The 288,358-nt window shown below is 40.0% G+C and overlaps 1 protein-coding gene, 1 long non-coding RNA gene and 2 other non-coding genes across 7 annotated transcripts; 3 read left to right on the top strand and 1 right to left on the bottom strand.

Moving 5' to 3' along the window:
* The first annotated feature begins 127,131 nt into the window (after window positions 1-127,131).
* On the top strand, window positions 127,132-139,040 carry LOC149323782 (uncharacterized). The gene is made up of 5 exons (XR_016277430.1): window positions 127,132-127,228; window positions 129,486-129,647; window positions 136,071-136,125; window positions 137,847-137,910; window positions 138,138-139,040. It is a non-coding gene; the product is annotated as an uncharacterized LOC149323782 (long non-coding RNA).
* Window positions 129,928-130,061, top strand: LOC149323784 (small nucleolar RNA SNORA13). The gene has a single exon (XR_016279621.1). It is a non-coding gene; the product is annotated as a small nucleolar RNA SNORA13 (small nucleolar RNA).
* Window positions 136,212-136,339, top strand: LOC149323783 (small nucleolar RNA SNORA13). The gene has a single exon (XR_016279615.1). It is a non-coding gene; the product is annotated as a small nucleolar RNA SNORA13 (small nucleolar RNA).
* Window positions 139,041-139,949: 909 nt separating the features above from the next.
* EPB41L4A (erythrocyte membrane protein band 4.1 like 4A) lies at window positions 139,950-261,907 on the bottom strand. Of its 4 annotated transcripts, none has more exons than XM_089492281.1 (24): window positions 261,876-261,907; window positions 258,044-258,403; window positions 209,854-209,958; window positions 202,362-202,413; window positions 201,098-201,176; window positions 198,968-199,065; window positions 195,500-195,620; window positions 192,384-192,471; window positions 190,708-190,796; window positions 189,124-189,187; window positions 179,057-179,148; window positions 175,316-175,393; window positions 167,120-167,241; window positions 162,009-162,099; window positions 156,927-157,010; window positions 155,555-155,668; window positions 154,970-155,047; window positions 152,463-152,582; window positions 145,672-145,719; window positions 145,498-145,566; window positions 144,066-144,131; window positions 143,588-143,698; window positions 142,589-142,670; window positions 139,950-141,486 (listed from the first exon to the last, which is right to left on the bottom strand). In XM_089492281.1, exons 2-24 carry the CDS (start codon window positions 258,140-258,142, stop codon window positions 141,358-141,360), a joined length of 2,079 nt encoding a protein of 692 aa, XP_089348407.1. In that variant the 5' UTR covers window positions 258,143-258,403; window positions 261,876-261,907; the 3' UTR covers window positions 139,950-141,357. The 4 variants fall into 4 exon arrangements, 3 of the variants coding, with proteins under 3 accessions (XP_089348407.1, XP_089348403.1, XP_089348413.1); XM_089492277.1 differs by lacking the exon at window positions 261,876-261,907 and adding an exon at window positions 261,053-261,195; XM_089492287.1 differs by lacking the exons at window positions 144,066-144,131; window positions 261,876-261,907 and adding an exon at window positions 261,053-261,194 and having other exon boundaries at window positions 139,951-141,486.
* Between the last annotated feature and the right edge of the window lie 26,451 nt (window positions 261,908-288,358).

The following is a 288,358-nucleotide window of genomic DNA, read 5'->3' as shown; positions in this document are numbered from 1 at the left end:
TAAACCAATAATTCACAGGGCTTACATGCTCACTTCTTTGGAACTTGGCACCCTTTTCTTTCATATTCCACATTGCTGTCCACCTCCACACAGCATATGATCTTTGGACAGAAATTCTTTGAATGCTCCTTCTGGTGCTGGGTGATTGTGATTAACCAAACACCCCACCTGTTGATCTTATTGAAGCTCCTTCTGGGTGTGTTGTTTTATGTATCTTGGTGACAAAAAAAGAATGAAAAATAAAGGTTGGGGTTTTTTTTAAAGACCACAGTGATTAGATTCTAACTTTTGTCAGTTTGTCTCTTATGAACAGTGGGCAAAAACAGATTATCAAATAGCTGGAGTACTTACTTGAAAGAGATTTACTTATAAGTAAGTCTATAATCTGCCAGTCTAAAAAACATACTTGTGGGTTTAAGCAAAGTAAGCATCTGATGGTTAATTAGATAAATCTTGCAGAAAACAGAAGACCCAAGACTGAGTCTTCCTTATCCAGAATTTTGAAATCCAAAACACTCTAAAAACCAAAACTTTTTTTCATGGGTGGCCTTACATTTTTGTGTTCTGATGGTTCACTGCACAAACCTTATTCAATCTACAAAATTATTAAAAATATTGTATAAAATCACCTTCAAGTAATGTAAAAGTTGTATATGAAACATAAATGAATTCTGTGTTTAGACTTGGGTTCTATCTCCAAGATATCTCATTATGTACATATTTGCAAATACAGGTAAACCAAAATCTTTTAAAAAAATACAACAGTCTGAAATCCAAAACACTTCTGCTCCCAAGCCTTCTGGATAAGGGACAGACAGGCCAAAATAAAGCTTTAGAGGTATGCTGTTTAAATGATGCATGCGTCCTAAAGGCCAGAAGCCGTGCCAAAGCCATGCTCCAGTCCTATGCACTGGAGTGTAGCTTTGGTGCAGCTTCTGACCTCTTAAGGTGTGTGTATCATTTAAATAGCATACCTCCAAAGTGACCCAAAGCAGCTTTATTTTGGCCTGTCTGTATGGGCCCATAGTCCAGAAATGGTAACTCTTCCGAGCTCTGAAATGAAGAACAAAATTTGGAGCCAAAACATACACCTTGGGGAATTTCTTTTAAAAGACAAGGGCAAAAGCAGATGATCAAATAACAGATTACCCAATTGTAGAGTGCACTGATGTGTCTCTAATCCAGTTGTGTGTGTATAAGCAATGAAATGGCAAATTCAATGTACTTGTAAAAGAATATGGCACTTTCAAAAAAAGAACAAAACATTGTATTTAATTTTGAATAATGAAAGTAATTCACCTGAAGGTCATTAACTCAGCTGTCTAAGGGCACGAGAGTGCAGCAAGACCAGCCATGCCATCTTGGAGTAGATATTGTTATCTCCTGTGCTCTCAGGTCTGACCCAGGATGCATGATATTTCAAAGAAGGCCTACTGTTTGCCAAAGCAGCCAAAGGAAGTGGCACTGAAATTGTCAAGGAAATTGGCAAACCCTCTCCTTTGACATGTATCTAATCTCTCTCCCCAAAGTGCCTCTAAACAACTTTTTGGAAACATATTAGTAAGCCTACTTTGACAATGTAAACCACTTTGAGATCTTTTTTTGCTGAAAGATGGTATATAAATTTTCCAAATGACTAGATAACATAAAAAGGCAAGCAAAGAATGTTGGTGCAATATTTATACTGTATCTATATGTCAGTGTATAGCATATGCAACATTTAGAACTTATCTAAAGGCAGTGTGTAGTATGTAAGGGATTGGAGAAGATAAATGGTTGCATGGAGTTCAGTGATACCTTCAAAAGAGGACTTGCCATTTTTTTTGTGCAGAGTGAGACCAGCTTTTCCTTCCCTTTGCAATGCTTTCAGACACCAGCAAGCTAAACGTTGATTGAGTCATCTATCTTTCACCTCCCAGCACATTTCCAACAAACTATCCACTGTTTCTTTTCCTTTTTAAAAAAAAGCACAACTTATAAGCGTATCCAGTTTAGCCTTCATTTGGTGCCTTTTTTAAACAAAAAGAAAAACCCTCAGTTGAAAGAGCTGAAAAAAAAATCTCCAAAAGTAGAGGTGGTTTTATGACCACAAGCCCCTAACCAATCTGCACAGAGCATAGTCTGGCTGCTAGTCTCAAATATCTGACTACAAAAGAGGCATTTTCTGGCCTCGCTGCTGGGAGAGAGGAAACAGAGAAATATATGAGAGCATTTCCACAACAGCTTCACTGCTTAAAATATATACTTTTTAATTTATTCTAGCTGAAGAGAAAATGTTTGTGCTCAACATATATATGTGACAGAGCTGGTCATGTTTTTAAAAAAGGAATATGTGATAGTGGCATGCATGCTTGCAGACCTGAAGGACTGTAAAAGCCATAGAGCTTGGATGAGTTACTTTTTTGGACTACAACTCCCAGAATCCTTCCAGTCAGCACAGCCAGTAGCCATTTTAGCTGGGAGCCTATGGGAACTGTAGTTCAAAAAGGCAACTTGTTCATGCTCTGAAGCCACTATAGCCTCCCTTGCTGCAGTGACTAATGTTGGTGTCACTCAGTGCGGTAACTCATGATCTTCCCTCCCCATTGACCTCCTCCCATTTCACACCATACGGAATCCCTAGTAATGCTTTTTTTTTGCACTAATGTTACTTGTAAATCATAATTCCCATATAGTACTGAATGTAATGCTAATATTTGTGACATAAACAACAAGCAGAATTAAAATTATATCTTCAAATTACAATAACAACCTAAATGTATTTACATATACATAGTGAAGATTTGGTTAAAACGTGATGTTATAAATTTTTTTTTTAAAAGAATAAAAAAAATATATTTCCAAAAAAAAAATTTTTTTTTTAAAAAAATGAAATTTTAAATATTAAAAATTCTGGGGACTCTCCTTTCTCTTCTCACTGGGCTTTACCCCAGTCTCACCATCTCTTAAAGGGAGGCAGATGAATGTCACAATGCGTTTCCACCAGAAGGTAGGTGTTGGAGAAGCAGTGGTGTCACCCTCCTCTCAGGATGCTACCTGGTGTGGTCCACACGCCCTGCACCCCCTAATGATGCCATTGCCATGCTTCAGCCTGTACCTGTTTTCCATTGCCAAACTCCTACTTCTCCATATTCAATAAAAGGTAACCCCTGCCAGAGAAAGAGGACCAGCGCAGTTCTTGCCCCACTCCTGAAAACAGTTTAAATATGAAGAAACTAGCAGATGTATCCAACTTTAAAATCACAGCACCAGGAAAACAATAGTTTTTAGTTAGAGCTCATGAGACGCTGTTGCCACAGACAAACTGACAGACATGGTTCTATCTCCATCTGAGATGACTAGGTGAATGGATGGGTATGGCAGTAAGGGAAAGCTGGACTCTGACAGTTGACCTAAATTTGCTGTTATCAGTTCTAAATTGTTCAAATGGATTGGGTCATATAATAAATTTACCACCAGCTCAGTATATTTGCATGCTCTGAAACCAAGCTCAAAGCAAGCTTTGTCAAGTCATCACATTAATCAGGAAGAAAGGTAGAAATAGATGGCATGTGCCTGGTTCCAACTAAATGTTTGTTGAGGACAGCTGGACTGAGGGGCTGGAAGTTACCCTCCAACTGTCCAGTCTGGCAGGGACAGTCCCAATTAATCCTCTCTTGTTCACTTTTTCAGTTGCTTTTGAAATGTCACAGTTTTCACCAACTGAAGTAAATTGAGTAGGAAGGGGGAATATGGGAGAAGGAGAGAGAAGCTGAGTTAAAAAGAAAAAATAGTTAGCACTCAGTTAACTCAAATGGGGAACAGGGGATAGAGTCTTGCCTTTCTCAGTAGACTCAGGGAAAATTAAACTGCTGTAGCATTTCCTAGCTTGTGAGTTCCTCCTCATTAATAACTTTTGCCATCTTCACCACATTCTCATGTTGCTTGGCCACATATATCCCAGTTGGAGGGAAAGGCTGAAGTATATGTACTTACAGGTGATGAATGGCAAGGGGTATACAACCCCTTCCATGCCCACCAAACATTTCCCCCAAATTTGCCTTCATACAAGATGTATTTTTCCCCTCATCGTGGGTTGATTTCAGGTCCTAGGTTGGCAGGGGGTGGGGGGACAACAAGATTTGCAGGAGAGATTCAAAATGAAAAGGATCAAGAATCCTCCTTTCATGTAGTGATTCTCCCCAGCCTCTCCTTAGCTTTGTTAATAGCATTGCAAGGGAAATCAGGTGCTGAGAGCCCCTTGTTTTCCTCACAACTTTTAATTTGGCTTGAAGAATAGGACTCTGGACTTTACAGCCATTCCTGGCATTAAACCAAAGATACAGCAGTTCATTACGGTAATCCCCTAAGTTATTATCCTTGCAAGTCAGCCCTTAAAAACAGAAAAAGGAGATCAATAATTGCATAAGTTACCAAGAACCAGATAACTAAGCTGTGAGCACTAGCTGTGGCTTTAGGCACTCTACGTAAAGTTGATAAAGTACTTCAGTTGTACACAAGGTTGCCAGAAACATTCCAGGAATTTTCTGCATGCCAGGAAATTAGGATCTGCTCAGTTCAGCAAGAAGAGATGGCATGCATTCTGATTCACAGGGATCTATCACTGGAGGAAATTTGCTCAGCTTTACAGCATAAACACATGGCTGAGTTCCTTCAAGTGGAATGGCAATGAAATAAACAATCCATCTTGTCTAGTTTGTTATGTAAAACTGCAGTGAACCCACAGAAGGCTGTACTGGTATCTACGCTCTGCATCTCACATACCAGCAAAAATGTTTGATTAGTAGGACAAGGATACACACATATTCAGATGTTTCTTATAGTTTGATCAGTTACATTAATGACCCCATGTATGATGTTATATTGAAAGGTGCCTATTCTTTTTTTTAATTTTTATTTTCAAAAACATCAAAATAAAACAATATACTGCTTTCTAAATTCAGACATACACCACTTTAAACATAGAAACAATAATAAAACAAGAAATTTGTAACTTCCAAACATTAATTTGTGTTGCTGAGTGTGTTATATTAATTCCATTTCTACATTCTCTTATCTTATCTTTAACAGACATCCGAAGAGTACTATGGTTTAATAAATCGTATTTTGTGCTAAGCTTATTTTCTACTATATTCCTTATCTTCCTCATCTTTCAATATGTTAATGTTTAGGAACAAAAGTTTAAATTTCCCCGGATAATCAGTTAATTACCTTTTCGCTCTCCTGTTAAATCACTCCCCTTATTCAACCCCTTTTCCCGCTATCTAGTCTGCAAGGGCTATCCATCTTGACCTCGTCCCCTCCATCTTTATATATTCTACCCATGGTTCCCACTCCTTATAAAATACTTGTAAAGATTTCCTTTTGGTCAAACATGATATTTTTTCTGTACTAAAAAGTTCATACATTTTCAGTTTCCATTCTTCAATTGACGGAACTTCTTTCTCCTTCCAATATTTCGCATATACCGTCCTGGCCGCTATAATAGCGAAAAAGATTACTTTTTCCCCTTTCCTTTCTAGTTCTTCCTCTTCTATAATATTTAGCAGGTACATTTGCCTTGAACTCTTCTTGGACTACACTTTGGACTGCTTGCTTGGACTGTCTCCTGAACTGTGGACAACTTGGACTAGACTGGACTACCTCTGATCCTCAGCAAATATCCTGGTGAGCTCTGACTCTCTCCCTGTAACTTTGTGAGACACTGAGCTTTCATGCTGAGAATCTGGTTTGTTTCCCAAGAGCAAAACAGAACAAACAGTCATTAGATTTGTCCCATTAATACTGAGATTTCAATTTGGAAGGGCTGGCTTTTTTGCACAAATGACTCCACCCCTGCTGCACTCTTCACACCCAGTGCTACACCTAAAGTAGTGTTTAAAGAGAGTTTAACCTTCCAGGGCCAAAGGAAATGCTCTATGTTTTGAAACCAATGGGATTTCTCAGCTCTCCCATGTTTAAGAGAGAACAACATAGTCTGGGTCTGGGGAGATCTGAGAAAAGACTGCATGAGCTCAAGGTCTGATCCTGATATTTCTCTGGAGAGAAACTCCTACTGAGTGTGTGTGGAAAGGGTATGAAACATCAGTGCAACTGCTCTGTGTTAACTTGAACAAGTAATGTAACTTAGCCACAGCAGAACAGGCATAACAGTTCACACACATGGTCAAACTGGAGGGAAGGTTAAATGTACAGTATCTTCACATTAAATATGTAGGTTTATAATGGGGAAAACAGAGTCACGTCAGCTGAAAGGGGAGGGTAATTATTAGAATAACAGTAGGTGAATCTGGGAATGTAGATTCTGGGTCCTTTTAATTTCTGGAGAAATCCTGAAGCCAGTGATGCCAATGTGGGGCTGAATAAGAGTGACAGAGAAAGTTGTCCTCTCATTGGAGACAGTGGCTCCAGAAAAATGATATTTCCCCAAGTTTCCAATACAAGAAGAAAGGGGTAAATGCAGCCATACCTACAATTTCTGTTTGTATTTTTTAAAAATTGCATGTTAGCTTTAAAGACCAGGTTATCAGCATGTTTAATTTGACTCTTAGTTTGATTGTGAAGAGACTGCACACAGTTAAAGTGCAAAGTGCTTTCCAGCTTAGAAAAGAACCATATACATGATAAAGATTAGTGGTATTTTGTGTAGGCTCTTAGATCAAGTTCTAAGATTGATCATTTTAGAGCTTGTTTTATAGCTTGTGGTTATCTCAGTAAAAATGATTCAGAACAATTTCTTGCTTTGGTCTTTGAGCAATAGCATAATTCAGTCCTGCTGTTTGGTGAAATCAATGACAACATTGGATTCGGTTGACTGGATGGAGTGTCATGACTGATGTCATTTCTGTAAGACGTTATCTTTGCATATTATGCAAATAATGAGCTTGTAAGATTGTTTATACGGCTTTTCTTTTGCTCCTAAACACTTCTCTACAAAATTGTTCTCATGGAGAAGAAAAAGGGAAACAAACTGAGCCCAGAATGTAGTATGCAACATTCTGGGCTCAGTTGTTTGCTAACGTATTCATTACATGCTCACTAAGATCCATTTCATGTACCTTGGTTTTGAAGAAGCTGAGGAAGGCCAGAAAAGGGATAGCAATGAAGATGACATGTCTGAAGTGGAATGCACATCCCACAACTGTCTGACTGGCTATATGGACTTTGTGGGGGCCATGCAGGCTGCTTAACCAGAATGCACTTAACCGGTCACAAGGGCAACATGCTTAAAGCCTGTGCCCTGGCAAGTGAGAAAGCTACTGTAAGGACCTGATCACATGGGAGGAAAGCATCCAAATCCCATAGATAAACCAGATTTAAATCACGGAATATCCCACAAAAGCAGGATTGTTTTCAGACAACGTTGGGCTAATTGAGCATTAATGTGGCATTAACCCATGCAGAAAGTTGCAAAATCACCACTTTTTACTTTTGGGGAAATCCCAAAAGTAAAAAGGCACAATTTTCCCACTTTCTACATGGGTTAATGTCATGTTAATGCCAATTAGCCCAACGTGTCTGAAAACAATCCCGCTTTTGCGGGATATTCCCAGGATCCATTTATCCACGAGATTTGGGTGCTTTGCCTCCTGTGTGATAAGGTCCTAAGAGTCTAGGCCCGATCTTAATAGTGAAGATGCACCTAGAGGTTGTGTTTGGCCACTTTCCCTGATTTTGTTTGGGTCAGAGTTGCTGGGACATTGCTGCTGGCATGAGGCCAGAGAGCCAAGGAGGATCAGTATCGCTAGGAAAGTTAAACCATAAGACTGGGCATTTTGTGGTGACACTTGGATGTTTCCTTCCACCTGGAAGTAGTATACCATGTTGATGGAGTACTCCTATCAGACTGGGGGCAAGATACATGGCTGTATGATATTCAGTACGAATTCTGGATGCAGTTGCAGCTGTAATGTGTTGGTAGGAAGAGGCAACATGGCAGCCTTATCTGGTAGCGCTGTGACATGAAGCAATATCCAGCTTGTGAGTAAGGGTCAGGATTTCTTCTGTTGCAATTCTCTTGGCTGCCTTCTGCTTCAGATCAGGAGGCCAGGCTGCGTTGAATGCTTTAAGCCATTTGATATCTGAGTTTCTATGCCATGGCAACCTGTACAGTTGTAATATTAATAAAGTTGTGGCTATTTTACTTCCAGTCCAGTTGTGTTTGGGGGATTGTTTGCTATTGTGTTTGACTCTTTCATCTTTGAACCAAAAGTTACAGCTAGGCCCACAGTTTCAATTGTTGTTTTGTGACCATATACAGTGGGAATGTTACAAACAGTGCATCTACATCATACACAGGCGCAATATACGTGACTTTCAGCATATGCTGAAAGCCACGATGGAAGAAGCAGTGCAGTGCACTGGAAATATTTATGGTGCATGCGCCCATGTCACTCACATACTGCCGTGCTGCCACGGGCATGAGCCCCATTGCTTTAAATGGGGCTGAAGCATATGCGAAATTTCCCTTACATGATGGGGTCCAGAATGGATCCCCGCGTAAGGGAAGGGCCGATTGTATTTTACTTATTTATATATTGCTTTTATATCCCACCTTTCTCTCAAAGTGGGATCCAAGACAGCTTACAAATGTTTAAAAAACAAAGACAGTTAAAACATTGACTATAAATGTTAAATTAGAATTAGATATTAGTATTATTAAAAACATGATTGTAACACTTAAAACATGTTTACAACATAGTTTCAGTAAAAAAAAAATTATATAAGTACAGCACATCACATTACCCACATACTAAAGCTCCAAAGTGAAAATTCAGAAGACCTTCCTAAGTAAGAATGTTTTCATCTGCCAGTGGAAAGAGACCAGACACGAGTGGACTTCTGGTGGAAGGGAGTTCCCCAGCCAGGGAGGAGCCAGAGAAGCCTGTTTCCTGGTCCTCACCAACTGTGCCTGCAAACATGGTGGGACTGTGAGAAAGCCTTCCCCTACAGATCTTAATGCATGGTCTGGCTTATATAAGAATATATATACAGAAATGTGTAATTTCAGGTCACATGTGCACAGCTACAGTCCAACATACAGTATTCCTATCTCTTCAATTGTTCCCCTTGTCTTTTTCATCCACTATTATAAAACTTACAGTGGACTTATTATCTCCAGTTTCCCAGGGTGCCCTGGGATCCAGGCAAAGATCCAGAGTGGGTTGCTATGTTGACTCATGTACTACAGTTTCTTGAAAGCAGTCTTGCTTACCAAAATATTTGTTATTCCAGTATTTGGCTATAAAGAACTTTTCAGGAGGTTGTTTAAAACAACTCTCTTAATCATTGGGAACTTATTTTATGGGATTTCCCTATGTATGATTTGTTGCCGGTTATTACTCAGTTATTGCTGAGATTAAGTCACAGCCTCTCCATCATTTTGGTGAGGCATTCTTTATTATCTCAGGTGCTGTGCAGACCACCCTTAAGGGACAGACTGCAGCCGCCTTCAGCTGCAACCGCAAGCTGCAGTCCAGATCTGGCCTTTCCAGGGCATAAAAAGGAGCCGCAAAAAACTTGAAAAGGGTGCAATAGCCGTGGTACCACAGCTTTAAGGTGCTCCTTTGGTGCTGCATCTTGTGGACGCAGTACCAGGGGAGCACCATGATGCTGTATGCCATGTGGAGCTGCGAGCAGCATCACGCCACCCTGGGGGCAGAATCAGGGCATGTGTCATGTGGATGCTACGCCCCGACTCCACACCCAGACCAGCCTTTATGGCTGGTGTGCACAGCTCCTAAAATAATCTTGCAGGAGTTAGGTACCATTTATATATTAATTTTAGAGTTGCCTCTTTTGATAATGCTGATCTTGATTTATATGTAGGCAAGGTCCAAATGCATTCCCATTTGGCTTCACTATTCCAGAATTAGTTAACCTCCTGATTATGAGGATGTTGTCTGATTTCATTGGTTTTTCTTACATGGCTGCATTAAACAAAATTATAAAGCATGCATGGATACCATTGTAATGTTCAATGCAACAATAACAATAACAACAATAACAAACCCATTGAGCTTCTTCCTGGCAAGGCGAAAGAGTTATTAAAAAGATTATTCGTTCTTGTCTTTTTTTCCATTCTTTCTCTCTCCTCCAGTGTTTGTTGATGGCCTCCCTGGGGAGATGATATATGCCCAGGCACAAAATAAATGCCCCCCCCCCCATCATAGCTGGCAAAGGGGAGCTCCCAGTAAGTTGTGAATCCATACTGAAAACAATTACCCTGATTACTACAAGTGCCATAGATTGTTGAGCATTGACACCACAGAGAGTAGACCAGGAATACCATTATCAAATCTACCTTCTGTCAGAAAAGGTACAGAAAGCTTGCTTCTTGTTCCCTATTGTCATATTTTGTTTCCTTCAGCTGGTCTTTTCCCATTGGCAAAGTTACAAGACAGCCTTTTTTCACCTTACTAAGATCAAAAGATCTACACATCCTATAATTGAATCAGGGAGATTTTCAAAAGAAAGTACATTTGCTTCAATTTTGTTTTTGTCTGATATTGGTTTTTAGGCTGCCTTTATTGATGAGACCTATACAACATTTTAAAAAGTACATAACAATAAAATTCAACAAAAACAGTCATTTATTCTATTTTATTTATTACAGAGAAAGAAAGCAACCAAAAATTTAAAAAGTGAACAAGTAGATCAAAGCTTTCCCTGAAAACCTACAATACAGTCTAATGCAAATTATGAAAAAAGTGTAAATGAAGTTAGCATTATCTAACATATGACCCATTTTTAGACTCCATGAGATCACTAGTTCATCATTTTTTGCACACCACTTAACAGTTGATGGAGTTCTCAACACTTAATTTGTGGTTATTTCATAAATCAAAGCAAATACATCATATATACAGTGTGCCCGCATCATACGCAGATGCACTATATGCGGCTTTCAGCATACGCTGAAAGCCGCGTGGAGGCACACAGGGCCCAAGGGGCAGGGCATCCCATTTACATTAATGGGATGTGTGCCCGCAGCACCACCACCACATGCACGAGCCCCATTACTTTCAATGGGGCTCGAGCATACATGGATTTATTTATTTATTTATTTATTTATTTATCTATTTATTTATATCCCGCTCTTTTCCCAGGACTGGGACTCAGAGCGGCTTTACAGCAATATAATTTATGCGGGGGGGGGGGGAAGATCTGGAATGGATCCCCCATGTAAAAAAAGGGTGCACTATATTATTAACATGGGTTAATAATACAGTGCACCCTTTTTTAAACTGGGGGATCCATTCCGGAACACACACCCCCGCCCACATTAAAAAAAAGTGCACTGTATTATTAACATGGGTTTATGCTGGTCTTTGACCGTAATAAAGTATATTCTATTCTAACATGGGTTTCTTTACAGTACCAGTACCACCCTTCAAAGCCAACACCATACTATGGGAGTAACAGATTTAGACCTTTCACACTACACAGTTGTATTGCTATGATTCTATGCAATCTGCCATGGCAATATCCTATGGAATTCTCAGTTAGAGAGCTTTAGTGCCTCCTCAAACTACAAACCAAGAATTCCTTAGGATGGTGCCAGGAAAATTAAGGTGAAATCATAGCATGATAATTGTGTAGGCAGGGTTTTGGTAGCTACAATAAAACCACACCAGACTATTTATGTATGAGAGTGGTGAGTGGAATCCATAATGTCACACTGATACAAACTTATAAATGTGTTTAAAATCAGAGAGGGGGAAGGGTTTTTGTTTTATTTTTTCTTACTTGGAAATGGATGTTTTCCATAGAAACCATAAAGGAAAGCAGCTGTTGGAGGACTTGATTAGATGGAGTTTTTATACTTGTTATACAAAAGATCCAAAAATGGGAAGTTATTTCTATTATGACTTTATCAAGAGGACACTTAAAGGTCAAAGACAAACAGCTTTGAAGACTTTAGAAAAAGGGTTTGTCTGGCTTTTTCGATTTCTCTACAGAACTTGCAATTCCACTTCTATCAAAACCTCTAAAGCTCTAGAATGTCTGGGATTCCTGTCAAGTCTAGACTTCACAGCTGCTCAAAAGAATTTTCAGTGTAACTTAGTGACTCAGACGCTGCACAAGTAGCAGTGAGACACTGATAATGTATTAAGTGTATTATCATCTTGATCTTGTTTATGCTCTTCACAATCGAAGGAGCTAAGTGTGTGTGTGTGTGTGAGGAAATAACAGATTTGCTCAAAGTAATAAAAAAGTATGCTAAAAATCAGAAGAGTTGTGTGAAGTTTGCCTTAAATTACAGGACAGAAATACAAAGATAGAATGATGACAGTGATATTGATGGTGATAATGATGATGATATTCAAAAATCAAAATAATACATTAAAATAATACTTACTTGATATATAGTTACTGAATACTTAATACAGGAGAATCTGGAGTTAACATCTTTAGTGATGCTTTATAAAGATGAATCCATGCCCTTCCCATCAAAATGTCAAATTACTACTAATCATTATGCATAACAAGCACAATACTTGTCATTATGCTAGGTCAGGAGTGCACTGAGGGACTGATTGTCTATTGTGGGAAGGCTGGTGTGGTTTATCTCTATGTAGAAACACTCACTGATTCTAGTCCTTGAAGTAAAGCCAGCCAGTTCTTAGTGGGGAAGGCAAGCTTTGTTCTCACTGCAGCTATAACCCCAGGTGCAGTCTTCTATTTCTGCTGATATGAATGAGTAGCAACATCTCATGAACATAAAGGCAAGTTAAAAGGGGTGAACTCGACTACTGGTGCACAGGTTAAACTTACTTTTACTGACTCCTTTGCTTTGAAGATTCTGACCACTGCGAATAGAGCCCATATCAATTTGCTTAGCCTTATTATGGTTGTTCTTCTTCTTAGTCCTATGCTGCACTATAGCATGATAGAATATTGCTCCTCAAACCAGATCTCCAACTTTTAGTGCAGTTCAAACCACTTTCTGTGCACCACATTCCCCACTCCCTGAACTATTTCATGAGCTTAGGCTGGAGAAGTAAAAGCAAGAAGTACTGATGAGTAAATCCATAGATTAAATTTGGTTATCTATAAAATGACAGCAAGATTGTTTTTTTGTATGCAGGTGTGATATCAGCAGCCGTTACATCCATCCCCCTGTATTCTGTTTTAACATTTATTTGCATAATTTCAGCCTCCTACGCTTTCAAAGCAGCTACAGTGTATTAAGCTATGCTAATTTAACAAGCCGTCTGACCCTCACCTCAGATAAGCTACTCATACATACTACAGTGCTCAACTAATTCTGTTGTCCTTGGGAAACCATGCAGCAAGCACCATGACATTCAAATGACAGTATAATAAAAGCATAACATTATTATATTTTAATAGCAAGAAATTGTTGTTAATGAATACATTGTGATGTCCAGGAGAAGACAGAATACATAACATAACTGAGGACCAGGGATAGTTTGGGTATTCTGGTAGTCTACCGACCACCCTGTTGTCTAGCAGACTCCCTAACCGTGCTGACACAGCAGGTCTCTGAGCTGTTGGTCAAGATGGAACTTAGAGCCTGTATCCGCCCCACCGGGGGTGGTGGACCCATTAGAATGGTCCACTCTTGAAGGCTAATGGAACCAATCCGATTCCAGAAAGTCTTAGAGGGTTTAATGGTTGGGAAAGCCGGTGATCCCGTCGATGCTTTGGTTAATACTTGGAACACCGATCTCCCCAGGGCTATCGACACGGTCACTCCCAAGCGTCCTTGCCATTCCGCTTCAAACCGTAAGCCATGGTATACACCAGAGCTTAGGAATATGAAGCGGTTTGGACAATGACTAGAGCGCAAGTGGTGGAAGACTCGACTCTTATCCAACAGAACTCGCCATAGGAACTTTCTTTGGTCCTATCAGGAGACAATACGTGCAGCGAAGAGATCCTTCTTCTCTGCACGTATTGTGTTTGCAGAGTCCCATCCAGCAGACCTGTTTAGGATGGTGAGGGAGCTGACGCAGGTGTCTCCTGCGCCGAATCCTTTACTTTACCCAACAACGACCTGCTGCGATGCGTTTAATAACTTCTTTGTAGATAAAATCTCTCAGATAAGAGCCAACTTAGACGCCAATATTTCAACAGAAACCATAGATTAGGTGTCCAGGGACTCCGTCGATGAAGTTATTCTGGATCAGCTGCAATCTGTGAGTACTGATGACGTGGACAAGCTCCTTGGTAGGGTGAGGAAAACAACTTGCCCTCTCGACCCTTGCCCATCATGGCTGGCCATCCAGGGGGGCGGGATGCATTGAGGAAGTTCCTTATGGATATCATCAATGCGTCCTTCAGGGAAGGACATATTCCATCTTGTCTGAAGGAAGCGGCTGTTAGGCCGCTTCTGAAAAAATCTTCCCTTGACCCCTTGGATATGAATAATTACAGGCCAGTCTCTTTACTACCATTTTTGAGCAAGGTGATCAAGAGGGCGGTTGCTCTTCAACTCCAAGCTGTCTTGGATGAAACCGATTATCTAGACCCATTTCAAACTGGCTTCAGGACAGGCTTTGGGGTTGAGACTGCCATAGTTGCCTTGACCGACGATCTGCGTCTGAGCATCAACAGGGGTAGTGTGACCCTGTTGGTGCTCCTAGACCTCTCAGCAGCTTTCGACACAATAGATCACGGTACCCTCTTGGACCGCCTGAGAGGGTTAGGTATCGGAGGCACTGCATTGCAGTGGTTCCGGTCCTTCCTCTCGGGCAGGTCCCAGAGGGTGCTGCTCGGGGACAGCTGCTCCAGTAAAAGGGAGCTCACCTGTGGGGTTCCACAGGGTGCTATACTGTCCCCAATGTTATTTAACATCTATATGAAGCCGCTGGGTGAAATTATTCAGAGTTATGTTATGGAGCTGGGTGTTATCAGTACGCTGATGGACGAGATCCATCAATTGACAGCTTTAGACAGCTTTAAAAAAGCTGTGAAGACGGATCTCTTCTGGCAGGCCTTTCCTGGATAGATAATCCCGGCCTCAGGACCCCTCTTCTATGAGAGTCCCCAAGGTCCTCCCTGGAAATTTAAATAGAATGCTACCACAGTTTAATGTTTTGTCTTGTTTTGTTTTGTAATAATGTGTATGTGTTGATGTTTTAATTTGTTGGTTTTAATTATAATTGATTTAATAACTTTTTAAGGGGGGAGGGAAGTAGATTTTGATGTACAATGTATTGTATTTTATTACTGTTAGCCGCCCCGATTGACCTCAAAGGGGCAGGATATAAATAAATTATTATTATTATTATTACTACTACTACTACTACTATGGTGACAGATTGAACAACTCTAGCCAAAAGCCCTTGACTGCTATGCTAATGCACGTAGAAATATGTTCAAAAATGCATGTAGATATACACTGGAAAGCAACAGTCTCCCCTGAGGTGTGTCTGGACAAACAATTGGTGACGATGCAGCACTTGGAGCACTAGAGGCATGCTCTCAAGGAATTTAAGCTTAAGATGTGTATTCTGCAAAGATTGTCATATGATGTTACCACCACTTGCTACTGTTACAAACATTTGGTATCTGACTAGATAAATCCTGAGATCCAGCATGGGTAGATAAAATGTAAATCTCTGCCCAAGCATAATTCTTTGCTTCCAAGTGAGAGGCTATAAAACTCAGGGTGCCATGAGGCAGAAAGAGCAACAAAGAGACTGAACAACAGACGTTGGGATTGATGGAGAGGTACGGTCTTCCTCACCTTTCCCAGGGAACTTGCAAGCTAGGCAAAGGAGTCCAGACTCCCAGCATCCCAGAACATCCCCTATTTCACGAGTAGTATAGGAACATTTGGCTAGTCACGTTAAGGCTTACGTATATTCTAACCACAGATGAATGTGATTTAGACTGTTTTTGTTACTTTTTAACAATGGGGTTTATCACACAGAGACAATTAGAAATATAAACTGGGATTATCCTATGAAAATCACACATTCACAATTAAGATTTTCACATGCCGTCCCAATTAAACAACCATTATCCCAGAAATATCCCATGCAAATCGCACAATTGCGATAACACTGAAAAGCTATTAAAGTGCCATTAACCCATGAATAACCAGGCAATAAACAGCAACAAATCATTCACACGATTTTTCTGTGAATGATTTGTTGCTGTTTATTGCCTGGTTATTCTCTGGTGCATGCTTATCTGGCTGGTCCCTTCACTAAATCTGAGGGCAATAGTAGATATCTGATGGTCATTGTTGATAGGCACATCAGATACTCCTATGCTTACACACTCAGGGAAAAGAATCAGGCTGCTGCCACATTCAAGAACTGGGTCGAGATGGTGGAAAGGGGTGGTGAGTTTTTGTCCCAAAGCTTGAACAATTGGATGAAACAGAAGGGCATCCGCCATGACACCACCAATGCTGCCACTCCGCAGGAAGACAGTTTGGCGGAAAGAAAGATTGGGGTGTTAAAACAGATAAAGGATTGCATGCTGCTTGATGCTGGGGCCTCAGAAGGATTTGGGGGGGAAGCAATCCTGGCTGCCTGCCACATCATTAACCGGGTTTGGAATTCTGCTGTGAAACAAACACCCTACTTCATGTTATTTGGGAGGACACCCAACCTAGGCTACCTAAGGGTGTTTGGGCAGTATGCCAATGTATTGGTTCCCCAAAATTTCAAAAAGAAAGGTGACCCCAAGTGGCGGAGATTGATGTTTGTGCGGTATCAGGGGAATAGTTACAGGTTTTACCTGGGAAATGGCCGCATCCTGTTGTCCAGGAGTGCAGATTTTGAAAAACACTCTGGGTGGCAGACGTTCCACACGAACCAGGAGGTGTTTGTGAGAATGGGACAACAAGGAGTCAGTACTGTAACTGGAGGGGTAGGAACACCAGAGGTTAAGCCAGATGGCCAACCTAGTACCTCCAGGGAACTCACAGGTACACAGACCTCACCCATCACTACTAGAAAATTAGTGAAAGTGCCATCTGCAGATGCAGAGGTGCAGACAAGTGGTGACAGTGAGGATGATAGGGGGTGTACAGAGATAATAATACCCAGGAGGACTCAGAGAGTCAGAAGGTCACCTGATCATTTTGTGGTGCAGAATGTCAAAGTGTGTACTGTTGTGGCTGATGAGCCGGAGAGCTACCAGGAGCTTCTTACCTATCCCAGGGAAGAGCAGGAGAGATGGTTTGAGGCCATGGAATGTGATTTCTCATCCTTGGTGAATAGGGAGGTATTTGAAATGGTAGAAAGGCCAAGAGAACGGAAGGCTGTAGGTTGCAAGTGGGTGTTTAAGAGGAAGGAGATGCAAGATGGAACCCACAAGTATAAGGCCAGGTTGGTGGCTAGAGGATTCTCTCAGCAGCGTTTTGAGAGTTTTGACAAGACATTATCTCCAACTGCAAAACCAGAAAGTCTCAGATTAGTGTTAGCATTGGCTGCAAGGAAGTGCCAGATAGTTAGGCATTTTGATTTTGAGATGGCTTACCTGAACGCACAGCTGGATGAGGAAGTGTACATGAAGCAAGCACCAGGGTTTGATGATGCCAAGGAGGGCAAGGTGTACAAGCGCAGAAAAGCTCTTTATGGGCTTAAGCAGAGTGCATGCTGTTGGAACCTCTGTATCCATGAGGAGCTGGTGAGGATGGATACAAGCACACCGTTGCAGATGCTTGTGTGTACACGAAAGGAGGGGTCACACTTGTGATTTATGTAGATGGTTTATGTGTGGCTGCTCAGACTGAGCAGGAAGTTAAGGCTGTGCAGAAAGAGAGGGTGAAGAAGTTTGTGTTGAAAGACCTGGGAAACCTCAAGGCCTATCTTGTGATTGAGGTGGAGAGGACTAAAGATGGCAGGATCTTGTAAGTCAGACCAAAAAGATAGAGAGGCTGGTGGAAACATGCGGTTTAGAGAGTGCCAAGGTAGTTAAGAGCCCAATGACCCCTGGTTATACCAGTAGTGAGTCTGATAAAGTGTTTGAACATCCAGATCTGTATAGATCTGTTATAGGAAGTTTGCTTTTTGTTGCCAATAACACCAGACCAGACATTTCCTTTGCTGTAGGTGTCTTGAGCAAGAGAGTCAACAGTCCAAAAGCGGAGGAATTAATAGCAATAAAAAGGCTGCTGAGATACTTGAAAGGTAGCAAGGAAAGGAAGCTAGTGCTGCAGGGATCTGAAGCACAACTGGAGTGTTTTGTGGACAGTTCTTTCACCTCAGAGCTGCATGACAGAAAGTTGGTGACTGGTTTGTTGGTCAAGTTTGCAGATAGTCCAGTGGTTTGAAGGAGCAGAAAGCAGAGTTATGTGGCACTGAGTACCACAAAATCTGAGTTTGCTGCACTATCTGAGATGGCAGGAGAAGTGCAGTGAGTGAGGCAACTCCTGGAAGACTTAGGTGAGAAGTGTACAGGTCCAACTATTGTACATGAGAACTCACAGACATGCCATGTCTGAAGCAGAAAACCTAAAGAATAGGATGAAATATATAGGTGTGAGATACCAGAATGTGAGGGAGTTATTGCAAAACAGTGTATTGAGTCTTGTCTATATTAGTTTGGAGGACAATGTTGCAGACATCCTCACAAAGGCCCTACAGGTAGACAGACACAAGATGTTGTCAGTGCAGTTGGGCATGGCACCATGAGCAGAAGCTTAAAGCCTGAGGTACTGTATGGAATGGGAAGGTTCATGGAAACACACATTGTTCATTTTTGGAGGGGATTGTTGGGATATAGAGTCACAAGGAAAATGTACAATGTGGGCTTTAATAGTAACCAGGCATTAAAGGTTTACTGTGAGCCATAATGATTAGGCATTTAAACAGGAAGCAACATCAAACACGTTTTTAAAAATGGGGGGCCCTCAAGAGCAAGAGACAAGACCAGAAAGCATGTTCCACTCCCTTCTTTTTTAACTCACCTTCCTCATGCAGGTGCACCCCATCAGCAGAGCCATGTAGTGTCTGAGGAAGGCTGGGGACAGCCAAGGACAATCCAGCTATATGTCTACAGCCAGATACACAACAAGGGTGTCGTCTAAGGCCTCCCAGGGATGCTTTCAAGGTCCTAGTGGATGACATCATTATTTAAAAAAAAAACACAAAACTATAAAGATATACCCAGATCCTTCTTCCAGTAGAGAGATGTCTGGCTAGACAATTACTAATTAATAATTAATAATAATTTGTTTTATTTATATACCGCTATTTCAAAGATCATAGCAGTGAACAGCAAGTAAGCTAATTAGCAAGTAAGCTAATTCAGCCTTTTGAATAGAATGCATCATTTTCTTTACGATTGTGGATTTTGCCCCCACACTGGACATTAACCTCAGTTTTGGAATAAAAACAATAGTTCCAAGGATACAAAATAATTATAATTGCTCAAAATATTGCCACCTCTAGCTTCCATGTTCTGCAAAATAAACCAGAAGTATTATCCACAGCTGCACAGTTGTGTTGAAATGGGGAGGAGCATAGCTCAATGTTCAAAGTAAAAATTATCCATCTCTCCATACAACTATTTAATTGGTATTTCAATTTATCTATGATATATGAGACACTTCACTTATTTTTCCATATGGGAGCAAAAGCAAACTCTGTTCAGATTGTGTATAGCGTACATTATGGAGATTATCGCATGGAGAAAAAGACCTGAAATAGATTCGGGATTGCAAACTCAAAAGCAAGTATTATCACATGTAAAATTGTCGCCGCTGCCTCCAGGTGACTACAACCCAGTCCCAGCAGTGCTCAGCCAGCCGCTTTGCAAAAATGAGAGCTTTCTGCTTTTGCAAAGTGGCCAGCTGAGCACGGCTGGGACCCTGGTTGTAGTTGCCCAGTGGCAGCAGCAGCAATTTTACGTGCCATAATACCTGCTTTTGAGTTTGCAATCCTGGATCTATTTGGGAACTTTTCTCCATGTGATAATTTCCTCAGAGGAGGCTTTAAGCAAGAAGCTGTTTCCCATTTGTCATCTGTTGTTGTTTGGTATTATCATTTGACTTATGGCAGCCCTATGAACAGGGACGTAGCCAGGATTTTGGGAAGGGGGGGTCCAGACTAAGTGCCACCATTATAATGGGGCTTGGGTGTGGCGGCGCGGCAGTACGTACCATTCATTTTATCTAACGGAAGGAGGGTCCGAACCCCAAGAACCCCCCCCCCCTTAGCTACGTCCCTGCTATGCATAAGAAACTCTGTTCTTAACAACCCTGCTCAGCTCTTGCAAACTCAGGGCTATGGCTTCCTTGATTGAATCTATCCATCTTCAATGCAGCCTCTCTCTTGTACTGAGCATTATGTGTCCAACATGATAGCTGCAGTTTAGTCATTTTGGCATCCAGTGAGAGTTCAGCCTTGATTTGCTCTCAGAGCCAGTTATTTGTCTTTTTAGCAGTCCATGGTATTCATAGAACATTCCTCCAGCACTACATTTCATATTTGTCGATTCCCCCCCCCGTTAACTTTCTTTACTGTCCATTTTTCAAATCTGTACATAGCAGAAATACGATGGCGTGGGTGATGCTGACTTCAATATTCAGTTATACAGTACATCTTATCTAGTTCTTTCACTGTTGTATTTTCAAGTCTTCATCTGATTTCTTGACTATAGTATCCATTTTGATGATTGGATAAAGGTATAGAAAATCTTTAACCATTTCAACATCTTCATCACATGCTTAAAGTAATGTAAATTTTGTTTTCCCATTTGTTATGCAGTATCAATAATTCTACTTTGTCTGAATGAAATTGCAGCAGGCATTACCATCCTGAGGATGGCAAGCCTGAATCTTAATATCAATTGTGTGTGTGTGTGTGTGTGTGTGTGTGTGTGTGTCTGTGTTATGTGCCTTCAAGTCATCTTGGAGTTATGGCAATCCTATGAATTTCATAGGGTTTGCTTAGGCAAAGACTTCTTAGAGGTGGTTTTGCCAATGCATTCCTAAGAAATATAGCCTACTGTACCTGGCATTCATTGGTAGTATCCCATCCAAGTCCTAACCAAGATCAGGTTTGCCTGATATACACTAATCCACATCCACCAGAGTAAACTACTTGTAGCAGTCTGGAAATCTTAACTGCTTAGGATTCTGACTGAAGCAAATAAATAAATAAATAAATAAAATTCAGAGACAGTACAATTAAACTGATGGGTCTAATGAGAACAAAAATGTGGGTGCTAGTATGGGAACATAATTCAATTTCAGGCCCTATACAGACCAGCAGAAAGTGATGGCCTGTGGGCAAAGTCGGGTGCACCATCCTGATGTTGGATGCTCTAACCCCACCCCCATGGCGCCATCTTTGCACATGCCGGTCCACATGGTGCATGCCATCATGATGCACCTTCAGTGCTTCATCCATATGATGCAGCACTGAAGGGGCATCATAAAGCTGTACCACCGCAGCTATGGCACCCCTTAGAGGGCACAAAAGGAGCTGCTTTTTGCAGCTCCTTTTTGCACTTTCCAGAGGCCAGATAGAGGCCGTGGCCAGCCAGGAAAGGGGCGACTGCATGCTGTATAGCCCCTCAGTCATCCCAGAATATAATTGTAGCTCACTGGCTTTATTTTAAAATATAATGTCTATGGGAAAGCAAGATACCTTCTTGAGGAGCTGAGAATCTTTATCATCCTTCTCCAACCTGATCCCCTAAAAAAAAGTTGATCTATATCTTAACAGCCTCACAGCCAGCATGGAAGTTACAATCCAAGACACATCTGTAGGACAGGCAGTTGGAAGTGACCAATCAAAAAATGGTACTATATATGGCAGACTGGTGCCTTTCTGATGTTTTGAACTTCAGTTCCCACATCATTAGGTTATGTTAACTGAGGCTGCAGTCCAAAACATCTGGTAGGAACCATGTTGGTTTCATTGTTGCCCATTCACCGAAAGAACAGAGACATGCTGAAGAAAATGCAAAAAGTATGGTTCAGTTTAGTAATTTGTCATTTTAAAGTTTATTTTTAGTGTTATAATTTTGACATGCATGGGCATAGCTCCTACATAAAACTGTGGTGTGTAATACTTTTAATCTGCAGTTCTCTGCTTCCCAAACCACACACCAAGGTAGCTGTGAAGTCTTGGGATTGCTTCAATGCCCATTCATTGGCTAGAGGAAAGGGAAGGGAGGCATCCAGGCAGCACCTGGTTTTGCAGCTGGGGAAGGGAAATAAGGTTGCTCTTCGGGCTCACCAGTGAATCTCTGATAGCTTCTGGGGGGCTTAGATGTTGCACAAGGAGCAACATACTAAATAGCTCCTTGAACAACATAAGAAAAACTACACACTACAATTAATGCAACCTTGCATTCTTAATTTCTGCAAGTGCAATATTGACAGTTTTAGGAAAATTGCAGAGCACAGAAATTTAAGGTTTGTCCTCCGTTCCCTGGCCCCTTCAAATTCCTTCCATCCTTCATAGTTATGAGTGAAGGGGGGGAGTTCAGTTAAGAGTTGTTCAGATTGAGGAACCAGTCCTGCAACACTAGGTATACAAGGCCACCCAACTCTCTATTGCCTCATCACATCATCTGCTTCTGTACAGCCAATAGTAAGCTAAACTACTGTTTACTGGCCACTATGCAGGTGGTACTGCATCCAGCAAAGATCAGATACTATTTCTTTCTCTCTGAAAGTTGCACCCTCTCTGATGCAATGGGATAGCATCTAAAGCTAAAGTTAAGTTGTAGTCCTTGAGGAAGATTTCTAACTCTTTGTTAACAAGAAACTGTATTGGAGCCCCCATTTTCAGAGGTTTTGGTCAGCACAAAAGTCTCTTGATTTTAGTGGGTCTTCCAATGGTAGAAGCAGGACTAGCTTAAAGAACTACAAAGTACTTCTTAGCTTCGTAATTTAAGGTAAAGAGGTGAGGACGTTAGTGGTGATGTTGGTGCTGGTTCTTCCTGTTGTTATCATCATCATCACTATCATTATCATGATAGAGGACTGGCATCCTGTGTTGCAGTTATGGATCAGTAACTATTCGATATACACTAATACTACATATTAATAATCATGGCAAAATTGTCACAATTATTAATGCACCCTACTTTCACAGCCAGCAGCTGCACTGACCTATGGAGAGCTGTTCTGCTGGCAATCCATGTTTCCAGTCTCCTGCCACCAGCAAACAAGGCTGTGATGAAGAATTGTAACAAGGCTCCTGCTTCTGATTGTCACTGTCCTACTCACTGGTGGGAGAGGGCTGGAAATATCCTCTTTCCACTTTGCTCAGAAGCAAAACAGGACACCAGCAAGAGTGTTGCAATGCACATCAGCCTCCACCAATGTTAATTGGCACTTCCTATCTGATGTACTGATGCACAATGGGATCAATTGCATCTGTCACGTTGCTGGCTCCTCTGTGTGGTAACGTAACAGCAGCCCTTTACTGTATACAGACATTACGAAGCTACCTAATTCTAATCCCTACAGACATAAATTCACTTACAAAGACATAAATCCCCAACAGGACTCCAGCCTATCATCTTCTTCAGCTTTGGCTGATACGCCAACTGCGCCCCTGTCTGGATCGAAAGGACCTTGAAACTGTAGTACACGCACTGGTAACCTCTCGTTTGGATTTCTGTAATGCGCTCTACATGGGCCTACCTTTGTACCAGGTTCGGAAGCTTCAGTTAGTTCAGAACGCTGCAGCCAGATTGGTCACGGGTACCCGTAGATCGGACCATATATCACCTAAATTAAAATCTCTCCACTGGCTGCCTATCAGCTTCCAGGCACAATACAAAGTGTTGATTGTTACCTTTAAAGCCCTACATGGCTTGGGCCCGAGTTACTTGAGGGAGCGCCTCTCCCTACATAACACCCCCCCTGCACCCTCAGAACATCTGGGACATATTTACTTGAATATCCCAGGGTAAAATTAGTAAAAACTTATCAGAGAGCCTACATGGCGACAGCTCCTGCTCATTGGAATGCTCTCCCTGAAAAGATCCAGCAGTGTCCCACGTTGGAAGCCTTTAAGAAAGCTTTGAAAACGCATCTTTTTCAAATAGCATACCCCCCTGATTCTCTTTAGAGATAGAATACCCTAATTAAGATCTGGATACCCAACCACAACCGATTGTTTTTAAATTGATTTGTATTTGTTATGAGACTTTTATTGTACTGTGTAATATTGCTGATGTAATTGATGTTATATTGTATTGCTTGAGTATTATACTGTTTTGTATTGTATGCTACTGTGAACCGCTTTGATCAGACGGAAAAGCAGTATACAAATAAAAAAAATTATTATTATTATTATTATTATTATTTATTTTCATCTTCATCCCATGACCTAAACAGCCACTGAATAACCATCAGAACAGTCACTAGAATATCTCATTTACCACTGTATCCAGACTCTTTTAGCCAAAATGGCTACAATTGCCACTGTCTTCAAAATCATGTAGCCAGAATGGAACATCACAGTCATTGCCTCATATTTTTGACTTTGCTTGACCAACATAAAATAGGATCTTGGCCTAATCTAGTGTGTATTTAGTCACATGTTAAGTCCCAACATGTTCATTCAACAGAGCTTACTTCTATGTTACAAAGAATTGTGGGCTTATTAATGCCACGTAAGTGTACATGGGACTGAAAGTTTAAGTTAAAATTGCATAACATCCTTGCATTAAGTGGACACACACTCTGTTTTAAATAGTTTGCAGAAAAAATTGAAATTATTTAGAATTTTTCTTTTTTCAGAATGCCTATAAAAATCCCAAAATCACATAAAGTTAGAATCTTTAGTTATTTTCACATAGCAGAAGTCACAGCACCCTACAATCTGGACATTAAATTAATACAGGAAATGTTTCAAATGTTATCTCACAGCTCTGAAAGTAAAAGTCAGGGGCAAATTAACCATTAAGCTCGATATGCTGCATAATCACATCTTTACAAATTACTAAGAACTGCACACCTCTTTGTGCATGCTTATCTGGTTCTTGTATTAGGCTTTAAAATTTCTCTTAAAGGTTCTGAACTCTGAAAAATATGATGGTTAGAATCCATTTATGTACACTGTGGCAGCAGTAATATAATATACAGACTACAAAGTTCAAGGTTTCACCCATTCATGCTTTTTTATTATTGTTCTTGGCTCTCTTTGTTTAATGTGGGGAATGACTTCTGAATCCTCCTTTGTGTATGATAAAGTTAAACAAATAGGGTGATAAAATGCAGCCTTGCCTGACTCCTTTGCCTATTGGAAACCATTCTGTTTCTCCATATTCTCTTCTGATGGTAGTCTCTTGTCCTGAATACAGGTTACAAATCAGGACAATCAGATGTGGTTACACATCAAGATAATCAAATGTTATGACACACCCATTTCTTTCATAGTGATCTAAAGTTTTTCATGATCTACGCAATCAAAGGTTTTACTATTATCTCTTAAGCACGAGCTGATTTTCTTTTGAAATACTTTGGTATGCTCCATTACCCAACACTTTTGGTATGCTCCCTAGTGTCTCTTCCTTTCCTGAACCCAACTTAGACAGGTGGCATTTCTCGCTCCATATATAGTGAAAGTCTTTGTTGTAGAATTTTGAACACCATTTTGCTTGAATGGGAGATTAAAGTAATAGTACTGTGGTTACTACAATCCCTGGTGTCTGCTTTCTTGGGGACTAGAATGTTTATTCAGTGTTTTCAATCTCTGAGCTATTCTTATGTTTTCCATATTTGTTGACAGATTTGTTAGAACTAGAGTGGGTTCTGTTTCTGTAACTTGAAGCAGATCTATTGATATGTCATCTGTACTTAGTGATTTATTTCTCCCAAGTGTCCTGAGTGTAGCTTCCATTTCACTTTCTTAAACTGTGGGATCATCCTTAAATGATTCTGTCATCCTTTCATCTCTTTCATATAGTTCTTCCAGTGTATTGCTTCCATCATCTTTTTATTTCTACTTGGTCGTGTAATTTTTGTAAAACATTTCATCCTGCTCTATTTCCTACTTTTGCACTCCAATCGCCTATGAGTAACTAGAAGTCCTGTTTTCCTCCTGGATTCCAGCATAGAATCTTTCAATTTCTTCTTCTGTAGTTGGAGCAGAAACTTAGATTATGGTTACACTGGACCCTTCGTATTGGCCGGCTTACAATCCACAAATTTATCCTGGGGGAACACTTTGTAATTATCATCTTCAAAAGCTGCCAATTACAAAATGTTCCCCCAAAACGAATGATGACAACCTTCATACCATTTTCTGTAAATCCCACAGCCTACCATGAAAACTAAATAATTCATCAACAAATATTTTAACTGATTGAACTGTCTTATCTGTTGGTGGCAATGAATTAATTTCTCAGTTTCTAATTATCATTATTGAATTAATTTTCCTAACATTATAAGCTATATATATGAGCATTTTATTTATGTTGCAGCATCACTAAAAACTGGACTGCACTGCATTACATACATGCAACATTTTCCATTTGCACTTTAAAAGGGCATTCTAAGTAGACAGCTGGAGACAGTGCAAATTGCTTGGCATGATTATATTTTAGTCAATAGCATACTGATATGCATAATACATAATTGTGGAAATCTAAGCAGAGTTTAAAGGTCAGCCTTGAAAGCAAGGAATTTCATCTTCTACAAAGGAGCCATTATTTTCAAGAACTGAATTAACTGCCTGACACTCAAGAGATATATATAAGAACACTATAAATCATGATCACAATCAATATTTCTTCAGAAGGACAATTCTCCTCACTGAGAATCTGGTGCTATCTTTTACACCAGATTGTCATCTGATTGTTAAGCCACTTCTGAGTCGGCAGATGTAGCTTTGAAATATAGCTATGATTTATGTCACCCATGCAATTGCCCAACACCCATCTTTCTCAGCTGGACTCCCCCATCCATGCTTGTTCATTTCCCCATTGGTGAAGAGTGGAGGTGTAACAAACAAGCATCCGGCTAACTTCCTTTAGCTGGATGTATAACAAGAGACATTTACAGGGTTTCCAGAAATCCCTATGGATGATATCATTGCTTTGTGTTCAGTATAGGAAGATAACTGGATGCATGTTTGCTTTTCCTTTCACTTGCTACAAATTACAAGGCAATGGTCAGGCTCAGCATGGGTCGGGGGGGCTGCTGGGTGTGATTGATCATTATGCAGCTAGTACACTGGGTGACCTTGGGTAAGTCACATACTCTCAGCCTCAAGGGAAGGCAATGGCAAACCTCTGAACAAATATGCCAAGAAAACCCCATGATAGGTTCACCTTTGGGTCGCTACAAGTTGGAAATGATTTGAAGGCACACAACAACAACAGAAATTCAGCCTCTATAATGGTGAGTAGCAATAAGTCCAGTTTACCTCATCATAATTCACTGATAGGATGCCTCTAACAGGAAGGTCCCAGTCCACTGGCTCTCTCCCCTGTGGCAGCTATAATGTGGTATCTTGAAATCCAGAAAATATCCAGGGCTAGCCATGTTGGCCATATAGCAAAACCAACAACATCAAACAATGGACCTTCCTATTTGAGGTTTCTAATTCCAACAAAGGTAATACATTTCCCCCCTAAAATCTTCATATTTTGTCCATATAAAACAACATGTAAACACATAATATCACATTACTTTAAACCATTATTACATTAATACATTGCCTATGGTCTAGACCTACCTATTTAGAACTGGGCCATCAGCAATACACAAATGTAATCATGATTTCATATAATATGCTATTGTGTATTTATATGCTATCCTTCTATGGTTTTTCTAGCCTGCTGAAGAAGCCCTTAAGAGTACACATAAGCCAAATCTTAGGTGGGTTACAAACTGCCACTTGGGACGTCCGCAGGACGTCCCATTTTAAAAAAGGGGCGTCTCTTCTCTGTCTGTACAATATGGCGCCGGCCATTCCACACGGCCGGCGCCATCTTTACGTATCGGCCGCTGTGCGTCCGAACGTGTTGCAGCGTCTGTGATGTCACAAATGCGCCCCTGGCGCCTCACGACGTCACAGAGGCGCCGCAGGAAGAAGCTCCAGCGGTGTGGCTGCTGCGGCTCCCGCACGGAGCAAACGGCGGCGGCGGCAGACCGCCTCAAAGCGGCAGTTTATAACCCGCCTCTCTGGGCTTTTCTACTAATAAAACAACCATCTGTTGAGCATCTTGAGATGTATCTCTTTTTTTGTGGCTTTCTTTGATGCTCCCCAGTTTCTGCTTCCTCTGAAATGACAATGCCTTACATAAAAAAGAACTGGGAATTGCATTAGAAACAGCTATGTTTGATGTTTAATGTGCACAATTCCTAACATGTTTGATAAGCCAGTTATGTATCTAGTGATTTCTCATGTTTTCAGATGTTATTGTTCAGGTCCTAACAGAATTTAAGAGGGGAGAGAGGGTTTCTTACTAAAGTGCATTGCCAATTTGTCATGTTATCTTTAAACTAGTTTAGTGTGATTGTGAGAAACAATCTGTCTGGACTATGTCCCGTATTGCTGTTGGGAGGATGCCAGAGAAATGGGTGACAGCTAATTTCAGTAGGCTTTTCAGTCCAGGACTGTACTTGAAAATATCACCAGCAAATACTTTCTTAGGGTTTAAATGATGGAGCACTGCAAAGATGTGTCTCAGGCAGGGCCAGCCTGAAACATTTTATTTCCTCGAAAAGAGAAGAAAATAGCACTGCCACCACCCCAGTCAAAATCCATATTGTTCAAATATTGTTGAATATCCCACATGATGTTCCTCATTTCCTCTCTGGCAATAAAAATATACCAAGAATAAATTAAACAGTCTGCAAATGACGGGGAGCACTTTGAATGTTTCACAAACTGAGGAAAACCTTCATTATAAGAAAGAGGCATTTCTTTATCACGGCACATTCTGCCTTGAGCTGTTTTTTCTTGCAATAACCTCCTATTTCTGGGACTACTTTTTTCACTGGGGAACACTGACTAATACGATCTCCTACTTGCATTGTGAAGTGATAGTCTTTTCTGCCACCTCACAATTTCTTCAGTTCGTCCTCATCTTATTTTGTTGCATATCGAAATCAGAGGCCCTTTTATATAACACAACTATAGTGCTATGATTCTGCCTTGACTATTGTTTTTTGTGGGTTTTTCGGGCTATGTGGCCATGTTCTAGAATAGCCTTGACTGTTGTGGCTCCATTCAATGGAAAGCTAGGACTGGCAGTTTAGTGAAGGGCATTTTGTATTCTCGGCCAAAGAACTCCAGTGCTCCAGCACTGGGCTGACCCTGTGCTCTTAGGATTCCATAGGATGAAATAATGGCCGTTAAAGTGGAATCATAGTGCTGTGATAATCAAGAATGAATGGGTTCAAGGTCTTACTCGCACTACAATGAGATTTAATCACACTGATGGAATTTGAAGGAGTTGAAGGACAAAACATTTTTATATGGCTAACTTTTCAATACACAAACATGTACTCCCCCACCATGGAAGGACGTCACAAATCACTGTCATATGTCAATTGTGCTACTAATCCCACTCTTGATGTTTTACTGTTCCCTGACCATTCCCCATGTTCAGGGACAATCCCAGACTTTTTTTTTTTTTCCCTGTGTGAATCGAAGCACAAAAGTGACCTAGCCACTTTTCCACATATGGAAGAAACCCAGATTGACTGTTGCATTTTATTTCAAGAATGTTGGCAAACAGTGTCCTCTACTGCAGTACTACTCAAACTGATGGTCCATGGAGAGAAAGAAACAACTGTAACCAATGGGCATAAATATGATATGAGTCCCTGGCAAACAGGGATGAGGAATAATCATGGTCTTCCACATGAGATAATGTAAGAAGCACTGCTGTACTGTACTTGAGTGAAGCAGGCTCATTTGGGGTGTTTAAGACAAGCTATATGGCACACACAGCTCTGTCTTCCAACAAAGGGGAATGCAGGCAGGTCAGAAGGAATGCCCTCATCACTTGCCACCTGAAGTGGTTGCCTCACTCTGCATAATGGTAGGGCTAGCCTTGCTCATATTGATATGTTTAGTATGAATATTGAATTAAGAAAACCTATAGAAACAGGTTTCTATGACTTCTGTGGGAGCTAGAAGCCTGTGTGATCAACCTGTGGAAGCCTACCATCAGGGATGAGCATGGGGAAGGGAAACAAGTGGGTGGTGCTGGGGATAGTATTGACAGGGGCCATGACATACTGTACGTTTGAACCTGAAGAGGCACAATTTTCTTGAAGAGGCACCACATTGGGCTGACCCTGTGCCCTGTGTATGGAATGTCAGACAGAAAGAAATGATAATTATTCTTGGGGCTTGTCTACATGATTATACTCCTCATTCAAATCAAATAGACTGTGAGCTGGCCACATGTGATTTAGAAGAATTTGGGCTTTTTGTGGAGTGGGATGGCATGAAAGACTCTATAAACTCCATAAGCTGAGAAAGGATTCATGGTTTTTACCAAAGTATCCATGAGGATGCACATTATTAAACAAGTGGCCATCTCTCTTCTTTGCATGGGTTCTTATGGCTGTGCATTTTTGACAGAGGGAAGGCAAATAGATGCAAATTTGCTCAGGAAAGTGAAATCAATTAAGCGTCATTGCCAATGTGCAAAAATTCACAGCAATTTGCATAATACACTTATGTGAAGACTAGACCTAAGTTTCTTGCCTGATTGTGTGCCGATATCATCTTGCCAAGAAAACTCCATGACAGCTCACCTTAGGGTTGCCTTAAATTAGAAACGACTTGAAGGCATACAACAGGAACAACAACCACTCTATTATCAAGAACATGTGGGTATGGATTTAAAAAAAAAAAACTAGTATGGGAGCAAGTGTGTGCCACATTGTGTGTTCTTGTATGTGGGGTAATCTGTCGGCAGTTTGTGGGATAGTCTGTGGGCAGTTCAAAGGATTTTGCTTTTCTCTCCTAGAATCCTAAAACAGCAGATCATCAAATACTCATAATTAATTTATGTTGAACAGTGGGTGGTGGGAATGGAGTTAAAACAAAACAAATAACACATAAAATGCAGATTTTGATAAAAGCCATACAATTTCTATCTGCACTGACTTTGATAAAATTGTATTTGCTTAGCTTTAGAGTTCCTAAACAAGAGTTTGGGGACAAATGTCAAGAAATGTCTGTATATTTTATATGTCCCAAATTGAAAGAAATAATGTAAGAAAAACTGACTTCCAAGTCAGTGCAGCTGCTGAGAAGGAATAAACCAGATGTACAGGATGCAATAACAGGCACTCCCTTTCCCTTCCCCCTTTTGTTGGCTCTGAGAATGAACAGTACATTATCACACACATACATGCAGCTGAAGATGTCTGTTTGAAGATTTCCTTTCATGCTTCAGAACAAGAATGCTTTTAAAAAATATGTGGTAATGGTTTAAGAACGAAGAATTAGCACATGCTTCCATTTCCTAGATGAAAGTAGTGTATGGCCAAGATATAAGTTTTTTCCTTCTTATATTTTCTTCAAAAAACCTATTAAGTCCATTTGTGTCAATAACTTCCAACCAGTAACTCTAGTTTCATTGCTTTGTAGAAATTGTCTTGTAAAACAGCCACACAGCAGCAGAGCTTGAGAACGTTACTTTTTAAGGATGTACCCCAGAATCCCCCACCAGCTTACCTATTCTAGGGTGAGTTGGATTGACAGTTACCATTTAAAAAATAGTTTTTCCAAGATCTGCATAGTAATCTCTCTAGTCCCTGACACACAATGATAAATTACATTGAAAAGATACTCACAAGCAAAAAGGGCTGCATTGCTATAGTTGCAAAAACTGAATTTAGATACTGAATTTACACTTACAATCTAGCAAATGACTCTAACGTGTACAAAATAAAATGTAAAGGAATTATATGCTAGTGGAATCACAGTAGCATCACAGAGTTGGAATGGACCACAAAAGCCATTTAGTCCAACCTAATGATATGCAGAAATATACAACTAAAGCACTCCTAAGATAGCCATCCAACTTCTGTTTAAAGATGTCCAAAGAAGGCGAGTCCACCATCCTCTGAGACAGCCCATTCCATTGTAGACAGGTTTTAAAGTCAGTAAATTCTTCCTGATGTTTAGGTGGAATCTCCTTTCTTGCAACTTGAATCCATGGGTTTCCATTGGTTTGGAATAGCAAAACACAAGCTTGTTCCATCTTCTACATGATAATACAATTTCTTCATGTATTTTAATATGGCTATTAATTTTCTGGTCTGCAAACTAAACATCTCTAGCTCCCTAAGCCATTCCTCATAAGGCATGCTTTCTAGATGTTTTACCATCTTGGTCACTAATTTCTGAACATATTTCAGCTTGTCAATATCCTTCATGAATTGTGGTGCCCAAAATTGAACACAGTATTCCAGGAGAGGTCTGCCCAATGCAGTATAGACTTCTCTTGATCTGGATATTATACTCCTATTGATGCAGCCTATAATTGAACTGGCTTTTTTGGCTGCCACATAATACTGTTGACTCCTGTTGTTGCCTACTAAGACCCCCTAGATCTTGTTCATGTGTACTGCTTTCAAGCCAGGTGTCACCCACCCTATATTTTTTCTTTTCATTTTTCCTGCTTAAATGTATTGTCTTTCATTTATCCCTGCGGAAATTAATTTTGTTACTTTTAGTCCAGCTTTCCACTCTGATCTGGCTATGGCTTCTAACTCACTTTCCTTTCCATCTAAATTCAAAGAAGCTGTTCTGGTTCAAGAGCCTGTGCCTGATGTTAGTAACAGACTGAACAAGAGCAAATAAACAGAACTGTAATCCAGAGAATACAGAGGTATTACTGATCAGCTTGTTTTCTGCTGCTACAGAGACTAGGACCTGGAGCAATGGATGCAAGCTAAAGAAAAGAGGTCTGTACTTTGAACATACCATGAGCAGATCATTAAACAGAGAGTCTGTGAACATCTAGAAAGCAATGCCATAATCACAAAAAGTCAAGACGGGTTTCAGAGAAAGACTTCATGCCAGACAAATCTAATTTCTTTTTTGATAAAATTACCAGCTTGCTAGATGAAGGGAATGCTGTGGATATAGTATATCTTGATTTCAGTAAGGCTTTTGACAGGGTTCCCCATGACATTCTTAACCAGCTAGTGAAATGTGGGCTAGACAAGGAAACTATTACCAAAGGGTGCTCAACAATGGCTCCTTTTCATCCTGGAGAGAAGTGACCAGTGGGTCCCACAAGGCTCTGTCCTGGGCCCAGTGCTATTCAACATCTCTATCAATGACTTGGATGACAGAACTGGGGGCATACTTATCAAATTTGCAGATAACACCAAATTAGGAGGAGTAGCTAATACCACTGAGGACAGGATCAAACTTCAGAATAACCTTACTAGATTAGAAAGCTGGGCCAAAGCTAACAAAATGAATTTCAACACGGAGAAATGTAAGATACTGCACTTAGGGTGAAAAAATGAACTGCACAGATATAGGATGGGTGACATCTGGCTGAACAAGACTATGTGTGAAAGTGATCTGGGAGTCCAAGTAGACCACAAGTTGAACATGAGTCAACAGTGCGATGCGGCAGCTAACAAGGCCAATGCAATTTTCGGCTGCATCAATAGAAGTATAGTGTCTAGATCAATGGAAGTAATAGTACCACTTTATTCTGCTCTGGTCAGGCCCCACCTGGAATATTGTGTCCAGTTCTGGGCACCACAATTTAAAAAGGATGTTGAGAAACTGGATCATGTCCAAAGGAGGGCAACTAAAATGGTGAAGTGTCTTAGGGAGCTGGGGATGTTTAGCCTGGAGAAGAGAAGGTTAAGGGGTGATATGATAGCCCTGTTGAAATACTTGAAGGGATGCCATATTGAGGAGGGAGCTAGCTTGTTTTCTGCTGCTCCAGAGAACAGGACCTGGAGCAACGGATGCAAGCTACAGGAAAAGAGATTCCACCTCAACATTAGGAGGAACTTCCCGACAGTAAAGGCTGTTCAACAGTGGAACAAACTCCCTTGGAGTGTAGTGGAATCTCCTTCCTTAGAGGTCTTTAAACAGTGGCTGGATGGCCATCTGTCAGGGACGCGTTTAGATTTCCTGCATGGCATGGGCTTGGACTGGATGGTCCTTGCGGTCTCTTCCAACTCTATGATTCTATGAGAGGAAAGACTCTTTAGAAAAGGCAATGATTCTAGGGTGTTTATCACACTATACTCTTATAGTGCTACTATTCCACTTTAACTGCTCTAGCTGCCTCCTGTTGCATTCTGGGATTTGCAGTTTTAAGGAGGGGTATTTAGAATTCTCAGGCAGAGAACTTCTCTGCCTGAGAATTCTAAATACCCCTCCTTAAAACTGCCAATACCAGAATGCAACAGGAGGCAGCTAGAGCAGTTAAAGTGGAATAGTAGCACTATAAGAGTATAGTGTGATAAACACCCTTAGGAAAAGTGGAAGGCAACAGAAAGAGAGGAAGACCACAAGCCAAATGGCTAGACTCAAAAAGGGAGACCATGGGCCTGAGGACCTGAGCAGGAAGGTAGAGGATAGTGGTCATAGAAATGTCTCATCCACTGGGTCACCATGAGTCAGGGTTGATTTGAAGGCAGCTAACATCATCAACAACAGAAACTCATTGGCTTTTCTAGCTGGGGCATCACACCATTGGCTCATGAAGATTTTAGATTAGATCATTAGACAGACAATCTATAAGTGCTTATAAAGGAATGCCATGATTACTAAAAGTCATCATGGGTTTCTGAAAAACAAATCATGTCAGACAAATCCTATCTCTTTTTTAAATAGACTTCCAAGCTTGATAGATGAAGGTACCACTTTGGATGTAATATATCTTGATTTCCAGGAAGGCCTCTGACAATGTCCCTTATGATATTTTTGCAAAAAAACCTAGTAAAATGTGGGTTAGACAATGGAGATAATCAGATGGGAAAAAGGACATCCTTGTCCCATCCTTTCCCATCCTTACAGCACAATTGCGAAAAGATTTTCAGATGATGTCATGCTTATCCTGTCAGTGTACTTTCATTGAACTGCAACTGACAGCGATCGCATGAAAGATTTTCATACGATGTTGCCCATATCCTGCCATTCTCCTGGCACTGAAGTGGAATTATCCTGTCATTTATATTAATGGGAGTTTGCATTAATACAATTCCACTTCAATGACAGGATAATGACAAGATAAGCACACTGTCTCTGAAATGCTTTTGTGCAATTGTGATAAGGATGGGAGAACAATCCCGTCCCATCCCCATCGGGTAATCTCCAATGCTACTGCTGGCACCCAAAGGGTGCTCACTATTGCTCTTCATCCTGGAGAGACTGTAATGATCTAAAGTAATGAATTTGTTACAGCGTATGAATAACTGTTATGTTAGTAATTCTATAGAGTTTAGCTACACTGAAAGGGGATTCAACAAAATAATAGTTAACTCTTAACAAAATAATACTATTCAATATAATGAATTTTTCAACCTTCAATTGTTATATTCACCGCTAGACTGAAGTTTCCAGACATTTTTCAAAGACAGCTAAACAGACAACATATTGCAATAATATAATCATGGTGTATATAAGGCATGAATCAACCTGATCAAATATTCCTTTCTAGGAACAGATGTAGCTGGCACAGCAGCCTTAGCTGGGCAACAGAACCTTTGGCCAAATAAACAAACTCATACAACACCATATATCATTCTCTCTAGTAGCTAATTTAAGTGGTGAGTGCCAATAGGACTGCAGCCAAAGCAGTGTTGGGTAATATGCATTTTGACCTGAGGAGTGGTATAATTTCCTGTTGTGCCTTAGGCAGTAAAATGTCTCAATATGTCCCTGCCTAAGATGGAACATCTGTGCACTCCTTCATAATTTAAAGCCTTAAAAAAAATTGGCTGGCATTCAGATTGCAATTACGGATTCATAAACTTGAAAGACAGTGTGGTGCAGTGGTTTGAACAGTGGACTACAACTCTGGAAACCCAAGTTTTGATCCTTGCTTGCCATGGAAACACACTGGACGACTTTGGGCAAGTCACACTCTCTCAGGTAGTAGTAGTACTAAAATTAATTCAGTCATTGACCAATACAAAAATTGATAAAATAATAATTGCACAGTACAGTTATTAAAATTGTTAATACAATTTCAGATCAGCTATAGACATTTCCGTTTCCATCAACCATTGGGGGCGTAATTTGCATACAATGTAGCAAAATTTTGCTACCTTGTGAACAACATTTGGTTTCCAGTTAACCAGAAGATAACATAAATAAAAAAGTGTCAGAATGACCAGGTTATTTATTTAGGGGAGGAGTAATCAGCTGATGGCAAATGTCTTTATAAAATTGACAGTACAAAAGAACATGTTCTGTTGTTTCAATAACACCATCATCTCACTGGCAGAGCCGAGATTCATAAGGAGTTTTCCTATATCTTCCTTCTAGCACTGCTGTTGGGAGAGCATAAAATTGAACTAAAGATAAAGCTCTCTCAGGTTTAGAGGAAAGGAAAGGCAAACCCCTTCTGAACAAATCCTGCCAAGAAAACCTCATGATAGGGTTGCCTTAGGGTCACCATAAGTTGAAAATGACTTGAAGGCACACAACCATGACAAACCTAGAGTTATACATCTATTACAGACCTGTAACTGATCTGTATTCAGTGAGACTATGTAGTCTTGCTGGAAACCTACATAAATGCTGCCTCAGTCTACTTTAGGCAGTTGGCTGTTAATCAGGTGAAGGCTGTCTCTCCAGCTTCTGATAAGGAAACAAGAAGGACAACATTTACACCCCCTTCCTGCCAATAAGCGAACCTGTGATTATCAGAAGTTGCAACCCTGTTGCAACTCCTTGTCACAGACTTGTTCACAAGGAGGGGGTGGAAACATCATTCTCCTGGAACAGGCACTGGACCTCTCTGGGACTCCTTCAATACCCCTATGCCAAGAGGGGGATTTTCAGCTATCTCTGATATCACCTGACAACTGACAAGCTGTGTTTAGCAGGTGCACCTTAGTCTGTCTGCTAAGATTCCACCCGGCCAGGTACCATTGCCAAATGGAAGTCTTCCTCCTCCTTCTGCCCCATCACCAGCTGAATAGTTTTCTTCATTTTCTTCATTAACTACCTTTATGAATGACAGTGACTGGAACGGCTTATTTGTGTGTGTTTAATCTTTTGAAATATGCATAGCATTATAGCATGCATATAGTTTTGTGTTGTGTCACCAATATCCTGTTTGTGATGTATGCAGGCATAAGTTGCATTACACATAGAGAATATCTTTATTGAACATTGTACAATGGCCATATTCTGCTGAGGGAAACAGAAGCAGAGATCCAGATGTGAAACATATATTGATATGCACTGGATGCTGTGTATTCCCCACTGTGGAGCATGCAGAGGCCCAGTACAGAACATATACCAAGGCAGAGCACACGCGCACTGCAAATGCACAATGGGATGTCAGCTATGCACATTTAGCAGCAATCCATATATATTGTGCTACAATGATATTAGGTATAGGGACTGCATGATGCAAGCAGAAATTAACTTCATTAGTGGTTATTTATACTACATTATGGACTACAACTCTGGAGACTAGGGTTTGAATCCCAGCTTGGCCATGTAAACCCACTGGGTGATTTTGGGCAAGTCACACTTTCTCAGTCTCAGAGGATGGTAATGACAAACCCCCCTGAAGAAATGTGCTAAAAAAACCCTGTGATAGGTTGGCCTTAGGGTCACCATAAGTTGGAAATTACTTGAAGGGATACAATGGTGATGTAAGATCTTGGTTCTTAAGTAGTTATTGGCTATTTCAGTATCACTTTGAGATAGAAGAAGATTTACCAGCACTTAAAAGACTAATGTTAAATAAATAAACAGATAATAAAATGTTATACTATAAAAGGTACAAAGTATGTAGACCTCAGAATGCATTCTTTTTTGGACTGCAACTCACAGAATCCCCTAACCAGAATCTGCAATTTGTAGTCCAAAAAAGTAATGCTTCCTTCCCCTAAATTTATTTATGCTGAGTGGTGAGGTGGTCAGATGCCTAATCTCACCCACATCAAAACCATAACTGTGCCAATGCAAAGGTTTACCTGTGTAATAGCATCACCTCATCATTTTCATTTATGGGAAGACCAAAAAATATTGCCTTTAGTGTGCAGCTCCTTCATGTTTTGCCACTGCTTCTTCCATCTTTTTTTTTCTTACTAGAGAAAATCCATTCAGGAAAAAAAGAAGGAATATCTGCTTAATGCTTTTTAATTGTGATTAGTTGGAGTTCCTCATCTGAAAGCAGTACGCATCCCTTGAAAATGACAGAATATCAGAAGATAAACACTGGTGGATTAGCACTCTGAGCAGGGACATAGCCAAGGGGGGGTTCTTGGGATCCGGACCCCCCCTTTCCGTTAGATAAAATGAATTGTGTGTGCTGCCGTGCCACCGTACCCAAGCCCCATTATAATGGTGGCACTCAGTCTGGACCCCCCCCCCCCTTCCCAAAATCCTGGCCACGTCTCTGCTCTGAGCCATCTGCTTTGGACAATTTAGAGAGTCCTAATCCTTCCAAACAACAATTACATTGCTGGAGTTATGACTGTGATAGTTAAAAGAGGACTGACAGTAGTTTAACCTGTAATGTAAGTTTGTGCCTAGAATGCAAGGTTTTTCATAAGCTACATTTTGGACAAATTCCTGCATGATGAGTGCTTTGAAGAAAAATACAAATGGTGTGAAAAAAAAAGACAGTCACTGTTATTTACAGAATTTTCTGTGTCAACACTATCTAAAATAGACATCTTCACATTTCATAAAATTATTTGAGATAGACTAGAGGGGAAAAAAGATTTTCACATTTCGGGTTAAATCAAAGCTTTAGTATTTTTCAAAACCTGGTATTGTTATCTAGCTGGTAACTGTGATCAAAAGGTTAAAGGCAGAAGCATCGAAGGACAGAGTTCAATCCAAAAATAGCATCTGTTTCCAAGAAGTATGGAGAGAGTACATGAGGGAAGAGCTGACCAGCTGTCCAAATCCATTTGGGCATTTAGCATAAAAAAGGACAACCGGCTGTCATTTTTCAAGGCTAAGCATACCATTAGGCATTTTACATTCCTATTACTGTATTTCTGCAGGACTGTTTAAAAGACCCTATCTTTGATGTGGATGCTTTTAGCATGGTCATAGATTTTTACTTGTAGGTTTTCCACCAGTGATGTTCAAAATACATGCCAATGGGATTTCATACTCCATGGGTCTGCAGAACCACATCACATCTCCTGAATCCATCTTGCCTTGTGGCCTGAATACTCCTTCTCCTACCCCAGTCTCCAAACACCTGGAAGCTAGTTTCAGACATCCAATAAAGGAATAATTTCACTCTGCAGATCTTCAAAAATTATCTTATCCTCGTCATTATTTCAAAAAGAACAGAACCCTGATACCAATAGCCATGCCGACTGGGAAATCTCTGAGCTGAAATGCAAACATGAACTTTTCTAAGTTTTTTCCATTGGATTCTGTGCTACCAGAAGCTCTCTAGAGGTTTAATAGAATCATAGAATCATAGAATCGTAGAATCGTAGAGTTGGAAGAGACCACTAGGGCCATCCAGTCCAACCCCCTGCCATGCAGGAAATCCAAATCAAAGCATCCCCGACAGATGGCCATTCAGTCTCTGTTTAAAGACCTCTAAGGAAGGGGACTCCACTACACTCCAAGGAAGGAGTGTGTTCCACTGTCGAACAGCCCTTACTGTCAGGAAGTTCCTTTTAATGTTGAGGTGGAATCTCTTTTCCTGTAGCTTGCATCCATTGTTCCAGGTTCTGTTCTCTGGAGCAGCAAAAAACAAGCTTGCTCCCTCCTCAACATGACATCCCTTCAAATATTTAAAGAGGGCTATCATATCACCTCTTAACCTTCTTTTCTCCAGGCTAAACATCCCCAGCTCCCTAAGTCGTTCCTCATAGGGCATGGTTTCCAGACCCTTCACCATTTTTGTCGCCCTCCTTTGGACACGCTCCAGTTTCTCAATGTCCTTTCTGAATTGTGGTGCCCAGAACTGAACACAATATTCCAGGTGGGGCCTGACCAAAGCAGAATACAGTGGCACTATTACTTCTCTTGATCTAGACACTATACTTTTATTGATGCAGCCTAAAATTGCATTGGCCTTTTTAGCTGCCGCATCACACTGTTCACTCATGTTCAACTTGAACATGAAGAATTTATAATCCTGTAAACTACAGATGTTGGGACTGAATGTAGGAGAAAGTTTGTATGCAAAGTTTGTATTCTGACCATTGAGTTATAGCCTTTCATATGCTAAAACTTAAAGTTCTCTTACTGAACTTATTCCTACTAAATTTATTAGTCAATTCTCCCATTTTTGACAGAATTGACCACACCCACTGCTGCACTAGCAACTAACTGGATGCAATCACTTGCAAGGACAGTTACAGTGCACAATGTTGCTTCTCATCACATTGCACAGATGTTACATCAGTCTACATAATCAGTTCACCTGCCTCCTGATCTATCATATTGCAAGTCCTATGGATCCTTCTATGCAGTAATGTAGCCAATATTTTCTCCTCATTTTAAAAAAGGTTCTTCTTATAAGGCAAGCTCAGGCAACATGCTACCATGAACCACATGCAGTTCCAAGGCCATTTTGCACACCCATTTCTCCTCCCCAAAAAGCTTCACAACTGACATCCTGTTCAATAATTATGATTTCATAAGACCAAGTTTTATGTGTATGCATGTGTGTGTGTGTGTCTGTGTCTGTGTCTGTGCGTGCGCATATGCACATGAGCCTTCAAATAGGCTGTGTGCTTACAATGACTCCAAAGATTTCATAGGTTTCTTAGGCAAGGAATACTCAAGAGTGCTTTGCCATTGCCTTCCTCTGAAATATAGCCTACAGCAATGGGTAGTCCATTCAGGCATCCCATGCAAATACTAACCAGCTTTGGCCCTGCTTAGCTTCCAAGATCAGACAAGGGCTAGTGCCCTCATCATATTATAACATCATAATTACACTAATTCACTTTTATAATTGTACCATTGCAGTGACTGAAAGTGCTCTTCAAGCCCTACATTTTAAGCCACATAACTCTCTGAATTTCTGAAGTGCTGGAGAAAGGGGCTGTAAGTGATTATGTGCCCAGTCTTAGCCTGGTATTGGGTGCACTGCTACAGGCAGCTGCAAGAAGACCCTGCCACTCCCTGTCAAGTTATACCCTCTTTCCAAGCAGGCAGAACCCCTATTTCAATTCCCCTTCATGCAGGAGATCACTTGCACAAGGGCTGGTGGTAACAGAAATCAGCTGCTTCTCGATCAACTGGGGAACAGACCCCCATCAATCGTAATGGCTGCTTTGTGGTGAGGATTGGGATGGGTTAATGGTCTTTATGTAGCCCCTAAATTAGGGGTTATGTGGGGACCATGAATATGTAAGAGTCATGAATGTGTAACTCCAGGTTACACACCTTTAATTTCCATAGACGATTCCAGCCAGTATTTTTTAACCAAATGACATACTCTATACAACTACTTTGACACTTAATGCATCACACTTAATAACATTATCGGAGACAACCACTTGTAACATTTCTTTTGTAAGAGCACCAGTGCTCACTCCCTGTGATATCATAAGAATCCTTAGATCTCAGGACTAGAGGCTCAAGACACAGAGCTTGGGATACTCCTGACTGGGCAAACCTACAAATGACAAAACATCCAATTAAAACAAGCATTCCCTGCTTGTTTTAATGGCTTTTCCCAATTTGCCACTGATGGTCTATAACGTGACTTCCAACCACACTTTAGCAGCACAGAAGTTGAAGGGCATGACCACAGTAGTTCCAGGGCAGTTGGAGCCATACAAGTTGTCTACCCATGTTGTTAGGTTCTGCTTAATAACTATCAGGTCATGCTTATGTGTATAAGCATGTTACCCATGCTTGTTACCCAAAAAAAGGAGCAAATGGGATTGGAGTCCCCTCCAGCAGTGTCAGCATCTTGTCTGAAATGTTGGGGAATTAATTAACTCAAAAAGAGTCACGTGAGAGGTGGGTCTTTTACACCTGGTTATACCAGTACTCACTTATAAGGCAACTTCAGTTTGAAGTAAAAAAAGATACTTTTATTCAAAAAATGTGCAAAGAAGCAGGCAAAGATACAAGGACTGATTCAGCAATAAGATTCACAGAAGGGAAGGTTGAAAGTTGGATGACAGATGATTAAGGATCAAGCAAGAGTATATTTATCAATCTGTGAGAGAGGAGTCTGTTGGAGAAATGCAGAGAAACTCGGACAGCTTCCAAGGGTACAAGAATGACTGGGCCTGGGGCGGGGGGGGGGGTTATACTGCAAAACCTGCCCTCAGGTGTACCCAAAGCTTTGATAATTTTTCCAAGGACTGGACAATGTGGTCCTGAAAACCTAAGGAGCTTTAGCACCAAGATGTCAATGAATTGATGTGATCTGAGGGGGGGGGGGGGGACAACCTTTGATTATCAGAAAGGTAGGAGAAATGCAATACTTTGAAGAAGAAAGAGAGGATTTGGTCTCTTGTCTGTTTTGGCAAATCTCTCCCCCCCCCCCCCCCTTATCTCCATTTCCTTTTCCATAGAAAATGCAAAATACGCAGGCAGGAGGAATATGTCATGTTTAGTATAACCCATAGTGCTTGTACTTTTGTTCTATCTAAGTTTGGCATGGCCTGGTTAGTGTGATCTTGACACTGGCATGTTTCAAGCTACCTTGGGCCATTGTGATTCCCAAAATATATATCAGGCCCTCATCATGACTTCCAGTCATGCTCTGTGCTACATATTAATTATGAAAAAAACCCTATCCAGCTAGAGGGGTGATAGGATATGCTAACAACATTCACTGCAGTGGATTGTTTTCTATGGAACTGGCTGCCAAACAGAAAAACCCCAGACATTTCAAATGAACATTTCAAAGCCAAAGTTCATGGAAGATTGAATAAAAATGAGACAGAATGGTTCGCAATTCCCACAAATCCCCATTTTTCTTGGAGAGAGGGTTAGCAAACTGAAACTTGAGAAATTACAGATGAAAGAGCACTTTATGTTGTGAGTGTCATCTGAACAATTTTCAGCCTGCAAAAAGCTGAGGGAAGCACATTTGGGAGGCATCACACTGAGAGGATGTTATGCCTTGGTTCCTTCAAAAGAAATACTTACTGGCTGCCACCAGGCAGGGTGATCCTTGTGACATACCTTAGTCTGTCTACCAGTTAGGAAAGTTCCAAGTCCTTTTTCCAAGGATCCCTCCCATTAACCCAGCTTTAGCAAACAATAAAAAGGTGCTTTGGATTTTCTTGACCTCTCTTGACAAAAAAAAAAACAAAAAACAAAAAAAATTTAAGACAAACCTGTGAAAGTCCTGAAAACACAAGTGATGATTTGCAACCATGCAGTCTGTCACACAGAGAAATATTTTTTTAAAAAAAATGCAGATACATTTCTATATATGAGAAACACAGTGGGTGGGGGAAGAAAAGCAGAGACAACCATCATATAAACAGAACCGCTCATAAAATCAATACAGTAAATCTAAAATCTATTTTATGTGGGAATGGTACAGTCTTCTAAATGTTGAACTGTAGCTCCCAACATCCTTAACAAGCATAACCAATGGTGAAGAATGCTGGAAGTTGTTATTCCACAAGATCCAGTGCTGGGAACAATTTTTACTGCAGATCTAGTCTTATTACCTACTTGAATAAATCTTGAATGTATAATAGCATATGCAGAGTTCAGTGCAAAGAGGATCTGACAGTCACTGAATTTTGTTATCAGAGCCCTTGAGGAATGAGCAAGCTTTTACTTTTATGGGAATCAGTACAGTAAAAAGTCAGATCTTCAGCAAATAGTGACTACTATCACTTCCATTCACGCAGTAGCTTCAGTTTTTGAAGTTAGTGAGCTGTCCTGCAAATCAGATTATTTATTAGAAGCTGAAGCCACCTTCTTTACAATTCTAAAATTGCATCTTAAAATATTTTGCCAGTTGAAGGTCTGTTATTTTTAAAAAGACCTTCGATTTAGAGTGTGTACAGTATACAATCCTTCCTCTGTTCTCATGGTCTTGAGACTCGTATCCCTTGCTTATGTGTGAGGGATGAACAGAGGGGGAAAGAATGGGGCATGCACCCATGGCATGGGTGCTTGCACACCCATTCACTTGTGCCTATATTCAACTGGGGGTAATATAATATAATATAATATAATATAATATAATATAAGCAAAACTCCGTTTTGACAAAGGGGTCTGGAATGGATCCCCCATGAAAAAGGAGGAGCAACTGTATATAAAGAAAGCACAAGATCTATGTTTGTCCAATGCTGCCTTTAGGATTCCAAATGTTCCAAGTGCTCTAGGCAATAGTGTTTAACTACATTGGGGGCTTGCCACAAAGGTACAGATAATTCAGAAATGCAAATGCTCTGCAGAATCTCCTAACAAAAGATGGTTTCACACTGTTGTATATACAATACCTTCCCAAAATTTCAGTATTGTGTGTCCTCAGACCTAATCCCAGTCATAAGATATACAACTCACTTTTGAGCTGTCTGTATAGTCTGTAGAAAAACTACACCTGGTGTCATGGAAAGCCATAGGACTTTATCAAACAGGAGGCAAGCACCTGCATCCTGTGAATAAATGGCCATTAAATCTGTGAATTTCCCGCAAGAGAGGGATTGTTTTCACAGGGGGTCACCCTTATCTTGGCATTTCTTAGATTGTAAGCCTGAGGGCAGGGAACCGTCTAACTAAAAGATTGTATGTACAGCGCTGTGTAAATTTACAGCGCTTTATAAATAAAGGTTAATAATAATAATTATCCCATGGATAAAATGGAAAAATTGTGCTGCTTTTCATTCACAGGATTTTCCCGTGAATGAAAAGCTGTGCGATTTTGCCGCTTTATTCATGGGATATTGCCAGGATAATAGTGATGTCATGCAACATCGTTTGAAAACAATCCTGCTCTTGCAGGACATTCACAGAATTTAATGGCCATTTATTCATGGGTTGCGAGAGCTTGCCTCCCATGTGATAAGGTCCATAGTTGAGTAGCACTAGAACTTGTTTTAGCTCATTGCATTCAGGCTCACACAGTGACTTGTTAAAAACTCTTCCTGGGTATTTTCTCTATACCACATCACTGTCCTTGCTCCCCCCACCTCCAAACCATTTAGTCTGCAATTGTTAGGAGCTTTGGAGGGTGAAGTTTATGAAATAGCATTAGGGTATAAGAAAGGACAGTGAGAAGGAAAACAGTCTTCCTTTCAAGAATCACTGATACAAGACACTATTGCACATGGCTTTTAAACCACAAGAACTCTGGGAAAGAAGCAGCTTTGGATATTCATCGCATGATTATGCCCCCAGCCTAATTTTGCTTGGCTCATATGGTTGAACAGAGTCCAGTCTAGCCTCTTTGGATGCATCATCATGTGATGGATCCATCATGCCCTATCCCCAACTCATCCCTTTCCATTTATGGGGAAAATCTGTGAATGACCAGGAAATCATGCAAGTCCTGGGACACTTGCTCCTGGGGCAGTTCTACAATTGCTAGTCACATAGCATCACAGTGCCCCTTCCTTCCCTTGTCCCACCCCCTCTCGCAATTCCAAAGTGCTCTTCTTATCTCTTTTTCTTTCTTTTTTTATAACTTCAGTGAGGTAGCCGAACCTCAGAATAGTGCAGAAAAATGGTGGAAAACAAAAAACAAAAATATTCCTAAAGGCATGCTGGGTAGGGAAAAGCAGGAAGGAGGGTTAAGGGGTTAACGGAGAGCTCAGGAAGAGAGTGCAATGGGAGCAGCAGCGTTGGTGGTGCAACTGACTAATTGGTGCGATAATGGATGGCTGTAAAGCAGTATGTTGCTGTTTATTTTCCTAGCATAACTGCTGCAAGATTGGGGCTGGTATGATTATGTACACAGTCTAATTGTTATCTTTGTCATCAGCATTCAGAATCTTAACCACACACTCATAAATTGCTTATGGTGATTCTTTCCATCCCCAATATCCTTGTCAAGTAGAGCCTGCTAAGAAGGTGGGGTTTCTTCTCTTGTAATTCAGTGAATAATGTAGCTGCTTGAAAAGATTGTGCTGATACTAACTCCCATTGTATTACAGGGTTTGTGACCTGTGGACAAGAGTGGATATGAGACCTAATGGTGTGTGTCATGGTGACCTGAAACAAAACATGTTGATAGAGTAACTTTGAAAACAGTTTAAAATGAGATTGCTAAGAAGAAATTGGTATCACAGCAATAAAAAACGTATGTTGAAAAACATACTACAAGCCATAGATTTTTTTTAAGTGTGGATCTGGAACAGTAGTTACATGGTAGCACAAACTGCCTTGAATCCCACTGCGGGGAAAAGACGGGATATAAATCTTGGAAATAAATAAAAATAAAGGTGGAGCCCTCAAGCACCAGTAAGACTAGACTGTGTTGCAGAGGACTTGAAGCCAACTCCATTCTCGATCCCTTTCAGTCTGGTTTCTGCCCACGGCATTCTACAGAGACAGCTCTCACTAAGATCTCGAATGACCTTTTAAGGGCCAAGGCTAACGGCCTTTACTCTGTTCTCATCCTTCTTGATTTGTCTGCATCCTTTGACACCGTTGATCGCTGTCTTCTAGTTGATATACTCTCTGACCTTGGGTTCTCAGACTCTGTTCTCGATTGGTTTAGATCTTATTTGTCAGACAGATCGTTTGCAGTGGTCACAGGTGGTCAGACTTCGACCTTTGTTCCCTTATCTTTTGGAGTTCCCCAGGGCTCTGTTCTGGGTCCCCTTCTGTTTTCTCTCTACACACTGTCCTTAGGTAAACTCATTAGCTCTTTTGGGTTTTCCTACCATCTGTATGCCAATGACACCCAGTTGTATCTTTCCACCCCTGACCTTTCTCCAAGACTTGAACAGCAAGTTTCGTCTTGTCTCACAGCTGTCTTGCAGTGGATGCACCATTGGCGTCTGCAGCTCAACATGTCCAAGACAGAGCTTCTTGTCTTTCCTCCTAAGTCCACCCTTCAACACTCCTTTTCTGTCTCTGTGGACAACATTTCTATTCAACCAGTCCAGCAAGCCCGCAGTCTTGGTTTTATCTTTGATTCTTCTCTGTCGTGTATCCTGCAGATCCAGACCACAGCCAAGGCTTGTAGATTCTTTTTGTACAATATTGCTAAAATCCGACCATATCGCTCCGCCTCTACTGCCAAGATCCTGGTCCATGCCCTAGTGATCTCACGACTTGATTACTGTAACATCCTCCTGGCTGGGCTTCCTCTTTCTCACCTCCGTCCTTTAATTTCTGTCCAGCATTCAGCTGCACGCATTATCACATCCGCCCACCGCTATGACCACATCTCTCCTGCGTTGGCATCCCTTCACTGGCTCCCACTCCCTTTTCCGCATTCAGTATAAGCTCCTGCTGTCGACGTTTAAAGCCCTCCATGGGCTGGCCCCTCCTTACTTATCAGACCTTCTTTCTCCTCACCTTCCCACTAGGGCCCTCCGTTTTGGTAGCCAAGGTCTGCTGTCCCAGCCCAGGATTTCCTCTGCCCTATCTCGGATTCACCCCTTTTCACTCGCTGCCCCTCACTCCTGGAACCTTCTTCCCCCGCGAGCAAGAGCCATAATTTCTTTAACCAGCTTCAAAACGGAGTTGAAGACCATCCTGTTCAGAGAAGTGTTCCCAGGCATTGCATAACTGTCACTTGCTATCTGATGTTCTTTTGGTGCCTGTTTTTTTTTATTCATTTCCTGTATTGCTATGTATTGACCTACTAGAAAGGCAGGCTAGCTCCAACAAGCCTCCCTGGAAGAAGATTAACCATCCACTAAGAAGCCAAGCCCTCCCTCCAGTCCATCTCCCCTGATCCAGGCCTCGGAGGTAGAGAAGAACTGCTAGCCCTCATCCCCTTTCCCACCACCACTCCCTTCTCCTTTTGTGTCATGTCTTTTTAGATTGTAAGCCTGAGGGCAGGGAACCATCCAATTAAAAAGATTGTATGTACAGCACTGTGTAAATTTACAGCGCTTTATAAATAAAGGTTAATAATAATAAGATCTCCCATCTAATGATCTGGAAAAATCGGATCTAAGACTGGACTATGTGGCAAAAGTTCCCTGCCTAATGATCTGGCAAAATTGGATCACCAAGATTCCCATGTAGTAAAGCCTCCTCAGGTAGTATCAGTCAAAAATGTACTAAATGATCAAGCAACAATTGTCACTGAACTCTCCCAGGAGCAATTATGCTTACCTGAAATATATCTTATGTACAGTTACTTGGGAGTAAGCTACCATGAACATATGGAAGGCACTGCTATGTAGACATTGTGCTTGTAAGAGTCTTTATAGCTGAGGATGTTTCAGTGATAATGGATGGGGAAAGTAGTTAATTTTGCAAGTAGGCAAAATGAATAGCAATCTGCTTGCCAGTTTTGAGCCCTTCCCCACTTTAAAAACAGCCCCAGAATCTCTGCATGGCAGGATGTACATAGCTTGGCCTACTGGGTTTGGAAAGGGGAGTATGGGTGAAGCTTTTGACAGTTCATGCAAAAATTAGTGCAAAGTTCTTGGGGAGCTACGCATTATGCTAGGCTTTAATGGGATCTTGAGCCAGGTGCATCCAACACTTAACTAATTGCACCACAGCAGCACTATGGGATTCTAGAGGCCTCTGTTTTGTTCCATTGCTTTTGACGTAACAGGACATCTGCAGTGAAGCATCATCAGGGAGCAGTATTATGTTACTGCATAATCTAGATGTATCTGGGGATATCATAATGAAGTGCTTAGAGCTAGTAATGGGCTGGATAAATAGCCCATTATGCTGACTACTCTTGGTGAAGCATCCTATCATGTGGAAACAGGCCATATAATATTGAGGAGAGGTGATATCAGAAAGAAGTTGTTTACTGCAAATTGCCCTTTAAAAATCTGGGAACATCTAGTGCCTGCTACAGCTCAAACCCAAGGTCCTGCAGAGCTGCTACAGGTATGATGCTCCACAGTAAATAGGTTACTCAGCAAGCTTGCCATCCACCCATCTTTCATGTTAGAAGCTGTGGGAGTGATGGTACCACCACCACTCACTGTAATACTGCCAGATGTATGGCCCACTCAGCTTCTGAACCTAGCTAGACCACAACCAGGTTTTGGCCAATGGAAACAGTAATAAAAAATAATAATAATAAAAACTTTATTTGTATACCGCCTTTCCGCAATGATCAAGGTGGTTCCCAACACCATCAGATACAATTTATACAATACAAATATATAATACATCAACTGCAAAGTACATGAAAACCATAGATACATATAATTAAGAAACAGCCTTAAAATCACATGTAAGAACATTAATAACATCTGTCAGTCATAAAAAACATCTTTCAACAGGCAATAATTTCTAATGGGGGTCAGGAGGATATGCTGACTGAAAAAGATGAGTCTTTAAGGCTTTCTTGAAGGCATCTAGAGAGGAACTAAGCCTTATCTCATCCGGAAGGTTGTTCCAGTATATGGGAGCTACAGATGAAAATGCTTTATGGCGAGTTGATGCCAATCTCGTCTTAGGATATTCAAGTAAGCATTTCCTGGTAGTTCTGAGAGTGCGGGGCGGATTGTATGGGGAGAGGCGTTCCCTCAAGTAACACGGGCCCAAGCCATGTAGGGCTTTATAGGTGATAACCAACACTTTGTATTGAGCTCGGCAGCTAATGGGCAGCCAGTGGAGAGATCTCAATACCGGAGTTATATGATCTGTTCTAGAAGTTCCGGCGACCAATCTGGCTGCAGCATTTTGAACTAACTGAAGCTTCCGAACCTGGTACAAAGGTAGCCCCATGTAGAGCGCATTACAGAAATCTAATCGAGAGGTTACCAGTGCGTGTACTACCATTTCAAGGTCCTTTCAGTCGAGGCAGGGTCGCAGTTGGCGTATCAGCCGAAGCTGGTACCAAGCACTCTTGGCCATCACATCTACTTGAGATGATAACTGTAGAGATGAGTCCAAGAGTACTCCCAAACTGCGAACGTTGTCCTTTAGGGGAAGCGTGATCCCGTCCAGGACTGGATGACAATATGCAGATAGTTGCTTGAACAATCAGCTGCATGGAAGGAAATAACCATGAGGAGGGTACAACAGCCATATATAGGTGGGCTTCCACCTTCTCAGTGCCCACATAGCCCACTTTGCACTGTGAGACAATCCTGCCCGTGTGCTTCCATCCTTACCAAAATTGGAAGGGGAGGTCACATTTGTTCTCAGTGCTGGAGAAGCAGCATGCTCCCATTGCAGAATGATTCTATGTATCTCAACATGCCACAGCACTGTCAGCGAGGTAGACTGAAGATTTTTCTGGATTGCACAGACTCTTGGTGAAGACCAGTTTGAAAACTTGAGAAGAACTGAACCCAGTATTACACGCTTTACAGGACATACTAGAAGTTGTGTCTGAGTCCTGTAATCATGGAAATGTTAGCATATACTGAAGTACGGGGATTAGCTAAGTGATGGATCCATTTGGAGAATGCAAGCAGACAGCCATTAAACTTCTGTGTGTCAATGCATATCATTACATGAGCTCTAATATAGCCAAACTTAGATTTTAGTAGATTTCCAAGCCCAAATCTGTCTCTTCAAAAATCGTCCAGAAGCAATACAACTTAAAATGGAGCACCAACATTTTATTAATTTAAAATGTTAAATCAAATAAATAGAAACTTTCCTGATCTGGTGGTTTTGTTTTTTTAACCCGTGAATTTAAGCTTTACTTTTCTAAGACTTTGAGTGACTAACCAGTACAGTGGACCCTTGTTATACGCTGGGGTTTGGTTCCCCCATGGATAACAAAATCCGTGTATGCTCAAGTCCCATTAAATATAATGACATAGCAAAATGGTGTCCCTTATAAAAAAAGGGAAAATCAAGGTTTGATATTTGAAATGTATACTTTTTTTGAACATTTTCAAACTGTGGATGCTTAAATCCGTGTATAAAAAAATCCATGTATAAGAAGGACCGACTGTATTATTAATCTCTAAGTGACTAACCAGTATTATTGTTTTTGTGACCCTAATTTACCTCAATTCAGCAATTAGCTCCAACTTGTCCTGAAGCCAGCTGCCTGAGTGTGAGCTCTTTTCTCCCTTCCCATATCAAAAATTGCCAGCTTGAGATGAATTCTTCTTCTTTCCAAGAGCCCAGGCCTCCTCCATGCCTCTGCACACACATTGGCCCACATTTTATTGGTGCCTATCCAAGCAACACATTCCGCAATAACAAGATGCAGACAGTAAAATCTTCTCTCATACAATCCTTTCAGTGTAGTCAGCGTCTTCTTGCTATTGCTCCCATGAGAGATGAAGTCTTGGAGAATCTACTTTTGCTTGACTCATATGGTTGAACAGATCCCAATCTAGCCCCTTTCCAGTACAAGAACATCTCAGATCAATATGTTATCAATGGATCATCATTATTAGTCCTACTAGTAGTTGTTATAGTAATAATACATTCCCTCCCCCCATTTTTCCTGACTCACAATTTTAAAAAAAATTAAAAACATGCAAAAAATGAACATTAAAATCGAATTAAATCATTCATATTATTAAAGCAATCCCAACATCAAGTTTAAAATAATAAAATACAATTTTAAAAAATATTTAAAACAATTTAGTTAAAACAATACAAAACTTAAGCCTCTAGCCAGTGGCATTACTAAGGGGGGGGGGGGGGTAGTATAGACTGCACCAGGTGACACCCAGAAAAGGGGTGACACCTGGTTGGGCCCGCCTCCCTCATCAGTGCAGGAGGGGTGCATGCACCCTTACCAACTATTCTGTCCCCAAGCTTCCCATCCAGGGAGATGGCACAAGAATGAAGGAGAGGAGGGGCATGCATTCACCCTTCCCACACCGGGTGATACCATAGTTAGTGACACTACTGCCTCTAACAGACTCCCTGGCCAAGCTGACACAGCTGGTCTTGGAGCTGGTGTTGGAGTCTCCCAAGCTGCTTGTCCTGGGGAACCTCAACATCCCCTCTGAGTCCCGTTTATCAGAACTCACAGGTGCTGCTCAGGAGTTCATGGCCTCCATGACAGCCATGGGCCTATCCCAACTAGTCTCGGGTCCAACGCACTGTGCAGGTAATACACTTGATGTGGTCTTTAGTACGGATCAGGTACAGCCGTGGGCAGAGGTAATTCAGACCTCTGCTCTTTCATGGACAGATCACTTTCTAGTCAAAGTGGGACTGAAGGCTACCACCTATATCCCCCTTGGGGGTGGAGGACCGACTAGAATGGTCCACCCTCGAAGACTGATGGAACCCAAAAGGTTCCAAGAAGTCTTAGAGGGTTTTATGGCTGGGAATGACGGCGATTCTGTTGATGTCCTGATCGATACCTGGAACAACGATCTTACATGGGCTATAAACAATATCGCTCCTGAGTGTCCTTTCCAGCCTGCTTCAAATAAAAAACCCTGGTATACGGAAGATCTTCACCAAATGAAGCAGGCCGCACAATGACTAGAGCGCCGTTGGTGGAAATATCAGCTTTTGCCTGATAAGACACTCCATGAGACAATATTGAAGGCTTATGGAGTGGTAATTGATGCAGCAAAGAATTTATTCTATGCTGCATGAATTGCATCTGCAGAGTCTCGTCCAGCAGAGCTGTTCAGGGTGGTCAAAGAGCTAACTCAACTGCCTCCCACCCAGAACCCGTTATTAGAACCTTCTAAAGCCTGCTGTGATGCTTTTAATGACTTTTTTTGCAGATAAAGGCCTGTTACAGACTGCCAAAATAAAGCTGCTTCGGGTCTCTTTGGAGGTATGCTGTTTAAATGATGCATGCATCCTAAGAATCCGGAAGCTGCACCAAAGTTGCACTCCAGTGCTTAGGAATGGAGCGTGGCTTTGGCGCGGCCTCCAAACTCTTAGGACCCATGCATCATTTAAATAGCATACCTCCAAAGAGACCCAAAGCAGCTTTATTTTGGCAGTCTGTAACAGGCCAAAATCTCCCAGATAAAGGCTGATCTGGACGCAAACATTATAACAGAATCAGTAAGAGAGGTGTCCAGTGACTCTGCGGACTTAGTTATTCTGGATCACTTTGAGTTTGTAAATACCGATGAAGTGGACAAGCTCCTTGGAAGTGTGAAGAAGACAATGTGCCCTCTCAACCCTTGCCCATCGTAGTTGACCGTTCAGGGGAAGGATGGGATGAAAATGTTGTCACATCTTCATAATTAATACATTCCTTAAAGAGGGAATCTTTCCATCCGAATTAAAACAAGCAATAGTCAAACCACTATTGAAAAAAACCCTCTTTAGATCCCCTGATCAGAAATAACTACAGACTGGTCTCCCTGTTAGCATTCTTGGGCAAGGTTATCGAGAGGGCAGTCTCCCTTCAACTCCAAGCTGTTTTGGATGAAACCGATTATCTGGACTCATTTCAAACCAGCTTCAGGGCGGGATACAGCGTTGAGACAGCCATGGTCACCTTAGTCGATGATCTCTGTCTGGGCATCGATGGGGGAAGTGTGACCTTGTTGATGCTCTTGGACATCTCAGCGGCTTTCGATACCATCGACCATGGTATCCTTCTGAAACGCCTGAGGGAGTTAGGTGTCGGGGGCACTGCACTTCAGTGGGTCCGTTCCTACCTCTCAGGCAGATTCCAGATGGTGATGCTGGGGGACTCATGTTCTTCTAAAAGTGAGCTGACATCTGGCGTCCTTCAGGGCGCCATCTTGTCCCTCATGCTGTTTAACATTTACATGAAACCACTGGGAGAGATCATCTGAAGACATAGGGTGCAGTATTATCACTACGCTGATGACACCCAAATTTATTTCTCTATGTCTCCGACTGTTGCAGTGACTAAGGAAGGCATCTCTCCTCTGGACACCTGCCTTGAGTCAGTAATGGGCTGGATGAGGGAAAACAAACTCAGGCTGAATCCAGAGAAAATGGAGGTACTTGCAATAGGTTCCCCAAGTCCAGGTATGGAGATTTGTCAACCACTCCTGGACAGGGTCACACTTCCCCTAAAGGACAAAGTGCACAGTCTGGGGGTTCTTCCGAATCCATTACTACAATAATCATCTCAAGTAGATGTGATGGCCAGAAGTGCCTGGTACCAACTTCAGTTGATACGCCAACTGCGTTCCTACCTGGATCGAAAGGACCTTGAAGCAGTGGTGCATGCACTGGTAATCTCTCGTTTAGATGTCTGTAAATGGGGCTACCTTTGTATCAAGTTCGGAAACTTCAGTTGTTACAAAATGCAGCAGCTAGACTGGTCACTGGTACACCTGGGACTGACCGTATAACACCAATCTTAAGATCTCTTCACTGGCTGCCGATTAGTTTCCGGGCGCAGTACAAAGTGTTGGTCATCACCTTTAAAGCCCTACATGGCTTGGGCCCGAGTTACTTGAAGGAACACCTCTCCCTACACAATTTGCCCTGCACTCTCAGAACTACAGGGAAGAACCTATTGGACTGCCCAAAGACTAGATTAAGATCTACTTCCCACAGGGCATTCACTGTGATGGCTCCCAAATTGTGGAATGGCTTGTCGGAGGAGATCCGTCTCATTACCACCTTAGATGCCTTTAAGAAGGCAATCAAGACGGGTCTCTTCCAGTGAGTCTATCCCCCAGATCTGCTTTAACAGCTTAAGATGATACTCCACTTGGAACTTGATGAGGAATCAGATTTTGATATTGCACATGTACAGGTATTTTATTGTTTTTTTAAATTTTGCTTTGTATAATGAGAATGTATTTTAACTATGTGTAAATTTATATGTGTGCTGTTCTCCCGCCTTGATCCGTAGGGAGAGGCGGGATATATAAATAAAAATTATTATTATTATTATTATTATTATTATTAGCTGATTTATAAAAAACTTTGTCATAATAAAAAGGTTTGAGCCTGCTGAGAGAAGGACAAGAAGGAGGGGGTTATTCTAGCCACCCTTAGAAGAGAGTTCCAAAGACTAGGAGAGCTTCCGGGACAGCTCTATCTGACATCCCCACCAACCATGATCGTGATAGTGGTAGGACTGAAAGAAGGACCTCTCCTGATGGTCTTATGTGAATTATTTCTAACCTCCCCTGTTCTTTGAAGAAGAGGGGGAAATCGCCGGAGCATATTATAGAGACATAATGTTTTAGTCAGACTCCACTAACTAGATATGTATAAAAATGTGACTAAAATAGATTTGAGAAAAATAATCAAGAAATAAAAAAGAACAGCATCAATAAACACTAAATTGCTTTTAACAGTTTAGAAAATGTTTTAGACATAGCCAGCAGATTCCCTTAGCAACTGATAGAAACCAAAATAAATGCAGTGTTCAAAAACTAATATTTTTGTAACACTTTAGTGTTACACCAACATATGTTCTCATTATGAGTAATATTTTAAAATACCTCATTAAAGCTATATAAACTTAGGAATATTTTTTATCTGAAATGAGTATAGCTAACACAAAAAAAAATTGCAAGCAATGGTTACCATAATGTGATTTTCTGATTAGACTGAATGCTTCTTCACAATTAGATAGGTATTATAATTCTGAAAGAAAAAGAACTAGAGGAAAATGGAAGTATGAAAGGAATAACTAGCAAAATGTATAAAATATTAATGGAGAATAAAAGAAAAGAAATAAACCAAAATATTTGGAAAGAGATATGGGAAGAAGAATTAGGATGTAAATTTTGTGAAAATGAATGGAATAAAATTTGGGAACAAAGACATTTGAAAAATCTATCAGTATGAATTAAGGAAAATAATTATAAGCTGATCTGGAAATGGTACTTGACACCAGTGAGATTACATAATATAGATAAGAATAATTCAAAATATTGTTGGAAAGGATGTAATGAATTAGGATCATATATAAATATGTAAAAAAATTGGGAAACAGTAATATTAGAAATAAAAAATATTATGGATATAAGAATAGATAGAAAACCAAATATAGTATCACTGTATAATGATGTAGAATGGAAAAAAGAAGAAAGAAATCTTGTAACAAATTTGCTTACAGCAGCGAGATTAATTATAGCAAGAGGTTGGAGCACGAAAATAAATGTGGAACTGGCAAATAGAAATTAATAATAAATTAACATGTAAATTGAAAGTGAAGAAAGGATTATGGAAAAGAAATGATTTTGATGAAATATGGGAAAAATATTGAAAAAGTATTAAGAAAAGAAGATGGAAAATTACCTTCATGAGATGAATTAAAATTTTGGTTGGAGTATATAGATGGGAATGGCTCTGGGGAAGGGGTGCACTGAGGTGATATTTAGTATAAAATAAGTAAAGTGTTAAAGCATATACTTGTATAAAAAGGCATAATAATTTGTATTGTAAAACTTAAAAATATTAATTTAAAAAACCCCAATTAGATAGGTATTATAACAGTACCTAGTGTGGTGTAATGGCTTGAGCATTGGACTAGGAAACTTGGAGACCAGGATGCAAATAACAACTCGGCCATGGAAACCCACTGGGTGACCATGGGCAAGTCACACCCTCTCAGCCTCAGAGGATGGCAATAGCAATCTCTCTCTGAAGAAACTATTAAGTCAGAAAGGACTGGAAGGCACACAGCAACAACAGCAACAACAATAACAACAATAACAACAACAGTAAATATTATTTGTGCATCTGTAGTATTTCTGTTCCACCCTAACCACAGGAATGCAACGAAATTTACATTAAGTAAGTTTTAAACAGTGATTCTCACTGGAAGTCCATTGGTCCCCTTGATATACATCAGGGGGCCCATGAACCAGCCCCCACCCCCCAAATTATGTTCCCCCTTTAATTTCTTTCTTGTTACTTGGAATTTTTCCTGTCAAGGAGAAATTTAAGGTTAAAAACCCCAATCTTTTCAAGTGTTTCTTGCAATTTCAGACTAGTCAAAGTGAAGAAATTAAACTGCGTGTCCAAGGGTGAGTACCGCTCTGCAAAAAAAAATCACACCAGATTTGCAAAGAAAAGGCTACATCTGTTTATCGATTACAATCACAGATAGGTTGGCAAATGCATGGGATCGGATCTGGGCATCGACCAATCCACCTGTTGATTGATGAACCAAACTCCTTGCCAGAAGCCAGAAACAGAAGTGAGGCAGGGGTATTCACCTGAAGGAACACCCCCAGTGGGATCTCCCCTGCCCCGCTGGGCACAGAATTACCACTGCCCCCCTCACTTCCCATCCCCCCATGATACCTTAAGAGGGCACCCAAACCAATATTTCAGATCCTGACCCTGTGTCAGTGCATGCAACCAACCCCATAGTTGTAACATAAGGCATACAAAATATACACCAAGAAGATAATGCGAACACCAATGCACAATACTGGTGCTACAGCAAGAGGTGTCTGAGAGTGAAGAAGGCAGTGAGTAATAAACCCCAATGCCTGACCAGAGTAAAAACTTCCTTTTACTCTAGCCCAAATTGTCCCTTTTACTCTAGCCCCAATTTCTTTTACTCTGGCAAGGCTGGTCAGCCAATGAGATCCAAGCAAACATTAGAATCCCATTGGCTGGAGTTCTTGGACATCACTGCACTACACTCTCATAGTGCTGCTATTCCACTTTAAGTGCTCTGGTGTTAGAATCCTGTTAGTATTCTACCAGATAGTGGTTAGTGTTGTAGTATAGTAGTTGGGGATGATGGGGCTTTAGTTGCAGTTAGAAATGTAGATAGTGATGTTTAGTGCATAGCAGGGCCAGGTGTCTTATCGGGTGGCCTTGAGGGCCTGGCTCTCTGAGCAGGGAATGTGCTTTCAGTTCTGTGGGAAACAGGAGGGGCTTCGCTTGGCGGGTTTCTGCATGGGAGGGGATCTTGGCTTTTGGGAATTCTGTTACTTTGTCTGTGGGAGGGGTGTGGTTAGTCTCAGCTAAGAAGCTGAGTGAGGCACATGTCTGATTCTGGATCTATCAATAAAGTGCTGTTGATTATATTAATCAAACTGACTGGTTGATTGTCTGGGATTCTGGGTGCTAACTCTGACATCTGGCTGCCTCCTGTTGCATTCTGGGATTTGCAGTTGAGGAAGGGGCATTTAGAATTCTCAGCCAGAGAGCTCTTAGGCCTTGCTGAACTACAAATCCCAGAATGCAACAGGAGGCAGCCTGAGCAGTTCAAGTGGAACAGCAGCGCTATAAGAATGTAGTGCGGTAATCTACCTTGTCTCTCTCAGCCGAGGAATGCCACACTGACCCCAGAAGAAAGTAACCCATGAGGAGGCCAACACTATGCACTTTCAGCCTCAGATGCAAAATGGCTATGTGATAAGTAGTGCAGTCTTATTTCCAAATTGATGGTGGTGGTGGTGGTGGTGATGATGACAATAAGCAAAAAATGTGTATATGTTTGTTTGCTTACATTTTTTCTGGGTAAAGTTCCATAGCTTTCATCAGGTTCTCAAAGGAATCTGTTTCCCTCTAAAAGTTTAAGAACCACTGAATTAGAATATAAACCTGCATATGTTTAAGTAAATGTAAAGGTAGTCCCTTGACATGAATGTCTAGACATAACTGACTGTAAGGGGCAGTGCTCATCTCCGTTACTAAGCCAAAGAGCCAGTGTTGTCCAAAGATGACTCCAGCGGTCATTTGGCCTGCCTGACTGCACCACACGCTATTAACTTCCCACTGAAGTGGTATCCATTTGTCTACTTGCATTTGCATGCTTTCGCACTGCTGGGTTGGCAGAAGCTGGGAATAGTGACAAGAGCTTATTTTGTCCCACGGTGCTTAGGCTTCGAATTGTTGATCTGCTTACCTTGCGATTGTCAGAGTCAGCATCTTAACAGCTCATCCACTACGTCCCTTCTGCCACCACATTTTAAGTACATGCTTAGAATGTGTACTTATTCATTTTATCATAATAATAATAAATAATAAATTGTTCATTTATTAACCGCTTTTCCAACGATCAAAGCGGTGTACAGAAATTGTTAAAAACAGACAATAAGAACAGTAAAAACCACATCTTAAAAGTAGATAATTAAAATAGATTAAATGCAAGCAAAATTTTAAAACATCCAATGACATTGTTAAAATCAAAAATCATAAATACTATACATCAATAGGGGAATATATTCTTAAACGGAATTAGGAGGGAAGGCTTGAAGGAAGAGATGAGTTTTTAAAGCCTTCTTAAAGGCTTCCACTGATCCACTAAGACAGATCCCTTCAGGTAAGGCATTCCATAGAGAGGGCGCCACGGCCGAAAAGGCCCTTTGTTGAGTGGACGCCAACCTCACCTTAGGTTGGTTAAGAAAGAGTTTTCCAGAAATTCTGAGTGTGCGGGGAGGATTATGCAGGGAGAGGCGTTCCCTCAAGTAACCCAGGCCCAAGCCATTTAGGGCTTTAAAGGTAATAACCAACACTTTGTACTGGGACCGGAAACGAATTGGCAGCCAGTGTAGAGATTTTAAAATAGGTGTTATATGATCAAATCTCGTTGTGCCCGTAATTAGCCTGGCTGCTGCATTTTGGATCAGTTGAAGTTTCCGAACCTGATACAAAGGTAGCCCCATGTAGAGCGCATTGCAGAAATCCAAACGAGAGGTTGCCAGTGCATGTACTGCTTTTTCTAGGTCCCCCCGGTCCAGACAGGGACGCAGCTGGCGTATCAGCCGAAGCTGATACCAGGCACTCCTGGCCATCGCATCTATTTGAGATGATAAACATAGGGATGGATCCAGGAGTACTCCCAAACTACGTTCTTTGTCCTTCAGGGGAAGTTTAATCCCATCAAGGACAGGATGACAAATTTCCCTGCCCGGGCCAGGCGAACCTATCATGAGTACCTCTGTTTTCTCTGGATTCAATCTGAGTTTGTTTTTCCTCATCCAACCCATTACTGACCCCAGGCAGGTGTCCAGAGGAGAGATGCCATCCTTAGTCACTGTGTCAGTCGGAGACATGGAGAGATAGATCTGGGTGTCATCAGCGTACTGATAACACCGAGCTCCATGGCTCCGGATGATCTCTCCCAGCGGCTTCATGTAAATGTTAAATAGCATGGGGGACAGAATGGCGCCTTGAGGGACGCCCGATGTAAGCTCTCTTTTCCGAGAGCAGTTGTCCCCCAGCCTCACCATCTGGAACCTTCCCGAGAGATAGGACCGGAACCACTGGAGCGCAGTGCCCCCGATACCTAATTCTCCCAGGCGTTCCAGAAGGATACCATGGTCGATGGTATCGAAGGCTGCTGAGATGTCCAAGAGCACCAACAGAGTTATATCTCCTCTGTCGGTGGCCAGACGGAGGTCATCGACTAAGGCAACCATGGCAGTCTCAACTCCGTAGCCCGCCCTGAAACCAGTTTGAAATGGGTCAAGATAATCGGTTTCATCCAAGACCGCCTGGAGCTGAAAAGCGACTGCCCTTGCCCAAAAATGGTAACAAAGAAACAGGTCTATAATTGCTCATGGATAGGGGATCAAGGGAAGGTTTCTTCAGCAAAGGCCTTACTATTGCCTGTTTCAGAGATGTTGGTACAATACCTTCCCGAAGAGATGTATTTATTATTTGGTGGAGAGCAGATGTTATAACATCTCCTCCCTGTTCGGTCAACCAAGAAGGGCAAGGGTCAAGAGGGCAAGTCGTCTTTTTCATGCATCCAAGGAGCTTGTCTACGTCCTCGGTACTCGCAAACTCGAATTGATCCAGAATAACCTTGTTACCAGAGGCGCTGGATACCTCTACTAAAGGTTCTGCTCGAAAATTGGCGTCAAGATCAGCCCTTATCTGAGAGACTTTATCAGCAAAGAAGTTGTTAAAAGCGTCACAGCAGGCAATAGTTGGTTCAAGTAAAGGCTTCTGGGTGGCCGGGGTTTGAGTTAATTCCCTGACCACCCTGAACAGCTCTGCCGGACGAGACTCTGCTGACGCAATCCATCCAGCACAGTATGCATCCCTGGCTGCACTGACTGCCACTCCGTAGGAACGCAACAGGTTCTCATGGAGTGTTCTGTCAGATAATTTCTGATGTTTCCGCCAATAGCGCTCTAGCCGTTGCGCAGCCCGCTTCATCTGGCGAAGATCTTCTGTATACCAGGGTCTTTTCTTTGGAGCAGGCCGGCAAGGGCGCTCGGGAGCGATACTGTCTATAGCCCCAGATAAATTACTATCCCAGTTATCAACCAGGGTTTTGACAGTATCACCATCGTTCCCAAACACAATACCCTCTAAGGCGTCTTGGAACCTTTTGGGTTCCATCAGCCTTCAAGGGCAGACCATTATAATAGGTCCACCACCCCCGAGGGTTTTTGGATAGTGGCATCCAGTCCTATCTTGACTAGGAAATGGTCCGTCCATGACAGGGGGGAGATGGCATTAATTCCTACCCACGGACGTTCTCGGACTGTACTGAAGACAACATCGAGTGTATTACCAGCACAGTGTGTTGGCCCTGAAACCAACTGGGACAGGCCCATGGCTGTCATGGATTCCATGAACAACCGAGCCGCACCTGACTAGCCAATAGGCTTTTGAGGGGTTTGATCTAACATATCAGGTATGTAGGAGCAGCTGTAAAGCAGGGAATGATAGAGAATGGGGAAGAATAGAAAAGTCATTTATGTACTTCATAACTTAAGTTATAAAACATTCCACATTTTTGTAAACAAATACAATTTGGAGTGAAGTATTTTTATTTATTAATTTAGAGTATTTATACCCCACTCTTTTTTCATAAAGTTGCAGCAACATAATATTCATAATATTCAAAGTGGTGTTCTCATGCTCCATTTTTGTCTTGTGGAGTTTGAAAAAATTAAAACAATCTGATTCCCATCTTTGTTTTTGTTATAGAAATTGTATTTTCTGTTTACACATTGTCTGTTTGGAATATAATGGTAGTTCTTCCCAGGAGGTTCAGAAAGTCACAGAAGGTATGATAGGTCAGTCAAGAAAAATTAAATCCAAAGGCAGCAGGGTGGGGAGGCAGTATAAACCTTCACCAATGTTCTACATTACCTTAGTTACATATGCATAATAAATTAACATCTTCTGACCCAATTCTCCAAGCTCGCCTTAACAACCAGTAGCCTTATCAAGGGAAGGAGGTCTATTCAGCTGACAGTTAGTGTGCAGATTGAATGGTATTGCTATCCCTCTCCCACCAGCAAGTGAGAATACAAGGAATTGTGACAGGGCCCCCAGTTCTGAATATCGCAGCTTCATTTACTAGGAGGAGGGAACTGGAAACTTCATCTTTCTTGTGCCTTGATTGGCAGCAGAACAGACCTCCTTCACCTGATGCGGCTGCTCACTGTTAAAATAGGCTTTGGCGGGGCGGGGGGGCATTTACATAGTTTTACAGTTAGCCCTCCTTATCCACAGATTTTTTTATCCATGGATTCAAGCATCCACAGCTTGAAAATACTTTTAAAATATGCAAATTCCCACAGGCAAGCCTTGATTTCTCCCTTTTATATAAGGGATACCATTTTACTATGTTATCATATTTAATAGGACTAGAGTGTCCACAGATTTTGGTATCCACAGGGGGTCCTGGAACCAAACACCAATGGATACCAAGGGTCCACTGTATTAATAAGACTATACAGTCTTACTGTTTAAACGTATCTGAGGAAGTAGACTTAAGTCTATGGACGATATCACATGTGAAAATTGGAACTCCAATCCAAAGCCAATTTGAAGAGAAGAGGAAGTAGATTCAATTCGAATCTAAGCCAATTCACGTGATTAATTATCTCACGTGAAGAGCAAAATTGTGGTCATTCCAAAGGCAAAGCAGAGTGAATGCAAAATAAGTTATCACATCAGTACATGCCATGCAGATTCGACAATTCGAATTGGCACCCTTGAGCATGCTCAATGGGACTCTGAAAGCCTCGTGAACCTTTGCACTTCCGGGGTGAAGAATGGGGCCACTTCTTGTTTCATGTGAATGCTAGCCTGACGTGAATGATAGCTTCGTGTTCTGTGGGCTTTATAGTCCGTTTTGGCACTCAAACCAGCACACTTTCTATGGGCTATATAGTCTATTTTGGCACTCAAACCAGCAAACTTTCTATGGGCTTTATAGTCTGTTTTTGCATCCAAACAAGCAGCCTTCCCATGGGCTTTATGTTCCGTTTTTGCATCCAAACAAGCTGCCTTTCTATGGTTCTTTGTGCCCTTTCACCAGCGGCATCGAAAACAGCTGTTTTTCACCTTCTCACCAGCATGCCTCCTTCCTATACACACATATGTAGCACAAGCATTCACACACATTCTATCAATCTAAAAGCACCAGCATTCGCAAAATCTGTCAAAAAAAATGTTGCTTGCGAAGTGAAGCGACCAGTGCGAGAGGGGAGGCATGTTCGACCCACTGCCCACCCTCTGCTCTGTCCACATTAAAACGTGAATACATTCATTCCCCAGTAGCTCTCTGCCCTTTCCCCAGGGGCATTGGAATCAACCACATTTCCCCCTCAGCAGCAATGGAAGCGGAGGGAATACCAGAAGCAAATGGAGCAAAATTGCAGTGCGGCATCATGGGAAATGTGCACCTTGGAGGTTGGGGGAGGTGTACCAGGACCGAAGCAAAGTTGCATTCAACATCAAGGCCAATTCTAATTGGATTCAAATTGACCTTGGAAAAAGAATTTTGAATTTGCTAGTTCACCGAATTCACCTACATCAGGAGTGACTTTGGAGTGACTTAGGATCGGCTTCAGAATGGCTCCCCATAGAAAGCAATCATGTGTGATAATCTATCACATTATAATGTGAATTTGTATGGTTGGGCCTGGAATGGATTCAGATTGGAGTTGCAAAAATCGTCGTGTGGTATCGTCCTATGAAAGCTCATGTTGCCATCTTCTTTCTTTCACTGAGGCCCTGTGCAGACCAGACTTAAAGGCCAGGTTGGGGGCAGAGTTGGGGTGTAGCATCTATATGATGCGTACCCCAGCTCTTCCCCCAGGGTGGCATGACACTGTGCGCCAGACTGTATGGCATGTGGCATCATGGCGTTCCTCTGGTGCTGCATCCACACAATGCAGCACCGAAGGAGTGGCGTAAAGCTGTGGCACTGTAGCTATCCCACCCTTTCCAGGGTGCAAAAATAAGCCACTTTTTCAGGCTCCTTTTCACTCCCTGGAAAGGCCAGATTGGGGCTACAGCATTCGGTTGCCACAGCCCTGGTCTGGTCCCGATCTGTCTGCACAGCCCCTGAGTCTCAAAAACAATACAAGATCTCTCTACATACTGATTCTGCAAACTATCACTATATCTTTGAATGTGGAGCAGTTATGAATCTGCGATTCTAGGTTACTAATCTGTAACTATACAATACAGAATGCCAGACCTTTTTATTATGTAGAAAATAAATGTAGCCAAAAAATTGCTACTATGCTGATTCATTAAGAGGTTAGGTGTAGATGTTGGAATAAGTGAAGCTGGCAAGCAGGCAGAAAGTCCCTTCAGTAGCGAGATAACAGAGGAATGTTGCTATGACTGAGAGTGGTACAGAGAATGTAGACTCCAGGAGGGAAGAAAAAAACCCTAAACTGGAAATAAAAAGGCTGGAAACTGCGCAGACAAAGGATTAGGATGAGCTTGAAGAAATTGCCTTATGGCTATGACCTGGCTTAAGTAGGGTAACAGACTAGACCAGGCTGAGATAGATGGGATTTTCTTCCACATTGCTTTCATATCTTAATTGTTCTTATGGTTAACTATAAAAAATATTTTAAAAATATTTTCTCTAAGAAATTTAATTATAAAATCTGTGTGATTGCCATGTTTCATAATGTCAACGGAAAATCAAGTTTGTCCATGCTTGTAGATACATGGAAACATCTGCTATGGGGAAACACTGTAGATACTACAATGAGAAGGGATACAAAAAATTGTCTTCAGACATTAGAAAGTTTCAAAAGAATGCATAAACATGCACCAGTGTACCCAGAAGTCACATTCACCTCTGTCGCAGCATGTCAAGCATGTATGATAAGAGACCTTATGCACAGACTTCTACCCAGTTGACATGCTTCTTTTGATACCCTTATAAAGATATTTTTCAAACATGTTGAATGCACACTAGGTAGGATGAGCCCAAATGTCAAGGGAGCATGGCCATTAGCACAACCCTATTCTCTCCATCAATGCATGATAGGTGTTCATCTGAACATCCCAGTTACAAAGCAGAAATGAATGTGAAGAAGGTTCCTGGTTACACAGAGCACATGCAGGTAACTTTGGTGGACCCATTGGACTATTTATTTCCCTCGGATCCCATCTTGGGCTGAAGCCACATACACATACACGTATGATGCATGGCAGCCAAACACAGAGGTGTTCTCTTTGTTAGTCTTATCCTCGTCCTCTTTCTTCTGTAGCCTGCAGTTCTCTCTCTCTCTCTCTCTCTCTCCATGTTTGGAGAGCACATGTTAGAGAGCCTCCCACCATGAGATGTTCTGAAACATGTAATATTTATAAGTAAATCTTCTTCCCATCTTTTTATAAAGATTACTAACTTGCTTTATTTTTCTGCTAGAGCTTTTGTTGGGAATGGAAGTGTTTGTAGTTTTGTTTGTGAATATTAATTTCTCTGCTTGTGAGAAGCCTCAGATTCCCCACCGTATGGCTTGCTTTAGGGTCGAATTGTACACCCAGAAGCTTCTGATTTATTTAGAAAATAGGAGGTACTGATGGCAGAAGCAAAGGTTCCAGGGGCTGAAAAAAATTCTGGGAGTGTATGTGCTCATAAGCTGTATGTTGTCAACCCCTGATACAGGGGATTCTAAGCATGTTACAATGAATGAGCAAATATTTCCCTGTGAGGTTCTCCTGGGGCCCATTCATTCTACAGAATTAGATCACTATTATTCCACTTTAACTGCCATGGCTCAGTTTTATACACGTCTGGGATTGGAAGTTTAGGGAGGGGTATTTAGAGTTGTCATCCAAAGTACTCCTGCATCACACCAAACTACAAACCCTAGAATTCCACAGGATGGAACCATGGCAATTAAAAGTGGAATAATAGCTCTGTAGCTGTGTAGTGTGAATCGACCCCTGCTAAAGGCAAGAAGTCTGGGGCTGCTGCCACACAAACAAGGATGTAGGATGGAGGTAGTACATATGGTCCTGCTCCTTTCCCCCCATATTCTTAGTGATATTCTCCTATACATCTGCAAATACTCTTATTTTCAACAAAACTTGGCTTACTTTCTTTTTTTCTAAAGTGTGGAAGAGGTCTTCTTTCCCCTTTAGAAAAAGGAAAGTAAGCCAGGTTTTATTGAAAATAAGAGTATTTGCAGATGTATAAAAGGCAGTCTTATTTTCACTTTACGCCACCAGTACTGCAAACTCATGCAGACCTAACAATTCAAGGACAAAGCTGAGAATAGTTTATACTATTTCACAAATCTTGCAGTTGTACTTGAACAGCTTGTGTTAGAGCGAGATCATCAAGGATGATCCAAGAGGCATTGCCCTTTGTCTTGCAAACCCATTAGCAGCAAGGCAGCATACAGCAGCAGCCATCTCTGCCCTCCAATCTACAAAACTGTTTGGCTGTGGGGGGTTTTCATCCTTTGCTGTGTATTGCTATACAGTATATCACCAGAAACTGAAAAGATTTTCCTAGAACTTTTTAGACCATCTTTCAGAAAATATTATTGATCCAGGCCCCATCTGATAAGCACAAATAATGGAAAGGCACATCTTTTGCCAAAATAGAGGCATGTTTAGCCATAATCCACCAATGGCAGTATTGCCAGAGCTTTTGCCAAAATAGAGGCATGTTTAGCCATAATCCACCAATGGCAGTATTGCCAGAGCTAACTAAAAAGAAATGGCTTCATTATATAAGTGTTTTGAAAAAATGGTACATTCCATTGCTTACCATACTGCCTTTTACCTTATTCTTTCTCAGTTTTATCTCCTCCAGATGTTTTGAACTATAACAGCCATTCTAGCTAGTCATCAGGATTGATGGGAGCTCTGTTCCAAAACATCTGGAGAGCACCAAGCTGGGAAAACTGCAAACGAATACAACTGATACAAAATTAATAGCAAATTAATTCACTACCCAAAACATTTTGTCCATCAAATGGAATCTGTGGTTAGAAAATTCTGTTCTAGGAGGGAAGTGCTTTTTTTTTTTTTTTTTTTTGCTTTTTTTTAAAAGAATATTGCTACAAGAACAAGACAAACCTGAAAATGTAATGGTAAATTTAGAAAGCCATGTTCCCAATAAGAATTAAAAAAAAATACAGGCAGCAGCATTGATCCATATCAACAAAACCATTCAAACAATTTTTATCTCTGTCTGGGCTGTGTGTTTTGTAAAGCCAATGGGTGTTATCCATTCACATGAAATGGTGAGGGCTCAGCCTTCACTACGCCTACAGGCCAGCACAAAGTGCCAATCTGTAGAGCCCTTTACTTCATCTGCTCCTTGGCATGCATGAGTCCACCTAATGGCCTTGTATTTGACATGTGTAATAAGGAGTCCTAGGTGATATGTGTGATTTTGCCTAGAAAGTGAGATAATTATTATCATGATGATATACTGAATACTCATTACCCTGGTGGAGCAGTGGTTAAATACCAGTACTGCAGCCACAACCTTCTAAGTTCAATTCTGCAGGACTCCAAGGTCAACTCAGCCTTTCATCCTTTCATAGGTCAATAAAATGAGACCCAGCTTGTTGGGGGCAATTGGCTTCCACATTGTAAACCACTTAGGGAGTGCTAGTTCACTGATATGTGGTATAGAAATGAATTTGCATTGCTATTGCTATAAGGTTTAATGGCAAGAAAATTATTGTTTTCTTTGCTTTCCCATAGGCCTCCTACAATAACACAAATGACTCCAAGTGACTAATCATAAACACTTAGGTCTCTCTCTCTCTCTCTCTTCCTCCTTCCCCCGCATTCCTCTTCCCACCACATCTTACTTTGCCGGATTGCTGCCTTGTGATCTTCTAACCTACTTTCTTATCAATCACTAGAGGGCAGCAGAATCTCCTAAAAATTCTTCCAATCAGAAATCTTATCATTTTATTGTTGCAGAACATTATACAGAGGACACTCTCAAGCAGTTGTAGTTCAAAACCATATCAATTACACTGCTAGCTACAATACTATGAGTATGCTCAGCCTTTTCTTAGACTTGATCCATCTTCTGCCTCCCTTGAAGAGAAAGTCAAGATGGTCTCTTTTAGGCACTGCCAACATTTAGCTGGAAAAGACTTAACATGGTATATCCAAAGTGGGAACAAGCCATTTCCTCATAAGCACTTGTTATGCTCTGCTTGAGGCAGAAAGAAAAAAAACCATAGATGACTCTGAAGCAACTATGAAGAAAATTGTGCTACATATTGCAGCTGCTGCCAAGAAGATAATATCCCAAACTGAGACTACAAAAACTATTTTCTCTCTTATAGTTTCAATTTTTTATCTTTATGGGGTGGAATGTTCCAGATATTCTGATAGCAAGTCACACTATCCAGTCTATTGCTCTACTGCTATAGACCTTCTTTTTCAGAGATAGGGAACTGTACTGCTCCCAGTGCTCTTGAACTGACACTCCTATCATCCTTCACATATGTAGGCTAAATTGCTGTTCAACAACTTCTGGAGCAAAAGTTGCCCACCTGGACTATATCTCCAATGCTTCATTCACAGTGGTGTTCATTGCCTAGCTTTCTTTCTCTTATGGTGTATTAAAAATAACTTTAAGGAGGGGATAATAGATCAGTTCCTTTTGCGTTATTTTTTTCTGGTCTGCTTTAGCTCTACTGAGTATGATTCACATTACTTCTTGCCCATATTCTCCAACTATCCCAATTTAGCAGGGACTACCCAATTAATCCTCTGTCATCCTATTTTTTCAACTGCTTTTAAAATGTCCTAGTTCCTGTCCTTAACTCACTGTCTCCTTTTGTCCTCAGCATACTTCAATTGCTGCATACTGAGATTAAAAGTGCAAAAATAGTTTGTATTCAATTAAGTCAAAGGAGAGAGGACATGAGGGGGTGGGATCTTGCTTTTTCAAGTATGCTCAGCCAGCTTAAATATTCTAAAGGCAAAGATCCTGTATGATCTTGGAAGCTAAGCAGGGTCTGTCCTAATTAGTACTTGGATGGGAGGCTGCTAAAGAATACCAGTTGCTGTAGGCTATATTTCAGAGGAAGGAACTGGCAAAACCAGCTCTGAGTATTCCTTGCCTAAGAAAACCCTATGAGATTCATGGGGTCACTACAAGTCGACAGGCAACTTGAAGGCGCATATAGAGAGGGGGGGGGGAAGGGAGGAGAGAGGCAAAATCAAACTTCTGCAGCTTCTCATAATAACTTTCCCCATCTTAAACACATTTGGATCTTGCTTGGCCAAACATGTTCCAGTTTACAACTATGAAGGCTGGATGGTATGCTCTTCAGCCCTGTTCAGGCATACTAGTCATGCTTCCCTTAACCTGTAGGGGACTGCCTAATTCCTTTTGCCTATCATTGCTTTTCATGTATGGAGGCCATTTTCATACAGACTTTCCCTATGAGTAATTTTTTCCAGGGTTCTCATATTGTATAGAGAACCTTAAAACAAAAAGGAACTTTGCCTCTTCAGATAAACCACTTTCCATGTGAGGAAGGTGACAATGGAGAGGGCAGGTCAGAAGGGAAGACTGCATGAACTTGTTGCAAAATAATTGTCTCTCTGTCTATAACTGCTATTGTTGCAACTAGTGTTGTGAAATTTTCTCTTAGCAAAGGCATATAGTGCATTTGGAAGGCTTCACAAAAGAGTCTGGAGTAACAAACACCTGAGGTGAAGCACAAAATCAGTGTTTATAGAGCCATTGTACTGTCTATTCTCCTTTATGGGTCTGAAACATGGGTCACCTATCGCCAACACCTACGACTCCTCAAACGCTTTCATCAGTGCTGTTTATGCACAATTCTGAATATACACTGGACTGACTATGTGACAAATGTTGCTGTCCTTGAGCAAGCAGGGATCACCAGCATTGAGGCCATGCTATTGAGGACGCAGCTGCGCTGGGCAGGACACGTTTCTAGGATGCAGGACCATCGCCTCCCAAAAATAGTATTCTACGGTGAACTCGCCACAGGTCAGCGTAAGACGGGCGCCCCAAAGAAGAGATACAAGGACTCCCTGAAACAACACCTCAGGCTCGGCCAAATTGATCACCAACAATGGTCCACCCTGGCCTCACATCGGGAGGCATGGAGACACACTATCCACGATGCTGCAGCCTTTTTTGAAAGCTCATGCTGAACAAGTCTCGAAGAGAAACGACAACGCAGAAAGAACCACAACCTGGAAACATCACCCAAGGAGACTTTCTGCTGTGCTTTCTGCAACCGGACTTGTTTATCTCGGATTGGCCTTTTTAGTCCTCAGCGCGCTTGTAGAAAGCGCGGGATGAGTCCTTCCTGAATCTTCGTTTGTGAAGAAAAGCCAGAGAAAGAGAGAGAGAGAGAGAGAGAGTTGTGAAATTCTCTCTTAATTCAACTTATTCCTGAAGGGTCAGGTGGGAAATTTTATGACTCTTCTTGCTTTTCACAGAACAATATTTCAAGCTGATCATCCCTCTCAGGGGAAAGTGACACCTTCTTGACAAATTCCCAAAGAATAAAAAGTGAACATCTGCTTAAATTCCATGTGTGGGTTCTAATGCTATTTGCATTGTTCTGTGCCTGCTGCTTTGGTTCCCTCACAGTCTCCTTACAACCTCTCATGTGATGTTATGTGAAAAGTGAATAGCTTTTGCTGAAAGAAAACACCCATCCCAAAGAGTTTTGTCTGTGTGATTATGGATAGTACGTTACAACAGTGTTGCTATGAGCAATGTATAATCCTACAAATCCATACATACTCTGATTGAAACGGTCAGTACCCTAGTTCAATAAAATCTTTTGTACATTTTGTACTTTCAAAGCAAAATCTACTTGAGCAGCTGAGGAAAAAAAGTAGGGGGTGTATTCAAATAACAAAAGTGTATTCATGCACGTTTCACATGCACCTGAAAAGAGATATATATAGCAATAGCAATACCAAGTACATTTCTATACTGCTTATCACTTAAGCACTCCCTATGCAGTTTACAAATTGTAAGCTAATAGCCCCCAACAATCTGGGTACTCATTTTAGCAACCTCCTCGGAAGGATGCAAGCCTGAGTTGAGCTTGAGCCCTTTTGCTGGTATTGAACTTGCAACCTTATGGTTTGTGAGTGAGTGGCTGCAGTACAGGCATTTAACCACTGCGCCACATAACTTCCTCCCACAATAATACCCTAGAGCATGAGTATGTGCAGGGTGCAAATGGTACAACAATTATAAGACATATTTATGGATGGATAAAATAGTCAAATATAAAATACAGAGATATAGTACAAATAAGGAAGAAACAAATGTTATTTTATTATTTTTTATCAATATAAAAGTTACATTTTGACTACAACTCTCTTAATCTCAGAGCCAGTATGCCTAGTGTGGGGTTGTATTTTTTTTTTCAGATTAACTCTGTTCTTCTTGCAGCTGCATATTGTCGCATAGAATCATAGAGTTGGAACAGACCGCAAGGGCCATCCAGTCCAACCCCCTGCTATGCAGGAACTCTCAGTCAAAGCATCCCCAACAGATGACCATCCAGCATCTATTTAAAAACCTCCAAGGAAGGAGACTCCACTACACTCTGAGAGAGTATGTTCCACTGTTGAACAGCTCTTACTGTCATTATATGCTATATATGATATGCTTGTGCCAAGGGTATTGATAGAACCTGTTAGATCTGCCTTGTGGCACCCTTCAGCTGAATTGGACTATGACTTCCATCATTCTGAACCACAAAGCTATCTGAGGATGAAAGGAGATGTAGGCCAACACAATCGGAAGTCCCTGTACTGGGAAACATGTTAGACCTTTTGTGACACAAGTGGTGTTGTTTTTAATAGACTGTTCAACATTCTTGTTTCTGTGTTATTACCACAACACACAAAGACAGACAGACAGATTTTTACCAAATTTCTGCCCACTCAGCCTACTTCAGGCATCCTACAATTCGCAAGGTAGCCATGCAGAAATGAATTTTTCCAGCACTAGTATGTTGCTGTGAGTTCTGCTTCTTGTAATACAACTTTGTAATGCAAAGTTATGTTGGACTAACTCAGTCTGAAATGGGCAAGAAAGTGCCATGAACTTTACAAAAGATCTGCTTCCGGCAAAAAAAAATGACAAAAAACTGCAAGAACTGGGCATGAAGGTCCATGACAATAAGGAATATGAGAAAATAACCCAATGATCCCTGGAAAAAGGAAAAGCTAGATAATTAAAATGACTCTGTATGCTTCCCCCCATGAGTTGTGATATTATGTCCTTTCCCCCTATCTTGTAATGCTTTTTGCCTTGTTTCGTGGAATTTTAACTCAGCTTGCTGTGTAATAGTTTTTAACATGATATTTTTATATATTGTTTTTATTGCTATGTATGTACTTCGATGTTGAAATTTTAATCTGTACGCCGCTTTGATCATTGTGGAAAAGCGGGATAAAAATAAAATTTACTATTATTATTATTATTATTAAAAATAATTTAAACTAATTTTAAAAATTAAAAAGACTAAAGAGTAATGGTGGTGCTGTGGTTCAATGCCAGTACTGCAGCCACTCACTCATGAACCACAAGATTGTGAGTTCAATCCCAGGCTGGGGCTCAGGGTCAACTCAGCCTAGCATCCTTCCGAGATTGCTAAAATGAATACCCAGCTTGATGGGGCAATTAGCTTACAGTTGTAAACTGCTTAGAGGCCGCTTAATGCGGTATAATAATAATAATAAAATTTTATTTCTATACCGCCCTTCTAGAAATCAGGGCGGTGTACAACAAACAATCCATACAATCAAACATATTAAAATACATTAAAAACATTACAATAAAAACAAGCAAACTCATGCCAGCTCAACCAGCTGACGAAGGAAGTATGAAGTGGTATATAAATGAAGCTGCTGTTGCTATTGGTTAGGTGAGATAAACTTTAGCCAAAATTCAGCTATATAACCAATCTGTTCTTTTCCCCAAAGCTACACACTCTATGGCAGGCAGGAGAAGAAGCAGTAGTACTTGGGGGGGGGGAGGAGTAGAATGAGAACATTACATCATGTACACAACAACACCCATTAAAAAGTGAGTGAACAAACCATTACTTTGTCTGAAGTAAAAGAACGTACACACATCCTGGCCAAAAATCAGTTGTTAGTCCCAGGTAGAGTAGCCCCATTAAATCAATGACAATTTGGTAAGTCAACATTTATGCAAATTCCACTGAAGAAATGGTTCTGTTCTAGTTGGAACTAAGAATAGGATTCAGGGTCCTGACTTTTGCAAGGCAATTCAATGCTTCGCTATCTGTAGTTTCTCTTATATAATTGAAATAAATGCATCCAGGTTATCTCACCATACTTGCGATTCTGGTGAAAATCAAAGAGCAACATCTAATTTAATTAGTTGGTTTTCGTCTTTATACCTCTGTTCAAGCAAGATTTTAATAGACCATAGTGAATGCTTTGCTTGCTACCATTTTAATATATTCACCATTTATTTAGCATTTTATGCAAAGTTCTTTCTCATTCCCTCATTTCCTGATACCAGCACAATGCCAGTGTGGACTGAAGAGCACAGGCTCAGGTGTCAAGATCAGAATGCCAAATTATTAAGCTATAAATCAACATATGAAAGCACACCAGCTTGTTTGTAAATTAGACTCGTTAGATGTCTCGTATTTATGGAATGAAAACACAGCAGTCGCATTGATAATACCAGTTAAGATCATCAAATACTGTTGATATCAAAATAGATTTTAATTACAGATCAAGATTTTGTAAGGATAGATGGAATAATTAGGAACTATACGTGCTTTTTTTTTAGCAGTACAGCAACAGCTGGGTAGATACATGATTAAACTAGCATTTTCATTGAAGATGCCAATTTTTATTTTATTTTTAAGCATTCATGGATTTAAATGTGCCAAATAGTAATTAATGAAAATTATCTTAAATGATTGTCTGTTCATCTATCCCAAAATATTGTGTTGGGAATAAATTTGTGTTGTTCTGTGTATACAAATTATTGTCTCAGAGGCCCCAAAACTTAGTGATTGTGGTGTTTATTGAGCAAATGCAGCAAAGCTCAGGGCAGTGCGGACTGACAGGTAGTCAGTCTGGCTCAGGTTTATTGTCCACTCTTGACTTTTGTAGGTAACCAGTCCTTGATTCTTGCCCTCAGATCATTTTACTTTTTCTCAAAGAACTGAGTCTTCAGCTTTGTGATGCAGAGTCATCCTAGAATTCCATCTCTATAGTAGCTATCAGCATATCACAGCAGCCAGCTGTAGTGGCTTTTGTACTCATGTCTAGGTTCCAATGATATATCCTGTCCTATCCTGAATGGATAAATTGGCAAATAAATGTAAATGTTGTCTTTTACTTACCATGAGCATCTACTGTGATTGTTTCTATTGACAGTCATAATCTCATACTTTTAGCTTGCTGCACTCTACTAGCATAAACACCTCATTTCCTAACAGTTGTTTGGTAAATTGTATTGTGCATCTTCCTGTCCAGAATCTGGTAACTTAATTGAAAATCATTTTTTTAAATTTATGCTTCTAAATCTTATGACTGTCAAAAGATTTGTGCAATACTGAAAGCAAAGTTTGAACATCTGGCATATCTTGCTCTATATAAGCTAAAAGTCTTGGTTGTAGAATTTTGAGCATCACTTGGCCTGCATGGGAGATTAATGCAATGGTTCTGGCGTTCCCTTCCTTGGGGATTGGAATGTATATTGAGTGTTTCCAGTGTGGGGGCCATTCTTTTGTCTTCCATATTTGTTGACAGATTTTACTAATAACTAGAGTAGATTCTGTCTCTGTAGCCTGAAACACTTCTATTGGTATGCCATCTGCTCCTGGTAATGTATTTTTTCCCAAGTGAGTGCAGCTTCGACTTTGCTTTCTAAAATTCAAGGATCTTCTTTCGATGGTTCTTTCTTGAATGAATCTGTCATCCTTTCATCTCTTTTTATATAGTGGTTCAGTGCATTGTTTCAATCCCCTTTTTATTTCTACTTGGTCATGTACTGTGTTCACCAACTGGTCATACAGCATCCTCGCTCTTTGTTTAACTTTGTTTTATCAGATCTTATGGAAGAAGTCTCTTGTTCTTTCTTTTTTGTTGTCATCTTCTATTTCTCTTCATTGACTATTATAGTGGTTCTCCTTGTCCCTGCACACAAGTCATTGAACAGTTGTGCTCAGTGTTCTGATTCTATTTCTGTCAATTTTTACTTTTGCTTCTCATCTATCCTTAACTGCTTGAAGAATTTCAGCTGTGATCCATCAAGGCTTCTGTTTCTTGTTGGCTGCAGATAGTGTCTTTTTGCATTCCTCCCTGACATGGTCCCTGCCTTCAGTCCAAAGTTATTCTGGCTCCTGGTCAATTAGACTTAATAGTGCAAATCTATTTTTTACATTATCTCTAAATGCTATGAAGATGTTCTTCGGTTTGTATTTTAGGACGATGGTTGGCATAGGCCTGTTACAGACCGCCAAAATAAAGCTGCTTCGGGTCTCTTTGGAGGTATGCTGTTTAAATGATGCATGCATCCTAAGAATCTGGAAGCTGCACCAAAGCTGCACTCGAGTGCTTAGGAATGGAGTGTGGCTTTGGAGCGACCTCCGGACTCTTAGGACCCATGCATCATTTAAATAGCATACCTCCAAAGAGACCCGAAGCAGCTTTATTTTGGCAGTTTGTAACAGGCCTTAGTGTTCTTCTTTAGCTTTACTCTAATTTGTATATTATTAGTTCATCGTCTGTGCCACAATCTGCTTCTAGTCTTGTTTCTGAAGACAGAATTGAGATGTCAGGTGATGTCCAAGTATATAGTTGCCTCTTGGGTTGCTCCTTTGTGATAAACAAACTGTTGGCCATGCAAAATTCAGTCAGTTACTGTCCTGCTTCATTTCTTGATTCTAGGCCAAATTTTCCTACAGACTTTGAGCCTGCTCCTTCTATTGTTGCTTTTCAGTCTCCTATGAGTCCTGTTTTGACATCAATTTCCTCTTGAACTCCTGCATATAATATTCCCATTTCTTCTTCTTTCACCTTTGTGATTGGAGCATAAACATGGATTATGGTTATATTGATGGGTCTTTTCTGAATTCTTATTAATATTATTCAGTCAGACTTTGCATTATATCCTTTGACTACTTTTACTACATCTCTTTTCATTATTAATGCCACCACATTTCTTCTTAGATTTTCATTTCCTGAGTAAAACATTATGTAATTATCTGACTCAAAATGTCCCATACCTGATTAGTTCACTCACTGCAGATATTGCAATGTTTATACATTTCATTTCTTATTTTACTATGACTATCTTCCTCTGATTCATGTTTCTCACATTCCATGTTTCTATACTATGTATTGTGCAGCTTCAGACTTTCCTTCAGACTTTCAGACCTATGAGCACATCAACAGCTGGATGCCAACGATTCGCTGATGAGGAAGCATGCCAGGCTTTCACACATGTGTGCTTCCTCAATGTTTTAGAGCCAATTGAGAGGTGGTAAGCACTGGTGTGATAATCTTTTAACTCTTCAGCAAAAGCATGTTTGATATGGGAACACCTACCAGCAGCACAACTACCATCAACATAGCCTCTTGCCTCACAGAAACACACAAACTCACCACTGTAGGAAAATAGGGCCATTGGTGGGGATAGTATATATAGTATATATTGAATGGTGGGACAGTTGTTGTATGCCTTTGAGTTGTTTCTGACTTATGGTGACCTCAAAACCCTGTATATGGCAAGACCTGCCCATATGATGAACCTCTGGAGTTATGATTACTTCCCTGCCATTGTGTTGTACCTTGCCTTCTATTTCTCTATCAGATTTATTTCCCTCCATCCTTGCTTATGACTTGGGTATTTCACTGCCTTTCACATTAATGTTTCTGCTGGTGTAACAAGCTACAGGAAAAGGCTAAGTGTGTCAAAGTGGCTAAAAGTCAGTGCAATCTGGGATTGCATTACCAGCAGCATTCTCAATGGCTGACAAATGAATGCCACAGTAGGACTTGTGATAGGAAGAAATCATTATGATCCATTCAGTAGGCAGGTTAGCTCTGTAGTGGACACTTCCAAGTTGATTTATGGGAGTTTTTGAACAAGTTGAGATTTAAATTACTGAGTAAATCATATGTGCTAAAATCAAAGCAAGGAAGTCATCAGGCTGCTCTATAATGTAATTGTCATTTTTGCTCATATCACTTTTAAAAAAATATTTTGGGAGTTTGAACAATCTTGATGGGTAACTTCAGCAGAATGCATGACCCATTTGTGCCACCAACAACTAGCCCAGGCAAATACACGATACAGTCAGCCCTTCACATCTATGGCTTTGATTTTTGCAGTTTTAATTATCTGTGGATTTGATTAATATGTTCTTTCCGGTAATCCCTAGGTCCTCCAGAGAAATTCTGCTGGAAATTGACCATAGAGGTACACTGGATGATCTAGAGATTACTAGAGAAAACATTTCTCTAGACATTTTTAGGTCCTCCAGCATGAGACTATGGCCTGTTACAGATGGGCAAAAAGTACGTGCCACGCACGTACTAGGGTTAGAAAGGGGCGTCCTTTCCGGACACCCCTAACCCTAGTATGTGCTCAGTGCATACTAAATGGCAGTGCCCATTTTACATGGGTGCCACCATTTTGATGTCACAGACGCCTAGCGTCCGCACATCGCACAGCAGAAATGATGCCACGAGTGCGCCATTGGCGCTTTGCGATGCCATTTCCACACCGCAAAAAGAAGCCACTTTTTGCGGCTTCTTTTTGCTGTACAAAGGAGCTGCGTGGTTTGGCCGCTGGGGCTCCTCTGTGCAGCAAATGACGGCGCCAGCCAACTGCCTTATTTGGGTGGTCTGTAAAGCGCCTATGATCAACTTTTGGCAGATGTTGATGACAGAGTTGCGCTGGAAGACCTAGATATTCCTAGAGAGGTAAAGAAGTAGTGTTTTTTTTTAATTTGCGGTTTTTCCACTTTCATGGGGGTCCTGTGCTCCCAACCGCAGAGAATGTGGTGGGCCTATTGTACCTATAAAAGGATATACCCCTCTAGTGGTTATCTAATTGTTACTGCATGACTAAACTGAGTTGCTTGATGTGAGGTGAGTAGCATGTGCTATTCACCATTGGAAAAGTTACTTTTGAGACTACAACTTTCAGAATCCCCCATGCAAGATAGCTGGGGAATTTTATGAATTGTTTAAACAAATAACATTTCCAAGCTCTGATTTAGCCAACATCAAAGACCAAACAGCCATCTGTATTCCAATTAACAATGTCCAATTAACAATTTGTAAGCTGCTCTGATAGCCTTTTGGCTGAAGAGCGGGGTATAAGTAAATAAATTATTATCATTATCATTATCATTATCATTATTCACTATGAAACAGTCTGACTGTAATTTGCTCATAACCCCAGCTGGAAAATACACTGATTTTCTACATAACTAGGGTGAGATCATATGAATATCCAAATCTGGTTCTCATTTTAGGACTCACACTTAATAATCCACAGTTCAACTTGAAGAAAGGTTATGTGAATCATATTTCAGCTAACATAGATACCATTTGCCTGCACAAGTCAGAGATGTGTGAGTCCTATGGTTCTGTATTATACAACTAAAGAAGGGACAAGAAATATGTATTCAAAGGGATGTTGCAAAACAAACTGTCACATCAGTCTCTTGTTTCAAAACAAAGTGGGTGAAATTGTTAATTGCCAAGCAGGAAAAAAAAAGACAGATCATATGATATTTCATCTTTATTGTATGCACAGTTTTTAAAAAATGCTAAGAAATATTTTATCTGTATTCTTTACAGTAAACAATCAATTCTTTTTTCTTGAAATGTTTGAATGCAATATAATATATCTAAATACCCTAAAATGTCCACAACAGCTGGAGCTTCTGAGGAATTCCTATATTTAGAAGCCTTGTGCTTTCTCTTTATTTCCCGGATAAAATAATCTCAACCATCCACATGAGTCTATCACTTAAGCCAAGACAAATTCTTCTCTAGCTACCTGATTAATAGGCTTCAATGCAAATCACTAAAATTCAGCTTTTTTCTGTTGCCCTCTCCAATGTCCACCAAGAAAGAGACCAAATTTCATTCTGTTACTCAGCCAAAAAAGTATTACAGTGGAATAAGATTTGTTGGGGCATTTGGGTGTGTGAAAGCAGTTAAGTGTGTGTATGCAGTGCTATCTGCAATTCCAGGTTCTTATTTCTATTAAGACCTTTCAAGACAAAGGTTAACTTAAACTTATGTCTTGGAGAATGCTTCTGTTCATGAAGCTTATGACAATTAAATCATCTTATAATCAATAAAATATGCCAGAGACAAGCTCAAATTAAATATGACTGATGCTTGTAATGTGGGATCAGGGAGAATTACTGATGAAATATCACTCAATCAGGACTAGATCTTTTTCTTTCCTTTTATTTTTTTTAAGGCAAATGATAAACAATACAACCAGTCACTTGCTAATGTTTAATAATCTGAATGTATAAGAGAAACTCATGAGAAGGGCCAAATCTTAAGGAACAAGCTGTACATATTGTGTACTTAGATCCTACACTGATGTCATTTTGGATGTACTGACATTATTGTTGGCTCAGTATAATTCAAGGACACTGGAACATAATGGAGTATCAAATGAAATAAAACATTTGTATTTACATATTGTACCATTACGCAATTATGCAAGGAAACCTGAAGGAGAAGTTGAAATGTGAAAGTCAAAAAGGATGTTCTAGAGTTAGAAATGAGGTCCAGTGTGACATTGTGGTTTGAGCATTGGACTATGACTCTGGAGACCAGGGCTTGAATCCCTGCTCAGCCATGGAAACCCACTGGGTGATCTTGGGCAAGTCACATTCTCTCAGCCTCAGAGGAAGGCAAAGGCAACCCTGAACAAATCTTGCCAAGAAAACCGAACAATAGGTTTGCCTTAGGATCACCATAAGTTGGAAATGACTTGAAGGCACACAACAACAACAGGAGGTAGAAATGGGGAACTGAAATTATCAAGGGACTGAAATGCTTTCCCTCTGAGGAATGCTTACAACATTTAGGTATCTTTGGAGATTATCACACACCAAATCCACACCGGGATAGACACAGGTTGTAACTGTCACCAATGGATCTTATAGCACTGCCCCCTGCCTGGGCAATAGGCAGCCTGTATCCACCCAGGGGTTCTCTGGCAGCTTTTCAAGGATGGTGTGCACTAGTCTCCTACAATACAGTAAAATAGGAATGGTAGGGGAACACAAGAAGGAAAATCGGAATTCACCAGAGTGAGGGAAAGTGCATAAGAGAAGATGTCCCCTCTCTTTCATTATGCTGAAATCATCATGTAATGAATTCAGAGGTTGGGAAATTCAAGTCTGATAAAATAAACTATTTCTTCACTAAATGTGTGCTGGCTGGAAATGCAAACTGTAGTCCTACACAATGTGGAGGGTGACAGCTGGTTTGGGGAAGGCTGCTTCTATTAAGCTTATGGCAAATCACGGTAAAACTAAATCAGCTGCAGTACGACTAGTGTATTCACAGGTCCAGTACCTTTCACTCACCCACATACAAAAAAAGAGACAGTTTCAGGATCCTCCAAAGAAGTTTTATGGTATGCTCCCAGCAGAAGATGACCATACAGTTGTAACTTGCGCTAGAGGATCTAGAGATGCCTAGAGAGGTATTTTCTCTAGGAATCTCTAGGTCCTCCATTATGACTTTATGGTCAACTTCCACCTGAAGCATATCAGAGGAGACTTGTTCTCTCTAGAAATCTTTGGGTCCTCCAGCACAACTCTATGGTCACCCTCCACCAGAAGGCATTCATTTCAAAGCGTTTGCTATTATCCACAGTGTTATGTTCCCATGGGAAGTCCAGTAATGTGTCCCCCATGAAGACAGGAGTCCTACTTCACATTTTAAATTCAGATACAGCTTAGATGGAATTCTGACACTAATTCTATGGGCTAATGCTAGACTGATACCATTATATTGATTTCATCTTTATCCTCCCATGATATTCTGCATGATTTAATGCAGCAGAGTGATGTTATTTTATTAGTGCCAATAATCACAAAGACTGTCTTTGTCTCTCACTGAGTATATCCACACTACACATTTATATCAGTTTCATAGTGCTTCAGTTGCCTATGTCCATCCTATGGAGTCCTGGCATTTACAGTTTTATGACTTCCCTACTATAATGTTCTAATGCTATACTTCTAATTCTAAGTCCCTTGCCACACTACAGATCCCAAGATTCCATACAATGGCTCCACAGCAGTAAAGGTGGAATTAAAGTACTATAATTGTACAGTGTGGCTACACTTTTTTGGGGGGGGATCCATGAAAACTCTACCCATACAACATTTCTCTGAGAGACAGAATTATTAAAGTTAAAAAGGAGCCATTCTTGGACCAACAGTTTCTTTGCTTTAGATCAAATAAAAAATTGTCTGCAGGGTAAAAAACAGGGTGGCATGCTGCTAGTCAATTATGATGCCATAAGGGCCCATACAGACAGGCCAAAATAAAGCTGCTTCAGGTCACTTTGGAGGTATGCTGTTTAAATGACACACACATCTTAAGAGGCCAGAAGCTGTGCCAAAGCTACACTCCAATCCTTAGGACTGGAGCATGGCTTTGGCGTGGCTTCTGGCCTCCTAGGACACATGCATCATTTAAACAGCATACCTCCAAAGTGACCCGAAGCAGCTTTATTTTGGCCTGTCTGTACAGGTTCATAAGTTAGACTTAAAACCTTGTAACTGTTTCCCATTCATATTTATGATTGTGGTACCATTACCACAATCATAATTACCCCCCAAACCCTCCTTAAAATCCAACCAGCCATACTAAGGGACAGAATTCTGTAGTACTGGTGAACAGGGTGCTGGAGGATGACGCATCTAGCTCCCCAGCCCTTCTGGTGTACTGAGTAGTTGGGACAGGAATCCTCAAGGGGCCCACGTTTCAGCTCCTCACACTGTAACTCCCTGGTAAGAGGGGGTTGGACACATTATCCTTCTGCACTCCACCCCACCACACACACACACACACACACACACACACACACTGCAGAGCTCCATCCTTCAGTGCAGCTGGCTGAATTTTATGATGCCTTCATGTTGGCCCAAGTTTATTATGTACCATCAATGAAATTCCTCTCTACAAATATTTGCACATCAGTTGCACCCTGGTCTTTTGGTAATAAATATATTTTTGTCTAATCACATGCTAGTGCATGATTCCTTTGTGAATGCTCTCACTTATTTACATGCTGTCTATAAATGTTTATTGATGTGAATAATTCAAAAAGACAGCATCCACTTGATGTAAGACTACGAATATTTGCATTTTATAACTGCTCCTTCTAATCAAGTTTCCACAAACATCCTGATGAAGGTAAATTAATCACTAATTTGATGTTTTCAGATAACAAATATGCAAAATGGATCAAGTTAAACTATCATTGTGACTGCTGTTTACCTGAATGCTTCAGTAATCAAGAATAAAAAAACAAGAATGTTCCAAGTTTGGAAAAGTTATTTTTGAGGCCATAGCTTCCAGACTCCCTTAGCCATTGGCCCTGCTTGACTGGGTATTCTGGGAGTTATGATACAAAAAAGTAAATTTTCCAGACTGCTGTCACTGCCAGTCACTGTTAAGATCAATGCACAATGCTATACACAAATAATTATTCATGTAGTAAAGTGCAGCACTTACTGCTTACATGACATTAGCTCAAATCCATCGTTAAAAGCTTTGTGATGGGACTAAATGAACACAGAGAGTTTTGCTTTGAAGGAAAAGCCTATTTGCTTCATTTCTTTTTTTATTTTTCATCCAGTTCCCTTTGTCTCACGGTGCTTCCCAAGAGAAGACATCTGGCCTGGCATTATCCATCAAAAGACAATGCATATCCCCTCCATCTTTCCCTGAATTTCTCTTTTGTTTTCCTTTGTTTTTTGCAGAAAGAAAAAAGATGGGTGACACAGTATGAAAACATGGGAGGGTTACAATTACAACATAATATTTGGCAATCCAACAAAAATCTGTGAATGAGTCTTACCTGGAAGGGAACCTATAGAAGTCAATGGAGTGCTATATATGCCTTGATTGAGTTCACTGACACACTAGGCGTTTAGTGAAGAATCAGCATGCCAAGGTCATTCACATTTTGCACTGCTACAGGGTGGGGATAGGCAGTCATCCCTTTGTCATTATCTTTCCATGTTTTTCCAACTTATCCCCTGCCATGGAAAAACTGGCCTTTCAAAAAGTAATGGAATAGTGCAGCTTTGGGACTGTAGTCAGTTTCACTGAGGAGGGCAAAGAAGAAAGAAAGGGAAGAGCAAGGATATAAGGAAAGAAAAGGATTCTTCTATGATTGCATATTACCATTATTGCTTTGTTACAAACATTTATATCTCACCTATCCCTTCATATGCTCATCAACTACAATGGGCAAAATAAGAAATGCAAAATATGAAAAGAGATGAAGCATATAGATCTTAGAGTTCTTAAAAATTCTTAACATACTAAGTTCCATGAAACTTCCACAAAAAGGACAATGTTTATTCATCAGGTACAAACTTGCACAAAAATGTTCAAATTGTCAACGTAAATCTAATTATCAAGCCTGGTCAAAACTGGTTCATAAATATATATTCTAGAAGGAGAAAAATAATACTGCACAACAATTCATTGTTTTTGTTTAAGAGGTACCCAAAGTAGTTGTTAGATTGAGCACAAAGCCTTTCCTTGTTTTGTGATTGGATAATGAGGGCAAAGCCTTACTTTGTGGTCTTTGTTTTGATCCCATTGGATAACACATACAGTTGTCAGATGAAATAAGGGATTGGGCTCCTATTCCTTTAATAGTCATGTAGAAGAAGAAATGTCAGCCTTGTCCTTTATTTCATTTGGCAGCCCTAATAACACATCACATTTGGTGATTAAGATCAAACATGTGGGTTTGTATAGCATAACAGACAGACAAACAAACAATCAAACATTTTTAAATTACAACATTGTTCTTGTTGTGTACCTTCCAGTCAATTCCAACTTATGGTGACCCTATCATGGTTTTTTCTTCGCAAGATTTAATCAAGAGGGGTTTGCCATTGCTTTCATCTAAAGCTGAAAAAAGTGAACTAATACTTCATCCATTACAAAACTAATGGCATCAGTACTAAATATTTTGATATGTTTATCAGTATCTAGCTCTAGTCCATCTAACCATGCCCTGGTGGAAAGTTGACCTTTTATTGAACCAAATGCAAGTAAGAATCTTGATCCTGAGTATTTGTGTTGGAATATTTGCCTGCCACATCTCAGTAACATCACTGCAAGACTAAACACACTATGCACTATGCTTTGTGACATTGCACTAGTGTAACAGTCCGTACTTCTTATTCCATTTGAGCACTTGCTGGAAGTAAGACTTATTATTGAGGAGTTGTTGGTTTTTTTAGTCTCATCCTGTTAACATTTATAAAACTTCATATCTGGCCTTTTCTAGGAGGAAAGCAAAATACCGTCAATAAGTGTTGGTGAAATAACCACTTGAAGTCCAAACATCTTTATTATAAAATTTGTGTCCAGTATACATAATCTTTTTTACTATGTTGAATACATAATACAATTATCCTTTGAATTATTATCATGCATGATTGCAACATTTGCAAGAATACACACGTCCCTGTGTATATCACCTCCATCACCACAAATTATTTTAAAAGAATATAATGCACTGTTTCTACTTTGCTTATTAAGACCTGCCAACTATAATCTCTGGCTCTCATTCAAAAGTGAGAATAATTTTTGCCTTTCCAAGTCTAAACAAGATTTCCTCTGTTAGTCCTACGGGGCATAATCAACAAACAGTATTAAATATTCTGTACCATTATAAACTATTCAGTCACAGAGTTTTGTCTGTATTTTCAGTGCAATCAGATACGTACATGTCGGTTTTTGGAATTCAATTATATTTACTTCCAGGCAAGTATGTAACCATTCTGAAAAGAATCTGCACTTGTTCAATAACCTTTTGTTTTATCACCCACTAACATTAAACTTTGACTTCTCTTCACTATTAAGATACTGAAGCTAGTTTTTGTACAGCAATTTTAACATGAGAATGCAATAAAATAAAGGAAGAATGCTGACCAACTCAAATAAAATAGATTGCATCAGAATTCAATTCATACCAAACACACTAATCAGATTATTTATTCATTCAACTCAATCTATCCACCCTATTCCTAAGAATATTTTCTGAGTTGTCCACTAACTCAGTATTTTTTTAATCTCTTAAATTGTTGTTGTTGTTGTATGCCTTCAAGTCATTTCCAACTTATGGCAACCCCAAAGCCTATCAGGGGGTTTTCTTTGCAAGATTTGTTCAGAGGGAGTTTGCCATTGCCCTCCTCTGAGGCTGAAAGAATGTGACCCTGTGGGTTTCATGGCTGAGCTGTGAATCAAACCCTGGTCTTTAGTCATAGGTCCAAAACACACTGCAGAAATAATCCAATTTGAGATCGTGTTAACTGCTGTGGCTCAGTGCTGAGGAATCCTATGAATTGTAATTTATTGTTGTACCAGAACTCTCTGATAGTGAAAACTAAATTTCTCACAAAACTACAGTTCCCAGAATTCCCTAGCATTGAGCCAAGGCAGTTAAAGCAATCTCAGACTGGATTATTTCTGCAGTGTGTTTTGGACCACAGTCCAACACTCAAACCATGACACCACACTTGCTCTCATATAAATCATTTGTAAACTTAACATTGAAAATTGCAACCAGGAAAGTAAATGGGAAAAAACAATGTAAACCATAGCACAGAGCAAGTTTCATTGAAATATAACAAGAGCATAGTCATGCTCTTATGAAGCACATACACATTTATTTTACAACAGTACCTTTGCCCATTATCTCTATAAAAGACTGTAACCCTTCATAAGCAACATAGAGAACTGGGCACTGTGGAATTATATGTGCTGGCCTCACCTTAACCAAATTAGCTCTTTCTTGGTCCTGGCAGAAAGATGATCTCCAGAAGATGTTTCCACAAGGGTTCACAGTTGTGCTTTCCCTAAGTATGCATATGTGTGAACACTAATTGTAAGTGACTGCACAACAGACCATTTGGTCAGTCTGACCATAAGCCAATAAGCCTACCTAAACCTAATCAGTGTAGTCCTTTAACAAAATGGTTCATATGTCTCTTCCCATTGAATGTTGTCAGTCCCCTTCAATACTGCTGTTATCCTCCTTCTGCTCTGCACTTCCCTGTAAGTGAAGTAAACAATCTTATTAAGCAGCTAACAACTCCTGCAGCCCAGTTGTCTGAATTAGTGAATACCATTTTCTTTTGACCTAGTAATTTGCAGTATAAGTACATAATTTGCAGTACTGAAGAAGAATGTTAGAAACAGGAAAATATCTAGAAGTCCTGTTTCCTCTGCCTACATCCTTACATCATCAACATTTGGTTGTGTCAACCTGGAAGGAATATAGTACTGGTTTGTTGTTAGTTTAAGGAGGATTGCAGCATGATGTATCACACACACTGAGCATATTTTTGTATTGTATGGCGGGATACAAACCGCCATAAAGTACGCGCTCCGCGCGTACTAGGGTTAGGAAGGGCCGTATTAGGGTTAGGAAGGTTCTTACCTTCCTGACAGCCCTTCCTCCCAGTACGCGCGGAGCGCGTACTTTTTTGCGGTGCCCATCCACATGGGCGCCGCCATGTTGACGTACTGGACGCTGTGCGTCCAGACGTGTCGCGGCGGAAGTGACGTCGCGAGGACGCACTCCACCCCTCGCGGCGCCACTTCCGCGTTCCAAAAAGGAGCGGCATTTCGCCGCTCCTTTTTTGCTGCGCAGGGAAGCCTCGCGGTCTGGCAGCTGGGGCTTCCCTACGCAGCGAATGGCGGCGGCGGGAAAACGGCCCCTTGAGGGCCGTTTGTATCCCGCCCGAGTCTATTTCTTCTATTCATACCTTTGTATATAGTTTTGTGTTCTGTTATGATTTTTTTTTTGTGTGTATCATGGTTTTGTAATTACATAATTTATTTCACAGGCTTTGCAGCTGTGTGCTTTTATAGCATTTTAATTGTTGTTTGGTTTTTTACTGCTGCCTCCTTTTGTGATTTGCACCTCAGACATACTGACACTGTTAGGGTCCTCCTTGAAATATTCAGGTACTTGAATTAGAAAAGGAGGAAAAGGAGAAAGTGCTGAAGAATTGCTCAAAATGCTTCCCTCTTGTACATTGCTAGAACTCAACTTCCCATCAGACACATTCTGAGAATCATGAAATTCAACTCTCTTGCTTCCATTTGAACATGGTCCATTTTGGCAGCAAAGAGAAGCTCACTTGGCAGGCCTGGAAACCAAATGTTCATCTTTGTCTTGTAACAGATGGAAAACATTACACTCAAGATTATCTTCCTTGGTACTGTATCTAATTGCAGCCTGACAATAATGATCTATCCCTAACAACTATGGGCAGAAAAATTCAGCATGGACAACATTACTGGGTTCATATACTTTTCTTCTGAAATGTCTGATGCACAGCACATTTTTTTTATTTTTTATATACCGCTATTCCAAAGATCATAGCAGTGAACAGCAAGTAAGTTAATTAGCAGATAAGCTAATTTGCCCCCAACAGTCTGGGTACTCATTTTAGCGACCTCGGAAGGATGCAAGCCTGAGTCGAGCTTGGGCCCTTTTGCTGGTCTTGAACTCGCAACCTTGTGGTTTCGAGTGAATGGCTGCAGTAAAGGGATTTAACCACTGCGCCACCAGTGGTTAAATGCCAAATGGAGATTTGGAGAGAAATCTCACTGTCTTTAATAAGAGAATGTATAGTATTATAGTACAGTGTAGAGCAGGACTGCAGCAGACCCAGGAATCACAGAGTTGAAATCTTGGGAATTTTTTGTTTAGCAGGGACAGTAACATTGGCCTAAATCCAAGTGTGGAATTACATAAATTTAACCTAGATAACAAGGAAATTGAAAGATTTCCCATATTTTGGACCAAACATTGATCAGAAAGGAGACTGCAGTCAAGAAATCAGAAGATTAGGAATGGAAAGGGCAGCTAGGAAAGAACTGGACCAAATCCTAAAGTGTAAAGATATGCAGCTGAAGTCAGAATTGTCTAAGCCATTGTATTCCCCATTACCATGTACAGATGTGAGAGCGGGACAGTGAAGAATGCAGAGAGGAAGAAAATTAATTCATTTCAGATGAAGTGCTGAGGATAGCATGGAGGGCCAAAAAGATGAACAAATGGGTCCTAGAACAAATCAAGCCTGAACGCTGCCTGGAAGTCAAGGTAACTTAAATTGAGGTTGTTGTACTTCAGCTACATCATGAGAAAGCACACTTAGAAAAGACAGTAATGCTAGGAAAGATGAAGGGAGGTAGAAAGAGAGGAAGAATGTTGTATTTACCACAGCTGCAGAAACATTGATTTTCTCCACAATAAAATATTGTTATGAGCTATCTCTTTTATGATCCAAAGTATTCTGGAGTGTCTTTCTCAAGTATGGGTAGTTAAAATATATATTAGCATTATGGTCAGCTTTTCTTATTCACAGATTATTCACACACAGATTCCACTACCAACGGCTTGAAAACAGTCCCCCTAAAAATCCAAAAGGCAAATCTTGATTTTGCCACTGTTATAACACCATTTTACTACACCTTTGTAATTAATGGGACTTGAGTAGCCACAGATTTTGGTATCCACAGGGGTCCTGGAACCAGACTCCAGTGGATACCAATGGCCCACTGTAAAAATACCTGTTAATAGGGTAAACTGCTAGAACTTGTTTGTTGAATGGATCAACATAGCTACCTGAACTTTAGATACATTGGCTCCTACAGGGATTATTGTGGTGAGTGCTTGCCCTTCAAAATTTACTACTACACTTTTGAATAGAGCTTGTTTCCTAGTAAGTATATTGAAAACTATAATATAAACATGCCAACTCAGAAATAAATTTGGCTGTATTTAGTGAAACTCCCTCCCTGAGAGGTGTGAGTGTGTTTGCAGCTTTGAGTACTATGAAAGCTTCACCAGTTGCTTTTCAGAAAAGAAACAATGGATACTGAGTGTGCATCTACACTATAGAAATAATGCAATTTCACATCACTAACTGCTATGGCTTCATTCTACAGAATCCTAGGATTTGCAGTTTTGTGAGGCATCAGCACTCTTTGGCAGAGAAAGTTAAAGGCCTTGTAAAACTACAAATTCCAAGATTCCATAGGGTAAAGCTAGAGCCGTTAAAGTGGTGCCAAACTACATTATTTGTACAGTATAGAAGCACTCTTGATTATTAAAACACAGTTTATACTTGTATAGCATTTAAAAAACACACACACAGGAAGGCACAGTTATACTGCTTCTCTTCTTTTAGCTCTTTTTCTCCCTTACTCTTTCCTGTTTACTGTTGCATGGTTTGAATGGGTTCTTGTTTGTTACTTACACATGTGGTGTGTGCAGCTGTGGTATTGTGGTATTCTTATATGTCTCTGGGTTTCAGTTGGTTAGCTTTGCCATCTGGTCATTGAATCTGAGGTAGCTGTCCTGCTGCATTTGAACATTCAGGCTGTAGCCTGCTGGTATTTCACTATCCCAGGAGGTGTTAAAAAGGAAACCATGCTTATTGGTGTGGATATGGGTGTATCACTGTGCTGCACTTGTGGTATTGTGGCATTCTGATGTCTCTCCAGTTTTCATATAGTTACCTTTGCTACCCATGGAAATGTAGAGACATCAGAAAGGAAACCATGAATATAAGCTTTCCCGCCTAATGCCTCTAATGCTGAGAACCAGTTTGGTGTAGTCAGGGACGTAGCCAGGATTTTGGGAAGGAGGGGGGGCGGTCCAGACTAAGTGCCACCATTATAATGGGGCTTGGGTGCAGCGGCGCAGCAGCATGCACCATTCATTTTATCTAACGGAAGGAGGGGATCCAGACCCCAAGGACACCCCCCCCTCCCCGGTTGGCTACGTCCCTGGTGTAGTGGTTTCAGTGTTGGACTAAAGGAGATCAGTGTTCAAATCCCTGCTCAGCCATAGAAACCCACTAGGGGACCTTGGGCAAGTCAAATTCTCTCAGCCTCAAAGGGAGGCAAAGGCAACCCCTCCCTGAACAAATTCTACCAAGAAAACTCCATGATAGGCTCACCTTAGGGTCACCATAAGCAGGAATTTACTTGAAGGCTCACAACAACAACAAGCCCTAATGCTGGTGTATCACTTGCATGATTTCTCCTTTATTTTATTTTATTTATTAAAAACCCATACTGAAAGGGCAAGGAAGGGAAAAGATCAGATCCATTTTCTTTAGATCCTTCCCCAGTTGTGACTCCACCTGATGTTCTCCTAACCCAGCTAATGTTTTCCTCACCTGATCTTCTCCTTACTGGAGTTAGATTGAAGTTGCCCTGTAAGGGGATACTAGTAGGTTCCCATCTCTGCTATACAGTGCATACATTGTACAGTGATATTCTTTCACCTAAAGCAGTGGGTGAAAGAAGAGCTTGGAAAATGAACTTTGGGGTGTTACAGGTAGCAGCCTTAGCATGTCTATACTCAGTAGTTGCTAGTTTGCATGCCCATCTAAAAGCATAAGCATATTCATGTTATTTCTTTTTTGTTGGTCTTAGCTAAACTTAGCTACACCTTTGCCTGTTTCTCAGTTCATCTGCACTTTGTTCTGAATCTGAATTTGCTCATCCATTTTGTAGTCCACAGTTCTCTCTATTTTATCCCCATATTTGAAGAGTATATGTTACAGAGCTTCTCACCATGAGATGTTATGAAAACTTTAGTATTTGTACATTTGTAAATATATGTAAATAAAGCTACTTCATATAGAAAAAGATTATGTATTCAAAAAGACTACACTTCCTTTATTTCTCTACTAGCCCCTGGGGATGGAGGTGGGAGTGGGGTGGGACTGGTTGTTGTTCACTGTGTGCTGGTAAATACCAATTATTCTGGTTGTGATTTTCACATTCTGGAACATTGTGAACAACATTTTCTAGAATCTCTTAACTAGTATGGTCACTGGCCATGCAGACTGCAAGATTTTTGGTGTCACTGTCCCAAAAAGTCACTTTTCTGAGCTTTAGCATGAGACTTCATGCATGGGAGAGGGTTACTAGGGTGTTTATCACACTGAGCTTTTTGGAGCTTTTTGCAGCTGAGATCCAGGGTGACTGTGGGTCCAACGATACGAATTCACATTATAACGTGAATGTGTTATCAGACGCGATTCCTTTCTATGGGCGCTCCTTCTGTGGCGCTTCTGCAGTGATTCCAAAGTGACCCCTCATTTTGGTGAAATCGGGAAAAGGTGAATTCACAGAATTCACTTTCAAGCTCACTTCAATTTCACTTCGAATTGGTCTGGTGTGGAAGATCACTCTGATGTCAACCACCTTGGCCCCCTGTGTTCTGCTCCTTCATCCCTTTCCTCCTCCTTCATGCCATCTCATCCTCTCTGCCACCCTGCCACCCATCCCATCACCCCCTGACTGCTCCTTCATCCTGATCCTGGCCCCAATGACCCCCTGCAACCTATCCCATCATCATCTGACTGCTCCTTCACCCCAATGAAGAATGACAGCTAAGGAGGGGACAGGGAAGGAGGACAGCATCCAGACCCCCACTGAGCATGCACAAGGGTCCCAATTCAAATCGTTGAACCCTCAAATTATGCTCCGGTGTGGTAATACAATGTGCACTGACCACGCTTTGCTTGAATCTGCATCATGTGACTTGTCTGGAATGAACTGACTCCGCTTGCCCCTCGATTCGGAAGGGCAACGGAAAGGCAACCAGGTGTGGTAAAACATCACTTTTAACGTGAATTTGCATTGCTAGACAGGAGTGACTCCAGATCTGATGCGAAAAAACATCACGTTTCGCATTGCTAGAACAGGAGTGACTGCGAATCTGAGGTGCAAACCCCCCACGTGTGATAAGGCTCTAGGAGAACATGGAGAGAGGTAAGGAAGCAGCCCCTCTTTTTAAAGCATGTTATAGAGGAAACTTGCAATGTTGTGAAGCCTCCAAGATTTGAGGGTTTTTTAAAAAGCAGAAATAACAGAAAAGAAGATAGATGGTGCTATAGAAGACCATTTGAGGTGTCTTCTCCCCCCCAACCTCCTCTTCAAAAGGATCGGCAGAAAGCCAGGCTCCAAGCTGTGACATATCTGGCAAAGATGCTTGGGAAACAGCAACTACTGCTGGGCTAAGAGGCTCTTGGAGAAGATGGGAACAGCTTGAGCTTTTCCTCAAGTGGGGGAGGTACATGGATCAGGAAGGAAGTGAGGCATTGCAGGAAAAATATAGGAGCCTTGCTGGATCAGACCAAAAGTCCATTTAAATCAGTGTCTTGTTTCTGAAAGTGGCCTATAAGATGCCCTCAGGGAAATGCGCAAGCAGGAAATGAACATGGATGCTATTTGCCTTAACCTTTCTTTGCCTCTCAGAAATTGATATTCAGAGGCATGCTGCATATGACTGTAGAAGATGTTCAGGTTTCCTTTCATGGTTAACAAGCAGATCCTGTGGCATATCCTCAGCCAGAGATTGAAGAAGTTACTTTCTTGGACTATAGTTCTCAAAATCCCACAGAAAGCATGACCATGCAGTCAGGGAAATTCTGGGAACTGTAGTTCAAAAAAAAAAAAAATTCATTTCAAGCTCTGGTTCTCACACCAGCAGGCTTGTTCCTACTCAGGAAAAGAGGCCTTTCAATTTACCTCTCACCCACTCAACTTTTTTCATTTCTCTTTTCCAACCAATATGCTTAACATTCTGTTGTCAGCTGCTACGCATGCTTGGATACTCTTGTTTGCTTACTTGTTTCAGATTTTTTAAATATTTTATTTTATTTTGTGCTTTTTCAAACACTGAGGCCTGTTACAGACTGCCAAAATAAAGCTGCTTCAGGTCTCTTTGGAGGTATGCTATTTAAATGATGCATGGGTCCTAAGAGTCGCGCCAAAGCCACACTCCATTCCTAAGCACTGGAGTGCAGCTTTGGTGCAGCTTCCAGATTCTTTGGATGCATGCATCATGTAAACAGCATACCTCCAAAGAGACCCGAAACAGCTTTATTTTGGCAGTCTGTAACAGGCCTGAGTTTCTGATACCTCTCTTTTGTTTTTCAGTGGCCAATATCTCCTTTGCTTCTCATGGCTTCCAAAAACAGGATATTAGAAATTGTTGTTTTGTTTGAAAATACAGAGAGCATATACACGTGTGGTATTCTCAGCACTGGCAGAACAACAACAACAACAACAACAACAACAACAAAATAATAATAATAATAATAATAATAATATAAAAATTTTATTTATATTGCCCCACCTCTACCTACGGATCGAGGTGGAGTTACAACCTGATAAAAACATACAATACAATCATAAAATCCAACAATCAATTCAATGAATACATCAGTGGTTATTTACAGAGAATCATCGTTGCAGATAGAGGGTAATATCTTAATCAGGTTCAGAGGGGTAGGTCTGCCGGAAGAGCTCCGTCTTGACTGCCTTCTTGAAAGCGTCTAAGGTAGTAATAAGACGGATCTCTTCCGGCGGGCCATACTAAAACCATGACAGTTAAATCAATTTCAAGTTACTTTATGTCTGTAATATCCATTTGCATTTCCTAACAGAATAGAGGACTTGGAATAGTGTTGTCAGGTTTTCAAAATAGTGATGAGGAACAGAAGAAACTCATAGAGTTTCTTGGCCATGGAAATCCACTGGGTGATCTTGAGCAAGTCACAGTCTCTCAGCTTCAGAGGAAGTCAAAGGCAAACCCTGCTCTGAACAAATCTTGCCAAGAAAATTCATGATAGGTTCACTTTAGGGTCACCATAAGTTAGAAACAACTCAAAGACACACAACAACAACAACAACATAAATTTATGATATGCAATGTTGACTATCAGGAAGTCGCTAAAAACAAAGTTGTATTCTATCTAAACACCAAATGACAGTATTGATTTCAGTTTAACTGAAATCAATTTTTCTGTAAAATTAACATATTATGCCCTTGGGCAAGTCACATGCTCTCAGCATCAAGGGAAAGCAATGGCAAACCTCCTCTGGACAAATCTTGCCAAGAAAACCCCATGATAGGGTCACCTATTGCCATAAGATAGAAATTACTTGAAAGCAGCAGCAACAACAACAACACACTACACACACACACCATATTCATAAATTACATGATGTGCATACTTCTGTCTTTATGAAAGGTCCACAACACACAATACAGTATTTTTTGGTACCTCATTCAGTCTATATAAAAGGAAAAGCTTTCCAACCTGCAAATGGAGGATGTTCCTTATAAGAAGGGGCATCTGGCAACACTAACAGGGAAGGGCAATTGATAGTGTCTCTATTTACTACAGGTTGAGCTTCCCTTATCCAGAAATACAAAATCAAAAATACTCCAAAATCAAAAATTGTCTGCACAGGTAGCTGGGATTGTGATGCAATTTTGCTTTCTCATGGTTTGATGTATGCAAACTTTGTTTGATGTACAAAATTATTTAAAATATTATGTAAAAATATTTTGAGGGTATGTGTATAAGGTGTATATGAAACATAAATGAATTTCATGTTTAGACCTGGGTCCCATCTCCAAGATATCTCACTAGTTACTGTATACGCAAGTATTCCAAAATCCAAAACACTTGTGGTCCCAAGCATTTCAGATAAAGAAGATTTAACCTGTATTGGCATGTTTGCCTATTACTGCTTCCACTACCACACTGCCAACACCCTATTATGGAGCGCTGCCACCATTTTGAATGAATGAATGAATGAATGAATGAAAATTTATTTATATACCGCTATTCCTATATAGATCATAGCGGTTTACAACAAAAATGATACAATTATAACAACATATAACCCCAACAGTGTAAAGAAACTTCCCATAACCAATTAAAAGCTATACAAAATACTCTAAAAGACCATTATATTACAACTATAAAACCATACCATTAAAACCATACAACAAAATAGCTGGATCGAACAATATGCGAGAGGGGAGAGGAGGATAGTATTAAGGCACATGGGGGAAAGCTTGATGGAAAAGAAAGGTCTTCAGATTTTTCCTGAACAGATCTAAAGAGGTGACAGAGCGGAGCTCGTCGGGCAAGGAGTTCCAAATCTGCGGGGTCAAGATGGAAAATGCCCTCTGTGAAGATGAAGTATATCTAGACTTCGGAACTCTTAACAGATGTTTTCCGCCCGATCTGAGAGTGCGGGGCGGATTGTATGGGGAGAGGCGGTCCTCCAAGTACCCTGATATGGCAGAAGTGTGACTTTCTGAGTGGGATGTCCATCCCAGGCTTTACTCTGAAGAAAGGTATTTCCTAACAGTACAGTACTGTGGATGAGATGAACCCCCAGAGCACCTGCATTGATGCAATTTTGCTGCCACAGTGGCAAATACCATTTAAAGTTTTAACAGTGCTGGTCACTGTCATGGTCATGTAGTGGTGGTGCAGGCACTCTTCTAGGGCCACCTTGGCCCAAATCGCTGTAGTGAATTAGGCCTCTGCCCTTAGGCAGATGTTTTGGAGTCCTTGTTAGCAACATGGCCAAATATTAACAGCTGCCAAAGAAAGAGTCTATTTGTATTAGTGACCTTGTTTGATCTTTCTTTTCTTTTTTTTCTCTTCTTTTCTTTTTTCCTTTCTTTCCTTTTTTTCTTTTCTTTCTTTCTTTCTTTTTTGTATTAGTCTGAGGCTTGGAAAGATATGAAGGCTGGGACCAACTGAAGGAGTGAATTTTGCTAACCTGCCTGTATAGTCATATCTACAAAGGTCACATTTGCAAACTTGATGCAGTCTCCCATGCTATTTAACATTTACATGAAACCGCTGGGACAGATCATCCGGAGACATGGGGCGGGGGTTTATCAGTACGCTGATGATACCCAAATCATTTTCTCCATGTCTCCAACTGATGCAGTGACTGGGGATGGCGTCTCTCCTCTCGTGGCCTGTCTAGAGTCAGTAATGGGCTGGATGAGGGAAAACCGACTCAAGCTGAATCCAGAGAAAACGGAGGTACTAGTGATAGGTTCTCCTGGTCCAGGAATGGAGGTGGCTCCACCTGTCCTGAACGGGGTCACGCTCCCTGTGAAGGACTCCGTGCGCAGTCTGGGGGTGCTTCTTGACTCGTCGCTTCACCTGACTGCTCAGGTGAATGCGACGGTCAAGAGCACCTGTCATCAGCTCCGGCTGATTCGCCAGCTGCGCCCATACCTGGCCCAGAGGGACCTAGAAACTGTTGTACATGCTCTGGTAACTTCGAGATTGGATTTCTGCAACGCACTCTACATGGGGCAACCCTTATACCAAACTCGGAAGCTGCAAATGGTGCAGAACATGGCAGCCCGGCTGGTCACTGGTGCTCCCAGGACCAGCCATATAACACCGGTTTTAAGAGGTCTCCATTGGCTGCCCATTCGCTTCCAAGCTCAATATAAGGTGTTGGTAATTACCTATAAAGCCCTAAATGGCTTGGGCCCAGGATACCTAAAGGACCGCCTCTCCCCGTACATTCCGCCTCGCACCCTCAGAACGACTGGGCAGCAGCTACTGAAGGTGCCTGGGGCTAGGTTAGCCTCCACTTCTCGGAGGACGTTTTCCATAGCTGCCCCAGCCCTTTGGAATGCGCTGCCCACAGAGCTCCGCTCGTCTACTACCCTGGCCCAATTTAGGAAGGATCTTAAAACCTTCCTATTCCAACAAGCATTCCCCGAATAAATATCCTGTGGGCCTCCCTCCTCTTTCGTGGCCAAGAGGTTGGGCTATGGGGCTTTTACTGTTGTTTTATGTGTATTTTTAGTGTGTATTTTAATTTGTTGTATTTTTAACATGTTGTAAGCCGCCCTGATCGGAGGAAGGGCGGCATATAAATAAAAAGTTTATTTATTATTATTTATTAATCATCTGCATTCACCTGTAGTGAAAAACCATGCTGTTTCCCATCATTTTGGCAAGGGAGTGGGGCATGCAAATAGGGAATGTCCCATATTTTTCTGATAAGATCAGATTCATAAAAGTAAATATAAAATTATATGATGTTAAATGTTGCCATTTCATTAATACAAACCACAGCTAAATCCTCTGAGAACTTCTTTTATGTAAGCCTCTTAAGAATTTGCTCAAGAGATGTACTTTCAATTTCACCTTAGATATTTTTCTCTATATGTAAGTAAACTCATTTCCACTTGGTATTTATTTCATAATTTAGCTGTATAGTAGGTATCAGAATTGCTAAGAGATGCAAAAGCAATGCTTCTCAACAAAGCTGTTATTGTGCAATTGTGTACAGATTCCATACAGTTGGCAGGTGGAGAGCATCTGCATAAAAATTAAAGAGGAGGGAAACAACAGGGACGTTATTGAGGGAGTCTACTACAGACCCCCAAGTCAGATGGAAGAATGGATGATGCCTTTCTAGAACAGATGACCACACACTCAGAAAGGAGAGATGTAGTAGTGATGGGTGACTTCAACTATCCTGATATTTGCTGCCATTTAAACTCAGCCAAATCATCAAGGGCTTAGGGCGGAAAGATGAAATGCACAGATATAGGAAGGGGGACAACTGGCTGAATGAGACTACATGAAAAAGGGATCTAGGAGTCCAAGTAGACCACAATTTGAACATGAGTCAACAGTGTGAGGAGGCAGCTAAAAAGACCAGTGCAATTTTAGGATGCATCAATAGAAGTATAGTCTCTAGATCAAGGGAAGCAATGGTGCCACTCTATTCTGCTTTGGTCAGGCTTCACCTGGAATAATAATGATAATAATAATAAATGATTTATTTATATTCTGCTTTTTCCTCATGGAATCAAATCGGATTACAAAAGAAAGGTATCAAATACAAAAAAATAGCCTCCCCACAAATTGTAGCATAACAAACATAATAACAATAATATAATTATACAAAAAGCAGAAATAAAGAATAAAGAATACTACAAACAATACAAAGTACATGACATAGCATAATGCCTAATAAAGATACAAAATCCATAATCCAAATTACACAACATGGTAATAATTAAGGCATGACATCTAGATGGCAATTCCCAACATTCCCCTGGCAGAAAAGTAACAGAAAGACAATACAATAATGCAATAAAACAGTAACAAGAAGAGAACATGGTCCCTTTACTCCCACAAGCATTATATAATAATAGCAAATGCAACTCTAATGGAATGCAATACAACATTACAATACAATACAACTCTAATACACATAATTCCCCCTCCCCCTTCACATATACAACAAAAACTCCAAATATAACAATGACAAAACATAAAATAAATCATTAAAACTAGTTAGTCAAACATTCAAAGCAATCAACCTCCACCTGAGTCCTCTGGAGCCTTTTGAGGCAGTGGGGTGATGTTGGATGGGGCAAGGCAGTCCCTCTTCCACTGGCACACGTTCCCTCAAATAGCTGGGCTGGAGTGATTTTCCTGGGCTTTTAAAGGTGCCTCTCTCACAGGCATGCCTCCCTCTCAAACAGCTGGGCTGGAGTGATGTTCCTGTGTCCAGTTCTGGGCACCACAATTCAAAAAGGATGTTGAGAAACTTGAGCGTGTCCAAAGGAGAGTAACTAAAATGGTGAAGAGGCTTGAAACCATGCCCTATGAAGAACGGCTGAGAGAACTGGGGATGTCCTATTTTCTCCCCTGGAGAAGAGAAGGTAAGAGGTGATATGATAGCCTTATTTAAATATCTGAAGGGATGTCATATTGAGGAGGGAGCAAGCTTGTTTTCTGCTGCTCCAGAGAACAGGACTCAGAGCAATGGATGCAAGCTACAGGGGAAAAGATTCCACCTCAACATTAGGAGGAACTTCCTGACAGTAAGGGCTGTTTGACAGTGAAACACACTCCTTCCTCAGAGAGTGGTGGTCTCCTTCCTTGGAGATCTTCAAGCAGAGGCTGGAAAGCCATCTGTCAAAGGGGATGCTTTGACTGAGAGTTCCTGCATGGCAGAGGTTGGACTGTACGGCCCTTGTGATTGTGACCGATATCAGTGATAGGAGACTGCTTAAGTTCCTTTATGGTAAGCATCCAGGTGTACCAATCTGATGTTTTGTCAGGCAAATGGCTTGGTTGATGGAAATTCATTAGCAGTATATAGTTTTTCAATAGCCTAGAAACAGCTGGAAAATCACTGAGGATTCTGAATGGAGATGGGGGGGAGTGTAAATTGTAATGAGAGTAAGTTAGAAAAAGGGGATGCTAAGGATCATTCTACAGATCTAATATGTTGGAGCAATGGATCCAATAGAAGAGCTATGGTCTTTGTTTCCACCAATCCTCCCTTCTCACCCCTCCTGGGGAGATATAACAATATTCTTAGCCTAATGAAAGTGCCTCCAAGGTTTTTACATGTGACATAAGAAGCAGTCTTAAGATTTACGGAACATGTGAGCTTGAAAATTCACATAACCATTCCAGTCTTAACACAATCCCAAGCAGTGAGACTTAGCTGAGTGGTAAAAAAACCCACCTTATCTTGATTTTTCAGTGGATTACATAAACAAACCTTTATGTAAAGTTGGTTTCACATAAGAAACTGCTTCATTGAGTAACAAAGCCATATTTTAGGTGCAAATATGCCAAAATAAAATAAGAAAAGAATTAAATGTGTACTTAGAACAGAATCTTCTTGGTGCACTATGCTGCCATTACTACACCAGTAAAGGTGATAGCCAGCAGGAAGAAAAGGCAATGAGTGCAGCATCTGTGAACAAAGGAAGGCCCTCGAGAAACAGACTGCTCAGAGCAGGCAGATTTTGTCTGCCTTCCCTTGCCATTGCTGTGTAGCCCTGGAAGAAAAAATGCACCTGATAGAAAAGTGCTTCAAGAAGGTTCCAGCCTTTCTCTGCAATTCTACACAGATTTACCCAAAAGCAAGCCTCACTGAACTCAGGAGGATTTGTCTCTCAGCAGACATGCCTAGAATTGCATTGTGAATTCATTGTAATCAGTGCAATACATCTGTAGGAAAGAGATGTTAATTTCTTCCTAGTGGGATCTTCCTCCTTCTTTTATGGAACACTTAAGATGCTCTGGGCTGCACCGCTAGATCCTAGCTGACAGACAATTTTATTCTGGGTGCAGCCAGAAAAAGACCAAAAAGTCACAGAGTCTCTTCCTATTCTTTCCTCTTTTATTTTGGAGATCCATACACATTTTCTTTATCCCATAATATTTTCTGTTAATTCTCAGTACAACCAAATACTTTTTATGCCAGCGGTCCAGATCAGTTTATTTTAACCCAATATAATATTGGAAAGAACAGGAACAAAATTGGGGACTTGTAATCTGTTTGGATGAACCCACAAGGTTTTTCAGTACTTCATACAGTGTGTTCAGTATGTGAGAGAGGTAGCTATTACTGCAATGCCATAAACTACTTAATAACCAAATGTTTTTATTGCTATTAAATTCATAGTTAATAATAAAATAGAAATGTATGTACTAGCAGAAAGAGAATTTCAGCATTTTCATATCTGCCTCATATTTATCCTTACTGGGGAATACACATTCCTTGCCCTCTGCCCATGTTGGAGGGAACAACCATGCAACTGTGCATGTGATCATGTTTCGACGCTGGAAAGAGAAAAAAATGGTACTCACAAAAAATGACAAAAACATCAATGCACCCCCTGCAAGCCCCCAGTGTAAGATCAAAGTGTATACTAACCTGGAGTAAAGACCACATGCTAAAAGGATACATACACACACACCACCCCAGTTACAGGGGAAATAATCAAAATAAAGGTGATCCCTTTAATCCTAATTTTAACCTATGAGAGCCGGAAGTGAGGAATCAGTGAACACTTTGAATAAGTGAACTCTGTGTGTCAACGCAGGGATAGAAACAGAGCAGAAATGCATTGTAGATTGGTCTATGGTGATGCTATATACTTCCATGCAGCATATGCATTCTTATTTAGGAGAAAAACTCAGATTATAACTTGCCTCTGTGGAAGCTCTTGAAATCTTTAATCTTATTAAACAAGAAACACACAAATATAACCTGACAAATATAACCTCAAACACTTCTGTGTCAGGTGTACATCTGACCTGTTGGTATTTTCATTTTCCTCTTTTCCCGCTTATCCCTAACTTTGGCTATAGCTGATTTCCATCATTTTAAAATAATACTTTCCATGATATAGTAGGCATGTGTGCACATGAAAGCAAAGTTAGTAGGTGAGACTCATTTAATCATTCATATATGGTCATAAACATGTCTAAAGGGAGAGCAGGTGGTTCAGAATCATTCTAAGCTCATCACCCATTAGGCTTTGCCAAGGTTTTCAATCCATCTGACACTTCATTGACCTTCAGGAGGATTTCAAAATATTGGTGCAGCTGCCTTTTACTTCAGTGGCAGCCAGACAGAAAAGCCTCATTAGCTTTAATGGTTTGGCAGCTCTGTGTCACTTATCACTACCTGGTTCAGTTCACCTTCCTAAGCCTGAAGAATGGGATTTATATTTTATAAACAGACGGTGAGAGAGGAGTGAAGGACTGGCTTGGATGATACTCTAAGAGTCAACTCTAGCCTTACAAAGAACTGGCAAGCTGATCCTACCTCCATTGTCTAACTGGGGACCTCCTGTCTGAATGTGGACTGCCCGTGTAAGATGTTACATTGATTGCATGCAATATAGATTGCATTCATAGCACCATATCTAGTCTTCTGAACCCCAAAATGGCTTTCCATTTGAAATTGCTGATGCGATGTAATAAATGGCAAGGTTTTTCTGTCAGAACATGGAAGTAGGTCCTCTTGACATGCATACGTAATATAATGGAGCTGCTTCTGTGTTTGGCATGAGTTGGCTATGCTTTCCTTCTGCAACGAATCATCAATTACAAGTTTCTTAAAGAGCACCATTGAAATAAATATTATTAATGGAATTTTGTTAAATTCCAAGATGATAACAGAATGAAAAGATCTATGCCTATAACTGTACTAATGCTACACTATCCTTGACAAACATAAAATATCTAGATTTAAATGAATCTTAATGAGCCTTAAGCATACAATTATAAAGTTGGAAGAGAACCTGGACATCATCTAATCCAACCCCTTATGCAGGGCAAGCTCTGTGATGGAGGATGCAATTACAGCTTCCCTGAAAGATGGCCTCTGGTTAAATATATCTAACAGAGAACCTGCAACTTCCCCAAAGCAGTCTGTTCCATAGTCAAACAACCATCACTCTTAATTTCATCTAATATTAAGTCAAAATCTCAATCCCTCCAGTTTTCACTCCTTGGATTTAGTCCTGCTTTCTGAAACAACAGAAAACAGAGATAAAGCCATGTTAGTCTGTAGAATCAGTATGCAGAGATATATTGTAGCACCAAATGCATCTGAGGAAGTAGACCAAAGTCTACAAAAACTAATACAGCTGACAGAAAACCAGTTTGCTCTGTCTTCTACATGACAGCATTTTACCTATTTGAAGACACCTATAATATCCTCTCAGTCTTCTCCATGTGGAACAGGTCACGCTGTTTCAACCTTTGGGACTTTGTTTCCAGACTTGTTCCCATCATGACTTTTCTGGACATGCTCTAAATTCTCAATGTCCTTCTTAAAGTGCAACATCCAGAACTGGACACAGTGCACCAAATGCAGCCTGGTTAATGAAGAATAACGTAGAACTGCTACTTCCCATAAATTACACACTCAATATTGTGCTGTCCTGTTTGGTATGTGCATCACACTGCTGGTTCATACTCAGCTTATGGTACATTAAGGAACCTAGGTGCTTTTCCTGCGTGCAACTGCCAAACCAGGTCTCCCCCATTTATATTCTTGTGTCAGATATTTTTGCACCAGATTGTAAGGTTTTACATTGATCTGTGCCGACTCTTATCTTGCTACTTTGCCCAAGTGTACTAACACCAGCGTAGAGATTCATTTTAACATTGACCCTGTCTTTTATGACATGATCTTTCCTAGCTTTGGTCATTCGCCACTTTGATCAGGAACCCTCATTGAAATTATATACACAAATGTTGAATAGCACAGAGCCTAGGAGATAGTACTGTCAATAGGCTTTTTAAAAACCTATTGGGGGGGGGGGGGGGGGGAAGGAAGGGATAAGTAGTTTGAAAAGGAAGAAGACAAGTAATCCCAATAGCAGCTTGTTAAGCAAAGAGGGAAGGATGAAGCACCAAAACCAAAGGTGGGATGTCAAATGAGCCACAAATCTAGCTTGAGCATTACACCTCCACCCCTTAAATGCCTCTTAGAGCAGGCAGACACACACCATGTTTGTTCACCCTGATCATTCCCTCCAGTGTCTCCCAGAAACACAGCTTTCATAGATATACAGCTGAATTGCTCTGATTCGCCTCAGCTGCAGACTGGCTTAGGTGTTTGAATAAGAATACTATTTTTGAGAATGTTGACTAAATAATATCTTCGGTCATAAAAAATGTTAAATATTATTTCAAGCCTTAAGTCAATATTCTAAGCAGGGGAAATAGACCTTCCTACACAAGAGTTTGCAATACAGCCTACGCACAGTGAAATATTTGGCATTTAGCAACACTGCTTCCTTTTCCAAGTTGCAGCTTAGTATGCTTAGAATAACTCTAGTGTTAAGACAACCAGTTAATTAGACACTAGAATAACTCTTTGAAATCCACAAGAAACTGGCCCAAAAAATGGGGAAGGTTTCCACTGAGGGAAGAATTTCCATTGAAAATGCTTAAATTAGTGCAGATGGATAAACTTACCACTATCTTAAGAGATTGGGGGAAATGTGATAAGATCTGGAAACTGTTTTATAACTATATTAATGAATGTAAGGTTAAGGATGATAAAGATGCTTAATTTAGCCTTAACAGGTTAAGGACATGCTAAATGGAAAAGACATATAAAGAGAAAATTGATTAAGTTTACTATAAAGCACTCTTTAAAGTTTGATGTGATCAAATTAACCTATAACAAAGTACAAATGGTATTTGAGATAAGTTAAAATGGCTTGGTTGGAATTCAGGAAACCAATTTATGTATATGTTTTTGTTAAGATGTGTGTCAAGATGTTGTAAATTTATTTAGTGTTTTGTTTAATCTGCAATTTGTTTTTCTATTTTGTCTTCTGTTTTGTCTTAAGGTGTAGAAGATTTGTTAGGAGGCCACAGTAGTATAAACTGTGGCCTCCTAACAAATCTTCTACACCTTAAGACAAAACAGAAGACAAAATAGAAAAACAAATTGCAGATTAAACAAAACACTAAATAAATTTACAATATCTTATATTTTTGAATGATTTTGGAATAGTAATGTTATGTATGTTATGCTGTAATTGTTGTTTTAATCTAATAAAATTTATTTTAAAAAATGCTTAAATTATAATTAATTTAGTGAGCTATTAAATACAGTTCTAGCCAATACATTGTGACATGATTTTTTTTTACTTATAATAAAAACATATACCTTAGTTTCCACCAACAACTGGCTAATATTAGGTGCCATAAAATATATACAGTCGTCCCTTCCAATTTGAAGGGCATCTGTTCCAGACACAGGCACACTGCAAATCAGAAAAACTGCAAATACTGGAGCCCCAATATACAGGGACTGTATATTTTAACACTAGTTAACATCCCAGCCTCATGTCTTGGCCAGTTCATCACATGTCTTTCTAGTTCCCAGCCAGCATCGCACTGCATTTCAATAACTCCCTCCACCATTCGCATGGTTATCTATTCACTTACTCTTTAGGGCAGGGGTAGGCAACCTTTTTGAGTCGGGGGCCAGGTTGCTGTTCCTCAGACAACTGGGGGGTCGAAGCAGTGGGATGGAGCTTCCACCCTCCGGGGACGGGGCCACGTGCTGCTTCCACCCTCCAGGGGCGGGGCTGCATGCTCCGCCCCTGGAGTGATGATGATGATGATAATAATAATAATAATAATAATAATAATAATAATAATAATAGTTACTAGCATGGAAACTACTAAAATGCAATTCAGAATAAAAGGGAGAAAGCATGCACCACTGTCTCAACCCAGAAAAGCACAAGGAGCTGAGAGGAGTTTTTGCAAAGAGAACACCAAGGGCAAGTAAATAATTATAATAATAACAGTTACTAGCATGGAAACTACTAATAAAATGCAATTCAGAATAGAAGGCTAACCCCCCTCCCCTAATGAAGCAACCAACCTCTCTCTGGCTTGCTTTTGCTCTTGCTGGCCGGCTGGCTCCTCCTCCTTCCTCCTCCTCCTCCTTTCCCTGCTCTTCTATTCATAGGGAGGAGGAGGACAGAGGGCAAGGTGGAGCCCGATGCAGGCCCACTGCAGCCCCTGGAGCCCTGTTGGAGTGCTCCAGGGGCTGCACCGGGCCTCCTAGATGGGCGCCGCCATTTTGTTTTTCAAAATGGCGGCCAAAGTCTCGCATGACCTTTGCCATCCTGAGGTCATGAGAGACTTTGGCCGCCATTTTGAAAAACAAAATGGCGGCCGGAGCGGCTCGAAAACGGGGCAATCGGCGGCAATCGGCGGCAGGACTGCGCAGGGGCCAGCGGGAAGGCCTTGGCGGGCTGAATCCGGCCCGCAGGCCGCAGGTTGCCGACACCTGCTTTAGGGAACATCTTTCCTCCTACTCCTATCCCCCAGTGACCATCATTAACACTAATCATGTCACCTCATCACCACACCCACACGTTTTGCATTTCTATTGTTATTCACATATGCAGCCAACACATTTATAGCTATAAAGGTCTGTTCCTAGGCACTTTATGCCATACATCTGATGAAGTAGACTTATGCTACCAACTTTATCTCAGTCTCAAAGGCCCGTTACAAATGGGCATAAAGTACGGACTGGGTCCGTATTAGGATTAGAAAGGGGCGTCCCTTCCGGACGCCCCTAACCCTAATACGGACCCAGTCTGTACAAAATGGCGGCGCCCATTCCACATGGGGGCTGCCATCTTTACGTAGCGGATGCGCTTCGTCCACACGTTGCGCAGCACATATGACGCTGCGAGTGCGCCATTGGCGCCTCGCAGTGTCATATCCGCGCCACAAAGAGAAGCGCCGTTTCGGACCGTCTGTTTTGGGCCTCTGTTACTAAGGAAAGTATCTGTCCAGGCTAAAACCTATTATCCTTACCCTTACCCTAGTGTTCACTCTCTCTTCTTTCTCTTACCACACTTAGCCTTTTTTGCTTTGCTGGTCTTTGTCTTCCTCTACCCATTAATCATTTACCAATTTAAGGCCTGTTACAGACAGCCAAAATAAAGCTGCTTCGAGTCACAGTGGAGGTATAGTGTTTCAATGATGCATGCGTCCTAGGAGTCTAGAAGCCACACCAAAGCCACGCTCCAGTCCTTAGGGCTGGAGCGTGGCTTTGGTGCAACTTCTGGACTCTTAGGACGCATGCATCATTGAAACACCATACCTCCACTGTGACTCGAAGCAGCTTTATTTTGGCTGTCTGTAACAGGCCTAAGTTATATAAACCTTTGCCTCCCTTAGCCTTGTACTGTTTCTCTTCTGTCCTTCCCACACACACCCCCTTCTGTTCTAATCTCAGTCCCAGTGTTCATTCAGCCTTTCTTCTCCTCATTCTCCTTCACCTTCTTGTCAGCCACCAGGAATCAGTCAATCATTCTCTTATTCTCTCTCTCTCTCTCTCTGGATTACTACATTCTAGTTTTCAAAAAGGAAGCAGCCATATTTCTCTATTACAAAAATTATTTCCTTTACTATTCAATGTGATAGGTAATAAAGATTTGGACCAAGATGCACTCATTTCTAACCAGAAGCACTTTTTCTAGATTTTAGATGAGAAACAAAAAATTCAGGTTGCTTAGAGTCTTTGTATATAGTGTATATAGTACATAACCCACAGCACAACCTATGATACTTCTCTTTTGCATGTTGTAAACTACCTTTTATCCTTACAGCTCCTGTGGCTTTAGTAGCTAGAGGATATTTGGGCAATTTTACCAGGAATGGAGTTGTGAAACAGTTTTTTGATCCATTTATAGCATCCCAAATTCCTGTTACCCAAAAAGGAGGCTGCTGGGAGGTCTCCACCAACTGTTTCTCTTTTAAATGCTGGGAAATTACTCAGCTCAAAGAAACTTGCAAGAGACTGGGTAATGGTGAGGATCATTTCCAGCTATTTATACAAGTATTAACTGAGGAGCACTCCAAGTCTGCTGAATAAGGAAGATTTTTATTTAGAAATCTGTAAGAGTGCAACCAAACAAACAACAGACACACCATTTAGAACTAATTGAAATAGAGGTGTGGGAATCAGATAGCGGAGATTTAGGGGTGATAACCTGTGGTTGGAAAGGGCTGATTATATTAATAATGCTCAAATAATTTGAAGGTACAAGATGAATTATTGAATATGAGGATGAATAGTAAAAAATTAAAGCTGTCCCTAGTTAGCAATACTTTACATCACAACCAGTTGTGGTTAAATCTTTGTATGATCTTGACACAACAAGATAATACAAAGACTACTCTAAACAAATTCAAGTCTCCAGGGCCAGATTAAATACTTCAAAGGGTATGAAAAGAACTGGCAGAAGTAATCACAGAACCACTGGCAATAATCTTTGAGAACTCCTGGAGAACAGGTGGGGTCCCAGCAGACTGGACGAAGGCAAATGTTGTCCCCATCTTCAAAAAAAGAAAAAGAAAAAAAAAGAGGAACCAAATAATTACTTCCCAGAGGACTGAATCAGAATCTAAAATGATTTTTAACATTTTAGAAAGCTGGGCCCAAACAAACAAAATGAATTTTATCAGGGATAAATGTAGGATACTACACTTGGGCAGTAAAAATGAATGCACAAAGATATGATGGGAGGCACCTGGCTTGACAGCAGTATATGCAAAAAGGACTAGGAGTCTTAGTGAACCACAGACTGAACATGAGTCAGCAATGTGATGTGATAGCTCAGATGGCGAATGCAATTCTAAGCTGCATCTACAGAGTATATTGTCTAGATCAGTGATTCCTAAAGTGGGGTGTAATTACCCCCCTGGAGGAGTTGGAAAGATCCAGGGGGGCAATGAGGGGGAAGGGGGCAGCAGGCAAACCTTTAGTCAAAGTATTGGCAGGGGTAATAAATAGCCTTTGGAACCATGGCAGCAGGGGAGAAGCAGTTAGAGCACACAGTGGCAGGGGAGAAGTGGCAGCAAAAAGTGGCCACTTCTCCCCTGCCACTGTGGTGGTGCAGTGATTAAAAACAGCTACAGCAGCCACTCATTCACAAGCCACAAGGTTGTGAGTTCAATCCAAGCCAGGAACTCCAGGGTTGAATCAGCCTGGCATACTTCTGAGGTCACTAAAACGAGTACCCATCTTGTTGGGGGCAATTAGCTTACACATTTTAAACCACTTAGGGAGTGTTTAAGTGCATTGATAAGCTGTATAGGAAATGTACTTGCTATTGATATTGCAAAAAGGAGCTGTCACATTTGGGTCCATGCTCCAGAGTCTAATTCAAGCTACAGGAAAAGAGACTCCACCTAAACATTAAGAAGAACTTCCTGTCAGTAAGAGCTGTTCGACGGTGGAACATGCTGCTTCAGAGAGTGGTGGAGTTTCCTTGGAGGTTTTTAAAGAGATCGGGCATGCTTTGATTATGTATTCCTGCATGGCAGGGGGTTGGACTAGATGGCCCTTGTGATCTCTTCCAACTCTAGGATTCTATGATTTACCTGTCCTGCAAAGGAGACCATTAAAAGCAAAATGTGGCTCAGATGGTATCTGAGGGAGATGCATTAAGTGGAAGACACGCTGTGTGCATGGTGCTTGCCAAGGCTAGGTGTGGGACCGATATTTATATCTGAGCTTCTAGCCTCAAGGGGTGTTATGTTATCTTGCAGCGTAACAAAAACCTAATGGCCTCTCTAGGGAATCAACAATGGGATTATGGAAAGATTGGTGGCTTTAACATCAGAGTAACAAAAACAGTTATTGGATGTGGGACACCTCCCAGGATAGATGGACAGGGAAGTTGGCTGGGAACATAGCAGGGGGTAGATAAGAAGTGTTGATATACACACTTTTGCCGTTGTCTGTAATATGCAGAAAGCCTTGGCGGAAACGGAACAATCACCAAACCCATTTAACCTTTGTCTTGGTATGACCTGATTTCTTCACATGTCTTCAGATCTTCATGTCCTTCCCATGGAAAGTTTTCCTGGTGTTCCAAAGATCATTGTAAACTATTAAGATCATGCCTGGCTCCAGATATGAAAATATATAAATATGGAAGCCCCAGATATAATGTAGGTTATGTCGGGTATGCTTATATTCCCCAACTGGACTACACTGAATGTCAACCCTGTCACTTTGTATGCTGCTTACCCATGATAAAGCACTGCTCAATGCAGCTTATGGTATTTTCAGAAATAGTTACAAAATGAAAAACAACAATGGAGATATCCAGACAGAGTAAATATTCCTTTTATTTGCTGTATTTGTTGCTGTAGTTCTTTGTGTGTGTGTCTGTGTTTGTTTGTTTGTTTGTTTGTTTGTTTGTTTGTTTTAACAAATAACCAGATTACATTTCTGTTGTCAAGGAGCATTTAATGGAAATTTCCAGCACCAGCTTTTATTTTATTTTATTCCCATCCAAAGGATGTTTAAAAAAATCCAGGATATATCACAGCAAAAACCAAAAACAAAAGACTTATATGATTCAATACTTATATCAAGTTCCTTGGCCATTCCACCTCCTCCTCATTGGATGGGAGAGGGGAAGCACAGACGGTGCCTTTCAACACTTAAGATTTTTAGGAAACTGTTCCTTAAAAAAAAAAAAGAGAGGCATGTTCATATCAGTTGTACAACAACCATAGCCAACAGTGAACAAAAGCACAGGTGAGATCTGACTAATAAATGGCTACAGTTGCTTACAGTGACATGGGATCTGAATGGAAATTGGCCAGTTTTTCAATCAAGTGATACTCCTTTCCTCCTCCCTGCCCCCCTTGGCTTCTACAGGGAGTGGAGGCTCCAAGTGGATGCAAAAGCAGCATCAAGAGATACCAGCCAGTAAGAAGTGATTCTCTCTGTTGTGGGAGCTCTCACGACTTTGTAGTACTCTAGAAGAGCCCATTGTTTCAGATAAGCCAATAACATCTACAGCTCAAGCTTTCAATAACCATACAGTCAGTAGCCAATGCTAATAAATATATACAAGATTAAACAATCCACTAATAATTCATACTCAGGTCTAATGCAGGAGTGGGTGATTATATGTGAAAATATTTTCAGAGTGCCTGGTTTCTTCCAGCTGGTAGCAAACTTAAGATAATGCTGCAGACTATAGTTTATAATTAATTAATATTAATTAAGCCATTTAAAAAGCAAATCAATGTAAAGATGCACACCCTCAGGGTCCTTTTAGTATCCACTCTGTTGGGTTTCATGGCCTGACAGATATGGCACATGCACACATACACATTTTCATTGGTGCTATAAATAATTACAGAATATCCTGTTATTACACCAAATGTTTCTTTAATATAGTAACTCTGTACCACTGATCAAGATATAAACCATTTCAGCATACTTTCACAAAAAGTAATCTTTCTATAACTTTGAAGCAGCCATGTGTTGGTAAAGGACCTCCTAATGACAACAATTGTCACATTTCTTCTTGGGACTTATATTCCCCACTTGCACATTGATTCTTGCAAAATGTTAAGCACCTTGTCTATTTACAGTATGGCCATCTGTTAAAGCACCAGTATACTTCCCACTTGCAAGATGATACGTCAGTTCCAGTAACAGGTAATTAATAAAGGAGCGTGAAATCTCTCTCCTTTTACCCAAAGATCTCTTCCTCCATCCCAGGAATGCCATATGCTTGTTTATTTATTTAGTACAATAGAAACCTATTGACACTACATTACACATCCACATAAAGAATATATGATAAGTTTACTGCCAAATCAACAGATGGACAAGGCAACAGGAACCTAAGAAGTGAACCTAAGAAGTGCCATGTGGAGTCCAACCATGTTGTAAAGGAAGATGGTAGGGAGGCAGGCAGTATAAAGGTGTTGCTGCACCTTCCCACAGTGTACCAGCTTAGAGCAAAGCTGTGCTATAATATGGATAGTGTTTCAGTTGTGATATATAAAACACAAAAAATAAAAGTTCATAAAGTAAAACTAAAATTTTAGATCAGCATCAATAAAAACAAAGTTGGTAGCTACAAGTTGATTTCAGTGTATATCATATGACATTATATATAATCAGGGACTTCAAGGCAGCATTTAAAGCCCAGTATAAGAGTATATAACTCAGATTATTGAACTTGAGATATGTACAAGTCTAGTGTCTGCACATTTCTTCATCACACCATCTCTTCCCAGTGCGCTGTGATTAATCCCAGAAGTCTTCTATAATCCAGGTTTCATTTTACTACTGAATCTGTAAACTACGGTCACTAAGACAAGCTACGATTGTAAAGTCTGACTTGAGTTTTTAGTTTTTATCTGGCAGTTCTGCTTGAAGATCAGAATGTTAAAGTGGATTCCTTCTTCCTTGCATATAATTACTGCTGGTAGCCTACAACTGCATGAGTGCCAGGGGCCAATTTTCTATCCCCCAGACTTCCTGTGGACTTACCCCACAGCAAATGGAAAATAGTTTTGTTTTCCTTCCATTTTTCCTTCAAAGTGGTGACTGGAAGTAATGTCATGTCACTTCCCAGTTACCATTTTGGAGGGGAAACAGAGGGAAAATGAAGTATTTGAAAGGTGAGAAGGATTCTGAGGGGATCGGACAGAGTTTTTCTTGGGTGTCTTTTCACACAGTTGAAACAGCTTTGACTGTACCTTCGGGATGATTTGCCCCAAACTCACGGCATCTTATTTTCTTTAAAATATAGGGGTTCAGGAGTCTTTACGGGACTTCATGGGTCACAAAAAGTGAGTTCCAGAGCTCACACACAGCCCAAAGGCCACACATTCTCCATGCCTGACATGCATTGTTTCACTGGTTAGAAGGATGCAACATTGACCTTTCTCACAATGAGCAACTTACTGAGTGTTTGTTGTTGTTGCTGTGCGCCTTCAAGTAACTTCTGACTTATGGCAACCATAAGACGACCCTATCATGGGGGTTCTTGGGAAGATTTGTTCAGAAGAAATTTGTCATTGCCTTCCTCTGAGGCTAAGAGCAAGTGACTTGCCCATGGTCTGAGTTTCATGGTCTTCACAGTCATAGTCCAGCACTCAAACCACTACACCTTGCTGGCTTTTACTGAATGTAAATGGGTGCAATGCAAGGGAAAGCTAGCTAAACAGAATGATTTTGAAAGATTTAGGTCACAACTACACATGCATTGGCTTCTGGCATATCAAAACTCAGTCACCAGGGCTGGTTCCAATTTTGAGGCAAGTTGGGCAAGATATTGTCAATGGGTCTCTTCCCTCAGTAAATCTTTTGAGTTAGCATCTCAGCTGCCATTGCTGTTGCTCCTCCTAATCTTTTATATTATTGCTATTGCCTCATTAGACCTAAGTACCCTAATGGCACCCAACTGATCTGGGAAGCTAAACAAGTTCATCCCTGGGTTAGTACTTGGATGGGAGGCCACCAAGGAATACCAGGCACTGTAGACTATACTTCACAGGAACAAAAAATCACCTGTGAGAATCTCTTACCTTAAAAAAAAAAAACACACACACACAATGAAATTCATGGGATCACCAGGGCACAGGTGACTTGAAAGTGCACACACCCATTCCCCTCTTGTTTGGCAAATGGAAAGCCAGTAAGCAGTCAGGTAGGACCTTATCACATGGCGGTTTTTGCAACTCCAATCTGAAGCCTCTCCGGGTCCAACCATGTGAATTCACACTATAATGTGATTAACTATCACATGTGATTGCTTTCTATGGGGGGTCTTTCCGAGGCGGATCCACAGTCAAACCAAAGTGACTCCTGATTTTTGTGAATTCGGTAACAAGCCAATTCACAAAAATTGTTTCCAAGCTCCCTTCGATTTCAATCGGAATTGGTCTGGTCTGGAAGATCACCCTGATCTCGCCCCCCTTGCCCCCTGCATCCTGTTCCTTCATCCTCCTCCCCCCGATCCTGCTGCCCTGGCCCCCTGCATCCTGCTCCTTCATCCTCCTCATCATCATACACCCTGATCCTTAAGGTGAAGCTGTCATGGGGATTTTCTTGGTATGTTTCTCCAGAGGGGATTTGCCCTGGGCTTCTTCTCAGCCCCAATGAGCATGTGCAAGGGTGCCAATTCAAATAGTTGAATCAGTCTGGTGTGGTAATTTATTTTACACTTGCTCCACTTTGCCTCAGGAGTGACCACAATTTCGCTCTTCACGTGAGATAATTAATCATGTGAATTGCCTTGGATTCGAATTGTCTCTGCTTCCTCTTCCCTTCAGAATGGCTTTGGATTGGAATTCCTATTTCACGTGTGATAAGGGCTGTAGTTTCAGCTGCTGATCTTTTGTCTCATCATCGCTTTTGCCTCAGCTAGAGTGAGAGGCAGGTAAACAAGCAGATTGCAAAAGTGGTGAAATCTGGGCAAGTTTCTGAGTGGGTTTCTGCTGGGGTGTGACAGACCTTTGGCATGTGTGCCCTGTGATGCTTATCTTTGATGCCTAGGAATCCATAACCACACCCCAAAATAACAACAATCAGGGTTGAGTGGAAGGACGTAGATTAAGGCAATAAGTAGAGAAAGAAAAGGGAGTCAAATGCACTGAGAATGGATGTGCCCAGTCCTGACCAGTTTTCATCTGAATTTTCAGAATTTGGTGCTGATCCCACAAATTATAAGCACAGGAACACTTATACAGTTCTTTCCCATGATAATTTGCAAAGGTGTTAGAAACTTAAGTCCAAAATACCTGGAGGACCAGAGTCTGGGAACCACTGCTCTAAAAACAGCTGCATTGTAGACAATGTACAATAGACACCTCACAGAAGTATGTAGCTATGTTTAACAGAACAATATTCTGAATGATAAAAGCAGAAGTAGCTTCATTTGGATTCTCCCATGATGGTTTTCTCATCAGGAATTTGGTCCTGGCAATTAACCAGAATTGCTGGCCTTCCAAGTCAGTGACTTACCTAGCATATGAGCTACTATTTGTGTCTAGTGTGTGATCCCAAGGTCTTTTCCTCTTACATTTTTCAATCAACACAGTCAGTTTTACATGTGATAAATATGTTTCTTTTGCATTTATTGGTAAATTCCTCCTTTCTTGGCACAAGGATGCCTGTACTGCAGCCATTCACTCAAAACCACAAGGTTGTGAGTTCAAGACCAGCAAAAGGGCCCAAGCTTGACTCAGGCTTGCATCCTTCCGAGGTCGCTAAAATAAGTACCCAGACTGTTGGGGGCAAATTAGCTTACTTGCTAATTAGCTTACTTGCTGTTCACCGCTATGATCTTTGGAATAGCGGTAAATAAATAAATAAATAAATAAATAAATAAATAAAGGATGCATTTCCTTGAACAAAGAGGATGATGGGAAAGTGCAGTTACTGAACATTTTTAAACAAATCACAATATTTGTGGTTCTTAGGAGAATGGTGTACTTTCCTCAGCCAGAGTATTCTCTCTTTGCTAATGTAAGTGCTTGATTGGACCGCACTTTACAAGGGAAATATGAGGTTCAGCAAAACAGTGTGCTCCAGTCCTTATTATAACATGGGAAGACTTAGCAAAGGAGAATTGGCAAGGTGTGCAAGGTAAATGGATTTCTCGCCCATCCTATACTGCATTCCATTCAGTAATTAAAATAGCTGCTCACTTCTGCTTTACAGACAAATAAGTGACTACATGGTTAACAAAGATGTACATAGTGTTATAACGGAGCCAGATATCATAGGGCCTAAATCCAGGGATTATTGATGAACAAGGAGAATGGCACTATCTGTCACTATCAGCATCCGTTGACTCCCCTGTTCCCTCCTGGTTTACCTGCAGTCTTTATAGGAGTTGGAGGTCAAATGGATTTTTCCAGAAATAATGTATTGTTGACTTGTATCTCTATTACAATCCAAAGCATTTGTGGGAGGGGGGGTTGACAAGACCTCATTAGCTTTACAAAAGACCTACTCCAGGTGGAGATTAAATTACTTAGATTAACACAGCAGCCTGCATTTTTGGCCTCGTTGTGTGTGCGTTGCTGTAGAAGCTCTCCTTGTGAGACCTTGCACTTCAAAATTTACCACTACATACTTGCATGTATGTGTCTGATTTGGCCCTTAAATTTAACACATTTTCCCAGATGTTTAGACCCTCTTATCTTTGAAACAGAGAGATATTTCTGATGCCACATTTATTTATTGGACTGATAGAACAATTTATACAAAAAAACAACTGCTCAGGATGTTTTGAAACATGTCAGTTTTAATTGTGTTTAGGATAGCCCTCCCTGGAAAAGAACTAAGCTTTACACATATGAATTTCACAATTAATTTAAATAAATGCAAATTTAAAATTTCCTACAAATGAGAGGTGAGGTTGCTATAAAAGAAAAAAACATAGATTGGAAGGCAAAAAACAAGAAATAAATATAGATTATGTTTATAAAAGTTTGATTAAAAATCTAAAAAGTATCATGACATTGCATACATTAATTTTCATACATGTCCCATTTATGTTCAGAAGAAAACTGTTACCACCAGAAAAACAGAAAAATCTTTATGAATGAAATCTTATGTTTGGAGTATTTGGGGTAAGCTCTGATTTATATGCATTAACAATGCAAATATATGCCCACTACATGGCAGATAGCAAATAATGATTTGATTATGAACTTAATAATGTGTATATATCCCTTGACAACTTAGGGCTGTGCACGGCCTCCTAGTTTCTTTTCCATCATGACAAAACTGATTAGTGCACTTTTGAATACATTCAAGGGTCACAAAAACAAAACACTCTTGCATGATTTTCACAAATATCAGAGTCTGTGTTTGGTACATTTTTTCCTACGGTCACATCAGGAAAATATGGTGTATGCGAAGCTGCCTTAAAAACGCTCAATCTTTTCTTTGCTTTTCCTAAAAATGATTAGACTTTTGGAGCCACCTAGTGGTTTCTCAAAAAAAACAACAACCCTGAACTATACAAATCAGAAAGATCTCAACTGGTTCTTGATTTCTAGCATCTGAAAATGATCCATGCATGACTGAAAGTTTCAGATTGTAACCAAAGGCTGTACTCAGTTCTAAAGTACTCAGGATCCCATAGGTTAGAAATCTGCTATCCCTCCCTCATTGTCCTGTTCTCTTTTGTGTCCCCACCCTATTCTTCTTTCTCTGATCTCACCTCTGTCTTTGTACTGATTCAACCTGTATCAGTTTTCCAGGGGTTAGAAAACCCTTTCACCTCAGTGCTATTTTTATTCTGTTCTCCACTGCTCTTTTCCCCTTTGGTCTTTCTCTGCTTCCACATCAATGTTCATTTAGCCTTTCCTCCCCACCACTGTCCAGTAACAGGAGGCTTTCCCCCCCCACTTCTCCTTTCCATGTTGTCATATTCTAGCTGCCCAAATCCAGACCGCCCTATTTACATAATAAGCAAATTTTTGATCATTATGAAAATCATGTACAGGACTATTAAAAAGTTGGCTAATGTGCACATGCACACAGAGAGATTTTTCACTTCAAATAGCAACCTTGAAATAGCTTTTAAAATAGGAGACAGCTTCTGTACACTTACCTCAGACACGCAGTGTCTGATCAAAGCCAGCACACCAAATTGGGCCCAGAGCTGTATAGGTAACCACTGGTGTAATCTGGTCATGCCAATTCTCACCAGACACCAAATGGAGATATTCTGTGTGTGTTGTTATTTGTAGGAGCTCACATCACCCTAGCCCCAAAATGTCACACCATATATAACAATGTCTTGGGCAAAAAAATGTCTCTTAAAAAAGAAAGTTTACAAAATGGCAAATAATAATAATAATAATAAGAAGAAGAAGAAGAAGAAGAAGAAGAGAAATTTATAGCAAGGAGGGGGAATTTGTAAGGTTCATACATAGTCCCAAATATATTCACACATCATAAGGCAGTCTAACCCTAGTAAATCCTAGTAAATTTAGAATTACAATATGATACTTTCCACTTGGTCCAAATGATTAAATTTGTACAAGCTGATAATTTAATTGCATGACTCCAAATAGAAAGAAACATGTTATCAAAACATTATGAAGCAGATATATTTTCAGCTAAAATAATAAAAAAACCTACAAGGCAAAATAGCAAACCTGTTTACAGAGGGCATGTTCAATACTGTGCATGATTCAGATATCGTTTCTAAAAAATAGCCCCACCTCCATCATTCCTCTGTCTTTTTTTTAAAGAATATACTTTTTATAAAAAAGAGAACAGTTTAAGGGGTGGAAAGAGAAAGGAATATATAAAACAAATGACTTATATTTGAATGGTAAACCTAGAATGAGAACAACTTAAAACAAACTTAAACCAATATATTCATCATGGTTGCAAGTAATGCAAATAAATTCCTTTCAGACAAAATTAAATAGAACAGACCCCCATTGCCGAGAGCTTTAACTCTATTTGAAACAAATTGTAATGACAGCATAAACAAAAACAAAGGCACCATTCAGGCTACATTTTAACCCGGATCAGGTATCAATTCTTGCATGTGAAGTTCATATTGGCCCCAAATCTGTCACAATCTATTTTGAGGCATGCACAAGCATTTCGTGGCAAATGCCCCTTAGCGTGGGTCATTTGCAATCGAGTTAAAAGCCATCTCTTTTGAAAAAACCTGGTTCCGCAAATATAAACTTGCCCCTAGTAATGATTGGATCAAGTTCAAGGGAAGGATTTAGGGCAGAGGGAGGGCAGAGCGTGAGCATTCCCTCCCCTTCATTGGAGAAAGAGGAGGAGGAAGGATCCGGGGGAGAGAAGGGGGCCATGGAGGGCAGCATCAGGAGGAGGAGAAGGAGGAAGAGGAGAAGGCAGGAGCCCGGGGAGAGAAGGGGGCCTTGGAGGGAGGAGGAGGAGGAGGAGGAGGAAGATTGCCAAGGGAAATTGGGCTGCGGAGCCAAGAGGAAGGAGCCTCTCTCTCTTTTTATTTTTGTATTTTTTATTTTTGATAGTCTGTGCGCATGATTTTTTGGGTGACATAGAATGCGTGTGTGCTTGTGCTACGTTCATTTCCTCTTGCTCCTGGAACAGCACCTTATAAGAGCCTTTTATTATTAATATTAATATTATTATTATTTGTGTTATACGCGGATGCTACAATTCGAATGCCTGCGCTACATTTCCCTTTCATTTCCTCTTGCTCCTGGAATAATTTGTTTAAAATGCAAATGCTACAATGCCAGTGATACAAATGTTTCCCTTTCAGTTTGGCAAATTGACACTAATTGTGCCAGTTTTTTTTTAAAAAGGAGGGGGGAAGCCCCTATCCGCTTAGCCAATGGCTGCAAGAAACATCACCTTTTACAAAAGCGGAACTAATTTGATTGACAACAGAGGACTCTTCCTTTTAAACCGGGTAAAGAGCTGCAATGGCATTCCGGGGTTAAACACCCCGATTAAGGTATTTCATAGTCGGCACTTGCTTCCGGAGGCATTTGAGAGGAGGGCCCCTGATTGTACCCAGTTCCCTCCAGCACAAGTGTGCCAGTCTGAATGGGGCCAAAAGGTTCAAAACTATTTCAAATAACACAAGAGGCAAAATTTGGTAAATCTAAAAGGATGAGACCTGTTTGAAGTCAGATTTGGAGGTAAATATAAAGAAAAAAATAGGAGTCATTTTGGAAAACATCACCCTATAAACCAATATCTGCCCAGATCAGAGAAAATGCAGTAAAATTATTCATAAATAGCATTACTATCTAAGCAATCTCCTTAAGATCAATAATGAACAAAGGTCTAATAAATAATGCAGTTTGACACTACTTTAACTGTGAAGCTAAATGCTATGGAATCATGGGATTTATTGTTTGTTGTGGCACCAGAGCTCTCTGACAGAGAAGGGTAAATATGTCACAAAACTACAAATCCCAGAATTCCATAGCATTGAGTCATGGCAGTTAAAGTGGTGTCAAGCTGCACTGTTTCTGCAGTGCAGATTAGACCAAAGCCATGTTAGAGATGTTGTGGCCAAATAGGTGACTGGTATCATATATGGCTAACTTGTCCAAAAATATGTAGATGCTGGGAGGACATATTAGGATGAGTAACTCAAATGCTGGGCCAAAAAAATCCACTTTAGAGTGGCACTATTATTAATTTCTCTATTCGAAAGTGAAGATGAAAACTTGCCTAATAGAAAGCTAGCTCTGCAAAGCTAGAAATAGCTAAAGCATGGAAAACATTAAAAAATCTCTCAATGCAAAAGTGGTTAAATAGTATATGGTCCATAGCTCTTTCAGGAAAAAATAATGTACAAAGTAAAAGCAGGAAGAAGGACATAAAAGAAGGTATGTTTGAGGCAATACTGGACTTAAACCTCCTTTGGATCAAGAGAGATTTGGGGAAAATGAGAATTGAAGGTTATTATTAATATATAAATAACATGTAACTATTTAAAAGACAATATTTATGGTGATTGCCAGGGATAAGCTTCATGAAGGAATTATTGCATGCATTAGAATTAAAATAGTTATTCTTTAAAAAGGAAAAAGGGGCAGTCTCCTTTCTTTGAGTCAAAGGCTAAGTTGTGCAATTGTGATGTTCTCTCTTTTCTAAACCTTTTTTTCTTCCTTTTTTACTGTGCTGTTTCTGCACGTTATACCACAATGCCATGGTCAAAATGATGACACCTTTGATTCTTAAGGATTGTTGACATCACAAGAACTCAGCCAACCCCTAAGGCTCATGCTACCATGGTTACTCATGTGCCTAGTTCTTTGTGATATCATAGACCCAGTGGTTAAAGTGGGCTTCCTCACTTGGGCAATGCTTCAATAGAAGCCCTGCAGCAACAGCAGGAGGCACCTGATGCTGAGGAGTACATGTGCCTACAGAGAATATAGGACTGATTGTGGAGGTAAGTGGAGTAAAATGAGATGTGCAAGGAAAGGGAGATAATATTGACAAAATATCACTTAATCTGACTAGGGGCATGGAGATGCCATACATATTCCAACACTGATAAATATGGGAGGTATGACAGTTCAGGGATACTAGACTGAGATACTCTGATTCTGGAACAGTGGATGTAATACGAAAAAGGGATTTAGAGCACTGCAAGACTTAAATAAGTTGATGTCAGTTACCAAAGATATTTCAAGGATGCTCATTTAGTCATTAAATGGGCAGGAGATGGCTCAGATAACAGTTACTGACTGATGGAACTTGATAATTGTCTGACAGTATAGTTTGCAATATTCTGAGTATTTATTTATTTCACATACGATTAGAAGAATCATTTAGATGCACTGGTAAGTTGTCATCCACATTTATGGATGTAGTAAATTGCCTTAGATTCAGTTCAAAAGAACCAAAAACTTGGGGGGGGGGGGCTACTCTGATACATCCTGACATATATTTTCATAAGAAAAAGAATGTGGCACTTTAAATGTGGGAGTTGTTCTGTAAATTCATTAACCGGGCAAATCAGTTCCTTTCTAGATCCTCAAGATCATAGAATGTTTCAGTCAAATAATTTTGCTAATTATCCCACTAAAAGTTATCAGATGCCCTTTTAAGTCATTTTATTGTTGTTTCCCCCTTATGGCAACCCTAAGGTGAAGGGTTTTCTTGGCAAGATTTGTTCAGCCTTCTTCTGAGGCTGAGAGAGTGTGATTACATATAGGGGAAGCATCAAGAACTATAAGGATTTGAATATCAGAGCATCAGTTTAACACAGTGGTGCCCAAACTTTTTTGGGCTACCACCTCCTTTCCTCTTAGATTACAATCCTTGTGCCACCCACCCACCCAACACATATTTCTTGATATTAGGTCTACTGTTCTACTGAACATTCAAAATAACCAATTTCAGTTGCTGCTCCCTTTGCCACCCAGTCATTGTGGGAGCAGCAACCAAGTGGCTGACTGACTGGTGACTGAGAAGCCTCTCACCTGTGCCAGCCTTGCAGCAGAGGTGTCACAAGGGGGCATGGTGGATGCAGTCCACACCAGGTGACACACAAAAGACTCTAGCTTTGGGAGTTGAGTGGAGAAGGAACCCAGGGATTCTTCCTTCTCTTAACTCCCAAAGCAGAAGACTATTGATAGAAAGTTGAATGTTGCTAAAATGGGAGACAGCAGCCTCCAGCTTCATGAATGGCGGGCAGGAGGAATCCAGGGATTCTGCTTCAGGAGTCAGTCTGTCCCAAAATGGCACCACTCCAAGCTACAGAAGCGATATCCTGCACCCAAGCCACGTGAGAGGTTCCCAACCATCACTACTAGGGAGAGATGCAGCTAAGGGAGTGGGCTCCTATGGGGAGGTGAAGAGCAGGAGACACCATCACATGAAGCAATCAGCTTCATGTTTTACCAAAACCCAAAATCCCCGGAATTCCCCAATATTCCCCGGAAGAAATTAATTAAATTCCCCAGATTCCGGGGAATTCACTGGAAATTGGCAACGCTGAAAGGGATCCTCAAAAAAAGTTTCATGCAACTCTCATCCCCACCATGGCCCCAAAGACCACTGATACTTGCACACCAGTAGTTTGAATGAAAGACCTTTTGCCACCACCTTTCCCCCTCATCACTCCCCCACTGCCCCCTTTCCACCTCACCACCACCCCCTAGGTCTTTCCACCACCTCCAGGGGAGGCATACTGCCCACTTTGGGAATCGCTGGTTTAACATTAAAATCATAGGGGCTCCCATGGTGGCCACTTTCTTGATAATAATCACAACAACATAGGTTGTTTTTTTTGTGTGTGTGGTTATGGGCAAACTAGTATTCACTAATACAACTATGATGAACATGATACGTTATCATTATGAAGAAAGATAGAAAGAATATTCAGTTTGGGAACTGAATTTCACTGAGGTTTGAACATGAGTTCAGACTTGTTGTATTTAATTTTTGGAACCTACACCCAGGTCTGTGTTCTTAATGACTATTTTCAAATGTTAGACTGTTCATTTGTTTAGCTTCCAATAGTTAGTGGTGAATTCTATACCTGTAATTAGGACACTGTGTAAGTCTATCACTTTGGAGGAGAAAGCCACCGGTCTACAATTATGAGATCAGAGCTACTTGGTTTGAGATGTTTTTGAATTAATCACAGTCAAAGTACAGGGCCCTCCTAGATCTGACCACATTAAGAAGCAATTTGTGAGATGTTTTGAAAAGGAAATGTTAATTATATGCCATGGTGTTTCAGAAGATATGATAAGTGTTAGCATGTACGGAAGAATCAAATAAGTTGCTGCTTTAGCCAAGATAATTATGGCCTCATTCCCAATACCTTTTAAACCGGATCGCAAATCAGTTTGAACCGGTTTAAATTGTCATGGTTTGCACTTGAACTGAATCTGTGTCTTTTTGGATAAATCGATTCCATGCAAGTGTGAACCAGATGCAGATTGGAATCGATTTAAATTTGCCCTTTGGCCGGCTGGAGCGGGTCCATTTTGAATGGATTCATTCATCAATGTGAACCATAAGTGGGTTGTTTTATTTTATTTTGCAGCAAGAAAATGCAATTGGGGCAAATGTGGTGTGAACCATGCTCTGCTGCTGAACTGATCCATCGATTTGGATCGCAAAATGATTTATTTGTAAATGGGAATGCGCCTAGGCAATACTCGAGTCTGAATATGTTAGAAGGAGTCTCCTTATACTCCCTTTTCACTTATATTTACATGCTTATTCAGCAATAGGGACATAAAAAGTATGAATAGTTATGCCCCACCTTATAACTACAAAAATATTTTGAAAGAGAAGTGGTTTATGATTAAGGCCTAGGAACACCAACTTTTCCAGGACCAGGAGCAAGAGTGAACATCAAGTAAAAGGATTGGGAAAGGGATCCTGGGACGCATGCAGCCCAACAGCCCTGATTTGACACAGAGTCCCACTTAATCATCTGTTATTCCACTTTTTCAACTACTTTTAAAATGCCCCAGATTCTCTCTTTTCCCACTTTCCCCCACTTACTTCCACTTATTTCAAGATCCTGCAAACTGAGTTCAAAATGCAAAAGTATTTTGCAGTCCATTATTTCAATAGGAAAGGAAAGGAGGACCCAAAATTCCCCGCGACTCATGCAAAACCAAACTTCTGCAGCCTCTCCTGGCTTGTGTGTTCTTCTTGTTTAAAAAATTTTCCCATTCTGGACACATTTGTCCCAGTTTTCATCTGTGAAATGTTGAAGGGTATGATTTTATAGTCCGGTCACTAGCTGGACATGTTCACGTCTACCAAGGCATTTTGTCATTATTTTAAATTGTGTTTATTTCCTCAGGAAATGTGTTTTTATGCTCTTCTGGGAAGCTCAAGTCAGACACATGAGCCAGCACTAAATGAGGAGGTGATTTACCAAATGAAAAGAACAGGCTGTCTAATTTTTATAGTCATGAGGTTCATCTACACTGTAGAAATAATGCAGTTTGACACCACTTTAAGTGCTGTAGTTCAAGCCTATGGAATCCTAGGGTCTGTATTTTTTTTTACTTTCCATATTAACGCACTGCCCTCTTATAGCGCTGCTATTCCATTTTTACTGCTCTGCTGCCTCCTGTTGCATTCTGGGGTTTGTAGTTCAGTGAGGCCTAAGAGCTCTCTGGCTGAATATTCTAAATGCCCCTCCTTAAACTGCAAATCCCAGAATGCAATAGGAGGCAGCCAGAGCAGTCAACATGGAATATCAGCACTATAAGAGTGCAGTGCAGAACTCTAGAAGGGTTTTATTAGCCTTGTCTGCCAAAGAGTGCTGGTGCTTCACAAAATACCAGTCCTGGGATTCTGGGGGAGGGAGTCATGGCAGTTCAAAGTGGTGTCAAAGTGCACTATTTCAACAGTGTAGATGCACCCATGATGATATTGTTGGCAAATAAGTAGTAGTTGTTGGGGTTTTTTGCTCTGAAATGCTGAAGCAGTGCTCAAACATGGAATAGTGCATAGAAACATTGCGGTGTCATGATGAAAGAGACTCATAAGGCTAAAATTCCCTGCTTCCACACAATATTGAAACCTCTGCCTAGTTGGGTCTTTTTTTAAGTAATCCAAAGGAAAAGACAAAATATTGCAAGTTTACACTAATACAGCGTTACTCTAATTTTCAAAAGGGAAGCCGTGTTAAGTCTTTTTCGGCATAAAAAGGCCCCCAGACTCTGGAACCCCCTCCCCAGGAAGGCCAGAATGCCCCCACCGCCGCCACCACCATCTTGGTCCAAAACACATGTAGAAATAATGCAGTTTGACACCGCTTTAATTGTTCTGGCTCAGTGCTAGAGAATCCTGGGAATTGTAATTTATTGTGGCACCTGAACTCTCTGACAGAGAAGGCTAGATGTCTCACAAAACTATGGCGGGTTATAGACCGCCCATTTGGGGCGGGCTGCACCCGCCCCTTTCCCCAGTGTATCGGGGCCTCAGGTGCCAGAACGGCAGCCGCTGAGGCCCCGATCCGCCGCTTTTCAGGCTGTGGGGAAGCAGCAAAACGCCGCTTCCCCGCAGCCTGAAAAGGGGTGTCCCTGGGGCTTCAAGCCCCAAGGACACCCCGCGGCGGCGGGGAGAAGGAGAAAGGGGCCGCTTGGCCCCTTTCTCCATTGCTTCGCTGGGCGCAGCCGTCTGAAGGCTGCGCCCAGCGAAGCAAAGCGACGCCGCAAACCAGGAAGGAGCTCCGAAATGGAGCTCCTTCCTGGTCCACGGAAAGGGCGCCCTAGGCGCCCTGGCGCGGACCGACGACGTCACGTCCGCCCCGTCCCGTGTAGAGGCGGCGCGGTCGTGATGTCGTCATGGTGGCCCCCTTGTGGAAGGGGAGCCGCCATTTTGTACGGACTCAGTCCGTACTAGGGTTAGGGGGGTGCGGAAGCACCGCACCTTCCTAACACTAGTACGGACTGAGTCCGTACTTTAATGGCGGTCTGTAACCTGCCTATAGTTGCCAGGATTCTCTAGCATTGAGCCAGGGCAGTATAAGTGGTCTCAAACGGGATTATTTCTGCAGTGTGTTTGGGACCCTTGTTGTCTTTCCAATGGCAATCTAAAGACTATTATTATTTATTATTTATGTACAGTGGTACCCCGGGATACGAATTCACCGCGTTACGAAATTTCCGGGGTACGAAAAAGTTAGATTTAAAAAAACTGTTCCGGGTTACGAAGGATTTTTCGGGTTACGAAAATCTTTTCGGCGCGAAATTCAAAGCGCGGCTAGCGGCTAGCGGCTTTCCAGCGGCTTTTCGGGTTGCGAAATGTATCGGGTTACGAACGGCGCCGCGGAACGAATTAAATTCGTAACCCGAGGTAGCACTGTATTATTATTTTATTTATGGTATCTATACCCCACCCTTCAGCCCTAAAGGCTATCAGAGCTGCTTACAATTATTATTTTTAATTAGACAGTTCCCTGCCCTCAGGCTTACAATCTAAAAATATTATTATTATTATTATTATTATTATTCAGACAGTCTTTTGAAACACAAAGTTTTTAAAGAACATCCCGGGGGTGTTGCACTCTTTTAAAGTGCTTTCACCTTTTTAAAATTGTATTCTATTTTTTTTAGCCAGTGTTCTGTTTGAATGTTGTAATAGCTTAATTCTGTTTTAATTGTCACTTTTGTATGTTTTCAATTGCACTGTGGTTTTAAATTGTAATCTGCTTTGAGTCCCAATTTTGAGGGGAAAAGTGGGATAATAATAATAAGCTATTATTATAATTATTAGTCATATAATTATTAATTATATAACAGTTACTATTGATATATTAATACTTAATAATATTGATTATATTATGAATATGTTATTTTGCTAATAATATATAATTATATATAATATAATATGATAATATATAATAATGTATATTATATTATAATGTAATATATATTATGATATAGAATAATAATATATATATTATGAAATATAATACTGTAAAATATATTATATGTTATAATGTATATATTATAATATATATGTAATAATGTACTATATATTATATAATATATATAATGCATATAAAATTTAATTAGCAATATATTATAACTTAATATAATATATATACTATATAATATACACTACATTATAATCTTATATAATGTAATATATATATATATATATATATATATGTATAATAATGCAGTAAATATTATATAAGATTATAATGTAGTATATATTAAATAATATTATATAGTATATATATTATATTAAATTATAATATATTGATCATAAAATTCTCATTATTATTATTATTGGGAAAGGGGAGAACATTTTGCAACAGCTTTCATTCTCCCTTCTTTATTTCCTTCTCACTCCATTTCCTTCAGGTGCGCTCTACCATTATAGCTCTATGTCTCCGCGACCGTTGAGAGCAGAAGGGGAGGGGCGATTTTTGGTGTGCTCCAAATTCTTTTCTCCTTCATGGAAAGGCCAAGCGAGTGGGCTTTGGTCACGTTCCGTGTTCGGTGTATTCCCCCTTCTCAGACAAGAGACCTTGAGTCTGTTCACCCTCCGCCTTGAAGCGAATGGTACGGTCTGGGGGAAGGTGTCCCCCACTCAGCTCACAATGGTTTGTCCCGAGAGGAGTATATAAGGAGCCCACGGTGGAGGCGGGCGGTCTTTTCGTTTCTGGCGCGGAGGAGGGAGGATAAAATGGCGGCCAATCAACCTGAGTTCGCCAGCGCCAGCAGCGAGGACTGGAGCGGAGGCGAGGGAACAGCGCTTTCTCACGGAAGGAGGCCAGGTGTGTCTCCTTGTCTGCTTATTGCGGAGCGGGGCTGCGGAAACCTCGCTAAAGCGCTGCTAGACCCTATGGAGGGGCGCATAATGGCCACTTCAGTCGCTTTGTAGCGAAAGCGAGGCGTCCGGGGGCATAATCCGTTCCTTTGGGCAGAGGCTTTCGGGGAGGGCAGCTTCAGGCAAAGGCCATGAAAGGTTGAGGCCCAGGAATCTGGACACAAGGCCTGGAGGAGCCACGAGGCGCCGCGTGGTTTGTTTGTTTATTTATTTATTTATTATATCTTTATCCCGCCTTTCTCACAAGTTGGGACCCAAGGCAGGTTATTTATGTGTGTGTGTCTTGTAAAAATATAACACATAAATAAATATAATTGTGTGTGTTGTAAGCCGCCTTGGGTCGCAACCTGGGAGAAAGGCGGGATAAAAATTTTATATATAGATATATATTTATATGCTGCAAGTTTGGGAGAAATGTGGGGTACAGATTAAGTAAAAACAATATGTGGAGCCTCGTGGCACCTTCATGCCTTGTCCAGATTTTACATATATATGTATTGCGTGTCTATTTAAAAAGCACTTTAAAAGCAGTTAAAATAATCCACTTAAATAATAATAATAATTATTATTATTATTTACTCCTCAGTCTCTGGTTGTGTGTTTAGACTGCATTTCCACTGGAGGAATAACCCAGTTTGACACCGCTTTAGCTGCCATGGCTGAGTGCCATGGGATTCTGGGATTTGTAGCATTGTGGGGGTGCTTAGCTTTCTCTGTCAGAGAGCTTCCGGTGCCACAGCAGCAGGGAGACTACAGATCCCAGGATTCCATGGGAGTTACAGCAGTGTCAGAGTGGATTATTGATGCAGTGCGGACGCAGCCTTTTAGTGGCCGAAACAGACTGCAGAAATAGCCCAGTTTGAGATCGCTTTAACTGGCCTTGCTCAATGCTAGGGAATCCTGGGAAGTGTTGTGAGACATTTGGCCTTCTCTGTCGGAGAGCTCTGGTGATACAATAAACTACAGTTCCCACAATTCTCTAAGCACTGAGCCTGGACAGTTAAAGCAGTCTCAAACTGGATTGTTTCTGCAGTATGTTTTGGACCTTAGTGACCAAACAGCTGGGTCCTTTTTACACACAAAGAGACTGTAGCCGTGTTAATCCCTTGGTCTTGCAAAGGGGTCTTGTGGCACCTTGGAGACTTACCTGCGCAAAAGACCTTTTTTGCCTTCCTCAGCAGGAGCTTTCGTAGACTAGGGCTGGATCTGCACTGGAGACAAACGATCCTTTTGGCACCACTTGAGCTGTGGCGGCTCTGTACCATGGCATCTTGGGAACTGTAGTTTGCTAGGGCACTAGAGTTCTCTGACAGAGGAGGCTAAAATGTCTCAACACTGGAATTCCCAGAATTTCATAGCCTTGAGCCATGACAGTTCCAAGTGGTGTCAAACCGGATTGTTAACACAGTGCAGATGCAGCCTAGGTTACTTCACCTGCACCGGTTCATTCTGTGCATCTGAGAAAGCAGATTACCAAACCACACTCATACAGTTGCTATTCCACTTTAACTGCTCTGGCTGCCTCCTATTGCATTCTGGGATTTGCAGTTTAAGGAGGGGGCATTTAGAATATTCAGCCAGAAAGCTTTTAGGCCTCACTGAACTACAAACCCCAGGAGGCAGTCAGAGCAGTCAAAATAGAATAGCAGCCCTATAAGAGGGCAGTGCGGTAATGAGGCATGTCTAGGCATGCTTATGCTCCCAGCTCCTTTCTTTCAGTTAAGTCTCCAAGGTGCTGCAAGATCCCTTTGTAAGGAAATGGGGGACACTGACAAGCCTTATGTCTGTAGAGCCCCCTTCTGACATCATCAAGGGGCGCCTGGGCCACACTTGGCTGATAGCATAAACCATGAGGTTTGCCTGGGTTCCTGGCCTGGGCAATGCTTGAAGAAACAATGCTTTATCCTAAGAATGGCCCATCGCCCTCCAGTGGGGAAGATGGGGCAGAGATTCCCATGAGCTCAGGGCTTATTCAACGTATTTTCTTTGCTGCCCAAGCAGCAGCTGTACTTACTAAGAAACAAAGAAAAGAGGTGGGGGAACATGACCAACGGGAAAAGGGCCTCAAGAATGAGGTGAAAGGAATGGAGTTAAGAGAATTGTAATACAATTTAGGGATATGATTGTCTAGGTTGAAAGAAATACACTCGTCCCTTCACATTTGCAGATTTGATTACTCACTGATTTTGATATGTTCTCTCTAGGAATATCTAGGTACTCCAGTGCAACTCTGTGGTCAACTGTAACCAAAAGTCACACTGAAGGACCTAGAGAGAACACTCCACTGGGCATTTGTAACTCCTCCAGCGCAATTCTACAGTCAATGTCTGGCAGACCTAGAGATTCCTAGAGAGGTGTTCTCTCAGGTAAAAACGTTGTGTTCTTGTTCTTTGCATTTTTTCCACATTCACAGGGGACCTGTGCCCCTAACCCCAGCAAATGTGAGGTTTTCTCTGGTATGTAAATAGTCTTCCTTCTTGCCTAACTGCTTTATATTCTGCCTTTTCCCCCAAACCAGGGACTCAACTTTCAAATGCAAACACAATACATCATACCAAAAAATGGCTTGGAACTTTTTCCCCTGTCCTCTTGATAGACAATATGATGTAGATGCATGTCTTTGTCCCATTCTTTGCATTTTTCTCTTGCCTTCAGTTCTACCCATTCATCTTGGTGGCTAATGAATGTGGTGTCAGAAAAGGCATAAAGCAAGCTTCCCCTTTGCATCATCTTCCTCCTCTAGGAATTGTTCCTATAGGAATTGCTGTGGGGGGACATTACCAGGCAGTGACTGTGTTCCTTTTTGTAAAATCTTGTGTGGACCTTTTTAACAGTCTCTTTGAAGCTTCACAGCAGCATACTGTGATGTACTCCTATGATGGCAGGCACTTGGGCATTTTGATCCCACCGCTGCCACCAAATTATGTGACAACCCACTTTTGACTTGTAAAGTTAAGTAGTGTGTTTTGTGTTTCAGAAGTCAGGCCACGTGTTTCTTGAAATAATAACAAAAGTTTATTTAAAAATAGAATTGTATAAAGTATCAATGATATGAAGTTGTTATAGTTTTTCCTTGTGTTACTTAGGCCTTACAGACAGACCAAAATAAAGCTGCTTCAGGTCACTTTGGAGGTATGGTGTTTCAATGATGCATGCATCCTAAGAGTCTGGAAGCTGCACCAAAGCTGCACTCCAGTCCTTAGGACTGGAGTGTGGCTTTGGTGCGGCTTTTGGACTCTTAGGACACATGTATCATTGAAACACCATACCTCCAAGGTGACTCGAAGCAGCTTTATTTTGGCTGTCTGTATAGGGCCTTAGTTACATTTGCACTCTTTTATTCTTAGACTTAGTAGTGGCTTAGATTTCTTAGGAGCCAACTGTTCACAACCATATGTTTTCTTCATTACTGATATCCTTCACTTTAACATATATTCTCTAACCACCCAGGACTTCCCTTGTCTCTCTTTGGGCAACTCTTATGACTAACTCAGCCACCAAAGCTATTGTATCCTGCAGGATAATAAATCACTGAAACCCTCTTCCAGAGTTCAGCTATCTCTTGAGTCTCTCAATTTCAGACTCTAACTATATTACTGCCCTTCACTGGACATAACAGACCCTTCTTGGTCTCAAACCAAACCCTAACTGACTGTTCCCTCTGGAACTCTCAGAACTCTGTCCTCACTCGGACTCAACAGTTCCCCAACTGTCACTCACTCAGACTCAACAGTTCCCCAACTGTCACTCACTCAGACTCCACAGTTCCCCAACTTGTCACTCACTCAGACTCAACAGTTCCCCAACTGACACTCACTCAGACTCCACAGTTCCCCAACTGTCACTCACTCAGACTCCACAGTTCCCCAACTGTCACTCACTCAGACTGCACAGTTCCCCAACTGTCACTCACTCAGACTGCACAGTTCCCCAACTACCACTCACTCAGACTCCACAGTTCCCCAACTACCACTCACTCAGACTCCACAGTTCCCCAACTGTCACTCACTCAGACTCCACAGTTCCCCAACTACCACTCACTCAGACTCCACAGTTCCCCAACTACCACTCACTCAGACTCCACAGTTCCCCAACTGTCACTCACTCAGACTCCACAGTTCCCCAACTGTCACTCACTCAGACTCCACAGTTCCCCAACTGTCACTCACTCAGACTCCACAGTTCCCCACCTACCACTCACTCAGACTCAAGTTCCCCAACTGTCACTCACTCAGACTCCACAGTTCCCCAACTGTCACTCACTCAGACTGCACAGTTCCCCAACTGTCACTCACTCAGACTCCACAGTTCCCCACCTACCACTCACTCAGACTCAAGTTCCCCAACTGTCACTCACTCAGACTCCACAGTTCCCCAGCTGCCAAATCCCAACTGACTCTCCCCTCTATCAGCACGGAATTTTCAAAAGGCCCAGCCCACATTCTATTGGCTGGACCTCAGCTGCCCTCTGATTGGTCAGCTGGGTGTTCTATGCGCCACACACCTTCCTCCTTTAACAGATTCATCGACACACATAACCAACCGGTTATGTGGGCCAATGAAATCCCAGTTATAAATTATACTTGCCCGTTTATCAACATTATAGTTTATCAACATTATACATAACATCATATAAACATCAGGTTATACATATATATTTAAATAATTTTATCAATAACCATAAGTTTAGCATATTATAACCATAAACCATATCACTTATTGTGTTTTTACGCTTTAATAATACTTTAATAACCTTTCCCCCCAACTTCAGATCCTTTGTATGTTCCATTTAAATTTATTATCAACCATATTCAATCTTTTAACCCTTCTCTCTTACTGGATTAAAGATTGATGGAGCCTTATTATCCTTAATCACTTTCCCCCCGTTCCCAATATGGTTTTGAAAATATTTCGTTTTCCATTATATTAATGACAGACAACAATACATTGGTTTTCCAGTCTATCAACTCATTTATACTGTTGTCCTTTTCAGAAGGGTTGTTTTTTTTTAAGATCAGTTCTTGCAACCGACAGCGTGTTTCTTTTTACCGACTGTGGACTTAACACCTTATCTGTCAAAGAGTCTCTGTTTCTTCCTGTTTTACTGGACCAGATTCACCCATTTGCAAAATTAAAAATTTTCCAACAATGTCCCATTTAATATATAGCTTTCCGATATATGTCAGATCTGAAAGTATAGAAAGTTCATCTAGCTGGGATCTATGAAGTTTGTCCTCTATTTCTATAAGAGGTGGATTATAAATGAATTTTATCACTATTATTATAAACAACTTGCTGATAGTATGATTTTGTGTCCTTTTGACTTTGTAAGGATGTTTTCCCTTTAACTTGGAGGCTTTTTCCTCATCTGATTTCAACAAAGGTTTTAAACTTTTAGGACTCTTCTCTTCCTGGCTAAATTCTTTTTTTTCCTTTTTAGCTTCTATGATCACAGCCAATTTTCCATCAGGCTCATTAGACCTATTAACCTTATTGTCTATGACTGGCACTTTTATTCCTTATTTAATGTTTTTCTTTGGTTTTGTGAGTTTTTCCTTTCTTGTTGTTAGGTCTCTATTTTTTCTTTTTGACTGTGACTCTTCAAGTCGGAGAGTATTGTATTTGTTTTTACAAAGTAAAACATGGTCTCCAATCCTTTTGTTTGTGTGTTGGCTTTATGACATTTTTTCAAAAGAGTTTTAACTTCTCTGTCTTAAGAGCTTAGCCTATTTTCTAGTCTGGCACTCTCTGTGTACAGATCTTCAGTTTTTGACTTCATGTTTTCAAGCTCATTTTGACCTTTATTGGCTTTTTGATGCAGAATCTGATTTACCTGTTCAAAATCATATAGTTGTTCTTGCAACTTATTATTTTCTTGTATTACAGCCTCCCTCTCTCTCTCTCTCTCTCTCTCTCTCTCTCTCTCCTTTTGAATAAACCTCTCATTTGTCCCATTTAGCAAACCCTGAAGGTTGTGAATATCTTTTTTCCAGCGATGGAGGTGGAAACATCCTATAACGTGGGTTGATTCCATCTCTTGCTCCGAAATAGGCAGGAAAAACAGACTTGAAGGAGTCGATGCCACCAGAGGGAGCAACCCCCTCTATCCCTCAGTCTTTTTCCTGCCTCGCTCCGACTAGGCTGTGTTTTCCTTTTCTCCTCCTTCTTTGACTTTGTCTTAAAGACTTTAATATTTCTTCTAATATTTCTTCTATTCTTCTTATATTCATGATCTGTTCTCTCCTGCAAAAAACAGCAATGTTTTTCTTTAGTCTTTCTCTATCCCTTTGCCTCTCTAATGGCTAAAACAAAGCCAGGCAGGGAGAGACAGTTCAGAAGCTGCTGTGCTGTGAGGCAACAAGGCCCAACTCCAGCATTAAAAAGGAACAAGACAGCCCAGCCATGTCTGGCCGAAGGGGCTGAAAGGCCAGAGAGCCCAGGTGCGGCCAGAGGAGGGAGATCCCTCTGTCCTGGACCAGATGCGCTCCGCTGCAATCTCCAACCCCAGGAAGGCGTCTGTGCAGTGAGATTGACATCCCGAAAGGAATTGGCGCGGTGGAGGAGGGAATATTCCCTGTCCTTAACCAAAAGGCGCCACACCGCAGTCACCATCCCCAGAAGGGGTTTGGGCGGTGAGATTGACAACCAGAGAGGCCTTGGCGTGGCCAGAGGAGAGAACCACCTGTCCTTGGCCAGATTGCGCCCCACTGCAGACATCAAACCTGGGAAGAGGTTTGGGCAATGTTTTTCTTTGGTTTTGTGAGTTTTTCCTTTCTTGTTGTTTATGTTAAGGAAAAAGCAACATGGGATATACAGTGAATGAAATAAAACTTGTATGTGAGAGTCAGGGTGACTCAGCAGAAGCAAATTAAGAGCCACACAGGTGTATAAGGTAATGGAATTAACAAGTCCTGAATGCCAAGGACAGAAATGCAAAGTGGATAATTGAACACACCTGAAAATTGTTAAGTGGTCAAGGCTGAGATGATGAAATCATTAATTCTGGGTAGTAGCAGTGGATAGTAGTAGTGAGGAGTATTGTTGTATTGGAGTTGTGTTGGATAGTTTTGGAGCTGTATATAGTAGAATAAAGTAGATCTTTTATATAAGACTACTGAGTTGTCTGGTGTCTTGAGTGAAGATACAAGAGCCAGCTGGATCCTGATGAAGTGGGAAGACTTCTGTGGAAGCAAGAGTGAGAAGGCTTGGAGAGTTTGTCAGGGTCTTCAGCCTATTCTTTGTAACTCTGCTGCTTTTGAAGCAAAGCTTTAACCACTGACCAAAACTGGTCAGCGCTGGTGCGTAACAAGGTGGTGAGTTCGAGCCAGAGGTGAAGAGCTACAACTCCCATCATCCCTGACAGTTTAGTCTCTATTTTTTCTTTTTGACTGTGACTCTTCAAGTCGGAGAGTATTGTATTTGTTTTTACAAAGTAAAACATGGTCTCCAATCCTTTTGTTTGTGTGTTGGCTTTGTGACATTTTTTCAAAAGAGTTTTAACTTCTCTGTCTTAAGAGCTTAGCCTATTTTCTAGTCTGGCACTCTCTGTGTACAGATCTTCAGTTTTTGACTTCATGTTTTTAAGCTCATTTTGACCTTTATTGGCTTTTTGATGCAGAATCTGATTTACCTGTTCAAAATCATATAGTTGTTCTTGCAACTTATTATTTTCTTGTATTACAGCCTCTCTCTCTCTCTCTCTCTCTCTCTCTCTCTCTCTCCTTTTGAATAAACCTCTCATTTGTCCCATTTAGCAAACCCTGAAGGTTGTGAATATCTTTTTTATATTGATGTAGGGTTTCATTAGCACTTTTTGATTAATGTTTCATATCAGAAATTATATACTCCAGCTCTGAAACAGTCTTTTCTTTATTATCTAAACTTGCCTTTATAGTAATAATTTCCTCTTTTTCCTTCCCTAAGTCCTTGTAACATCTGGTTTTCAGACTCCAGATTAGCTACTTTTTCTTCAATTACTTCATCCTGGTTTTTAAACTTTTCTTTAAAAACATGCAGTTTTTCTGTTAACTTTTTATCCTCACTTGGACTCAACAGTTCCCCAACTGATGCTCCCCTCTATCAGCACGGGATTTTCAAAAGGCCCAGCCCACATTCTATTGGCTGGTCCTCAGCTGTCATCTGATTGGTCAGTCGGGTGTTCTATGCACCACACATACAGCTCCTCTTTATTTGACTTTGATAATTCACTTAATACTCATTTCTTAATTGATAATTCACTTAATACTCATTTCTTAATCTTAACCTACACAGCTGAGTTGAAAACTTGTACACAAAAGTCATACAGTTCCATTCTTACAACTGTGTTTTTTTAAAAGCGTCCCAGATGAGGGGAACTTGAGCTGAATTGAACATGTGGGCAAGTGAAGTGAGTACTTAAAACATTTGCCTTCATGTGAATGCACAGGAGCTGTGGTGCAGTTGAGTCAAATGGGGAGTGAGGTTTAGAAACCTACACCCACCCTTTTTCTTAGCCCAGGTTAGTCTCTGAATTTGCTGGGTGCTGGGTTAAGCACTCATAAATTCTGCTTGTGTGGAACATACTGTATTTGATACGGTTCTAAGCTTATTTTTTGTGCTTTTCATCAAGTTCCATTAGTGAACACTAAGCATGTTTGTTGCATTAATTAGACATCTTTAAGTTTACTAAAACCACATTTGTGAAGATTCTGCTTCCAGGAATAAATTCTGTAGAGTATATTATTGTATATACCAAATTATTTGTTCATATTAAAATAACTGATTTATAATATCATTATTACTTTTTTCAGGCATAGGCAAGTCCACCTTCATGTTTGGGTGACAGATACTTATACTTCAATATAGGTATGGAACCTACCAATAGTTTGCTCCCTTCACCTGTTCAAGAAATTAAGATCTGTATTGATTGATTCACATTATTGTGTGTACTTTGCCTTTGTGTTGCCCATTCATTATTGCCTACAGTGAATGTGGTGTCAGAAAAGGCATATATTAACTCTAGCTGGCATGTGTTTTAGAGTGGGACATGCACCTTCTCTGCATTTCAGCTAGAACATAATAGAAGGATTAGGTCAGGGGTAGGCAACCTTTTTGAGCCGGGGGCCAGGTTGCTGTCCCTCAGACAACTGGGGGAGCCGAAGCAGGGGGGTGGAGCCTCCCCGTCTTTGCTGGCCCCTAATGCCAGGGGCCCGCTGCCGCTGTCAGAGCCCTCCTGGAGGGCCCAAGGGACAGCAACTGGCCTCCCAGGGGCCCACTGCCGCCGCCGGAGCCCTCCTGGAGGGCCCCAGCGACGGCAACTGGCCTCCCAGGGGCCCGCTGCCGCCGCCGGAGCCCTCCTGGAGGGCCCCAGCGACGGCAACTGGCCTCCCAGGGGCCCGCTGCCGCCGCCAGAGCCCTTTTGGAGGCCCCAGCATTCCAGGGCTCCGGAGTCCGCAGCGGGCATCCCAGAGGCCCAGTGCGGCCCCTGAAGCCCCATTCCAGGGCTCCGGAGGCCGCAGCGGGCCTCTTAATGGGCGCCGCCATTTTGCCCTTCAAAATGGCGGCCAAGTCTGGTGCGACCTTTTTGGTCGCGCGAGACTTCACCGCCATTTTGAAGGACAAAATGGTGGCCGAAGCGGCAGTAATTGGTGGCGATTTCGGCGGCAGGAGGGACCGGGGGCCGCCGGAAAGGCGTCCGCGGGCCAGATCCAGCCCGCGGGCCGGAGGTTGCCGACCCCTGGATTAGCTTACCAACTGTTAAATATTAGCAGCAACAAAACAATTCCCCTGCCCTTACCACAGGTTACATTACTAAAATCAAAGCTTGTGGGAAGTTTCCAGGCATGGATTCTTTTGTTGAAGGATTGAGAACTGTTCAGTTGTAGTATAGAAACCAAATTCCAGACCTCACATTTCATAAGCCACATGTATGACTGTACTATAGGTGGAATAGTCATTACTTGTTCTCATTTTCTGGGACATCCACCTGTACATTATTAAATGGTCCCCTATATTTTTCGAGCTGTGTCCATCTTGACTCTGGAAATTCCATTTTTTAAAGAAAAGCAGAGGCACAACATCCACATCAAGTTGTTTTTTAAAAAGTTAAGAGGTAGCTTAACCACATCTTCCTTTTAAAGGAAGGGTATTTTTATGCCACAGCTCCCATCAACCCTCAGAATTGGTGTTCTAGGGGGCTCATGGTAGATCAGGGTCAGTATCTGAATGTCTGGTGTGCAGTGGGGGGTCTATGTCTCTCCAGATGTTGTTGGACAGAAATTTAGTCAGTCCTACCCAGCATAGCCAATGATGAGAAATGCTGGCAGTTGTAATTTGACACTATATGGAAAGCTGCACGTTTCCTATCCTGGCTTAGAGAACATGTTAGAGAACATAGCCAGATTCACAACAACAAAAGCATCCTTCAGGCATTACATGGCTGGATCTGGTGTCCCCTGAAAAGCACAGTGGTTTGGGGTGGTCCTAGCTTTAATTCTTCCATGTACATAGGCCAAACAAAAAGTTGTGGAAACAGGAAAAGTTACAGCTACATGGTTTCTAACTATCCTTTCCATTGGTTTGCCCAGCTTGCCAGATGTTGGCTCAAGACACAGCACAGCAAAAGAGATAACTTGGAACTGACTGAAGTGGGTAAGTAAATGGAGATGGCAACTCTTGGTGACAAGATGGATGGGTAGCCCAGCCTTTGACTATTGACTATAACTATTTTAGTTATATTTTGTTATTTATATTTATTCAATTTTCACTGTACACCGCTATGATCATTGCGGAATAGCGGTCTATAAATAAAACGTATTATTATTATTTGACAGATGCAAGCTGAACTGACTTTAACTTTCTCTTCTCCTTCTGTGCAGTTAAAATGAGTGAACTTGGCGTGCAAAAGGCAAAGGACCAGCTTTTCCAGATAGGCTGTTAACAGAAGCATTGTTCTACAAGACCACAAAAGTTACTACTCATGAAGCCTGTGTTGCAGTTGAATGCTGTGATTGCATCTTTTAAAACTGCAAGCTGAATTGCTAAAAGAAAAATCATCGGAGAATGAGGAGTTCTTTTAAAAGATGTTTTTCATATTGGTGATCATTGGGGAGGTTCAGATAAAATACAATTTCAGTAATTAGAAAGTGGCAGCTAACTGAAAGCACAACCGAAGTCGGCACATTTTGAGGGACTTGGAAAATCAACTGAAATGTCTTTGGTTTTCACAATAATATATCTAAAGTCACATGGACAGCTTTCTAATCACTGTTTGTGACGAGCTGACTACAAACCAGCCAATCAGAAGCCAGAGGCCCTAAGCCAATCAGGTGCTGGCTTGGGAATTTGAAGATTCCGTTTGGCAGTTGGGCTGAGTCAGCTGAGGTGAGAATGTTGAGAGATGAGGTTGGGTTTTGAGAATCCTGAGGGCTGAAGTGGGGGTTGAGACAGTGAGGGGAAGAGTTTGTTCCAGAGGGGAACTTGGTTATAGTCTAGAGAGAGGGACTTTTAATCAGTTAGAGATTCTAATTAAAAGAAGGATTATAATAAGCCTGCGAGGCAATACTGTAGTGTTTAAACTTAGGAAAGTAGGCAATAAGGACGGTGTCAGTGTCCTTAACAGCTGGTCATAGAAATACTCTGTAGCAAGTTGAACTGTGGTAACATAGTAACCAGTAAGAAGTAACACGTGCCTGAACTAACAGTTGTTTAATATCAATTAGTTCAAGAAATATCTGTTCAAACCTTTTGTTAAATAAAGTTCATGTTTTGTTTTATCCAAAGGCTGGTCTGCCATATATATTTTATTCATGCTACTATATTATATAATACTGTGAACCTGCCACAATAAAAAGGGGGTTCATTACATGAATTAGTTGGCAGCGGGGTGAGAAAAGAAAACCCCCATAGGACTGTCATAAGGTGAAGGAGTGTTGTTTGTTACACTGTTATTTAGTGATCTTTTTGTCTGGGATAAGCTATTCAAAACAAGATATTAGGATGTATTTCAGACTTGTTGAAACTTTGATATTAAAATACATTTGTCTCTTCACAAACTCACTTGTTGCACTGATGGGGCAGGAGCAGTGGTGGATGTATGAGTGAGTGCTCCTTGCCCACTGAGAAAGTGTGACCTTTCACCAAGTTTGTTTTGCATCTCTGGGTAATTAATTGAGAAGTATTGGATGCTCAGATTCATTAGTTCAGATACTTCATGACTCTATGCAGGTGCTGGTATTTACTGAATTTAAACAAATGGAACAAATTCTTTGAGTATGGATAATCTGGCAAAGGAATATTTCATTTCCTCAGCAAACTGGATATGTTTATATACCATGTTTGGTGTGCTGCAGCCCAGAGATAACCAACCTGTAGATTCATGTCAATGCTCAGCCCACTTTTAAGTGAAATTGTATGAGGTGATATAGGATAAATGGGAATAAAAAAGATCAGAGAGAGAATGTGATTCCCAATTGGGACACAGCTTTCCAGCTGTTATCAGACTGCAATTCCATTACTATGCCTGGGGCGAATGGGAATAACAAATATAATGCATGTCATTTCTTCCACAAAATTCACTTATATTTGGAATAAATAATTGAAAAAAATGTAATTCCTAAGTGCTTTTTTCCTTCACAAATGATCTAATGTGGAAAAAATATTACTTGAGAAAAACCTTTCACTAGGAGAAAGGCAAAGCCACATCAGTGTCCATTATATCCATCAATTATTTTTCAAATAAGCATTTTACATGAGGACTGATTTGCTTGACTGTAACTCATTATATATGACAGCCAGTGTGATGTCATGGTTTGAGCACTGGACTATGACCCTTGGATACAAATAAATCCCTGCCCAGGGTCACACACTGAGCCTTTGAATAAATTAAGAAACACCCATGATAAATTTACCTCAGGGTCGCTGTAAGTTAGAAATGACTTGGAAGGTATACAAAGATGATATACTCAGAGAGCAAGGATGGACAACTGGAAGGGAACGGCTACATTTGTTATGTCTCTTTGCAGACAGTCTAGTGATTTTTGTCTTTATTGTGACAATTCAAATCTGAACTATCCTGTGTTCAAGAGAGATTCCTGGCAAGGTATGAATGGTAGGATATCTTTTTTAAAAATTGGACATACAAATGAATTGCAGGTTTGAAATTGCAAGAACTATAATGTAGGTTTCATTTGTATCACTTCCTGTTCTGTCATTTAACCTCAACAAGTGTAACAATGTGTGCTCTGGTTTTCTCTCAAAGATGTTTTGCAGAAGCTTAGGGAAAAATGTTCAGTGTGGTGTCTCCTCCCCCCAACAGCCTCTGAGCCTTCAGTAGTTTGGCCCAGTTATTTCCCAGCAGCTGATACATTCAGGTATAGGGCATGTGTGTGCTGGTAATTGCACATGCATTCCATGATGCATCTTTAGAAGATCAATCACACCAATATAGGGACCACTACTTATGAAAGTTTTAAGAATATTGCCCATACTACTTCAACTTTCAAACATGAACACGTTCTATGTTTTATATTATAATTTCATGCTCATAGACCTACAGCTGTGGCAAACAGCCTAAGAGCTTTGGCAATTATGACTATATGGAAAAGCATCAACTGCAGCTACAGTGGTTCAGTGAAACTTTTAAAAGACAAAATCTAAAAGGAAGCCATTTTCCATATCCAGTAAAGTCTACTGAATGTTGTGTATAAAGATATCCTATCCATGTGCTCACAGCACATCTGGCAATTACTTTTCTGATTGCCATTTGTGGTATCAAATAACTGCCTCACCCAGGGTGCTGTCTTGGGGTTTCCACAATTGGCTGTCATCGGTTCTGGAACTGGAATAGTTGATGGCTACTGCACATGAAACCATTTTAATAAGTCTTGTGAGTAGCTTTATTTGTTCAAAAAGCCAGTCATCTCAGAATAACGTCGTTAACAAAACTAGGATTCAAAATGTCTTGGAAGAGTATTTCATAGTGTGAATGCCTGCTTTTCTTTAGGCTTGTATCCAGTCCCATCTTTTCAGCTACTGCAGTTGAACCTTTTTGTTTGCACATTCAAGGAGCAGCATCCACTCAGTCCTTCGCTGCAGTAATCAACTCTCTATCTTTAGCCGTGACACTTGAACAATTTTTATTGTCTTGGTACTGTGTTTTCCGTCCAGCTTGCTGGTTGATGTTTGCGCCTTTTCTTCTATCAAGCTGTCTTTAGATCCACTGCACCGCTGAAGAAAACAAATGCATAGATAAGTATTTTAAATTATAACTGAAAAGTAATTAGACTGTTTTCACTATTCTAGTCTCAGACTTGCAAAGGAATTAGTACCAATGCAAAATATGTTGTTTAAAAAACAGGAAGCACTGCAAACTAATACATGATCTACACCACAATGGACATGCTAGCTGAGATTGACCCAGAAGAAACAGCTTTTTTGTTCAATGTTAACTTCTACCAGATAAATCTCTTCCCCATCCCCCTCTCCCTTCATGAAGAATTCACTTTCTTCCTGTGCCCTGGTGCAACACACAGTCATTTAGAGGGGCGGGGGTAGCCGAAGAGTGGTCTAGTGGTCTATTAGGTTCCTACAACTGGATATACAAAGATGAAGATATCAGAAGATGTTCGAATGTCGTTAAGACACTAGCTGTCTTCCACTCATATGCCACTAAATAGCTATGTCAGGCAGGCCCAGGAGGAAGATGAATTTTTACAAGGAGGGTTACTGCATGAAAGAGATAGACACCTCCTTCCATGATAACCATAAAAGGAAATACAAAGGTTTAATTAATTCATTGTATAATGAGAGTCTGATCCTATGTGTATTTATTCAACAGTAAATCCCTTAGAGAGTTGAACTAGATATGATGCTAAGTACCTCATTTAAAATGCTAGAAGACTGCACATTTCAAGGTACAGTGTTAACTATTTTCATCCCTGCAACAGTTGCCTCTCCCCACTTTGTAGCAGCAGAAGCTCCCTATGGTGCTTCTGAGGTTAAAATAATAAGTGGAGATTTCAACCACATTTTGTGGTAAGGAAATGGTTAATCCTGTCCCTATACTGTGTTCACAAGGTATGAAGCTTCACTGCTGTGTTTGAAGTACATAATGTGACAACTAGTGTAAAACCATTTCTTGCTAATGGAAATAATTTAGGTTTACAGCCTTTATATTAACAATCTGTTGTCTAACTATGATGAGAAAAAGCCCAAGTGTTGCAAAATATGATGGAAACCAATAAACAATACTCAAAATGAATTTATTTTGAAATTTCTTTTTAAAACATCTGTTGTGGATAGCAACTATAGAAGCAAAACAACTACCAACCTGCTGAACGACTGTGGTCATGGGGCACTGAGCATCTGAGGAACGGGTTACAGGTAGCGGAGGTACAAGGTCTGTTTTTGAGCTGAAAAACAAAATGATGAATATACAGGTTTGAAGTATTGAAGCTTTTATCTAAGATAAGACTCACTAGTCATAGGCTTTTAAACTGAGAAGTGCCAATACATCACAACTGAAATACAAAGATGAATTCTACTTTTTGTTAGAAAAGGCTACATCTAATGTATGCATAATCTTCTGAATTTCTCCCCACCTCCCTCACCAATTGGCTCCATACGGAAGATGGAATCTATTTTTATAGAAATGTCCATTCACCAGTGGATAGATAGCCTAGATAGAATCTAATGATTGAATCTCAACCATTAACTGAATAATGTGAACAACATAACTCATAACTTTGAAATGTACCTAAGAGCTGCTTGGCACCTCTGCAAGACTTAATGTTGTAAGTTCTAAATCCACATTGCTTCCCATAATGATTTAAGTGAGGCAATGACCTCTTTTTCTCCAAGGAATTTCACAAATTTTTAATGAAGAGGCAGAGGGCAACTGTTTTCATATACAGTACTGGCCTTTGCTTTAATAGAATAGCATGACTTGCAGATTTCTGCTTCTGAAAATACAAGGAGGTCATGGATCCTGTCAGTAATGGTGTAAAGTCTCTCCAGTCATTGCTAAGTAAATTGAAAAGTTTAGTAATAAGCTAAAGTGCAAATCATGTCTCTCCTTCCTCAGATTTTCCCTAGGACTCAGAGCGCACCAAATATCTTAAGACAGCCTAGAGAACCTGTGACCCTTCAGATGTTGATGGATTCCAGCTCCCACCAAAGCCAGCCACCATAGCCATATTCAAACATAATGGGTGTGAGGTGTCTAACAACATCTGTGTGAGCATCTTGTTAAACAGTGGTTGTATATAACCTGCTAGCAGGATAGAACTCTTTGCCAAGAGATCAGCCATCACTTAAATATTGAACATACTTCACTTCTGACAGAACAGATCTTTCTCCATCAGAACACTGGGACCGGCGATACTGGCGATAGCTTCGAGGGGAATGGGAGTGTCTAATGCGAACAGGGTCACCTTGAGTCCTAAAGGGGAAAGAAAATTTCCAGGCACAGATTACTTTCTCTGGGATTGCTTATCCAAAAAGATAAAAAAGCCAAAAGCCAGCAATCCCATTTTTAGGGTAACATCCACACTTTAATGAGTGGTGTGATGGAAAGGGGGGGCAAACTGAGGCCATTGTTCCACCAGCAGGAATTCTGCCACTTTCAATAAAATATATATTTCAATCACCAAATTTCTAGCTTTGTAGTAATTCAAAAGTTGATTAAGCATTTAAAAATAGTCAAGAAAATGGGTAGGCAAAATTACCAACAACATAATCAAATTTGCCTTCAAAATCAGATTGTTTTGCATCTCTTCCCTGAGAACGGAATGAGAAAAAGGTCCTACCTTGGAAAGACAGACCTGACCCTGCCAACTGCCCCAGGAAAACCTTTGCAGTCTTTGCTCCTGACACTGAGAAATACAAAGGGGGGGGGGGTGTATCCTGTGGGAGAAGACTCAAATTTATCTCTCTCCCTTTCCCAAATTTGCCCCCAGAGTTGAGGAAAGGGTAGCCAGCCATGGAGCAGACATAGGTTTTGCCCCATTACAAGCAAAGGGAAAACCAAAATAACCCGAAGAGATAGGAAGAGAATATGGGAGAGAATTGTTACTTTCATCCACCCTGCAGCTGGAAGTGTGGTAGGGCTTAGGATACGATCATTCCATTGCCTTTGCTTCCATCTAGCATTTGTTCCTGAGTGTTTCAAAACATTTGGAGGCAGGGAAGAGACAAGATGGTGAATCTTGTAACAAAATTAATTTCTTGACCTGACTAACACAAATAGGGGTGTGTGAATTCCATCCAAGAAAAGATTATCAATGTTTGTGTTTTAAATCCAGTGTTACAATTCTTTGTTTCTCCCTACTCAGTGATGTGGCAGAATCACATTGTGATGCACCATGTGATTTCACTTCTGTCAGAAGCACTTGCTCATATCACTACATGGAATTCCCAAGTGGCCAATTATTGGAACGAAACGGAAGCTTGATCTGAGAGGAGCATCAACTGTGTGCTTTGGCAACAGCTGGAAATGTGCTGAGGAAGCAGGGTCAAGTGTGTGTCAACCAGACACTTTAAACAATCAGAGTAAGAGAGGATTTTAAAGAGTTTATGAGAAAATGTGGCTTCACTGTGTTTCCTCCAAATCTCTAGGTTTTCAGCATCATTCAACATGATGTTGAGAAAACTGACATTAATGCCACTGAGCCAAAGGAGATGTTAGTAAAAATATTCATTGATATCTCTCTCTGAAATACATTATTTAATAAGGACAATATTAAAGCCAAAAGACCACAATGAATAATATAGTTTTGGCCACCCAGAAGGAAGATAATAGGATGAGGGGTGGGTAAAATATGGCCCATAGACCATGTACATCCTAGGTCTTTTCCTGTTATAAAAACAAAAATCCTCTCCTGAGCCTAGAACAGCCCAGAAGGAGCAAAAATGCCCTCACAGAGACACCCTGAGAGAGCTTGGGGGCAATTTGGGCAGGGGGCAAGAAGTATATGAATGGGGATGCAGCCCTCCAAAGCCTCTGGGGGGACAATTCGGCCTGCTAAACTCCAGCAGTTGTCCACTCTTCAACTACATGTTTAAATACAGAACTGACAGAAATCACAGTAGAAGGGAGTGAGATTTGATGCGAACAGCATAGCAAATGTCTGGATAAGGCGCATAGCAGAGATTTTAAAAGTTCTGTATCCAATGCACAACTCCTTACAAATTTAACTTTCTAGGAACAGAAATATCGTCAAAATGGGGAAAAAAACTTACTCTACTTTGGTATATGGAATCTCTCTTAATTGTTCCTCAGATAGGCCAGATGGATCCACAAGTTCTTTTCTGGAGAAAGATTAGAGATAAAAGATGTTACACAACCATATGCATTAAAAACACTGCTATATTATTTATTCAAAAATAGCTGCTCCTCTCTATAGAAATACTTACTGGATGTGTCTCCATAATTCTTCCTTTGCTTGCACATCTGGACTTCTCCTATTAAAAAATAAAATAAAATTTTCATCTCTAGTCCACTTTTGTCAATCAAAGTGGCTTACAACATGCAAACAAAAATGGATATCCTTGTCATGTGAATATCCCAGGTAAACACAGTATACTGTAATTCTGTCAACCACAAATACTGATTTAACTGGTAAACATTTGCACAAAAGCACAGTTTCCAATTTTCATGACATGTAAATGTCATCTTGGACTAAGTTCTGAGTGGAATCACAGTTTGTTTTCCAACAGTCTTCTGCAAAAGTACACATAGAAAATACAAAACAAATCTGTTTTAAGCTTTTGATGAAAACATACCAATTCAACTATTCTCTTCCTACTGCTGGTCACTGGAAAATGAATATTGCTTTGTGTGTTCGTTAGTTCTAAAGGAAAGGAGATTTGACGTGCAACTATAGTTCACATTTAGTCACCAATAAAGCGAACTTTTAAAAAAAGAATGCCACACACCCCCTCCATAGACATTATTGACACTAAAATCACAGAAAGATTACATGACATGCAAGACTCATGATTCATATTTCATCCCAAACCTGTCAAGGCCATTGATTTATGATGGTTTGTGTTATTGTGTCTTTCACTTTTCTCTCTCTTGCTCCTCACCTCTTTCTCTTTGCTTGTTCCTTTTTCCTCCTGAGTGCCTTTGCTGCCCTAAGGCAGAAAGCTCATGCATTAGTTAACAGTGGAGGGAGGGGGAAGATTTAATAGTATCTTTCAGCCCTTAATGCTAAGCTGTTTTCTTCTTTCATTAAGCCCCATTCACTCAAAACAACAGCTGAGAACTCTGCTCTTACCCCAAGGGACTGGCATCCCTTTCTGAATCTATAATAACCAGGCACCAGGGGACATGAAAGCAATTCATGCTTTTCAAGTAAGACCTGCATGAATGGCTTTGATAATGCTGATGTCCCATCTACCATAGCAAGGCAAACCCTGAGGTCAGTGCTTAGCTAGCTTTCGTATCCTCACATATCTGTGCTATATGCTAAATGAGGACAGACTAGTCCTTTTTGAAAAACCGAACTAAGATTCATAGTGTATTTGACTGTATAGATCACAAAAAGCTATGTTTGGTTCTAAAGGTTATGGGAGTGTCACTACATCTGATAGCTCTCATGAGAAATCTGTACTCAGGACAAGAGGCCACAGTTAGAACGGAATTCAGAGAAACAAATTGGTTCCCAATTGGCAAAGGGGTCAGGAAAGGATGCATTCTGTCACCATACTTGTTCAACTTGTATGCAAAAAACATGTAAGAATAGCAGGTTTATACTCAGAAGAAGAAAGAGTGAAAATAGGATGAAAGAACATCAACAGTCTCAGATATGCAAGCGATATCATATTACTAGCAGAAAACACCACAGACTTGGAAGTTACTCAAGAAGGTCAAAAATGACAGTGCAAAAGCAGGCTTAATGCTGAACATTAAAAAAAAATGACCACAGAAGAAATACATACATTCAACCCAGACAATGAGGAAATCAAAATAGCAAAAGAGTTCATGTACCTAGGATCAAACACTGATCAAAATGGAGACTGCGGCCAAGAAATAAGACAACGACTAGGGATGAGAAGGGCAGCTATGAAAGAACTACGAGTAGGTAAGATCCTAAAGAGTCAAGAAAGACAGGTACAACTGAGCACTAAAGTCAGAATAGTCCAAGCCATAGTATTTCCCCATCACCACGTATGGATGTGAGCGTTGGACAGTGAAAAAAAAGTTGTGGTGCTGGAGAAGAGTGCTAAAGATACCATAGACAGCCAAAAAGACAAACAAATGGGTTCTAGAACAGATCAAACCCGAAATCACCCTGGAAGCCAAATGATGAAACTGAGGCTGTCATGTTTTGGCCACATCATGAGAAGAGATGACACTCAAAAAGACATTGATGTAACAATTCTATAAGGTTTGTCAAGCAGAGAATGAGTGTGACCAGCCCATGAGGGGTTTTATATCTCAGTGGGAAACAGAACCAAAGTCTTCTAAGTTCTAGTCAATAACACTACACTACACTACACTGATTCTATGTAACCCAACTATCTATCTGTGGACATGGATATGGATGGATGGATGGATGGATGGATAGATAGATAGATAGATAGATAGATAGATAGATAGATAGATGATAGATAGGCAGGCAAAAGTATGCTGTTTGGCATTTCTAATACTAAAACATATTGCAAAAAACTGTGCTTGGATTCACTGATAGAGGTATAGTAAAAACCCAAATGTCTATGTGTGTGTGTGTGTCGGGGGGGGGGGGGGCAAGGAGAGATGATTTATACACCATGATATGTGCTATGAGTCCCGCCTACTTTATGAAGAGGCACAAACCGATATTTGACAGCAAGGATAAGAGCAAAGAAATCCATCCTTTAAGGTTTAGAAAGGTTTGGTTCTGCCTAACATTAAATTTTGCCTGTTCTTAAAAGTGCACTGAAAAATAGACTGTAGCTACTGTACAGATCCTAATAGCTTGAGCCATTCTATCAAAAGGTGTGAGTGACAGGAGTTTGAGCAATAGTTTCTGCTTTGCATTAGGATGTAATCCCAGTCCAACCTCCTGGTCTTAAAAGCATCCATCAGCATTCTTGTATCACCGCTTTACCCCTTCATTCTGTACAGACCAGATAAGCTGCACAAAAACTGACAAAGGAGCAGTGGGGCATTCCCAGTCCCTTGTGCTTAAACCTACCACAGCAACACAAGATTACTTGAACTGTCACAAAACCCTCAGAATAAATATGGCGCTTTTAAGACTGGATGGCCTCTCTACAGTTTTACACTTTTTATTAAACTGGCAGTTGAATTCAAGCACTAGCAAAGATAATTTGTTTGTTTTAAAAATCAATCTAAAAGTATCTGTCATTGTTTGAGAAATACAGTTTCTCAAGAGGATACTATATATTGAGCATGTTAATTACAAATAAGATTCTGCATCATAAGATGAGAACTCTACTGTAGTTAAATCTCACAATGTCATCATCTCCCCAAACCTACCTTTTCAGCCTAGCCATGTCCTAATCAAAGGGTTTCCAAGGGAGTGCAGATCAAGATGCTGGGAAATAATGTTAGGAGTGCTCTTCCAGTCACAGGAACCATTGAAAACAGGAAGCTGGTGATAACCCTTGGGGTCCTGAAGCCCAGGTATCATTTTCCTGCACCCAAACCACAGTACCTTGGAAGCCCTTCACTGGGGGCACTCTCAGGCTGAGATGGTAAGTTCTGAGGGTTACATTCAGTCATTAACAATCACAAATGTGAGTACGCAGTAGTCACAAAATTGTAAGTCCAGTTTACGATCTCATAACTCCCAAACAGGATGCCAGCCGTTATATTTAGTTTAGTCACTCTACCAACACATAGTAAAGGTTTACATATATAGATCTGATGTAGCAAACCACCCAAGCTGTATACCCAGCAAAACTCTCAAGAAGGATGTAGTTCTACTGCTCTGAATAATTTGTGCAATTCTGTACATGACATATTGTTCTCTGGAATAAAGCCAACATATGCTACTCTGGTTAAAGCCATTGCTCCACAATTATTTTCCTATGTATGGATGCCCCCAACTTCAACAGATTCTATTTAAAGTTTTAAAATTTTAAAACTGGCTGTATGATTGTCTACACATGTACTGGTGAAACAGTTTTACATGCAGAAGGTCTCATGTCATGTTTGGCTTTTTAAAAAAAAAAAAGCAAGGGACAGGAAGGACCTCTCTCTACCTGGGAATTGCTATAACACTTTTTTTTTAACATTATTTCATATATAAGCCCTATTCAGAGCTTCATTATATAATTAGACTGAACACAAGAGGTGTACCACCTTCATCATGATGTGCAGAGAGCAATCATTTGAAGAGGAGAGCCTATTGTTATTATCATCACCATCATCATCTTACCCACCTCTCCCTAAAGCTCGAGAAAGTGTAAAACATAGATTAAAATACATAGCAATGAGTGGAGACATTCCATACACTCAAGAACCATTGTAAATAAAGCTTCCAGATTCTGTGGGGTCCCTCTAAATGTAGCAGAGGCTCCTTCTTCACATTGCTGCTCTCCAAGTGAGGAGAGGGAAAAGGGGGGGGAGGCTACCATGCACCCCTTCTTGTTATGTTAATATTAACCATATCTAGAACCCCTGAAAAGGACTGTGGTCTTTTCCATCAATAAATCAACTGGAGACACTCTTTCTACTTATATTAATTTCTAAGAAAAAGAAAAGTCAGTAAGATAGCATTCTCCAGATCATCAGGCAAGTTGTGATGAAAAGAAGTCTAGGCAGAGGAAGATGAGGAAAATAAGAAATAGGAGGAAGGGTGATTTGATGGGAAAGCCAATTATCTGTCTGTCCAAACCTAATTTATAATATTCAGATTGTCCACAAGGGGGAGCCTCATTTAGGTTGCACATTTACTAAACAGAATTATTTTAAGTTGGCATTATGCTTTGCTTCAATTTCCTCAGAGGAAGAACAGTTTTACTCTACACTTATCAGAATGGCTAAACTGCATTTGCTTTTGATTATCTAAAAGCACTGTAGTCCTCAAATACAAATGTATGGCTGCATCCACACTGCAAAAGTAATGCAATTTGACACCACTTTAACTGCCATGGCTCAATGCCTTGGAATTCTGGGAACTGTAGTTTTGTGAGACATTTTGCCTTCTCTGTCATAGAGCTCTGATGTCACAGCAAACTACGGTTCCCAGAATTCCACAGCATTGAGTCACAGTAGTTAAAATGGTGACAAACTGTACTATTTCTGCAGTGTGGATGCAGCCTATGACACTCTCTAGCTTATGCTCATTCTTTGTATTCAGAACTTCAAATAAGATGACAGCTGGAAATTCTATGGTATGCATATATGCATATTAAAATTCTCAAAAGATAAGTATGCATTGGAACATGGGTATCGAGGCTAAGAATGTAGCGGGACGTGTATTAATTTCAAAATTCAAATACAGCCTTCTCACTAAACTATAATCCTAACTAGAGAATAAATCAACACTTATATCACTCCTTTGATTTAACGGGTCTACAAAATTAGTTCTAGATTATGCAATTGCTTTTCACATTTCCTCCTGCAATTACTTCATCGTAGAAAAGGCCAATTTACATAAAGCCATTTTTGGTTTAAATCCTGAGCATAAGATAGCAGATAGGGAATGAAGTATTTAAAGATATATCTAGGCTTAGGAAGTGGCACTCTGAGGTCTTGCTGAACTAGATGTCAACAAGCCCTCAGTTCTGTCCTTCCATCTGTAACTTTGGAACCATTCATCATATTTTTCCACATGCTGCTTTCCTATTAGCTTTGTTCCAACCAACAAGTATCTAAAATTCTCAAAAGATGAAACAATTTTAATATATTTAGATTACATAAGGCAAACATGAACATCAGGGAAAATACACTAGATCTGTCTCCAGATTGAACATAAGTCAGTTTTAAAAATTCATTGCCTTTTTTATTTCATTGAATAACGGAAGCTTGAAAATGGAAGGAAAGAGTAGATTCCCTGGAAAATAATACCAGCTCATTGTTTTAGATAACAGCAAGTGTGGACTTTGCAGTTTATTTAGGCAGGTATATTTTCTTCAGTAGGTAGCAGGAAGCTCAATATATTAAGTTCCAACTGCTTGTGGGAGACAGCTGTTTGATGGATTTGGAAGAATGTGATTGCACTGATAAAAAACAGAGCTTTGAAAAATTAATGTATTTTTACTATAACTCCCAGAATCTCCAGCCAGCATGCTGCCTGAAGGATACTGGTAACTATAGTTTAAAAAAACTTTTCCAAGTCTTTTCCAGAAAGTAATATGCAGAGATGACACTTCTTGCACACCATCTTCAGCTTCAAAACTGCACTCCTGCCAGCCCACCATAGTCAGGCTTATGGGAATGCTAGGAAAAAAGACCTATGTTTTGTTCCTCAGAAAAATTGCACTAGTAGCAAGCAGGGGAGAACAAGGCTGGCAGGGAGGTGAGAAAGCAGGAAGGTCTAGGTATCTTTCATGTGATCTGCAACAGATCGCATGAAAGGACTGCATGCATTCTGCTCAAATCTGCATCGGACTTATGCATCTGACAATGTTTTAACACTGTTGGATTTGGGCGTTTTACGGATTTTGGATATTGGCTTATACAAAATGAGATATCTTGGAGATGAGACCCAACTCTAAACATGAAAATAATTAATATTTCGTATATGCCTTATAAACAAAGCCTGAAGTCAGCCCTCTGTATCCATAGATTATTTACTGGCAGATTCAAGCATTCATGGCTTGAAACTATTTTTTAAAAGTATAAATTCCAAATAGATTTCGCCATTTCATATAAGGAACACTATTTTCCTATGCCACTGTATTTAGCAGGACTTGAGCATCCACAGATTTTGGTAACCATGGGGAGTCCCGGAACCAAACCCAGAAGATAACAAGGGCCCACTGTAGTTTTATACACAAGATTTTTTGAATAATTTTGTGTGTGAAACAAATTTTGTGTACACTGAACCATCAGAAAGCAAGGGTGTCACCATCTCAGACATCCATGTAGACGATTCTAAATATTCAGATTTCTGAATACTAAATAAGGGAGACTCAACCTGTATAACAGAAGATATAATTTTCTGCTTAAACTAAGAATTGTCAGAGTATCATTTTTAGAAGTCATAATTATAGATTTTTTTTAAAAAATAGCAGAATTAACATACGATCTAGATCTATGTTTTGATCGCCGGTGATTGGGATCTGATTGATTTTTCTCCTTTTGCCTTCTCAAAACTGCTTCCCACTGAGGACCTGAATCAACCATGTCATTCTCCTGCCGTAATCTGTGGAAAGATTAACATGCTAAGAGTGAACACCTGAAGGATCACATTTTTAACAAATTGACATCATTGTGAGAAAGCACATTACATTTCACTTCCGTGTAACACTTCTAAAATATTACTCGCTTTTCCCACATGCTAATAAAAGCTAGAAGATAGAGAGAAAAGCATTTGGAAGAATAATTCATTTGAGTTTATGTACCTACATCCCACTGATTTCAGTAGAAGATATTTAAGCACAGATTTTTTTTAATGTTTGTACAGTCAGCCCTTCTTATACACAGATTTTTTATACACGGATTCAAGCATCCACATTTTGAAAATGTTCAAAAAAAATATAAATTTCAAATATCAAACCTTGCTTTTCCATTTTTATGAGGAACACCATTTTGCTATGTCATTAAATTTAATGGGACTTGAGTATCCACGGATTTTGTTATCCACGGGGGATCTTGGAACCAAACCCCAGTGTATAACAAGGGTCCACTGTATATATAACATGAGATTATTGTGACACCTAGCCTGATATTCATCAGCATCCAACTGTGTGAGTCTAATGAAAGAAACTGCTTGTGTCCAAGCATGTGATGGTTCCTCCTTCTCTCCACAGTCTTCTGTACACCCTCCAAACCTGTTTCTGCAGACTAGGCTTTGGTGCAGATTTGGGGAGGTTAGATGGGAACAACAACAAAAAAGGTCTGTCAGACTAAATCTTGTCCACCATCCTATCCAGCACTGACATCCAAGGTCTCACATTTAACAACTTATTAATTTCACTGCAGTACAAGGGCAAAGTGTTTTCAGAGAAAATTTTGTTATAGTGAAAGATAATATAGAACCATCCCATATTAATAAGTCAAAGCCTTAATGAAGTAACAGCAATACAGGACCATTTGTCTCTTTTAAGAAGTCTGAAAAAGCAAGTACTGAGGGTTCAAACATATACTGCATGAACAGTTAGATTCAATGTGTAAATAAGGGTCACCAAGGAAGACCATCATGAATGAGGCTGGATTTAAATCACTGGTTAACAAACCTGTAAAACTATTTATAGCTCTAGATATAGTTCTAAATATAGCATACTGCCATATCAATCTTAGTAAGTAATTTTTTTAAAAAAATCCCAAATACCTATAAATTTATTATAGGAATAGGATTTCTAACATTGGATACAAGAGTTTTATTCCATAATTCCATATATCTATTTGATACATTGCAGAGAAATTGCATGCTCTTAATACTAGTTTGTTATTTACTAGCTTCAGGACCAGCTCATTTCTATTATGATGTTTTGAAATGCCAAACACTCTTTCCTGTGATAACAGATCAACAGGATAATTGATTCATATTGTTTGAAGGATATGATAAAATAATCTATTTTCTACCAGCCAAATGGCACCATCTGCATACCCAAAGGTTTGCCACAAATCACCCTACACAATCCAGACCACAGTGTGAAATAAGTGGAATGGTATTTACAGAGCAAACAGAGACATTACTCAAAGAAGCAGCACTGAGGACTAACATAAAAGTTCCCCAAAGGTCTCTAACCAGTTTGATCGGGGTAAAATTATTTTTCCAACCCATACATCCATCAGTCACAGCTTTAGTAGAATAAATTTCCTAAGTAGTATTAGGAACAGTTTATCAGATGCATTATCTGCCATCATTGGCAGTCTTCCTAATAATCCAGGGCAAATGGGAGCAATTGGGAATAAAGTAACAGTCAAATACTAAATTGATCTGAATTACCTGTTAGACATTCCTGCATGCACTCAGGCAAGCATGCATGACCACACATGATCCCATTCAAACTATTCAACTTATCACTGGAGCTGGAGCATGCTGCAGTTTTATGTCCAACAGATTCAAGTCTTTCGCAATGGATTTTTGTAAAATGAAAGCCAAGACACAAAAGCTTAAGTTTTTCTTCCCTATTGTTAAATGCTTGACTATGAAATATTTGTCTTTAGCATAAGGAACCAACATGGCACAGTGATTTGAATGGTGGACTAAGACTCCAGGAGACCAGGGTTTGAATCCCCACTTGGACATGGAAACCTACTGGGTGATCATATTTTCTCAGCCTCAGAGGAAAGCAATGACAAGCAACCTCTGACTGAATTTTGCCAAGAGAACCTAAGATAGTCTGAATCTGACTCAAAGGCACATAACAAGTGTAGCAGCAAAAATAAGAAAAAAATCTTGTGCAAGGCAGGAAAGAGAAATCAAATGTTTACAAACATTATAAAGGAAAAAACCTGTTAACTATTATAATCCAAATAATAATTCAGGTATAAACTACATGAACATATTTCTGCTTAAATATTGTAGGCTGTAAATTAAGCTAGGCACTCTCTTTTTAGTACTTGCAGGATTTTTTTAATCACCTGTGTCTTTTCTTCCGATGTTCTCTGTTAGAGTTTTCCGATTCACTACCACTGCTGGTATTACAACGGGATCGTGATCTAAAAAAGAAAAGGCCAAAATAATTTTGGCAAAAAGCTGAACATATCTAATCAATACAGACAAATCAGAAAACAATGGTAAAGTTTTAGTATACAGTAGATCAATCAATTTCAGTCCTACTCTTATGTTATCCTGATCCTAATATCCTTTTACAGATAGGCAAGCACTTTAAACACACTTTTCTTTATGGCTCCCTCTAATAATGAACACAAGTTGTTAAGTGCCACAACCAATGAAGCCACAAGAAGGAAGTAATTAACATGCTTAAGAAAACACTGGGGTCTGCAGAAGGACAAAACATCTTGCAGGAGGAAAAAAGAAAACCAAAGATAGTCCAATGACCCTTGTGTAGCCACAAAATGTTGAGCATCAGTTGGGAAAAAACTCAAAAACGTAAGAAAGAGTAAATGATCAGCTGGCTGGCAAGAACCCTGAACTGGAAAGCAAGTAGACAACACTGAAACATATTGTTGCTGTTCTATTATTATGAGCATCCAATTTCTTACCTTCTTCTAAGTGGCTGCCCAGGTTCATTTTCACTTCCACCTGAAGGATGTCTTCGTCGTGAATAAGGAAATTTGGGTGATCTGTTGCGATCACTAGGAGAATTATATAGTCCACTAGGGTCAAATAAAAGTAAGAGTAAACTAGTGAAACATAATTTCACATCTCATGTTGGTAAGTCATTTAAAATAAAAAACAACCCTGTTATTTAGTTAACAGTAAAAGTGATTTTTTTTATGTGGAGAGGTATATAATTTATAAGGTGATAAAATATGGTCTATCTGAGACTGAAAACACAATTGCTTTTGGGATACAAAAACTTTTTTAGGCAAAGAGCAATCACACACAAATCTTCAGAAAGAATAATTATATGACATTAAAAATATTTCCATTGATACAACTGCTATAAGAATTCACAGAGCAGAATATAAAATCAATAGCCCTTGAACAGGAGACTTATGTCATCAAGAATCCCTGTGCTGTTGTTTTCAAATATATGTTTTCCTCACAGCATTAGTGAAAACAAGCTCCTGCACGCTACACCAAAGTAGAAAATGCAGCATCTTAGGATATTAGAATTTTAGTTACGCATAGGATTAAAGTCATTAATTTGTACACATCCTTTGCTCATGCAGATATTTTTCATTTCAGCATTAATGCTAGCAACCATTCACAGTTCAATATGGGGAAAAACAAGTGAGAACATGAACTAATATTTTGAAAGGAGTCATTTTCTAGGCTCAAGTATTTAATACATGTGCTCTAGTTTGTCTCTTTATTTTAAAAATATATAATCACTAAATATTAAAAAAATTAAAACTGTATAATAGTTTATAAATTGAATTTTAATAAACAAAAAGGTTTGTTCTACACCAATATATAATATGCATATCAGTATATTAAGAGTTCATTTGAAGCATTCACTAAAATAAAGAACTACCAGTTGTGGGGGAAAAGCAGAGGAGTAGATCTGAACTGTCCCCATCACCCACAGAAAACACCAGACGTGTGTGTGTGTTGTGTGTTGACATTTGTGCTCTTTCTCCTATATAAACAGAATATATAGAGAGAGGAGGGCAGAGAGAGAGAGAGAGCTGTTAATGACGTAATATCTTCAGTGATATTAACTGCATCCTTCAGGACAAAATTGGGAGATCTGTTGGTTTTCTTGGAAATAAATCCCATTATTTATGATGCACTCCATATTGTTGCACACAAAGTTGGTGAAGGGTATAGAGGAAGAGGCACACTTTGCCCTACACACACATACACACTCCATATTTGGAAACACAAGAGAATTCATGGGGAGGGAAGAGACAGATCACTTGCTTATTGCACCATATCATGTTTTCAAAGCAACACATTGCTGAATACCTCTGTGGGCAGTTTTCTTCCCATGGTGCACTGTTTTTGCTTCTTTGGGTTTCTGGACTACTTTCATTTCTTGACTTTTTAAAACTGATAAACATGGGAAAATAAAAAGATAGGTTTTTTAAAAAGGCAATTAAACATCTAGATGTTTTTACACCCTGCTCTCTACACATTCTTTCTATACAATTTGCTTAGGGTATATGTTCTTTGCAATTACTTTAAACTGGGAAAGAAATCATCAGTATCTACCCTCTACAACCTATCTTGTCCATCTTATATACAGAAACAAAAGTGTGCTTCCCTCTGGACCCCCTGTTCATGAGACAGTGTTCATGCTCCATTCCAATATTTTCATACATCCACATGGTGACATAACATACACATACACATCAAGACATGTTCACAGTTATGTTACTGATTATCAGATTTCTTCCTCCAGGGAAACATCATGTGGTTTTGGCCTAGCTTTTTATGGTATTATTTTGTCCCCATACAGATATCTGAAAATGGTGCCTCCATGCAATGGGCTGTATAGATATCATTTGATTTGGCCCACTACCAGGAGCAGCCAAACCTAAAAACTCAGCCTCCTGATATATTTCCATTGTCCCTGGCAGTGAACAGCAAAGAGAAAGCTGATACAGCTGCCTTATCCTCACAAGTACTGGCAATATTCTCCAGCCATTCAGACAACCCTTTAGTTCCTCCTTATCAGGCCTGGTTGTTAAACTTTCCTCATCAGGAGAGCAATTAGACTTCATTGGGATCGTTTTGTTTTTGTGTCTGTCCAGGGACTCCTACATGCTTGCTTATTCCACTGTGTCTATAACAGGAGTCACCAATAATAAATGACTCAGTGGAAAGGAGATGATAGAGCAAAGGTTAATATTACAAACCTGAATATTAATATACAACCCTGAAAGGGTAGTCAAGCATCCCCTAACATGCCCTTCATATGTACTGGATTTCACTTCTCATTATTTGCAGACAGCACAGCCCATGCTGTGGTTGGGAATTATGGGAGTGCCACCTTAAAAACACCAGATCCTGTCTCATCTTGCAAGCTAAGATGCATCAGCTGTGGTTAGTACTTGGATGAGAGGGTGCCAATGAATACCAGGTGCATTAGGCTATATTTCAGAAGAAGGAATGGGCAAAACAACCTCTGAGTATTCCTTGCCTAAGAAAACCATATGGGATTCATGAGACTATTTATATTTATTTATTTATGGTATTTATACCCCACCCTTCAGCCCTAAAGGCTATCAGAGTGGCTTACAATTATTATTTTTAATTAGACTGTTCCCTGCCCTCAGGCTTACAATCTGCCACAGGTCAACAGGTGACTTGCAGGAACACACTCACAATCTAACACATTTCAAAAGCATTAGGTTGGGTAACACCACTATAGTGGTTGCCCAAGTATAAATAACTTAAGAAGGAATGGACATACAGAATGAAGCTATCTGTGACAGATCCCACCTCGGGCAGGCAATGTGCTTGCCTGACTTCTAAACTACTTTTAAATCTCAAACCTATACTAGTAATGTCTTAATCATTCATACTTAATAGAAAGTTCACATAAATGTGTAAAATGGCATAAATGTGTAAAAACACTTCAGGAACAGAAGATGAATTACAACTCCTATCATAGCAGTTTTCAAAGAAATAGCTGTGTTAGTCTCTTGCAGTATAAAAAGGGGGGGGAAGGGGAAGGGGAAGGGGGAAGGAATGTGACACCTTTAAGACTAACTGGTTTTTATTTTAGCATGGGCTTTTGTGGATATAAATCTACTTTTTGAGATGCAGTACCGAGTGATTATGTCATCTTAATGCTAAACTGATTTTGGCAATAAGTCTGTCCATGGACTCATTTTCGCACATGGGTATGCCATTAACATTAAAGGAAATTCTCTTGTGCCCATGTGTGTGCATGCTTCTGCATGTCCATATCCAATCAGGCTTTAAAACAGAGAGTGAACTAAGCCAGGATGGTGATTTGTATGCATTAGAATCCTAAGCTGCTTGTCTTTTGCGGCTGACAGCCTGATACACATTGCACAGTGCTAGTGCACTGTCAGAGCAGCTCTCCAAATACTTGGATTATCTCCAGAATGCTCAAAAACGGGGATAAAATGCTTCAGCTTATCTGAAGGAGGAGTGGGATATGAATTTCACAGGCAGCTTCATTTCTTTAATTTTACTGCATATTGATACATGACTTGTTATCTTTGTAGAAATTAATAACCTTTGATGATCAGGGTCAGAAATGTTAGCTGGAAATCAATGTTCAAAGCAGGAATGAGCCAACTGTGGCACTTTCAGATGTTGTTACACAACCTGTCCCATCATTCCTCATAATGGTAATAGCTGGTGAGGGCTGATAGGCAATGCAGTATCATGTAAAAGTGTTTCCAGAACTGAAAGGAACAGATAGAGCTTCTCGGCCAAAGGATCTAGGTGGCTTCAACAAACATTATTTGCAGCGAAAGCTCCAGAAAATGTCTAATGAATGAACTGCAGTTACACAAAGACACCACTTAAGCAGTACTACAAGCCCATAAACTGTTTCAGTACCTGTTAGTAAAGCCAGCTTTCCTATTAGGTAGAGCAAAGTGCATGCCTGAGGCAGATGAGTTTAAACATCATTTTAAAAAATATTATCATGTTCTCTCCTTTTTTTTGTTGGGGGAAGGAGCAAAGAGGGCAGAGAGGAGGAATTTTGAAGATTTCCTGCCTCAGGTGCCAAAACAGCTTGACTGGCCTTGGGTTGTATGCATCACAGTGTGGGATAGACTGCTCCATCTCAGGCAAAAAAATCTCAGTCTGTCTTGAACTGAACCCAATGGGGCTGTATCAGGCTCTATAAAGCAGGGGTGGGCAGAGTGTGACCTATGGGCATGTGGTCCTGGACCCCAATTTTGAGCCCCTCAGCCTCCAATTTGTTTTTTAAAAATATTTTAAGTACAATTTTCAAACTATTTTTTGCTGACAACCACACAGAAAATCCCCCAAACACATGAAAGCATTCAAAAACACCCCTACCCCATCCACACAACATCCTGAAACCACCTATGCCCTCAAATAACATTATTTTCAATGTGAAGTTGAAGGCTTTCACGGCCAGCATTCATACTTTTTGTGGTTTTTTGGGGTTATGAGGCCATGTTCTAGAGGGGTTTATTCCTAATGCCAACCACAGCTGCTGGCGAAAAATCAGGAATAAACTCTTCTAGAACATGCCTCCATAGTCCAAAAAAACTCACAAATAACTAACGCTATTTTCCTTTGTAATACCTTCCAAAAAAGTAACAGGAAGTGATGCAATGTCAATTCCAGTAGCCATTTTGAAAGGGATTACAGAGGAAAATTCAGTCTTGCTGGAGGGATGTGGTCTGTGAGGGGAGGTCTGGAGGGAAACTGAAACCTGTCTCTTTGCAGCTACCCACTCCTTCTGTAAAGCTTGCTTTTTCATCTGAACATCTATTGCTGCATAAGAAAGCCTGGCAGAGTGACCTCTGACTCTCTTCATTCTCTGGATAGATAGCTCTTGCTTTTGAACCTTACATGTTTGTCTGGCTGATATATGCCACTTTGTTCTTCTCTGTGTATATGCTATCATGCTGCAAAGCTCATTGTCTCAAAACATATTACTTTTCTCTGTGATGACTTGATCCTCTTGCCTTAGGAACCGCATCCTGGTATGACTAGTAATTAAATTCCCCTTCCTTCCCCAAGAAAACACTTGCAAGAATCCATTTGTGAAAGAGAGATTGTATAATGGGGAACACAGAAAAGAACCAGGTCTCAGAACCAGTCTTATATCACAATCCTGTTCTAGATCCACAATTCAGTAACTTTGTGTTCTTTATATGAGATATTACAAAGCAAATGGGCAAAAAAAAAATTGTAATGGTCAGCTAATTCTCCTATTCACTTTAAAATGTTTCCAAGAACATTTTAAAACAAACACATACATTCTCTCCTCCATTTCCACTTCAGTTATCTTCTTTTTTCAGTGGACTTGCATTTGGATCTGTTTTCCTTCCATCCATTTAGCTAATTTAAATATCCCCTTTGGGAGATTATTTGACAGATATGGTATAGTGTAGATCAAACATGCCAGACAAAAATCAAGGATACAAAAATAAGGATATGTTTTGTTTTTTAATTCTTTTTCTTTTGAGGATCATCTTTTATTATACAGATGTCAAACTTACTTCTGAGCAATGACATCTGGGCAATGACCTTTTTTGCTGTGCTGAGCAGCAGCAGGAATAAAGAAAGTATTTAGGGAGCAGCAACTGTTATACAGCCCCAAGAGCACACACATATAGCACAGAGTGATACAAAGACTTCTTTCCACCCTCCTTCAAGAGCAGACATTCTCTGAGGAAACAGACAGAATCCTACCAAGATGCAAAAGACACATACACTCTTCTATTATTCATAATATAAAGTTATACTGTATAATATATATCATACTGAAAACCACAAATGGCTTTCCTCAGTGCACACTGTCCCAAGAATTATTTCTATGTGAAATTATGAAGCTGCCATATTCATGAAAGTGAGTTACAGCTAATTGATTACTATGTATAATTGTACCATTAAAATGTAAACTGTGAAGTCAAAGGCTTTCACAGCCAGAATCCATAGTTATTTGTGAGATTTTTGGGTTATGTGGCCATGTCCTGGAAGAGTTTATTCCTGACGTTTCATCAGCATCAGATGCCAAGCCACAGATACTAGCAAAACGTCACGAATAAATGCTTCCAGAACACAGCCACATAGCCCAAAAAACCCACAAAAATGTAAACTGTTCTACAATTTTTCTCCCACACTTCTTTCCATGACTGCTGTGAAGACTGCTCTAATTTCTATTTTGTAGAAGTCAGACTGAAACTAATTGTTTGGTCAGGCAGTAAGTCCATAGATAAACACAGATTCTTCTAAGTCCCTGAAGTCTACCAGCCAAGAGTAAATTTCTGGTTCCTTCCAGCTTTAATTCCAGCTTTAATTTAAACTCCTTTAGACTTACTAGTGTTGTTAAAAGTAATTTTGTACCAGCTCTTCTATCATTACCTTTTTATTGGTGAGGGAGCAATAATTTTGGTAGTTCCTTCATTTTCCCCAGTTTCTCTGCGTGTAACAACCTGGTTTGCACAATGTGATCCTAACAGAAAAAACAATGTTATTTTTAGTACATTTCAGTAGTTAGTTCTCTTCCACTTTGGGGCACATCATGTCTGTAGACGTTTATTTTAGCACATCTTTCAGTCTGTGAAAATGGATGCACTGCAATTTTGTTATGCATTGATCTAAACCAGTTAACCATCTAATTTTCAAAAACAAAAAACAAAAATGAGAGCATCTCTCAGTGGTTTTTCACAAGTCTCATTCACTAAGGCACAATGCTTCAGTACAAAGTAGGAATATGTAATTTTCTTATGTATCATAAACTTTTCCACTGGTACAATTCTCATAGACACAATACTCAAATAAAGGACAAGAGTCTACCTTCTTTAAGTAGGAAGTAATATCTATAAATCAAAATCTTATTTTGACTCTATGCAAAATAATTTATTAAACTACATAAGAAGCTAAGAAAAGTCATCTACTGTCGCTGTAGAGGAGTGACTAAAGAGAAAAGTTGTGGAGAAGGAACACAACAACCCGTTTAGAAATCTGAGTCAGCATAGTGATCACTGAATAGGAAAAAGATTTTGAAGTCGACATAAAAAGGCTTTGAAGATCTCATTGTAGGCACTATGCAGAATAAAGATATGTGCATAATCCTGTCAATTACTCCTTAAAACAGCATGTGGTTATATTTTGGAGGCAGTTACTGCACTGTGGGATGCTGCATGAAATAGTTGATGCCACCATAATATGAGACAGTGGAATCTACATTAGCAGAGCTGCTATTATAAGCATACATTCTGTGAAAAGGGAGAATCTCCTAAGAGCTTGTCATTGTAAAGCATCACTCTGAGTCATTAAGATTTGGGATTTCTTCAGCAAAACTTTAAAAAAGTCCCTCCACACATAGTCAAATTTTGTGTCATGTGGTAGCATATTTGCAGAGCCAATGCTATCATTAGACCAACTAAGCAGTCACCTCGGGCACATGGCTCAGAGGGGTGCAGTACCAATCTTTGGGAGACACAGTTTTATACAGAGTAAAGTTTTTTAACCTTTACAAAAATGCAAATGACAATTTATATTTTTGATTTTAAGAAAAATGCCAAGATAGTGCTATGGAATATAATTAATTATAAACCTGAAAAATTTCTACATTCCATTTTTTTAATCTATCCTTTTAAAATGTATCTTCATTTTTGAAACTTAGTGATATTTCTGACTAAGCAAAAATCTATTCTTCTTCTCAGCTAACAGCATGTGTTTTTTACAGTATGAGACATTAATAGATATTTTGATGACACAATCTAAAAGGTTTATCTGGGAATACTTCCTAAATGGAAGCTGTAATTATTTAAAATGATTTGTGAGCTGAAATATTTTATTTTGTTCTTGAGAAAGATAATCAAAGATTGTTGCAGTGTACTTATTATTGCAGTTTAAAATAAATGTAGAGGTTTCATCAAGTTTTGTGCTTTTCATTTTTTCTACAAGACATTTGTTCTTGAAAATTGAAGTTATTTCAATTTTTTGTATTTAAGTGCATTTGTCAATGGAGGAGCCCCTTAATTTTCATCAGATTCTCCAAGTGGCCCATGATTCTGGAAAAGCTAAGTATCCCTGATACAGAGAGCCATGGGTCCTTCACAGATGACAAGTGGGGACGGACAAAATGGGGTGTGCACCTGGGATGCACATGCACAGGCGCACCCCCATTATAACCTATGGGGCTTGAATATCTGCATTATATCCAACTTGCATGGGGATCTGGAATGGATCCCCTGTGAATCGGGAGAGACAAGTGTATTTCCAATGCAATCCCTACTGCCTCTTCTTTTCCCTCTTGCACCTTTGTGATTTCTCTCTCCTTGTATGTGGAGTCGTTTTTGGAGAATTTTGATCATAATTTTGCTTATGTGGGGGATTAATGCTATGGTCCCATAGTTGCTGCAGTCTTTTGTGTCTCTATTTTTGCGGGGACTGGGATGCATATTGATAGTTTACAGTCAGCTGGCCATCCTTTTGTTTTCCATATTTGTTTACATATATTAATTAGCAATAGAGTTAATTCAGTTTGTATAGATTGTAGCAATTCAACCAGAATATCACCTTTTCGTGCGGTCTTTTAGCACTTTTGAGACTAACTGAAATAAAGAAATTGGCAGCATGACCTTTTGTAGACTTCAGTTTACTTCCGCAGATGCATCTGAGGAAGTAGACTGAAGTCTAATAAAAGCTCATGCTGCCAACCTCTTTATTTCAGTTAGTCTCAATGGTGCTAAAAGATCTCTCTACATACTGATTCTACAGACTAACATGGCTATATCTTTGAACTTTTCCTGGGGTTTATTTTTTCCTATTTCTCTTATTGTAGCTTCAACCTTGATTTTTAGAACTTGGGGTTGATATTCATATGGTTCTTCGTTCCATATGTCATTTTTTCATCTCTTTTATATAAATCTTCTGTGTATTGTGTCCAACATGTTTTTTATTTCTTCATGATCTTGTAACATGTTCTTTTTCTTGTTGTAGAGCATCCCAACCCTTGGTTTGACTTCCCTTTAACTTCCCAGATTTTGTGAAAGAGGTCTGTATTCTTCATTTGTTTGTCATTGTCTTCTATTTCTTTGCACTAATTATTATAATAGTTCTTTTTAACCTTGCATACCAGTCTTTGTATAGTTGCATTAATGGTTCTGGTTTTGTTTCTAAAGTTGTTAAGAACTTGTCTGCAACTCAGTGTTTCTTACAAAATCTATGCATGACTTTAAAAAAACACACACACACACACAACTAACTATATATGAATGCTGATTGCAGAAGTCATCATGGTACCAGAAAGACATCCAATGAAACTAAACAACAATTAGTAGAAAAGCCCTGCGTAAGGAAAGGACGCACTGTATTAAGCATATAATCTTTACATGTAACATTTGCAATACTGAGAACTTTAAATTAGCTTTATCAATGAATTTGCTATATTTATCTTTTAGTACTTCATTACACATTGTATCATAAAGAAAGTGTCTTTATAGCAATAGTAATATATAGTACAGAAACCACTTATTCATCTGAGGAGTACAAAGCTGAAATGATTAGGACTTGTGCTTCTGACTATTTCAGAATTATTGTATATCTTTGGTTTAAAATCTAACAAAACTGCAGGATGTTTATCTCAATAGAAAACTGTGCTGTTACTGACAACTACACACAACAGGGCCAGCGCTGTTGTCCATTCTTAGGGAACTGACCTAGATTTATTCCATTGCTGACACATTAAAATCTTTTACATTTCACAACTTTATGCCAATAGGAAAAACTACATCAGTGGTGATCTAACTTTGAGGTAAGTGTCAAGTCGCAGACACAAGACAACCTAGTCTAATGTGCACATGCACAATTCTATAGGGCACGAGTGGGCCTTTGAATCAGTCAAGCTCCACCATAGTCTTGATCATTTTGTTTTCACTGTCATCAGGGTGCAAGGCTGGCCTAAAGTATTTTGCTGCCTGAGGGCAAAGACAAACTGCTGCTTTTCATTACACATACAGAGGCAAACTGTCCTGGCAGTTGACTCTTAATTCAGCACAAGCAATGGAACATTGTAGCTCTGAATACAGCAGGCTTGTAACACGCGCGGCTATGTTCTTCAGCAAAGGGGAATGGCCTGAGCACTCAGAAGGAATGGTGTATAGCTAACATTCCTGCCTCTCAGCATCCACTGCTGGAAGTGTGTACCTCACTTTCCCTAATGGTACGCCTGAGTCTTGTGCCAAATATGTATCGGGTCATAATGCATGGCCAATAGGCTTCATTTGCCTTGGTAGGTCATAGATTGTGCCAACCTACTCTTGTCTTTTGAATGAGAAATAAATCAACAGCTCAACACCAGGGACAAAGGCAAGTTGTAGCCCTCACAATGCTACTGCCGTTGTCAGATCCACAATCCTCAATCCAATCCAATACAGAAGTGCCTCAGGGTATCAGTGTCCGCTGTATGTGAGGCACCAACATTACGGGCTGGAAATTCATGAGTTGCACCAATTATCTGTATAAAACATCTAGTTTTAAACCACCTCCCTTCCATTTTATATGCAACATAAAAATAAATAAATAAGAACAGACTAAAAGTGCTGTTCTTAGCGGCACTTTCAAATGTTTCAACAGAAAAGACAGAAAGTGGAAGAGAACAGAGGCAAAGCAACAGTAAAAATTAAATGAACACACACATTCACAGAGCATGACAATGTTACATTGTTACATTGCCATATGACAAAACAAGGTGTTTCCAGAGGAAACTGCTGTCTTGTTTAAACTAGTAAATGTGTAACAATCTGTAAGGAAAGGTGTGTCTTCCTGACACAGTTACACAATGTGAACTGATTACATTTTCTGAGAAAGAGGAGAACAATCTCTCCCTAGGCTACTTCCAAACCTACAGTACTTGGTGACGTAATGATACTTTTGGAAACACTAACTTCTGTTAAACATCAAAGAAAGTAAACAAAGCATAAAATATTCTCAGGCCATACAAATACCCAGCTCTTCAGTTCTGTTAGCATTTGCAGCAGGAGCTTTTTGAGAAATCCCAGGAGGAGAACATGTCAAGATTTTCCGTCTAAATTTCCCCTCCCAATATTTTTAAAATTCACAGGGGTATTCCTCTACTATCTACATGGCTGTTCAAATAAATATGTATGGAAATTATTAGCATTTAAATTAGACACTTAATTTTAAAAAAGAGCTTTTCAAAAGCACCCAACATCAGCTTAATTCTCACCTTATCAATTGCAAAAGAGAAGGCTTTGCTTCAGTTAACTTAGGGCTAAATGACATAGGTTGGGTGTTTAAATAAACATACTTAATGCAGTTGCTTTGATTCTGGAGAAAAAACAGCCCCAGGGACTTCAATCCAGAGCAGGAATTTACACCAGCTTTTCACTGAGAAGAGCCACAAACATGGCTGCTATTTGCCCCTGAAGGCATTATTGTCAAATTTTATTTTTCTTATATTATCATATAAACAGTTACTGTTCGATTTTAAAATGGCTTACCAACTGGTTGTGGTTTTGATGTTCTTTTGGGATAAGTCTTACTACGACTTCTTTCAACAGTTTGGTTAGGTCGAGGAAGCTGGATGGAAAGATCTCTGTTCATTTGTAAAGCTGTTCTCCCACTAGGAAATGCAACAAAATATATTTAATCAGAAAAAAAGAAAAAGGCATTATAATATTCAACACCTAGAGAAGTAAATGATTCACCTATACATATCTGGGAGGAGGTGAATCATTTACTTCATTTCAATGTAAAGCTCATACTATTCCACATTTTCATAATAAGTCAATAAAATTTTATATAATTAAGCAACAAAAAGAAAAACACAGATTATATTCTCGTGTTAGCATTGTGTAAAAATACTTCATTTTTCACTTATTTTATTGTCCTTATTCTCTTATCAAGTAAACGCTGCAGAGCAGCTAAGTGAAACTCTCTTTTTATTCGGCATGCTTTCCAGGCCTTGGGAATGCTATCTTTTTGCACTACTACTCTTCTGAATTTGCTGGAAATCAACAGGGGCGGCCTTTTTCCTCCCAGAATGACAGCCCAGATTCATAGTTCTACACATCTAAATTAGCAATTTTATTAATGATTAATTATTACTATATACTAAATGATTAATTATTATTATATTGATTCAAGTAAAATATAATTTGCTTTCCTTTTCAGTCCCCCCATTACAATTATCCCTCCATATCCATGGATTTGTTATCCACGGATTCATCCATCCATGGCTTGAAAATATTTTGAAAATAGCAAATCGTGATCTTTGCCAACATATATAAAGGACACCACTTTACCTATGCCATTGTATTTAATTAGACTTGAGCATCCATTTTGTATCCATAGGGGGTCCTGATAGCACTCCCCCAGTGGATACCGAGGGCCCACTGTGTTACATCAATGAGAGTGGAAGGGGTTCCAAGACCATGACTGGATGGTCTTACAGAAACCTCCCAGTAGCCTAAGGACTCTAGATCACAATTCAAGTTACAATATTCCTGTTTACATAGCTGCTGTGCTGTCCACAGTGCTATTCAATATAATTTTGTTCTGAAGCAAAACTTGAGCTAGCTGGCTAGGACTTATGCTATTTTCTTCTTCTTCTTCTTGGTATTTTTCCTAAGGAAATTATCCAAGAACCAACATAAAATGCTTCCTTAGTTTAAAAGGAAGGGTATAGTTATGAAAGCTCTTCTCTTCTGAGGCCTGCATAACAACAAACGTGATATGGATAACGAACAGATAGACAGATGGAATCAGACAAATAAATGATAAAAAGGATCAAAAAGGATCTGTGAAACCCACTTCCTGGAAGATGAATTGAAGCACCTAAACTGGGCTCTACAGGCTAATGGTTATTCCAACTCAGACATCAGAAGGGCTACCAGACCCAGAAAAATCCATAGGAGTGAAGACAAGCAACTACCCAAAGGGAAGGTATCTTTACCATACATCAAGGAGTCACAGACAGAATAGGGAAACTGATGAGGAAAGACAACATCCAAATGAACTACAGATTGACCAAGAAAAACCAATAAATGCTGCATTCAGTGAAGGACAGGACAGACCCTCTCACTGCCATAGGAGTTTACAGCATACAGTACAGCTGTGGGCACGTCTACATGGGAACCACTAAAAGCAACATCCAAATACAAATCAAAGAATACGAGAGACACTGCAGACTGAGCCAGGCAGAAAAAGCGGCAGTAGCAGAACACATCATAAACCAAACTGGGCATAGAATGCTATTTGAAAACACTGAAATTCTGGACCATGGCAGCAACTACCAGGTCAGAATTCACAGGGAGGCCATTGAAATCCACAAACACCAGGACAACTTCAACAGGAAAGAAGAGACAGTGAAAGTAAAAAAGTTTGGCTACCAGTCCTGAAGAACACCAAGGTTAGCAAGTACATTTCTATACTGCTTACTGATGTACTAAGCAGTTTACAAAGTGTAACCTAATTGCTCCCAACAAGCTGGGTACTAATTTTAGTGATCTTTGGAAGAATGCCAGGCTGAATCAGCCTGAAGCCCCTGGCTGATATAGAACTCACAACCTTGTGGTTTGTGAGTGAGTGGCTGCAGTACAGGCATTTAACCACTGCACCACCAGGGCTCCATGCAGATGAACACCACTCCGGGTCAGAGGTTTCCCCACAGACAATGGATTGCTAATTAAATAGACAAATCTCCGGCATATCCTCCCACTCCGAGGCCTTGCCATTCAACAACAGACAGATTAACATGTAAATCACTTCCTCCCAACCAAGGGTCACACAAGTACATATACCCTACATCCATGCCACCTCCCTCTGAAGATGCCAGCCACAATTGCAGGTGAATTTAGGAATAAACTCTTCCAGAACATGGCCACATAGTCAGAAAACCCACAAAAAATCATATAAACTTTGTTAGCTTTCAATAAAATTAGCCTCTCCAAAAAGATAAATGTGTGTTTATTTGTGGGCCTTCTATTAAATGTTTTTACTGTGAACAAATGAAAGGGGGGAAACATAATAAAGGAAAACTAGGGGTAAATTAGTGGTAAACCTATCAAAATTGTGACTAACATCCTATTCATTTCAATGGGTTTGTTCTGGCTAAATTTAACATCAGATTTAGCCAATAGTGTACAACAACAGAATAGCATAAACATTTGTTTATCTGTTTCTAAACAAAGTTGGTATGCGTAAGATACACATTTAAACATATATCAAGCTAATTATTTAAAGTTCTGCTAAACAAAACATAACAGTGTATGAAGCACATCATTCAACTTAGAGACTGGGATATTTTGCTTGTTCAGTTTTTGTTAGGTGTATTATGTGTAAGAGCTGCCAAGATGGTTCTTCCTGTTCTTGTTTTAAACTCTTTTAGACATTCCTAAGAAAGTTTTAGGGGGCTAAAGAATGGCATGTTTAGTTCATGTTTTTCTGGGTAGTGAGCCAACTGATATAAAATATGAAAGATATATGAAACTCATTTTATGACACTCTTTGCTTACACAGCTGAGTGTACACAGACAGTCAACTAAGTACACACATGTGCAGATGCTTAGGGAAAAATCTACACTTTGCTTCTTGGCTCCTGATTGGCATTCTGTTGGCAAAACAGAGCATGTCTCTGCAGAGATTATTCATATGAGCAACTCAATAATTGTAGGGTTCTTTCCCCACACAGTGTAATTGCTCTTTGGTCATTAGACAAATCCACCTGAGTGTTTTTTTAGCCTTTCAACTACATTTGTTTTGGTAACTGGGAATTATTTAGAAAAGTGCTGCATGCTTCAGCATTATCTTAGCATCATCAAAAACAAACTTTGGCAAGCTTTGCCCTCGTTGAAACTGAAATAGTGCTGTCTTAAGTTATCGTATAACAATAGGAAAACCTACCAAGCATTGGTTGTGAAATAGTTCATTTCTTTACAGTATTTTGTTAACACTACTAACAAAAATACTGCTTGACATTTAAAATGTGAACTTCTGTCAACACTGTCTCCAGTTCTTGGTGCCCTATGCTGGGCAGTGATGTAGTGATAAATTTTGAAGTGCTACAGGTGTTAATCTTGACAGTCCATACAACCAGGTCCCTGGGTAGTATCCAAAACTGCTGACAACGGTGTGCATATCAACAAACCAGATCTAGGAGTTTTCAGTTCCATTAAGAGTAGAACTTCTGTAAAGCTGATGGACCTTTATTGCTCGTTCAAAACTAAGCCACTGCCAAATATTCACACTGCATTAAAGAAAGGGGATACCTCACAAGAATAAACTGGTGCTGGGCAAGTCACCCTGCCCCCTCCCTATTCTTCTGATGATTGTAGCTAAACTCAGAGTAACAGGGAAGCCTGAGGAAATGATGTCAGAGTTCCTACTAATCAGCTTCAACACTGTGAATCCTTAGATGAATCCTTACTAGTGAATAAAATAAATGGGAACCGTGTGTCTGTGAAGGTTTTTGAGTATGTGTGTTTTCAGTACTGTTCTTTAGATTACATGTATTTATTTATCATTTGTTTTTGTGGGTTTTTCAGACTATGCAGCTGTGTTCTGGAAGACTTTTTTCCTGATGTTTCACCAGCATCTGTGGCTGGCATTTTCAGAGAATGCTGGCATGGAAGTGAGTACCTTATATATATACTGTGTGACTCTTGGTTGAGAGGAATTGATTTACATGCTAATCTTTGTCTTGGTCTGTTGTTGAACGGCAAGGCCTTCAGGTGTCTATTTAATTAAGCCATGAAAGGCCACGTCCAGATGACGTGGCGTGCCCTGACTCCCCCCCCAGGGCACCATGTTGCCACATGACGCACAGCATCATGGTGCTCCTCAAGCACTGCCTTCATGTGACACAGCACTGAAGGAGCGCCATATAGTCATTCCACCAAGGCTATGGTGCCCTTTTGAGGGCACAAAAAGGAGCCGCTATTTGCGGCTCCTTTTTGCAACCTTGAAAGGCTGGTTCGGGGCCACGGTGTGTAGTTGCTACGGTGTGCAGTTGTTGCCAATCCAGCTAGGAAAAGGGTGGCGTCCCACCGCTCTTTTGCGGCAATCTGATGAGTCCCTTAGTGATCCATTGTCTGCTGGAAAAACCCCTGACCCTAGGGGGTTTTCATTTGCACATGTTGGATCTTGATTTTGGTGTTTATCAGGAATGGTAGCCAAACTTTGTTTACTTTAAGGGTTTCTTCTTTCCTGTTGAAGTTGTCCAGGTGTTTATGGATTTCAGTCGCTTCCATGTGCATTCTGACCTGATCGCTGTTGGCATGGCCCAGAATTTCAGTGTTTTCAAATAGCATTTGAAGCCCAGTGTGGTTTATAATGTGTTCTGCTACTGCTGATTTTTCTGGCTGACCTAGTCTGTAGTGTCTCTCATGTTCCTTGATTCCTGAGCTGGAATAACCATTAGCCTGTAGAGCCCGGTTTAGGTGCTTCAATTCATCCACCAGGGAGTGGGGTTCATAGATCCTTTTTGCACAGTCTACCAGTGTTTTTATTGTCCTCCTTCATTGATCCAGGTGATGGTTGGAGTTCTTGTGTAGGTATCTGTCCGTGTGTGTAGGTTTTCTGTATATTGTGTAGCAAAATCATTGGTTTGGTTTGTGGATGACCAGGATATCCAAGAATGGTAATCTTCCTTCCTTTTCTTTTTTCCATCATGAATTGGATGTTTGGGTGGGTGTGGTTCAGATGGGTTGAAAACACAGTCAGATCTTCTCCGTAGCTCCAAACGGTGAAAGTGTCATCCACATTGAATTGAGGCACCAGCTAGAAAAATCATCATCAGCAGAACACATCATAAACCAAGCAGGGCATAGAATATAATTTGTAAACACTGAAATTCTGGACCATGCCAACAACTACCAGGTCAGAATGCACAAGACCACTGAAATCCACAAAGTCCTGGGCAACTTCAACAGGAAAGAAGAAACACTGAAATTAAACCAAATTTAGCCACCAGTCTTGAAGAACACCAAAATTATGGCGCAATACATGCAGATGAACAACACCCAAGTTCAGGGGGTGTCACTGCAGACAGTCCATTGCTAATTAAATAGACACACATATTCTCCCCACAAATTCTCCCATCCTGAGGCCTAACCATTCAACAACAGATCAACATACAGATTAACATGTAAATCACTTCCTCCCAACCAAGGGCACACAAGTATATACTGTATACCCCACATACTTCCATGCCACCACCCTGTGAAGATTCCAGCCACTGATGTAGGAGAAACATCAGAAATAAACTCTTCTAAAACACAGCCACGTAGCCCAGAAAACTATGGACACTGGCCATGGTAGGGTTGCCATAACTGTCCACTAAAACCCGGGACAAAATGTAGGACAAAATCTAGACCAAACTGCAGGACTAAACTCAGCCCAAAATGTAGGACATTTAAGAAAAATGGAGAATCTTAAATGTCCTACATTTTGGGCTGAGTTTTGTCCTGCAGTTGTCCTACAGTTTGGTCTAGATTTTGCCCTACATTTTGTCCTGGGTTTTAGTGGACAGTTATGGCAACCCTACATGAAAGTCTTTGACTTCACCAAGTTTATATGCCCTTCCAAATGAAGGTTATGATACTCTGACATTGGAGTGTGCCTTTTGTCCTCCAAAGCAACTTAATTCTGTAACTTCTGCTATAGCTATCAAATCATTTCATATTAAAAATAAAATAGTGCACACATAAACAATTAAAAAAATTAGAAGCTAACTTAAAATGTTTGCTGAACAATTTTGTTTTAGTTAGAAGAAACGGTGAATGCAGAGGGTTTTGTTTTTTTAAAAAAAGAAAACACTTTTTGGACTACCATTCCAAGTGATGATTCTGGGAGTAGTAGTCCAAAAAATGTAACATTTCCAAGGTTTGTGTATAAAAAGCTCAAAGTGCATTCCTTTTTTGTTTTTCTCTTTCTTTCTTTCTTAGCTTCCATAGATGTCAATGCCTGTTATTTACTATTTTAAGAATGGTAAAACCTGATGCTGGACCTTGGAATGACTTATAATTAGACCAAAAGCAGCCCACGGCTCCTAGCTCTGGTGATCTAGGCATCAATGAGATCTGTTAGTGGTATGCAGTGTGGCCCTGAGGATGCACAGAGCTATGCTGCTTTGTCTCAAATGGAAATGTTGTTGTTGTTGTTGTTATTGTTGTTGTGTGCCTCCAAGTCAATTTTCACTTATGGCGACCCTAAGGTGAACCTATCATAGGATTTTCTTGGTAAGTTTCTTCAGAGGGGGTTTGCTATTGCCATCCTCTATGGCTGGGGTGTGTGTGACTTGCCCAAGGTCACCCATTGGCTTTTTATGCTTGAGCAGGGAATCAAACCCTTGTCCCCAGAATCACAGTCCAATGTGCAAAACACTACACCATGAGGGGCTAGGAATATATAAATCCTACCTTTATACACACTCTACCCCTATGTACACACACAATCCAGCCATGCATACACTACATAAAAGACCCCAAAGATCCATGTCTATAGTGAGAACCTTTTAGCCCCTTTAAATTAACAAGCCACTGAATAGTATTTGTTGTCATTCAGCATGGTTCCTGTTATTCATTTATTCTTTCTAAAGGGAAGAGTCAAAGAGGAGCACTCTTTCCCTATTTCAGATGTGTGTGCAAATACATATCCTCTTTTCTCTCCACATCTAGTAAGAAAACCAAGTTTTTTGAGCAGAAAGCTACAATTCTTCCACTCCAATCAGCAAGGTAACTTGGGGTTCAAGCAGATTGCAACTTGTAAAGCCAAGTATTAAATAAAGAGTGGACGATTTTGGGGGTCCTGAAGGTTGCACAAAACTCTAGGTTGGACACAGAACAGAGACAGAGAGATGTCCATACATCTCAACAACAAGGGATGCAAGGTATAAATCTACTCTCCCTGTCTGCTGAGAGCTATGGATAAAACTGTAGGGGTGAGGGTGGAAAAAAGCCTTGACCCACCAGTGATTCACCAGGGCATATCATTTTTCTCCTACTACTAGATAAAGTAGAAGACAGAAAGTCATACCTAAAACTAAAGGCTTCATAGCCATAAAAATAAGTTGTTAGCAGTGAGGAAACAAAAGGTTTCAACTCTGTGTTTAAGAAAGCCAATTCTACCCCAGTGATCCTGACTCAGAATACTCTAACCACATCACTGTTAGTAGCAGGAAACTGATGGCATTTAGCTGTATCAAGATAACGGAGGGTGGGGAGGCTAAAGGTGCCAGTCCCCTCCCCCCCTCCCACACACAACAGTAATCTCAAATAAGATCTAATAGGAGCTCTGAAATAGCTTCCTGACTACTCAGCTAATGTCTGCTCAGTTGGGCTGCAGGGAAAAAATTAACAATGCTTCCTACTTTTTATGGGTCACACAAAGAGTGGCTGAGGAGAACGTACGGACCTACTCACCTGTGTCTTAAGGCATTCTGACACAGTAACTCAAAGGATATTGTAGCCATAATTTTTCAGAAAAATCTGCATTCACAATATATGTAATATACAGAAAGAACTGAGTGCAAGCAATTTTTAAAAGCTGCTCCTATAAGACAATATAGATGATAGCTGCCCTAGCTAAAGTAGAAGACAGAAAGTCCTATCTAGAATCAAACGTAGCATAGTAATAAATAGAAGCAAATAAATGTTCAAATGAAGGTCTGAAATAAATGTTTAAAAAGCTTGACTTACCTATACCGGTGCTTATATCCCAGAGATCCAAGTTTACCAAGTTTTCTTGACAGAGAATTGGACTCATTTTCTGGCATTCTGTTTCAATTAAAAATAAGATTATTTCACAGTTACATGTGGCATATTGTGATGAAATGAAAAACAAGAAAGATTAAAGGTTGCTTGTAAAAGTATATTTACAGTTACAGTCTTTTGCTGATAACTTTATGATTAAAAATCCTATGAACCTAAAGGGGAGACTTCAGATAAAAGAAAAGTCAACATTATTTTTCTTATCATTTTCTAACAAGGAGAGAATCATGCTTAAGTTCTATTAATCAAAACTATCTCCTCTATTTCAAGAGAACATAATCACAGCACACTCTCTGTGGATTAAGGCAAGAAGTTATACTGAAGTGAATTGAAATGAAATGTATGTCTGGAACATTAGCTGTTTGCTAACTCAAAGCTGTTTAATGACAGCATATCATAAATATTACCAAAGCTCAGGATCTGATGACTGCATGGTACACAGTAAGACTTCTAATCCTATAAATACACATTCCAGCCACAGTTCAGAACTTCATGTTTCCACTGATTGATTTGGGGGAGCCCCTGAATAAAGGTCATCTTGATTGATTTAAAAACTTATCTGAATTATTTGCATATACTGTAATGCAAAATATTTGTTGTGGGGCTTCAAGTCATTTCCAACTTATGGCAACTTTAAAGTGGAGCTATCACGAGCTTTTCTTAGCAGGATTTGTTCAGTGGGGAGCTGCTTTTGTCTTCCACTGAAGCTGAGGGAGTGTGATTTGCCCAAGGTCACCCAGTGATTTTCCTAACTGAGTGAGAACTTGAACCCTGGTCTCCAGAGTGATAGTCCAATGCTCAAACAACTACATCATGCTGGTTCTTATTCCAGAACATAGTTACTCCTATATAGGTTCTACTGAAAACAGCAGGATGTAAGCATGGGCAACTGTATGAAGAATTATTATATCTTTTGCCTATCACAACTTTATTGAAAAGCAAACAAAAAATCTTTCCTAATCCTATGCAACTATGGCAAATATCTTGTGGAAAATTCCAAAAAAATGTTCTAAACATTGTTGAAGCCATGTAGCATGCATAATACCCACTAGATGGGGCCACACCATTTTTCAGTACTATAAATAATATTCATTTGGACAGAAATCTAAAGCTAGCTGTTGTTGGGAGTGGGACCTGGAGGCTATAAATATGCTTTTAAAGATTTTTCTGTGCTCTCTCTGTCTTAGGAATCAGCATTTGCTCTTTCCTTTACATAGTAACAAAAGATAAAAGCATCATTGGACAATACCTTGTGTAGAACATTTACAGATGCAGTACTAACTTTTTATAATCAGGCTCCCAGAAATGTGCTGAAATATTTCTCCCTGAACATAATATAGTATAATATTGCACCGTACCAAATGGGAGGGCCTCAGTATAAATGTAGCTTTGTTGTTAAGTATCTTAAAGCCAATTCTGACTTATTTCAACCCTTCCATAGGATTTTCCTAGCAAGAGATTGATAAGAGTCACTTGCTCAAGGTTGCCTAGTGGGTTTTCATGGCTAAACAAGGATACAAACCTTGGTTTCTATGAGTCCTAGTCCAAAATTCAAACCATTATTCTATGCTCACTTCAATATGAGAAATGAAAAATGATCCACAAAATACAAGAGAATATCAAAACAGCTGAAACAGTTTGATAACCCATCAACTGCAATGGCTCTATTCTGTGGAATCTGAGGATTTATCATTCTGTGATATTCTTCAAATCCTCTGCTAGAGAACTCCAGAGTAATCCACTGAACAATAGTTCCCAATGTACCCTAAAAAAAAAGAGACTGGGAATTAAATTGGGGTGTGAAGTTGAAGGCTTTCATAGCCGGCATCCATAGTTTTTTGTGGGTTTTTCAGGCTATGTGGCCATGTTCTAGAAGAGTTTCTTCCTGATGTTTTGCCAGCACCTGAAGATGCCAGCCACAGATGCTGGTGAAACGTCTGGAAGAAACTCTTCTAGAACACGGCCACACAGCCTGAAAAACCCACCAAAAAAATCAGGGTGTCTTGGGAACTATTGTGGCCCCATCATGATCACTGCATGAGTCTGCAGGACTTGAGCATAGCAGTGGAGGACAGGGAGTCTTGGAAATGTCTCATCTACAGGGTCATGAGTTGAGGTCGACTCCAGGGCATTTAACAGCAACAATGACAACAACAATAAGCCTAGGAAAATGTAATTCAGGAGTTAATTAGAGTTCTCTAGCAAAGTTCTGTAAGTACCTCATCAGACCCAAACTCCTAAGATGTAGTTATGGCAGTTGAGTGGTATAAAACTGTTATAATTATGCAGTGTTGATAAAATACACATGTTTTCATATATTAAAAATGTTAAGACAGAAATATGTTAAGAGTTGCAAATCCAAATAGTAGTAGCACCTCATTGCTGTAAGTATGAGAACAATGAGGCAAGGCTGTGGGAACCCTACCAGAAAAATAATTTCTGTCTATTTCAAATAAATGTAAACTTTCTTGTAGACTTTAGACAAAGAATACTGAAGAATGCATAGTTTTGGTCATTTCAAATTATATATAAAGGCAGTGAAGTGACATACAAGTGCCCAAAGATAGGAGGAAATGAGGGAGAAATTAAACGATTGAGCATATCATTTTTTTTAATATTGAATTGAACTTAAGACTCTTTTTTTCTATACAGGATTCAAGTTCATCTTCAAATAACCTTTGGTATTAATATTTAGTTGTTTTATAAAGACACAAAGACAATGATCCTATCTTTTGTACCACTAGTGCATAAGAATTCACATTCTTAGAACAGAGCTTTAAAACTTCCGTTTACCTTTGTTGTTCTTGAAAATCTCCTGCAGGTTGCAGGAGCTTTCAGAATAGTGAAAGGTACAATGCAGGAGACTGGCAGGAGATAAGGGGGGGGGGGGGGACTGATGGAAACCTTTCACTGATTTAGGTAAAAAGATTAGCAATTTAGCATTGAAAATAAGGTCATTATAATTCAAAATATATTCTGCAAGAAAAATCTTGAATGATTTCTGTTGTTGTTTTTTAAGGGTCACATTCTAGCAATTCTAAAATTTACATTCACTGTATTAACCATAATTAGGTAACAAAATGAACAAAATTGAATAAATTCTGAATATCCTCTCAAACATGAAGACTCTTGCAAACTAAGTTATGCTTCTGTTATTTTGCTGTCTCTTACAATGAGTGATTTACTGTTCTCTAGATGTTCTTACTGCAAACACAGCACTGGACTCCAAAGTGTGTCCTTCCATATATAAAAAGCATCTTTTACTTGAAAAAAAACCATGTTTATACTTTGTGCTGGATTGCTGTGGAAGGAAAGTGATACTAAATCTAAAAAATGCATTTCCAGTTGCACAAACAGTACTATGACCATTACATGAACATACTTGAACTACCCATTTGTAGCATTTGGTGAATTTCTATGCATGCATCAACAAAATTGGGCCAAAGACAATTTCCCTTCTACTTGCTGTGGAGCTGTTGGATCCAGGCCAATGTAAGAAAATTATATAGAATATCTATATTTAATACAGCTGAGGTAATAAATAGATTTTGAATATAATGGTTTTCAAATGCCAAAAAACAATTAAATGTTGAAGTACAACATTCCATCTCACCAAGATGCATCCATCTTCTCTTATCATTCAGTAATAGATACTTTAGTGTTGCCTACCTGAAGAACGTGTGCTGTTCTACACAACATTTCCACAAGTGTTTGCATGCAGTTTTGCTGTGTGCTTCAAAAAAGAAGGAAGTTTCATTACACTGAAATAAAATAACACAAAAATAGGATTTGCAATTTACAGTATGAGCATGCGAATGCCAATTCTTCTTTGATGTCTGTTTGTGTATTTCAGGTGAAATACCAGTTGTAACTTTGGAAATTGCATCAATGCTTTATCTCCTTAAAGTCTTTTTCATATGGTTTTGATACTAAAAAAGCATAAATCATTTCAAGCAGCTCAGCAAACCAAAAGGTACTTCAAGAAGCACTTTCTATGGCCCGAAACACTCAGGCCAAATAAAACACACTTTGGGAACAAACCCTGAAGGGGCTTGGTCACTCTGGAGGACGGAAGAAAATATTGCCCTCCTTGGTGACTAAAAAAAGAAATACACAGAATTAAGATATGTTTGGGTATGTCACTGACAGGATGCTGACCGTTGTTTAATTTTGTGTGTGTATTGGGAACACACATGCATGCATGCATGAGATTTCCACAGCTAAAATATGCTTCTTGTGACACTGGCATCCATATAATTAAAAAGTATATCTGAAGTAAGCCTACATATTCTGGTGGCGGTATAACTCTCCACATTACAGAAATAAAGCTTGTTTTTAAAAAAAATCTAGTTAAGTCACAGAATAACTGAACAGTATTTACATAAGAAGAACATCTCTGAAGTATTCATTACTGAGGTGTAGTGTGTATCCAGCAAACAATGGTGGCACTGACAAATCATTAGTTTCTTTGTGAAATCACATCCATCATCTGGGTAAGTTACAAATTTTTCTTTAAAAAGGAAAAATTAAGATGAAGGCATGCATGCCTAAAAACATACTAGCTTTCAGATGGCATGCCATGGTCAATTTAATTCAGTGAATGCTTCAAAAGAATGCCTCTAAAAACCTAATGAAGTTACTCATTAGACAGAACACATTTCACAAGTCAATGAGTGAAAACTCTGATATAATTTATGTAATGCCTAATTGTTCTGAAGTCCAAAAACAATGGAAAAACTCACAATAATTACAACTGAACTGGACTCTGTTCAAAAATAAAGAAATCCTATCTGACCAGGACATTTTTCCAGCAAGCACAGCAGGAACTAGACTCGCTTTCCAATTGCCTTTCTTCTTCACCCTTGAAAAAATTCTCAATTCTGTATGATGGGCATATTTTAAAATTCAGATAAAATTTTAAAAACAGCCAGAAATATGAAGATGGGGGTGTAACTGGGCCTAGAGTGAGGTCTAATGTCCAAAGAGAATTGTTAAAATCCACACTGAACATATGGAACTTTTGGGGTACATGGGTTGGTGTCACCTGGTGCAGTAACTCATGGCGTTATCTCCCCCACAGATCTCTTCCCATACCACACCATACAGAATTCTTAGTACTACTTTCATATTCATGTTCCTCATAAATCATAATTCCCATACATCACTGAATGTAGTGGCAATAATTGTAACATAAAAAGCTAAAAAAATTTAAATGATACCTTTAAATTACAATATCATAAAATGTATTTACATGTACATAGTTTTATGTGGTATAAGTGAAAGTTTAGTAAGTCTTTAAAGAAAATGTTAAAATAAAATTTTTAATTCATTTGTTTAAAAAAATGGGGACTCTCTTTTCCCACTGAATCTTGCCCCATCCATGTCATCTCTCTTCAGTGTTTTAAAGGGACACAGGCAAATGCCACAGCCCATTTCTACTAAAAAGGCTGATATTTGGGGAGCATTGGTATGATTCCTCCCACTTAGAGTGTCACCTGGTGGGGCCCACTCCCTCACTCCTCTCTAGTGTCACCCCTGGGCACATGTGAGAGAACTTCTCCGGTAGCAGTCAAAATGGCTCTCTGATAGTATTCCCTGTGCTAAGATTTCTCAGGTCTAGATTTAAAGCAGAGGTTCATAGCCTTCCTAACTGTAAGAAGGGGTCACATGCACAAACAGACACATAAAATATACATAGAAAAGTGATGGCCCAAGAAAAAATTGAAAAAATTAGACAGTTTTCCCAATTTTTCCCAGACAATTTGAGAAAACAGAAAATTGGAAGACACTGATTTTGGAATATTTTCTGTTTGGATGGTGAATAAAATAAAGCAAGGTATTTGTATACCTCCCCAAAATTATTTCTAAAAACTATAAAACAGGAAGATTTTCATGTAATGCACACTATCTGGTCACAGGAATTCCTTGTCTTGGTATCTCTTTCTCAGTTCTTTCTATGGGGATGAAGGTTTTTGTTTGTTTGACAACATAGAAGACCAGAGGATATAGAGTGAATTTATCTTTTTTACTAATATAGATGGTTTCTTCTGTTTTTATTGGAGGTTTCCTGCTACATTTTAATCAAGTGACAAAACCAAAGAGGTTCCTTACAGTTCAGGACTTTGTAGCTCCATTTACAAAAAAAATTAAAATTCTTAAAAGGGAATTCCATATGTAGCTACTGTATGACCAAAGTGGTCTTTTAAAAAACCAAACAGGATAATATAATACCACACAAAAGTGTATAACTGCATCATATTATGCATGTGTGGAGGGAGGTTATTATTTGTTGCTGATGATGTTTTAATTTGTGTCCATTTTTATGGTAGTTTAATTATATATATATATATATATATATATATATATATATATATGTTGTAAAATTTTTAACTATGTTCATTGTAACTGTTGCAAGTGGCCTTCAGTCCTGAACTGGGGAAAAGGCAGGATATAACAACATTATCAATAAGAACAACAGGGGTAGCCATGTTGGTCATATACCAAATCGAATAACATCAAAAATAAACCAAACAGTGATGCCTTTATTGGAACAACCAAAATGCACAATATACACGTTGCATGCTTTCAAATCTCCACTGGCTTCTTCATCAAGCAAGGTGTTAAAAGCCATACAGGAGAAAAAAACTGAAGATTTTAGTCATAGGCCTGCATTTTGCTGTTTTTGTTCTTAGCTCTGATGGTATGGAGGGGTATCTCTTTCAGGCTGACACTTGCTCCGTCTGGCCATGTGGCTACTGGGAGATTCTCAAAGTCCAGGAAATTTAACACCCATTTGCAATACAAAAAAGTATTTCCTTTGCAATCCAGTATGTCTCTATCCTTTGTGAGGCCACCGGCCCCTTTGTTAGGCAGAGGATACTGAATTTCTCAAGAACTCTTCATGCTTTTGCATCAGGAAAACTTTAGGTGGTATGTATAGAGATCTTGTAGCAGTTTTGAGACTAACTGAAAGAAAGAAGTTGGCAGCATGAGCTTTTGTAGACTACAGTCTACTTCCTCAGATGTATATATCTTTGAACTTTCGGTGGTGTTGAGGTAAAACATGCCAATGCAATCCCAATTTTAGGAAAAAAATGTTTTATCTTTGTTGGGGGTCGAAACCTCAAAGAATAAGGTCCAAGTCCATTGGCTCTCTCTTTTGGATTCCCGTTGCAGCTATAATGCAATATCTTAAAATCCAGAAAACATCCAGAGGTAGCTGTGTTGGCTATACTTTATAGCAAATGTGATGCAAACGTGAGCACGCAGAGTAAACTTGGAAGCCTTGTGTTGAAGATAAACAACTGTTAGCTGCTGGAGCATGCCAGGAAAACAGCTGCTAGAAGAAAGGCAAACCGACGCCTGGCTTATCTCCGTAGAGGCACTTTGTTTATTTATTGCAAAGACACACGTGAGAAGAATCACCAACATCATCCACCAACTATAAACCCAACAAAAACTGTACAAACGGACATCTGAGCTTATATACACATTTGCCATGTGGCAATCTAGCTCAACCCCTTCCTGTACAATTTCCTGTGCATCTTGGAATATCTTCCCCCTTGCAAAGATGACACAGTATATTTACATCTTGCTACGTACTCTCTGGCACACACTGTGACCTTGGACATCACCTGCTGGTTTGAGTCAACCAATTCCAGGCTTCTGCAAAGTGAATAACCATTTCCAAAATGTTACACCTGAACATTTTCATACACTCTATACCTTAACATTCCCCTCCAAAATGTACAGATCTATGTCATGCCTGTGTGTCAGAGTTGTGTTGTCATGGTACCATACCAATCACACAGGATAGCTGCTCATGTCTCTCCACTGGCAATGCTTTTGTGAAGACATCAGCCACATTGTCCCTGGTATCTATGTACTCCATTCTCAAGACACCATTCTGGACCATCTCCCTGACATTTCGGTACCTTACACCAATGTATTTAGTGTGACACTTTAGGTTTTCGGTTTCTGCCATGGCAATGCAGAATTGTGAGTCTTCATACACTAATGTTGGTTCTGTGCATTTCTCACCTAGATCTTCCAGTAACTGTCTAACCCATTGCACTTCCCCTGCAATCTCTGATAAGGCTGCAAATTCCGCTTCCGCTGTGCTCAAAGCCACACAATTTTGTTTTCTGCTTCTCCAGATCACTGGACTTCCTGCAAATCTTATTAATAAACCGGTCACTGATTTTCTGTCCATTCGTTAAGATGCAAATGAGCTGTCTACAAAACATTCTAGCCTTTCTAAGCTACCTTGAATAACTAGTTTCCTATTTTTACTGCCCTTCAAATACCTTAACACATGTTTCACTGCAGTCCAATCAGCCATCTTTGGTTCACTAACCTTCCTACTCAAAACACTAACTGCAAATGAAATGTCAGGTATAGTATTGTTAGCAATAAATAGTAAACTGCCCAGCACACTCCTGAACAATTCTGGATTCTCAGAAATTTCTGTTGATTCTGAACTGGCATAACCAGGAGTCATTTGGGGTTTTTACTGCTTTTGCACTCTGCAAACCACATTTCTTTATCAATCTCTCTATCTTTTTCTTCTGGCTTAGCAAACACTTGCCATCTTCAGTCCATTCAACCTCAATCCCAAGGTAAGACTTCAGATTGCCTAAGTCCTTCAATACAAACTTTCTGGACAACTCTTTCTGTACTAGCTGCACCTCATGTTCTGACTGAGCTGCCACGCACAAGTCATCCACATAAATCACCAAAGTGACTCCTGTCCTCGTGTACACACAAGCATCCGAAACGCTGCATTTGAGCCCAAGCTTTTCAAGCTCTTCAGCTCTGTCTACCACATCAAACACTTCATTTTCCAGCAAAGACAAATACTCCCTGTCCATTGCAGAAAACCACTTCTCTCTTTCCTTCTCAGGATAGCACTTCAAATCCTGGAAACTCTCAGGCTCATCAGCTACCACAGTACAGGCTCTAACACTCTGTACAACAAAACGCTCTGGAAGCTTTCTAAGGCCCCATTCAGACTGGTATAAAAGACGTGGAAGGAACTGGGCTGATCCAGATGCCCCTCCCCCGAATCGCTCCGTTAGCAAGTGCCCACTACAAATTTGAAATCGAATGCATTCTGTTTGAAATCGAATGCATTCTGTGTCTGCTGGCGAGGTGGCCGCTGTCAATCAAGCGATCGTCATGGTGACGTTTTGCAGGGCATCAGAAAGTGTCCTCCCCCTCCTCCCTTTTTTTAAAGAGCCAGGCACAGGGTTAATTTTTTATAAACCTGTGGGCATTTGGGTCAGATCTGCCCCTGTCCCAGGCAAAGGATGGAATTGTCATGCATTTTTTTATGCTTTTAAAAGCAACATTTGTAGCTTTCCCTTTGCTCAAAAAAAATTGTTTAAAAATGTAACATTGATTGTAAGTGAGGTCTTTTGCAACATTGTAGCTTCCCCCTCTGCTGAACTGACCCCTTTCCTCCTGCTTACACTTTGCCATTGCCTTCCACTGAGGCTGAGAGAGAGTAACCTCATGGAATCAATTGGGAATAAAGGGGAAATGCAGCGCATTAATAAATAATAATAATAATAATAATAATAATAATCCAGGAGCAAGAGGAAATAAAGCACAAGCAAGCACACAGACATGTCACCCCAAAAATCATGCGCATAAATTGTCAAAAGAGGCTGCTTCTGCTGCATCCATTTCCCTACATCCCCCAGCCTGGGCAATCCTCCTCTTCCTCTTCCTCCTTCCTCCTCCTCCATCACTTTCTCCATCTCCCCCCCACCCCCAGCCCTATGCAGCCCAGCCCCCCCTTTTGCCACCTGTCACCCTTTGCATCCACCTTTTGGGCTCTTTCCTCCTCTCTCTCCCCTCTGATGAGGGGAGGGAATGCTCTAACCCATGGAATCAATTGGGAATAAAGGGAAAATGCAGTGCAGGCATTCTGACTGTAGCATCCGCATATAACAGTAATAATAACAATAACAATAACAATAACAATAACAATAATAATAATAATCCAGGAGCAAGAGGAAATAAAGCACAAGCAAGCACACAGACATGTCACCCCAAAAATCATGCGCATAAATTGTCAAAAGAGGCTGCTTCTGCTGCATCCATTTCTCTACATCCCAGGCATGTCACCCTGAAAATCATGCGCATAGATTGTCAAAAGAGGGGGGGGTTGTTTCTTTGATTGGGGGTTGGACTGGATGTCCCTTGGGGATCCCTTCCAGCCTTGGGATTGTGAGGGAGAAGAGCAATGGGGAGGCTGCGGGAGCTGGAAGTAGACCACCCCCCTTTTTCCCTCTGACACACACACACAGAGAGAGAGAGAGAGAGAGAGAGGCATCTCTCTCCCTGCTTCAGCTGCTGGAGGCCTGCTGCTGCCTGGCCAGCGACCCTCCTCCTCCTCCTCCTCCTCCTCCTCCTCCTCCTCCTCCTCCCGCCATCCCCTGGCTGCCAGGCTGGCTCTCGGGGGAGCCCCTCTCTGGGTGCCAGGCTCCAGGCTGGAAGCGGCTGCCTCCGTGGGCATGCAATGTGCCCTCCTGGGGTTGGCCAAGTCCCCCAGCAAGAGAGGCAGCCTTGAATGGCCCCGGAGGGAGCAGGGACCAGCAGGAGAGCAGGAGGAGGAGGAGGAGGAGGAGGAGAGCATCCCCTTCCTCCCGGCGCCAGGAGCCCTGCCCGCTCCTTGCCCAGCAGCAGCCCTTCTTCCCAGGGCTCTTTCCTCTTCCCCCTCCCCTCCAATGAGGGGAGGAAATGCCTTGTCCTTTGCCAACCCTCTGACCTAAATCTCTCCCTCAATTTGCCTTGGTCGCGATCGGTGCCAAGTTCTCATTCCCAGGACCCGCGTTTTTTTAAAAGAAACGGTATTTGCGCCGATTTCAAAAACACCGCGCTAGGGGCCATTTACCACGGAACGGGTGTGCAAGCCTCGGATTCACTTGTGTGAGATTCGGGGTGAGTATGAACTTCACGTGATTGAATCGGTTTGGGAACCGATTTTTTTTGTAGTGTGAATGGGCCCATGGTCTCTGAGTTCTTCTAAGCACAATCACTTTCGTTCTACCACTCTCCTCCTCACTCTCAGAGCTAGTTTGAACCTCTGTGTCTTTCACTGTCACATGCTCAAACTTTCTAGTTGTTACTGGTGAATGAAGTGTAGGTTGTGTTTGTATGTGCTGCTGAAGACTACACACATAAATTACAATCACACACCACTGAGCAATTCGAATTTTCTTTTAAAAGAACCCTGTCCAGCTACAAGGAGCAACCTTGACAATAACTGCAGAGGTGCTGGGTCTGGAGCTCTGACACAATTCAAGCAACTAGGAAAACCTTAAACTTTCAACATTCCTAAGCCAAGACTCCCAACAGCAGCTCCTGAGCCAGGCTGGCAAGGGGGAAGCATTACCATTCCCTAGGGCCACTCACTCCATGACTGACTCTGTAAAGACTATCCTCTCCTAAGGAAGGAGGTGGAAGCTGAAAGATAGAGTCAGTACCTGGGAAGACACAAGGCTCAGCAGGTATAAGAGATCTATTACAATATCGTTCCAGAGTTTTTAGTTTTAATTGCTGTTTTTATCCTTGATATTGTATTTTTAATATGTTATACTATTTAATACTGTCTTAAGGGGGGGAGGGATAAAGTGTTTTTAATTGTGATATTTTATATTTTACTGTTGTTAACCGCCCGGATTGGTTTGCCAGAGGGCGGTATACAAATAAATATTATTATTATTATTATTATTATTACTGAAAGACATGCCCTCCCACATGTCTCCGTTCCACAGATCTTGGAAAGGGAAATGTAGCTCCTAGCTATGTACTGACTGCCCCATACCATAAGCTCAAAACTGTTTGCTGGATGTGATTCCTCCCAATCTTTTTCTGGGTGTAACCACTTCTAGGACTAGACAGTTTGGACTCTGCCACCATTTATCATTCTGTTGTGCTTCCTGTTTAACAATGATCAGTACAAAAAGAGGCAGAAAACATGTTGCAGCTTAATTTATAGGGAGACACACTCAATCTGGGCGATCTGATAAGATGTGGTGGGATTCCATTTTTTGTCTGTGCCCCTGGAAATCATGAGATACAGTGCAGTTCATATGTTTGTCCTCTTGTACAGAACTGGGGTCTATGGCAAAGGATAAAAGAATGTGAAGCAAGACAGCAACCATCTCATAAGGAGAGGCAGCAGAGTGTCAGAACTGAACTTTACTTAAGAAGCTCATTCACCACATGGAAAAAGCAGGATAAGCATTAGCCCACAACACAAATTCCTTCCCTGTTCTTTTATAACTCTTTTCCTAGTTATATTTTTCTGTTTACACCCTAATAGAAGAGTCTGTACTATTAAATATTTTAAATATACTTGTTAAACAACCTCCTTAAAAAAATAAGTCACTTGTCTTGCTGGTCTCCACCACACACACCATGCTTGCTAGCTTTGTAATACAATTATGTATACAATTATGTATAAGTCTAGAAATTTTAGTCAAAACATTGACCCCCCAAAACTGAGTTAACTTATTCACAGGTCAATGTAAGTATTGTACTTTAACTCTTATTTTTGAAAAAGGAATCATCACCTGGCGAAAGGCAAGCCCACAATCTCTCCTGGAATCACTGACTCCCCTTCTATTCTCTCATCCATCCAGCCTTTAGTATGAGCACAAACATGCCTGATGGAATTTTGTAAATGTTTTGGCATTGTCTTCCATTGCTTCATCCTTGAGATACTTTGTTCATACCTCTAAGTTTTACCCTTGACTTATCCATGGGTCGTGTCAAAATCCATAATTTTGGCCCCAAACCTGCCCTTGACATGAAGTCAACTTACAGACAAGTATACAGTATATGGTAACCCTTGTCATGATTCCACATTGGAAATTAGGCAACCAAGGTTAGAATGCTTTTAACCAAGATTGGCTGTAGAGAAATGCAATATGAAACTAGAATATACTGGGCTAAGGAGAAGAGCTATGTGAATTGGAAAGAGGAATACACAGTCTCACCACTCACACTCACAGTTTCAAACCAAAGTTCATTAGTTCAAGGTATAAGTTTTTAAAAGCGTGATCTGGAGAAAGTACACAAAATATTTTGTATCTTTCTTCTTTGAAATACTTCCCTAAAGCATTCTTGTCAGGGCTTGACATTACTTGAGTGCTGTCAAGCTGTTTGATATCATAAGCACGATAGTAAAGTCTCATTTAAAAGCCACAGCAAATCAACAAATCAGTCACCAGCCTTTTTACCACAAGCCTTTCGAAAGCTTCCAGATCTCTATTCATCTTCTTAAATGTTTGAAATAATTTCAAGGCGCTTACAGACAAGTTTATTATATACGCATAAATTATAGTAAGTAGGACAGTATTTCCACGCAGTCTTAGAAGACTCTATGACTATAGATGGTACAAATAAAGTCCCATTCTCCTATAAGAATGGGACAATCCATGCTCAATTTTAACAGACAAATTAGCAGTGGACATGGCATCATCATCTCTTCTATAAAACTCCTCTTTTGTGTTTCTCAAAAGAACAAATAGAATTAAGAAGACATGTTAGAAACCATTCGAACAAAGACGAAGGTTTTGCTATTAGATACATTTAAACACAATCCACATCACATTTGCTTAAAAATAAATCTCATTGTATTCAATGAAATTAATTCTTTGTAATGTGTTTAGGACCAGGTACTTAATAATCTTTGTAATCAGGCTACAAAAATATAAACTTACATCTTTTCCCAGAACTCTAAGTTCAAACTGAGATTCCTTGAAGTGGACCTTTGTAATTCTTGGCCTAACAGTTTGAAAAAGATAAAAGTACCACAGATTAAATAATAGAAATATTATATGACACATGAGGAAGGGTGTAGTTTTCTAAGAGAGACAGCTAAACAGTACTTTAATAAATAAATTCTATCCACTATTGAATGAACCCTGAAAAATCTAACTCTAAATAACATAATCCTGAAATCATGGCAGGCATTAACAGTTGGAATACAAGTGGAAAAGGTAAATCAGTGGACTCTTTTGGTTCTCCATAGCAGTTTTATCAAAAATGCCTTCTCCTGAATGAAGCTGCATTAGAGATTGCTCCTGATAAAATGTTGCAGGAACTATGCTAACTACAGACTGTTTTTCTTTGCTATAATAAGTGTTAAAAGACTCATTAGAACAGGTGTGGACAACTGTATGACCCTTCAGCTGTTAGTGAAGTGCAACTTCCATCACCCGTCCCTTTGGTCTATGCTGGTGAAAGTATATGGAAGTTGCAATATAATTCTGCCTACTTCTTCATTAGAGAAGGAATTAAATACACTCATTATGGGGTTGTGTAGACTGTCTATTAAGACCATCCTGGGGGGGGGGGGGGGGGGGAGTCAAGGCATGGCATCCATACAATGCACACCCCGCCTCTGCCCCCATGGCAGCATGACACCACATGCTGTTCCACATGGCGCAAGGCATCACGGCACTCCTCTGGTGCTACGTTTACACAACATAGCCCCAAAGAAGCACCTTAAAGCCGCGACACCACAGCCTTTCCAGGATGCAAAAAGGAGCTGCTTTTTGTGTTTCCTTTTTGCACCTGGAAAGGCCAGATCGGGGCTGCAGCATGTAGTTGCTGTGGCCCCAATCTGGGGATGATGGAGTGTCCTTCAGAGACAGTCTGCACAGCCACTTGGTGAGCAAAATATTGTGAAACTATTGTTTCCAGATTGAGATATATAATTATGAAGCTATCTGAATAATGTAAATATTTTATAAACAGAACTTGCATTAATAAAGAACACAATGTCTGGCATCCTGCTTCTGAATTATGATGGCATAAATTGGAGTTACACCATCCCAACACTTTTTGTGGTCACTGCAAAGGTCCAGATCTTCTATCAACTGTGAAACAGAAAAAAATCATCCCCCAAACCTACCTTTTCTCAGCTGCAACCCCCTCTCCAAACAAACCCAGCCATTTTGTAGATGATGGGAGTGGAAAAACAGACAAGTATTCAGTTAGATTAACATGCTAGATAAACATGATATCATGCATGGGGACCTCCAAATGACTCCAGGGGGACCTATAAATGCCTGTCACTATGTATCTAGCTATAGAAAAATAACTGGATGCTTGTCTGCTATTCCCTTACACTTCCCAGCTCCATCAACCAGGAAATAGTTGGAGGGGGAGGCTGCAGCTAAGAAAGGGTGGGTTGTGGTTTAGATGGAAGAATATTGTAGTTACATCTTGTAGCCATATCTGCCAATGCAGGATTGTGGCCATTATTTCTTAAACCCCATTATTTTTATATGCCTACTTACCAAAAATACTTTCCTACTTGCTTTTTATTCTTGTATACAACCACTCCTACAGGAGTTAATCCTAGAAAATATTCGGATTTGTTTTCACCCTGGAAAATAAAGTTAATACTACACATGTAAATAACACATACTTTTAGAGAGGGTTCCCTCTTTTTCTTCCCTGAATGCCCCAGTGTGGAGAGAGAGAGAGACTGGAGAACATTTCAAAGCTATTCAGCTGCCAAGGTGGCCAACCGAAAGCAGATCATGCATTATAATACTTAATTCGTTTTTTTAATTCATTAAATTTGTGTAAATTTAAGGAATTTTCAACATGAATATAAAACAATAGCTTCTGCAGCTCTGAACTACTAATTATCTGTCATTTCCTGTTACTGTGAACTTTTTAAGGGCCTTACTCAGCTTCTTGGTTTACTTTCATATTTCCTGCCTGAACATATCCTTTGTAATAAACTCCTTTTATCTTGTAATGACACTTAAAATAAATCCGTTGGATTTGTAATCCATATTATTCTTCCAGCACAGTTAATTGCTTTTTATATGGATATGCAACCACATTATATCTCGGAAAGTCTCCTTAATCCATGCTGTTCATGTCCATTTGAACATTTCTTTGAAGAAGAAGTAGTAGTAGTAGTAGTAGTAGTGCAGTGACTTATTAAATACTGGAGTTATTGTGTTTTTGATATCAGTCTTCCGTAGTCAATTCAAGTGGACAATTGTCCAGAATCCAAAGAACTGCATAGCCAGGTCCATATATTCAAATGGACTGAGCTACTATGCTCTATGGCAAATTCCTTTTGAGATTGAAAAGAACTGCAGACGCAATTTGTGGTTTGGCATTTGAGCCTACTGTTGAAAGGAAACAAGTTAATATAGTCTCGGTAGGTAAATGGGCTTTAAGCCAATTCCTAGTCCAAACTAAACTATTGAATCAATACAGTTTACATAGGTGTTGACTATCAGCAACTGATTTAATGGATCTATTACAGTTTTGAAAGCAATTAGATTTAGGTCATAATAAATTCTTGTGTGTGCCTAAAGTACCTCTCAAGAAAAAGAGGGAACTGAAATGTTCATTCTCAACTTCAGCTTTCAACTTCTACTTGACTGCTTAACTTGACTTTCATGATGGGAAGTTCCTTCACTGAACCCAAGAGTAACTGTACTTTGGCACAATGCCCCAAACATTAAAACATTACCTTTCAGACTACAGCTCACAGAAAATCCCCAGGCAGCATGGCCACTGGTCTGGTGAACACACTTCCTGCCTTCATAGTAAGACCACTTCCAATCTAGTCTGTAATTGTATGTGAAACATAGTTATCTATATCTAGCTGCCCACCATGGAAAGCAGGGGGCCAGTCCTCACAGTAAGAATATCACTCATGTCTTGCCCTGCACCAAGCATCAATTCTTATTATATGGGTTAATTTAGTACCATCCCTTTAAAGTTTCCTCCCCTTTCCAGAACACTTGGTGTACAGAAAAAAGACACAGGGAGCTCCTGGATCTGCAGGTAGTCACACTCACACTGCTGGCAGGGTTAATATTTAAAGTCCAGGAGCTTAAAGTTTCATGTGTTAAGCTTGAGTGCTCACAAAAATTAAGGGATTGTGACAACAGTCAGTAAAGCTACGCAATGTATGCCTTTATTTTTAAACAATATTACTCACGTAGACAGGATGAAGATCAACTCCATACATTTCAAGCGTCTTTGCCACACCTAGGTAATTCAGTTCTGCCTCAGCTGGAACTTGGCCCCTGTTTAATATAACAATACTACCTGTGTTTATTCAACACGAAGGAATTTCTTTTTTTAAAAAATACACTCGTGTGGCTTCCTGGCAAAGGTGAAGGATATTGACTTGTCTCTGATTCATAAGTATCCCACATTTTAAATGCTTTTACATCATTTCAAAATACTACTGTTTTAACAGAATAGTTTATTTAATAGTGTTTAAACTGTTTTCTACTACTATTATTAGTTTTTTAATCTGTTATGAGTCAGCTTGGGTTCCCTATTGGGAGAAAGTCAAGACAGAAACAAAACAAGACAGGAAGATGATGTAAAATAAGAACCGGGACTGCCATTACCACAAGTTATCATCACACCACCCTTTTGGAAGGAGAAACTGCACAAACAGGGTCTTTGAGAATTTGTGGGAAATTGCAGGGAAAGTGACTCATAGTCAACAATATTTGCATGGAGAAGGGAACAGCACTACCCTTGGTAAGAGGAACCAGTCATTCTTTCTAAGGCTTAATGCAGGTAGGTGTTCTGCTGTTTTATCCTACATTAGCCAGTAAGCTATTAGGTTTTTGTCTAAAGATGTACCTTTAACTTAACTATTACAACTCCAAAATATCCCATTTAAAAAAAGATTTACAGAACAACCAAAAATTGTTTACATTCTTGTACATAGTTACATTATTTGGATGTAATGACCTTTAGCATTTTCATTAGATAGTGCAGAATTGCATCCTTTGTTTTGCACAACTGTGTTGTCATTAAGACAGGCTGTAAAGTGGTTTGCAACTTTTTAAAATTTCTAAACATGACAGTGAAAAATAATCAAAATTGTTATGACTTTTGATGAGAAGTCTCCTTCTTTAGAGGCATTAACTTTTTTTAAAAAAAAAGACTTAGTGATATAAGACTGAAATACAAACAGAGCAAGTAGGTCATTATACTTCACAATAGGCTTGCAATATTTCACAGAGGCATTATAGAGATTTAATTCATTAATATACATAGGTTCCATAAAGAGGTTCTCTTGCAATATTACCCCCACCCCACAGCATCACTTTTCTCTGCGCATGTGTTAAATACAGTGAGCCCACACCACACACAGGCTCATTATAGGCAGCTTCCAGCTTATGTGGAAGCCACCAGGAGGATGGGTGAATGGCACGCACAGCGAGCACAACCCCCATTATATCTAATGGGGCTCAAGCATATGTGCTTTTTGCCTTATGCGGGGGGAGGGGGTCTGGAATGGATTCCCCATGTAAGGAAAGGGTGGACTGTAATATCAAACACCCTCAAGGAGCCTACCTAATCTTATCGATCGTGATACTGAAATTTTCACACGGAGGATAAGGACAGGAACAAAGTGGATTGCTCCTGTCCTTATCCTGTCCTATTCACATTATCGTTCCAAAGATTACCACATACAGCATACTTATCCCATTCTTCTTCCATCAGTCAAGTGTAATGACCCCGTCATTTGGTATTAACGGAAACTTCTGTTAATAGCAAATGACAAGGCCATTACACTTCAATGACAGGAGAAGAATAGGGTAAATGCACCATATGTGGTAAATCTTTCGCACGATCACGCAAGTAGGACAGGATAAGGATAGGAGCAATCCATTTTGCTCCCGTCCTTATCTTCCATGTGATAATCTCCTATATCTGCTCAGTCTGAAGAATGGCTCAATTCACCAGGTCGCTTCCTACATTTAATGCATTCAGTTTCTAAGACACAATAGTGCCAGGAAGTCAGTAAGCTTTAAAAAGTCCACTTCATTTCTGGGAAAAGAAGAAAGCTTACAAGACAATGTCAAAGTAAAGTCATTCTTCTATTACGTTCTAAAACAGAAATGTACAGCTTGCAGCACCAGCACCTTCCTGTGTACCGCCTCCCTCCTCATCTGGTCATGTCAGCTGCACAGAGAATTTCTGCTTCTTGAGTTCTTAACCCTGCTAGCTAACACCAGTCTTAGTGGAAATTGCTTGGAAACATGCTGAGATATGGGGGGGGGGGGGGGAGAGCAAAATGAAAACATGTGTGGAGAAAGCATGTGTGCACACATGTGTAGAATGCTTGTGACTATGTGCACATGGGTTGGTAGCCCTTGCTTCTCACAACTCCAAATATCATTCAAAAGTGAAAAGAATGAACACCTTGACTATAAAATAATGGAATCCATTATTATATTTCTGTATAATTACATTTTGTAATGTAAATTGTCATATAAATTTTACAAATGTGTTACCATAACAACAGATCGCAAGCATTTGTGTTCTTTATCTCACCAGATGTTTTCCCGTTTTGCTCCATTCTTACAAATGAATTTATTAATTCTTCATATTCTCTTGCCATATTAAAAATGCTGCACATCAGCCATCACTCTTGAATACAGAGACTAATCTCCCCAGTGTTTCACAACTTCTACAAACAGTGACATTCTGTACTGTAATCATCTTATCATTTGGCTCTATTCTCTGCTCATTTAGTTCCACAACCCATAACTTATTCACATGACTCATTTTTCAAATATGTTTTTCATTTCTCACCTTTCTGATTAAGAAATGTAAAATTCTGCCAAAGTATGCTGATAGATTAACCTTATCTTGACTATTATGAGTGCCACTAGACTTTTGTAAACTCTTACTGCTGCAACTTCCTCCTTTATTTCTATTTCTCTACTTCTGGTAGGCGTTACGTGTTTATGTCAATGGAGTTAAATGATTGTCCTTTGTCTTTTTGTATTTAACCATTCATATCATTTAAAGTGCCTCTGGTTGGAACCTGAAGACTGCATAGCATATGTCAATATAACACACTGGATATATTGGACACAATGCCCTAGGCTTAAATGGCACTTTAAGACATAAACTGGGTCATATATATGCTCTTCTTTAGAAAGGGTAAAAAATGCATACAAGCATATTTAAAATAGCAAACAGTAGTTCTTCCCATTTTCACAACTGCACTCTTTCTGAAATGAATTCTTCTGCATAACATTTCCTTTGCAACACTAGTTTATAAAACTAAATTCTTACATGAGTGTTTTGTGTATCCGCTCTATGGAATCTTCTAATTCTTCCTTCTGGTCTGGAACAAACCGATATTCTGAAACGTAACCTGCAGTGTGCTTGTACGGGTCATAGTCTCCAAGCTCAGCTACATAGTACACATAGAAAAAAGGTTTTCAATACTCATTCAATGGTCTGTCATTTCCCAAAATATTTTATTTCTCAGCCTAATTATTAGGAATATGTATGACAATGGAAATCTGGGATTTGAGGAAAGTGGAAGAATTGCCTTCCAAGAAAAAATGCAAGGTAATGGCATTCACTACAATTTAGCCAGGAGGAACAGAATGATCTAAAAACATTGGTCATGACAAAACCTCCTCTATTTTTTCACTATCAGTTTGTTTGTTTGTTTGTTTAGGATTCCTTAAGAAAGGGAGAGAGATATGGGGAAGAGAGCAAGAAAAAGCATAAACCAACAAAATGAACAAAAGAAAGGGAGAAAAAAAGCACAAAAAAAGAAAGAAAGGACAAAAATGATGATATATGGGAAGAAATTAGGATTGGATCCCACTTTGCAATTTAATCTTAAAATCAAGTACTGGGTATGACAATATTGAAGGTATGGTACAGAAGTGGAATAAACTCCTCTCTGAACATTCATAGAATAACTCCACTGAACAGTTAATAAGAAAAGGTGCTGCTTGGGGACAGCTGCTCCAGTAAAAGGGAGCTCACCTGTGGGGTTCCACAGGGTGCTATACTGTCCCCGATTTTATTTAACATCTATATGAAACCGCTGGGTGAGATTATTCGGAGTTATGGAGCTGGGTGTTATCAGTACGCTGATGACACCCAGATCTATTTCTCCGTGTCTCGTTCGTCAGCTTCGAATTCTAATGGCATCTCCTCTCTCAATGAATGCCTCCAAGCAGTAATGGGCTGGATGAGGAAAAACAGATTGAAACTGAATCCGGACAAGACAGAGGTGCTCATGGTAGTGGCCCCAAAACCAAGAATTGGGTTGCAACCTCCAGTCCTGGATGGGGTCACACTCTCCTCTAGTGACTGTGTTCACAGTCTGGGGGTGCTCCTTGACTCATCACTCCTGATGATAAATCAGGTAAATGCGACAGTCTAGAGCGCCTGTTATCAGCTTCGGCTGATACGCCAACTGCACGCTTTTCTGGAAGTAAGGGATCTCGAGACTGTTGTACACGTGCTGGTAACCTCACGTCTAGATTTCTGTAATGCGCTCTACATGGGGCTACCCTTGTACTTGATTCGGAAACTGCAATTAGTGCAGAACATGGCGGCCAGAGTAGTGTCAGGAACATTGAGGAGGGATCATATTACTCCGGTATTGAAGTCCCTCCACTGGCTGCCTATTACTTTCCGGGCCCAGTACAAGGTGTTGGTTATCACCTTTAAAGTCCTAAATGGCTTGGGCCCAAACTATCTCAGGGACCGCCTCCTCCCATATAATCCTCCCTGCACACTCCAGTCCTCTGGGAGGAATTTGCTACAGCCTCAAAGAGCTAGGCTTTCGGCTACCTCCCAGAGGGCTTTTTCTGTTGTCACCCCCAGATTGTGGAACGACCTGCCAGACGAGATCCGTCAATTGACATCTTTAGACAGCTTTAAAAAGGCTGTCAAGAGGGATCTCTTCTGGCAGGCCTTTCCGGAATAGATAACCCTGGCCTCAGGAACCCTGTTCTTATGAGAGTCCCCAAGGTCCTCCTTGGAAATGCTACCGTAGTCTACTGTTTTGTTTTGTTTTGTTTGTCTTGTAATAATGTGTATGTGTTAATGTTGTTTAATTAGTTGGTTTTAATTATAATTGATTTAATAATTTTTAAGGGGGGAGGGAATTTTGATCTACAATGTATTGTATTTTATTGTTGTTAGCTGCCCCGATTGACCTCAAGGGGCGGGATATAAATAAACTTTAATTATTATTATATTATATTATTATAAAAGCTAGTCCCACATATGTCTAACTCAATTTTCCAGCAATTCTGATACATCAGGTCAAGGAGAAAGTAGACTAGCAAGGTTTACTAATTCCCAATTGTTTTTAAAAGAAGCTATCTGGAATGTTGTATGAAGCTGATTCATTACACTGAGAAAGTGACCCTGCCCTCTTCAGAAAAAGAAATGTAAACAGCAAACATGAGGGTAAAAGAGAGGTGAATAGATGTACCTTAGCAATACTTCTATCCTCATGACCACTCAACTACAGATTTGAACTCCATAAACTAATTAAAGTAATAAAATTTACTAAATTGTAAAGATTTCCTAATCAATTTTGTGGCCTACAACTTTTACAAATACTAAATTTTCACAGGATAAATCAAGTGCAGTAAAGTTTCTCTAAACCTTTCCTATAACGTATTTGTGAGTAAGCATACTGGAATTAAATTTGGAGGGCTTCCCCCCCTTTTTTTTTGATAACTTTAATCTGCATCATCCATGCTAAAGAAAACAAAGAATCTTGTGGTATCTTTAACAACACACAAATTCACTGAATTCCACTGCATCAATAGGATTTACATAATTTATACAAAAAGGAAAATGAGGGCATAAACTGATGGAGTCTAGCTCACAACAGCAAATGTCATAACAGACCTATTAGTCTTTAAAGGCCACCATATTAAATTCACTGCAATTCTGATTTTTAAATGTAATCAAAGTTGTGCTGTATTTGCTGTAAATATGCAAATATGCAATTGCTGTGCAACTGAGGTCCCAGTAAGCTCAAGAAGGCCTCTCCTATTCAAAACCTCCCAAGCCACCCTGGTTTTCAAGGGAGATACATCTTGTTTCTATTTGACAGTAACATAGAGGTGGGCCTTCTCTGTAGTGGTGCACTCCCTATGAAATTATCTTCCTTCTGTACAACATCACACCTCAACACTGGAGTATTTAAGGTCTATACATGCCAACATTTCACAGATTTAAATTGTCCCAAGAGACATCAGAATGTGATCAAGATGGCAAAAGTTATAAATGAGAAAGAACACACAAGCTAGGAAAGGCTGCAGCAGTTTCCTTTTGCATGAGGCTACTGGAAAGGGCAAGATTCTGCCCCTTCACTGTCTCCTCCCCTACCGAGTTAACTGAGTACAAACTGCTTTTGCAATTTGAACTCAGTTTGCAGCAAACGAAGTAAGCAGAGGACAAAGGAGGAAAGTGGTAGGAGGAAAGAGAATCTGGAATACTTTTAAAGTAGCTGGGAAAGTAGCATAACAGAGGATTAACTGGGACTGTCTTAGCAACACCGGGATAGCTGGAGGGTATGATCCAGTCAGACCTCTTTTAATATGCTGAATTCTTGTGTTTTTGCCAGATTGTTTTCTTGTTTTATGGTGGTTGTTTCATTATAAACTTTGATATTTTTACAAATGAAAAGCTGCATAAAATATTTCTAATAAATAAACAAATGGATTATTGTTAATGAGAGAAATACAATATCAGTAGACCTGAAACACATACACTGAACAGCATAAGCTCCCAGCTGAGCAGCAGTGTTGATGGGGCATGGCAAGCGACCTTGCAAGACATCTTGCTTCACCTGTAAAAAAAATTGATACCTAAAACGAAGAAAGGAAATAAAATTAACGAGACAATTGTAAAGATCCTAATACACTGATATTTCACTATTACATGTTGATAAGAATAACTGTAAGATTAGTTCCCCAAGGGGCAAACAGCAAGATCATAAACTGGTAATCAAATGTTGGTTCATCTAAAACTTTATTGCAAATGCATAAGCTTTCCCTTTGTGAATTAAATGTGAAAGAGAAAACATACAGTTTACCAGGCCGTTATATAAGTGGTATCAATATACAGTCCCCCCTCCTAACTTGCAGATCTGAGAATCATGGCCTCGATTATGCATAGAGGGGCAACCTCCGTTATTTCTAATGGCACATGTGCCCAGGCTGCACGCACGGGGTCATGCCCTATGAGGCTTGAATACATGTGAGCCTCCATTTTCGCAAGGGGGGGGGGGTCCGGAATGGATACCCGCACAAACAGAAGGCCAACTGTATATTACACTCTGGACTTTATCAGACAAGGGAAACTGGAAGTATAATCCAATGACAATCCGAACGCAATCATGGGGTTTAATGTTATTGTGTGATAGACTACTACACTCAAATTTGGGCAATGGGAAGTCAGTTCGAATACAATCATGGGATTTCACGTTATTGCGTGAGAGGTGATCACATGCAATTTCAGGCAATGGCAAGCTATTTTCGGGCAATGGGAAGTCAGTTCGAACGCAATTCGAATTCATGTAAATTTGCTGAACTAGAGAATTCACGTGAATGCATTCTGGCCCCACTTTCTTTTCATTCAAAATTAAAAGAAATTCCTCCCGTGTGATAAACTCCTCTGTGAATGTGCTGCTGGAATTTATGATAAAATTAAAAGGTAAAGGTTGACATTGCTATCAGCAGCCTTAGGATACATCTCATGATCTAAATCAATTTGACCCCAACTTAATAATCATTGTGCCTCTGAAAGAATCCTGGGAATTGCAGTTTTATGAGGATGCTGGGAGTCTTGCACATGTCTCACTCTTTCAAGAACATTTTCTTTCATTTTGAAATCCACTTTTCTTTGAACAACTTGTGTTCCACAGCTCTGGGCAAGAATATTCATGAACATCTTTCTTTCTTTTTAAAGTTCTCACAAATGAAAATCAAGTAAATCAAAACTGCTGGCTATTTGATCTTTTCATTTTCACTACTCTACATGACTAGATGAAAGAACTCCAATAAGAAAAGTAGCTTATTTTCACATACAGTATTAGAACTTTTATCTGCTATACTTGTGGAGTTATTGAGTTCCCATTGCTAGATCAGGACAAATGTTACAACAATTGTAAAAGGAGGAGGTCACTCATTATTCTCTTTACACACAGCTATGAACTGCAAGCTTAGTGGTTTGCATACATACACTTCTGGTTCCACACACTGTCAATATATAATTTAGCATTACCAGATTTGAATATGAGCTGATGTCTCCCATACAACCTATATTGTGCACCCAACATTGCATACCAGCATTTTGATTGGGTTTGCTTGAGCAAGGTTAAAGTTCCACACCAAATAACTCTGTTTAACATGCAGCACAATCAACATCTGACTGTAATGCCTTTATGAATCTTATGTAACAAATTAAAATCACTATTTAATGCAGCATGAGCTACAAATTTTTCATTATAAAGCTGTGTTGTGTTTCATCTGAGCAGATCTCTTTTGAAAATAAATTAGCTTTTTCTCACAGCAGGCTAGAATAATGACAGAAGTTAAGGGAGTACAACTAATGTTCTTTAGAAGGAAATAGCTCATAGTAAAATATAAACCTAAAAAAATTTCAGACAAGAAAAGGAAACCCCTTCAAGATCAGTGAAAAACTTTGGACACACTCCAATAAAATTTAACTTTAACTCATCTCATTAACAGTTCTGGAAAGTTTTGAAAGTTTTAAACATGGAAATCAAACCCTTAAGTTGTCCCTTCCTCTCTCATTTTTAAAAAATTAATATACATGCTACTTTAATACTGCCTGCTCAACTATAGTCCAAATGGTTAAATGTTATTAATACTATACCTGGTGATTTCTTCCTTTAGTCTGCATGGATCTTCTGCATAAAATTTAACACCGAAGTACAGAGTATAAGGTGGACCAGCTATTAGAAATAAAAGCTAATTAATTTTTGAAACACAAAAGCAAATCACTGAAGTCCTGAACACATTTGCAGTGTCTTCCATCAGTATTCATCCCTCTTTGACTTTTTGACTTTTTATTACATTACAACATGGAATTAAAATGGATTCATTGGCATTGCTACCACTTGTTGTATACATGATACTCTTCACTGAGAAGGTACAACTATGCACTTCATATTTCATTAGTGTGAGAGACAATCACACAACATGCTAGCTTCAGGATTAGCATGCTGGTACACCATCAGACTGGATGCTTGAAACAACTAAATGAATGGACTGGTCAATATATTTTTTGTTACTGGGCTCCTGCCTTTTTTGTCTAAACAACTAATTGAGTCATGGCAGCTTCCCTCTGATGTAATCCAGGCACTCAGGAATTTCCTGGGGCCAAGAAGCCCTACACTCCATCAATCATCTTTCTTTACTGCACAATCCCAACTTCTATGGGATCCACTCCTACTGGGCAAATTGCCTTGCAAATTCTGTTTTTTATAATTTCAAAGGTACCTCTCCCTTTAAAAAGCAAGTTTAATATTAAAAATAAAATGGAATCTCAGTTTATATAAAGTACTATAATTTAGAAATTTCAAAAGTTCTAGTTTGAACACAGAATAGTTTGAACACAGACATTTATGTTGCTAGAAAGAGAAGCAGCAGAAATTTGGGAGTGTGCGCAAATTTGAATTTGCTACATACAGCAGTATTGGTGAATCATTTGAGGAACTTTAAAGCTATCAGACATTCTGTAAATGTAATACAGGTCAAGTCTTCCTTATCCAAAATGCTTGGAACCAGAAGCATTTTAGATTTCAGACTTCTCTTTTAGATTTTGGAATACCTATATTTGCATATACATACATAATGAGATGCAATCCAAGTCTAAATACAACATTCATTTATGTTTCATATAAACCTTATATACACAGCATGAAGGTAATTTTATACAATAATAATTTTGATCTTAAAACAAAGTTTGTGTATGCTGAACCATTAAAAAGCAAAGGTGTCACTATCTCAGTCACCCATGTGGATTATGTTGGATTTTGGAGTATGTTGGATTTGAATTTCCAAATAAGGAAGACTCAACGTGTATTTTCCAAGCCATCACTAAACTATGTTTTATGAAGAATGAATTAAATACTTACTGTTTATGAGTTCCTTATGTTCCGTAAGAGTCTTTGCAGGATCCAGCCAGAACTATGAGAACAGCCATGAAAACCACTATTAAAAAGACATTTCAACATGTGCACACTATGTTAAGGTACTTTACTAGCAATGTAATTGTTTTGGCATGGCAAAAATAACCTTATATTCATCATTTTTAAATTAATTGGGTAGTTTACTAATTCTTAAAATTAAGTGGTTGCTAATTTGGGGATGATAGGAGATCTCTTCCAACAAATCTGAAGGGTACTAGGCAGGGGAAGGCTCTTACAGGCTGCAATCCTTCTAATGTAATTGTTATATTTTATATTTCACCAGTACATTGTGACTTTTAATTTAATATTGATTACTTGCATGTTAATTGTTAGCTACCCTGGGAATCCCTCAAAGTTGAAATCCAAAAAGAAATAAACACAATAAACAAGTACCCTGCTAGCATTATACATATACTATACTGTAATAAAGGTATGCCACAATTAACAAAGTAGATGTCATCCTGGGCTTTACTTCTTTAACAGAACATTTGATACTAGAAGCAGAAATAACATGGAAAGACTAGGAATAGGTTTCCAACAAAGCAGTTCATCATGTTTCAGCAAAATTCCCCCTCCCCCCCCCAAAAAAAAACTAACTACACACATACGTAGGTAAGTTAACAAGTGTACAAAAATATTTTTACTCTCTAGGGATGTCTTGAAGGCTTCTTATAAAATGCATCCAGGGATTGCTTTTTCCTGTCACAATCTTCCATTTTTCCCTTTTAAACATACTGAGGGTCACTGATAAGGAAGGCTTATTTGCTTCCCTTTCTTTCTGTTTTACTGTGCATACTGTGTTTATACTGTGCTCAGTAAGGGATTCTGCAGGCAGCTACTGTTTTCTTTTCTGTGTTGTTGTTGTTGTTATGTTTATTTGTATCCTGCTCTTTTCCCAGAACTGGGACTCAGAGCAGCTTCACAATATTTAAAAACAATACAATTTAAAAAAGAAAAGTGATACATTAAAGCAAAATTAAATTGTTAGAATATTAAAACAGATTACTTATTAAAAAAATAATAATACAGGTAAAAAGATAAAAATTTTAAACACTTGAAACGATACAACACTCCTTTAAGAACATTGTTTTAAAAAGCCTGCTTGTATAAGAAGGTTTTAACATGCCGGCGGAAGACCAACAAGGAGGGAGCCATTCTGATCTCCCTGCACAGCGAGCTCCAGGGTCTAGGGGCAGCCACAGAGATGGCCCTCCCTCACATCCCCACCAACCATGGTTGTGATGGTGGTGGGACGGAGAGAAGGACATCATCAGAATATCTCAGGGCCCAGGCCAGTTGTAGGCAGGCAAACACAGCTAGAGTGTTGTTGTTGTTGTTGTTAGGGACCAGCTGGAGTAGAGTCCCATTCTTTCCCAGATCAAGCATTGTTCATTGGTTTTTTAAATGGCAGCTATGTTGCTGTACCCCAACACAAAACGACTGTGTTTCTCCAGTCCCTTTCATAACCCTTCCAATGCTGATGCTGATTTTTAAAAAATTCAATCAGATAGAGGATGAGGAAGAAAAAAGGGGCTGGGTGGATGCAAAAAGCCTTTACAAAAAGTAACTTCACTGTCAGAAGCTTTGTTAGCTGAAGTATGCCTCTATTAGCTATAGTCCTGACAGCAGCTGCAACACCCCCCCAAAGATCTAATATTTTACAAAAGGCTTTAAATCAAGGATAAGCAACTTCATCCAAGTAACATCTGTAAGTAGATTCTGGCTATGCTAATTATGAAGCTTAATTCACTGTACAGATTATATACAACATCACCTGCTATTTATTGATTCTTTTGACAATATAAATCCACATATGATGGACTGAAGCTACAGTTTTTCCATGGTGAATTACAAAATCAATGTTGAAGGTGCTACATATAAAATTTCAATGGGCTCATTTGAGCTCTGAAGATATTGTAATGCGTAAATTTGATAAAATGCCTTATGGTAGCTTCTCACAGAGGAGATTTAAATATTTGTAAATCAAGTAGTACATTGCTGGATGTTAAATAAAATATTTGGTAGTGGATATCCTTCTACAAATATTGTAAGAATGGGAACTTTGACTAGATTGTGGCTTTAAAAAAATCACACATAGCCAAAAGTCAAAACAATATGGTGCCTTTGTTGGCACACCCAACACCACTCCCCATGCAGTATATGGCATTTTCATATTTTCATATGTGGAGCCAGCATGTTCTTAAGAAGTCACAAATGATATTTGGAACACCAGGAAATTTTCCCATAGGAAGGACACGTAGACCCAAAGACATGTGAAGGATCCAAGTAATACCAAGATAAAAGCTAAATGGATTTGCTGATCACTCCATCCTCCCTCTAGGCTTTCCATATATTGTTTCCATATATTTCCATTATTGTGGATGCCTCATTCTGACCTCAGAAGGAAGTGACCTGCAGCGAATGTGCCAAGCGGCCCAGTAGGACATCCATGCAGACAACTGCCACAACATGGCAATAGAAGCCAAGGTAAAAGAAGAGAACAGGGCAGCTGCAGAGCCAGGATACTCTGGTTTGCTCCTGAAGTAATCTGGCTAGTGCAGATAAGGCAAATTCTAAATATAATAATAATAATAATAATAATAATAATAATAATACCCTTCTCTTCAGCCAAAAGGCTATCAGAGTGGCTTACAAATTGTTAATTAGGCCTGTGCTCTAAATCTTAACACCATGCCCTAAATTCTCCTGTGGGCCTAATTTTGGGGGTTACACAGGGCCACAATGGCAAAGGGAGATCCCTCCTGATCTACACTGGATTCCACTGTTCTACCAGGAGATAACCAGTGTTTGATATATTCTGTTTCTGTTAAACTGTTACATGATTAAATCAAGTAAGACCATTAAAATTATATATTCCATTGATGTGTTATTATAATTAATGTTCTTTAACTGGATGAGGGAAAACCGACTCAGTCTGAATCCAGAGAAAACGGAGGTGCTTGTGATAGGTTCTCCTGGCCCGGGGATGGCGGTGGTTCCACCTGTCCTGAACGGGATCACGCTTCCCGTGAAGGACTCGGTACGCAGTCTGGGGGTGCTCCTTGACTCGTCGCTCCACCTCACATCACAGGTGGACGCGACGGTCAGGAGCACCTGTTATCAGCTTCGGCTGATACGCCAGCTGCGTCCCTACCTGGGCCAGAGGGACCTTGAAATGGTAGTACATGCTCTGGTAACCTCTCGCCTGGATTTCTGCAACGCGCTCTTCATGGGGCAACCCTTGTACCATACCCGGAAGCTACAATTAGTGCAGAATATGGCAGCCAGACTGGTTACTGGCATACCCAGAGCCAGTCATATAACACCAGTGCTTAAAGATCTGCACTGGCTGCCTATTCACTTCCGGGCGCAATACAAGGTGTTGGTTATTACCTATAAAGCCCTAAATGGCTTGGGCCCAGGATACCTTGAGGACCGCCTCTCCCCATACAATCTGCCCCGCACTCTCAGAACATCTGGGCAGCAGCTATTGAGGGTTCCCGGGGCCAGACTAGCCTCCACGTCTAGGAGGACTTTTACCATCTCAGCCCCGACCCTCTGGAATTCCCTGCCCATTGAGCTCCGCTCAGCCACCTCCCTGGCCCAGTTCAAAAAGGGGCTGAAGACCTTTCTGTTCAAACTTGCATTCCCTGATACAGGCCTCAACTAGTTTCTCCCCCCCCCCCCCCCATGTCTATGTCAGCAGTGGCAAGCTGGCTTGAATTGTTTTAATGTATTGTTTTTATTGTAATTGAATTTTACTGTAATTGTATTTTATGATGTTGTACACCACCCTGGTTATATAGAAGGGTGGTATATAAATAAAATTTTATTTATTATTATTATTAACAGATTTTTTTTAAAAAAAATCACTCCAAGATTGTGCATTGGGTCAAATTTAGGTCACACAATCTGAATTTGTTTGTTAAAAAAACAGTAGCTGGGAAAACTTTCCATTCTCTATGGAGTCAGTCTTCTTCAAAATACCGTGTACAACTCACAAAAAGCTAAGGAAGGCTCTTAAGATCATGGGAGTGCCACCACATCTAATGGTCCTGAATTCAGAGAAACAGAATAGTTCCCAATTGGCAAGAAGGTCAGGTAAGGCTGTATTCCATCACCCTATTTGTTCAACTTGTGTGCAGAAAATATTATATGAAGAGTAGGCTTACTCGGAAAAAGGAGGAGTAAAAATAGGATAAAAGAACATCAATAATCTAATGAGATTATCACACCAGGGCCAATTCAGCAATAATCGTGGTAAGGAAAGCTAACGCAACAGTAGTGCTATTTTTGCACAGTCACACAATTGTGCCATTACTGTAACATTACCATATAATATCATGATTGCATTTCTCACTCACTCATTCATGAATGAATTATTAGTACATTGGAACTGATCATTTCATGCATGTGCTGTCTCAGTTCTACAGTGTATGTCTTGAAATCATGTTTCCATCCCACACAGAATAAAAGACAACAAAATAAAATTTATTACTTCACCACACTATTTTAATTCAGTGTAAACAAAATTGTGCCTCATACCTCAAAAGAAGACTGAAATCCACTGCAAAACCAATTATGGCAAGAACAGATTGCCTCCACTGCAATGCATTCTGGATATCACTTGTTGCTTCCACAATAGCACAAATGAAGTGTGATTAACTTCTGCATTCTCGCAATCACCTTACAATCGCACTATTGAGAAGCCATTCATGGGTTTTCCCAATGAATGATTTGTTGCTGGAGCATTCCTGGTTCTTCCCAGGATAAGTCCTTGGATGAGCGCAACATCAACTGAAAATCTTCCACGCAATCACCTGATTTAACCGGAATTATGCCTTTTCTTTCCCCCCCTTTTCCCCATCTGATAATCTCCTCAGATATGCAGATCATATCATACTATTAGCAGAAAATATCACAGGCTTGGAACAATTACTCAGAAAGGTCAAAGATGAAAGTGCAAAGGCAGGTTAATGCTGAACATAAAAGAGAACAAGAATAATGGCCATGGAAAAAATACATAAATTTTACCTAGACAATGAGGAAATTGAAACAGTAAAAGAGTTACTGAACCTAGGATCAAACATTGACCAGAATGGAGACTGCAGTCAAAAAATCAGAAGAAGACTAGGAATGGGAAGGGTAACTATGAAAGAAATAGGTAAGAGCCTAAAGAATAAAGATATGCAACTGAGCACTAAAGTTAGAAGGTACAATTAATTAGAAAATGCAATCGTGTTAGAAAAGGTACAGCGTAGTAGAAAGAGATGAAGACTGGAAGCCAGATGGATAGATTCAATTAGAGATGTCACAGGTGTGTATCTGCATGAACTAAGCAGTGTAGTGCAGGAGAGAGGGGCTTGGAGATGTCTCATCCACAGGGTCTCCATGAATCAATCAATTTGAGGGCAATTTACAACAACAATAATGAACAACTCAAACTTAACTTCCCCTTTCCCTGATCACTCTCACAACAGGATCACAGCCTGTTCATCATGCTCCTTTGTGTTTACAACTATACAAGAAAACCAGCTTCTCTTTGCAGACTGACCATAGAATGTTATAGTTTTCAAGACTTATAGTTTTGCTCTACTATAACACTGGACTATTTTTAAACTAGTTTGAACAGACACATTCTCCTCTAGGCTTCACCTCATGTATACACAAAGATAGGAAAGATAACAGCGTTAGTTAATCAGTGATAAGCCAAAAAAAAAAAAAAAGTCTAATTCAGGCATGTTTATGTTCAGGCATGCTTATCTTATAAAAGAGAATTTTAACTATTAAATTTATTTTAAATTGCCATTTAAATTTGTGTTAACAAGTGTTTTCAGAAAGTACCTGAAAAATCCCATCCATAATTATTTATTGATGTATTACTTTAATTGCTGGTTTCAATGTGCAAACATTTTAAGGTTCTAAGATTCAAAATTTAGTTTCCTCTGGCAGATCAATGCCTCTCTGTGTGGTGTCTATGGTACTGTAGAACACATGACGGCCACTGGAATGCAAAGCAGATCACTACCTTCCAAGCTAACATTAAAAAATTTTGCTTCAAAATCTTTAAAACTTAAAGTTATTTAAATAAAGTACTATAACATTTATTGGTGCTTTAGTAGTGTCTCTCATTTAATTAATAACTTAATTTGATGCTAAAAGTCGAGCATACTTTCTAGTGATAGGTCAGGCTTGATTTGTTGTCAGATCCCATTTATCTGTCATTTGGCAGATACCATGTTATGTACAGTACAGAACCACATTTCAAGTGTGTAGGTTCTCTTTTTGTCAGCTTTCTTCAGTATCCTAATTTCACATCTACACAAATCAGAAATATTATGGCAGATATGATCCTGACTTTGATATAGAATGATGTATCATAGAGCCATAATTTACATTTCTATAATAAAACAAATTTCAGTCAAAACTAGCTATCCTATGTAATTCCATTTCCTTTGTTCTTTAGGGAACAGAAATTATTTAAATGTTGGTTTTTAAACCATTCTCAGTTTAAGCACGCCAAAAAGTTAAGAGACGGGGCTAGTCTCATTTTTCCCTTTGCAAACTTGTCCTATTTTCTCTAATGTTGCAAAGCACACACGTTTTAGGAACTAAAAGGATGTATTATTGTATGGCCTGTAACTGCTTCTTTGCCTGTTTAGAAGAACTGTACAGTAGAAATGGAAAATAATTATGATAGTTTTGTGACTCTTACAAAAATTACCCACTTCACAAATTCTGAGATACAAAGTATGAAAATATGCACCTTGTCTCAGCAATGCACAAATATGAGACCTGCTTTCTATTTCACATGCATGAAACTGTGTATGTTTTCAAAGTGCATATAGCTAAGAATCCATATATATATAATTGAAAAATATGCACAAACATGGTAAAGTCAGTGGGGGGAAAGCAACTAATAGCACTATTTTAAAATAGAACCTGGATCTTAGGATACTTTAAAATTGAAGTTAATTTAATAGAGTTTACACATAAAGGGATCTTGTAGCACCTTTGAGACTACCTGAGAGAAAGAAGTTCTAGCATAAGCTTTTGTACACTTAGGCCCAGAACAGATGGGCATAAAAATGAAGCTCAATCCTGCTTGTTAGAAATTGGGTCAAAACCTCGCTGCCTGCACAGCCCATTCCCATGGTGGGCTGAATGTGTTTGGCCCAACTGCACAGCATGTGGCCAAGCCACGCCTCTGGGTAATTTTTTTTGTTGTGTCCCCATCATGCATGCACACCATCGCACAAACACATGTCCGGCAACCCCCTCAAGTACCTCCCCATCTCCCACACAGTCATCCCCACTGGCTGATTTAAAGATTGACTTGTGAACAAAGTATGTAACAGTTTAAAATATAATCAGAAAAAGGGTCACTAACAGTATAATGTTTACCTCTGGGAAATCTATCTGTCATGTTTCTACTCACCGTCTGGTGACTTCTGTCACAGTAACGCAGTCCAAAGTAATCTATCTCCACAAGGTTTAAATGCCGGAATACGTAGCCTAGGACAACCGATCCTTTCGTTGACTTCTGTGGGAAAGAATGTACAGAGTCTTTTCATACAAGTGTTCATTCTTTTGTAAACTGCACGGTGGCATTCATGCATTCAGCTAGCTTTGTCTAGTAGAGGAGATTGTTTTATCAGAAACAGACTTACGGGTCTTTAACTAAAATCTAAATGACAAGAGGGGAAAAAACTCATTCTCATTTTAGTCACTTAGTAGAAAATGTTGAGCAAATACAGTTATTTAAATAATCAACTTTTAATTTGTAAGGAAAGATTCAGACAAGAGATTGCAAGCTGCGATTAATCTCTTGAGCTGTGTTTTTCTGCACAGTTGACTCTGATATCATGCCCCATACTTACACGTATTTCTCTAAACTTGTGTTTCACACCAACAAAGAAAAGAGAGTGGAAAATGGCCAATGCCCTACCTCCACATTTTGATGTAGTGTAAAAAAATACTTAAGATGGGTCATGCATCAACAACTTTGTCAGTGCAAAGTTGCACACAAGAACTATATGAACAGAATGACTATTGCTGGCAATGACACGGCTGGTAAATAACACATGTGTTCTTAGTTGGTAGCACAGAAGATAATGCATATTATGAGGGCAGTTGAGAACTAGAACATTAGCTTTACCATTCTGTGGATGGTTAAACAGGTTTGTTTTTTGCTTCATAAAGTTTCATACAACAATGTACAACTTCACCATAAGTACAGAAGCAACAAAGCATACTGCATCTAAGAACCCTACTCCAAAAGTTGTTGTTCCAATTGCTATTCATTACTTCTCCCCTACACTCCTGTTTCTGTTCCTCCTTTCTGTTCACCACAGCAGTCTCTATACTGCATATCCATTTCTCAGACAGGCCAGAACTCTTCTCTGGTTAAAGTTTATGCGTAGACTTAGTGCCTTCAACCACTGCCATACCGGAATGCTGCGACTGGTGTCTCTTCTCCTTCCCAACTTTTACCTGTTTCCATTCCAAAAAATAGAACTGTTGACTTGCAGTTCCAAAAATGGAATTGTTGACCTGTAAACATGCAATATGACCAAGAAGTCTTGTCCATGGGTTTCAGTAGGAAAACAGGTTTGTATCAAACCAACTGCATGTCTGCTAATTACTTTTTATTATTTGAAAACTTGTTATTAAAATATAGTTAGCAAATACGCCCGATAAACAAAACAAAAAAAATCAGAACACTTTTCCAGTTACTGGCATCTACACATCAATAGAGTGGAACTCCCTCTACCCTGGACCTTAAACAAGAAGTATTTTTTCCCTCTCTTTTCTTTTTTTGAATCTAGAGCAAAGAGGCAAATATGAGGAAAATGGACCTACTGTGTAAGTATTCAGTGTGCCAGAAACATGGAAGGAAAGGAAATAAGTCCAGAATAAAATGCATGCAAACTGCCATGGTCTGAATGTGGGAGATTATACTACATTTAAAACTGATCTTCTTAAAACACAAAGACCTTTCCGCTAAGTCATCTCTTATATCACTTTCCCCAAACCTCTAGGTAATAATTAAAATATGATAAACTTTAATATGAAAATGAGAATTTAAATTTGAAATAAGAATTTAAATTAGTATTTAATTAAATAATTATCAAAGCAAAGTTAAATATATAATGAGTGGCAAAGCAGCATTTACAACAAATGAAATTTATAAATAACATGACGAACTGGTCAGTAAAATTACAACTATTCTTAGCCTAAGGACAGAGGCCACTATTGGAGTCCCTCATGCCAGGGGCCTGCTCCCAGACTGTCTCAGCACTAATTCCAATTATTATGCAGTATTTCAACCATGCACTCTTGAGACCCAAAACAAGACATTAATGAAGGAATCTACCTTATACCAGCTCAAATGATGACTGAATCCACACCTGTAAAATAGATTCAACTCCAATGTGTAGTAAAATTTGTCTTTTGATCTGAACACAAATTGGCCTTGAAAGCAACATATTTCCCCCATCCAATGTCACTTTGTTATAATTAATGGGACTATTTTAGGTCACACAACTGCAGTGGCTGTGTTGGGTTCTTCTTCCTGGCATGTATATCCATATCAACCAGTAGCCGTCCTTTTCTTCTTGTCATTGTTACTGTCCACTTGCTCTCCCACTGGATAGCTACCTCACCCAAGGAGAATTAAATGCCTCTTTGTTCACTTTAGCCTACAACATTTAAAGTTCCCTTGCTCACTCACTCAGTCATTGGGGGGAGAAGAGGGAGGCCAGGTGGTAGGATGGGGGAGGATGAAGGAAGCAAGACAGGGCAGACACAAGCCACAAGTGCAGGTACTGGACAATAAGCTGCTAGATAGTCACCCATGCCTTGACAATTAAGTCAGATCAGGTTGGAGAAGAGAAAGTTAAGGAGTGGTATGACAGACAATGTTCAAATATTTTAAGAGATGTCAGGTTGAGGATGGAGCAAGCTTGTTTTCTACTGTTCCAGAAGAAATGGCCCAAGTCAAGACATGGAGCAATGGATGCAAACTACAGGAAAAGAGATTACACCTCACCATTAGGAAGAACCGTCCTAATGAGGAACAGTGAGAGCTGTTTGGCAGTGAAACACACTCCCTGGTGCAGTCTCCTTCTTTGAAGGTTTTTAAACAGAGGCTGGATGACCATCTGTCGGGGATGTTTTGATTGAGAGTTCCTGCATGGCAGGGAGTTGGACTGATGGCCTTAGAGGTCTCTTCTAACTCTATGATGCTATGATTTTGTTGAGCGAACAGCCTATGCTGTTTATTCCCACCCAGGATTTATTCCCACATGCATTTATGACCCTAGTTTTACCAAGCCTAGGCAATGGTGCTTCCCACTTTCTTCAGGGTCGCAGTGGGGAATATAAACATTCAGATCAGCTGCTCAGATCACTTGCTGCAATTCTTTTTCCCATGCCCTCAGCAGTTTCTCAGTTCCTGAGCTCCTCAGCACCCAAGCTTCTTTCTAGCTTAAGAATGTACTTGAGAAAAAAGGGCAGCAGCAAGCATAACCTAAGACAACCCAGCCACAACTTAAAAAAACTCCTTTTGTTTCGATGACTCACTTGTTTACCTTCCTCAGCTCACTGTCTTCCCAACAGGGACTAGCATTCCCATCATCCCTGACCACAGGCAACACTGGCTGGGCCAAATGCATTGCAAGTATTCACTGGCCTTTGGGAAGATTTACATGAAATGATTGCCCCCTTGTTGGTCAAGCAGAGAGAATTTGTATATAGAGAGCATCATCTTTAAAATAGCTTAGCCTGGAGTGGAACGTTCTGGAAGCTTCCTGAGCACTGCCTGTCCTGATCCTACACAGATGCACATGGTGGGAAATCAGCTGAAATAGAGGGGCTTCCTCCAGAGTAAAAAATGCATGTTTCAGAGAGGGGAGGTCTCTCTTGGAAGAAATGGCCCAAGTCAAGATAGGACAGGATTTTCAAGTCCCTTCAGAAAACCACAAGACTTAGCTGCAGTTTGGAATAAAAAGGGAAGAAGAGCCACTTTCCTCATCTCCTCTCCCATCCCACTCCCTCCAGACAGATAATAATAATAATCAGTAATAAAATATTTATTTGTATCCCGCTTTTTCCATTTGAGGATTGAGGCGGGTAACAGCAAGGAAAATTTCAAATACAAAAGTCACAGAAAATAATAACAAAACAGTCCTCGAAAAACCCCACCCTTCTACCCTCCCTCCCATCAATACAAAATAATAACAAGATGGGACAGGAGAGTGGGAGGAGGGGTGGGGTTCTGTGGGGCAGACAGAGGGAGCAGGACAAGGACAGTCACAAGCTACAGAGCAACTATTGGAGAGCAAGAGGCCACTCGGTAACCCTTGCACTGCACAAACGCAGACTCCGTTCAGCCATCATATCTACAAACTCTCCAGGCACATATTATGAGGCACAGGAGAAAAAAATTGAAGACCATCCCCTTTTATAATCTCCAGCCCCCTATCTGAATGTCCGCATATTCCAATGACTAAATGCCCACAAGGCTTCAAAAACAGAGGCACCCCCCTTCAGACATTTGAATACACTGAACTAAAAAAAACTGCAATGCTTGGAGACAGAGAACTGAAGGAATAGACAGTGCTCCCCACCTTCCGATCCCCCCACTGTGCCCATTCTTCCCTAGCCAATGTACTGTTTCTCTTTTTTCTTGTCCTTTGCCCCGTCTCCTTTTTCCTTCTCCCTTTCATGAGCCTTGCAAGGGCTGCAACTGGTGAAGCAGCTGCACATCAACAACAAAAAATGGTGACACACATTTGCCGAACAAGGACATCAAGGTAACCTCCCACCAACCTGTCCTGCCCTCGACCACCACATGCCCCAATTCTATCCTGATTACAGTTCGGAGTGCAGGGCACACTTTTTTCTTTTTTAAAAAAGTTTTTCCAAGAAACTTCAGAGTATTAATTGGTTTCTTTAAATCATTTTAAAGCCCCCAGGCGTCAAAAAGGAGTGCTTTCACTTTGAATACCAAGGAACATAATAATAATAATAATAAATATTTTATTTCTATCCCGCCTTTCCAGGGATCAAGGCGGCGTACAGTGATGGGATTTATCATCCCAATGACAGATAAAATACAATAAAAACAGTTACAATATCAGGATAAAAGCACAACAATTCACAAAAGCATTTCCAAACATCCAGGCTAGCAATGGGGGAGGGGAACATAATAGGGCTATTGGGGGTAAGCCTGTTTGAACAGATACGTTTTCAGCCCTTTTTTAAATTGGGCTAGGGAGGGGGTCAAGCGGAGCTCGTCGGGGATCAAGTTCCAGAGCTTAGGGGCCGCAATTGAAAAGGCCCTTTGCATGGTGACAGCTCGTCTCGCATCTGGAACCTTTAAAAGATGTTTATCCCCAGATCTGAGAGTGCGGGGCGGATTATATGGAGAGAGGCGGTCCTCTAAGTACCCTGGGCCCAAGCCATTTAGGGCTTTATAGGTGACGACCAACACCTTGTATTGCGCCCGGAAGCGAATAGGCAGCCAATGAAGATCTTCAAGTACCGGTGTTATGTGGCAAGCCCTGGAAGATCCAGTGACTAGCCTTGCTGCCATGTTCTGAACCAACTGAAGCTTCCGGGTATGGTACAAGAGTTGCCCCATGTAGAGCGCATTACAGAAATCCAAACGAGAGGTTACCAGAGCGTGTACTACAGTTTCAAGGTCCCCCCGGCCCAGGTAGGGTCACAGCTGGCGTATCAACCGAAGCTGATAACAGGTACTCCTGACCGTCGGATCCACCTGAGATGTGAGGTGGAGCGACGAGTCCAAGAGCACCCCCAGACTGCGAACAGAGTCCTTCAGGGGAAGCGTGACCCTGTCAAGGACAGGTGGACAAACCTCCAAACCTGGACCTGGGGAACCTATCACAAGTACTTCCGTTTTCTCTGGATTCAGCCTGAGTCTGTTTTCCCTCATCCATCCCATTACTGACTCCAGACAGGCATCTAGAGGAGAGATGCCATCATGGGTTCAAAAAGGATAAGGATTGAGGTAAGTACACATTATTTTAAAGGTGTGGATTCAGCCTGTTTGTCCATATAGCCTTTAGGGTTGCCAGACTTAAAACTAGAGAGCTGTTCCTCTAATCATTGTTTTCTGCTGCTTCAGAGACTAGGACCTGGAGCAATGGATCAAGCTACAGGAAAAGAGATTCCACCTCAACATTAGGAGGAACTTCCTGACAGTAAGGGCTGTTTGACAGTGGAACACACTCCCTCGGAGTGTAGTGGAGTCTCCTTCATTGAGGTATTTAAACAGAGGCTGGATGGCCATCTGTCAGGGATACTTTGATTGAGATTTCCTGCATAGCAGGGGGTTGGACTGGATGGCCCTTGTCGTCTCTTCCAACTCTATGATTCTATTGTGTAGAAGAGGAAATTTCAGTAGGTGCTGCTTATAATGTAACCAGATAACAATCTTCCAAGGGCACTTTAGTATCCTAGGTAGGAAGAGCCACTTCCTCCTCTCCTCTCCCATCCCACTCCCTCCAGAGAGATGGGACAGGGGAGTAGGAGGAGGGGTGGGGTTCTGTGGGGCTTTTTCCATCAATTACTACATTATCTTTTCAAACAGGAGATGCCATATAGACAGATCCAAGGACTTTCTGTGTTCAGGGCATACACTGTTCCACTCTGCTATAATCTCTCCCTTAACAAGGATTCAACTAATTCTTCCTATTTCTTATAAATGCTGCTCAATACAAAAAATGAAAAGACATTTGTGTGTTTTTATTTTTGTCTGTAATACTGGGTAAATTACTCTAGATTAATATGGATTAGAAGTTAAGTCACTTTCACTTAAGCAGTTATAGAAAGCCAGCATGGTGTAGTAATTTCAGTGTTGAACTATAACTCTGGAAACTAGTTCAATTCCCAGCCCAGCTACATAAACTCACTGGGTGACTTTAGTTTTTTGTGGGTTTTTCAGGCCATGTGGCCATGTTCCAGAAAGGTTTCTTCCTGATGTTTTGCCAGCATCTGTGGCTGGCATCTTCAGAGAATGTTTGCAAACATTCTCTGAAGATGCCAGCCACAGATGCTGGCAAAACATCAGGAAGAAACCTTTCTGGAACATGGCCACATGGCCCAAAAAACCCACAAAGAACTATGGATGCCGGCCATGAAAGCCTTTGACTTCACTGGGTGACCTTGGGCAAGTCACATTCTCTCAGCATCAGAGGATGACGATGGCGAACTCCCTCTTAAGAAACTTAGCAAGAAAACCCTATGATAGGGTCCGTCTTAGGGTTGCTATAAGTCAGAATCTACTTGAAGCCACACAACAACAACAACAACAACAACAACAACAACACTTAGTTAACCCTGTGAAAGAAAATACTTTCAAACACCTGCAGACAGGGCAAAATCTGTTGAATCTATGCATTGTATCACTGCATAGCTACTCTTCATATAAAGACCATAGCTGTTGCCTTATAGCTAAAACATTTGAACTGATGCTCAGCAATTCTCATTTGCTCTGTAACTTCATAATAGAATTTATGCTGTACTAACGTGATATGTCTTAAAGCATTAAATTAGTAAATAATCTAGTCAGGCACATATCTGACACAGTAAGTTCTTACTGAAAAAGAAAGCAAATGAGTGCTGAAGCATACTCTGCCTTGTGACAAGGTTGTGGTTTGCATTATTAATAACTAAGCAGAAGGCATGACTCAATGATATAAAGATGAGGGTGGACAGTATTTCCCCACGCATAATGCATGCCTCCAATGCACACCCACTTTAATAAAAGCAAACTACTAGAAGAGTTGTTTTATAATGTGTTGAAAAATTACATGCTGTGACAGACCAGATACATAACAAAACTAAACTCTATCAGAGTTTCAAGATAGGTGATATTTCTAAAGTTACAGAGTTTCTGCTTCATCCTAAAACCAAACTTGCTAGAGGCTTGCATTCTCAGAGGGAGCAGGTTTATTTGAAATACCATCATTTATGCTTTCAAGAGTGAACAAAGAATTGTTCAAAATGAGTCATAAGACGATGCTTTATAGATCAGCAACAACACTATAAACCAGAAAGGCAAGTTTTCACCAGCTACATAAAATGACAGCTAGAACCTTCAGAGAAGACTTAGTTTTCCATTGGCAGAAACGAAACGAAACCACTAAAATATGTTGTGCTTTTTAAAAATGTGAGAAGAAAAGGCTCTTTAAAACCTTAAAGCCAAACTGATCATTTATGATTAAATGTAAGTGAGCACTTATGTTACCCAAAAACATAAATATGAGAAACCCAAGGACTGGAGAATTAATTATTTTCCAGAAGAAGCTCATAGGGAAGGGGTGGCATTTTTTTTCAAATCTGAAAGTGACAACAAGTTCACTTCCTGTCTTGAGGTAGGAATAGAAAAGCTCTCTCACGCACTAAAGCAGCCTTTCTCAAATAGTGGGGCGGGCCCCCAGGGGGGGCGCGAGGCTCCGTAAAGGGGGGCGCGAGGCTCTGTTATGCAGAGGTGTACTTATAACAATTTTATAGACAAATGATACTATTTACAGTCATGCGGGGGACGCAAAATGTTTTCTTCTTCCTGGGGGGGGCATGACAGAAAATAATTGAGAAGCACTGCACTAAAGCAACAGCCTGTATCTTGCTTTAGAAAGTAATTGCTACTTCTGGAGGCTTTCAGGAAAGGCAACTCTCCTTCTTGAGGAGAAAAATAAAATTTGGTGGGTCTATAATCCATAAAAATGAGTGAGGTTGTACAGAATTTGTGCTTTGGATTTCAGTGAACAATTCTTGATTTATTGTTATTGAACCTTGGTAAGAATTTTTGGGATCTATCATTAACCCCAGTTGGTAGATGCACATTGGTACACCCTCAGTCTCCATCTCTCTTTCACCCATTATTTCATGGAATTTCCAAAGCATCTGGTAACGAATCTTCTTCTTCTTACATATCATTTTTCTGTAACTGTTCCAGGAATTTTCTTGATAATGAAAAACTGATAGAGCAAATATCAAGAGACTTTCTCATCCGCTTTTAGTAATTTTGCCTTTTAGAAATGCTAGATTGTGCACAGTGTTCCAACACTGGGAATAATTTTTTTAAGAGTTCAATTGTATGAGTTTATATATCTAGAAAAATATCTAAAAATGTGAAATATGGAATATTTTGTGCCATCACAAACTAACTGAATAGGTCACTAACAAATGAAAGAGATATTTCAGATTATTTGTTTCATGTGACACTGTTTGGGTTATCAAAGTTGGAAATCCAAACTTAATGTAAATAGCATGGTTTATTAAGAACTCTTACCAGGCCTGTAGTTCTCTCCTTGCCTTTTTAACAACCCCTTTGTCCTTTCCTCATCCTCTGCCTTCCTTCCTATTGCTCTTCCTCCTGTTCTGGCCATTCATCCCATGACTGCTGTATTGCTTACATACATGCTGTTACCATCTACTGGGGGAGGGGGGAATCAACAAATAATAAATGCTGGAGGTGTGATCCTGTTAATGCAAAACTGTTGCAAGGTCTGCATTTATCTACCTTTCCATCTATTGACTGAGATAATTATCTGACAGATTGAGAGAGAGAGAGAGAGAGGGAACGCTTTATATCCAAGCAACAACAATGGAAGAGTGACCAGATATTTACATTAAGAATAAGTAATGCAAGAGATACCCAGAAGTTCTATCATGACTGCATATACAAAATATTAACTGAGATAAACTTGGCTTTGAACACAACAGATACATTCCAAAGTTACTTTAACTGCGTCCAAGTGTTTGTTCATACCTATATGTTTTTTTTTCTTCTCCTTTGCCTTCCACTCATAGCAAAGCCACCATATGTCATGTGTATCTGAAAGTTCTCTCATTTAAAAAAACAGCAACATGTTATAAATTATTGCTGTGTGAAAAGCAAAAGTCCAAACCCTGGGTGGGCACATCATGAAACTTACAGCACAGTTCTGTAGCTCCAGTTTTCCTATCAGGCATCTTTCAAAATATTTCTACTTTGAAATGATAACTTCTCTCATTTCTATCATGAAAAGTGGAGTACATGTAATTAATCAACCAAGACCTCAGCTCATTTAGACTTTTGAATGCTTAACCTCTTGCAACCACACTCAAGATTTCTTTATTCACAGTGCTAATGAAAAATGCATTACCCTCCAACATTCAGACCAAAAGACTCTTGGGGTTAATTAATAAAATGCTCCAGGCAAATCCACTCTTTCTTAAAGTGGATTAGAGTTTGTTGTATTCTGTAAACCTTATTAGTTATTTTAATATATTTTGCTCAACATATAAAAATAAAAGCAGCTCTAAAAATTTATTTTGAATGCTTATACAAAGCAGTGAAATTAAACTTTTTTCAGGAGTGGTAATGACTAATTAATAGCAGGAGAACAAAATACAAGATGACAGCAGAAGGAAAAAAATAAGCAAATATTGTGCCATCCATGTCTACTTTAAATTTGTGATTATAGGATTGTTCTGTAATAGAATGTCCTTCAAAACAGTATATGCCTAAACTATTTTTCTTGGAACAGGTTGCAAATCCCATTGACTCAGCACCTTGTTTTGTGCTCAAAGCAAAACATTTCAGAATGTTTTTATATAGAGTATTGATATTGCAAGTGGAACTACAATAGCAAAGTTTACATAGCAGTTATTGTGAAAGAAAGCAAAAGTTTCTTCCTGAGACGAACCTAGAATCCCAAACCATAATTCAGTGCTTACATGGGATGAGATAAGGACTTGAGGACTCCACACCAGTGATGTATGTGTATATGTGGGCACATATTTCTTGGGTCCACAACACCTGGTGAAAGATGAGAGCTTAATACTTTGCATTTAGAAATTCACACATTTTGAGAATTCCGGTGCATTTCATGGAATGGGGTCCTATAAAATATGTTCATTTGGAAAAGTACACAGAAAACAAGATACAAGCAGGCTTTAGTCAGTGGCTGAATGTGTATGAACAACATGTAAAATTGAAAAAAATGTCCAGAAAATGGATTCTTTCTTAAAAACAAATACTCTTATACCAATTCTAGAGATGAAAAAAGGAGAAATTCTACAGAAACACACTTTGCAGATGAAGCCATTGCTAGCCAACAGTAGCAATACTTTGCCAACTTTGGAACCTCTGTCTGTCAAAGGAGTTCAAGGAATCTTTAGTGTGACCATTACTGATAAACTGGTTTTAGCTGAAGATGCTTGAACAAATTAGTTCTGAATACTCATTATGACATTATTTCAGGGATCCTTGCACAGGGTGCTTGAAAAAGCTAAAATGCCCATTGCTTTTTTAGTACTACTCAGTGAAGCAAGAATGTTCAAATTGAGCTGCACTGTCTTAAAATAAGTCTTTATATCTTTAGAGATAACAATTTACAAATTCAACTTGACTGGTGTTTCTTCATCAGAATCTGCTTTATCCAGTCTCTGTAGGACAGAGTAGGATAGGACAGGATTAAAAGGATTTACACAGAAGGCAGTAATGACTGGGGGGGGGGGGGGGGAGAGAGCAGTGTGACCAGCTGCTGCTAAGGAGTATCCAAGCTGGGGAACAGGGTGACTTCTTTATCAGCCAACAGCAATGGGAAGCATGTGTCAGGCAGGTGCAAGTTGTATGCAGATACCAGAAACCAGCATCTGGGAAATGGCCAACACTACACAAAGAAATACAAAGGAAAACAATTGCCACAGTTGAATAAGAAACTTATATTTCTCTAAGTCTGCCACAAGTTCTAACTGACCAACCAAGGCCAATTAAAAACAACACATTTTTATTATATTTTGGTATTGATTTACTGCAGAGCGCTATTCTTTGCAGAATTTTGTAGCTGAATCTCTCTCTCTCTCTCTCTCTCTCTCTCTCTCACACACACACACACACACACTACAACAGCTATACCTTAAAACAATCCAGGCCTCAGCCTTAGAGCCCTTTTCAATGGAAGTGCTATGGCACAGTATATGCCATTCTAGATGGTATTTAAGCATTTGTACTGTTCTTGTCTAAAATTCCAATAACCAAAACTAAGTCTTACACATCTGGTACAGGAAGAAAACTGTTGAGTATACTTTCCAGTCTTAGCTGATTCCAAGCACTCCAAGCAGTTCTTATATTAGACATATTTTAAAAATATTTCCAATCCCACTTGAAGTATTGATAATATTATGGTAGAAAGACATTTGCTCTATGTTTTAACAGGCTGGGAGTCAAAATCATCTTTTACAAGCCTTACAGAAGTCCTGTGTTAACTGCCTCTAAAGAAAATTTCAGGGGGACACACATTCCCACACTGTTCCTCAGTCACGAACAGTTTTGATGCATAGTGTTTCACAGTGTCTTGGAACCAGCAGACACAGAAAAAGGAGAAAGTAATCCTAGGCACCTTCCTAATTACTGACTTAAATCTCATCCACCAAGCTAAACTGCCAAATACTAAGATGTCAAAGTACTGACAAACCTAGTCATTCAATCTTATTTAAGTATGAAAGCACCAAACCAAACTGTGCTTCAAGGAGTATTTGCATATTCCCACTTCTTCATTGGGATGCAGAATATTCATATTTTGACTGGCACTGCAATCACACCAAATTTGATACACAGCAGTGTGCTACAGATGTGTGGGCTCTGTTTATTTGATTGTTTTAAGCAGAAATCTTCTCAGTCTGGCCCTGAAATTCAGTGGAAAAAACTATGCATTAGTGTACTAAGCATGCATAACCACCACTGCCCTTTAAAAAAGGCTAGACTGCCCTGTTGTGAACTGCATGGCTTGGAAAACTCCAGCAGTAGTGCAGGGTGAGGTTAGCACAGTCTTACCAGAAAGCAAGCAAAGACAGTCAAAGTGATCCAAGGCTACAGTCAGGGAGTGGCCCAGAATTTCAATCAGTAAATCACAGACAGATATAAAATAGTTGGTCAAGGACAGTCTAAGAGCATGGACAAAGACAGTACAGATTCAGGCATAAAGAGGTCAGAGGAAGAGCCAAGCCATCTGGAAACCATGAAAAAGAACCAGACACAGACATGATTTCTAATTACTCCTCCAGCCTGGGACTAAGGCTTTTGTAGATGAGCTGATTGAGTCCTACCAAGGTCTTAGCCATAGGATGTCTCCAGGAGGAGGCCCTTCCTCTTGAGGACACCGCATTTTTCTAAGGAGGAATGCATTCCTACAGAGTCCTCCCTTGCAGGCAGGTATTTCATTGGATCACTTTCAACCTTTCTCCTCTTTTGCTGCCACACTGCTCTCTCAGGCTCCTGGGATGGCCTGCTTAATCATGGGATGGCTCCGGAAATGGCTCCCTGTCTCTAAAGAAGGGAATGATGCTTCTCAGGGTCTCCAGAATCTATGCAGTGGTCTGTACCATCTGCTCTAAGTGTCATCTGGTCCTGGAAGCTCTGAGGATACTTCCAGCAAGGGCATGAAACATATGCAGTGCAAGGGATGCCCCCCAATAATTATACAGACACACATGCCCAGAGAATTGGACTTCTATGGTTACTTGAAGGAAAGGCAATCTTAACATAAGAATTATAACTCAAATATCACACAGGAAATTAAAATAAGGCTGCAGTAAAAATCATTACTACAAAAGCCTATATAACATCTCACCCTAGTTCTCTATGTGTGTGTTACGTTTCCCAAAGAGTCTTGTGACTCAAGTATGTTGTGCCATAGAATGCAAATGGTGTAATACAGTATATGTGTAGCTGAGAAACCAGCAGTGTAATTCTAATTAGCTAGTGTAATACATAGTTCCACTTACAGGGAGATGTACTTGAGAATTATCAATTAAGGCAACAGGTATGAATCTATTCAATTAAAGAGTCACATACTCACAAGGCATTCTGCAGCTGGGACTCTTCCTTGGAGGTCTTTAAACAGAGGCTGGGTGGCCATCTGTCAGGGATACTTTGATTGTGATTTCCTGCATGGCAGGAGTTTGGACTGGATGGCCCTTGGGGTCTCTTCCAAGGAGTAGATATGAAAAGGCGGAGTGGGAGAGAAAGTGTGTTGGAGATTGTGGGGGGGGGGGGGAGCTGTGAAATGCCTGGAACTGTAATAATTATGTAACCATACCACTTTGAAACTGTTCCGTCTGAGTTACATTCTTGCTGGGTGTTGTTCAATAAATCAATGCTTGTTGGTTGTGGCCAAAACCTTTGCCTGTGTGAATTCTAAGCCATATGGGCTACTAGAGATGTTAAGCATGTAGGAGGAGGCCCTTGGGGACCCTGGCCCTTTTACATTTAAAGAAGTTGTATGGAAGCTGGATGCTGGGCAGGCGTCATTGATGAGGGGCCTTCTATAAGGGAAGAGATGGGGGTGGCCTCAGGGCATGGATGGGAGACCACCGATCACAGCCACAGAACCAGAACCTAGATATAATTTGTTTAAAATTAATTTGTTTACCTGTAATTGATTCCCTGTGCAATTTTCTGTATGGATAAACTCTTCTAGAACATGGCCACATAGCTCAAAAAACTTTGGATGCCAGCCAACAAGACGATATACATATTAACCAAATAAACACATTTATTTAGATATATATTTAATCACATACTAAATCAGTCTGCAAGTTTTCCTGTGTACAATGTTTCCAAAACATGCACTTCACAGGACCGCTTTTCAGAGTACTCCTTTACGAACGTCATTGGAAAAATATGAATACATACGTCTATTCGGCTACTGTAAACACTAGGTCAGTGATAGTGTATCTTTTTGAGGCCGAGTGCCCAAACTGCAACCCAAAACCCACTTATTTATTGCAAAGTGCCATGTCCCTCTGGCTTTCTAGTAACAAACTCTGGCAAAATCTGTGCTGGGACGATGGCACACGTGCCTACAGAGAGGGCTCTGAGTGCCACCTGTGGCACACATGCCGTAGGTTCGCCATCACTGCACTAGGTCTTGACTAAGCTGTCAAAAAAGCTTTCCAATTAGAACCAAATATAAAATGGTGAAATCTACAACAGACAAATCTTTGCATTTTATTTGACAATATGATATTGTACACAATGTTTATCGCAACAGAATAGTGGTAGCAGTGTATACATATAAGCCACAAAATAATTACTCACTTGAAGACTATCTCTAGGCATCTTTTCCCAGTTTCTGCTTAGATAGTAGAATGTAAAGAATGATCAATATGCTTTGATCAATAAACAAAAAGAATTTCATTCAAGCCTGCTAGAGGCAACCTAGCCTGGAGTTATTTTATCAAGCCAGGCCACAAATATGTCAAGACAGATTACTTTCCATGACAATGCACAGGGTGTCAGTGAAGAAACAGCAATACAGCAGTACATATCTTTTTCTCCAATTTTGGCTATTTTCCCCTAAATTATAACATTAAACCCTGACATATATTTTTAAAGATCACATTAAAACTAATGTCACATATCTTCTTCTGGAAACAGAAACAAGACATTTATTCCAGTTTGTGTTGCTGACATGCTTTAACAAAAGGTTAAAATTAATTACAACTACATAGTGTGTACTTTCATAATATGTGCACATTTGTCCAGTATTATAGTAGCGTGAGCTTAAGCAAATTTACCCCCAAAATCATGCAAGTTTAATATTGTAGAATAAATTTAGTATGATTAAAATCATGCTCTTAGGATTGAAACCTTAAGGTGGGTAGAGATACTGTGCAAGGATCAGTCCCTTCATTGTAGTACACTGAAGGAAGAAAGGAACGTTTTCAAAGAAAATGGTAATGCAGAGAAAGTACATTTACTACTAACACAACATTTATAATTATTTGATAGATAAATATAGACCAAATGTGATAGAAAGGGCAAAGAGAAGAGATGAGATCTCAGGTACATGTACAGATGCCCACCAACTGGAAGTCTTTTGGTTTTTTTGTTTCCTAAATGAATTTATCTTCAGTGTGACTTAACTCCTGAAACATACTCATTTCAATGTGAAGTCTAAGGCTTTCATGGCCGGCATCCATATGTTTTGTGGGTTTTTCGGGCTATGTGGCCATGTTCTAGAAAACTTTATTGCTGATGTTTTGCTGGCATCTGTGGCTGGCATCTTCAGAGAAATTTCTGTCTGAATAGCCCCTATGTCACTAAAGTTCTTCTTTCATGTTAAATCTTTATTCCTTACACGGAAGTCTGAATTTCATTAAGGCTAACCTCTTCACTTCTAACTGCACTTCTAGCAATGCATAAGACACTCATACTTCTTTCAATGACTCCTCCCTTTTTATAGTAACTCCTTAAGCAGCCCATGCCTTTGCAGCCAGCCTATCTCTGGTTATGGAGAAAATTCCACTTTCCCAGTGATTCTCCATAAGAAAACATCTGTAAAATGTGTTTCCTGCATCCCTCAATCCTACAGTTGCCCAAAGAGAAGGATAGCTGGGTCACTGTTCCTTCAATTATGTTCCTGTCAATAGTAGCTGGGGCAGCAACATCAAGCAACATCAGACTGGTTTTGAACATACTACATCTTTGTTCCCAGGTGCAGTGCATTTTTCTTCCCTTTTTATCTTTTATTCCATGTGGTAGAAGAGACACCATTGGGATAAACCTGTTCTTTGCCTCTGACAACTCTGATATCAACCACTAAGGATTCAAGCCTATTCCCACCAATATATCCCATACTGACATCTTCCTTCTTTGTCACACAAAAAATATCATAGAATGTTAGAAACAGTCCTGTACATATGAGCAATTTATCAAGTGTAACAGCAAACAGACATTGGCCCAAATCCTGTTTTTAGTCCTGACTGGAACAGATCTACTGAATCAATGACATTTACTTATGTATTGACTCAATATCCAATATTGATTGAATTGATCTATTTGTAGTTGGGACTCATTGGATGCAAGCCATTAACAGTAAATACCAGTAAACATCCAGTTATATAAAGGCAAAGCTATACACATCCACTGGACAATGTACAAAATGTCAAACTACATTCTCCAAATCCACTGCCAAAGCAGCACACAGAGGTGACAATCCCCATGGGGAAGTATCTGATTTGCACACATTACACATATTGTAATGTGACTGTGCACAACTGATGAACATCCCTTATGAACTCTAGCAAATATACCAAAAACCCTCCCAAAATAATAGTCATGTATGAAGTGCTTTAATTCGTTTCTGCAATTACCCCACTATTAAATGAGCTACCAATTGTTCCTAATAAAGACATTTTATTTATTTATTTATTTATTTATTTATTTATTTATTTAGGTATTTATATCCTGCCCTTCAGCCCTAATGGCTCTCAGGGCGGCTTACAATTAATTAATCAGACAGTTCCCTGCCCTCAGGCTTACAATCTAAAAGACATGAAACAAAAGGAGAAGGGAATGGTGGAGGGAAAGGGGATGAGGTCCAGTGGTTCTTCTCTCCCTCTGAGGCCTGGACTAAGGCAGATGGATTGGAGGGAGGGCTCTTCCTTCTTCCAGGCTAGTCCTGATGGAGCTGGACCTGCCTGGTGGACTCCCTCTCAGGCCATGAATTTGAAATGTAGTTTGTTTTTTTAAAAAAGCAGAAGTGACGTATTTTGACAGTGGGGCCAGACTTTTGACAAAAGCTGTGAGAAAACAAAATATAAGCAGTAGTGAAAAGCTCCATCCATGTTCTAAACATACAACAGACAATAAAATTTTGCTTTTCTTGTGGTGGTCTTCCTTTAAGTTGTTTCCTAAGGTGAACCTAAGGTGAACTTATCATGAGGTTTTCCTATGGTGGCCTTAAGATGATGCAATCATGAAGTTTTATTGGTAAAGTATGTTCAGAGGGGGGTTGCCACTGGCTTTCTCTGAGGCTGAGATAATGTGACTTGCCCAAGGTCGCCCAGTGGGTTTCCATTCATGAGTGGGGATTCAAATCCAATTATAGTCCAGCATTCAAACCCCTACACCATGCTGACTCTTTCTTTTCTTTTCTTAGGATCCTTTAGGAGCCCTATTAATTAAACAAATTTATTGTTCAATTTGTATACTTACTAATCTCCACTGTTTTTAAATATAGCCTACTTTTAATGCAATATGCCTGTTGAACTGCACACAGCACAATCTGAGGCCCCAAAATCTAAACAAGCTGTATAGTCACTGCTGCACTCCAAGGATAGTCCTTCTCAGACCAGCAATGTCAGCTCTGAAAGCATCAGTCACCTGTTTGGAGAGGGTATAGAGAGGGACAAACATATTTCCATTGCAGGCTGTACAATCACAATCCAAAAACTGCAAACCCATGCACACACCTGTGGATGCCAGATATAGAGATCTGCCCACAGGACACTCTTTTGCTCATGGACTCCCAATCAAGACACAGTTTCCAGAGGAATGGCTGTTTCCATGCCTAGTGCATCCTTATTACATGAAAGACAACATGTGTTAAAGCATCCAAATTGTAATGAAATAACTTTTTTCCTTCCTGATATAGAGATCTAAGCGAAATTCAAATGAAAGGTTACAGCAGAAAAAGTAAAGAGGAAATAATAGACAAGGACAGATGGAAAGCCTTTTCGTATCTACATTTAAATGACAAGGAACAAAAAAGGCCTTCTTTTGGTAAGCAGTTTCCAATTATCATAAATTCAGATATCTTGAACCATATGCCTGTTTCCAGTGTTCAGATGCCTTTTTTTCCAATCTGATAGTATCTTCTTACATGTACTTCCTGAGTGTTAATACTGTGGAGATTACAACCCTTTTATAAGTACACAAAGGGAAACATATGTATGTTATGTTTGCCCCATCTACTCTAGTGTGCAAGAAAGTCAAGCTGGAAGTTTGTTTACATTTCTTTCAAACATCTTTTCAAATTGTTCACAGTGACATGTTATTACAGCAGACACGTTGGGGAGGGTTTCACACCACATTCTTTTGTATCGCTAATTTAGAGGAACAAGGTTATAGTCCTTGAACTCAGTACAACAAAGTAGTGAACAATTTGCTTATCAAAACTTTTGTATATATCTGATATGCAGTCATCTTATTAAAAGAGACAGCATTTTCCCCATAAGCATGATAATTCCACATTATGTACAACATAATGAGCTAGCATAGCTACAACTGAACTTATTACATTAGTCTTAAATTTAATCACAGACTGCCAAAAACAGTTAGCCCTTGTTGCTCCATTGTAAATTGCAAGGAATAACTATTGTTCAGCAGACTGTTAAATAATCTACTGAATACAGGAAGGAAGCAAATACAGGTGAACAACTCGATTACATAATGCATAAGAAAATATATTCTATTGATATGTTCTATTGTTCTCCCAGTTCATACTGCTCAGAGTAAACAATTTTAAAGTGTCTAATTTTACTTTGATCAAGTATCAATGCATGGCTTTATTAATGTGAAATTTATTGGAAAGAAGTTACACAGCAACTACGCTTGTATCAGAATGATGACGTTTATTTGTGAGGAAATAAGGTGAGAACAGGAGAAAACTTAACTGTATATGTTTCTTAGGAGAATCCATTATACTGTACTTAAACATGCTGGTCTACAATTTGCAAGTTTATGAGAGTTTCTACATTTATAATATATTCTCTCATCAGGAGCAAGAAACGAAAACCTTATGAAACACATAATTACAGTGCATGATTCCTGTTCATACCACTGAGCAGTCAGAAATGTCAACCCAATTATAAAACTGTGGAAGTAAATTTGAGGGGAAAATACAGCAGCAGCTCAAAATTGAGAAAAATTAATTCTGGCTCCATTTCAATTGCTATGCAGAGAACCCTTCAAATGGAGGATTAAACAGCTGATGTCAGTGTGGCTTCATTCTAAACTTGTAAAAATTTAAACTAAGATGCTATTTACTGGCATAGAAAACTTCAAACTATTCCTGTTGATTTCAACTGAGATGTTCATCCTGTCAAAATTCTACACTGTGAGTGTCCCAAAACTCACTGACCAACACTGACACACTAAGAGTCTCTTACACCCTTTGTGAGAAGCTATCAAGTATGAGGTTTCTCATGGTAACAACTTCTAAATGTTTTAGCTAGACAAGAATCATTCATCATAGGGAGGGTTCATTAGAGCAGTATCTGCATGGAAAGTGACACATGTACAATTGCACAAAGTCAAAGCCTACTATATGCCCGGGCACCATCATCAAATATTGCTCTGTAACAGTGGTTCCAAACCTTTTTTATGCCCCATACCCCAGGAAATGTTTGATTAATGTTTGCACCCCATAAAAATAATATCACATTTGAAGACAAAGAAGTCTAATTTCTAATTTTTGAACCACAAACTGAACCACATACAATACTACAGGTGAACAAACTGAACTTTAAAAATAGGCTTTGAAGTTAGTGCACAAAATACAATCTAAATTGAGCAATTAGATTTTAATTTATTCAGAAAAAAATGGAGTGATGACTCGTGACTTGTCACTCTAGGGCACAAGCTACTCTTTGTTGCACCTCCTGTAATTCCATCTCGCACCCTAGGTTGGAAACCCTTGCTTTAGGAGTTTAATAAGAAGGTTGACTAGAAACCAGGAATTAGGTAGGAGTTCTGAGAAATAATGCCCTATCAAACAAAACCTGTTATGGCCTGAAAATGATATTGATTTTATAGACATGGAAATGAGATTTTAGTCAGGTGCTCACAATGCTGGAGGCCTGCCAGAGTTGGAGTGCTTTGTTTCAATAAAGAACAAATATATAGTGGTCACAACAGAAACTTAATGGAGAGAAAAGACATGATAATCTCTGGATGTAAATTCTAGAAAGGATAGGGTATAAGGGTAGGGTTGCCATAAGTCAGGACCTCCAAACCAGGACAAATGTAGGGCAAATGTAGGACAACCTTTTCAAATGTAGGGCACATTTTATAAAAATGGAGGACATGCGGAAAAAATTGATGCTTTTTAAAAATGTTAATATAAATGCATGTTTCTTAGGCATGATCAAAATGGAGGACATTTGGGCATTATTCCTAGTCAGATGGCAGAAATGGACTTCCTTTTCTGCCCAAACCACCCCCCTCCATTCCAAAACACACACAACAGCACATTTGGGCACTTCCCGTGGCTTTACTTAACATGGCCTCTTGCATAGTTCAGAGGCTTATTCCATAATCAAACCCCTTGAGTTTAACACTTAGCATGGTTTAACATGGCTATGCATATTGAACATGTCAAGGTGGTTTCACAAGAAGTGGATTTGCCGTTTCAGGTTTCTTGCACCAACTCTACTTCTCAGAAGTGTGTACTTAGTCAAGGGACTTTGATTTTTTTTCACTGCACATGAGTTTGTAAAAATCAGAGCAGCTAACATTGGCCATGCCTGAGAGGCTTGCTGATATCAATATCACCATCACCATCATCATCACCATCACCATCATTGTCACAACAAGGGAGACTTGTTAGCATTAAAAGCACAAAAAATACACCAAAACCACACTTTGGAAGGTGACACTCTCTCAACTTCAGAAGCTGACTCAAATCACATCATCACCACACTATCATTGTCAAAGCAAGGGACAATTGTTAGCATTAAAAGCATCAAAAATACACAGAAAAGGCACTTTAAAATGCACTTTAAAAATACAGTTTAAAAAATACAGCTTAAAATGCACTTTAAAAATACAGCTTTAAAATGCACTTTAAAATACAGTTTAAAAAATACAGCTTAAAATGCACTTTAAAAATACAGTTTAAAAATACAGCTTAAAAATGCACTTTAAAACTACAGTTTAAAAAATACAGCTTAAAATGCACTTTAAAAATACAGCTTAAAATGCACTTTAAAATACAGTTTAAAAATGCACCTTAAAAATGCACTTTAAAAATACAGCTTTAAAATGCACTTTAAAATACAGTTTAAAAAATACAGCTTAAAATGCACTTTAAAAATACAGTTTAAAAATACAGCTTAAAATGCACTTTAAAAATGCAGTTTAAAAATACAGCTTAAAATGCACTTTAAAAATACAGCTTAAAATGCACTTTAAAATACAGTTTAAAAATACAGCTTAAAATGCACTTTAAAAATACAGCTTAAAATGCACTTTAAAATACAGTTTAAAAAATACAGCTTAAAATGCACTTTAAAAATACAGCTTAAAATGCACTTTAAAATACAGTTTAAAAATACACCTTAAAAATGCACTTTAAAAATACAGCTTTAAAATGCACTTTAAAATACAGTTTAAAAAATACAGCTTAAAATGCACTTTAAAAATACAGTTTAAAAATACAGCTTAAAATGCACTTTAAAAATGCAGTTTAAAAATACAGCTTAAAATGCACTTTAAAAATACAGCTTAAAATGCACTTTAAAATACAGTTTAAAAATACACCTTAAAAATGCACTTTAAAAATACAGCTTTAAAATGCACTTTAAAATACAGTTTAAAAAATACAGCTTAAAATGCACTTTAAAAATACAGTTTAAAAATACAGCTTAAAATGCACTTTAAAAATGCAGTTTAAAAATACAGCTTAAAATGCACTTTAAAAATACAGCTTAAAATGCACTTTAAAATACAGTTTAAAAATACAGCTTAAAAATGCACTTTAAAAATACAGCTTTAAAATGCACTTTAAAATACAGTTTAAAAAATACAGCTTAAAATGCACTTTAAAAATACAGTTTAAAAATACAGCTTAAAATGCACTTTAAAAATGCAGTTTAAAAATACAGCTTAAAATGCACTTTAAAATACAGTTTAAAAATACACCTTAAAAATGCACTTTAAAAATACAGCTTTAAAATGCACTTTAAAATACAGTTTAAAAAATACAGCTTAAAATGCACTTTAAAAATACAGTTTAAAAATACAGCTTAAAATGCACTTTAAAAATGCAGTTTAAAAATACAGCTTAAAATGCACTTTAAAAATACAGCTTAAAATGCACTTTAAAAATACAGTTTAAAAATACAGCTTAAAATGCACTTTAAAAATGCAGTTTAAAAATACAGCTTAAAATGCACTTTAAAAATACAGCTTAAAATGCACTTTAAAAATACAGCTTAAAATGCACTTTAAAATACAGTTTAAAAATACACCTTAAAAATGCACTTTAAAAATACAGCTTTAAAATGCACTTTAAAATACAGTTTAAAAATACAGCTTAAAATACACTTTAAAAATACAGTTTAAAAATACAGCTTAAAATGCACTTTAAAAATACAGTTTAAAAATACAGCTTAAAATGCACTTTAAAAATACAGTTTAAAAAACACATACAGTACTTCCTCCTTCTCCTTCTCTTCCTCTTCATCCTCCTCCTCCTCCTCCTCCCTGGCACCAAAAAAGGGCAAAGGAAATGGCCCTTTCCTTTCCCCTCTGGCTGCAGCCCAGCCCAACAGAGGAGGAACTCCTCCTCCTGAGTCTGGCTGGCCAATGGGGGCAGACTGGGGCTGGAACAGCCCCGCCCCCTGCCAGCCCTCTCAGGCTGAGGCCTGGAGAACCCAGCCTCAGGAGGAGGAAGTCCTCCTCATTAGCCCTGCGTGCAGCTCTGCAAGGGCCAGCAAAGGCAAACTCATCCACCCGGGACAAGGAGGAAACGGTGGAGACGTGGGAAAAGGATACATATACCCAACATAATCAACTAAGCTTTTTTCTTCTATGATAGTAATAAACTAGCCAAAGTGTCTGCTGTATCTGGCTTGAGAAGATCTACATAGCTGAAGCTTCCTGCACGCAGAAGTTTTGAATTCCTCCCATTTTGTTCTGTTTTCCAAGCAGGAGGAGAAAGATAAAACACTAGGTCTCAGTATGCCAGGAGCTGACTTATAAAACATACTGGAGTTTTCCTTTCATCTTGCAGCTGGTATTGCCAGCTTTAAGGGATAGAAGATAATTTTTTTCTAAAAAAAAAAATAGTCAGATCAAGCTAGTACAAGATTCTGCTTGAGGTTCTTTCAAAATGTTTTAGCTATTCTCAAATCCTTCACTTACACCAAATAACTGACTGTCTGCTTAAATATTCCAGATGATCTCACACCTTTTACCTCATATTCTTTTGAACAAAGGAAGCACAGAATACCACGTTATCTGTGTCAGAGAACATAGATTAAAGCATAAATGTCCAGCACCTTTTAAATGTGCTAGGCTTTCTGAAGCTCCTTGCTTTTGGGGGATTGAAAAAAAAAATGGGTACTACTGAACACTGCAAGAGCAGACTTGTGTTTACACCAAGGATTATCACTCCTTCCTCTTCTTTCCCCTGCACCTTCACATATCTACTCCAGAAGGTCTCAACTCCTAACATCCAGGAGTACAAGGGAGAAGAGAATATTCATTTCACTGACAAACAGTATGCTACTAAAAGTGAGGCAAGACTAAATACAGCTCAGTGACACAATTTTCACTTTATATATAAATAATTTTTATTCTCATGTTAGCACATCTTTTAGAGAACTGATGTGCTAGAATTATTTTACTAGACAAGCAGCTTCTGTGTAAGTTTGCTTCCCTGGATGCGGTGTCACTGTGTTCACATACTATACATGAAAGTTCACCAGGTTATGCAGGTTTGTAAAATAAAAAGGTGCTGATCTGGTGCTCAGTAGCAGAGCCTACTGCAGAGCTCCTCTATCCTTTTTATAAGAGAAACATCCACACCTTCTTATTGCAATTCTCTCTTGTTTACCACTACATTACTGGCAGAGTGAAAACACAGGAAAGGTTACTCCAGAGGCATTTCCTACCCTACACCCTCAGACAATACCCTTGCAATTGCTCTATGTTTAATTGTTCAATATCAAAGAATGCACATTCCCATGGCAATTTGACCTTTCATTATAGCAGACTGTATCATTAGTCTAAAAATCTGTCAAGGTTTACATTTTAGGGTTTTGTTTTTGTTTTGTGGTATCCTGAAAAGCAGTCTCCATTTGGTGCAAAGTACCATGTCCCATTCCATCCTACAGATGTTCAAATACAGAAAACAGTCTACCAGAAAAGTGATGGCTTTTTCTTTGTCCCATCTTCATCTTCTTAAGGAAAATTCTGGCACTTTCTGCCCTCTTCCCAGGTATCTCCTATTATGTGGGCCTCCATCTTATGCGAACCCACTACCAAAATCACCTCAACGCCAAACAGAATAAAACCTGACCCCATTTTAATTGTCAATTTTCTTTCTCTATCCATGGAATGCCTATAAGGGACCATTTTATGAGACTAGTTGCTCATACTCAGTATGGATTTATGCAGACTGGTATTGCTGGTTTTAGAATTTGGAGACTTTTCAGCTATGCCTATCCACTACCGTTCTTCCCTACCTTGTTTTAGTCTTCGGTTTAACAAAGCTACTTAACAGGGCTGTTGAGTGAGACTGGTTTCCTATTTCCATCTTCAAGAGTCAGGTTGCTCTTGTGTATTTCATACACTGTTTTGAGAGTACAGTTAAGTCTATCAAGAGAATGATGCGAGGAAGGGAACATGGCTAAACACCAGCCAGCAAACTCTAGTGGAAAGGCCAGCTGTTAACCTACTCCCAAGTAAAATATCCTGACAACATGTTAACCTCAAGGTTGGGGGATAAGATAACTAGGAACAGGTGTTGGAGATCAATGAAAAACACATAGTGCATGCAAAAAAAAAAAAATCTACCCTGGAGCATTGGTGGACAATGTAGATTATTACAACTGTACCACCACAAAAAATATGGATTTAAAGAAATAATACCCACTCAACATATATAAGGAAAGTGAAGTGCTTTCTAGCAGATGGACTGACTGGTCTCAAAAGTATTACTTCAATAAAGTTAACTTCCTAGTTAGCAATATTTAGGGAAGAGGGATTAACGTAGCATCTAACTCAAAAACACATAGTTGTGATGTCAATTTAATCATTCTAAGTGCTTACAGATAATAGGAAAGCTAAGCATAAGAACAGCAGAGTGATCCCATACTTGTGTACTCAGAAGAAAGCCCCACTGAGCCATACTACCAGGCAAGTACACACAGGGGCATTGCCTAAGATTACCCCCTTTACTTTGCAATAAGCCATAAATAGGATTTTCTACTGAATAACATGTACAGTAAATCTAATTATAGGGGGGAAAGCAATATGGAAACTGGCCTTAAGGCTACACAACAAATCTGTTCTAACAAAAATTATGAAGAACTTCAAACTCTTACACAGTCACAGCTTGATTCATCCTGCATCTATTAATAAGAACATGTGTTTCATTGTAGCTGGAAGAACACTGCTACAATACTGCTATGAGTCCTCATGGTGAATGTAGAGCAGAGAACAACGTGGTGAAAGACAGTAAACAGGCTCATTGCTGGAGTATAAATACCTATAACTTTATTTGGTTACCACTGTAGAGTTCAGGCTTAGCATAGGGCAGTGGATCAAGCCATCAGGTGATCCAAACTGTTAAGAGGGGTACAATGGTTCATAGAAAAAGGGATTTCACATCGATTCAAACTGCTGCATGGTTCTCCTATCACCTGAGAATGAGGTTGGTCTAACAGCCCCATGGCTTAGGTGTGACCTTGGCAGCCCCCAGGGTTCCTTAACGGGACCCTCAGAATAAGGATGACAATCATGCAGGCCCAGTCTCCTCCACTCAACAGGATCAGGCCTATCGCTGTACAATTTCTGGAAATTTTGAAGACATGGGGAAAAAACCATTTCCCCATTCTTTTTTCCAGGGAAAAATGGAAGTTTTTGGGAAAATTGTAAAAATGTAACATTCACATTTTTACAGATTGAAAGTCACTCTGTTACTTTAGGAACATACACTATGACTATGTACAATTTGATCTGGCATAAAATTATCACAATTGGTATGTTAAAATACCATGTATTCAAACAATTATTACATTTTTTAAAAATGGCAGTTATAGTGGTATCAGACTGGACTATTCCTACAGCGCGGATGTATCCCTGGTTATTAGTATCACTTTCATTCTCTGCTTCTGCTTTATTATGTTTGTCATCATTACAGTTATCATGGACTTCTAAAATCCAAAATTTTACCCGGACTGAAATAAGCTTCTCTACCCTATCACATGTCAGTTTGTTTCTTGATTTAATGTGAGTGTTTCCAGACGTAAACCAGATTCTTTCAGTGCCCTCCAAAAGGAAGAAATGCATCTTGCTTTTCCACTGGAGAGTTCAGTTTGTGGACTGGCTTGACCTCTGCATTCAGTGCACAGGTATTAGAATAATCTGATAGTATACATAGTTTTTAGAAATGATTTGGAGAATATATGGACTCCTTGTCTTAAATATTTTATTCATCATGCTAAAAGAAAAACATTCCATAATTGACTTTTTTCCACTTTTTTCAATTTTTCAGAAAAAAACAAACAAAAAAGGCTTCCGGGGGGAAATGGAAAAAAACATCCCCCCCCCAAATTTTCCCAGCTTTTTTTCCAGACCATCACATCTCTAATCAGACCCCACACCAAAACTACCACAAGAGGTGGATAGGGAAACCCAACTTCCGCCAAATGTACTACAGCTGCAAACAATCCTAGCCTTTTTTCCCCCAAAGCCAATGCTAACAAATGTCCTGCCCTCCATCTAAGAGACGGGTACCATTCAGCAGCATGAACTTTTTTTTGGATGGAATGGCATTTCAGGTTGCTGCACCAGCTATCTATCCTACTTCAGACACAAAGTTGTCTATTGTCTTTCTGACCTTCCTACTGGCCAAAATGTTCTTTTCAGGTTCGTAACTGCACATCAGATGTGCCTTCCCAATAAGTCTGACCAAATTAGCATCATGTCAGAGAAAAATGCTTGCCGCACCCCCAGTTCAGAGTCAACAGCATAGATGATGTTCATTCCTGCATAAGTGACCAAATCATTCTTGATGGGCTATTGCAAGCAAATGAGACATAAAAAAGATGGCTAAACCCACACCCCCACTTATACACATTCAAGGCAGAGGTTAAAAGGATATATAGAATGCAAAACACCCAGTTTCACTCACTATCCCTGATGGAGATTAAGAGTATTATTTCCATTAAAATCAAGGATACAATTACATCTCTGTACCCTATTTTAACATCAAAATCAACTTCACTTTAATAACTAATTAAAAGCAGTTTTTACTTTTAAAGAGAAGCAGTTCCTGCTGGCAATGATGAAGAAATATTTGCCTCTAAGCTGTTTTCGATTACTGTTCATGGAAAATAAATAAAATCATACAAAATTCAAAATCCACAAAGTAGCAATACCTTTATGGGGTTAACCAAAATGCAGAAAATATATCATGCAAGCTTTTGAAACTTCACTGGTTTCTTCATCAGGCAATGTTAAAAATCATAAAAGCAACGAAATGTGACGATATTTGAGTCACAGGCCTAGATTTTGTCTCAAATGTTATTTCTGTTGTCAGTTACAGTGGCCTAGATATCAATGCAGGCAGAGGCCACTCCACTTCTTGGCCATGTGGGCACCATGTGGGAGACAAAAGGCAATAAAAGACAGGTAATTATCTGACAAAAGAAATCATCTCTGACACAAAATGTAGGCCTATAACTCTCATTGTCACTTTTCTTCTCATGTATGATTTTCAACATCTTTGCCTGAAGCCATTGAAGCTCTTTGAAAGCTTGCATGATATATTTTCTGTATGTTGACTGGCCAATAAAGGTATAGTTCTTGTGTGGATTTTGGATTTTGCTGCATGGCCAACACAGCTACCCCTGCGTATGTCAATTAAAATCTTATTTTTAAAAAAGAAGCTTCTTGACTATCAACGTTATTTGCTACATTGATCAATAATACTGAGTTTATAATCCTCTCTGTGGTGCTGTAGATTAAGAAAATGCTGGCCACAAGAAAAAGCTGAAGCATTTAGGAATATGAATTTCTTCTATCTTTCTGTGCCCTCCTTCATGAAAATCAAAGGAGCAAGTACTTAAAAAGAGATTAAAATTTGTTCTCACTTGCCTGCAAGTAAATACAAGCTAAGGAGCCAAGGGGATCATTTTTAGCCTTTAGGTGCTACAAATAGGAGGCAAATGGAAGTGAAGGAAAATTTCTTTTCCTTACTTTTAACAAATTGCTCTACAAAAAGCATAGCGAACACATAGTAAGAGGTTTAGTTGCCTACTGCTCACTTGTTCCTTGTCAGTTTTCATGGGCCTTCTGACTGATTCACTCTTGTACTTAACTAAAATATAGAGGCATTCATCTGCCTCAAAAGGACAATACTGGCTGTATCTCAGTAATGGGTCAGTAGTAATCTTAATGCTACGTGATGTTGTCATGAGAACAGGCTTCTCATGACTTCTCTTCCCTTTTTCTCATCTCTTATAATCAATGGTGTGCAAGGAAGACCCACAACATTCCCAAACTTAGTCAGGATACGAAGGCCACATATATATGCTAGAACAATACATATAATACTTCACATGCTGTTGGATTAAAGGTCCTGCAGTGCTAGTTAACTCAGCTAATACTGAGGAATGCTGTGAATTGCAGCCCTATAGCATATAGAGGGCCATGTGATTCCTACCCCTGTGTTAGAAGGTGTTCAGATCTTTGTGCTCATGCCTGCCATTTAGACTAGCATATCTACCACCATTAATACAATTCTAAACTGTGGCTTCTCCTTATCTCCTACATTAATAACTTTTTCTTCCTCTATATACAAGCTTTTAGAGACAAGGCAGACTTGACATTATTTAATCAATCAGCAAATGTATTGAAATATAGGTTTTTCTGGTAGGGTGGATTAAGTAAGAAATGTAGAGCAACCTCAATGAGAACTCGAGTGGAAGCAGAGGGGCTTTTGCTTCCAATTTTAACATTAGGCCAGATAAAGATTTGTGTGCATTTTGGATGTGGTGGCTCATGGTTAAGATGCCAACTCTGACGATTGCAAGATCAGGTCGGCAGTTTGAGACCCAAGTGTCATGTGATGGCTTGAGCTCCCATCACTAGTCCCAGCTTCTGCCAAACTAACAATTTGAAAGCATGTAGAAGTGCAAGTAGCAACAGCAATAGCCAGTACATTTCTATACCATTTATCAGTGCACTTAAACACTCCCTAAGTGGTTTACAAAGTGTAAGCTAATTGCCTCCAACAATCTGGGTACTCATTTTAGCGACCTCGAAAGGATGCAAGCCTGAATTAAGCTTGAGCCCTTTTCCTGGTATTGAACTCGCAACCTTATGGTTTGTGAGTGAGTGGCTGCCATACAGGCATTTAACCACTGCGCCACCATGGCTCCTAAGTAGATAAATAGGTACCACTGTGGCGGAAAGGTAGCAGTGCTCCATGCAACCATACTAGTCACATGACCATGGAGCCATCTATGACAGCTCTGGCTCTTTGGCTTAGCACTGCCCCCTACAGTTGGACACAACTAGACAATCTTGACAAGGGAAAACTTTTACCTTTAACCAGATAAAGTTCTTCAAAACTAGATGACCAATGAAAGGTTTCCTCCCAAAAAACGGGGAGTGAATATAGATTAGGTCCAGACTGGCAAGTAGGGAATCAGACCTGCTATTTACTCTAATACATGTAGTGCATCATGCCCACAATGACTGTACATCTGGACAACACTTCAGTAATTCTTTGAGGAAATGATTATGGGCTTTGACTATTCAACAGCAGTTTTGATAAACGTGACCAAGAACAAACAGAACTCTATAGACACAAAAGAGAATATGTGTGCCTGTCTGCACCCTAACTCCCAAATGCATGAAACTGGGGCCCGTTACAGACGGCCCTATAGTACGGACTGGGTCCGCACTAGGGTTAGAAAGCCCCTAACCCTAATACGGACCGAGCCCATACAAAATGGTGGCGCCCGTTCCACACGGGGGGTGCCATTTTGATCTTGCGGACGCATAGTGACGCCACGAGTGCGCGACTAGCACCTCACAGCGCCAATTCCGGCGCGCAGAAAGAAGCACCATTTCGGCGCTTCTTTTCAGCTGCATCCGGGAACTGCGTGGTTTGGCCGCTGCAGTTCACGGACACAGCAACCGGCGGCGGCGGCAGAGCGCCCTTCTTGGGCACTCTGTAACGTGCCTTAGACACCTAAAACATAACATAGGTATTACTAAGATCTGAAGAGATGGAACTAAAGAGTCGATAACCCATGGAAACTTGGCACTTTCAACCAGGTACTTCCACTCTAAACTTTTAAGTTTCCCACAGCAATTCTATACATACTGACATGGGAGAATCACTAAAATAATGGGACTTCTGGTTGAAGATCAAGTGAACTGGGATACACACACAGAGTAGAAACGGAGTTTCCGTTTCAGAGATAAATGGTGTTAGAATTACAGTTGGCCCTCCATTTTCACGGACTTGAAGTCTGCGTCCCTCACCCATTCACGGGCGGCAAATGGAGGGGAACAAATGGGGTGCTCGTGGGGGCTTGAACGTAAGCGGTTTTCCATTTTTGCAGGGAGTCCAGAACAGATCCCCCACAAAAACCACAGGGAATCTGTATATAGTGTGCTTTTTCTACACTACCAACTTCTTCAATTGCTTAGATTAAGTACCAAGAACCAAACTTCAGTGGGCCCTTGGTATTTGATGGGGTTTGGTTCTAGAATGCACCATAGATGCCAAAATTTGTGGATGCTCAAGTCCCATTATATACAATGACACAATAAAATGGGCTCCCTTATATAAAATGGCAAACTGTGAAGTTTGCTTTTTGAAATTGTACATATTTTTTAAAATATTTTCAAGTTGTGGATGCTTGAACCCATAGAAATCCACGGATATAGAGGTCAGACTGTAAATGGCAAATCACAACAGATTTTGATGAGTGCAACATTTTACACTAACCCCTTTATAAGATTTTGTAAAATACCAACAATGGATTTTTTTTTCATTCATCACTTGTCTGTCTCGCCTATTCAAAGTGAAAACTTGCATAACAGGATCCAGATCTCTTTGGGAACATTTGGTAGAAAGAGTAGTAAATTAAGGAGAAGAACGCTCTGAGGGACGGTTTAACACAAAGAGAGGTACATATAAAAGACGCATCACAGCTTTAAAATATTCCCTTTTTTGGCACCTTCAGGATAAATAATTACAAGCAACTGAAAACTTTCTGAATATTTCTTGTTACCCTTTTCCCCACCACCACTTGTTAAAAAAAATATGTGAGGAAGGTGAAATATGCAATACTTAAGAAAGTTCACATATTTTATTTAAACTTCAAAGATTTTGTGAAAATGGGTTCTTGTTATTTACTCAATGGAATTGATCTGAGTCTATTGTGGTCCTGATTTCATATCTACCCTTTGAAGAAGTTTCTACCACATGTCAATATTTCTGTTTCCATGGCACTGTCACAACCAACTTCAATTGTGCTCATGATTCTATGCATATCTTCAAAGGTAATCTCATCAATGTCAAAGAAAGTTCTTCAGAGGTTTGCTAGGGAAAGGGTTTGTTTCTGAGATAAAAGGAAACATATTTGTTCAGAAAGTCCCCAGGTACACCTAATAAGATGTATCACATTCAAGAGTGCTACTGATGTAGCTGTTTATCTACATATTGCCCTGATGTAAAATAAATAAAAAACAGAATTCCAAAGTTGCAGTCTTTGCCTATATGTAAACATTCTCTCTGTTCAGAAGCCAAACTTGAGTCATAGTAAGTTTGAAAATTTATGAAAATAATATGAGTAGCCTGAAGGAAATGCACCTATACCTAAATAGCTAAAGTTGCTTTCAAACAAATGGAATTGGAGTGGTTTCTCATGCCCAATCCTTACCACCAATTCACACATGTTGACTATTGACAGAATCTACATGTCTGCAACTTGTATTCAAACAGGCTCTGGATTATTTCTGTAGTGTGGATGAAGCCAATATCTTATTAATTAAAGCCAGTTTTAAATTAATTTAAGGCAAATTTACATATAAATATAAATGTATATATAGTTAAATATAGCAGATTTTATTTTTAATTATGATTGGGGGAATTTAATAAAGGTAATCATATTTAAAAGTAAGAAAGAATTTTATTTAATTTCAGCTAGTTATACTCTGTTTACATATATGTAACCATTTTTATTAATTTTAACTAAAAAAAACATAGCTGCCACCCAAATCTAAAATAATATAGCCTTTAAGCAAGCAGCCCTGTGGCAGTCATCCATCCCTGCTACATGTAATAGGAAGGATAAAGAATGTCATGCAAAGGCCAGGAGTATTTGAAAATGGCACTGTAACAAGGAATCACATAGAAAAAATTACAAGACCACCTTGAATAAAACAATTAAGCATTTTTCATATCTAGTTTATGAAGTCTTATCAACTGCTTGGTCTCTTTCGTGGGGAAAAGGTCTTTGCAAAATTTGATTCTCCCAAAATTTATTAACAGCTGGTCATATACTATTGTTGCTCTGAATTTTCAAGGAATCACCATTCCTTAAGGGGCATTCAGGGGCATTCATGATTAAATATCTCAAATTCTAGGAGCTGTACCATACTTTATTGCATCCCACTTATTAGATAAACTCCAGAAAGTCCTCTATTTTTCAATAACTGGAGCATATTTGTTCTTTCAAAAATGTGAAAACTGAACTTCTTGTTTGCAGTAAAGTTTCTAGTATTCATGCTAACAAGAAAGTGTGCAATGCATGGTACGCTGACTGAAAAATGAAGCAGAAGCTTCGAGCCTCCTTACAGCTATTAAATGTTTGCCATGCTCTTTTTCATCAGAGACAATCACATTTACTCTTTCTTCACAACAAGAACATATTTTTATTAAAACAATGTAAGGGTTTTTTACACTGTGACGGAGGTCATTTGACTGATATATATCACAGACTGACATATTTATACATAATGCTCTCACTGTACCGTCTGTAGACATGCCAGAGTCATGAATCATAAACAGTACCTGGTAATTTCTAATCCTAGCTCTGTTAGTGAGTGAAGAAAACAAAAGACTGTATTTGAATGAAACTGAAGGCAAAATGAAAGTTACACACTCTATGGATGTTTACACAATTTAGTCAGTTCTGTACATCCTGGAGGATTTTGAAATTTTATAAAAAAAAAAAAGATGTTTATAAGGTCAATCCACTTTTTTCAGTAATTCACATTTCTGCCTGTCAATATATAACAAAGCAATGACTGTATATCTTCCACTAATTTCAGTAACGTTTGCTCAGGTTTAATTCACAAGATCCATTGAAAAGAAAATACCCAACTGCAGTTTTAGAGGACCATGTCCAGAGATATCTTCTTGTCATGCGCCCAGGCACATTTTTCTTAGTACACACTAACTGAAACAAGGTCAAACACAAAACCCCAGGAAGGAAGCCAACTAAGTTGCTAGTTCAAAAATATTTAGGGAAGGCTGGGTGTGTTCACTAACGATGCAGATCAAGACAGATTTCACTAAACAGCAACATTTGACTTGGCAGCATTACAAGGCTAAACCCAGAATGCAAAATGGAAACTGTTCAATTATACACTATGCATTCTTTTTCTTAAAAAAATAAGTAAGAGAAGCACAGGACTATACCATACTAATGTGCCTAGTACTAGTTTCTACTACCAGTTAGTAAGAAAATGTATGTCTCAATTAAACAGTGGTTACTCGGAAGGTTTCTCCTCTGTACTAATTCACAGTTTGCAATTCCATTTTAGAGCAAGGGGTTAAAACACTGGTTGGGACAGCTGAAAGGTGGGGCAAAAGAGGTAACTTAAAGGAGAGAAGGACAAAGTTATGGGAGGAGGGTGAAGGGGAGATGCTTCTAGGAATGAAGATGAGATTTTTTGCAGGTGGGGATCACAAAGAGAATAAGGATGGATCCAGGACAGGACTGGAAAGAGGAAAGAAAAGAGGCAATACAGCTGGGGTATTCAAAAACATATGCACAAACATCAGACGAAGGCAGTAAACATGCATGCAGACAACCATGAATGCTTTGGCTCAAGATAAGCTGAAATGGGGTAGTGCTACATTGGCCCTAATGGACCAGTCTATAATGTTACACCTGTGTTGCTTCTGAAATATGATTTTGTTACACTCGTCCTACAAGTGATATCCCAATTGATCTGCTACAATGCCCACAGACAGATGCAACTTTAGTGCTAACTGAAATATGCCAACAATTATGGAAAGCAAAGAAGTGGCCAACAGACTGGCAACGCTCGATATACATACCAATGCACAAGAAAACCAGAATTAGAATTTTAAAAAGAGGCATCAAGATTCTTCATGATTGGGCGGGCTAGAAATAAATCTCTATTATTATTATTATTATTATTATTAGATAGGATCAATCTTAACTATGCAAACAACACTATAATATTAGCAGAAGACATTCAGGAATTGGAACAGTTAATAAGGAAAAGAGTAGAATCATAGAGTTGGAAGAGACCACAAGGGCTATCCAGTCCAACTCCTGCCATGCAATGACTCATAATCAACGCACCCCTAACAGGTGGCCATCCCGCCTCTATTTTAAAACCTCCAAAGAAGGAGACAGTATGTTGCACTGTCAAATATCTCTAACTGTGAGGAAGTTCTTCCTAATGTTGAAGTGGAATCTCTTTTCCTGTAGCTTGCATCCATTGTTCTGGGTCCTGTTCTCTGGAGCAGCAGAAAACAAGCTTGCTCCATCCTCAATATGGCATCCCTTCAAATACTTAAGCAGGGTTGTCATACCACCTCTTAACCTTTTCTTCTCCAGGATAAACATACCCAGCTCCCTAAGTCTCTCCTTGTAGGCCATGGTTTCCAGACCCTTCACTATTTTGGTTGTGCTCCTCTGAACACACTCCAGCTTCTCAACAACATTTTTAAATTGTAGTGCCCAGAACTGGACACAGTATTCTAGGTGAGGCCTGACCAAGGCAGAATAGAGTGATACTATTACTTCCCTTGATCCAGACACTATACTTCTATTGATGCAGCCTAGAACTGCATTAGCCTTTTTAGCTGCCACATCACACTGTTGACTCATGTTCAACTTGTGGTCTACTAGGACTCCTAGATCCCTTTCATACATAGTCTTGTTCAGCCAGGTGTCCCCCATCCTATATCTATGCATTTCAATTTTTTTGCCCTAAGTGCAGTACCTTTTATTTTTGTGTGCTGGAATTCATTTTATTAGCTTTGGCCCAGATTTCTAATCTATTGAAGTCATTTGAATTTTGATCCTGTCCTCTGGGGTATTAGCTATTCCTTCTAATTTAGTGTCATCTGCAAATTTGATAAGCATGCCCCCTATTCTCATTTAAGTCATTGATAAAGATGTTGAATAGCAATGGGCCCAGGAGGACAGAACCCTGTGGTACCCCACTAGTCACTTCTCTCAGGGATGAAGAGGAGCCATTGCTGAGCACCCTTAGGGTTTGGCCAGTCAACCAATTACTGAAATCAGAGGAAGACCACAAACCAGATAGCTAGTCTTGATCAGGAAGGCTATGGGCAAGAGCTTGCAGGAGTTGCACAAGGCAGTGGAGGATAGGAATGCTTGGAGATGTCTCATCCACAGGGTCGCCATGAATCAGGACCTACTTGAGGACCGCTAACAACAAACACTCTTCTTGTCCAAAATGTGGTAACAAGATTATAATATTTATACCGTCTCTTCAAAATGACGTCCTAAGATATTCTAGGGAAGAAGAAGGAAAGTGGTGTGTGTGTGTGTGCGTAAAGAGACAGAAGAGAATGTCAGCAATCCTTGTGAATAAAAATCACCAGCTAGAGAGGACTGTGGAAGACAGAAATGCTTCTGATAATCACAGCACAGATATTATCTAGCAGCAGCTTTGAGGCCAGATTGGCACAAGATGAGGCCAATATGTCCATTCCATCTCAGGACCGCACAGCAACAGACAGGCCTAAGACCCTCAGTCAAGGATGGGCAATCATGATCCTCTGTATATTGTTGAGAGCTACAAACCAACAACATAGCAATAGCAATAGCAGCTTCGTTTATATACTGCTTCATACTGAACTAAGCAGTCTAAAACTGTAAGCTAATTGTCCCCCACAAACTGGGTGCTCATTTTAGTGACCTCAGAAGGATGCAAGCCTGAGTCGAGTTTGAGCCCTGGCTGGTATTGAACTCACAACCTTATGGTTTTGAGTGAGTGGCTACAGTACAGACATTTAACCACTGCATCACCAGGGCTCCTGAATGGAGGTTTACATATTCCCTACCGTTGCTCTATAAAAACACATGTACATTCTATTGTATATGAATAAAGTCCTATAGTGGTGTTCATACATCACAGAGAGAGGGAGAGGGAGGAGGAGGAGGAGGACACAAGCAGAACAAGCCAGATAGCTTCCACAGTAAATTCCATCCACTTAACTGCAATTAGGCTGAGAAAAAGCACTGGCACCATACCACTGGAGAATAGAGTTGGGGTCTTGGGAGAGAAATTTGGTTTCCATGGGGTAGCAATGTCCCTGAAAGCAAATGAGCCTGGTGGCAACAGACATTCCTCTTCATTCTTTCTAGGGGAAAGCACACCCTTCTCTGTAGCTGCCCCTAGACTGTGAAATGATCTTTTTAACAGTGACCCAGCAACGCAAGTTCATTTCTAAATTTCAACATCAATGCAACATCAGGCAAAACCAACACTTCTGCAAAGGAATTTTCACTGTTGTTAAAATTGTAACTATATACTGAATTTAATGTAACAATATTTTTATGACACCAGATCCCATCTGATCTTGGACACTAAGCAGAGTCACAAAAGGTTAGTACTTGAATGGGAGACCACCAACAAATATCAGGTGCTGTGGGCTATATTTCAGGGGAAAGAACTGGCACAAAATTATTTCTTAAGTATTTCTTGCCTAAGAAAACACTATGAAATTAGCGAAATCACTATAAATCAACAGATAACATGAAGGTGCGTGTACATACAAACATACACACTTTGATGTTTTATGGTTCTACTTTTGTATTTTTATGGATTTTTTAAGCTATCACAAAATAGAAAGGTGAGGATAAATTTTATAAACTAAATTTTATAAAATTGACATTAAATTATTTTTAAAATAATGATTATTGCTGCCATTAGTCCCTATCCCCAAGGCAAACCATAATAGAACCAAAGACTGCTCTTGTCCCAGATTTAAAGGTTTTATGGCTAGAAGAATATTTCCATTAAACCTATATATCTTCCTCCATTAATATAAACAGTAAAAACAGGTCAGAATATACAGTAAGGTGTTTTGTACAAGTAAGTCATAGTTTAACAATGTTCCACTCCAAAATATCAACAATCAACTTGACAAACTAGCGCCTTCTTTTCCTCCTCCATTTTTCCTCCTCCAACTTGATAGCGATTATCCATACTTTCCATTAGGATATCTTTACCTTTCCTCCCTCACATTAGCACTGGACAATCCAGTGCCAACAGGGATCAACTGTACCAGTAACTACCTTGCTTTGGATGTAGGAAAATATGTAGTCTGTACTAAGACCAATATTCTTTTAGAAGAAAGAATGATAAAATAATTTCACAAATATTTAGAGTATGCATAAATCAATATAGTCTGCAAAACCTATCCCAGATGTTGGCACATGAGGTTCTACCAGGAAAGATGAGATCTTGGAAGGTATCTAACTGCCTTATATGCACATTAAACTTTTGCCTAGACAAAACTCAACAGGATTGACTCTGCACCTAAGCCAGAGATGGGCAACCTGCAACCTGCATGCAGCCACATCTCAAAGTATTTATCAACACTGAAGTACCTGCCACTGACTTTCAGCAGTATGACAGTATAGCCCCCACATGATGGCACTAAAGTAAGACACAAGGGGAACATGTACCTTTTTTTCCAAAGAGAAACCAGAAGCCTCCAAGAAGTATGATTCACTTCTAAAACATGTTTTATAATAAAGTAAACAAGCTTCCTATGAATCTTATCTTACTACAATAATGGAATTCACAGCAGTATTGCTCAAGAGATCTGTTGTGATGGACCAGCTGGATATTTCCCCCTCAACGGGCCAGTGACCACCACCACCACCACCATCATCATCATCTGCATGTTCTTCTTCTTATTTGTTTTATTCATTTATATTCCACCTTTCTCTCAATAATTAGATTCAATGTAGCTGACAGCATATTTTGAAACAAAACAGACTAAAACTATACAAAAGCTTCAATAAATTCAATATTTGTGCCCACTGGCTACAACTGACTCACAGACCACCACCATGATCAATGGACCACCACTCTGAGTAGTTATGGGACAAAGCAAGCAGAAACAGATCCCCATATTTTTCATTGTTACCATCTTACCAAACGTTAATGGTGCTATGTAGAGAACCAAAGGACATCTAGGCTGCAGCCAGTTCCAGGAAGGGCTGAAACTGGGTCCTGGACCTAACAAAATTGCTTATCCAGACCTAACCATGGCCTTATTCAAACAGCTTCACTGGATCTTTTATAAATCTTATACATGTCATAATATGCTGATGCTGTATAACATATTTTATTGTTGGCTGGAGCTCACGCACATAATAGACTGTAATAGTATACTGCCTTTTGTCATGTTCAAGCACCTTTCAGATTCTCTGAACTCAATGCACTTAGGCCATTTTTGTTTTCTCTTCTGCTCTATGCTTGCCTTTACTGTCTATCCTCTTTTTCTGCAACCTTTTAGTTCTAGCACAACTAAAAATCAAATGAAATTCAGGAATAAAGGGAAGTCGGACAGGTTTCCCAAGATGACTTCATCTCTAGCCAAGTACCTCCTATTCATTATACAGCTGTAGTTGCCTCAGCTGTACCACAGTGGCAGATATACCACATCTAATAAAGCCATAAATCCATCATAAAGGGGCAGTATAATAATATGAAAGTTTCTGCAGCATCACTGTTTCTTGTACAAATATTGTGTCACCAATTGCATTATAAAACAAAATACAGTGGTAGCACAGAAGCCTTCCAAAAACCACACACACCCCCACCCCACACACACACACACACACCTGCATCCTCTAGTTAATGTAGGTGTATTTTCTATTCATTATAATTCTGCAGTTGGCACCTTCAATATCCTTGCAGTTCTCTATGAGACAAAACCAAATATAGTTTATTTTAAAGAGAGCATACAAGCATACACAGTCTAAGTTTTGTGATTCAAAACAGAAAGCCAATTTAGAATATGCAAGTGGAAAGCTGTCAAATTTAAATACATAAATAATATTTCTTGCACTAGGAAATTACCATTCATTAAAACCAGTACAAAAGCCTCATCCAATAAATAAACCTCAGGCTGACCAGGAGGTAACTTCATTTAAAAATTAATGGCTTTCTGCTGCACTGCCATGCCAGTTACATTAATTTAGTTAGATGAACTCTGGGAAATAAAGTGTCTCAATTCTCATCCATTACATAGTTCTCCCCCCGAGAATTCAAAATTGCTGGTCTCATCTGTAAAGATGCAGGAAAATTTAGTAATCTGTGTCAAATAATGACTATCATTTTAAAGAGAAGTTAATTTATGAAAAGATTTGCAAGATCTTTTTTCTCCAAAATTCTTTTCCAAATTAATACAAAAAATATTGAGATCACTGATAATGTATCTCACACACACATATATATGTAAAACTATAGAAATACATCATGAATTCAGATTATAAACATATTAAAATTACAAACTCTTTTAAAAGAGAAAGGAGGAAAATTTATTTTCTATCCTGTATTACAGTATGTCAGAAAACAGAATGAATTTAAACTTTGAGGGGGGGGGGTGTTTTTAAAATCATAAAATCATAGTTGGAAGGGGCATCATGGGCCATATAGTCCAGCTCAATAGAAGATCTCCAGCTGAAGCATCCCCAGCCAAGTAGCTGCCCAGTTTCCTTTTGAATACATCCAGGGAAGAAGACGCCATCACCTCTGCAGGCAATTGGTTCCACTGCTGAACAAAAAATTCCTTCTAATGCTCAATAAAAATCTACTCTCCTGTAACTTCAAACCATTAGACCTGGTCCTTCACTCTGGGGCAGCAAAAAACAGGTCTGCTCCCTCTTCTAAGAGTGCAATCCTGTCACCTCTCAGTCTTCACTTCACCAAACTGAATACGCTCAGCTTCTTCAACCTTTCCTCATACATTTTGTTCTCCATACCTCTTATCATCCTCATTGCCCTTCTCTAAACCCGCTCTGTCTTGTCTTGTCTGTATCATTCTTAAAACAAGGTGCCCAGAAATGAAAGTAGTATTCCAGATGAGGCCTGACCAGTGCAGAATATCAGGACAATTACATCCCTCGACTTGGGAAATAAGCTTCTATTAATGAAGACTAAAATAGCATTTGTCTTTTCTGCAGCATTACACTGCCGACTCATAAACAGAACATAATTAATCATAATCCCATGGTCCTTTTCGCATATAGTACTGCTGAGCCATGTATCCCCTGTGTACTTTGTGTTTGTGGAACGGGCCCGTCACGTTCTAAAAGGGAACATTATGGGGACAGGAGGCGGCAAAGAATGCTGTTTACCGCACAGCAAGAACACTGCTGCCACCGCCAATCATTCCCATCATGTTCCGGATGTGTCCCAGAGGGGGCGATTTTCAGGAATGCGATGAAAACGATCGCCGGCGGCAGCATTCTCGCTGTGCTGTAAACAGTGTTCTTTGCCACCTCCCATCCCCATAACGTTCCCTTTTAGAATGCAACAGGCCTGTTCCAGAGCCTATGCGATCAAGTTCATAGTTGCTTGTGCTCACCCTAAAGGCTGGATGGATGAGGAGGGAAGTATAGTAAATATGGCTGTGCAATGTTTGGGGAAGTGACCAAGGGCAGTTGGGGTTAAGAAAATGCACACATGTCAAATATGAACTTTAAATTATAACAATGGCCAAAATATCATTAAGGCACTCTTCCTTTACTTCCATTAGGCAAAACAACAACAGTGCAATAACAGTTTTGCTATTTTACAAGTGGTATGCCATTATGCTTTCATTACTCCCAAATACACCATGTAACACTATTCAATGCAACACGTCACTTACAAGCTCTGAGAGATAAAAGGATGCATTCACTACTCTGGTTTTCAGCTTTTCAATCATGGAGACTGGCTGATGAAGACAATAGGGTTCTGCTAGTGAAGATGCACCATCTGAAGACTGTCCAAACAGAGATGATGCCACTGTTGACCAGTCACAGGGCCAAAGACCTACACACATCTGGGATGAAATTCATGCACCTCATTTTAAGACTACACATGACAATACGAGATGAAAGGAGAAACCCAATTTCAGATAATAGTTCATGTAAAGGAAGATTTTGCATACAAACAGAGAAAGAAAATTGTAACTAAACGCGTTTCTCTTTAAATATTCCATTTTTTTATGAAAGCTAAAAGCATAGCTTTCTTCTACAAAGAGCTTGAAAGGAGTAACAGTAACTTTTCAGGTTTTATGCCAAGTTCTACTCTGGAACTAGAGATAATTCTAGGCCTCCTTAAGACTTCATTTGGTACCAGTCAGTGACATGTTACCACTATAGGATAAGCTTTATTGATGGTGAATGACGCAGAAAATGGTGTAAGCAGTCCAGACCTTTCACTGATGGGGTCAGGCAACCCCTAACAGCAACTGGTAGAACTGGGTTGATTTACTGTAACTTTAAAATGGGTGAACTGGGCCCCTAAATAACTAATGCAACCCAATTCCCTATTACTGGGTCTCTGACCTGGGATGCACCTCCTCTGGCAAGGCCAATATAAGAGGGACTCCCAAAGGTTATATAGGACAGAAGCAAACAAAGGAAATCAAAGCGCACTAGCATGACCTTCTCACAGGAATGAATTAAAATGCTTAGGTTAACTAGAGATAGGAAAACACTAACAACAGGGATGGCATTGTATTTAACCTGTTAAACATTTAATCCTTTGTTCTCATTCACTCTTTTAATTTTTTATATAAAATTTAGGCAAAACAGTGTTTTAAAATAGCAGTATTTCTACAATTAACAACCAATTTACAAAATATTTTTATATATGCAAAGTTAATAGCAACCTGCTCTCTGCCTTAATTTTTCTCACACAAAACTTCTAATAGCTCCCGGTATGATATCTCTGTTCTCACATATCAGGATGAGACTTTAACTCCCAGCTATGGATTAAAAAATAAATAATGGCATTCTTTTGTACCTTTTCATGTACATTATCTGAAGCAGAATTCATTACAAAATGCTTATGTATGCCACCACATTCAAATGAAAATAAATCAAGAAATACAAGAATAATTCTATTAAAGGGATGAAGGTGAACATCACAGCCCATTTCTGTCAAAAGGTAGGTGTTTGGGATTAAGTGTTGTCTCCACCACTTAGAATGTCACTGCGTGCAGTCTTCACTGCCATACTGATGCCGCTGGCTAAGGAGTTGAATTCCAGTTTGGGAATGGTCTTGAGATTGCTTTCCAACAGAACCAGATGTGGATTTTACCAAATTGTCCCTATGCAACTATTTTCAGTTTAAAGGTTCTCAAACTGCAAAGGAGAGTTCCTGTTCCAGGAAAAAATTTCCTAGTCTGCAGTCCAGAGCTACTGTTTCACAGGGGATTTTTCCAGTCTTCAAATGAGAGTTTTTGTTCACACCAAACCTTCCTGGGCTGCTAAAGTACATTTGAGCACAAAAACTATCCCAATGGTTTAATCAGCTTCTTACCGCCACCTCCAAACATTAACTACAGATAGAGGCAGATTAAGCTCCGTTCTGTAAGTCAGGGTTAGGGTTGCCATAAGTGAGGACCTCCAAACCGGGACAAATGTAGGACAAATGCAGGACAACATTTTCAAATGGAGGACACATTTTATAAAAATGGAGGACACGTGAAAAAATTGAGGCTTTTTTAGAAATGTTAATATAAATCCATGTTTCTTAGGCATGATCAAAATGGAGGACATTTTGACATTATTCGTAGACAGATCACGGAAATGTACTTCCCTTTCTGGCCACCCCCCTCTCCTCATTCCAAACAGCACATTTGAGCATTGAACATGGCTTTATTTTAACATTGCCTCTTGCATATTTCAGAGGCTTATTCCACAACCAAACCCTTTGGTCATGAGACTTTGGTTTTCCTTCATTTTGACTTGTTTTGTCTGTATTCCTCCCCACTAAATAAAGGAGACATGAAATTGAGTTAATGGGTACAAGTTGTTCAACAAAAAAGTCTTGTGAGACTCTGTAGGCAAGAGGTGCACCATGTTAAGAACTGCATTAAGCACACTTAGGCTACTGCCACACTGCTTTCACTCTCATCACTCCATCCTATGGAATCCTGGGATTTGTAGAGAGGCAAAAGGCTTGGGCTGCATCTACACTGGAGAAATAATCTGGTTTGAGACTACTTTAACTGTCTTGCCTGAATGCTATGGAATTCTGGGAATGGTGGTTTGTTCCAGCACCACAGCAGAATGGCAGTTAACCCCTGGAAAGCTCTCTGACCAAGGTGACCAATGCCCTCACCCCAAAATGTAGGGCACCCAAGCAAAAAAAAATGTAGGACATGGCCAAAAATAAAAGCTAAAAACACCCATGTAATTATAAATCCATGCTTCTTAGCCATGATCCAAATGGAGGACATTTTGAAATTTGACCGAAGAGGACATGTCCTGGAAAAGGAGGAGGATGCCTGGTCGCCTTGTCTCTGGTCCAAAATACACTGCAGAAATAAAACAATGCTGGACTGAAATGCCCAGAGTTCCTCACCAAAGCTGCATCCACACTGAGGAAATAATCCAGTTTGAGAGTGACTTAACGGTCCTGGGTTAGTGCTGGGGAATGCTGGGAATTGTAGTACATTGTGGCCCCAGAGCTATCTCTGACAGGGAGTCCCATAACCCTCCAAACGTAGTTGAACTGCAGTGCCCAGAATTCCTCCCCAGGTGCATCCACACTGAGGAAATGGTCCAGTTTGAGACTGCTCAGTGCTGGGGAATCCTGGGAATTGTAGTCTATTGTGGCCTCAGAGCCATCACTGGCAGAGAAGTCTCAATGTGTCCCAAACACTAGCATTCCCAGGATTCCCTAGCACTGAGTTAAAGCAGTCTCAAAGTGGTTTATTATTCCTGCAGTGTGTGTGAGAGATATAAAAGCTAGGGACTGGATTCATTTGGAGGATCTCTGTGTCCAAAACACACTGCTTGGACTGCCAGGGCTCAGTGCTATGGAATCCTGGGAATTGTAGTTTATTGTGGCACCAGAGCTCTCTGACAGAGAAGGCCAAATGCCTCACAGACCCCAGAATTCCAGAGCATTGAGCTTTGGCAGTTAAAGGGGTCTCAAAGTGCAGGGTGGGGGGGGAGAGAAAAGCCAGGGAGTGTGAATGAGTTCTGAGAGGAGGAGGAGGAGGAGGAGGAGGAGGAGGAGGAGGAGGAGGAGGGAGGGAGCCAAGGGAAGTGGCCAGGACCACCAGAGGAGCCCCTGCTTTTCCTCATCATCGCAGCCTTCTCACTGCTGGCAAGAGGCTCTGCCCCCAGCCAGGCAACGCCTCCATTCAGTCTCCTTTTGTCAAAAGAGCTCTGGTGCCACAAGAAACTACAATTCCCAGAATCCCATAGCACTGAGCCATGGATGTTTAAGGGGGGGGGGGTCAAACTATTTCTGCAGCCTTTGCTACCCCAAAGCCTTCTATTATTTACCAGCAACTTGCAAGGCAAAATCTCTTCCTTCCAAGCCCTTGAAAACCAACCCAAGTGGAGGGGGGGCTGATTGCTTCTTTCCCATTGGTCAGCTTCGGGAGAAATTTTCATATTACAAGTAAAGGTGTTTAGGGCCTCAAAAACGACCCTGTGATAAAGAATTACAACAATACTGAGTGCTATACATTTAAAAGATGAGGCATTTAGACTCCCAGGGAAACAGGAACGGTTGATGGCCTTTTTTTCTTTGCTCACTGTAACCTGAAAGTAATGCCTTTTGCAGGGTATATATACCAAGTGGGCTAGCAATAGCTCTGAGTGGCAGATGTCTTTAAGACCTGCTCTCTAAGCTTAAGTCAGGCAGGGAGACGGGGAGGGTGGCACACAGCCATGGGGAGGGCTGGAGCTGCCTCCAGGGCCTTGCTGGGGGGAGGTCCCGGGGGAGGGGCCAAACTGGGGTGGGACCATGTGGCCCCGCCCCAAACTGGGAAAGTCCCGCCCCCAGGCGGGATATGGCAAGCCTAGTCAGGGTGGAGGTTCCACTCGTGTTTTAGACAAAAGCTATGACAGTTGGTAGTATGAAGATTACAGTTAAACATAAATTTAAATATCCTTAAGCCTATTAAAATATGATCAGTGAGCTAAAGCACACATATGTTACAAGTCAATGCACACCATCAAAAGGAACAGGACTTGTTTCTGAGTGAAATTTCAAAGGACTGTACTGTTTATGCCCTACTGGATTATGGCCTGATTGTGTATTTCATTTCCATTTATTTGACCAGACCTAAGATTTTTTTTACCTATTACAAGGCAACTAGCCTGGGTTTCCAATCCAAATTACACTCAACACAGGAGCCAAAACAATTTTGGTTCCTATCAAGTCTGCCTTTATTATCCATATGCTTGTAAACATATATTGGTCATAGCCGCATATTACATTATTAGTGCATACTTGCATAAATATGCATGGATCCCTAAAAACGTATTATACAAAATAGTCCTGAAGTTTGTCTAACTTTGATTGCTCTGCACTAACTGGAAAATATACATTATTCTGCACTTGTTCATGTTTTTATCCTCAGCAGTGTACTTGAAATAAGCTGCACTGAAATTAAATTCCCAATATAGTTAGGGTGTCCTTTGTCCACTTTATTGAATGTCAATGTTTTCAAGTTATCCCCCAAAATTTCAACCAAGATTATACATTCTCAAAGAAAATATTAAATTAATCCTCACAAAAATGCTACAGCCAATTTTTAAGACATTTAGATGCACCTAGTAAAGTATTGTTATGCTGTACATTTTGGAACTTTCCATATGAACCACCATAGTTTACTTTGCTTTAGATAGTGTCCTGTCATTAAACAACTTCACTGTTGTTTTAAATGTGCAAACTTTTCTTATCTCCACCTTCAGCAATTGTACAGTCACACAGGCCCCACAAAGCATTATGAATCTGCTAATACAGCTAGAAGTCAATATATTCACTTATTTTTGAGACTCTTCTAAGTGTAATCTCATACATATAGAGGTCTACTAGGAAGTGAACACTACTGAATTTCAGGAAAAAATAATGTAAAAAAATAAGATCTGTACTTCATGTCAAGAGAAGGGATTCACTTAGTTGTTGTGTGCTTTCAAGTCATTTCTGACCTAAGGAAACTTTAAGGTGAACCTATCACTGGATTTTCTTGGCAAAGTTTGTTCAGAGCAGGTTTGCCTTTGCCCTCCTCTAAGGCTGAGAAAGTGTGGCTTGCCCAAAGACACCCATTAGGTTTCCATAGCCAAGCAAGGAATTAAAGCCTGGGCTCCATAGTCACAGCCCAGTGCTCAAACCACTACACCACACAACCTCTCAGATTCATTAGTATTATGAAATAAACCTCATAGAGAATTGTTTTTAAAAGCAGCAGCCAAAATCCATTTTAAAAGACCTGTAAATATTATCGTCTTCTCTCTGTAATAATACTGTACTAATCAATTTTTTACAGACAATATCCTGATTTTTATTGTTAATTCTGAGTAGAACCACTGAATCAATGGTATTTGCCTGTGTGTTGACTCATCATTCAGCCACTAATTCAATGGGTCTACTCTGGCTGGGACTAACCAGCAGAATTCTACCCAATAATACAGCAAAACGCAAACACCTGTTTCCAGAATTCGTACTGGTCAATCCATTTTCTAAAATGCTACTTGCATGTAAGAAAATAAAGTTTTGTTTTAGTAACTGGATGAATTTTCAAGACATTAGTTAACATTAATGAGTTTACACTCTGTGCCTTCAACGGAAGGGTGATGCACACGGCAGAATATGTATGGCTGTCTATGAAATCAGTAAGAATTAAAATGCATTTTTAAAGGGCTGGAGCATGCCTATGGTGTCTTAAAAAACTCCATACCAGATGCTGACTAATACTTATAATCTTCAAAGAGAAAACTTCTTAGGTAAGCTACAAGTTTAATTCTATTACCTACTGCTTATCCAACACTGGGAATATATTGCTGATACAAGTGCTTGTTTTTACACGTAATGCAGGAATACTTAGCAATCACAGGACATGTAACTCCTTAAACTTGTAATGGAAAGCAAGTAATACAAACCTAGAAAAAATCTGAGTAACATCTGAACTCCTTCGACACCCTACAGTTGCTGGCACTTTGTTTGCATCTCATTTCCTCCTTTCTTTAAATGTTTTGTCGCAATGTATTGCAAAACACAACTGAGACACGATGCACATGGCTCAAATCTCAAGACCATAGTTGTGTGTAAAATCCTTTATTTGCTTTTAAGGCTTAAATCTATTTCTTGGTTCTTCACGGGTCATGAAATGTGATGCAAAGTTAAACGTCTCTTGACCGCATGTCCATTTCCCAATAATTAGACAGGAGTCTGTTTTGATAAGAGAGTGTTTCCATGCAGATTTGCCCCCTATTGCTCAATGCCAGACAAAGCATTTCAAGCACCCTTGACAAGCGCCTGGGTAACCCTAGTTCAAAACAGAGCAGGCTGTGCTTACCTTTATCCCCTGCTGCTGGGTGGTTAAGGTCAATTTGGATTCATCCAGAAGCAGGACTTCACAATAAAACTCCTCTGGGACAGCACAGAAGCAGCCCATGGCTTGGATGTCAGAGGAGAAGAAGAAATGAAGGCAACTCCAATGGCCTCAGAAACTGGGGGAGGCAGAGCAGAGTCTCTTGGTAGTGGCGAACATTAAAATACTGGGCTCTCAAGCCCCAGAAGGAAGAGGCAGAAGGCAGCAGGTTTTTCTTCACCCTTGGGAAGCCGAGGCTCCAGCTGCTCACAAGATGGATGAGCCAGGCAATAAAGCCGGGGCAAAAGAAGTCCTCCAGAAAAAGCCAGCGTTGTCCTGGCCGCCCTGTGGATAAGGGAGGGAAAAACACATTGGTTGCCAGTGGAGAAAGGTTCATCATGACAAGGATCTTAAGAGGGCATGATAAAGTTTGCAGCCAGAGCACCAGCCTTTGTTCCCTCTTCAGCCCAGAGGAGCCACTGGCTGGGAGCAGAAAGAAGAGTCAATGGGGGCAAGCAAGTGTCCAGCTCACTAAGGACCTTACTATACTACTGTCTCTCCCTGCGCCTTGGAGTAAGGATTACCCACAGCCTCCTCCTCCTCCCCTCTCTCTCCTCCCTTGGGAACTGCTCTTTTGTGTGGCAACAGAGAAAGAAGCAGCAGCAGTGCAAAAGGACCACCATCCCTAAGCCCTTCCCTAAGCAGGGGACCCCTCTGCCCACAAAGCCACAAACTCCTTTACCGCCAGAGTCTGAGGCAGGCTGGCCAGGCGTCCTCCTTCCCCAGGACATGTCCTCCATTTCCCCCTTCTCTCCAGGAGTAATTCTCCTCACCCATGTCCTCTGTTTTGAGCAAGACTCATGAGACTTAAGGAAGCAGGGGTTTATATTTGATCCTTTGGAAATGTGGTATATAAATAAATTTTATTATTATTATATTTAGATGAATGTTGCGTTAAGCTTTTATTGTATCACATCCTACTTTTTTTCTGGAAGGTCCCCCATTTTCTGCAGGACTAAGAAGCACCAGTTTACATTCTATAGGAGTGTCTTTAGCTGTTCCTTTGGTCACGTCCCCGATTTCTCTGGAATGTCCTCCATCTTGAGCATGACTAAGGAGCATGAATGTATTTATATGCGCGTTTTTAGCTTTTCTTTGGGTGTGTCCTCTATTTTTTCTGGAATGTCCTCCAGTTTGAGCATGACTCAGTAGCATGACTTTACATTTATATGACTGCATTTTCTTAACTTTTTTTGGTCACATCCTCCATTTTTCAGGCATGTCCTCCATTCTAAGCATAACTAAGCATGGATTCAAAGCTATAGCTGTGTCAGGCTGTAGAATCAGTATGTAGAGACTCACTGAGAGAAAGGAGTTGGCAGCAGGAGCCTTTCCCAGACCAAAGTCTACTTCCTCAGAGGCATTTATCTCTACATTGACATGAAATGCCTCTGAGGAAGGAGACTGGAGTCTAGGGAAAAGCTCCTGCTGCCAAGTCTCAAAGGTGCCACAAGGTCTCTCTAAGCCCCGAGGATGGATTTGGGTTTAGGAGAGTGTTCTGAGCTTTTTAGTTGGCCATGTTTTTTTCCAGACTATCCTACACTAGATGTAGGGCCTTGTATTCCTGTGGGGTTAGGTTACCTCTGCCCCCCCCCCGAGTTGAGAGGCTACTCCTAGGTTATGTGCAGTGGGCAGGAAAGGGGGCGGAACTCACTCAGCTCCTCCTGAGGGGAAGGCTGCATCCAGACTGGAGAAATAACCCGGTTTGGCACCGCTTTAACTGCCCTGGCTCAAGGCTATGGAATTCGGGGAGTTGATTTGTTGTGGGCCCAGAGCGATGCAGAGCCTTGAGCCAGGGGAGTTAAAGCGGTGCCAAACCGGGTTATTTCTCCAGTCTGGATGCAGCCCAAGAGGCACAACGATCTTCCCCCCCTCCCTCAAACTGGATGACCAGACGCCCTCAGCTCAAAGGAGGCCTTGGCACCGCAAAATGGAGGACCATGACCAAAGAAGACAAAGCTTACCACACTCCTGGAAATGGAAATCCATGCCACTGAGCCATGTTCCAAATGGAGGACACTTTGGACCTCTTCCTGGACAGAAGGTTGAAATGGAGGACCTGTGCTGGAAAAGGAGGACGACTGGTCACCCAGAGGGAGATAAAGCGCCCCAAAATGTAAGGGTATTCAAGAAAAAAGATGTAGGACATGATCCAATAAGAGCTCGAAAGACTTTGGAATCCCTTCTGGGCAGAAGGCTGAAATGGAGGACCTGTGCTGGAAAAGGAGGACCCCTGGTCACTCTGAGCTCAGGGGAACCAGAGGTCAGAACCACATAAGACACCGCAAAATGGAGGACATTCGAGAAAAAATGTACAAGGTGAGCAAAATAAGAGCTTGAAACCCTCCTGGAGGTATATATAATCCATGCTGCTTAGCCATGCTCCACATGGAGGACCCCTTGGAATTCCTCCTGGGCGGAAGGCTGACATGGAGGACCTGTCCTGGAAAAGGAGGACTCCTGGTCACCAGCCTGAGTCAGAACCACAGAGGGAACAAGACACCTCAAAATAGAGGACATCCAATAAAAAGCATGTACTTAGAACGGGACCAAAGGGAGGGAGAGCTGGAAACCCTCCTGGAGGTAGAAGCCCCTGCTTCTTAGCCATGCTCCAAATCGGAATTCCTCCCGGGCAGAAGGCTGAAATGGAGGACCAGTGGCCCCTTTGCTTGAGGGGGAAGCGAGGGAGGCTCCTCCGGAGGGACCAGGGAGAGAGACTGAGGCAGTGCGCCTGGAGGAGGGCCACCTGCCCGGCCAAGGAAGGGCTGGAGGTGGAGGTGGCTCCTCCAAAAGCAAGAGAAGGCGAGCGGCCAAGGAGGGAGGCCACCTCTCCCCGGGGCTCCTCCGAAGCCCAGGCTCTGCTTCCCGGTCCCCCCTTTGGTCAGCAGAGCCAAGCAGAGGAGGAGGAGGAGGAGGAGGAGGCGAGGAAGGCACCTTTGGGCTCCTTTGGCGCTGTCTGCTGGGGAGGCTCCTTCTTCTTCTTCTCCTCCTCCTTCTCCTTCTTCGTGCCCTGCTCCCGGGCTTTCCAGGTGGGCTGCCCCTCTGCCAGCCGGCCTGGGTGCCTCCCCTTCCCCTTCCCCTTGCCTCTCCTCCTGCTGCTGCTGCTGCTGCTCCTGCCACCCTTTCACCTTCCTGGGCCAACGCTGGGCAGCAGTGACCCCTGCCGGGAGGCGCCCAACCCTCTGGCTCTCTCTGCGCTTCCCAGCTGCTACGCTTCCAAGGCACCTGCAGAAACAACAATCATAATAATCACTTTAAATCATTTTTATTCATTTCATCTTTCAAATCACACGTTCTATCATACATCACACATTAACAAACGTATCAAAGATAGCTTAGAAAACAATCGTCCCAGTAAATCAGATAAATGTATAATATATTATGTATATTCCCTTTCCCACCCACCCCAAAAACCCAAATAAAGTTCAGACATAGTTGAATTGACTTCTTTGTCTTAGCTGTAAGAGTAAATTGTTCTTAATTTTCATGATTTCGCTTTGTTATCTTAAATAATAGTAATGCTTATTTATATATTTATTTATTTATTTATTTATTTATTTATTTATTTATATCCCGCTCCTCCAAACAATCAAAGGGGCTTACGTTAAAATAAACCAATAAAATACAACAGCAGTATAATTACATTATAACCCTACCCCTCCCTAATCCTCCCATCAATAATAATATAATGCAATTAAATTATCAATTATTAAAAACAACCATTAATAATGAAATAATTAATTATTAAACTACTCACAATAACCAGAGCAGAGGCAAGTGGGGCAATCGTCTGCAGCCAGTCAGAGATTGCTACGCTATTGGTCTTAATCTGGAAAGGCCTGCCGGAAGAGTCTGCCTTTTTGAAGCAATCCAGACTAGTGGTACTTCAAATCTCCTCCAGCAGGCCCTTTCATAATCCACTTTGACACCACTTTAAGTGCCCTGGCTCAACACTGGGGAATCCCACAGGGACTGAGAAGAGGAAAACCATACAGTGTGGATGCAGACATTAGGAGAATGCCTGTAGAATCAGGATGCAGAGAGATCTTGTAGCCCCTTTGAGATTCACTGAAAGAAAGAAATTGGCAGTAGGAGCTTTCCTAGACTAAAGTCTACTTCCTCAGATGCATTTGGTGGAGTGGAAGCCAGGCAGAGACCTATATATGCCATTGGTATGTGAGGATGTCCATAACAAATTACAAGGCTTTGGGGGGACCAAAAGGGCACACCCTTACCTCCCTGCCTGGTGCAGCCTTACATGCAAGAAAAGCCATGCCAGACACAGAGGAAGGGGTGCCCAGGGCCAATCTCTCTCCACTGCGTGCCATGACACACAGCAGGATGGTATTGGGGGGCCAGTCAGCCAGGTGTCACCCAGTCTGCTCCACACCCCCTGCACCCTCTGGTGACACCTCTGCTCCAGACCACCTCCATATCCCACATGGGCTTTCCCACATTCCTGCACTCCTGTGCTGTTTATATGCTGTTGCCACAATGCACTTTAGAGCAGAATATCAGAGCTTCTTTTGCTGTTTTTTAGCCCTAGAGCATGACTTCGTGTCAGTTTCCTCCCAGTTTGGCCCTGTGCGTCTGTAAACAGGTAGGCTTCAAGTCTGTTTGAAGCCACTTTTGCGAGTGTGGACAACCCCTTAGTTTGTTGTGGCACCAGAGCTCTGCTCTGGTAAGTGGTGTCAAACCGGATTATATCTGCAATGCAAATGCAGCCCTAGATGAAACGCACCAAGGGAGCTTCATGGAGACAATGTCTCTCCATGAGACAAAAATAGCAGTCTTGTTGGATGGTTGATGAAATTTCCCATCAAAGATAAGCATTATAAGCACAAACGCTGTGTTGTTAGAAGTATTAACATTAATCATTAGCTGGCTGCATAACACTTGGAGGAAAGAATTTGAATTGGCTTCCAAAGGGTGCAGTCTGCTGAAGTAGTTTTCTGCTTCTTTCTCTTCCAATTTTTCTTTTAATCTTGGTATGAGCTGCTTGTGGTCCTGTAGAGGTAGAAAAGTGGATATTAAATAAATACATAAATAAATATTTATTCTCCCTTGAAATATATTATGCCTCTTAGTTTATGCTCTATGTTCCACTGATTTCCACAGGCATGTCAAGAGCAGACATGTTGAAACCAAATCACAGGATTAGTGTTTTGTTATTGTTTGTTCTAGATTTAATTGTGTCTTTAATTTTTATATTTGCAGTCATCTTAGAGTGCAAAGGGCTTTGGTGGTGCCCTAGCTTTGGAACACACATGCATGAAAGAGTTGTCTCTGGTGCCAAATTTACCATTATTTTGGCAGCATTTTAATGTTGGAAATGCAACAACACTCAGCACTGTTCACCGCTATGATCTTTGGAATAGCGGTATATAAATAAAACATATTATTATTATTATTATTATTATTATTATTATTATTATTAAAGACATTTTAGAGAAAGCAGCAGGGACAGAGTTAAGTAGTTTCCAGTAACTCAAAATCTCCTTATCTCTTATCCACCTGTCCTTAATGATCTGACATGTGAACTGATACTCTTAGCACCTTTTTGTTTTTTGCCTGTCCCCTTATTCTCACACAAAAAGTGAAATAGTTTCTGTGTTAGCTTAACACCCTCAGAGACCTTTCCTATTTTTAATGGAGTTCTTACAATAAACCCCTATTTTATTTACCTGTTGTTCCCTTTAATCATTAATCAGAATTACTAGCCACTGCACATATTTACTCTCAAATCATTTAAGATATAGCATTTTACCCATTTATACAACCTTTTTCTCTGGATATAGCATTTTTAATTTATACAGCCTTTTTATCTGGAATTGAAATATATTTATTTCTTTTAATTAATATTATGACTGTTTGTTTTTAGAATTCTTGTACTGTATAACATTTTTAAAATAACTGGTTATTTATATTGTACATGGCCCTGAAATCTCTTATTATGAAGGTCTGTTTAGAAGTATTTTTAATAAATAAAAATATACCAGTCCTCCTTCCACATATAGAAGGTTTATTTTACTTAATTTCCCAGTGCCAATTTTAATAAGCAAAATACAGGTTTCTGTATATAGACATTGTTAAGCAAACATACACATCTTGGAGTTCCATGCATACAGCCAACTAGTTAATAGACCTCTGGAGGTTTGGCCCACACATGGCTAATGAAGCAAATGTGCGGAATTGTGCTGTTCTGAATCAACATGTCATCACCTGTCCAAATACAATGCTGCCTTATGCAGCTGCTCCAACATATTTGCATTTTTTGATGGGAGTGTCTGTGTGGATGGTACTAATAGGTTTCTGAGTATATTGTTGCCTCACCTTACCCCTAAGGAGAAAAAGAAATAGGTTAGAGAGCATGCATTGCTTCTGAGCACTGGCTTTACAATGGATCTCATTTTCTGAGTGCAGCAAAAGAAAAGTAGGTGTTTGCTTCTACCTAAAGACAATATGAACTGACTTTGTAATTCTGGGGTTGTTCACATAATACATATAATAAACACATTGTAATTAAAATAGTGGATCATAAAGATAGGTTAGGTATTCATTAGTTAGCATATATAAATTTGTAAGATTTTAAAAGCTTTCTACACTATGAAGCCCTCTGTATCTCCAGGTTTTTTGCCTGCTTCTGGTTCTTTCTATCATAGGGTCAGAGAAGATGGGCAAGAAAAGCAGCTTGATCCTGTGTTTTCCGAAAGCAGGTTGAAACCCTGCTGTCCACACGAGCCACTCCCAAGGTGGGCAGAACACTCATGGGTAGTCTGCATGGCACAGAGTTAAGCCACACTGCATTGTTATTTTTTTTTGTCACCTCCCCACCATGCATGCACACTGCGTGCAACCTCAAATTATCTCCCATATCCCATTCAGATGCCATTCCATTGGATAGCTGATTGTCCACACAGTCACATGTGCGATGCACTGCCAGTACAGGTCATGGGTGTGATACATTGGCATAGCACAACTATGGAGGCCCTTCATTCATGCCCCCTTCCCCTATGCCCCCCTGTTGGACTGTCTGGTTTGTATACGTTGTAATTACATCCGTTGGAGTTGTCACACTTTCACTTTATCGCTTTGTCACAGTCCCCTTTGCTGGCACCAGGCTGTTTATATGCAGGCACAAAGATGCCCATCTTCCACATTAAGTCAGAGTATCGGGGCTTCTTTTTGCTCCAGTTTTTAGCCCAAGAGGGCAGTTTTGTTCTACTTTCCACCAACTTTCACCTCATGCATCGTCTAAACACCCCACCTTCAAAGCGGCTGGAAGCTACTTTATTTTGCTCATGTGTATCAATCACTCCATGGAAATGCTAAATAGTTGTTTTTACATCATATAGCCCTTCCAAATCAGAGATGCGATGACCACCACTATTTATCATCTGCTGATGCTTTTTTTCTATTTCATGTGTGTGTGTCTTCAAGTTACTTGTCATAGCCGCCACATGGATTTCTTAGGATTTTCTTAGGCAAGGCGCACTGAGATGTGGTTTTGTCAGTTCTTTTCTCTGAAATATACAACACCTGATATTCAATAGTTCTCTCGCATCCAAGTAGTAATTATGGCTAGCCTTGCTTAGCTTTTACAATCAAACAGGATCTGGTGCCTTTAGGGGATTTAGGCCCATTGTCTGTCCCCATAACAGCACAAATCCCCAGGGGCACAGTGGTTAAATGCCTATACTGCAGCCACTCAAAAACCACAAGGCTGTGAGTTCAGTAAAAGCCAGGAGCTCCAGGTGGACTCAGCCTGGCATCCCTTTGTAAAATGAGTACCCAACTTGTTGGGGGCAATTAGCTTATACTTTTTAAACCGCTTAGTACATCAGTAAGCGGTATAGAAATTTACTTGCTATTGCTAAAGTCACAAATGGTGTTTCAGAAACTTTACAAAGGTAATAATAATAACTTCCATTTTAAAGTTCTATGTTTTAAAGTTCTGTTGCAACTGGCAAAGAGAACTAACAACAATAAATAGCTAAAAGTTTAATATGAACAAATTACTACTTGTCAAAAGAAAAATAAAAGTAAAAGTAAAAATAAAAGTAACCTATGTGCTTATTTCTGATTAAAATATGCATTTACTAAAAATAAAAATTTATTGGGTAGTAATGGAAAGGAACAGAGGGGTGAGGTATGTTTTAGTGTTCAGGTGATTTTTTTTATTTCCCCAACCTGTTTTTGGTTTCTCAATAATACAGAGTAAATGCATTTTGATCAACTTGAATTAACTAAAATGGTAGCTATGTTTATTAATGTGTCTGTTATGCTTTACTTCAAATGATGAAGTACAAACAAACTGTGTTTTTGCATATATCTTATCTAGATAAAGTTGTGCAGAGCACAATCCCATGCTCATTTTGATCATGTATTGTTAATTTTAACAGCAAAACAGAATTCACCACTCTATCTAGGCCTACATAATAATTGAGAGCGTTCCTCAATTTATTTCTGTGTCAGTCTTTCAGTTATATTATGTTTTACAGCAATAAACATAATATTGAATGCTAATTACAACTATTACAATTTGTAGAGTGATCATTTACCATATAAAACTCTAATCTCCTTTTTATTTCTACTAATATGTACCTTATACATAAAATAAGATGTTAGGATTTTAATATCTATAGATAGTAAAGGAGAGCAAATTATAGTGGATTAATTTCAAAGTATTTCAAGGTAGTGTGTTTCATCACAGCCTATAATTATCTACTCCTCAGTAAAATTTTACAGTAAGAAATCTAATGATGTAATAATTTGTAGTTACGTTTTTTAGTAATTTCCATAAGATTATCTAGTTGGTAATGTTAGAATAATTTTTGTTCTGTTTACCTTTTTTCTCATTATAGTCAGGATTGGGGGTATCAGAACCCTATTGCGTATTAGTTATTTGACCTTTTTAATTTTAATTCCTTCTGTCTTTTTGCTTTCTGAATGCATATTACTTTGATTGTAATTTAGATTGTTAATCTTAACATTAATTTAAAATTAAATAATTTAAAAAGTAAGATTTTGCAAAGCCTTAAAAAAGCAAAACATACTTTCATTATTTGTCACGTAGTGTTAATGCTAAATTTACTTGTCACTTGTATGAATGTGTGTGTGTGTGTGCGCACGCGCACACACACACACACACATATATATGAAATTTTAGCTGCAGGGGAATGGCAATGAATACTTTATGTTGTATCATGTGTTCAGCTTATGAACAAGGTTACATTTTAGTAGGTTATTTTCTTGCCAAAAGCACATAGCTAAAATGCCATTTCATTTTTATGACCCTTCAATTTATACACATCCAATTATGAAACTGTTAGTGGAATAAGTTTCTATTGCATTTATAAGTTCTGCCTTAAAGTTATTGGAATCTGCATTCTATAACCTGTAATGCAAAGCATTCTGAATGGTGGAACACTTTTATTTCATTCCTCCCATCTGAAAATAAGCCCATTTACTAACAGAAAGGGCTGTAATAAAGGCAGAGTGTGAAAAATACTTAGGAATATCAGTGTCACAAGGCTTATTTTATTCTTAAAAAGTGTGCAAGTTTCTTTTTTTATCTACGGTTCCAGTGAATGCAGCTCCAAACGAAATGAATTACTTTGTGACAACAAAACTTAACTTTAAAATGTTAATGCAGTGGTAAAACTTTACAACTGTATTAACATTTTAAAGTTATATTTTGTTGTCACAAGTAATTCATCTCGTTTGGAAATGCATTCACTAGAACAGTTGATAAGAAAACTTACACACCTCTTAAGAATAAAACAACTATCTTATCCAGCTTTTAAACTGCCATAAAGTTTAATAATAGTGCCTCTGATAATCTCTATCACAGGACGCTTTCTCCCTTTTGTCCCTGCATTGTCTTCCAATTGTGGTTACCGGTAGCCCACACATTGCCACTGATGGGCAAAAAAAATCACCATTAAGGTCCTATTTGTGCTGGTATAGCCCTAGTCCACAGGTGCAGCATGTTACTCCCACAGCATACTGGGTAAGGCATGGGATAGAGAGGTAGGGTTAAGGATGAGGGTGGAAAAGAGTGAGAGGGACCTGGTCAACTAATGAAGGGATGTGCAGTAGGGAATGCTCTCAAACCGGTATCTATGCACTTCCCTTCATAAATGTGATCACAGCAAGAACGGGGGTGGTGTGATAAAGTCCAAAGACATTAGACAGTGTAGATTGTTCACCACTAACATCATAATTCCATGCCTGCTTAGCAGAGGGTAAGTTCCCCTGAAGTCAGTAGGGCTTACCTCTTGAGTATGTGTGCATGGGATCACACTTTTAATGGATTTAAAACATATATTAAGTTCTACTGTATTCAGTGGTACTTGTGCACCAGATTGTTCTTATAGTTTCAAAAAATGCTTTCATTCATGTTAAACAGTTTAAATAAGCTCTACAAATACAGAACAAATCTGCTTCAGTTAAACTTTCAAAGAAGGTGGATTCAGATAAACATTTCACATGGTGGCAAGGGCCTAACCTGTGAATCAGTTTTGAATACTGAGGATGGGCAGATTACCTACTAGTGGTAAAGAATAGTTACTCAAATATAAAACCATATTTTAAATAGAGTAAAAGGATAACACTACATGGATAGCATATATGTTCCTAATGTTAATTGAACCTTTATAATATCAACCAGACCATGGATCTCTGCTACAGGTTAACATGGACTTTCAGCTGGACCATTACAAAATGTTAAGAATCTACATTGCAAAGTATAGCTTTCTCCCCTTTGCAGGCTTTTAAAAAAGTTGGTTTTCCTAATAGCAAAAATCTGTGAAAATGTATAATCCATCTTGAGTTGTTGTTGTTTTATATAAGACCCATAAGTGGCCAATAAAACAGGTCCTTCACACCTGCCCAGTTCTGGAATGCTTTTGGAAGCTCTTAATATCCTGAAAAGACTTCTTTACTGTTCTGCATACTTAGTGTTTGCTTCTGATAGCAAGCCAAGAGCTAAGTATGCAGTAGTTAGAATAGGATGTTTTGGTCTCGGTTGGGTTGTTTATTAACTAGATTTTCCAGGTCAAGAGCATTCCCAGCCCTGAGATTTCAGATCCAAAAGCTGGAATCTAGGAATACCCCCTAGTAATGCCACAAGGGTGTAGGGCAGGCCCTTGTAATGTTATTAGGCATGATGGATTAAACATCAACTACAGTTGCTCAGAGCATATACTTCAAATAATTTTAAAAATCTAACAAATTAGAAAAATATGCCTCTGGTTGGAAATTAATTTTTCTGAGCTCTTAATTGAAAAGAAAAGGCACATTTTGCCCAGCTCTGTTTTTTTTAACACCTTTGTAAGTACTGCTTTTAAGAACACTTGGGTAGGGTTGCCACAGTGAAAACTCTTGTACTTGTAATGGTTGTGTAGAAGTAGGAATTTCCACAGATGTTGCTTATTGCCAGTTTATGTAACAAGCAACATCTGCCAAAATTCCCTCTCCAACCATTACAGGAGCCCTCTCTCCAGTTCTCAATCTAGCAATCCTATTTGGGAGCTACACTCCAACTAAGTAAGGTTTGCCAAGCTCTGCTCTAAAAAGAAAACAGTCTACAGTACTCACTGCAAACCAGCCTGATGCACCACTAAAAGTTTGGGTGAGTGGGACAAGAACACACAATATAATATATGTAATTTATAAGGCAATGCTCTTGCACTGAGATTATACACACACCCCTCTGGCTACAGAATAGGTCCAGGCTCTGAGACCCTTATATTTTTAACTGCTTCACCTGTTGAAGAAGTCAATGAACTTTGGAAAGCTACAAAGTATATTTTATATGTTTTGTTTGGCCTCATAAAGATCAATAGAAATGAGCTACTGCTGAAAATACTCACACACTACATGCTATGAAGCAATAAAGCATCTAGCTACCTTGATATATCACAAAACCAGAATTTTTAAACGTTAACATTTCTGACTACAGTACAAGTCCCAGAATCTCCACCTAGACATTTCTGTCTGGGTTGCTGGGAGATGTAATCCAAGAAAGTAACTTTTCAAATCTCTTCATAAAACCATTCTCAGACTGTTCCAGAACTAACACTTCCCTAGCTGATTTTGTAACAAAGAGACCATGTAGGCAAGCAATGCTGTTGGTGGCATATGTGCATATCCTCTGAGGTGACACGTATGCATGTACCTTTTTGACAGTACAGAAGGAGGAATTTGCTAGCTCCTAGGTGTGCACTATCCACATATCCCCAACTATCTACATACCCAAAGTATACTGCCATGATCAGGGAGGAGAGGAGAGGTGAGAAGAAAAGCATACAAGTAGCACCCAGTCTCAGCTGCAATTCTGCAACCAGAAGAAACCTGAGCCCATCCTTTCAGATCTCTACTGAGACACTGAAGATCAATGAAGGCAACGTATGTTTTCTTCCCCCAGTTGCAGACATGTGCTGCCTGATATCCTTTTCCCTCCCTGGGTGAGTACCCAGCCATGACAGCACATTCTGGGCACTTAAAATCTACTTTCCAGGGGTGAAAGATAAACATAACTGTACAGAATACACAGAACATGATACTCTGCCCCCTGTAGGGTCATGGCCATTGTTCTAAGATAATACAGTGATCTGATGCATTCAGATTCTTAGATTTCTTTTAGGAAAGAGAGCTATTAATTCACCATAGCAGCACTGGTTAATATTTAAAATTCCACATTCACACAAAACAGCCTTTGTGTTGCTTAATATAAGGGTGGCTTTGTGAAATGTGGAAAGGTTTTTGTTAACTAGTTAAATCTTCTGAAGACAATGGGATGCATAAAGGGTATGTATATATATCCTTCTTCTAGTACCGCAGACTATCTTCTTGTAAAGAGGATAACAGGGCAGGATATTTCATCAGTCTAAAGATTTTAGTGATTTGCAATCTAAACAGAATCTTTGAAATTATATCCAAAAGTGGATTGAGATGCTTGTTGTGAAGCATTTTTCTTCTGTACAGTTTTTAACAAATACCTCAGAACAAAACCAAATGAAATGTTACTGGATGGCTCTGCTAGGGCTGGACTGTAGGGTGGAAGTTCAGAGACCTGTACCCCAAAGAAACCTGGCAGATTATGGTGGTAGGTGAGGCAGAGGATGGCAATGGCAAGAAACAAGAGTAGCATCAGCATCCAGCATATATCAAGTCTAGCCCTATCATTTAAAAATGTGAGCAGATTTGAAATAAATTGTTGTTTACTATAGGCAGATCAAAATAATAATAATAATAATAATAATAATAATAATAATAATAATAAATTTTTATTTCTATTTCCTGCCTCTCCCTGCGGATCGAGGCAGGATTACAACAAACAAGTTATTCCAGCAATAAAAACATATCAAATACATTCAATAAAAGCAATAGCATATTATCAATACAATAAGGTTAATAAAATGGGGCATTAGTGTCAGAACATCACATTTTCTATAGCTGTACATACTGTGACTATTTCCAAGTGCCAAATGATGTTTCCACCATTCCAGGGTATTCCCTGGGAACTTCAGAATGTAACCTCACCTTTTCGTTTCCAGCCAAGGGTTGCAATGGGTTTTCCTTTTTATGCTATGTCTTGAAACAGGCTGGGGAAAGATTGGCCTGTTACAGACTGCCAAAATAAAGCTGCTTCGGGTCTCTTTGGAGGTATGCTATTTAAATGATGCATGGGTCCTAAGAGTCCGGAGGTTGCGCCAAAGCCACACTCCTTTCCTAAGCCCTGGAGTGCAGCTTTGGTGCAGCTTCTGGATTCTTAGGGTGCATGCATCATTTAAACAGCATACCTCCAAAGAGATCCAAAGCAGCTTTATTTTGGCAGTCTGTAACAGGCCATAGTTATGACTGAATATAATCCCATGGTACTTTCTGTATTTCCCACTCACTGCTGCTGAAAAAGCCCACCCCACAATGGGAAAGGTTACCTAAGCCAGACTGGAGGCAGCAGAACAAATTGCTCTAACCACTGAGCATGGGATAACAGTCTGCCTGGATGCAGAGGTGGCACCACCAGCAACCGCCTAAGTAAATCCAACTAGATTTGTTCCGGCATATTCCATAACATTTGACAATCTGGATCCTCCCTGTGTTGTTACTATGTTTCTATAGCATATTCTATTGTATTTTTACTGTCAGAAGTGGGAAAAGGTGTAAGTGACATTTTCCATGTCATGTGCCAAAATAATTTGACTGGCTTGGGGTTCTATGCACCTTGATGTGACATGGAGAGTGACATTTGCTGAGTCACCTCAGGCACAAAAATGATTCAGCTAGTTCTGCCAGGGTTAACTCTTATCTCCACAAGATGTCTCCCCCCTTTTAAAACATTAGTAGCTGTAGCCAAGACTCCAACCACACTCTCTGAAGGGCCACAGGACACTGATAAAAATGAGCTGATGAGTGTGGCTGGAGCTGATACAGTGTGTCCTTCATGGTGAAATGTGTCCACGAGATTTAGGGCCGTGGTGGCGAACCTATGACACGCATGCCCTCTCTGAGACACAAAAAGCATTTCTGAGGGCACACAGAGAGGCAGGAGGGTGGGGGAAAAGTAGGAACTGGTGTGTCCCTGTTCCTTTTCTTTCCCCCTCCCTCCCGGGCATTCAGCTGTCTCCAAGGAAGTCCTGCCCCTGAAAGATGGAAGTCCCACCTTCAGACGTCTCCCACACACACACACCAGTTAACACCTGGTAAACTTTGAATTTGGGCACTCGGTCTCTAAAACATTCTCCATCACTGATCTAGGGCCTCAAAAGGAGAAAAGGGGTAATTCCTCCATTACTGCATGATCATCTGTAAAGGAAGGAGATTAGAGCAACCTGGACAACTGGGGAGAGAGAAGGGGAGAGTATGAGGAAGGAAAGTGGGCAAAAGATTCTGATCAGCCAAGGTAGTGCAGAGTATGAGAACTTTATCGCACAGGCCCTGTTGCATTCTAAAAGGGAACGTGATGGAGATGGGAGATGGCATAGAACGCATCTTACATCACAGGGAGAACGCTGCTGCCACCACCAAACATTCCCATCACGTTCCGGATGCATCCTAGAGAGGTCAGTTTTCAGGATCGCTTGAGAAGCGTTCCTGAAAATCGCCCCCTGGGGAACACATTCAGAATGGGATGTCCACCAGAGGCGGCGTTCTCCTTGTGCAATAAGATGTGTACTATGCTGCCTCTCATCCCCATCACGTTCCCTTTTAGAACACAACAGGCCCATTTCAGGGCCCATTTCAGGGCCTGTGCGATAAAGTTCTGACTGAGGAAGGGAAGTGGTAAATCAAAGTGTTTTTTTTTTCCCCAGGGCACCCTCAGTATAGTAGATGATGATGATGATATTTATTTATATTCTGCTTTCCCCAAAAAATTGGGATTCAGAGCAGCTTACAATTTAAAAGAATAGTACAATTAAAAACAAACAAAAGTAACCATTAAAATAGAATTAAACTATTATAATATTAAAACAGATCACTGGTTTAAAAAATAGAATACAATTAAAAAAGATAAAAGCACTTAAAAACCATACACTTTAAAGCAGTACAACAATTGTAGGACATTATTTTAATACTGTTTTAAAAGCCTGTCTGAATAAAAAAAAAGTCTTAGGCGGGTTACAAACCGCCTGTTTGAGGCGGGCTGCACCCACCCCTTTCCCCGGGGTATCGGGTCCTCAGCGTCCAGAGCGGCAGCCACTGAGGCCCCGATCCGCCGCTTTTCGGGCTGAGGGGAAGCGGCAAAAGGCCCCTTCCCCGCAGCCTGAAAAGGGGTGTCCCTGGGGCTTCAAGCCCCAAGGACACCCCGCAGTGGCAGGGAGGAGGAGAAGGGGGCCGCTTGGCCCCTTTCTCCTTTGGTCCGCTGGGCGCAGCCGTCTGAAGGCTGCGCCCAGCGGACCAAACCAGGAAGGAGCTCCGAAACGGAGCTCCTTCCTGCTCCATGGAAAGGGTGCATTATGCGCCCTGGTGCGGAGCGAGGACGTCACGTCCGCGCCGCCCCATATAGAGACGGCGCGGTCGTGACGTCCTCATGGCGGCGGCCGTGCGGAACGGCCGCTGCCATTTTGTGCGCGCAGAGTTAGGGGGGTGCGGAAGCACCGCCCCTTTCTAACCCTAGTACGCGCTCTGCGCGTACTTTTGTGCCCGTCTGTAACGGGCCTTAGCCTGCTGACAGAAAAACAGGGAGAGAGCCATTCTGGACTCCTAGGAAGAGAGTTCTAGCCTAGAGTCTAGGGGCAGCCACAGAAAAGGCCTTGTCTTGTGTCCCCACCAACCATGCTTGTGAGGGGGGTGGGGTGGAGAGAAGGGCCTCTCCTGGGGATGTCAAAACCCGAGCTGGCTCATACAGGAAGATACAGTCTGCCAAATAGCCTGGACCTGTGTCATATAGGGCTTTATAGGTCATAACCAGCATTTTGAATTGTACCTGGAAATAAACTGGCAGCCAGTGGAGCTGTTTCAATAGGGGCATTCTGTGTTCCTTATAATCTGCCCCTGTTAACAGCCTGGCTGCAGCTCTTTACACCAGTTGAAGTTTCTGAACGCTCTTCAAAGGCAGCCCCAACTAGAGCGTGTTACAGTAGTCAAAACGGGATGTAACCAAGGCATGTACCACCGTGGCCATATCCAACATCTCAAATAATGGGTGCAGTTGGTGCACAAGTTTTAAATGTGCAAAAGCACTCCTGGTCCCTGCAGAAACCTGGGCCTCCAGGTTGAAAGCTGAGTCCAGGAGTACACCCAAACTGCAAAGCTGCATCTTCAGCAGGAGTGTAATGCCATCTAACACAGGTTGTATACCTGTTCCCTGATCCGACTTCCAACTGACCAGGAGCACCTCTATCTGGATTAAGTTTCAATTTGTTTGCCCTCATGCAGTCCATTACTGATGCTGATAGACACTGGTTTAGCATCAGGACAGCCTTCTTGGGTTGAGGTATCATCTGCATATTGATAGCACCACACCCCATAACTCTGGACGACCTCTCCCGGTGGTTTCATGTATATGTTGAATAGCATAGGGGACAAAACAAAACCCTGAGGGACCCCCAGACCAATGGCTAGGGGGTTGACAGGAGCCCCCTTGCACCACCTTCTGGGTTTGTTCCTCCAGGAAGGAATGGAACTGCTGCACAACCATACCTCCAAGTCCTATACCAGCGAGGAGACCCAGAAGGATACAATGGTCAATGTTATTGAAAACTGCTGAGAGATCAGCAGAATCAACAGGGAAACACTCCCCCTGTCCAGTTCCTTGCATAAATAATTGACCAGGCTGTATCTGTTCCAGAGTCCCTCCCGTCCTCTGAAATAATACCATGTGGTTCATCTGTCATGCAGATAATATTGAAAAAGACTATTGAAAGCAAACATGAGCTCTTCCTGAGCCCTGCCTATTGATTGCCTAGTAATCAAAGTTCAGAACACATTGTACATCTGCAGATAAATGTTAATTTCTTCACAGCATGGTGATTATGCTGTACAGCTATACTCTATGTTACACCCAAAAGGAATGATGTTTTCTACATAGATGCTATGGGGCACCTAAGCATTCAGCTGTGTATGATAACAAAATTATTATATTTTTTTCCCTGTGGAATTATAGTCAGCAGTAAAACAGCAACAATTATGGCATTCTTTATCTATAGGAAATCTTTTCAAAGGAGAAGGCGTACCATCTTGCTTTGAAAGGGGATGGGGGGTGGGGAGACTCAATTCAAAGAGCCAAAACAGATAATGTATTTCTATTGACAGTCCCTGAGATTTCAAGGAAAGATGTCCTGCTTCCAAGAAATTAACAGAGTGCCAATTCCAATGCTAATACTGTATCTCATTTAGCGATGCCAACTTTTTTTTTAAATAGTAGATGTGCTGTGGTTTTAAATACATTTTATTTATGTTAATAAAGCTAGAGATTTTTAAACATGATTTTAAGTATGTATTAGGCTTATATGCAAGGTCCTGTTATATATGTAAATACTTGTAAATTTGTAAATGAAGGATTATTTTTGCAAGATGAATAAAATAGTTACAAGAGCACCTTCTGGAATCTATCTTATATTCCACAAAATAGGTACTAAGGCATGTCTCTGCTGAAAAGAAAATGGTTCCATTTTGTTTTAGTTAATTAAATTATATTAGATAAGATTAGATAACGTCACAGGAGCATGTGTTATTCCTCATTTTAGTGAAGGCTGATATATAGCACAAAACCAAAACGGTAATAGCATTCTGCATAGTGCACAGCTGGCATTTAATGCCTAAGCTTTTGAGACAGCTGTTTCTTGTCCATTAAATTATGAAATGACTGAGTTCATTAAGATTTCCTTGCACATGGAGTTTACTGAATTTTATGCCACCCATGCCAAATACCCTGACGGACAAAGCTAGCCAAATGAATGATGTTTCAAGCTACTGCAGCATTTGTTATCTAGCAGACAAAGAGACATTATTTTCAAATTGATTAAAACAGCCAGCTATTAGAATGAAGTCATAATGATCTGTCAGTGCAGTATTTAATGCCAAGAGCAACTGAAAAGAGGCCAACATCCCACCTCTTATTGAATGAACTACCAAAGTGCTATCAGGTAAGCTCTAAGAGCACATGTTGGAAAGAGCCTGTTGTGGATATTTTAACCCTGGAAAGAGTATATCTTAAAATAGATTGGACTCGACAAACCACATCCACATCTAAAGCGAGTTTTTAACTGAAGACATAAAAAATAAAAGGTGCAAAATGATTGCATTGGGAAATAGTAGATGTTATGGTTTATTCTTGTGTGCCTCCAAGTCCGATATATCACAGCTTTAAAGCAAACCTATTATTGGGATTTCTTGGCAAAAATTGTTCAGAGGGAGTTTACCTTTGCCCTCCTCTGAGGCTGAGAAAGTGTGACTTGCCCAAGTTCAACTAGTGGGTTTCTATGACTGAATAGGGATTTGGACCCTGGTCACCAGAGTCATAGTCCAGTCACTACACCATGCTGGTTCTTAGATATTATGGTAGAGCTTTGAATGACACAATTAATTAGCTTATACAGCACTCACTTCATAATGGGGAAATATTAACTTAGATAAACAAACTCACAAGACTAATTGGGTTTTAATATTCAGGATGTCTTTTCAAAACCTGGGAATGCTATAGAGAACTGGATTGATACTGCTAGAGGCGACAGGAGGGAGGTCAAAGCAATTCGGAGTTTAAAGGTTACTAAAAGGGCAAGGGGAAAATAGAGAGGAAAAAGTTCAAAAGTGGAAGGGAGAAATAAGCATCTTTAGCATAAAAAGGGAAAAGTTTGAAAGTGGAAGAGAGAAATAAATATCTTTCACTAAGGCACACATACATGGAGGGAGTAGGTGGGGGAGCTGAGTTAATACTGCCTGAAAAATAAGACGTAGGAATGACAGAGAAATCACACCTTCCATTAAAAGATGCCAGGGAATGTTGTAATAAAAATATCTTAGTGGAGATCTCAGATGTGAAGTAGCAGACCAAAGGTCCTCTGGGCCGTAATGAGGATTTTAGGAGAGTAAAAGAATCAGATTATCTGGTCAAACTCCACAAAAAGGAGATTCTGAGAGAAGCAAAAGAGAAATTTCAGATAAGCCTATGGTGTCTGGCTTCAGAGATTTCAGCTTAAAAGGGGCAAGGCAGAGTGTTTAATATTTCAACCAGAATCCTCCAAGAGCAAAAAGGCATAAAGCTTCTTCCCAACAGAGCTCTTTTCCAATCAATCAATAAATAAATAAATAAATAAATAAATAAAATGCAAGCAGCAAGAAGACCTCTCTGCAGAATGAATTATTTTGACATCTAGGCTCTCCTTCATGAGGTTTTTAGATGGGGAAAAGCTCCTTCATTTCTAAGATTAAACATTCAATAGCACAGCTGAATGTTCAACTGGCTTTCCTGAGAGACATTACCAAATACTTGTCTTAAGAAAAAGGTAATAATGTCTGAGACAAGCACTCACTTGACATTACAAAGTATTTCACCTGACAATCTTACACCTGAGGTGATTTCCACATCAGTATGTTTGTGGCCTACAATCAGCATGTCCAGCTGTAACAGGTAAATCTCCTTGCCTGGGAGGTAGTAATGCTTGACATCCAACTGACTGTTCTCTACACCTGGGAGTATTCAACATTAATAGTTACTTCTACTTAGGAGTTATATTTCTGTATTTTTCTCTGGAGATTCCTTTAACTTGTTGGTTTAACCCTTCTCTGTTCTCTGCCAAAACATACATGCATGCATACATACACAAATCTTAGCAGGGATGTGGTGCAGATAGAGCAACCTGACAACCCAGTGTATTTTACATATTTATACCACATCTTTTAATTTCAGAGAAATTTACAAGACTGTTCTTGGAAAACAATACACCGAGAATTCAATTATAATAAAATACAATAATTAAAAAGATCAGAATGGGGGAAAAAGTCAGCCTAGAAGAAATTATAGCATGGTAAAACCATTAGTGTAATTGTCAAATATGAACAGTAATTATAATTTTTTAACTTGGCACCAAAAAGTGAAAAGGATGTTATACTGGGTCATGTTTCCGGAAACTGGCAAAAAGAATAGGTATTAGATTTCTAATTCACCATATATTTTTGTTATGATGCTCTCCTATATATATTTGTAGCCTAAAGTTAATTAGGGGTCTATATAGGCTAGCGATGCTTGAGGTGTTTCAAAAGAAAAATGTGAGCAAGGGAGCCCTCTGCAGCCTGCAGAGCAGGGATAAACATCCAAACATGCTTCCAGGTCATATTTTGAAGGTTTTAATCCACCTTGAGGATTTCCCTTCCCTTTTCCGATAGCATATCAAAAGAGAATGGTCATTACAATTGTATAGACACACAGCTAACATGTACAGTATATCCTTTGCTGAAGCACAAGTTTAAATACTGTAAGGGGTGTGCATGAGGGGCATCTTCCTATCATTCTGACTATACTGGATGCTTCTGGATGTGCTTGGTATGTGGGCAGTGTTCCTAATCAGGTCTCTGTAAGAATGAACACAGCTGGACTGGCAACCTAACCTAAGCAAATACATCCCCCAGCTCCAACCACCATTTGGACATTCAGGAACAAAGCTGGATATCCACATTACTCAGTTACCTGCAGGTGAGTATGTGAAATGTATCCACAATACCATTCTGCTTTTTCAGAGGTAAACTGCACATTGTCCAATGAGGCTAATTCCCATATAACTGTGCATATATTTATAGCCATAATGTCTGAAATGAAGTCAAATGGTAACAACACTCTCTGGTGTCTTTGACCTGTAATATGTAGTTCACTTATGCAAGTCTGTACTTGAATGTCACTGTCAGTGAGAGATGAAAAAATATATTTAATTTTCAGTTCAGTTCATTTTTATTACAGTCATAGACCAGCACAGGTAAAAAGGGGACACAGAATAAAAACAAAGTAAAAACACAGGTTAAAAACCGTATTTAAAACATTATTTTAAAATTCAGTGTGGAATATATTTAATTCTAACCTGAAAAATTTCAGTGTTGGTATCAGCCAATGTACGTTTTCTGCCCAGAAAGTATCTTAAGCATTCTTTTGGTACCATGTAAGAACAAGCTGCTTACCAAATAACTGTGGTTCTCTGAATGAGCATCTGTGCCCTCACACAAATGAGTCTTGCACCTGTGGAGAATCATGATTGGAATATTCTAGAGTGGAGTAACCTTGTCAGGTGATCTTCCAAGCCAGCCTTCCCAGACCACCCAGGTGCCAAAGACCTACCTGGAAGCCAGGCATAGCAGAAATAGATCACTAGGGACCAGTAGCCTTTCTCTCCTAATGCCACAGCAGCAATTACCTTTTTTCACCTACAATGCACAACTGTTAGCATAATTAACCATTTCACTAGCATAGTGTACCAATTCTAGTCTATGAATCTTTTCTAGATTGTACCGGTACAAGCCAGAGGCATCTCTTAGTCAGTATCTCTGTGGCATTGTTAATGATGCCACTAATGATGTCAAGTAGGATCCTCTTCCCCATTCTCTTGCTTGTGGCATACAAAAAAAATGTACAGTATTATCCTACTATATCCTTTGAAGTTTGAAAATGTACTCTTAGCTCTTATGAATAGTCTTCTGCCTCATGCCAAAAATAAAAAAAAACATATTTTTTTCATATATCTTTACCTTTACCTTTTAAAAAAAAGTGAATGCACTTTCCCTGTGTCATGGTGCAGGTCTCATCTCCTCTGAATGTTTTATTTTAAAAACTTAGCCATTTTCCTTCCCTGCTTTTAATAGCAAATGAAATTTACTAAAGTCTACAGTAAGGCATGCACTACCATGACTGTATACATCTGTCCCCTTGGAATTGAACAAACCACGATGGACTGTATTTTGAACTGAACAAAAGAGGAGTGCAGCTAGAGGCATTTTGTAAGCCATGTTGATACACTGGCCTAAAGGCATTACATCCTGTTTGATCCTAGAGAATAAGCAGGGTTAGCCCTGGATAGTATTTGGATACAGTGGCGTTACTGGGGTGTGTGTGCGGGGATTCAGACCACATTGGGTGACACCGCAGAAGGGAGGTGACACCATAGAAGAAGGGGGTGACACCTATTTGGCTCTTGCCCCCCACAGGCCTTCTGTTGGTCCATGTAGGTGCCCCTCCAAGCCTCGGGGAGTCTCCGGCCTGGGCCAGCAGCCATTTCCACAGTCCGTGCGGCACTCCCCTGCCCCATGCAGCCATTTTTCCCACCTGCATGGCTGTTTCCCCAACCCCGGAAAGCCCGCCCCCACACCAGGTGACATCCAGTGTTGGATAGGAGACTGCCAATGAATATCAGGTGCCCTAGGCTATATTTTAGATGAAAGAACTGGCAAAACCAAGTCTGAGTACTCCTTGCCTAGGAAAACCCTATGAAATTCATGGGGCTGCCATAAGACAACAGGCAACTTGAAGACACACACACTCACACATGTTGATAAGTCCTAAATTTTATCTTTTGAGCCCAATACCAAATATATTCACAGGGGGAAAGTATGTATGTATGTATTGCTGGTATATAGATAGGAGAAATTTAAAAGAGGGAAAAAAAAAGAAAACCAAAAGACAGCAAGTAAGGGGGAAAGAGACCTCCAGAGCTAGAGCAAGAAGAACTAGTAGTGGGCCAGGATGTCTCAATCTGTTCCTTCTATCTTTTCATTTAGATGTATTATTTGTTACACCCAAGATTTTGAAGGCCTTAGAACTGTTGAAAAAGTTCTCTTAACATAATATTTATTGTCATTTCAGGCACTATGTGGGCTGCCATACAAGAAGAACTCATCAATGATGGTAATAATTTATATCTTGTGACTTACTAGACTGGTGATGGTTAAGGGCTTATTTCATTAATGCAGTTAGTTTGATTTACGTAGGTTACTAACTCACTTTCCAATGAAACTATTTATTACCGAATGACATTCCAGGATAATTTGAGGTATTAATAATTTTAGAAATGCCAGAGGCTCTCTTTTGCTGCTGTTAATGTCATATATTCTTAGCTTCACTTTGTGACAGAGAGCTTCGGAGATGCTTTGAAAGTATTGCCAAATGCTAAGGTGAAATGTTCAATTGTGTTTAAAGCATTCTCATTTTTGCAAGCTCTTAACAGATTTGAGAAAAGTATTTTGGCTAGAATCCCAAAAGTCTCTCCTGTAAACATCTAAAACTGCCTCTGCAGATGCACTGTGCTAATTTTCTTACTTCTTGCAGCCACTTCTGCAAATTTAAAGCACACCCCATTGGGTGATTTTCAGGGCACAAATGGCTGAAGTGAGGATGGAAGTCTACAATAGAGCTACTAGTGGGGTTATAAAGAGTCCTAAAGGGTGACATGAGAAAATAGCCAAAGAAGGTATTTATGGAGGGGAGCAGGCATATAGGAACAAACAAATATGTGTGCAAGTATGTAAATTAGTAAAAGTTACTTTGTTTGTTTATTTTATATCCCACCTTTCTGCCAGTATGGGACCCAAGTTGGCTCACAACATGAACAAAGACAAAATACATTTAGAACAATGGATAATACAATTTTTAAAAAAATTAAACAAACTATTACATTAAAAACATTAGATTTAAATGGTTTTAGAAGGCTATTAAAATGATGAAAATACAACACATCGCATTTAAAAGACCTTCCGCAACAACCAGTCAAAGACCTGGTTAAATAAGAAAATTATTTGCTGCCTTTGTGGAAGGAGAACAGAGAAGGGACCAACTGGTCTCTCACGGGAGGGAATTCCATAGCATGGGAGCAGTCAAGAAGAGGTATCTTCATCAAACATGCCTCTAATGGTGGTGGAGCTAACAAAATTCCCTATCCCAAGTATCTTAAAAATCAAGTAGGCTCATATTGGGAGTCTCAGTCCAAAGGCCATCAAGTGATGTGCAAACATTCCTTTAATTTTTGTCTATCACTTTGATGGTATGTTATAAGTTCCATTCATCTAATGGGTCTACTCATGTTGGGACTAACAATTGGATTTAGGACATGTAGTACTACAAATATTCATCAGATATTTTAATTATCTATCAGGACTTCCAACTATAAAACATGCAAGTTTATTGCACTGGCCCTAAAACGGGGCCCAGAACCCCATTTTATCGCATCCTGGAACGCTGCCTTTGCCGCCGGGCATTCCAGTTGCGTTCCCATTCCATCCCAGAGGGCGCCATTTCTGGGAACTGTTTCTAAGCATCCCCAGAAATGGTGCCCTCTGGGACAGAACTGGAACGCAACTGGAACGCCCGGCAGCAAAGGCGGCATTCCAGTGTGCGATAAAATGGGGTTCTGGGCCCCATCCCATTCTGTGCACATGTACACACATTTAGAACGCACTGGGCCCATTTTAGGGCCAGTGCGATAAACTCCATGGTCTCAAAAGGGTTTTTTTGGAGTTCTGAATTAGAGTTTAGTTTCCAAACCCTCTAATGCAGAATAAGTAATTAAGTATGGGAGGTGGTGGGATAATGTAGTTCCCTTGTTGATACTGATATCCAAGGCAGTGTACTGAAATATAAAATAGGAGGTGCAGTCCTAATGCAAAGATGTGCATGGCTGTAGAAGGGTTAGTACTGGTCATAAACCTCCTCTGCAGGAATACATTTGTGTCAGAAGATCCCAGAAACCTATTGACAAACCAAACTCCTGAAAAAGTTGCACTACTCACTATGGCCTCATTCACACTACATTTGGAAACTGGTTAAAAAGGGGGTGGTTCACACTTGTGCCAGTTTTTCCCAACCCAAAATTTTTTTGGGGGGGCAAATCCCCCTTAACCCAATTCCTTTGAAACTGAGGCATTTGCCACATCTTTTCAAAAGAACCGGGTTATTTTAGGGAACCACCAATGGGAATGTGCTGCCGATCCCATTCAGGGCACCCAGGAGGGAGAGGCAATGGGCAGAGGGTGGGCAGAGTGGCAGAAAATACCCATCCTACAGGTACTGGCAAACCACCATTGTTTCCCCCCCCCCCCCCCCCTTGGTACTTGCAGTTCAGTGGGGAAAGATACCAGCTCTTTAAATCCTGTGAATTCAAATTTCCTATGCTGTCAAATGGTCCCTTTAAATCACCATGCAGCTGTTTTCTGCTTCTGCTGGTGAATTAGTTCCCTTTTCCCTGTTGGCCAGAGGTTGGGGAAGTTGGGAGGGAGTTCCTGGGGCGGGGGGCATGGTGTGGTGTGGTTTTTTTTTTTTTAAAAAAAAACTTTTGATGGTTTCTGCATACCGTTGCATTTGCATGGCTTTGTGGGTGCCATGGGGGATTCTTCTCTGGAATTGATGGATTTGTGGGTGCCATGGGGAATTCTTCCCTGGCATGCATGGATTTGTGGGTGGCATGGGGGATTCTTCCCTGGCATGCATGGATTTGTGGGTGCCATGAGGGATTCTTCCCTGACATGCATGGATTTGATGCGACAATGCTTTTTAAAAAACCACACAATTGCTGTTTATTGTTGGACAAGATCTGCAACTGCCAAATGGTTTTCCAGGGGGGCAAGAATAGTCTGAGATAGAAGCAGATAGTTGGGTGACTGGTGAGAATGTACAAAAGGATTAACATTCTTGGCCAAAGTGTCCTTGTCCCAGATAGTCCCAAACAATCACCTTCTGTAAGAAGATATATGCTAGGAGAAATTGCTGTAGTTTGCTTTTGTCTGCATTTACAGAGAAACCAGGATATTTTAGAAGCAGTTGAAAAAGTGAGACATGTATAATATTATGGCATCCACTTACCAGTTATAAATAGGGCCTGGTGCCAAAGATGCAGGACCACCACAATTTTCTCTTTCTGATAAATTCATTTTGTTTGCCACTGCATTCATTCATTTCATCACATCCATTGAATTTTCATCCCTTTTACTCTATAGGATTGAAGAATCTACAATGCATATAGTATATCCAGCTTGTTCTGAACACCAGGTGTCACTCTTGTTTGAGGAAATAGAGCAAAGAAAAAAGGTAAAGTTTTACTATGAACACAATATTATAAGAATAAAAATAATAAATACAAATACAAAATAAAATATCACTGTGTGGGGAAACTTCTGTCATAGGTTCTAACATAAGATATTGCATAAGATAACACTCAAATTCCAAAACAGTGACTGCAGCAAAATAAATAATATTCCAATAACCACACCCCTCCAAGATTGTGTCTAAAGAAAAGTATCCTGGCATATATTATAAATTATGTATTGTACTTCTTTTCACTTTTAATGTTATATTACTTGATTCAGCACATCATGAATCCTGTGATTTCACCTGGGATAAGATCTAGAATTTTAATATGGAAAAAACTTAGTCTGCACTGTACTAATGCAGACAGATGAAGAAAAGGAAAGATTTTATATTCTGGAATATACATAAAATATTTTGAATTATGTTAATATACATTTGGCCATTCAGGTGAATGGAGCTTAGAAAGTAACTTTAAAGAAAAATTGATATAACAACTTGCTGAAGCAATCCACAACTGAGTAGTGGTAGGAAAGAATCATAGAGTTGGAAGAAACCACAAGGGCCATCCAGTCCAACCCCCTGCCATGCAGGCACACACAATCAAAACACCACGAACAGATGACTGTCCAGCCTCTGTTTAAAAACCTCCAAAGAAGGAGAATCCACCACAATTTGACGGAGTGTGTTCCACTGTCAAACAGCTCTTACTGTCAGGAAGTTCCTCCTAATGTTGAGAGGAAATCTTTTTTCCTGTAGTTTGATGAAGCTCTGGGATCCAGAGCATCTTTCTGTTGTTGATTCGTCATAGATGGCTACAGCATGACACTTCTACATCAGTTTTTTTTTAATTCTGGTATAGGGACATTTTAACTGTTGGTAAAGTGTAGTATATAAGTTGATAGACTACTCTGTCCATAATGTAAAGTGATATCAACTGCTAAATGCTCCTTTTTAAATTTTGATAGAACAAAGTGCCTGCTATACATACCTCCATGCACATTTGCTTAGGCTGGATGACAATTATAGGCCTATTACAGACTGCCAAAATAAAGCTGCTTTGGGACTCTTTGGAGGTATGCTATTTAAATGATGCATGGGTCCTAAGAGTCCGGAGGTCGCACCAAAGCCACACTCCATTCCTAAGCACTCGAGTGCAGCTTTGGTGCAGCTTCCAGATTCTCAGGATGCATGCATCATTTAAACAGCATACCTCCAAAGAGACCCAAAGCAGCTTTATTTTGGCAGTCTGTAACAGGCCATACATAATTGTGATCCTAATATCTCCCAGAAAAAGTTTGAATAGCCCTTTAGTTGATGTCTTTTAGACATGGTGTCATTAGGAAAGGTTTGAGTTCCTTCCATGAAGGAAGACATCTGGCAAGAGGATACGAAGAAGCCAAGGAAAATATTATTGTCAAGATTCTCAAAAATGTGATCAGGATGGCTTTAAATTGAATTGTATAAGGAGGAAGACAATATGCTAGATGGCAAAGAGACACCAAGTGCTGGGGACAAGAGCATCACTGATGTGGGGAAAACTGGGGCAGTAGTACAGGAACTAGCAATGCATGTGTGGGAACAATAATGAAGCAGCTGGAGTATGATCCATGGCTTTAAATGTCTGTATGCTAATGCACAGAGCAGGGGAAATAAACAAAATGAACTTGAACTCTTAACAGATAAAGTGAAATATGACTGAATAAGTGTTATCAAAACCTAATAAGATGAGACATGTGAATGAGTGTAAAAATATAGCTTATTCAAAATAAAAAGTCTAAACAAGAAAGGAGAAGAAGTAGCATTATATATGAAGAATGTGGATACAGTACCTGTGCAGGCATCTATGTATTGAAGCATAAAGGCCTGCTTTAAAGCACTGAGAACACTGGAAGAGGGTAAAAATGAAAGCAGGAAACAATAGAAACATCACTGTGGCTGTATGCTATATACCACAACACTATGTCAAAGACTTGGATGATGCTATGCTAGATTAGATTATCAAATATTCAAACAGGTAATATATAGGAATAATGGGAAACTTCAGATACTTTGATATATTGTGAAAGCAAACTCTACCAAGGATTCACAAATTCCTTACTGTTTTGTTGGCAATTACAACTCCAAAATGTAGATGTGACAAGGGGATGGACTATCTTGAACCTGATTGTCACCAACAAGGAAGAACTGGTTTATGAGGAAAAAATTAATTGAAACCTTTTCCCTTCCTTCAGTATTCACTACTTTTGAATGGGGAAACTGAGGGCAGTTAATTAAAATGTACACCTGGATTTGAAGAAAGCTGCTTTACCAATAAGCTTAAGAAATTATTATGTGAGATCCCATAGTCAGAAATACTAAAAAAAGAATGAAGTTCATAATAGACAGAAACTCCTTAAAAGTGACATACTGAAGGCACAATCGGGGTAAAAATGAACAAGATGCTGAGCTTGTAATTAGAAGCTGTTATCATGTTTTCCTTTCAGCAATAGAGGTGCTTTAGAAATACCAACCTGGGCAATCAGACTTGCAAATGAAGTGCATGTTTAGCTTCCAATATTAATCAAATATTTGCCAGACAAGTCTTCTATGGTATCTCATAATTCAATATTCTTCTTCTGTCTCTCTCCCTCCCTCCCTATCATAGGGTTTTTCCCCACATACCCTTTATACCATTTGAAAATGTATATATGTGTGTGGGGGGGGGGGGGAATAAAATTAATCTTTCTTGCATCTTTCATAGTGGTAACTCCTTGAAAATGACTCTGTAATCAAAGTTGCTAAGAAAAATGGGGAACTGAGAACTCAGAGTGAAGGAGCAGATTTCTCTTCTGCTTTGCATCATGAAGGAATAGTGTGGCAGATATTGTAGGAGAAGAGGAGTCAGAATTGGCATTTGTCTGCAGTGTGGCATAGTGCTTTGAGTGTTGGACTATGACTCTGGAGACCAGGCTTCCATTCCCAGCTCAGCTATGAAACCCACTGGGCAAGTCACATCCTCTCAGCCTCAGGGGAATGCAATGGCAAACCACCTCTAAACAAATCTTGCCAAGAAAGCCTTATGAAGAACTGTATGTCCTTGGCCTAGGATTGCCATAAGTCAGGAGCAACTTGAAGGCACACACCACCACCATTCCTCTTCTATAGCTATCTATGTTGGTAGGGGAATATTATTCCCTATAAATCTATTTTCCCTTCACAATGGAGATGTGAATATGATAAATAGGAGAGGGGAAATCAGGCTCTCCCCCCCCCCCCTCATTTCCAGAATAAACACATAATTCAAAAGACAAATAGAGGAATGTAAATAAATTTTACACTCATTCTGTTGTCTGGAGAAATAACTGAGACTGTAGAAATCATTTGTTTTTTAACTCTGCCATCGGTACATATCCAGATGCAAGTCTTTCCAATGCATCCATTCAACCCGCCCAGTCCTCATTCCACCACTCTTTACATCCCCAAGGCAAGGTGAAACAAACAAGTATATGGTTTGTGATTTTTTTTCCACCAGCCCTTGGTGGAGATATTGAGACCATACACACTCGTCTGAAACTGAGTCTCACCTTTTACTTGTGAAAGGTTTAGTCTAGTCTCCCCCATTTCGTCTACCCACCCAGTGCCAGGGAATTGAACATGTCTTCAAACCATCAGAATGCTTATTCCCATTGTTAACTGAACTCTATAGCCCTGCATGGAGCGCTTATTATCCAGTACATTGTGGATTAGGAATGAGA

This window comes from Sceloporus occidentalis, unplaced genomic scaffold (assembly GCF_023333645.1).
Source record: "Sceloporus occidentalis isolate IW3139 unplaced genomic scaffold, rSceOcc1.0.p SCAF_1, whole genome shotgun sequence".
Lineage (NCBI taxonomy): Eukaryota > Metazoa > Chordata > Lepidosauria > Squamata > Phrynosomatidae > Sceloporus > Sceloporus occidentalis.
Note: the sequence above shows the minus strand (reverse complement) of the source record. Positions and strands in the feature narration are given on the sequence as shown.

Bases quoted from the DNA above. Each gene is read 5' to 3' on its own strand.
- EPB41L4A (XM_089492281.1), bottom strand. From the start codon at position 258,142: ATGGGCTGCTTCTGTGCTGTCCCAGAGGAGTTTTATTGTGAAGTCCTG. The intron at 155,048-155,554 runs GTAAGAAATTGG...TTTCTTTTTTAG, and splicing joins GGGCAGCCACTTAGAAGAAG to ATCACGATCCCGTTGTAATA. The intron at 144,132-145,497 runs GTAAGTTTTTTT...TGTATTTCTCAG, and splicing joins ATTCCATATACCAAAGTAGA to TGTCAGGAGCAAAGACTGCA.